Source organism: Sinohyriopsis cumingii, chromosome 18, assembly GCF_028554795.1.
Source record: "Sinohyriopsis cumingii isolate HCF-2022 chromosome 18, ASM2855479v2, whole genome shotgun sequence".
Classification (NCBI taxonomy): domain Eukaryota; kingdom Metazoa; phylum Mollusca; class Bivalvia; order Unionida; family Unionidae; genus Sinohyriopsis; species Sinohyriopsis cumingii.
Genome location: NC_142978.1, coordinates 79510284 through 79754076, shown reverse-complemented (window position 1 = coordinate 79754076; position 243793 = coordinate 79510284). Strand labels below are relative to the sequence as shown.

The window sequence follows — 243793 nt, the reverse complement described above, 5'->3', positions numbered from 1 at the left end:
CTTACCCCCACCCAGTACCCCTCACTTCAGTAATATTATTAGCCCCACCCTTTACCTCTCACTGACATCATGTACAGTAGGAATATGAGCCCCACATAGTACTTCTCACTAACAGCATATACAGTAGGAATATTAACCCCACCCACTAACAGCATATACAGTAGGAATATTAACCCCACCCACTAACAGCATATACAGTAGGAATATTAACCCCACCCACTAACAGCATATACAGTAGGAATATTAACCCCACCCACTAACAGCATATACAGTAGGAATATTAACCCCACCCACTAACAGCATATACAGTAGGAATATTAACCCCACCCACTAACAGCATATACAGTAGGAATATTAACCCCACGCACTAACAGCATATACAGTAGGAATATTAACCCCACCCACTAACAGCATATACAGTAGGAATATTAACCCCACCCACTAACAGCATATACAGTTGGGATGTTGAGACCAGCACTACCAACTAAATGCAGTCCAAGTTTCGTATCCTTGAGTTAATGCATTATAATCATTCTTCCCCCCAAAAATGACAAGGCATGATTAGGCAAATATGTTTCTGCCTTAAAATTACATGTGTATGCAGTAGTTAAATAGAACATGGTGCCTAGTAACTAAGTCTACAAAATGGACCTTTACACATGTCCGTTGAATATTCAACCATAATTTATCACGTGCAGTTTAGATGGGACGCTTCTTTTATGGCATTGTCAGAAATGGCATAAGTGTCAATATTGTTTTGGCATTAAGTTCATTTTCGCTGACACTGTTGTATGTGTTGTCATGAAACTTGATAGTTGTATTGATCTCGAAGGGTACTACTCACCATGGGTAAAAGTTGGTCATAGGGACCTTCTTTTCACACTCCTGTGATTATGTTAAACTTGATATGCATGCTGTAAGGCAGAGTAAATTGTGTTGTGATGCCCGTCTGTCAATTTGTTACCAATTTCATTTCTGCACAATAACTTTAGTTGCCCATCATCTATAATTACCAAACCTTGTGGATGGCATGCACTTGGGGCAAGTATCAACCCAGAATGATAGAATAAGAATAGTTTCTGCACAATAGCTGAAGTTCTCCACCATCTACAGTTACCAATCATTTTGGATGGCTTGTACTAGGGGTAAGGAAGAACCTTATCATTTTGGGGAAGGTCAAAGGCCAAAGTTACTAGAGTAAAAGAGGAAAAATGGTATGGTTGCAGCACATAATAACTCTAGTTGTATATTGTTACCAACTTTATGGATGGCTTGCACTTTGGAAAAGCCCTATTAATCTGAGGGTTAAAAGCTCAAAGGTCAAGGTAATTGTGACTGAAAGAAGAAAATTGGTTTCTGCAGATAAATTTGAATGAATTGAATACTTTGAAGTACAGGACTGACTTATAATATTCACAGTGCTCTTGTTATATTTAGTTCAGTTTTATTTACAGTGTTGTATGCAATCATGAAGCATAGTGGGTACTACTCACCATAAGCAAAAATAGGTCACAGTGACCTACTTTTCAAGATTTCAGTGATTCTTTTAGTTCAGTTTCTCTGTGTTCAGCCTAGAATTTATGTGCATGCTCACAACACAGGCAGTGATTTTGCACATTTTTTATGCATGTGAAATTCTTAAAAACATAAAATTATGAATGGAAAATACATATTTATGCTAGTGAAGCTCACACATTGTGGAATTCATGGAGATAATATTATAAAATTAGACAGCAATTCTTAACTATTTTGGGTGGCAAACCAGATTAGGTTTGTAGTGATAGACTTGCAACTTATCACCCTTCACCCATCAAAATGCTAAATAAAAGTACTTGGGTAGGAAATTTCAAATTACAATGGTTGATCTCAGTGACCTACTCTTACACATCATGCTGACCCAGCTTTTGGTCACTACCCATGGGATAAGAACCACTGCTGTAGAGGGATCACAAATTCAGACAATAAATCCAACTACAAACAACATCAAAACTGATCTGCCAATGGATGATGCAGTAACAGATCGGGGTCCATGTTGTTTGTTCTGCTGATTACTCTTAACAAACAGCAATTGATCCAGACCTGACTGCACATTTTGCAACAGCAGATCTGGGTCTGTGAAGTTTGAAATTAGGCTCACCATGTGAGTATACATCGTATACAAAACACATCACGTCCCATGTATGACTTGATACACATAAAACATCAAGTCCCATGTATGACTTTATATACAAAAACATCAAGTCCCCTGTATGACTTTATATACAAAAACATCAAGTCCCATGTATGAATTGGGTATGACTGCTTCATAGGAAATCGTCTTGCAAACAGCTTCAATCATAATAAGCATGAGAGTCAGGTAGCTGTAATATGTAGGAAGAGGAAAACAGTACAAAGATTAACCAATATGGAAGGGAGGGAAAAGGGAAACAAAGTTAGGTCAAAATGCTGACGTGACAAAATGATTTATTGATCAAAATAAGTCCTTGAGATAACAAACTTGTTTGCTGTCGGAGAATCCATCATAAATTACATCACGATTTGTAACATCACTTGAACTCCAAGGCAAGAAAATATTGGGAAGGGACAAAGAAAAATATCATCATGCCAAAATATTGATGTAACACAAGACAGTTTTTGTTCACCTAATCTATTTTTTCACTGATGGCGAAGTGCCTTGCAGGAGTAGTTGCTCGTGAAACAAAATTATTGAAATTATATGAAAATATTTATAGCAGAAGGGCTTTCCTAAACCTAGACTTTGCAAACTTTAGTGGTAGATTATGACATCAACTGGATTAGACTTTAATATAAAAATAAGTATGCATTGCAATGAGCAATAACAGTGTATTACAGAGTATCATCTTTCACACATTTACAGATGGTTTTACTGATTCCCAGATTCTCCTTTTGCTTATAATGTGAATCTTGTAATAATAATAATAATTATAATAATAATGTGTGGCCCTGACTTTGCTCACCTGTCTTGTATTACATCAATGATGACCAGAAGGCTTATATAATGATGTAAGAAAAAAACCCACGTAAACTATCTCCTACACTTCACATGTTGATTTTACCTCTTCTAGTATATCCTGATAAAAATCTTACTAAACATAAAGGCATACTTAATAAGCTTCATCTCTTCCTCGTAATAAAATTCCTCCAAGATCTTGATGATATAGTTTTGACATAAAATAGATGAGAAATATAGTCTCTAGATCTAGAGAGGTGGTTGTTGTTGTAGGGTTTAACGCCTTTTTCAGCACAAGATAGGCTATACATGGCAGCCAGCATAACTGGTGGAGGAAGAACCCTAGAAAACCCCGGGAAGAACCACCGACCTACGAGAAGCTACTGGCAGGCTTTTTCACATACCCACATTAGCCAAGCCTGAGACTCTAACCCATGCAGACAGAGGTGAGATGGCAGTGATCAGGAACTGTGAGCGCTTTAGACCACTCGCCACTCAGGGCCCCGATCTAGAGAGGTAATAAGCCTGGTTGATCTATACAAGGGATATCAGTAATATATGCTTATCTCACTTGTTCAAGAACCTGTCTATGACACTGATAAAATATGGTTAAGGTTGGGTAAAATCTTGATCAAATTTGGTATCCAGAGTGATTAATCAGATACAAGATTACCTCATTAATGTGTAGATATTGCTGAAAATCAAACTTATTCAACATCTTACCATATTTGATCAAAATCCAATGAAAAATGTAGCAAAAATATGCATAAATTTCACTCATAATCAATCCCAACCAAGCCCTTTATGGCATAGACCTATTTGCCAAGTTTGATAAATATCCTTTCAATACACCCCAGAGATGTTTTTAAAAAAAATCAAATGCAAGATCAGCTAATAAATATGCTAAAGTCTTGTCATATTAAAAAATCATATATCATCTGATGTATATTTGACAAGACTGATTAGAATCGGGTCAGAAATACATTGCTGCAAGTAATATGAAGCTCACCTAATCAGATGCAATATCGTTTCGTTAATAGAGGATTTCAAATGCGAGCCTTGGTGAGCAAAAGCTGGACATTATTCAATGAGTTTCATAAATTTAATATTAAATCATTACCCATTTGAGATTCTTTTTATCACATAGTTTTTATTTCAGTGGAAATTATTTAGCATTAAAGAAGAACGAATAATTTCATTCATTCTGACAGACAGTGCACCTTTCATTTGTTGTGCATAAAATATAGACCCAAACAAAATTAAACTAGTATAAGTAGGTTGTACTTTTCTACAAATTACAAATCAAAGAAAATGCTTCCAGCCAAATAAACAGAACATTTTACAATGACAAAATCATTTTTGAAAACAGAATGATTAATGTGATGTGATGCCACATTGATACGGTAAACAGTAGGACTAGAATACATGTTTACCCCAAAATGTCACTTGCAGAACTAAATGTTACATTGTTGCAATTTTTCATGTGAAATAGGATTACTGGATGCAGAAATTCCCACATTTACTGTAATGCATTTGTGACTGGATATTTACAGTATGTGAATGGAACAATAGACTGTACAGAAGACGTAAACAAATTTCTTTTTGAGTCGGATTTGCATCCCGTATGTACTGCGTAAAGATGCAGTGGTTGAATAAAGTGCTGTTAGTTAGGAGACCCATTTATGTCCAAATTCTTCTTTGAACAGAGATGAGTTTATTTACTTCTGTAAGTTAACATTTAAACCATGCTTGTATATACGGTGGATTCTATATCTATGTTACAGATATGCCGCTCCCTCTCCCCACCCTGCCATCAAATAAGCAATACCCTTGATTTTACTTCTTATTGTTGTTCTTGTCTTGTAGTTTTACGCCATGTTTCTCATTATGATATTGTTATACATGACATAACAAACCACTGTGGGGGTAACATATCCACAATCAGATATCAAAGATAATTTTTCCTCAATTTCCTTTCGCAAGCGCAAGTCGAGTTAAAAAATGGCCACCAAAAATGTTCATTCAAAACCAAATATTCAAGATGGCGGGGTTAAAAACGTTTTCCCACGATCCAAGCCAATCAGTAAAGAGAATACTGCACAATAATTTCATGGGCTTATTTGGACCAATCACAATCATATAAAGTGATATTTTAACATGTGGTAATATAAAAAATATGAAAATGCACATACTGTAGGAAAACTATACCTACTATATGATCAGAGGTTCCCAAACCATGGCCCGCGGGCAACTTGTGGCCTGTCAGCTCTCAGAAAGTGGCCCGCAGGGCCTCTATATTTACTATAATGTATTTTAATAATTTCAAAAATTTATTGACGTTCAAATAAATAAATAATAACTAGATGAAAGTTGCAATAATGCGCAATCTACAGTATTCTAGAGTCTATAATGTTATTTCTAAGCAGTCTGTCATTTTGGTCGAGCACTCGGAGCTCCGTCGACGTTTGATAATTCACTCTGCGCGTGGTTGTTGTGCTCGGATATAATTATCGAATGCGCCTGTTGAGTTAGCGAACAAAACGTTTGAAAGTACCCTTTTCCAAGCCTTGTCGACCAATCAGAGTGCACAAGACGCCATGATGTCATCTGTTACAACTGTTTAGTAGTCTGCAGTTTCGTGTTGAAATTAGATTTTTCAAATACAAATTTACCGCTAAAGCCAATAAGCATGAACGTGGATAATGTAGAATCAAACAATGCTAATAGGCAAAAACGTCAGGACGTTGCGTGATTTCAACGCTGAATGGACAGAGAAATTTATGTTTGTGCCTAGTTGTAGTGGTAAACGGGTTTGCTTAATCTATGGATTTGATTTAAAACTGAAAATGACTGTAGTGCAGGTCTGGAAATGACTGCTTTAAAAGTTTTAGAATTTGGTTGCTGAAAGTTAATATATTTAAGCATGATATTACACGACTTTTATAATTTTATAAACATTGATAAACATTTATAATTTTATAATGTTGTGGCCCGCTTAGTTACCGAAAATAGTAGATGTGGCCCTCTATTTGAAAAGCTTGGGAACCACTGAATATGATAAACATAAATCTTGCTCATAATTAAAACATTTCTTAATAATATAAGCCTATTTCAAAGTTTAATAAAACAAATATAAAATACAGATGCTTAGGTGTTGACAAGGTCAAGGAATCAGATGCAAAATCACCAAATTAATATGCCTAGATCTTGCTCATAAATGTGCTATTTGCCAAATTTGATTAAAACTGGATCAGAAATGCAATTTAGAGTCGTAACTTAACTTGGAAAATCACCTGCATGATCAACTCATGAACATGTATAATGTGCAAGATTAAACTGGAGTGAAATGTTCATCAAAGAAACCAAAACCAAAATGAGATAAAGAAAAATATGGCTTCCAGGGTGACGACAAGCTTGGCCAATTCAATGCAAGACTACATTTCAAAACTTGTGCTTAATCTTGAAGACACAGGACCATATTCCATTCTGATCAGACTTGGATCAAAATTATCAAAAGTGGTAAAAAAAACCTCTGACAATCGGATTCAAAATTACCAAATAAGTATGCAACCTCATTGCTAAAAATGTCCAATTTTTTTGATGATATAAGCATATATTCCAAGTTTTTTTATATAAAAACTGACTCCCATTGTGATAGCAAAGTCAGCCAACAAAATGCAAACTTATCTCTTTAATATGTTTAGATCTCAGTCCTTCTTAATCAAACCCATTCAAAAAGCCTGATGATATAAACCATATTTCAAACTTGATGAAACAGGGCTAAAAATATGGTTTCCAGGGTGGTAACAAATTCAGCCAATCAGATGTAATATCATCTCATTAGTATGCATGGATCCCACTCATTATCAAACTCATCCAAGATCTTGATGATACCAGAATATAATCCATGTTTGATTAAAATCAGATCAAAAATAGCTTCCAGAGTAGTAACAAACTCAGCCAATCAGATGCAAAATCAAGGTATGCATAGATAATTGGCAATTATGGAATTCATGCAAGATCCTGATGATATAAGCCCACATTCCAAGTTTAGTCAAACTCGGATCAGAAACATAGCCTTCAGAGTGGTCACAAGGTTATCAATCAGGTGCAAGATCAACTCATAAATATGTATGGCTCTCGCTCATTTTTAAACTTGTCTGAGGGTTTGATGATATAAACACATACTCCATGGAAGCAGTTCAGAAATAGGGACACTGGAGTGATACCAAGTAACTGCTGATCAATGATACGTGACGGATGCAAGGCCATACCATAAGCTAGTATGGCCTTTTTGTAACAAGATGAGCTGCAAATGATATTGCAAAACTGAATCTGTAATGAGTAGTTTTCTATCTAAAACAGGTTTTACTGTATTCTTTACAATAAAGTCATTTCAAGCCATTAGTGAATAAATCTGTGTGGTATGAAACCAAGTATGAGCTAAACATATCTAAATATACAAACTAAAACGTTCAACATGACTGTTAACCAAGACATCATTCTATGGTCGAACATTACAAGCATTTATGCAAAGATTTTAAACTTTAGGTATCATTTTTCTCACATACAATATACAACAAACTGCTAACAGCATGTATGAGACTTCCTACAATTCACAGTGAGATAATAAACACAAATTAAAATACAATTCCACGTCTTTCATCGAAATATAAACCATGCATGCAAATAAATAATGTACAATAAAACACTTCTAAATTAAAGACATATGAACAATGCACAACTATATGACAAATGTGCAGTTAATGCACAGTATTGTACACAACATCAATGTTCTCCTGGGACTTAAATGATACAATTATATCACAATTAGAATAAATGAAGTGAAAAAGGCAAGGCCACCACTAACACCTTGCAAACCTATTTAATCCTTAAGAAAATAACATGTCAAAAACCTTATCATATTTTCACAATATTATTGTTAAATTATGAATCCATGTAAATGCTGTTAAACCAAAAATCCATCAAATGGGGCTGATGCTTTGCTGGCTAAAAAAAAATTGAAAAAAGTTAGTTTCTTCTCTCACTTATTGTTTTTACCTGCCAAGTACTGAAATTACCTCTGATATTTCTTAGAAACTAAACTTATCAATGTATCAAATTAAGAAATAAGATTAAACATGACAAGATGGATTGGATGTCACTGACCCAGTCTAACACAATTTTGAGATATACCTGCCAAGTTTAATTCAATCTATAATGAAAATTTCCAAAGAAAAAACCCACTACAAAGTCACTAAATTGGTATTATTCGAGGTATTCTTCAGATGTAAACACAAAATGGTTTTTATACAAAAAAATTCATTAAAGTAAAGGCACTTGTAGACTTGGAAGGTGAGGAGGAACTACCATCCTTCCATCTACTGCTGCAGTTGGCAAAAGTAACAGGTATAGTTTATCGACAAGAACTTGTTTCTTAATCAGATGTAGTTTATTGTAAGAAGAATTCAGTAATTCTCTTCTTAGCCAGGTATAGGTTTCAAGGATCATGTGACCTTCAGTTTTACTACTCTAAAGTTAGAAGAATGGGCTAGCCTTTATATAAGGAATCCAAATATTCTTCCCTTTAAATGTGCCTGTCATAAATGTAGGACACTTGGCAATCCTCCTTCTCCTAATGTCAGCGTGATTGTTTAGTAAACTATATTTCAACAAGAATACTTAATTGATAGCATTACAATAAAACCCTTCCAGTGCCTCACCAAGGCTATCATCCTGTTCGAGGTATTGCATAGCTTGAAACTGGCAACACTTAGCAGTAGTCAGCAGGATACAGTTTCTTCCCATGTGTGTGTAGAGCATATGAAAAAAAGGACAAACTAGTTTCCTGAGGCAGCAACCTTATCTTCCCTGATGTTAATGGGATCAGGTAACTATTCCGAGAGAAAAATAATTTTAAAATTTGCCTTTCACTAAACGACTTCTTATGAAATATAGTTGGTCATAAATGAAAATAGTGCTAATAAGACTTCCAATATGGCCACAATCCTGCCATGGACTGTAGTGATAACAAACTTCGACTAATGAAGATAACTCAATTATTTTCAGAAATATTGCTGATATTGTAATAAGCAATATTTTTTTCTTCAGATTAATATTTATAAACAAAACCCAAGTAATGTAATACAACAAACCAAAATTGTATTGATTAATATTCAAGAATAAATATTTATTACTGTGACTTCTTACAAAATGACATGTTATTTTCCACTGTTATTACAATTTACTCTGTATTTACAATCATCTGGCTGTTGTAACCCTGTTGTTGCAAAGTTGCCTCCCTTTGAATACTACATAATGCTATGCAACAGTGATAAGGGCTGTTCCATATAAAATTACATGGTACCCAGGGAAAACATTTTTTTTTAAAAATATATGTCAGGGTACTTTGATTTCACAGAGTTCATATTAAAATGATAAGAAAATTCTAAAATGCATCCATGGGTGAGTACTCTGGGTCCCATGTATGTTTTAATGGAGCAGACATAAGACAATAACACTGACACTTTTAATGCTGTAAGAAAAGTTGGTCATCCTAGCTTAAATGATGCATAAGTCCTTCCAAGAGCTGCAAAACTGCAATCTGATTAAGAGCTCAGTGAATTATGTACCATGTTTAGAGTGTAACATTCTACAAGAAAATAAATGAACATTATAGACAAATGAAACCTATTAAATTTCAATGGAAATCCTTACAGGCAAGTGTTCATTTCACATTTTGACATCATATTCATGTAGTCAAACACAAAACAAGCAAGTACTCAGAATGTCATACTGTTAAATCAGTCAAGTCAGTAATTTAGATGAATATTTCTGTATAAGTTTTGATTAATGACAAAAGACAAATATGAAGAAAAAAGCTACCAATCTGTGCAATACAAGTAAATGGCACAAAACTTAGATCTGCAATTGGACAACAACTAATGAAGTTGTTTGTTTTAAATAATCAGTATAGCATACACTTTGCAATCCAAATGTCATCAATCTTTTCTATCACATGCCCGAAAAGTTATCAGAAGTAATTAATAACCATTATGAACTACCATCAAGCTCATGATTGTTATCATGTCATAATAAAATTATGCACATCACACTGACTCAGTGTGTCATCACTTGTGATTGTTATCATGTCATAATAAAATTATGCACATCACACTGACTCAGTGTCATCACTTGTGATTGTTACCATGTCATAATAAAATTATGCACATCACACTGACTCAGTGTGTCATCACTTGTGATTGTTACCATGTCATAATAAAATTATGTACATCACAATGACTCAGTGTTTCATCACTATGAAAAATATAACCAATAGTTCGTGGCTATGGAAACTGAATGATTTCTTCTATTGTTTTTTTAAATTTAAAACTAAAAATATCAGGACTAATATTAATTCTTGAAATGCTGAGTGCTGTTTTCAATGCCTATTTTTCATCATGTGGTTTTATTCTTCACATATATAACTGAATATTTGTTGGCCAAAAACAAACAATTTGGGAAGGAACACTATGATTACCTTGGAGTCTCTTTCAATGAGCCGTTATTATGCTCATACTGAAATGAGATAAGTTGTTTGAATTGACACACCCATAGAAATTTTTAAAAAAAGCTAATACCCTATTTTATGTTTTTATGATATCAACCAAAATAACCAAGATTATAAACAACACTGTAATACATAAGAAAATGATCATGAAAATTTAGCACAATGCTGAGTTCTTGCTTACTGTACTGAAAAAACTGATCAATCAAGAAATTGCAAGAACTAAAACTTGAAAAAAGGACCATGTACTATCAATGTACCTTTTATGATGGATTTCAACATCTCTGACTACTTGACCTGTGCACATGAGTAAAGCTAAATTCTTCATGTTAAAATGTATATTGAAATTTTAATCCAATAAATGAATAAAGTTATTGCATGGAAAATGTGTCAATGAAAAAACAAATGAACTTGTCTGCATGCTGCTGAACTGAATATCAATGTTAAAATGTTTGGAAGTGGGATCCAACTGCAAACTGCAAAAACCCAGATCTGCCATTGCATCATGCACTGGCAGATCTGTATCCATGCAGTTTTGAAGAAAAAAAAATGAAATAAATCTATACTGAGACTGAATCTTAATGATTAACATCATCTGTTTATTATGTAGTAAGTAATATAAAACAACACCTACAATAAATATCATAGTTCACTGTGAAGTTCCAACAGAACTACAATAAATATCATAGTTCAATATGAAGTTCCAACAGAACAACTACAATAATATCATAGTTCACCATGAACATCCAACAGAACTACAATAAATATCATAGTTCACTGTGAAGTTCCAACAGAACTACATAGTTCATTGTGAAGTTCCAACAAAACTACAATATCATAGTTCACTGTGAAGTTCCAACAGAACTACAATAAAAATCATAGTTCACTGTGAAGTTCCAACAGAACAACTGCAATAAATATCATAGTTCACTGTGTAGTTCTGACATAAAAACTACTTCAAAAATCATAGTGTACTGTGAAGATCCAACATCCGAATCACATTGAAAAATTAATATTTGTGATTCTTCTCTTAAAGAAACCTGTTTTTTTCTCTCAACTGGGTATTTTATCATACATGCCAACTTCCCCCACCTCCCGAGAAATATAAGCATAATTATTGCTATTATGGGTGGCAAAACAAGCATAATTTGGGCATAAAAATGCAATCTATATTACATGCCAGAATTACAGCATCTACGAAAAAGATACAATTTTATGACTAACCCAGTTCTGCAGCTGGTCAAAATTCTTGTTACAATGGGCAAAATCCATACGGATTATAACCAGAACACAAAATATACTTAAAAACGATTCATATTCAGCACTCACTTCAACCAGTCTACATGTGTAACTTTAGCTGAATGATTGTGAACTGGAATTCTGCAATGACCACGGTCGGGTGCTCAGAGTGATGTGTTACATTACTCATATTCTTTTTTTAAAGTTTGTAAAGTGGTGTTGATTTGTCACTTTTTCTGATCTGGTGTTTTGAAGTTTGAAAAGATACATCTGTTCAAAAATGGGTCATATACAGTTGCTATAAATAGCAAATAAAGAATGTCTTCTTAAGCTATTCTTATTCAGCAATCACCTTTTTAGGAATATTCCCAAATTTACATGACTGGAATTAAAGAGATGATGCTAAAATGACAAAAACAATTTTTATTGCTTTCTTTTTATTTTATTTTTTAATGTTGCAATAAAAGTGTAATTCATATACAGTCTGGCAGAAATCGTAAAAATGTAATTTGGTAAAAAAAAGCATAATGATTACGCCAAAAGCATAATGGTTGGCATGTATGCATTATCCAAATGGAAGCTTACTCATCTCCAAGATAACAAAGTGAAGATGTCTTGTACATCATACTAACTGTTATGTCTGGGTCCATATCTGTTATGTCTGGGTCCATATCTGTTCAAAATTACAAGCAGGCCAACCAAAACAGGTCCTGTTCTACACTACACTGCTTGCAGAAAAGTATGTAGTACACTTAATAAATTACAGTGCACTCTGTCAAATGCTGGATCACAAATACATTACAACAAAAAATCCCTGCTTTTTTAAAACTCCATTATCTTCATATCTCATATCATATGCCCAATTTGTCTACTATTAGCAATATATTAGCATGGTTAAACTTGTTAAAAATCACAAAATGAATGTGGATGGGTCAGACAGGCATAGACAATAACACTGTTAGGTCAAAAGATAATTACAGGCAAGAGGAATGAGTTACACAAAAGTACTTCTCAACAAATACTTTTTCCATAGATTTGTTCAATTTAATATAACCTATTTTGAATATTCCAATGTCAACACATGAATTTGCAGCCATTAGTTCCACAAGAGACTTGCATGCTGTTGTACTAGGTCAACAGACTGAAATCAGTATAAAACAAGCTGAATTTATGACACAAAAAGATCTATCAATTTTAAAAGGCAATCAGATAAATACAGTGGAAGTTGACTTGCACAAGAAAATGAATTACATTAAAAATAGTCTGGGCATTTAGCATCAAACTGATTTACAAACAAATAAGAGAGCTGATCAAACAGATAAACTGGTCAGTTTCAGTCCAACAATCATGAGGGAGAAAGACTCAGGAGCTGGAGAAATAAGGAGTCAGATAATGGGCTTATTGTTAAATGACAACATGATAATGATCTAATTGTTACATGGCAACATGATAATGAGCTAATTGTTACATGACAACTTGATAATGAGCTAACTGTTACATGACAACTTGATAATGAGCTAATTGTTACATGACAACTTGATAATCGGCTAATTGTTACATGACAACTTGATTATGAGCTAATTGTTACATGACAATTTGATAATGAGCTAATTGTTACATGAAAACTTGATAATCGGCTAATTGTTACAAGACAAAATGATCAAAAGGTTTATGAGGAACCTGATGAACTGACTCATAAATAAGATGCAAGAAAGCTGGTTGACCAAAAAAACAAACATCTGGTTGACTTAGAGTCTTTAATAAAATTCCAATTACTCAGTTATTAAAACTTCAGCACTGGAGTGCTAATATGATACTGTCTACACTCGCACACCAGTTAAGCATAAATTGAAACAACATAGGCCCTTATCTGCATAATTCACCAGCAATTCAGGGTCTATGTTGTCTGTTTTATTGATTACTCATAACAAAATGTATAGACTCAGCTCTGCTGGTGCTTTATGCAAAGGACAATCTAGGTCAATTGGGGTAAATCATTAATTTGCTATTTACTAAAATTTGTACAAGTTACACAGAAGGAATTTTTTTTTAAAAATTTATATGCGATGTATATAATCAAATTCATGTAATATTAATCTGTGCTGTACATCCAGAACAAATAACAGATTGTAAAATAAGATTAAATTTTGACAACTTTGCAAACGCTTTTACTTTGGACTCAACAAAGTGGGGCCTCAATCGGCAACTGTTGCCAGGAACACGTTGTTGTAAACTTGGTCATAACAGAATGACATCCTGGTCCAACCAATCAGGAATAAAAAGATTATTTCCAGTTTGACAAAAACAAAAAGATGGATTTGGGATACTGTGGTTAACTTTTATGTATAATTTAGCACAATGGTGGACACAAGTTTCTTTCTTCCAATTAGTCATATTCACCAGTGAATGCTTTTGTTGATCAATTCCTTGTCGGAATAAACATTGGTCAGAACACCAAAACACACCTACTAGCTACAATGATGTATCAGATCTAGTATAGTCCTCAATGTTTAAAGTAAATTTTGCAGTCTCTTAGAAAGAAAATGCATCAGTGTTGAATTAAGAAGAATATAAACACATGAAAATATATCTCAAGAAAAGGAAACCAAACTTTAAAATATTTGGGTAAGTCAATAAAAACATGCATAGATTAATACAGAAAAGTTCTGATTTTGTTTCGCAAAATGTTTAATGAATAACATTTCTGAGAATATGAAAAAATTTGTCTAAGTATGTTTCACTAGCTGAGATGAATTGACCTGGCTTAAAATATATGACAAACAGACCTGAACTGACCCAGATGTACAGGTTATATGTAACATTTAAAACATAAATGAAAATATGTCTCTAATTTAATCTGAGAACAAAACTCTTAACATCAGTTTAAACCCCTTCCCCATGGTTTTGTGTTGTCAAAATGTGTTTTTTATATATATTTCAAAGATACATGCTATCCTCACATAACAAGTTTTCACAAATAAAATAAAGCTTTTAGATGAACTTGAATAGTACACAAAACAACTCACAGGTGGAAACAGATGAGTGGGTTAGCATTCATAAAAAGAAGCCTTGCCCCTGCATTTGCAGATGCAAGTTGAACTACAGCTACTAGTCATGGGTGCATCACATAGGGCTCTGACCACTCAATCTGTTTGGTTAAATGCACAAACTTATGATGGGAATACAAATTTATGAGAACAGGCGTTCAGGGGACACAACTCCTCCATATCATAATAGGGAATTCTGTAAATCCCCCTCATTCATGGTCTCCTAAGTATAAAGGTGTATGATAAATTTAGTTGAATACAATATTCCCATGTAAAGTTATGCACCATTCAAAAGTTATGCTGCAAAAACCCAATGATAGGCAATCAGGGGTGATAACTCTTCTAAATGATAATGTGGAATGTTGTAAACTGAATTTATAAAACTTTCATCAGAATAAAGCCCCACACTAATTTGACTTAAAAACAAAAATGCTTTGACAAGTTATGCTGCAGAAACCAAATTAAGAAGGACCTACAAATGATGTGGAAAGACAGAAATTGAATTTATTCATGGTATAATCAGTATTAAGTCATGTACCCAATTTTGACTGAAATGCAAGATACATTGGTCAAGTCATGCATTCAAGAGGATAAGCACTCAGGGGTGTAACTCTTGTAACTGCTGGAAATCAAATTCATAAATGAAGCTGCATGCAAAGTTTAGTTACATCCAACAATCCTTGGGAAAGTTAAGCTGCAGAATTAAAAGTTAGAGGAATAGGCAGTCAGGTGTCATAACTCCTCTAAATGATAACAGAGAAGGCTGGAAATAAATCCAACCATTTCCTGTACAGTTATCTTGCTGATAACAAACTATTTATGGGTTTAGCAGATGGGCAGATAATTTTATTAAAACAGATCTCAACCAATTCTGTTGAGCAGGCCCTAAATAACACTGATGTTAAAGCATCATGAGTGACAAAATGGTTGACAATATGACTGAATACATTTTGCCAGGCTAAAAGGTCAAATATCACATATCTTTGTATGGAAATTCAAACTTTTATGGTAGCAATGTAAAGAATGGAAAAAGTCATAAAATTTGGAATTAAAGTTCATTTATTTATGGTAGCAATGTAAAGTATGGAAAAGAACATTTGTATACTTCTCCCTCAAATACCTAGTGGTAAACCAAAATTACTGCATATACCCGCTATGTAAAGTCCAACTGCAAACAACAGAGACCCTGATTTGTCATCATATAATGTGCCAGCAGTTCAGGATCTATGCTCTTGTTCAACTAATTATACCTAACAATGACTAAGATCTACTGGTGCATTATGTGCAAGCAGATCTGGGTCTTCACAGTTTTCTGTTGAACTTGACTTATAAGAGAGTATATATGGTAAATATCTGTTTTCAAATAACAAAAACAATTCTGTCAGTTGAACTTTTGGAAAATGTAAATACTTTTTAGTGTAATTAAAGTTCACTAAGGGAGAAAATTCTGACAAAGAAATTTTTACTGGTCTAATTTTGGTTTCCACAGGTTTGAGTTCACACGAACTTGACATAAATAACATTTGGGAACTACAGGAAGATAATTTGATGTTATTTCTCAGTAAGCGACAACTGAAGTATTCGCTGAAGTTCCTCATCTTCATCTTTCCTCCTTCGTTCTTCCTGTTCTGACAATGCTATGGCCATGCGTAGCTGTTCCTCTTCATCCATCCCGACCCCTGGCATTCTTTCCATCTCTGGCAGCGGTTCTATGCCTTTCCCTGACTGAATTGCAATGCTGTCTGCGATTGCTCTGCAAAAACATGGGGGAAAATAATGTCCAACATGTCTGGAAATGCTTTAGACATTTTTATATTCAAAGAAGTGGCAAAATAAAAGTTCTTCTAAGAAACACATAACTTGTCCTTAGATAAACTGTTGACTCATTTGGGCCTTAACCAAAGTGCTGGAATTCCACAGGATACAACAGAAGCATATGATGTTATATATTCCAGACTGCATGTAAATTGTATGCCAAGAAAACTGTAACTGAATTAGTATACTTTTTGTACCTATCTTTGACATAATCCTAGAGCAGGAATGGTATGACATGATGTGATGTAATCATACTGAAAGTATGTTTTGAACTGCATAAGGTTTTATTTAATAATAATAATAATAATAATAATAGTGTATTTAACAATACAGTAATAAATGTATTGTCCTCAACTTCTTGACACCACTGACTCACCTAGTATATAACCTGAAACAATAGTGGCATAGGAACAAAGGGAAGTATGGGATTTTATAACTAAGAAGTGGGGGTTATTTAAATATTCAAAAAATAATAAAGCAATATATTTACTGCTTCTTTACATTATAGCTCCATCCCCGAACATCACAGTATTAGAAGAATGCAGATTTGAAGATAAAATAACATTCCAATTATGTTTGAATTGGATAGAAAATTAATTAAAACATGGCGATGGACTCGAAACTGGAACTAAAAAGTGTCCTACATACTGACCCCAAAGCCATCATGTACGGACTTGACCCAGGGAAACGAAACTAAAATCTATAAGGTAAGCGTGTGATGATGTCATATTCTAAATGTGAAATATATTGGCTCTTGCAATAAAAATAAAAGTGAAGAAAAAACATGAACCAAAATTTGTACTCCAATTCTTGACCTCATGGCCCTACACAGGGGGAAACCTACGAGGTACAAGAGGTACTGAGGGAAGGGGAGTGTGTGACTGGGTGATGATATCATATGCCAAATATAAATTAAATTTGGTAAAGGGTTACAGAAATACATATAATTAAAAACTATAAACAAAATGTGACCCCATTATAACCCCTGACCGCATGACCCCACTCTCGAGAAAAACACTAGGGCTGGAGTAGTACTGAGATTGGGATTATTTTATTACGATATATAAAAAATGAGTTGACTTAGCAAGAGCCCAGGCATTTAGGTGTTAGATATACTTGGACTGTAGTTGTTTCCCTTTACCAGTGTCCTTGGGAATGGGGTGTTCTTGTTTCGATACCATGTGTGCACATCATCTATAACTGTTATACTCAATTCACTTGTGATATATCAGATGCTTTAGATTTACCTTGAAAGTACAAAGAACAGTAAAGTGAATTAATTAATTCCAATTTTCATTTCAAATGAAATACCTATCCCATCCCAATGTGATTGTTGAATAGGGATTCTGAGCTTTTTGTGCTAGAAAAAAACTAACCAAAGCTATCCACAGAAATACTCATGCACAAACAAATAACCCAAATGCCAGATGTTCGACCTTCCGAGCATAAAGAAAATATACTTTAAACTTGTATGGGCAGATGTCATAATCAGTTGTACTAAATTTTATTGTTATGCAAAGAGAAAAAAAACATTTAAGTTTCTTGTTTAATATGTTTCAAACTGGAAGATAATACTAATACACAATATCACATACCTACCAACCTACATGACTACCTACCAACCTACTAATATAAGAATGCAATGTTGGAAATTAAGTATTTCAGACCATGCTGAAGTTTTAGTTGGCAGTTATTGAAACAATGCAAAGTCTAGCAAAATATTGTTACTGGTCTGCTAGGAAAAAGGGTAATTCTGAATGCAGTACATAATGTACATGAATATAACTCCCTGATCTGAATGCAGTACATAATGTACATGAATATAACTCCCTGATCTGAATGCAGTACATAATGTACATGAATATAACTCCCTGATCTGAATGCAGTATATAATGTACATGAATATAACTCCCTGATCTGAATGCAGTACATAATGTACATGAATATAACTCCCTGATCTGAATGCAGTAAATAATGTACATGAATATAACTCCCTGATCTGAATGCAGTACATAATGTACATGAATATAACTCCCTGATCTGAATGCAGTACATAATTTACATGAATATAACTCCCTGATTTGAATGAAGTACATAATGTACATGAATATAACTCCCTGATCTGAATGTAGTACATACTTTACATGAATATAACTCCCTGATTTGAATGCAGTACATAATGTACATGAATATAACTCACTGATTATGAATATAACTCCCTGATTTGAATGAAGTACATAATTTACATGAATATAACTCCCTGATCTGAATGCAGTACATAATGTACATGAATATAACTCCCTGATTATGAATATAACTCCCTGATTTGAATGAAGTACATAATTTACATGAATATAACTCCCTGATTTGATGTTTTTCATTCAAAATAAACATTAAACTAAACTATAAATTAATATCTTTATACAATATGATCTCTGTATCCAATACTTTAAAGCCCCAATACAACCATTACATGCAAAAAGTCATATATGCCAAAACATCCAAATAATACTGAATCTTGAAATATACTGGTCCTAAACATTGTTGGTTTCCATTAAAACCATACAATATCAACATTTCAGCACATTATGAGCCATGTAATTTCTCCCTCGAACTGAGAAACCCAGTGTTTTTCATGTGTACGAATTAATCTGATGTTGATTGCCAACACCTGTGGTTGAACCACCTTTTTAGTTGAAAGCTGCAACACAACATCTGATGAAGTCACCACTGTAAACAAAGGAAGCTAACACCACGTTATGTCGGACTGTCTTCAGCACAAGTTTGTCCTTCAGTGTATATTCCAGTGCCTATGCTGTCCACAAATATTAACCCAACTTTTATTTTTATCTAATGAACACTTTATTTTCTCTGATCCACTTTTAAAAAAAAACAACAGGCATGCCTCTCTTCATTATCTCTCTAATCAATTTGTGAGCCACATGTGATTGTTATTAGATCTGTCACTAACAGCATTTTGTAAATGCAACACATCACTACTTTTGGAGTACTCTGGAAAAAGATCAGAATTACAAGCAACTTCACTGACCAAATTAAATTTTATGACCTATTCCATTTTTTACATTGCTAGCATAAATAAAATGAATATTTGAATGTCGTTTAAACCTAACATCTTGATTAGCTGAAAGAACAGCTTTTATAACAAATCATTCGCTTCCTTCCAAACTTAAGTTAGACTGGAGGAATGGTGAAATATATGATAAACAACAGGATGGGGGCTTTAATTCATGACCACATAAAGATCCAAACTTGCAGCATTTAACACAATACTCACACATACCTAAATAAGTGCACAAAGATACACACACACACATCAACTTTTGACAGAACCAGAAAAAATATATCCATATCACAGCACATCTCAATCCTGAGATGCCATACTGGAGTCAATGAACGTGATAATTATCTTGGAACTTACTATCGTGAATGCCTAGTGGCTCCTAACACTTCAGCCCCATGGGTTAAATAAATCTCAAAAATGGATTTAGATGTGTTTTGATTCATTACAACCATGTTGGGATAGAGAATACACCTCCAAACTGAAAAGCTCACAATGCTGCCAAATGCACTAACTCTTTGAGTATGTATATACACATGATACACATCATGTATATATACATGATACACATCATATATATACACATGATACACATCATGTATATACACATGATACACATCATATATATACACATGATACACATCATGTACATACACAATACACATATATATATACACATGATACACACATATATATACACATGATACACATCATGTATATACACATGATACACATCATATATATACACATGATACACATCATGTATATACACATGATACACATCATGTATATACACATGATACACATCATGTATATACACATGATACACATCATGTATATACACATGATACACATCATGTATATACACATGATACACATCATATATATACACATGATACACATCATGTATATACACATGATACACATCATATATATACACATGATACACATCATGTATATACACGATACACATATATATACACATGATACACATATATATATATATATATACACATGATACACATCATGTATATACACATGAGACACATGATACACATCATGTATATACAGATGATACACATCATGTATATACACATGATAGAACATCATTTTGGCTTGTTATGATGAGCTTCAACCTTATACACTTCACTATCCAAAGGACACTGTATGGATATTATGTTGCATACAGAATTTGACATACTGCTGAATAAGTCTCTCCTCCTGTTTTTGCCTGGAATTGATGGCAGGTCTTGCCCTGGATAAAGCCTCGTAGAAAGTGACCTGCTCATTCTCTGTACCAGCATCTAGGAGACTCTGTTGTATGGCAAACTGCAACAACTCATCAGCTTCATCCCGCAGCCTCTCATGATGGCCATCACCTGAAGCACAAAATTAACTGATGTACTTATTAATAGGGTGATCTACAACTGACGTGCCATTTTAGCTCTCTCTAAATTGGATTCACATACTAAACAAGAAAACTATTTAAGTCAGAGTACAAGAACAATTCCCCTGAAGCAATGCAATACTAAACCTAGGAATGACAAAGAAGGACAAACAGATGTGATGAGTCACAGGCAACGGAGATTAAAAGTAAATGCTCCTTTCACATTTACTGCACATCATACGAAAGTCGTTTATGCCCTCTGATGGCAATTCCAATGTTGACGTAATGAGAAATGATTTAAAATTTTGCATGACAAAGCAAACATACATACTTTGATCTGATACTGCTTACCATAAACTAATAAAAAAAGCAACATTAGCAAAAACTATTTTAAAAAATGGTCCATCATATGTTTATAAATACAAATAGTCCAACTGAAATGTACAGTTCCAACACAGGTATATAACAAAAGATCTCAAACACAAACTTTAACCTGCTGTCTACATATAACAAAGCTTAAATGCAAACTTTAACCTGCTGTCTATATGACAGAACTTAAATGCAAACTTGAACCTGCTGTCTACATATGACAAAACTTAAATGCAAACTTGAACCTGCTGTCTACATATGACAAAATTTAATTGCAAACTTTAACCCCTGACTTTTTTCTGATAATTTGCACACACACATGCACATGCACACACGTGTGTAAATGACAAATCTACTGGTTTCTGAGTATTATTTATTACATTTCATTATCTTAAAACAGCAAAAAAAATGACACTAATAAAATAGGAATAACAGGGTGTGTACTTTAAATGAACATTTTAAATTTTTTAAAGTTTTAAAGTATAAGTACTGTACATTAAATACTGTACATTAAAAAAAACTCACCAAGCACCCTATACCCTTGTGGAGCCTCAAAACATGAATCATCTATAACACAGGCATTGACATCAGCTCCTTTAATGGGATGTACTCCCTCCATAGGTTGATCCATGGCAAATATGTTTCCAAAAGTAATCTTTGCATTTAGCACATGAAACAGTGGGATCTCTATAAATAATAATAATAATAATAATAATAATAATCATCATCATGGTAATAATAATAATAATAATAACAATCAACATGGTAATAATAATAATAATAATAATAATAATAATAATAATCATCATCATCATCATCATCATCATGGTAATAATAATAACAATCAACATGGTAATAATAATAATAATAACAATCAACATGGTAATAGTAATAATAATAATAATAATAATAATAATCATCATCATCATGGCAATAATAATAATAATAATAATAATAACAATCAACATGGTAATGATAATAATAATAATAATAATAATAATAATAATAATAATAATAATAATAATAATAATAAAACACATTGTTTCCTACAGTGGCCAAACAGAGATCACATATTGTCAATGATATGAAGTTTTGTAAGATCTATGAAATTACTAATCATCAAACACTTTAAGAGACAGAGCTATCAATGTCTTCTTACTGAATAATGTAAAATAAAGAAAAGTCAATGCTTACAAGCAAACACATTATACAGCCATGTAATAACAAGATGCCCAAGTAAACCTGACATTACTCTCCTGGCTTATATAAATTAACAGCTGGCCATTTCACTAAACAGGCTAAAAGTGTCATTAAAACCAACAAAAACAAAACAAAATCAGCTAAAAACCAACAAGAGTTTGTAAAAGGGACTCACTGAAAAGAATAGACATGCAATTCATTTCCCCCTCCTTTTATTAATTCTAATACCCGAGAGAAATTCTAAAATAACTCATTTGGTTAAAAAAACTATTATTTTTTTAAATGGATGAGTTAACATGTTCACAAGTGTAACACAAATATCTTTATCACAGCCTTTGACCTTGAACATGAAACCATCAATAGTGGGTCGCTAAACTTGTCTTCTTCAGATACATCCACACACCAAGTTTGATCAAAATCCCAATATATATGAGTGCAATGCTCACATGCCTACATGTATGTGTACACGTCATTGCAATTATAGGCTCAATGACTTAAGAAAAAGCAAATTTTTCACTATGTTTCTCCAAGAATTTGTACTCTATAACATTAAAATTAGGAATGTAAGCCCTACTACCTCCCAAATCCAGCCCTCCAAAAGAAAAAGATTCCTCTTTTCTGCCGTATTATATAGACAAAGGGCAATAACTTTTGCCCATCAGTGCCACTTGCCAACAGCAGGTGGCATTAGTTTTAAGCTCTGCAGAACATCATGCAACAGGATGCAAGCTCGAATGAGATGGTTATGGCAAGGATGGAACATGTGGATCTGAAGCTGTTTGAAAGATTCTGCCTGACTGGGATCTCCAAAGGATAGATTTATTGCTAGAACAGAAAGATTACTGATCCAGGATTTGTCCCAGTGGAGACAGGCAACCAAAATCATTTGTACTTCTGTTCCCTCAAGTTATGGATAATCTTTGGAACTAAGATCGTTAGGGAGGTTAGGCGAGGTCCACAGACCCTCCCCAAATGACAAAAAAGAGCATTGACAGACCTTGCCTCAGGATCCAATACTGAGGAAATTAAGGTGAGCAGTTTGCAATTCCACTGGGTTGCAGAAAGATTGATCATCCAGTGTTACCTCTATTGCGGATAAATCTGATTCAAGACCAATGGACGGATGGACCATTCTGTATGGAGAATTTGACCCTTCCATGATAGAAAATTGGTCAAGACTTTGAGTTTGCTAGGAGTATGTGTCATCTGGATGTCGATGATGCAATGTGTGCACCAATGGCGAAATTCCCAGACCATAATGCAGAGTTGGGGTCATTTGGTACCACCTTGTTTGTGACAGTATGTCACTACCACTGAGTTGTCTCACATTAGGAGTACAATGTTGCTCTGAAGATGGTCACTCCAAAAACGAAAGGCTCTGATGACAGCTTTCATCTCCAAGAGATTGATGTTGAGATCTGTGTCCACATATCCTACTGGCGGCTGATGGTGTCAAAGCCCAGTAACAAATGTGTTCCCAACTAAAGGTGCTTGCATCAGTACACATGGTCACATCCAGCTGGAGCTGTTTGAGAGGTATTCCTGTAGTGAGACAACCTTGGATGTGTCACTGGTCCGGGAATGATACTATCGCACTCATTATGCTGATCTTGTAATTGAGTGTCATGTAAATGTAGCATCACTGAGACAGCATGGTTATCTGCAAAGGGCACATGTAGAGGTGACCCAGTGGGATAAGATCCACTGCTACAAAAAAAAATCTTAGGTGTTGCTGAAAACTTCTTGGCTGTGAACCATTTCTTGATGGTAATAGATAATGCGATGATGATGATTTGGACAACCCTACATTGTCTTTCTGGCTCCTACCTACAGATTCCTGCATCAAGATCCAGTATAACACTGATTCTCTACTGCAGGCAAAATCTTCACAGCAGATGCAAACTTTGAACACTTAATGTTTATTCATTGTAATAACAGTAACAACTAAAATTGCTGATGTGAGTGTGATGTAAACAATGCTAAGAAGTGCTCATTTGGCATCTTAATATGTACGCAATTGTTAATACACATTTACAGAGACATACATTATTTATCTATCAGTTATACAATGTACGATTTCTGTGTGTGTGTTTTGGATTTTTAACGTAACTTTAAAATATTTTCAGCCACATTGCTATGATGTCTGCAGTGTGGCAGTTTATAGTGATGTCTAGCACTGGGGGATCATGCCGCAGACACATAGCATGAAGTCCCACCCAGTCACATTATCCTGACACCAGGCCAACCAGTTTTAACACTAACCCCGTAATGCTGAGTGCCAAACAAGGTAGCTGCTAGTACCATTTTTTATAAGTCTTTGGTATAAAATTGGCCAGGATTTGATCCTGTGACCTACAGCATTCGAGAAGGATGCTCTAACCACTAGGCCACCATAGTGGTGTGAATGATATCTTCCCAGAAAAAAAAAGATATGCAAATACAAAGCAATTGTAATCGTAATCATCCCCCTGTAATCATAATTATAATAATGGTTTCCAAATAAAGTGTAATCCTAAATGTTAGCATCAGTGCCAAACAACCAGTAATCATAACTGTAATTGTAATCAACCATCTGTAATTGACCACATGCCTGGTTGTAGTCAATCAACATTATAGTTGCAGCTGACAAAAATGTTATCTACAAAATCATTATCTGCCTCACATTATGTCCATTAAATATGTTTAAAAACTTTGCAATACTTGGGAAAATATGTCTTACTGAACAGTCTCGCTGCTATACTGAATGACTTAAATAATGCAACAACTTTGGAAGATATCAAAAAGGGATAAATTTTGTTTTTAAATTGAGTCTATCTGCAAACAACATAGACCCTGACCAACTGTCACATAATGCACCAGCAGATCATTAGAGTCTATGTTCTTTGCTCTACTGATTAAACCCAAAACAACAAGAACAAAAGTAAGATATTTAACTGAAACAATACTGCAATTGGTTCTCAACAGATCCAAGCCAAACATCAATTCAACAAGTATCAATAATAGAACTAAATGTTACCACTTTCAAGGATTCACGCTTATACCTTTCTTATATAAAGGGCCAGGTTATAATGATGACTTTATAGTAAGGAATAAAGGTAATCATTGTTTAAAATTATTTCTCAATCTTAGAATCTGACCTACCAATCTTCACAGGAAATCCTGCAGGCAGCTGAAGTGTGATGAAGTCTTTTAATTTTTTGAAATGAGCGTTGGAAGAAGCCATAAGATCAATAATTGGGACAACCTGTTCTTGAAGAGAGAGTGGAAATGTCTCACATAACCAAAGTGTGGCCTTGAACTTTTGTGTCTTTATTGTTTGTTCTATAGGCCGCCCAATGTCACGATTTCCAAGGTCAAAGTGTTTGTTGAAGTATTCTTCAGGTTTTATTGAGCTTGGATTGTTTGAAACTGATGACAAATCCTGAAATGGAGAGATGAAAGAAAATAGGTCTCCTACTAAACAACATCAAACAACATTCAGTCTCTTTGATTAAAGTAACAACCATTTTTGTTGCACTATATTAATGTCATTACCAAACTTTTGGTTTTGTAAATGTCAAACAAATTTATGTCAAATTTATTTCATGATCTATCACTGCTTGTACATTTGACTTTCATCAAAAAACAAAAACAACCTGCTAACTTAAACATGAGTAACTTTAATACTAAATATCGCTCAATGGACTCACTTGCTCCATTGTAAACATAATCACTCAAAGGACTACTTGCTCCACTATAACTAGAATCACTGAATGGACTACCTGCTCCACTGTAACAAAAATCACTCAATGGACTCACTTGCTCCATTGTAAAAAATCTTCACTCAAAGGACTCACTTGCTCCACTGAAAAAAGCATCACTCAAAGGACTTGCTTACTCCATTGTAAAAAGCATCACTCAAAGGACTTACTTGCTCCAATGTACACAGAATCAAAGGACTACTTGCTCCACTGTAACTAGAATCACTGAAAGGACAACATGCTCCATTGTAACAAAAATCACACAAAGGACTTACTTGCTCTATTGTGAGAAATCTTCACTCAAAGAACTTGCTTGTTCCATTGTAAAATGAATCATTCAGAGGACTAACTTGATCCACTGTAACAACCATCATTCGAAGGACTCACTTGCTCCATCATAATGAGAATTACCCAAAGGACTCACTTGCTCCACTGTAAAAAGCATTACTCAAAGGACTCACTTGCTCCATTGTAATAAGAATCACTCAAAGAACCCACTTGCTCCACTGTAAAAAGCATAATTCAAAGGACTCACTTGCTCCATTGTAAAAATATCACTCAAAAGACTCACTTGACCATTTAAAAAAAAAACATTATTCAAAGGACTCACTTGCTCCATTGTAAAAAGCATCACCCAAGGGACTCACCCTTTTGTAAGAAACATCTCAAAGGACTCATTTGCTCTAATGTAAAAAATATCAAAGAACTTGCTTGCTCCATTGTAAAAAGCATCACTCAAAGGACTTACTTGTTCCACTGTAACTAAATTCACCCAAAGGACTCACTTGTACGATTGTTTAAAATTTTCACTCAAAGGACTCACTTGCTCCACTGTAAAAGCATCAAAGGACTTGCTTGCTCCATTGTACAAAGAATCACTCAGAGCAGAGAACTCACTTGCTCCACTGTAACAAGCATCACTCAAAGGATGCATTTGCTCCATTGTGAAAAAAAAACAGATCAAAGGACTCACTGGCTCCATTGTAATACTCAAAGGACTTGCTTGCTGTTTTGTAACAAGAATTACTCAAAGGACTCACTTGCTCTATTGTAAAAAGCATTACTCAAGGAACCCACTTGCTCCATCATAATAAGCATCACCCAAAGAACTCACTTGCTCCATTGTAAAATGCATCACTCAATTGCTCCATTGTAATAAGAATCACTTAAAGGACTCACTTGCTTCATTGTAAAAAGCACCACTCAAAAGACTCCTTGCTCCATTTTAAAAAACATATTCAAAGGACTCACTTGCTCCATTGCAAAAAGCACCACTCAAAGGTTTCCCTCTATTGTAAGAAATATCACTCAAAGGACTTACTTGCTCTACTGTAAAAAACATCAGTCAAAGGACTCACTTGCTTCACTGTAAAAAGAATCTGCAACAATAATTGCAAACTCCAACCGAAATATTGCATTCGCAGTACATCAACTTTTCAATGTCCTGCTATCTTTAATTTGAGACTTTTTGACTTATGTGATGCAACCCAACTTTATAAAAATAGATAACATCTAAACATAAGTTGGTTTACAGTTTAAAACTACATGTAAAGATTTCCCAGTTTTGATTCCCTAAACAGTCAGACTTACTCCATTACTGGCTCCATGTGCTTTATTGTGTTCCTCAGCAACACCCAGGAAAGATTCCAGAGGGGACTTGCTGTTTTTACGACTTTTTTCTCGATCCTGCTCACTTAAGTGCTCCACTCTGGTCTTAGTAACAACTTCTACATTGAATGCACTGAAAACCTGGATAATTAAAGAGATATATTGGAGAATTATGAGCAAGCCTTTAAGAAGAAAAGGGAACCTAATGATCATCTGCAGGAGCATAGCAGAGTCTGCCTTTGTCAAATGTGATCTCGACAACTTTAGACCATCTTAACGATACACATGTCGAGTATTACACAATTCAGAAGCTGCATCTCCAAATACTCATGGCTGATTATTGACAAATGATATGTACCCATGTTAAAAATGTATTTCATGGTCTCAGCCTGTGTATCCCCCAGGGTGGTTAAACTGAGGGTAAAAAAAAACCTTGGTGTCAGAACTGGGGGTCAAATAAAAAATGTGGGGCTCAAAAATGTACTGACAAATGTTCCTCTGACTCGTATTTTTTTAGCTTGAAATACGATAATGCAACTTGTGCAGCATACTCTCTCTCTCACTCTCTAAACATACAAATAAACCAACATGCACAATTAACAAACAAATGCATTGTCCATTCAAAGAATCATTTTATTAGTTCATTTTTCTTTTAATGTCGTACTTTTAACAGTCTCCTTATAAACTTTTGAAGCAATATTATAGACCAACACATTACATACAAGCCAATACAAAAAGCCTAATAAATCTTTTGTAACCAGATGGCAGTTAATTTACTGCCTGTCATAAAATGTGTACTACTATCATCGGTTTCATTGTACTTCATCTCAGAACAAATTTATCCAAAAATCAAGGAGGCTAATGATTCATCTTGTTTCTAATAAGTTACACTTGAACTTTAAGATCATTTATTGCAGCAAAGTTAAAAACCAACAAAATCTGCATTGACCCCCTGACTTTGTAATCCAAATAAACGCATTTTTCTCGGCAAGTTTACTGATTTCTTTGTTGTGAAAGAATGTCTTGGGTTACAATATGTTCTCCAGATATCTTGTGGCGAATGAAGGCAGATTTTTAAAAATTCTTAAACCCTGTCACGAAAGGATTATTCACTTTTGCAGTCCTCGCAAAGATGCGATCATAAGTCACACCGGTAACCCTAACGGATGTGCCATATTCCAGTCAAGGGAATTATTTTCTCCATTTTTCATTAAAGTCAGATTCACAGTTACTCTTTTGTGTTCTGCTTCTTTCACTTCTTTGTTAATGATTCTTAATGCACGACGTTTTAATCTGGAGGTCACTTTCTAGTGCAACAAGCATTGAGGTTAAACATAAGGATGACATTTGTTCAATGGAAATCACGGGAGAGCTCGTGAGAGGAGGAAACTACTCCATCATAACAATGCCTGTGCTAGTCTGGTTCCTTATTTCATATATGTCATGCATTGCACTCCGCTTTACGAATAGAGGAGTGCAATGCAGGCAATAAACAGGAAACCAGTCAATGCCTATGCTGGAAGTATACATGATGCCACCCTTGTCCAATGCATTGGATATTAAATAAATCCTGATTGCATTATGCAAATCCTTTGCGTGAAAAAAAACGCACGGCAAAAAAATGTGTGCATCAATTTTCTCCAGTGTGCATCCCTGACACACAAATGTGCGTAAAGGGAAACACTGGTCTCATCATATATACTGGCTATTGCTGCTAGATGACCACTACAGAAAAATATATCACCATCTTTACAGTATGATTTTAAGAAAAAATACCAGGAACAATACACAGGTAATAACTGCAAAAAAGAGGTGACTCACATTACAGTTATTTTTGTAGCTAGACTAAGAAACTGACAGACACTACAGAATACAAATGAAATGGCTCATGAAAGTGATGTTTTCATCAGCACAGTAGAGACAAATCTAAATCCATCTGAAACAATTTATTGTACACCATTATCAGTAACTGTGCTGATGACTGAACAATTATTGAGTCAAAATCAACTACCATTCTGGATAAACTCATCTTATTATGTGCACTTATCCACAAACCAAACTACAGCAACTTCAATATCCTCCTACTTTATCAAACCTATTGACAAAACATGCAACAGTAGTTTCCCAAAGTCCAATCTGTAATCCTATCCATCTGTCAGCTTCCTGCCATAACAATGACAGCTGGTCTAACATTATCGATTTTGAAGAAACAATGTATGCATATGGCTATTTCTAGCTTCAATGCTTCTCTAACTTGCTGACACCCATCACCACCACCATTTCTAAACAGCAAAAGTAGTTTTCATGATGGCAGAAAAACAGGTGTGGGTATATATCTAATATTACCATTGTTCAGCATGGGGATAAAAGATGGGCAGAGAAACCACAGGTCATAGGTGTCAAAACATTCCCAATATTAAAGTAAAAGTATAAAAGACCAGCAGAAAAACACAGAGGTTATGGGTATAAAAATAGCCAGTGCTAAGGTATGGGGAAAAACGATAGGCCAACACACAGACAGGTGGTGATGGATGTCAAAATATTTGCCATGCTAATGTGTGTGGATAAAAGATGGGCAGAGAAATAGGTGATTCTTAAAAGGTGTTAGGCTAAAAGATGGACTGAGAAACAGACTGGTGATGTGGATTAAAATAATCCCTGTGCTAAGGTATGGGGATAAAACATGGGCAGAGAAAAAGATATGTTAAGGCATGGGGATAAAATACAGGAGAAAAACTGGTGATAAGTATAAAATTATTTCTAGTGTTAAGGTGTTGGGATGAACATTGAGCAGACAAATGGCAGGTGACAGGTATCAAAATATTAGCTCAGCATGGGATAAAAATATTACAACACAGTATGGGCACAACAAAGACATATACAGTACCATAAACTATCTGCCATAGGAAACACCAAAGCTGTGGATAACTATGAACACAAATCAGGCAAACTTTATTACCATAATTTGGACTTTGCTTAATATTTTTTCTCACAGCAAGTAAGACAAAAGGCACACAACTCTTACTAAATCTTTGAACTAATGCATCTTTACTAGCAACTCACTTTTGTGTCATGACCATTTACTGTTTCAGCTCTGTCGCTCCTCCATCCCCATATGCCACTCTTGCTTCTGAAAGTAACAATATCTCAAAAAGATGAATCTAGATACATTTTATGCAATAATTTAACAAAAATCTTTAAAATATTCCCATTTATTATGATTGTATGCCAATATAATGTCTAATATTGATAATTTTTTAATGTATCATTGCTTTCACAGAAATATACCAATCAAATACATTATATATTGGACAGATCCAGACATGCACTGTATGCACACTAGGACTCTTTAATTCTCTAATTGTCTATTCCTTTATGGCATCTCTAAAATTGCTGCAATTTAATCAACTGTTTGACTGTGTCTAATTTAAATGCCTAATTTAAATGCCTTATTTCCACTGCATAAAGTTATTACATAGCATAAGCATTATTAATGTTGTCAACTGTATGACTGTGTCTAATTCAGATGCCTAATTTAAATGCCTTATTTCCACTGCATAAAGTTATTACATATCATAAGCATTATTAATGTTGTCCAAAATGTCAATTCAGTCATAAATATGATCTTTTGTATCACATTTCAAAACAATGTAAAATTTTGTATTATGATAAAATATAATTTAATATCTGTAACCCTATATTGGCTTAGTAATAAAGAATAATCCTGATGCATGCTCCTGCATGTTGTTTGGCAGTTTAAGGAAAAAAAGCTAAGTGGTTAGCATGCTGGACTTGAGACTGAAAGGGGGTGGGTTTTGAAACCTATTGTTGAATTTTCCCCGAGTCTGCTACCATGGTGTATCACTGGGCAAAGCAAGACAAGGCACTTTTTTTTATTCCAACTGCCTCAAATTAAATTTGTACTCATTTCATATAAAATAATAACAATTCAAATTTCATGCTAGCAAATAATCTCCAAACACAAATTCAATTATCAAACATTCTATAAATTTCATAGGAACTAAGCATTCATTCAAAAGATACTCTATCTCTTCTGTACTAAAATGTAATGTCTTTATAACCTTTCAAACTAAGTTTGTCTCCATCCAATATAAAGTGGTTACTACTGGTACCCAATGACTTGACAACCCAGACTCCTATGCTGAGCTGGTCAAAGAAGACCGCCTCATTACTTACATAAGGACAGGACTTGTTCTGAGGTGTCAACAATTTGCTAGGGAGTGCATTGGCAACTTCCCTGTGCCTGGAAGTGTCAATGACATCACTATGGAATTTGGGGTGGGAGTGGAAGGGTGTCTGTGCATGATTAGGAGGAAGACACTTCAATGTTCCAACTTTTGTAAGAATAACAGACCTTAATTACACCTCAAATATATTATACCCACAAATCATAGAAATGGCATACTTGGTCCATGCTAAACAGGTGCTATGAGTGTAACATGATGCCTATGAGCACCATACTGTTAAAAAGGCCAAAAGAAATTTTCAAACAACTATGAAGAAAAAAAAAGAAAACAAAAATGTCAATGGTAAAACCGTAATATGGGTATCAACAAAGATTTAGTTTATATCATCACCACTAAACTAGTATGTGCAGAAGTTACAATAAAAAAAATCAATTAAATGACTGAGAACACCAAAAAAGAACCAAAACAAAATGACTAGGGATTTATAGGCCATAGGTCATATGCATACATGCCAACCCCTGGCAAGGAAAAAGTGTAATCCAAATGGATGAAAAGAGTAATCCGAGCAGAAAAAGAGTAATCCACATATAACATGATAAAAATTCAATAAGCAAATGTATAAAATGATTTATTTACCACTCTGGTCTTTTAACATCATTTATTGCTTTAAGTTTTTATATGTAACACTTTTAGCTTTAGAAATCAACAGACTGTCAAGTTGCAGTTCAAAACACTTGTGTCAACTGAGACCATGAATGCTTTGTATACCAGAGAGCACTAATTACGGGGTTACTGAGCCAGGATCTGAACTCAGTTTTATTTTTGTTAACAATACTGAACAATCTCTCACAGTCAGCATCAGAATAGTAAAGAACCAATATTCATTTCATAACCTGACAAAAATGAGGAAATTTATATCTTCCAATAAATGGGTCTTTTAGCTGGGAAATAATGCACCATTGCAAGTGAATGCCAGCCTGATACTGCACTGAAGTGGCAATACTAAATGGCCCAATTTTCATGGCTTCTGCTATTTTAAGTGAAGTATATTTAGCTAAACACAACAATATTTGATGATTTTGTTCTTGCATGTGCATATTTTTCTGCAATCCTATCTGCATGAACAAAGAACCAACATGGTCTGCTACTGTTAAGGGTATTCTGTGTTCTATTAAGAACTCAGAAAATAACACCTCTGCATTATAACATTGGTGTCCGCACTCGAGTTATGCTGTAAAAAAGTTATCTTAGTACTGGAATAAGTAAGACAAGCTAATTCGATCAGTTTCTTTGTTTTCAAGTTTTTTTCCACATCAACTTTACCACCATGACTAATATTAAAATCCTTTCCACACAGACTGCAGTGGGTATAATGCTGCCCTAGAATGGAACACTGTATTATGTCATTCATGTATTCATCTTTGAATCTTTTGGAGGATTCAGTTTTTTGTGTCTTTTTCTGATCCATCTAACCTCTTAATGCTGAGCACCTAGTGAGGCAGCTATTAGTACCATCTTTGGCATGACTCTGCCGGAGTTCAAACCGGCAACATCCCGCATCTGAGGTGGACAATCTAACCACTAGGCCACTGGAGCAGTCTAATTTTTTTCACCCTAGGAATAGTGACTTGCAACAGGTAAAGAGACAGCAAAGTAATAATAGCAGATATTGTTACCTTAAGCAGTAAAATGTAGTCTTTCTCACCTCTCAAAACAAATCTTCTCTGTGTCAATGTATGTAGTTACTATGGGATTTGTAAGACGAGCTGCAATGGCATCATCTGTTGGCCTAAGGATGGAGATGTCAGGGGAGATAAGCTGAAGTTGCATTGTTTCTGTAAATACTTCCCTTTGGTCATGATCAATTTCCATTACTGTTGCAGAATTTTCTGTAAAAAGAAAATTATTGTACATCAAAGTTCAACCATAGATTGCCTTGGATAGCTAATATCATGTCATAAACATAAATGGAGAATTTAAATTATATTTCAACAGAAATACATGAAATAATCTGATATATAAAGAAATATAAAAAGTCAAGAACCATGATTCTTTATCTTCCTAAAGTCCAGGAAACTAAAATTGCATCTTCATGAGTATTTTACATGGGTGCTCATTTCAAATAATGTTTGCAAAATGAGTTGATTGATTTCTCCATTTCAAACGTTGGCATCTATCCTTATCTTCTAATTTAAGTACATGTACCACTATACATGTATACATATTGTCTACTAACAGTACTATTATATATGTATACTCATCTAATATTAGTACCATTATACATGTATACTTATTGTCTAACAAAAGTACCATTATGCATGTATACTTACTGTCTAATAATAGTACCCATATATATGTATACTTATCATCTAATAACAGTACCATTACACATGTATACTTACTGCCTAATAATTATAGTACTATTGCACATATATACTTATTTTTTAACAAAAGTACCCTTATGCATGTACACTTATTGTCTACTAATAGTATCATTATGCATATATACCTTTTGTATATTAATAGCACCATCTAATAATGTTTATTTAGAGTCTGTTCACTGTAGTATGACCCACAGAGAATCATGCCATATTTAGACATTCCCAAATAATGTTAACATGCTCATGATTAGCGAACTGGGATGTGTTGGTTTATTTAGGGTGGGGCTAATATATTTGTTAGTTCAAGGCAGTAGTTCTGATGAATAGCTAAAGGTATGTCTGGAACAGCACCAATTTTTAGTCTTGACCTAGTATTTTCAAAAGAGCAGCCATTTTTCAGGATCCTTCTCATTACATCCCTTTGAGAAATGTAATGAGCACAGAGTGCTGTATGGTATTTGATTTGAAATCAATTCACTTGCAATAATGTATCCATGCTTTCTTTATGCCTTTATCTTTTGGAAAAGAAAAAAAATGTAGTCCAAAGCCTTTTCTTAGAGTGCTAGTACATCCATAAGCAACGCAAAACAGCACTGTCTTTCACATGAAATGAACACTAGCAACTGGCAGTCGAGATGCTGGAGTCATTACTTTGACATCACATTAATAATGGGCATGGAAATTCAGCTTCCCAGAAAGTGTGTCAATAATTAAATATTGGCATTATGATTGTAGATGATATTTCAGAATAAGGTTTCCTCCTATAGTTCTCTGATTATTATTGTATATTTCCATTGATTTCTAGTCTCCTTAAATGTCAGTATTTCCAACATAACATAATACAAGAGATCATATCCATAATTAGAGAAAATCAATTCTACAGAATAATTGGGGTGTACAAAATTTTTCCATGGATTTTGTCCAAAAAAAACCAGCAGCCAGTTTAGAGAATAAGTTCCAACTGTTAGGATCATTGCAGTAAGTGGTGATATCCAGAAATTTCACAATAGGCAAAATGCAACAAGTAAAACCCCTTTCTTACCGATTCATTAAACATGGATATGGTCCATAATGGTGTTTCTCATAAACTATTGGAAACAGAGTACAATCTTATCAAGACTAGCTTTTCCATTTTATTACTTTGCAAACAGGTTTTATAGCTGATTTTATTCAGGTATAACATGCTGACTAACGAACATAATTATTACAGAAAAATGTCACTATTAGATTAACTGCCATCAACTACAACATGAATATACACAATATTGCATGATTTATGTACAAAAGCTCTAAAATAGGTACAGTAAGTCATACTCCTTCTCCTTCTCTGTAACTCTTTGCCATGATCCGTATCATTGTTTTACAGTTATGATAGGTGTCATATCATAAAAGCTTTTAAGTCTGAAAGAAAAGATGACATGACATCAGATCTTGTCTGAAGCCATCGCTTCTCTATGCAAAAACTGGACTCCAATGATAGTGGCTTTTCATTACAGGACACAAAGTTAGATGTTAGATAAAGTGACCTCTTGTCGGGGTTGTTCCCTCTTTTAAAAGGCCACATAATGGGGATTGGATTGGCTTGGTGCTTTATGGCACAGCAATACGTGAAGGTTACATTGTGCCAAGGCAACTAGAAAAAAGTGCCTTAACCAAGGATGCATCATGGCAGCCAATTGGAACTAATCTTATTGTGCAAATCAATCTGAAATAAAGGTTAACAGAATTACCTGCTCCGCTGAAGATGTAACTTCTACTGCCCCGTTGCCAACTAGTGTTGTCAAATCCAAGAAGAGTCGTATCTATTCTCACACTGGAACCTATGGCATAGCAGAAATGAATGAAATGTTTCTTATAACCAAAGTAAATTATCTGGCACAAAGTAAATGTCATCTATTTCACTTGACTGATTGATGATATGACTAATTCAAAACATTTAAGACTGTTGTATTGGTAACTGGGAGATGTTATTGCAATGGATATATTTTCCAAAAATTCTTTTTACACCAAACAGTATTAATCTACTGTCCCCATGCCATTTTTAAAAACACCATCTACTGTATCCAAAAATACCACCTACTGTATCCAAAAACACCATTTACTGTATCCAAAAATACCATCTACTGTATCCAAAAACACCATCTACTGTATCCAAAAACACCATCTACTCCACTCAAGAATCAAGATATTTAATTGAATCATGACTTGACTCTAGTACCACTAAGATAAGTTTTGCATATCTCCATTTTATGTTAAATCAGCAGTACTTTTTATCACTGAAGAAATGCAAGTAAAACCACATGTTTAATATCATTATTACAGACATAATGAATTTCAATACTGACTTTGTTTTCTCCTCATGTTGGTGTTTGGTCTAGTATGTAAAGCATGGACTAACAGAACACCAAATAATGAATGGTACCAAGAACAATTTCTAACAGCTGATGGAAAACAACTGAAACACTCCAATTCAAATTTGACAAGCATCTGCTAGGTGTTATGGGTTCAAATTACTAACTGGAGATTCTTTCATTCATTTTGGAGCCTGAATCAGGTGGTATAATCCATGAAGAAGAAAAAACAAAACTCTGGATGAATGTTTATGTAAAGTTCCTTAACCCCGCATATGGTGGTTTCCGCTGAGTGGCATTAATAGGAATCTGTCTAACAGATACTGGACAACAAGTAACACCAGAGCACGGATTCTGTACCTAATCTGTCGTGTTTTAATGTTATAATCTGCCATGTTATAATAATTATAATCAGCCATGTTATAATGATTATAATCAGCCATGTTATAATGCTATCAATAGTGATGACAGAAATTCTGAAAACTCGGATGCTTTAACTGTGAGAAGATGGATTATTCAAGAATTACTGATCATCCAGACAACCTAATGTGAAATATAATTCCAAGCCTCAGACAGGTCAGAAGAATTAGTGTATCAATGTCTTTAGTCTATAGATGAAGACCAGTTTAAAAGAATAAATATACTCTAAATATACTCTATGTACAATTTTGGATACTTACCTGATTTGTAAACTCTATATGTATCACTGGGACACATTCTAGACACCAGGGGAACTGGAAATATATGTGTAAAATTAGACATGATAGAAACATGTTAAAATTCTATGTAAAGCATTACAATGTTCAAGCTAGGTAGGTCCATAGTACATCGCACCCTGCCCCCAAACTTTGCATGTCCCACCCCTGTTTCTAACCTTTAATTTACGCCCTGCTGCAATTTCATTTCTCAGATTGCTAATCCAACTTTTTTGCAGTACTATGCTCCTTCTGGAATGGCATGTTGTCTCTGTACTATGCTAAAGTGATGTCAAAATGGTCAAGTAGAAGCATTTAGTCTTAACTTAAATATTAATTCTTGTTCTAAAATTTAATACTAATATAGTTTAACCAAAGTCTTGTCAGTCCTAATTGTTAAATGTTCTGTACCTAAAATGTCATCAAAAAACCTCCAGACAAAATTATTGATTGCTTTAGACTTTTTACAATGGTGGCCAGATCACGAAAAGAGGAAGCTGGGGTCTAATCATAATAAATAACAGGGTAATACAAATTTGTTTCAATGTGTGAAGTTTTCCATGTGTCACCACAGTACAGGACATTCAATCTGGTTTGTAATGGATCACACCTTAAGAATGACGTCGTCAAAAATGTCCATGTACTTTAACACTGATTTTGCTGTATCCAAATAATGTGAAAAACTGCTATTTAAAGGTATGTGGAAGAAAATTCTAAAAATTTACTCCCATTAATGAAATAAGTGGTACTGAATACATAAAGATCTGTATGCACTTTAATCAACATTCAGTCTGGAATCGACTTTTGGTATGTGCCAATATGGCATTAAAAGTTTCCAAACATCAATGAAAAGAAACATTTACAGATGAAAAATGACTTTACCTATCAAGGCTGTGTAATTTAAGATGAGATAAGTCATCCAATAGTACGTGTTGTGTTTGGGGTCAGTATTTTTTCAAAGCAGGTGCTAGTAAATGAAGCTGACAATTAAATGGTTTTCTGCAAATTGCAAATTAGCTAAAGACTCAATCCTGAATAAATTCTATAGACTATTCAAGTAAAGTTAGAATTGAATTAGGTTTTAGAAAAGTCTCAACATATTAAAAAATACTCATTTGAACTGGAAATATTCATACCAAATTTAACACTGCAATCAATAAAGAAAATACTAATATCAACATTTTTTTGTTTTAGGGAATTTTTTCAAGTCGGGAGCGATGAAAACATGCTGGTTACAGCTCATACTTTTGCAGAATATATCACTGCCAGAAGGATGTTTTGACCCCGGTGTCATTTAACCTTGGTAAATCATCTTTGAGCATAAACACGAGTACAGTGACCCTACTTTACACTGATTAAAATGATGTATAAACAAGCAGACATTGTAATGATGTTCAGATGTTTTGATGTTACCATCACATCATTATGCAAATGTAATCAGCCATGTGCTCCAATCCTGCAAGTAAAGAATTCCTAACATTTTCCAACTATGTAAGCCTTTGCAGAGAAAGGTGTGCAGAAAATGTACCCTATATACTATCTTATAAGTAGAGTCAAACTGCAAGCAACAAAGATCCTGATCTGCTGTAGCATAATGCACCTGCAGATAAGGGTCTACGCTATTTATTCTATTCATTACTCCTAATCATCTGCACAGGCCCAGATCTGCCAGCACATTATGCAACAGTAGATCATGGTCTGTGCAGTTTGCAGTTGGACTCATCTTATAAGCAAGAATATATGGTAATAAAAACTCAGTGTGATGCAGTTATCAAAATGGACAGTTCTTGTCCAGTACAACAAATAATTAGCTATCTAAATAATATATATATATATATATATATATATATATATATATATATATATATATATATATTTATTAGTGTATTATATACGGAACTGCAACATAACAAAGTGTGTTATAATGATGGAGAGCTATATTACAGAACTGTCCTTTTGTTTATGTTCCAACTACACAAATATTTTATATTCACGTGTTTCTACATATCTGGCCTGCTACTTTCCCTCTTTGACCCCCCCCCCCCAACTTCTCCTAGCTGAACGTTGAAAAATAGGGGGTCATGCTGACCCTCCAGAAAAAAAACCTTGTGGAAGCCCTGAAAAACAAGCATAAAACACTTTTAAATTGAAATTTTAAATTGAACTTTTACAGTAGTTAGGCTCAAAACAAGTTCACACATAAACCAACTGAACAGTTCGACATTTGGTTAATTTTTAATGTATTTTCATAATTTTTATGTTAAATTAATGCATCAGTTAGGTGAACAGAAGTAAAAAAAATGAGACATTTTTTAGGTGTCATTTTGCGAGTTTGCAAAGTCTTTCAAAATCAGATCTTTTATCCATACATACCCCAACTTGTGAACTCCCATTTCATCTCTACATAGAAATCTGGTGACTGAAATAGATAATGAACTGACCAATAATGTCATGGTAAAATAGCATACAACTTTGGTTAGAGTTAACAAAAAATATTAAGCTCTTTTGCTACATGTTCCCTGCTGGAAGAATTTTAGCTGGTGCATGCGTTCCATGAAACATTGTCATCTTGCATGTAAATAACTTTAAGATGTAACTTTCTTCTGATGTAAATTTGGAGGTATGCCTTGAATATCAAGATACAAACATCAGACATATAATTCTACAAAATGGTTTACTTAATATGTTTTGTTTGTTTCTTAACATTATTGATTATACCAGTAGATAAAGTATATACTCACAAGTCCAGCTGCAAACAACAAAGATCCAGATCAGCCATAGCACAATGTGCCTGCAGATCAGAGTCTATTTTGTTTGTTCTACTGATTACTCCTAACAAATTGCACAGACACAGATCTGCTGGCACATTTTGCAGTTTGCAGTTTAACTAGTCTTATAAGCAAGTATGCAGGATAAGTAATAACCACAACTTGGTATTCACATGCAAGACAAAACGCTCAGTGAAAGCTGATGCTATATGAGCAATGATTATTAAACATTACATTTATCATATGCAAAATATGTGCTCATATAAATGTCACATAATACTGATGGACTACTAGGATGAAAAGAATTTACACTTAGATTTGTAGAAAAAGTGTTATACATTTTTTTATCAACACCATGTTAATAATTTAAAAAAATACACTAAACTCTCAATTAATGTGCATTCGACTTGCCAATGTCTCAATGTCTCATGTTTATGTGAATCAATGTTAACACCAAAGCAGAGAAATATATACTAAGACAGGTGTTGTTTATGTATATAATGTGCATTATAGGTTCCCAAGCAGAACTTCCATTTTATAAGTGTCTGACCTGGACAAAGATTCAGCTCACACAGAAGGATGGATTAGAGTAACATAAATGATGTGTTTGTTTTTGATTTTTGTCATAGCTTTAACAATTTTGCAGTCATATTGCTACAATGTCTGCAGTGTGGCAGTTTAAAGTGATGTCTAGCACTGGGGCATCTTGCTGCAGACATGTAGCATCAAGTCCAACCCAGTCACAATATCCTGACACCAGACTGACCAGTCCTAACAGTAACCTCTTAATGCTGAATGCCTAGTGAGGCAGCTGTTAGTACCATTTTTATAAGTCTTTGGTATAACTCAGCCAGGGTTTGAACCCATGACCTCCCACATCTGAGGCTGATGCTCTAACCACAAAGCCACTGGAGAGGTAATGAATCTGATGTGTGGTTTCTCAGGATATGGCTCGAGTGGCCTCAGAGCATCTGTCTCAGATGCGAGAGGTCGCAGGTTCAAACTCCAGTTAAGTCATACCAAAGACTTTTAAAAAATGGTACTAGCAGCTGCCTCTTTTGGTGCTCAGCATTAAGAGGTCAGCATTAGGACAAGTTGGCCTGGTGTCAGGAAAATGTGACTGGGTGGGACATGATGCTAAGTGTCTGCGGCATGATGCCCCAATGTAGCTATCACCATAAATAGCCACACTGCAGACATTTTAGCAATATCACTGAAAAATTGTTATGGGTACGTTAAAAATAAAAAATAAAAAATCACAGGTTTCTCAGGAATGCAACATATGCATAATTTGGGTGTTTACTGTACAATATTGTGTTTATTCTGGTCCAAAGGAATCTATATTCTACTGTTTTTCTTGTTTAATTCTGAAATCCCATTTTAGCAATTAGTACTCAGGGTTACTGAACACTTCCAAAGTAAATGATACAAGAATTGCAGCCTTCTCCTTATCTTCTGAAGTAGCACAGACCAACATTAAAATTCAACAAAAATATAACAATACCGTAAATGTAGATGTTTTCAATATTATAATTCATAAAAGAAGATGATTTTTAAACTGGCTGTTGGTTACACCATGATTTTATTCCATATTTACCTAGGTGTAAGATGCACTTTACTGCCAACAGACCCTAGTCCGAGTCTCTGATGACATTCCCACTGATGGATGATGTCAGAACCAAACATCGAAAAGTCCAAATCAAGACATCCCAAAACACAAAATGGCATTGGCTGGACTATACTTTTTGAAACCAAGGATCTAAAATAAGGTGTGACTTGCAAAAAAGTTGACAGATTGATTCTTTTTCTATCTGTCAGGTTTTTATTATGCATCACTCCCCTCATCTAGTATCTATTAAACAACTTCTGGCCTGTACAACTATTGTATCCAACCTAAAAATATTATTAAATAGAAGACAATAGGAGTCTGGAAAAAATATAACTAAATCAACAGTAATGAGCAAAATCATGTGTATGATAGACTGGGCAAGAAAATATATAATAGGGGTCTGGAAAAAACATAACTAAATTAAAAGTAATGAGCAAAATCACGTGTATCATAGACCTGGCATAAAGACATATTATCAAACTATTAATCTCTTCAAGTGAAAAATTTCCATGGATCCTTGGTACCAAAATATAAGCCAGAAAATACAGGTCCCACTTTGGGGCAGCAAAATTTGGATTTTCACCAAGTGATTGGCTACATCATCACCTTATATAATAAGATGAAACATGATCAGTGGAGTACATGGGAACCCACAGAGATTTTTCAGGGGGGCAAACATGCAGTGGTCAGCTATTAAGCTTTATGTATGTAAGCCGAAATTTGTTTAGAGGTGACATTGTGGGGATAAGCAAGTGTCTCATGTGTAGGTGACCATGGTTGAATTACATCTGAGTATCGGACTACACAGACCTAGATCTACTGCTGTAAAATATAATGACAAATCTCAAACAGTCACAACAATGTTCACGAAATGAGCAATACATTATATGGTAACAAATATGGCAATTTACCTCTTTCAATTTTTGCAGAAGCTCTGGAACTCCAACTGAACGTGTATTATATCTCTGTTGATCACGGTGCTTGAGAACAATCTGTACCAACTCAGGATCACCAGTGGAAACTGCTTCATGAAGAACTAAAATATAGAGCTATGATATTCTAACCATTTATGTATACAAATTTGCTGTAGGATGAAGGAACAACAATTACGTAAGAAAAGAACAATTACTGTTCTCATATTACAATACAACATATCAAATAAGAACACACATTCTCCCTAAAATCTTGGTTTCTCAAGACAGGTAGTGTCCTAAGACAGGATATACTAATAAAGAATCAATAAATCCATATATGGAGAATCTAAGAGATCTTATATATAATAATTTCATGGATTCAAATTCTGTTCTATTAATGCGACCCATATGAACACTAAGAAATCATTCCCGAAGCAGTTTCTCTTTCATGGGAACTGCTACTGTACTTGGAGAAATGAACTGATTGCTATACGGAGTACAGTGAATGGTACAATATAAATCTGCTCTAAGTTTAACAGAGCCCACAACGAACACATTCTGTCTTACCCCACGTGCATGTAATCCACAAACTTTGGTCCAGATCTGTGATGTGGAATTAACATTCACAAAGTCTGGTCCAGATATAAAACTAATGTTATGGTGTTGGAACCATTTTTCTTTTTTCAGTCAGTGACCTTGACCTTTAAGATTCTGACCCCAAAATTAATAGGGTTTTTCCTCACAATAAAACAAAAGCCATCCACAAAGTTTGGTCAAGGTATGATATATAGAACTAGTGTACGTACTGAAACCATGTCTACTTTCAGTAACAGTGACCCTGACCTTTAATAATTTGACCCTAAATATCTACAGACCTCTTCCTTACTCCAAGTGTAAGACATCCATTGAGTCTGGTCCAGGTGTGTAAAAATACAACTGTTATTCTTTTCATAACAGTGACCTTGACTTTTAAATTAAATTGGTAACCATGTAACAGACATTTAGATGGATAACATCAAAACAACTGCCTTATGGGAAGCATATAAAAAGGCTTACTGAACTCGTCATTGGCATAAAATTAAACAAAAGGCATTTAATTTCAAAGCCTTCAATAATATTATATACATGATACAACACTTTGTCAAATACATTTTTTATGTGGTCATTTTATCTGTATTGGTTGTGTAATTCAAGCTTGAAATAAATTACTCAACTGATTCAGTTTTCCACATAAGTTCGTGTCTTCTTGAGCCTAATACATACATTGTGTAATTTAATTCAACAAATTTAGAATTCACTACAACTGAATGGTCATATAAACAAGGTATGGAGTTAAAAAAGTTGTATGCATCCTGTCACAGAATAAGGCAAGAAATAACTTGGTTTCGCCTTAGAACAATTTGATAATTTTTGTCATACATGTGTACAATGTTACCTAGGGTGGATAACTTTTTTTCCAGGTAAGTAACTAAACTAGCATGTATCTTGTAGATCACTTGCGGCAAGAGACACTAAAAGCACATTATGCATGGGTATTTTACCCTTACTAATACTCACTCTCACATAGATTTACGGCAGTTCTTTTCTAACTGACACACTGGTTTTTGGATCTTGTCAAGGAGTGAACGTTCTCCATTTTTGTTCGACAGCCATAGGGGTAAGTCTTACATTTGTATTTTATTTGATATGCAAAGCATATTCAGTTTATGATGTCGTATCGTGAAATAATGCCTTTACTACTATGCGGATTCGAAACGTTGTGAACTTCTGAATTACAAGTTGCTATTAGGGGTATAATTTAATAGTATGTATCTATAGATTTTAATTTTATACCTGTTATTATGACCAGTTTGGTTTTATTGTAGCTGTCCATAAGTATGTCTAAACGTATGTCTGTGCGCACGGTGGATCCAAGAAGGGTGGGCATGGTCAATACAAGTGGGCCAACCCAATTCAGGATAACTGTGTGCTGTCTGTACATATGTGTGTGTGGGTATATGAGGCTGTCTGCCTGGCCATCTGTGTGTCTATATGGACATGGAAGATGATGAAACCATCAAGGCCACACAAAGACGAACCCACTAATTTGTAAACTTGTGGACATGGTAGATCCATGAAGGGTGTGTGCAGCTGATACAAGTGTGGGCCAACCCAAGAATTCAGGAGAACTGTCTGGTTTGTCAGTGGACACATCTGCAAGTTTTTACATATATTTATGAATCATACGGCTGTACAAATGACTGAGTCATATGTATGTTTCAATTGATTGTTGTTTCAACTGAGTACAAGAGATTATTTGAATCTTATTTTCTTTCCATGAGATTATGTGAATGTCACTTTCATTGCATGAGATTACATAAGATTATTTGAATCTTACTTTCATTATGTGAGATTATATGAATCTTACTGTCATACATTTGAATATATGAATATTTTTTTTGTTTTCCTATTTGTGAATGTTTGGAAAAATTAACTGAATGAGACATGTTTAGAGTGTGAAAGAATCACTGTATTTGTAGAATATATATATTTTTATTAAATTCATTTCATAAATTTCCATCTTCATCACACTGTGTTGTGTTGTCATTTGATCCAAGCATCCATTCAGGTCTATCCTGTTACACATCCTCACCCCTCCCCATACAACTAATTTGAGAACCTTAAATTTAAAAAAATGTTATGCCTTTCTCGTTACACTATCATAACTGTACATTTCTGGTGGAATACTGTTCATAATTTTACAATTAAATCTGCCCCTCAAAAACAATCTTTATGGATTTAAGATACCTGACAGTTCTCATATATGTAAAATTGTAATATCACCTACTGTAAAGCACTTAAATTTGGTGACGACTTGTTTTTGCTTATCAATTTTAAGGACTAATTTAGAAATATATGACTCATGACTGATAGGCACTGAACCACATGTGCTTCAAAACAGTCTCTGATATTCCGGTACATTATACAACGACATGTCAGGGTCTACACTGTATTCTGTTGGATCTGTATTATATAGAAGTAAAACTGAATACTGCTTATAGTGGGTTACCTCCCAATAAAGCCCAGACAACACCACTGCCTCCAGAAGCTGAAATCTTCAAGAAACTTAGAGAAAGGATTTTTTGGTCAATTTACCTATATTTTGAATCAATCTGCTGAAAATAATGAAGAAAATAGAAAATGTAAAACTTCACGTAGCAAATCTAGTCCTCTCATAGTAAATTTATTGATTCCTTTTTTTTCAAAAAATTACATCAAAAAAGGACTGAAAAGATTTCAAAATGAGGTTGACATTTTTGTTGAACAGTCTGTACAGAGAGTGGCTTATTTATGATGACATCTGGAATGGAATTTGGTAAAAGTGATAGGAACGGACAGTCACTAAAAATGACTGTAGCACAGAAGGCAAAATATTTCTCATTTACCTGACCAGTATCCTCTGTTTTCTGCATTCGCATTGGCACCATGTTGTAACAGCACCCGAGTGCTCTCCAGATGACCTAGTGTGATGGCAAGGTGAAGTGGTGTTCGCCCTCTTGGATCACGTTTTTCTTTATTATGCTGAAGAAAACACTACCATGATCAATAAACACAAAATTATTATAAATAGTATTTACAACATTTCTATGTGATCTTCATATCTGAACATTTTGCATATCTCAATATTGGTAAGCAGAATGAAACATTCACTTTTTTTACAGAACAAACTGTATATTCAAATGCAATGATGTGAAAAAGCTTGCCGGTAGCTTCTCATGGGTCGGTGGTTCTTTCTGGGAGTTTCCCGGGTTCTTCCTCCACCATTAATACTGGCCGCCATGTATAGCCTGTCTTGTGCTGAAAAATGGCGTTAAACCCTAAAACAACAAAACAACAAATGCAATGAGATGTAAGAAAAAAGTGTATGTATCAGTTGCTGAAGACACTTTTTCCTTTCATACCTCTATACTATTTTCCTGTGGTACCTCTATACCATTTTCACATTCTGATACTTTGTAATAAATCTGTAAAACAGATGTGCCCTTGAAGGGAATAAGTGAAGAAATAGTGGACTTGTTCATATACATGTGGACACACTTGTTCTAATTATATATTTTAAATAAAATCTTTAATGCATGATCTACATTATTCAAGCGCATGGCAAAGAAAATATGGCATTACAATTTCTGTACAAATCTGAACATGATCTATATAAACTTATGTCTTTGGTTTATTTAACATATATCCTTTATATAAAAACTAGCATCAATTTAAATATCCTGTTTAATAAATGCCACATCTAATTTCAAAACTTCTCCATTCAATAAAAGATCCCACTGTTCAGACATTGTAACCTGTGGTTACGACTGTATTGCATAAAGTGCCAAATTTAGCAACCTGAGATTAAGACTATTGTTATGTGGACATAACACCACTTTTCAGCACATAAGTTACACATGATGGCCAGTATAATTGGTGGAGGAAGAATCCAAGAAGAACCATTAATGCCCTAGAAGCTACTGGCAAGCTTTCTCAAAAAGACTCAAATGCACGTGAACAGAGGTGAGAATATGAGTGACCTGTAAAGGCCTTAGACCTTTTGGCCACCCAAGGCCCCCTTAAGACCTTTTGCCTAAGGCCCACTTAAGAATTTGAGAGAGATCCTCAGATTTTCACCAGTCACAATAATATTAAATGTCTGTGGGACTGATTAAGTAGCAGTTTTAAGCTGCTAAATAATGTATCCACCTTTATCAGGATCAATTAGCGAAAGTAATTTTGTCTGAAGATATAATCCAAATATGGGTCTTATACACTGCATGCTGTGTACCCTCAAAATAAAACCCTCCAAAAACACATCTGTGGCAAGCCACCAGGGTCATGGCATGGAAATGCTTTGTAATCTCAAGGTTCATGTATAGATGCCAATCAGTCGCACCTGATCAGACAGGTATGATAAATGGCAAATCGTAGCACACACACACACACACATATATACATACAGAATGTTAGTCAAAAGTATATAAGTACCAAAAGTATTTACTGACATTATATCACATTATATCACATATTTCAAGTTTGTGTTTGGATCTTTTTACATAGTTTGTACATTCATTTTTAGCTTTCTATATTTGGCATAATAAAATGAGATCTTCATTTTTCAAAATACATTAAAACTAAATAAACTAATATATAAACTGACCCACCACTATATATTTTAAATACTTTGGAGATCATTTTATGAAAATAATGCTACAATGAACGAGAATATTTGCATAAAAATTCTGAATTATATCTTTATAAAGGTCACCCATGCTAGCAAGAACAGTAACTCTTTCATGCATGTGCATGCATAAAAAATGTAATCAATGTCAACTATATGGCATATTAAGTTCACAGGCACATGAAAACTTCATTTTATGAAAAAGCTGACATTTATACCAAGGAATCAGATTGTACAAATGTGTCGTTATACATTAAACTAAATATATTACACAATTTTGGTACAATGTTTGGCGTTTAATATATTTTCAAGGTTAGACACATATTTGATGAATGACGGGTGATAATGATGCTAGTGATAGCTATTATGATATGCATGTGATTGTGATCGCCTAGATATTGGGACTGTCAGATCATTTACTGTATATGACTCATATCTTGAGACAGTGGTATTTAAGTTAAAACTTACAGGTTTAGTATAGGCAAAAAGGAAGTAAAATTTAAACTATTTTGAATAATTTTGAAGAAAAGAAAACCAATTCGTGTCACTTCTTGCAATATCAATCTTAACGAATATTTTGTGTTATAAAGAACAGAAAAATGACCCACAGCATTTCGCTGTTTAAAAAGCAAAACAAAACAAAATCATAAATATTTCCTTACAACAAATTCAGTGATGGTTCCTTCTCTCTCATTTCACACTTTAACACCTTCCATGAAATGTATAATACTGCTCAAGATAGGTCAGAATTATTTAGAAAAAAATTCCCAAATTTGAGATAACTAAATTTTAATGTTGCAACATCCACAATTTACACAACAGTAATACAGATTTACTGAATTAAAAAGTGTGTGGAAAGCCTGTACAATATTAAAAACTGAATGAGGAACTTCTATCTTATCATAACTAAATTATAAAATCATAAAATGGCAACTGTGGTTTACCAAATGATGATTTCAGATCACAAGAACACTGTAATGAATATACACTATTGGTTTTAAGAGTAACATATGATTTCAACTTGTGTATGACTCATCATTATGGTATGTCATGCCAAAAATGGGGCTTGGGTTGGGGAAGCATATAAAAAAAGGCATAAAGGCTTTAGAAGTAACTGATAAAGGAAAAGTAAATTAATTCTTATACATGTAGCTGAATGTTCACAAAATATTTCTATTTAACCTCATGTAAGAAAAATATGCAAATTTCAGCTTGAAAAAACATGAGGTACAAATAGATTGTGCATGTGTTGGAATGCTTACTTTGAATTTATTTGAAAACATATGATGATGAGTTCATTTTTTAATTCTGCACATTCTAATTATACATAAAAAATTCCATTTTTATTAGTTCTAAAATTCTGACAAAAAATCATACAATAGTACTGTAAATTGTATCAAAAAAGGTAACAGGTCAGAAAGGACCAGTACAGAAAAGGCCCAGTCCAAAAAGGCCAGCAGCGGGTCAGAAAGGACCTGGACATAAAAAGGACCATTTAAAAGATTGATTAATAATAATAATAATAATAATAATAATAATAATAAGAAGAAGAAGAAGAAGAAGACAGCTTTTCTACAAATCACATATCTATTCACTTCTAAGTCAATGCCATTTTTACATAAATTGCTAAAACACTGAGCTGCAAAAATTAAAGCACTGGTCAGTGATGATGAATACCAAGACTAAAACAAAGCACTGATAGCAAACAGCAGACCTTTACAGATTGCACAGACTGTAGTACCGATATCAGGAAAGAATCGTGATCGCATTGTACTTTTCACACTTCTTTTACTTGCTTTCTATCTCAGACTTATTTAATGTTAGGAAACTTTGATAATCACAAAAAGACATGAATACAAGTCTCTACAATCAGAACTCTTTCCCATGCCTCCAGTCGCAACAGAGCTTGATCTGTCCTATGATTTTAACAGCTTCTGATGCGATTACTGAGACACTCTTGACTGAACTACCTCAGTCAATTATCTGTAAACTTCAGGTGTATGGTAATTGTGCCTATTTCTTCTCCTCACTCATAACATTTTATTCATCATTAATACTTTTTTCCATTATATATATCTTTTACTGAACTTTCCTTATTTCATGTTTTCTGATATATTCATTATCTTCAACATGAATAATTTATGTATCTTTCAAAATTGCTGTGAGTTTATCTAAGGATGAAGATTTTGAAGCTACTGACCTTGGATTATGTACTTATATAATGAAATCATTGCATTTTGTTAATATAAAAGAGAAAATGTATGAATGTGCAATATTCATAGATCTCAGTACACATAGTTTTTGGACCCAAACAGAGAGATGTTCGATTACTTTCGTGTAATTTTCTTACAAATGTTCAATTGTGCCATACATTTCTGTAACACTTGTCGATACAATATTGCAGTCAACTGAAATCAAAATTTGGCCCTATATGTAGTATTAAATCAAAATGTTTGAACTTTGTGTCACAGGTACAATTCCATAATTTAACTTTTCTTTGAGCATGTATTTTTGATTTTGCATGGGATTGTTTTCTTTTCTTGAATGTCCAATAAAATCATTTGTTCTTATGATTGTTGTTGTTGTTGTGGGGTTTAACACCATTTTTCAGCACAAGATAGGCTATACATGGCGACCATTATTAACGGTGGAGTAAGAACCTGGGAAAACCTTGTGAAGAACCACCGACCCACAAGAAGCTACTGGCAAGCTTTCTCACATACCCTCATCTATTCTTATGAGACTTTCTGATTGCCACATATTTGATCTCGAGTTGTAACGCCGTGTTTCAACATTATTTTGTACCCAGCCTTTTTATGTTTTGTGATCTATGCTAGGAAAATAAAGGCTTGGAAGTTATGAATTAATTTTGACAGCCACTGTGCAATTGTGTTGTGTTGTAAGGTATTTTGTTGAAAAGTTAATATCTATGTAGGCATGTTTTTATCATTCAATGATCATTTTTTGCTGTGATTGTAGAATTGTTTACTATATTTTGCTGTTAAATTTATCTGACAGCCATTATGTGCAATATTGTTGTAGTATTTGATATTAGATTTTAATATACATGTATCAGCAATAATGCTTGTCATTATTAACAAATTTATATATCTGAAAAGGCATTAGTGCTTGTCGTTTGTTGCTTATACTAGTTAGACATCTCTTCTTCCTTTTGTCTTTCTATGCCACCATAAAAATTTGTTGCTGCTATTTTTTATATATAAATAATCTCTTAATTCTCTTCCAATTTTGAATTGACTTTTATTGCAACCACAATGCAATAACAGTGCCTACAAGGCAAAAGAATATACTAAATGCCTATTTTAAGCATAAAGTATAATCAACAAAATAAATTATGCATACACATGTATTAACAATATTGAACATATGTGAAACAGGAAGAGTCAATATTCATCCATCATTTATGAAATCGTCATCACTTAATTAAGGCATTACCATGACAAAGCTGGCATACACAAACCACTGACAATAACTCGAATCAAGTCTTGATATGTTATAACAAAGATATTACTGATTTGCTTTACTTCCAATGTTTTCTTACACAATTATTATTTGCCTTCTTTTAACTTTCTCATGTTCAGTAAACTGTGTTATTTTCTTTTTTATTCATTTTGCATAGAACAAGTAGTAGGATTTTGCAATTAATTTTATGATCACTCAAGTAAGAGTGTGACATACTGCACAATGATTCTCTACTGCAAATTATTGACATTTCAGAGTAAAACATGGATGTGATATTTATGTATCAATTACTTTTAGTAGAGATGATACTAGTAACTGGTAACTGATACATAAATGGGTCTTTTTGGGTTGTGCCTTTTCGGACCATGCCTTTTAAGCATTAGTCCATTGTGGTCATGGGCCTTTTTGATACAAGTTCATTTTTACCTTGATCCTTAAAAAAATCACCCAAGTCAAACTTATTTTGCTAAGCTTATTCAAACAAATACAAATCATAAGTTTAGTGTGTATACCGATATATACACCAAACTTGTGTAAACAATTGTGCGTTTCGGTCTTTTGAGCGTATTTCGGTATTTCTAGTTATCGCGAATGGACCTGTGGGCGATAAGAACTGATTATAGAACTGCAGCAAATTCGAACCTCAGATACACTGCGAGGGGTGGGTACCTCAAATCTAAACTAAATCTTTTTTCTTCTTTTTTTACCAATATAGTCGTGGTGCCAAAACTGACGACATTACATCACGATGGTGATTTATGATAACATCTACTAAACCCACCCACCCACAGTAATACTGGGCAAACTTTAACAGGTTTGGGTTGGCAACTCAGAAAAAAGGAGGAGCAAAGCATACCACTTCTTTCGCTAACTCTTTGTCAAGTTCAGAGAATTCGTTGTGCCAAACAAGCCAGTGCAATGGAAATTCTTCCCGAATCGATTTAGACGACATATTGTGAGATTAGTTCCAGAGTTTGCATACAGGAAGGACAAATTTTGTCATTTCTACTTGCGTTTCTGAGTCATTTTTGTTGATGCCGACTTCCGCAATGATGTCGTAAAATAAATAAGTAGAGATATTGTAAGTTTTGAAAGAATTGCACGCATAAGGACAATTAATGTGAAATGAAATAACTAGGACACCGTTTATTTTATTAGAATCATCACACTCTTGCTATTTAGTCTGATGATCTCTTTTACGACATTCAAATACGAACTTAAGAGCTATCTAAAATGTATTAATTATAGAAAACTCGCTTATTACATAAAATAAACACCAACTAAAATACTGAGAACATACACTGAATACTGTATTATGAATTATTAAGAAAATTAACTGAGTATGGAAAATACAAAACTAAACATACAGTAATTCAGTTTTATGGCTGAGGAGACGGAAAGTGTAGTTTACTAGCGGCTACATTTTGCCAATTTTCGGGAGATAGTGGAATAAGTGCACTTTTCCCTAATGTCAAGAGGAAAAGTTAGAACGGCGGGTGAGGTATGCGCCGACTGCGGTGCTCCAGGTAAGATATGGTTTATTTTTTTGTGAATTCGAGATGTAAACAAAGGGCCTTAATGCACTGTGATACATATACAAGGGGTGGGGACAGTCAGTCGTACATTACTTAAACGCTTGGTGGATTAGTACGGTACATTTCTGAATCCAGACTTACTTTCCAGTTGCAAAGTCTTCTCTACCTCGACGTGAACAAACCGACTTAAAGCATCGGTATATGTTTTAAAATGTACAAGAATGGGTCCAAAAGAAATTTGCATTTCTTTTAAAGGATATCACGCTTGGTGTTTAATCCAGCCTACATTATTGCGTCTTGTAATACATTAGATTTTTAAAGGGTGCACTGTGTGCCATATAAATAGTTCAATAATATATAACACCTTTGTGTTTGTGAACATAATTTGAAACTCGTCTTCCCACTGAATTTGGATCATCACAACCATTTCTCACCCCAAGACATTTAACCCTATGCCATTTTGCTCCCAAACCATTCTGAATACACACGATCGTATGCACTAATACCTTTTTTAATCTGTCTCTGTCTCTGTCTCTCTCAAACACACACACACATAGTACTAATATTAGTACCCCATCTCTTACCTCGTGGATGTGGTACAAACATGAGCATATATGTGTCAATGGAGTAAGCTGGGTGTGATTCACACCGGTGCTCTTTTAGCCTAATATCAACAATTTGAACATATTCGTTGCATATAATGCAATAAATTGAGTAGTCCTCTTATTTAATACTGGAAGTATCGCAAATCATTGTAGAAATAGTTGTAAAATCTCGTTTACCTTTTTTATCTGATATTTTCGTTTAGATCGTCTGTATATTATTTCAGATAATGATTACTTCCATTCTCAGCCTCGTTTGTTTGTGTGCCATATAAGGACATTGAGGCCTTATTTGGAAACATAAACGAATCATAGTAAAAATATGGCATGTTTGAGTCAGATATTCTGCACATTAAAAGTAAATACTTTTTATCGGCAACTTTGAAATTCCACCAAGAAGCCATTATTTGCCACTTGATTGATAATAACATAGCGTAGAATATCCAAGTATGGTCTGGTAAGCCTTATATAGAAAAGGGGTCACAGCAAGAATCTTGCGTTATCTGTCATGGCAGACATGGTGAGGTTAGTGTAACCATGCCAATTCATTTTATCATGTAAGGGCTTAATCAGTTCAAAATAAGCAAAACTTCTTTCACAACATGATTATACTTATGTAGTAGATTTATGATCTTTTTTGCTCCATTACATTATATGGGATCAGTTTGTAGCCTCAACTACAACAAGTCAAGTTGAGGCTATGACATCATAGCTAACACACACACACATTCACAAATTCACTCATGACATATCTCTCCGATTTCTCAATTTTTATTGCAATCAGATGAATGAAGTTAAAGTTGCTGAAAGTTGCAATTAACTTCAACCATCTTAATCACATTGCCAGCATAAAACCATTAACCCCTAGCGACGACTTAATGGGGCAGGCCAGCATAAAACCATTAACCCCTAGCAACGACTTAATGGGGCAGGAGGTAGTAGCATACTCCCGAGCTCTGTAGCCTCATGGTCATGCATGATACACTAAAGTGGGTGGTATTATAGAAAGGTAGACAGATGTAACTCTACAATGATACCAAATAATCTGGAATATCTAGTTGCACTACAAAATACAGATTTAAAAAAAAAAACCTCATTTTTTAGACCCGACTTTTTTTAACCCACAATTCGCCCGTGGTCGGAATCTGATTTTATGTCTGGATTTTAGACTTTTTGGTCTCAGATCTAAGGCAAACTGGTATGAACTGCAAACAGACAGATGATCCTTTGCAAAAAGTAGGATAAGATGGGCATTTGGAATAAAGAGTGGTCTCCATACATAAATAATGGCTCCGTTTAGCAAAAGAAAGAAAAAAAAGAACTTTTACCCCTCTGCTCATGCCCGAGTCAAATAACCAATGAAAAACAATGTTTCTAACACAACTAGGCAGTATGTTATTGAAAGATGACCGGGGATTTGGTGTTTTGGAGTCTATTCAGAAATATCTTTCAAAATGTGTTTCCTACTTGATTTTCAGGCGAAAATGACAAAAAGCTCCAGGGTATAATGTGTTAAAAAAAGTAAAAAAATAAATTAGCAGCTGCCTCCCATGGCGCTGAGCATTAAGAGGTTAGTGTTAGGACTGAATGGCCTGTTGTGAGGATAATGTGACATGGTGGGACATAATGTTACATGTCTGCTGCATGATGCCCCAGTGTTTGACAACACTGTAAACTGCTACACTGCCAACATCATAGCGATGTGACTGAAACATTGTTAAAGCTATGTTAAAAATCCAAATCAAACACACATACACACACACACATACACTCGCACAAATAACTCTGAATACACACAATATTACACACTGCCACAAAATTATTGTTTCATTCGTTAATCTCTCATTCAGACATACACATGTTAGATAATACAAAATAATTCTTTTGAGTTCTTTTAGTTTGTGTTGTTATTAGAGACATTATGTTGATGTTGCTCTAAGGATATTAGTCCTATAATGTGGAAATCAGATAGAGTTGCAGTATTTTTCTTTAACAACCACTCCGGTGGCCTAGTGGTTAGCACATCCAGGAGTTGCGAAATCAAACTCCGGCCATGTCATGCCAAAGACAAAGAAAAAAGTGGTACTAACAGCTGCCTCACTAGGTGCTCAGCATTAAGAGGTTAGTGTCATTACTGGTTGGCCTGGTGTCAGGATAATGGGACTGGCTGGAACATGATGCTACATGTCTGCAGCATGATGCCACAAGACTAAACATCACTATAAACTGCCACTCTGCAGACACTGTAGCGATATGACGGAAAAATTGTTAAAGCTACATTAAAAATCCAAATCACATACAGTTTTACAAATGAATAAAAAATATATTTATATTGAAGAAAGTGTTTAGGTAGATTTGTTTTATTAAAGATTCTTATAATCCTTTTAACCGATTTCGGTATTACCAACTTCCATCACATTCCAGTCAACTGAAATATAGGCCAGTGGAACTTGAAAACATGTCCATTTGTTTGTGTGAGAATTTGAATTTATTAGAAAAAAGACATCAGAGTAATGAAAGTCTTATGACTTTAATTTGTTAAAAAAGTGCTGCTCTGGGCTGCCTGATGTATGAGATATTCCTGAAAATTTGACTTAGCGTTCTGATGTCAATGGACATCAGAATATGCTACACAGCTCCATTATTTGGATAGTTAGACCTCAAGCCCCAAAACATTATGTTTTCTGTCTGCATGTAACTAGCAGTCATCTTAATCACTTCTTGAATAAAGGAAGTACCTTTTTTTGCAATACACAAAGGAGACTTAGTTTTTATTACTCACTGATGATTATTAATTTTATTTGAAATCCAGTTGTACCATTGTGATTTTTTACATTAGTATGGTTAGGTTGGCAAATAGCATAGGTGGGGGCCGCGAGTGGTGGAGTGGTCTAAAGTGCTCACCATTCCGGATCACTGCCATCTCACCAGTGTCTGCGTGGGTTCGAGTCCAAGGCTCGGCTAGCATGGGTATGTGGGAAAGTCTGCCAGTAGCTTCTCATGGGTCGGTGGTTCTTCCCTGGGTTTTCCAAGGTTCTTCCTCCACCAGTTATACTGGCTGCCATGTATAGCCGATCCTGTGCTGAAAAATGGCGTTAAACCCTAGAACAACAACAACAGCATGGGTCAATGAGATCTTTTTTGTTGTTGGACCAAGCCCTTTATTTTAGCATGTGATCTGTACTCCCAAAATAATACTGTTTTTGCACATAATTATACATACTATGGAAATCAATACTTTCTTCATATATAAATTTTTTACAGTATTCATAATTGGATATAATAAATCTGGCTGGTTACATTGGGACGTTTTAAAATTCATCCATCAATACTTGGGATTGAGGGTCCCAAATTGTTCAAGTGTGTTATTACATCAAACTAAACCTTTCAAAGCTAATATTTGTATAATTTAATGCTGTTGAAATGAAAAATGTTACACAAGATACAGTTTTAGGAGTTTCACCTGATTTTCATCACAATACACGTGTTCTAGTATGATCATATCAATAATGATACCAAAATTAGAAATCTAAGAATATCTACCTACATGTAACTGTGGAACACAGGATAATGTTTTATAGGTTATATTAAAATGCATCTTGATTACTGGAACATCATATGGGGTAATACTTCTAAAAAAGATATGTTAACAGTGGAAAGACTTCAAAAATGAACTGTCAGAATTATCATTAACAGCAATTTTGTAAGTGCCCATCAATAAATAAATAATTGAAAAGCATGTCTTTGTACTGATATGTTGTGTAGAAGGGTAAGTTATACTAATATACAATTGCTAGTTACCCGATAGTACGTTCTATGTCAGTGGTTCCCAACTCTGGGTCTCAAGGGCATTCTGGACAGTAACCAAGGGTCACCAGTTTTTTTTTTTTAGGACAGCATAAACTTACCAGAATGTGGAAACAGGGTCATGAGGATTGGAAAAAATATTTTTTATAGTACTGGCCAAAAAAGGTTGGGAATCACTGTTCTCTGTCATCAAATGACTTTCTTCTTCCAAAGTTCAGAAGTAAATTGCTTAAAAATAGTTTGGCTTGTTCTGGTCCAATTGCATGTATTTGAAACTGTTGACCCAAAGATGTTAAATCATCAATGTACAATGGATACCATCCAGATCATATATAAAATCATTTATGTTAAGTTTTGTGGTGTATGTATGGTTTATACAAAAGTGTCTCAGGGTGTTAATATTTTTAATGGGGCCTCGAGTGGCCGAGTGATCTAAAGCGCTGTCCATTACGGATCACTACCATCTCACCTCTGTCTGCGTTGGTTTGAGTCTCGGATTCAGCCAATGTGGATATGTGAGAAAGCTTGCCAGTAGCTTCTCATGGGTCGGTGGTTCTTTCTGGTATTTTCCTGGGTTCTTCCTCCATCATTAATACTGGCCGCCATGTATAGCCTATCTTATGCTGAAAAATGGCGTTAAACCCTGCAACAACAACAACAATAATATTTTTAACATATTTGTCTTAGAAGCATTACCTCAAATGGCCATCATTGCTTAACAAGCTTGAGGCAGCTGCTCTGGACTTTTGTGCCATTTTTCATGATTTGTGTCTGTATTCATCAACATTAGTGGTTTCATCATGCATTGGCTGTTCGGTTGGAATGTGTTTCTTCATTTACTTGTCTTGGAAAAGAGAACTGTTAGTAGAACAACCAGAAAGGCACACAGAAATAGTTAAATTTATCAGCCGTGAGGATATTAACACATTTTTCCTAACAGAAACATGGCTTAAATATCAGCCAAAGCGTATGGATCTAATACCCTCACTTTACCCCATCAAATTATTCCGATGCCACTTCAGTGAAGGTGGAATTGCTGTCATCACAAAGAATTCCATAATTCACTGTCTCAATTACAGTACAAATTTCAAGTTTGAACACATCGTTTGAACTGGTCCAGACCTCATGATGGAACAAAGGTCAGCCCATTTTTTTTGCCTCTACAACCCTCCTCCTAGGTGAAGAAAAAACAAGCTGACTGAATCTTTCTTGTTAGAGCAGCTTTCTACCCACCTGGTGTATGGAAATTCGATAGGTGGCAACCTAATTATTCTGGGAGATTTCAGCTTTCAATCACATACACATGAAAACTCTTTGATTCTATTCATATTATTAACTTCCAACAGCTAATTAGCTACCCACCCATAAACATGGTCACATTTTTAAATGGATTCTTCATAGACCTGCTGATAATAATCCTGTCTTTATTGGTGTCTCACAAACTTGCATCATTTCAACTCTGTGTTATATGCCATCTCAACATATCAGTCCCTAACCCCCGATATATGTTTGCTACTAAGCGAAACATCCGTATCATAAATAGAACCCACCTAATGCATTACATCTAAACAAACCTAACAACTTCATTGCCTCCTACAATAGTACAGCTTGACAAGTGCTTGTGTTTATTGCTTGACAAACATTTTCTAGAAACCAAGTGCAGAATATCTGTTCAGAAGTGTTCCCTATGGTATAGTAGTGTTAGGGACCAGCTTCACACTGACTGAAAGGCTGAGAGGATTTGGCTTTCCACCAGCCTCACTGTTCATAAGCAGATCTTCGAAGCTGATAAGAAGGTCACAAACATAGTTCATGCAGCAAATTCAGCCTACTATATATAGTACAGAGCTCAAATTTAACACAAATTTCATTGTAGCCAGAAGGACTAGTATACTGAGAAACTTACTAGTCCTGCCAAATCTTAACTTGTCCTGTCCACAAAACAACGTCACACACTTGTATTGAGATTAACAACAATTTTATTTTTTAAATAGCATTATCATATGAAATGCAGAAGTACCCAAGTACAAATCCTGCATCAAATCCATCAATCATTCAATTCACATTTCTTGTTTCTCAAGATAATCTGGATCCAATTCCAGAAAGGGATCCAGGTGTCCTTTCTCATTCTCCACCTCCACTTTGGGTCCATATGGGGTTTGTTCTGGTCTCCTGACTCCCTGAAATTCCACAGATGTATTGCTGGTGATGGATCATATGTTGGAATATCATTTGTATGGAACATTATAAAGAGTAGGTCACAGAACCCAAGGTCCAGAAACATGATCTCCAGTCACTCTTCAGCATTTTCATCTCTGAGAAATCCCTCTCAGCATCAGCAGAGTGGGCTGGGATTGTCAGGATAAGGTCAATCAAGGCCAGCAGCACCTGATGATTTTACAACTGTGGGCCAAGTCTGCAAGAAACCTTGCTTCATTCACGCCTTGGACAATGTAGTGAGTAAATGTAACAATCTGTTTATCATTCCTGTAAGTCCTCTCCAAAATCAACTCCTTTCATCTCATCCAGCTGACACATCCATACAAAATTAGTGAAGGGTCTTCTGTTCTTTACGAAAACGTGCATTTCTAAACAAATTAACAAGCCGGTCAAACACATTCCAATTTAAACTTTCCAAGATCATACCAGTGATCGATTCTTCTGGTGGTATCTGCATAGCTGCTTTTATCTGAACTCTTTTTGTGCTGCCCACAGCTTTCATGTACATTTACTGATTCAGTTTTAAAGTTCAATCAACCTTCAACAAAACTGGATGTTTTCTCTGTGTTTGTTTTTGTGAATTACATACACCAGTTACACCGCATAACGTTCTTTTCCTCATCATAACTCATCATAAGAATTACTCCTCTCTTCTATGTCATTTTGATTCAACTTTTGCTTTTTTTTTTGTGGCTGAACACCAATAAAATGCCACATTTTGCTTATCTTACAACGAAGGAATTTAGACTCGTTTTGAAATACTCGATGTTACAGTATAGCTGATGCGAATAATTGAAAGACAGAGCAAAAAACAATTTTCAAAATACGTGCCTTTGCCCCCCCCCCCCCCCCCCCAATTATATGCCCTCTCCCAAATAAAAACTTGACTAAAGTGGATGTTCTGCATGATCATAGCAGTGGCTATTGTAAACACTGTTATAAAATATTAGCATGGAAGATGATGTTATTTTCAGCTTGGAAAAGGTGTTCCCATCAAACAAAGCCATCTGACTCAGTTCATTGTATTTAACAGCTCTAATTATGGTCTCACCATTAATAGGTAATTGTTCCTAATTAATCAGACCTCAATGTATTGTTCAAATCTTTGATGCCCATGCTCAGAGATTTTAAATCCCGACATTCTGATCGGATATATCCACGTGTATTACATTCTTTGTTCATTCTTGTAAGGGAAAAAAAATATAAAAACTATTCTTATCATCATAGAAAAAGTAGTTCTATGGAAAGGATGTGTCAATAACTGTCACATTTTCTCAGCCTCAGTTCGTAGTCATGCATAAACTAAGATATCATTACAAGCCATGGTTGATGTTTAAACATTGCTGCAGGCTAGAGTTAATCTCTTATACAAGGTTACCATGACCAGGGAGAATCAGCACAGACGCTAGATCATGCGATTTCCCACATGTGTTACCGCTTAGTCCCAAGATCAGAAGAATCCGTGAGGGACCAGGGCGTGTTCTAAATCCATTCTCACGTGGACAGACAGCGAGAAGGACATTGCCCGCTAAGTTTGATTGGATCAGGTAACAGTGACACCCAATCGGAATTGTGATAATAATTTCAATCCGAATTATAACTTCTAACCAGCAAGCAAAGATTTAGTCTCGCCTAGGAAGATTGCTGAGCAATGTATGGTTACTCCGAGGAAGCCACTCTTAATTTGACAGTAAAACTTAGTAGATTCTAAGGAAAGACAAAGCTTTGTAAAGGAAACTTTTTGGGGCACAGTACTTCTGGTTCAGTTAAGTCCCGAGTCTCTGAGAGGGGAGACAGAAGTGAGACTAGCAGAGCAGTGAGAGCCGACAAGTCTAGTTGGTGGAGAGAGTTGAGGAGGAGGAGGAAAAGGAGTCAAGGTGGAGGAGGAGGAGTATCGAGGAGTCGGTGGAGAGAAGGAATTTGGAGAAAGTCGGGAGGAAGAGAAGAAGGAATTGGAGGAATAGGAGAGAAGAATACACAGATGAGTAGAATACAAGGACAGGTGAAAAAATCTATCTCACACTAATCAAAAATGATGCAAAAGGCTATCACAGGGTCGAGCAGAAGGTCAGAGCACTTGGGAAATTTTAATCATTTGACTATTAAACTGCTATTCGTTGAGTTTCACTTTTTTCCTTATATTCATTCATTTAAATCGGCATTGCTGACTGGGGGCTCAGAGTTTTACATGTCTTTCACTAATTTAACTTCCAACCAAAATCGAGCCTTGGTGGGACTTGTGTAATAATTTAAATAGAATATTGGGAGCACCCCAGCCATAACACATACCACAGTGGCGGCATAACAACCCATGACATCACAATAACGTAATCGTAATAAATTGATCTAATTCTTATAATTATTTCGATGCACATGTAAAATATGCATTTTTCCGTTTGTGACTGTTGGAGCATTTGGCTAGCGAGGAAAAAAGAACCTTAGACAAAAAAACAAAATCTAATTTCTTTGAATAGCTTTTGCCATGTTCTTTTGTGTGGTATATTGCTTTGTAGTTTGTTACTGTTGTAAAGTGAATAAAGTGTGATACCATATCATTTTTTCATTTAATTCGTTCTCAGATTAATTATGATCAATTACCAAACTTATGTTGTGAATGACGGGACCATACTTTACGCGAGCGAAACTCACAAAATTGGATGGCTTTTTGTTATAGAAACGCACCTTTCCGAGGCAGAAATTAACTTCATCTTCTCATGCTAATATTTTATGCCTGTTTACAATGGCTACTGCTTTGATTCTAGAGAACATCAGCTGAATTAAGTGAAGTCTTTATTATTAGGGAATGGTGTAAACAAATGCTGACTGTTGATAACCAAAAATTACTAGCTCATCAGACTATTACCATTATGAAAGTTACTAGTCCGACTGGAAATCTGCTATCCTCTGGCTAGCGGACTACCACTAATTTCAAGCCTGTAGTACTAAAGTCGCTGAAAGTTCCAGCTGCAGAGAGCTTAAGGAATAAATGTACACTACTTCTAACAACCTTTTCTCTGGTTGACCTTCTGGACCTGTTTTCAAATTTCTTCAATGACAATGTTCACTCTGTTAGATATAAGCTTGGCAACACAATTCCAACTGACTCATTGATTGTCACCATACAGTTGTGATACAAAATATACAAGACAACCTTTAACAGCATTTGAGCCTGTCTTTGGATTTGGTCATACAGTTGTGATGAAGAGCACCCCAAAGTCATGTAAACTTGATCAGATTCTGATATCACTGCTACTTGAGTGCTTCGATTTAATATTGCCTTCACTAACAGATGTTATCAATGGTTCTCTTTAATCTGGGGAATTCCCATCAGTTTTCATTGTAAAGCCTCTTTTGAAGGAACTGACATCTGACCATAACAATTTAAGGAACTTCCGCCCAGTTTCTAACCTCATTGATTTTAAAAATCTTAGAAAAAGTTTTTCTATCCCAACTTGTATTTTGATAAGTTTTTAGCAATGTTCAATCTGTAGATCACCCTCGTCATAGTACTGAAACAGCCTTTCTTAAAGTAGTTAACGATGTGTGTGATGCCTAGTGTAGTGTTTGGAATAAGCCCTTACTTGGATTGACAAAATTCAGTATCACTCTGATGGACGAACAAGAGCTATTTAAGAGGTACATTGACTGACCTTACTTTTTTAAAAAATGCCCCTCGCCTTAGCCCGGTTAGTTCTAGTGTTGTAGTGAAATGTATTCATCAGTACACCAGTAGCTAGGTCTAGTTTTGATATCAATTATGTTGGCAAACAAACTCTTGCCCTTTCACAAGCATATGTTTTGATAGCTGATTGATCATTAACCCTTTTCTGAATAAGGTAGCAACTATCAATTTCCTGCATGATATCCTTTGATGATAAAACATACAAACATGTGTTTTAAGATCAGAATCGGTGATCTGGATATATATTAACTGCCTCTTGTACACTATTTCGTCATAAAATTAGTTTGAAACTGTAAGTGAACCAGTAGGCCTAACGGGAAATAATGGCGGACTTAGCTAAGTCTGGGATGTACCAGTTTATTTGATTGTCTGTTTTCGTAAATCATCAGCAGATATTTTCAGAAAAATATACAAATCATTGAAAGCAAAGCCAATCTATTATTTTATTAAAGATTTAAATTTAAATTGCAAATTATGTAGGTCAGAAACGTATGGGACAATGCTTTGCTGTGGAATTCACGAGATGCGCTTTAAGGTCTAAGCTGTTTTCCGACTTGACACGTATTTGCAAAAATATGGGGGGAAAAACAGCAAATCAGATATTTAACCATTGTCTAAAATTACTACAAGGACTTAGACAAATAAATAAGCCATAAATTTGCAATTTTTTTTTTACATGTATACTTATCTCGAGGTTGGTGTGCATTATTATTAAAAAGGAATGGCATAAACTTGTTTGAAAAGTAATTTATTTAATTTTCTGTTTTTTTAAACTCAATCTGCCTAATTTAGATTTGTGTATAATTTGATCGAACGATGACAAGAATTTAGCAATTGCGAGTTGCTGTAACACCACCTCTCCCTGTCAGAGGGTGAAAGGTCACTGTGACAGAAAAAAGTGTTTTGTTGGTTGCACATGACATACATAAAAACAAATGTTGGATGGCTTGCTCTTGGGGTAAAGATGAAGGCTGTTGATTTTGGGGGTCATTGGTCATGGCGACTAACTGAAACATGAAATATGGTTTCTGCACAATAAAATTAGTTTTACATCACAGATCTAGCCCAAACGTTCTGCATGTTTTAAATTTAGGGTACGGTAGAAACCTATTGATTTTGTGGTCAAAAGGTCAAAGGTTAAGGTCACCCTGATGGAATAAAAATACAAATTCTTTTCTAAGTAGAAATTTCAGTAACTGTTGAACACGGGGCAGGCATATACTGTGATGTGCTTGTTTTATATTTTATCATGTTCTCCACACACTTAAGCTTGGACATATTGTAATACCCTTTGCCTGTCCATCAGTCTCTCTGCCCATAGCTCTTGTTTCCTCCAAAACCACTTGATAGTGCATAGGTTGACCATGTGATATTTATCATTGAAGAGGGAAAGTTTTTTTGAACCTTGAAAGGTTTCAGAGGTCCGATACACAAAAATTGCAATTACATTGACATTGAATATTTTTCCACCAAAGTTAATTCATGCCATCATAGCAGGAAGGCACATAATAGCTGGAAAAGATTTTGTGTTATGACTGAAAAGTCATATACTTGGGGTAGGGGTGGAGGGTCAGGGATATATATTTTCATAAAAAAATCTGCAGAACTGTTTACTGGCCTGCATTTAGTTGCTGATGATGCTTATAATCAGTGTTACAAGTTTATAGGAAGTTTATATATCTTCCAGTTTTATAGTCATGTTAGTCAATTTTATGATTTATCATTGGCTCTACATTACAAACATGTGCATTTACTTTATAATGGTTTTGAGGGCAAGTCTTGATGCTTGTAGTGCTTTGACTGGAGATAACCATGGACTCTTTTTATTTCCTATTATTGTTGTTGTTGCAACATTATCCAGTTTCTTTGGGAAATTAAGAAATCCAAACCCTGAATTGTAGTTTGATTCTTGTTTAGTCCTGATGTTGAAGATAAGCATACATGAAAGATGAAAAGGCTAGACCCCTACAAAGTTTACAGACATAACAGTGGGTTTGCTAGCAACCTGCTGCCTAGTATGCACATCTGTTAAAGGATTATGGGAAGTGTGCACCTATGGGTGATTTGTTGGCCTGATTTTGTTATGTATGGTACATTGTGCATTCGTATTATTTACCATAATTTTGTGTCACTTTCTGTAATTGATTTGCTCAGATTGTAATTGGCAGAAGGGTAAAAAAGGGGAGGAGTTTACAAAGGTACATGTTTTGATACTGAGAAACATGCTGGAACCACAGTGTAATTTGATATGGTGACAAGAAACTGTAGATATTGGACTGCTGGAGACTGGTATTTGTGATATTGATTACACCTTGCTGTGGAATTTAATGGTCATGTGTACAAGATGTTGTTTTAAGTAATTTACTTTGCTTTTCTTTATTGTTAAGGAACTACAACTTGGTTAACAAATCATTAACAAATCACAAAATCTTTAGACTTAATTTTGATGCATATGGTTTGGACTGTTTGTATCCTTGGACCTTCTTAAGTAATAAATCATTTAAAAAATCTGCATGGTTTTATAACCTTTGGTAGATTTATCATGATTTGGACAAGGCATGTGCAAGTTATGCTGTTTGCAAGGGATCTTTAATCCATTGAGTGTCCCTTTTTTCTTGTAGCAAGTAGATTCAACCATTTCCTTGTATTATTATTGTTATTATTATTATTATTATTATTATTATTATTATACACACACCTACACAAGGGCTTAGCCATCATCCAAAATCCTTGTAGACATGACTAGGTCCACCATTGCATAACTGTAAAATCATGGCATTTCAAACAATATTATTTTTTTAGCATGAGAGCTGCATAATGGAGAATATATGCAGTTTGCTTGGTAAAACACAGGAGAATATATGCAGTTTGCTTGGTAAAACACAGAAGAGAATATATGTAGTTTGCTTGGTGCTTGGTAAACACAGAGGAGAATATATGCAGTTTGCTTGGTAAACACAGGAGAATTTATGCAGTTTGCTTGGTAAACACAGAGGAGAATATATGCAGTTTGCTTGATTAACATAGAGGAAAATATATGCAGTTTGCTTGGTAAACACAGAGGAGGAAATAAATATATTGATGGTTATTATATTTATGTAAATGCACTTCAGTCCTTTTTTACATTTAATTCTGTATGAAACCTGTAGTAAAAGTAATACAGATTAGATATGCAGTCAATACTGACTATTTCATTAAAGGGAATAATTTTTTAAATATTTGATTACACATACCTTTAAAGGTCGATTATTCACTTTATTTGGATCCTACTACATACATATTCCTTTTGAAGATCATTATTTCAATGCCCTGACAAATGCATTAGTTCAATGTTAAAGTATTTGGACATTGTTAGGTAGGGTCAACCTAAAGGTGTGATCCGGTACAAACCAGATGGAATGTCGTTTGCTGTGATGTCACAATGAATGCTGCACATATTGAAAAAAAATTCATACTACCCATTACTGTGACAATTAGACCCACTATGCGCTTTTCTTTACCCAATTTAGTTGTTGTTGTTGTTGTGGGGTTTAACGCTATTTTTCAGCACGATAGGCTATACATGGCGGCCAGTATTAATGGTGGAGGAAGAACCCGGAAAACCCCAGAAAGAACCACCAACCCACGAGAAGCTACTGGCAAGCTTTCTCACATGCCCACATTGGCTGAATCTTAGACTCGAACCGCCGCAGACAGAGGTGAGATGGCAGTGATCCGTAACGAAGAGCGCTTTAGACCACTCAGCCACTCGGGGCTCCGCCCAATTTAGTACCTCACCACAATTGTAAAAGTCCATATTGATAAAAGTTTTATCTGGAAGTTTCTTGATGACAGTTAGGGTACAGAACATTTAAACTATACTAAATATTAAATAACAGAACAGCAGTTATTTAAGACAAGTAAATGTGACTACAACATATAGTATAGTTCTACCATAGATGATAAAAACGTTTTTTCGTTTTTTATTTTACCTCGATAAACACGTTTTTTTACGGTTTTTTTTGTTGCGTTTTTTATATTTGGTACTTCCATTTTTTTTATATCATCGGCCATACAGGCGGTCCTCTGTCATACTCTAGATAACAAATATCGATCAATAATGAATATATGATGCTAGCCTACGATACTTTACGTAAACATGCTACAACATAGTGCTGATATCTGGTAGTGTAGGCCAGGCGTGTATACATTTGTATCACTGAAACTTTAAAATTGGTATGTAGCGTGTAAATAAGTAAAATATTGATTTTTGTGTTGCCTAAAAACTACTGGAACGTTTTTTTCGTTTTTTATTTATTGAGAAAAAAATGCATTTTTTACGTTTTTTATTTTAATTTTAGCGTTTTTAACATCTATGAGTTCTACATGCTGACTGCCTGCACTGCCTGATGAGTTTGCATTAATGCATTGTTTGGCTCCTTTGCCATGTACAATGCATACATACCAACTATTATGCTTTTGGATGAATCATTGCGCTTTTTCCACTGAATTATGTCTTATGCATGCCTGTATATGGATTATGCTTTACCAGTACATTAAAAAATAAAATACAAAATAAAACATTAAAAAGTTGTGATTGTCATTATATTATCACCTATTTAATTCCACTCTTCATAAACATTTGAGAATATTCTTAAAAGAAAGACTTATGTATAAAAACAGCATAAGAACTAATTTGTCAATTATAGATCTACATGTACTTTCCTAATTTTCTATTCATAGCAACTGTGTATGACCTATTTCCTAAAAAAACCCAGACCTGTTTCGTTAATTTGAAACGTTGCCTCACAGATTCATTATTTTCGTAGTCAAGTTAGTGGTCCAGTACATACTTTTAAAGAAAATGGCACCAGATATTATGCAAAACAAGCTTTTATGAATTGAATTGTGGTTGAAAATTCTTAGGGCAGATGGGTCTTTTTTAAACATGTCTGATAAGGAAAAGGACAGATCAAATCCACTTTAAAAAATTTTGGAGAAGAATATGAGAGTGATGCAATACAACACTCAGACTGAGCACTTCTTCATGCTCATCACAGAATTTGTGGACTTCACGATCATTTGGCAAAAGTTTGACATGTAGTAGGTGTTGAATATAAATAATTTTCCAGTATGTTATGAGTTACTATTCTGGTTCCATCCACGTGGATTTTGCCCATTTTTGCCAAGTATTTTGACCCACAGATCCAAGTTGGTAGTAAAAATAAATGGACATTTTTCATAGCATACTGTAATTATGGCATGTTATAAATAAGCTATGATGTAGCATCGGTGAAGTAGGAGCACTAGTATTAGTGCTAGTAATGTATAGATTACACTTGTTATGCTCAGATTACACTTTTTTTGCCACTTAGCAAAAATTATGCTTGTACCTCTCTCTCAGGGATGGCATGTGTGTGTGTTTGTGACTTGGATTTTTAATGTAGCTTTAACAATTTTTCTGTCATATCATTATGATGTCTGCATTGTAGCAGTTTATAGTGATGTCAATCACTGGGGCATCATGCCACAGACATGTAGCGTGATGTCCCACCCAGTCACATTATTCTGACACCAGGCCGACCAGTCCTAACACTAACCTCTTAATGCTGAGCATCTAGCGAGGCAGCTGTTGGTACCATTTTTATAAGTCTTTGGTATGATTCACTCGAGGTTCGAACCCGCAATCTCTTGCATCCGAGGCTGATGCTCTAACCACTAGGCCACCGGTGTGGTGTGGGGTGGCATGTATGACAACAGGTTAAATGTACACACAGCATACTAATTAATTATACACCAGTGTCGATTATGGGTCATGTTAGAAAAATGTGTGTTTGGAAGCACAAAGTTGCAGTTGAATCATGATTAGATATGGCAGCCATACTCTATTATCGAATTCTGCCAGGTTTTCTAAGTGGGACTACCCCTGTAAGCTAAATGTGTTAATTGTAATTTATCTAGTCAACAATTTACTTATTTCATTGAGATTTAGAATTTAGTGTATATAGTATACTTGATATCTCCCAAACATATAAATCAGTATCTGGTATGAGTTACCCACCCATCATTAATTTAGTGATCCCACCTTTTTCTAAGTTTTATGCCAAAATGTTTTTAGATGGTGGGTCAGAAAGGTTACATTTGTAATTTTATATAGTTCGAATCAAAAGAGTTTTTGAAGCCAAACTGAAAACCCCATACAGTCAGCCATTTTCTGGGCAGCAAGTTACTTCTCCTGGTGGTAGGTTTCTAGTGGAGTTGTCTTCGCCTCCATCCTCCAGGTTTTGACACTAGGCTTGTTGCTTCATTGCATCAGCTGTTGTGCCCTCTTTAAAGTTCACTGTCTCCAGTAACAACTTGCAGTGGGGAAATACCCACCTGAAATACACCATATATGGGCAGTGAGCACCATTCCATTGTTTGTCACTTGCCTTGCTGCCCCTTTTATCAGGCAATGTAGGTTAAGTGTTCTCTGTATGGAATTATCCTGTATAAGGCAGATAGTTCCAGTCCTTCCGCATGTGCTGAGGGACACACTATTAATGGTATGGAAAATGGGATCCATTCTGGAAATGGGTGAAGATACATCAGAGTAAATATGGGCCTGGCTGCCCAGGATTGGTTGATAATGAAAGATAGATTTTAGTAAAAAGGATCTTTTGAGAGCTTATCCTAGTTGTATATGAGAAGAAAAAAACAGACATTATTTGATTTCATGTAATTTTAAGTCTTGAGTTTAGAACGCTCATTACATAAATTAGCACTCTTTGATGCAGAATTGAAAGCACATGTTTCAAACACATGTAGGTCCAGAAAATGCTGTGGCTGATATCCGTTTTTCTGCACATAAGCTGACATCTGAGATGCATCTATATTAATAAATATAGGTTTGATCATGATCACTTAGAACTTTAAATTATTGAATTCTTAATATAGTGGTGTTTCACAGGTATACTATGGAAAATGAATTAGTACCCTGACTCCTGAGGCTCATTGATGGTATAGGGTGATCTTGCTACACTGGAACAATCATTGGTGATGACAGGCAGCCCCCATGCCTCCTCATCTGCACTTAGGCTCTGCTTCTTGATTTTCACTCATATGGCTTATGGCAGACTGACTGACTGGCTGACTAAATGAATGAAGGAAGGAAGGAAACCTGTGGTCAAAATGTATTCACTGCTGGCTTTTATCTGATATACAAACCAAAATGCACAAAGCTAATATTCTGTAGTAAATCACACCCATATATCCACTCTGCGCGTGCGCGCACACACACACACACACACAAAAACACAAACACACACACATTTGCATCATTCATTATATAGAATTACCAAAAAGTCTTTTGTTTAGTGGGAAATTTTTAAAATTTTCAGGATGCAATGCACAACTCTCCATCCAGGAACTAAAATTTTGATCAATCTGTTGAGATTAGGTGTTCATTTATCATATTGCACACCGGTAGTAACCTTTCTTGTGTAGTATTGTAAAACAAAGTATATTCAGCTTAGTACCCTATTAGCATATAAACCATTTGATGTGCTAACAACTTGTATATATGCCATTTAGTGTTCTAATAAATTGTATGTTTTACAAATATAACCCATTAGTTGTTTGCATAAACAAATCTATGACCACTATCCTTGTCATGAACTCCTCAGTATTAATAAATGCAGGCCATAATGCCACTGTCAACCCATAACTCATTGTATAAAAAAAAAAACTTGTTTATTTACCTTGCAAACATGCAAAACCTGTTTTATTATTTGATCAGCTGCAGACATGATTCTTTGAACTCTCTCATGCAGAGCATGGCATGTTTTCAGCAGCTTTTGAAATAATATGGATCATACTGATAGTATTTATTGGTCTTTATCTCACTCCCCACTGAGCTTTCCTCCAAATAAGATCCATGAAGTTTCTTAGCTTCTTTTTAACTGATAAAATAGCAGCAGAAATCTTAAAAGAGATTAATCCACGACAGTGATTAGGATCAAAGTAACAAAAATAGATTTTTGTGTGTAAGAAAGATTGTTTTTACATCTTCTAGCTTCAGTTTACACACACAAATACATGCATGCATATACATGTAACGTAGCCCTCTTAGTAAGAGGGGTGGTTAATTGGATTTGGCTGGTGTTATCTAGAGGATGACCTCCCTCAATATTATAGCCCAGCACAAGTGAAAGAAGAATAGAACTTCAACAGAGAACTGAGTGAGAATACGGGGAAGAAATAAAGCAATACGAGACCCCATTGACAAGAAAAGAAAAAATTCAATCAGAACAAATTAATAATGGCAATTCCAATTCAGGTTAGATTATGTCAATAGAATTTAACAGGAGTGTCCAAATTAGATTTATTTCTTTATCATAACGAGAGGTGAAAAGAGCACAATGACCACAACTGATTTACATCACCTTCCTCCCTTGACCATGTATCAATGTCTTCCTAGTTCATCGACTTCCTAAGCTCTATGCTTTATCGCTTCATGGACTTCCTGGTCCTTTTATTCTGACCTTGTCCTTTTTCCTCTGACTTCTGTCTTCAGACTGTCCCATCTCTCTCCCAGAAATCTGTTCCTTATTGCTGTTCTCTTTCAAAACTTGTACGTCCTAGCACTAAAACCTGTCATTCTGTTTACAAGACGGCCACCTGGTCCCTTTCTTGTTTAACGAGGAAAGCACTATTCTCTTTTGGCCTCCCTGGAGTTAAGACTATTCTTCCTCTTTCAGGAAATTTCAGACTAAATAATTTCGACCAGGGTCATTACTTTAAATTCTGATTGCTTCTAAAGTTTACGCCTTTATTTATTCTGCCTAATCATAGGCAGCGGTCCCTAATTTTTCCCCAAAGAAATAATTCTTTTCATCAGATTTAGACAGCTCAGAATCTGTGAATGCGTAACAGTTTCCTTTGAAAAAATGATAATTTGACTTAGGTACCTACCAAGCGGTTAGGGTTGGTAGCTCATATGTTTACTTTCTAAGGACCTTGTTAAGATACCCTGGTCAATTTCACTGAGTTGGAATGCTGCCCCTTTGACGTTTACACTGACATGGTGGGGGGGGGGATGAACAAAGAAAGGTCAAAGTGACTCTTCACAAAGACTTTTGGACTTAAAGGAGACAAACATGCAAAACTGAAATTCATGAAAACTTCATATATAATTTGCTATATGTATAAGGTTCATTTTCTGAAAATGTGTACCCTTTATTCTAACTCGTTACAAAGAAATTTATGAAAAACCGATCCTCTCTCACTAGCCGTCTTGAATAGAACAACGCACTTCCCTCCCCCTGTAGAAATAGCGGGTGTGACGTCATTTGAGACACTGTGTACACACATGCATTGTTGATAATGAATTATGGAGAACTCGCCATGTGAGAACTCATCCCAGGTGTTAGGAGAACTCGCCCCATGGTGGCCGGAGAAGTCTCCCCAAGGATCATATATACTAATTCTGAGATGTCGCCATGTGGTTGTTAAGGCTTTATTTATTGTTGCTTTTTCTTCAACTTAATAACTTATTAAATGTATCAAATTTGCAACTTTTCAACTTTTCCATTTGATTAACTCTGCTTCTGTACTTAACGAAAAGAAGTGGTATCTATCCCTTTTGCTCTGCTCTTCAAATCATTAAATGCATTTTATTTGGAAAAATAGAGCCGGTGTAAGCATGTGACATCTGCAGTTTTATACATGAAAGGGCTCCAACCTAATAACCAAAGTCATCCTGAGATGACTTTATGGCATGGACCTCTATAACTTGAAATCAACTGAATTCTTGCTAACTGTTAATAATCCAAAAGGTTATAGTATCATCTCTCTAACTGAACAATTTAATCTGATTTTTTATTGAGATTTGCTAACCATTGACGAATGATACTTGAACTCGATAAAAAGCATCATTGACACCTAGTCAGGAAATCCAGTCGCTATTGAGTTCAACATCATGGCTAATGCACAGAATTTGGACGGTTTCTGAAAGCTATCATTTATTACACCCATCATTTAGTCTATTTCTTCTTTTTTGTCAGTGTGCGTAATTTTATTATTTCTCTATAAAACAAACTATTTAAAGTTTAACGAGAAGTTTAAAAAATATTTCACTACTAATTTACCGATGCACAATAAACATGATTACGTTATTTTATTATATATAACAATATCATGATCACGCGTACTAACAGGATTTTGTTACTTTAAATGCATATTTGAACTGCTCAACGTACTTGGGACATAATGAGAAGATCATCTTTAAAAACAAGTTTAAATGTCACATTTAAATCCTGCACTAAACTGAATAACATTTCACATGGTCCGAATCAGCTTGGAAGTTTGGAGAATCAGCCAGATATATGGGCAGAATCAGTCAGTGACTTGTACTGAATTAGCCTGGTCCAAAAAGTTTGAGAATAATTACCACATTAATGATTATAAGTGATTTATTTTTCTATTATCGACATTACACAAACAAGATGAATGCAGAATGGGAAGGAGGGGTTTATTATACAACGAGTGGAAAACAGACTTGAACGTAAGTGTGGAAGAAAATGCATATTCATCAGATGCAGTTACATACAAAATCAAACGTGCATAGTTCATGTTGGAAACATTGAATGAAAAAGCGTAAACATTTCTTTAATGTTATTCATTTGGTAGATAATTTCTTACTTTTCAAAGATGGAGGAAAGAAAGAGTAAAATAATTGAGGATTGTTCCAGAACTGCTATTATTCACACAATTTAGAGCTGTGCATTGAACCATCTTGTTTCTAATTGACACTTCGCTGCACAAATTAAATACAACTCTTATATGTTAATGGTCTCAAATGACGTCACATCCTGTTTGTATGGAAGGAAGCTAACAAATTCGGGGCAGGTTCTTTCCGTTTGATCTCGGAATACAGGACAATATTTTATATGAAATATTTGTGCAAATACAATAGTTGCAAAGAAAAAAATTGTCAGGACAGATTATATACACAAACTACTAAATATCCTTCTATTTACAATAAAATTGTGCAGGTCGGGGTTTTTGTCCCCTTTAAATGCGATAAAATTTTAATACTCAATGCATTCAGCTTTAAAGTTCACTGCAATTCGAAATTCGACACTTCACAATACACAGGGTTACTAGTTTGCATGTTGTTGATGCGTAACATCATTAGTTGACTGGCCCAGATATTTGTTTATAATTAGAGAGCCACCATGATGGTGAGCTGCCCAAGTTACGGGCAGGTCTAAATTTTGTCCCAGTCCATCGCTGCTTACCAGTTACAAGTAAGTTCTTGAGTGATTAAATACATAATTAAACAGATAAATCACAACACGAAAAATCTGCCACATCTACATGTATGTTTTTAAAAAAAATCATAACGTCTACATGCATGTTAGAACTCATAAGAATATATTAAAACATGAATGAGGTTATTTCATTCAGTGTACTAGAACAGTAATGAGATTTATCATGAGATCATTAATGATGCATATCCTAAGATTTATTAGAACATTAATGCGGTAAGAATGTATCAAAAAATTAAAGAGGCACATTAGAGGAATGTTTTAGAATGTTAATTAAGTTGATAGTAACTGTTTGTTTATCAGATATAAGGAAGTGATACATTCATTGAAATATGCTTCCTCTGCCAAAAACAATAAGTTATAGATTTTTACAATACACACATTGTGACAGTGGTTATTTGCCCTCCCCAGACCTCTTCTTTCTTTCTTTCTTTCTGAAAGGAGTGGTCAGGTACTGTACTTTGAAGTAGTATGAACTCATTGCATATGGTTGATTTCAATAACTGGTTTGCCTAAAGGCCAAACAGGTTACAAGGGCAAGGTTTCCTGACTGACACAATGAAAGTGGCATGTGACAAAAACCATTGTCATAAAAGTATGGACATTGTTGCTGAAGTATGAAGTTCATCATGATTGATATGTGTACAGATGAATAAAATCACTCCCGCATGTGTGTCTTGAGATAGGAAGTTCTACTGGCTAATTAAGTTATCTGTTGGGAGGCTGGGAACTTGTAGTCTGTGTCTGTGATCTAGTGTTACTGTTTATTCAGTCAGATTTTGATGAGAGGCTGTATGTAGCTGTACATGTAGTTTTGAAAACATCTGTGACCTGTGTTGTTCAAGACTTCTAAAAGATATTAACAAAACCTCCCTACAACCTGTTGTTTTGCTTTTATCACCCTCAGCATATTCAAGTAATGTCTTTTTAAGCCTTATTACATACGGACTTACTGCATATGTTCCAGGTCGTCTTAAGTAATACGAATGGGGAATAAAAATGAACTTTGTAGTGCTGCACATAATTTTTCAGTTTGCACTGCATCAGGTGTGTGCATCATCTATCCAGCATCATACTTCACCTGTCCACAGTTGCTAGATTAGAATTATTCTCAAAAACCACTAGACCAAATTCATGCTTGGTAGATCAGAGCATCCTTAGCTATTTAGGCCTTCTGTTTAGTAATTGTCAGCATAGCGTACTGATTCATGTCGACTTTAAATTTAGACGAAAAAATGTTCAGCAAGATGTTAAATGATCATGTGACTTTTTCATAATGAAGACGTACTGTCAGCTGTACTAAGTTTTATCGATTTGATGGTTAATGAAAACTACACATTTAAAGACCCTATGAATAATCACCAGTTTGTGGAAATGATATGACCACTTCATTAATCGAGAAATTTAAATACTGACATGAAAATAAATTAATCCACAAGAGATTATCATTTACTATTCAATTTCAGTCCCAAAGCACGAAAGAGCAGTAATTATTCCTTTAATGGTGTAATATGTTGGCTTTAAAAATCTTTTCCTGACTGACTCTCGGAACAAACTTTCATCAATATTTGGAATGGCAGCAGTCTTAGCAAAGACTGCAGATACTATATTTTTGGAAATGTTGCTGGTAATGATTGACATTCTCAGAGGTTTTTGTTTTTTTTGCTAATAAATTGAACCAGACCTTCATTCAGATTGAATACATGCTAATAAATTGAATCAGGCCTTCATTCACATTGAATACATACTAATAAATTGAATCAGGTCTTCATTCAAATTGAATACATGCTAATAAATTGAATCAGGCCTTCATTCACATTGAATACATGCTAATAAATTGAATCAGGCCTTCATTCACATTGAATTCATGCTAATAAATTGAATCAGGCCTTCATTCACATTTGAATACATGCACATAATGGAGCAGAACCATATCTTTTGACATGTGAAACTAATTTCCAAGAACAAGTGCACACTAACAAAGAATTAGCTGAAATTATGGCATTAGAGCTTATTTTATTTTTTGTTAAGTGCATATGTTTGTCTAGACAGTTTATTGAGTATATACACTGAAGCAAACATATAATTACATTCTTTGTGTTTATGCTTAAATAGATTTAATGTTTGTCTGGAAAGCTGTTATACTTGGACTTAAAACCCAGGTCCTTGTAATGCTTAATTACCATGAATCCATTTTGTTTAATGGCTAAATACAGGTACTGTACATGTTGTGTAGTATGTGAAGAATCCTTTCATTAAATTGTTATATTTACAGTCTCCATCCGTCCATCCATCCATCCATTAATCAATCCATCACTCTCTTAAATATGTACTATAAGCTATACATAACTCCTTGATGTTGTTAATAACAGATTCAGCAATATATCAACTATGCTTCTTTTAGGTTGGTAACATATAAATTGTGTTAAATCAACCGTTTTTTTTGGGGGGGGGAATCTAGCATAGTGTACAAGATTAGTTATTGTTTCAATTCCGTTATATATGGATGATTTTGAAAAAAAATGGTCAAGTTAAAATAATTTCATTTTGTGTGCCTTATATGGGATATAATAGAAAAGTCTTTAGAGGTTTCCCATCCCACTTTGTTCATATCCTGCACACTAAGTCGTGCCAGAGAAACCTTGCAACATTAGCAGAATGAAAAAATGCAGTTGCTCAGAGTTGTTGTTGTTGTTGTAGGGTTTAACGCCATTTTCAGCACAAGATAGGCTATACATGGCGGCCAGTATTAAGGGTGGAGGAAGAACCCAGGAAAACCCCGGAAAGAACCACCGACCCACGAGAAGCTACTGGCAAGCTTTCTCACATACCCACATTAGCCGAATCCAAGACTCGAACCGCCGCAGACAGAGGTGAGATGGCAGTTATCCGTCACAGAAAGTGCTTTAGACCACTCTGCCACTCGGGGCCCCGTTGCTAAGAGTATAATTTAAAAAAATAAAAATAGAAGTAACTATCAAGGCTCAACCTTCATCATATTGTACATAAATTATACTTGCTTTTAAGTCAAGTCAAACTGCAAATAACAAAGATCCTGGTCTGCTAGAGAATAATGCACCAGCAGATCAGAGTCTATGTTGTTTTGTTTTCTTATGTGCTGGCAGATCTGGATCTGTGCAATTTAAAGTTGGGCTCATTCTGTAAGTGAGTATAATGGTAAGCTGTTTCTTTCATGTACCCCAGCCTTCAGTCAAACTCAAAACCACCAAATACCATATATATTCACTTATGAGTCCAGTTGTAAACTGCACAGACCTAGAGCTCCCATTGTGTCATGCACTGGCAGTTCTGGGTCTGGGCAGTTTGTTAATAGTAATCTGTAGAAGAAGGAACATAGACCCAGGTCTGCAGGTACATTATGATATGGCAGCACAGAATCTATGTTGTTTGCGGTTGAACTCGACTTACAAGCAGTATATATGGTGCATGTGCTTTTATGCTGTAAAGCACCAAACCAAACCCAAAATTGCAAAGTCACTTGCACATAATATAAACCTGAGCATACAAATAACACATACCTAGACTGCTATGAAGTAACACCAATTTATAAAAGTAATGCAAAGGATGACCTTGGAAATTACAGACCAATTTCAGTTTTGCCACTTATCTTAATGGTAATAATGGACCTCATATAGAACAATCAGGCTTTAGACAATTCCATTTTTGTCAAACAGCTCTTACCGTATATACAAACTGAAAACTGCATACTCAGATCTGCCATTGCATACTGTTGGTAAATATTGGTCTATGCAGTTTGTTAGGAGTAATAAGTACAACATGCAGTATAGACCCTGATCTGCTTGAATATTATGTGATGGCAGATTAGGGTCTCTTGTTTGCAGTTGGACCTAACTTCAAGACAGTGACAGAAACTTGATTTGGTGACATGAATATAGCTAATTTAATTGGGGATTTGTTCTTAGATTTTAAAAAGCATTTGAGTTGGTAGATCTTAACATTCTGATTGAAAAATAATGACACTGTAACTTTGATGAAAATACTTTGAAATGGGTGACAGTATTATTTTGTAAGTACCATATATACTCATGATAGGTTAGATCCAATTTCCAAAACTTTGTAGACCCAGAACATGCACGCAGATTAGGGTCTCTTTTGTCTTTTCTATTGATTAGTCCTAACAAACTTAGTAGACCCAGATATGCTTGCACATTATGCAGCTACAGATCTGGGTCTGTGCATTTTGTAGTTGGATGGGACTTGCACACACATATATATGGTAATACTAAATTTAGTCTGGCACCTGTGAAAGCAGTCATCCCAAAAGGATAAGTCTTAGGCCCACTCTAAGACCCATTGCTTACCTCATTTTTATTAATGATCTTCTATTTGCACCTTTAAAGTCTCTGACAGATTTGTTTGTTGTAGATATCATGTTACATATTTAAGTCCCTCCATTAACAAGGATGAAACCAATATAAATGTGGATCTTAATAATACTGAACTGTGACACCGGAACATGGTCATGTTAATGAATAACAGCATGCTAATGGATGATGGGAAACTAAAGTGTGTGATAAAAAGTGTATATTCATACTTATATGTTGGGTCCAACTACAAATAACAGATCCTGATCTGCTGAGAAAGAATGCATTGGCAGATTAGGGTACATATTGAATGGAGGGCTTGCTCCAAACAGACTGCATTATGCAAGGGCAGATATTGGTCTGCAGTTTGTGGTTGGATCCAACTTGGGTTCAGATACATGCAGTTCTAATCAGAAAGTGACTTGTAAGAAACATAATCGTCTTTGCCTAACTGTTGAAAATTCATAAATAGAATGTGTTTCTAATCACAAGTAACTTGTTCATCTTTACCTATTTCTGTATTGGTATGTTTAAATTAATAAAGGGGTGAAACGATGCACCTGTGACACATATCGATACGATACATGATACACAGCCAGCGATATTATACATATCGATACACATATTAACTAGATTGTCTTTCTTTGTTTGGAATGTATATGGTGCTCTTTTATGTATGTTGACTCATTGTATTTCCATTATGCAGATCACAAATAGTCATATAGTGATATATATTTATATGCAACTCTCATCGATGACAAGATAATAAAACTACTTCCAAACAGATTACCTGTTGGCTGTTAGTGAGTTTTATTTAACGTTATAGCCATTTAATGTTGGCTCCATTTAATTCACTTTAGCCACCAGACCTTTGTTTTACATGGCATGAATGCTTTGAAAACATTTTATTACCAATTTCATGTCTCACTTAAACTTGGTAGACATTAAGATGTTATCTTCAAAACGGAAGAAATAATGCAGTTTCCTTGTGCAAAGAAAATCTAATCTAAAACATATCCTGACATGGGAATGAAGATGAATACCAACAAAATCTTTCACATTGTACTTCCTGCAGATGCAAAAGACTGATGCAGCCACAGATACCTGCATTTGTTATTTAAAGGAAGGAAAACTACTGACAACATCCAGTCCTATTCTACAATTTTAAAGTACTTTACATATCAATGACTTTTGCACGAAGTTCCTTTGTTGCTTTGCCAATACGTCCTGAAAAGCTACATTAATTTATTATTGGTGGTTATTGTTTAACCTGGACTGGAACAAGTAATAACCACCAGTGAGAGTTCGATGTAGCATATTTCATGGTGTGACACACCAGTTAAGTGTAGATTTCAAATCGACCACAGAAGACATTGATACAATTCAAGGTAAAAACCTCACGTAATATTGGTGATGATGAGTAAAGTACTTCATTATACATGTACACATGGAGCACATTTGGAATGTATTATATATTTTGAACTTGCTGCTGTTTTAAGATACTTAAAATGGAATGGGGGTAGGGGGTGTGGTGGGAGATACGAACCATGCCACTCTGTGTTAATTTGTAGACAGCGAGCGAATATTCTCAATAGTCTTTTCTTTTTTGCTAATAAACATGAGTGCCTGTGACTGCAAATGCTGTTTCAGATGAATTCTAAATTTAAAGAATAACAAGGCAAACTAATAATATTCATGACTGCTGAAGACTAAAATAAATTGTATACAGAAAGTATCATTCTTTTATTAATTCTCCATCTCTTGTATCGATATGTTTATGGTTACAGCAAAAGTATTGATGCATTGATATAATGATGAATTGCTTCACCCCTAAGATATATATATTTTGTATATATATTTGTGCAGAAGACCTACCTCAAGGGGAAATATTTTTGTTGTTGTTGTTGTTGTTGGGTTTAACGCCATTTTTCGGCACACGAGAAATATTTTTGTACTGAGTTGCATGAAACATGAACTGTTCCGATGGCCTAAGTATCTGCCTTGGATGCAGAACGTTATGCATTTGAACCCTTACCAAATCATATCAAAGACTTATACAAATGGTACTTGCAGCTGACTGGTCTGAGCCTGGTGTCAGGATAATGTGAATGGGTGGGACATGATGCTACATATGTCTGTGACATGATGTCCCACTGCTAGACATCACTATAAACTGCCACACTGCAGACATTGCAGTGATTGAAACTTTATAAATGCTGCTTTAAAAATCCAATTAATGCACACACATGTACCTGTTTTAAATTCTCCTTCTTTTTCTTCTTCTATTTATCATTATTATTATTATTATTATTATTAATTTTTGTTATTATTATTATACCTGTGCAAAACATTATATGTTGCTTTGTATTGATACTAATGTTGTGAGCTTGAGGTTTGATATTTTAGTGTTCTGCCTGGATTAACGATATTACTAATAAGCACTTCAATTTTTGTTTTTATTGAATCAGATTTATGCTTTCTTGCAATTTTTTGTTTTCATTGGGTCAGACCTAGAATCCTTGCAATTTTTTGTTTTCATAGGATCAGATCCATGCTTTCTTGCAATTTATTGTTTTCATTGGAACAGACCTATGCTTTCTTGCAATTTATTGTTTTCATTGGAACAGACCTATGCTTTCTTGCAGTGTTTTGTTTTCATTGAATCAGATCTATGCTTCCTTGCAATTTATTGTTTTCACTGGGTCAAACCTATGCTTCCTTGCATTTTTTTTTTTCTTTCTTTCAATCAGATTTATGCTTCCTTGCAATTTTTTAGTTTTCATTGGGTCAAAATTTACTATGCTTCTTTGCAATTTTTGTGCTTCTTGGGCCAAATCTATGCTTCCTTGCAATTTTTTTTGTTTTCATGGAGTTAAATCTATGGTTCCTTCTAATTTTTGTTTCCATTGGGTTAAAAACCAAATTTTTGTTTTCATGAGTTAAATCTCTGGTTCCTTCTAATTTTTGTTTTCATTGAGTTAACTCTCTGGTTTCTTCTAATTTCCGTTGTCATTGAGTTAAATCTATGGTTCCTTCCAATTTTTGTTTTCATTGAGTTAAATCTATGGTTCCTTCTAATTTTTGTCTTCATTGAATCAGATCAGTGGTTCCTTGCAATTCTTTTTTAATTATTTCTAAAAGAAAGATATTTAATGAGATGTATATGATAATCCTTATGGAACAGCAACACAAGTAGGTTAATTAATGTTTTGTTTTGTTTTAATGGCACTTTTAACACCATATTGGCTATACCAGTCTGAGGAAAAAGGAACCGAGTCCCTTTCCCAAGGACACATCCAGGCAGCCAACGAGTTAGTGGTAAAACAATACATTCATGCAATTCATGTTACACAGCCTGTGATATAATACGTTGTCAAACCACATATCAACTTCATGATCTTTTCGTCTTTCAAAGGTCTGTCAGTGGTAGGATAATGCAACCAGGTAGTGGTGAAAAATACATTCATACAATTCATGTTACGCAGCCTGCGATATAATACATTGTCAAACCACATATCAACTTGATGATCTTTTCATCTTTCGAAGATCTGTCATTGGTGGGGTTGTGCCATTTTATGTGTTAACATTTTGGTTGTATTTTCAGTATGCAGGTTACAGACAAGCAGACAAAGATTTGTCGTATGTCTATGTGCCTTTTTGTTATCCTTTACAAACATCGTATTTCATGTCTTCACTTAAATTCGGAATGCATGATGATGTTATCTTTAGGACAGAAAAATAGTGCTATTTCCAATAGTGTTAGTGGGCATGTTTAACAATCAAATCCATCACATTGTACATACTGCTGATGCAAAACACATGCTTCAGCCACAGGTGCTTGTTTGTGTCAGTACAAAGGAAAATATTGACAACAGCCATATTAACAAGGTGACTATAATTAAAGTGTTTTGGATTCAGCCCCTTCACCATTTTCATGCTGAATGTTTTTGCTGATTCCTTCAACATGGTCAGCTGCTGATTACATATATCAGCTTAGAATGAGACATTCCAAACTTGTTCTCCATGTATGAGTTAAGTACATAATTTATAGATAATTTAATATGGCCACTTTTGCATGAAGCTTATGTTTTTTTGCATCTGTTTGGATCAAGTTTTGCTGCAATGCTTCCGGTGTTATACAGTGAATAACCTTCAGTTAGTTCTGATTGGTGGTCAGTTTTATTTTGGATTTGAACAAACAATAACCACCAATCAGAACTGAATGTAACATATTTTACTGCATGACACAGCAGAAGTCTAGCATTCAAATTCAATCCATGTAGACAGATAAAAAGCAACATGGAAGCTTCGCATAAAAGATCAGCAAAGTCTTTAAAGGACACAGAAGGAACAAGTCTGGAATGTTACCTTTACATTGATATATGTTATTGGTGGATGAGCATGCTGATCTGACAATTAATGAGCATGAAATTGGCGGCTGGGGATGGGGGGCAAATTTCAAACAACTTAGTCACCTTTTGTACATTTGTAGAAAGCAAGTGAGTTGTCAATGGTCTTTTTTTTTATCTGACAGGAATGAGTGCATATGCCTGTGACAGTTGTCTCCTATGAATCATCAACTTAAAGAATAAAAAGGCAAACAACTAATAATTATTCACGACTGCTGAAGATTAAAGTAACTTGTATAGTTTTGTATCGATTCCTCATTTCTTGTATTGGTATGGGTATCATATGGAAAGAAGTATCATTACATGGATATATTGATTGATCATTTTACCCCAACAGCCTGGACTAGATTTATTATTGCTGATTAAGTTGGAGTAATGTGCCTTATCCAGTGACACAACATGGTAGTGGCCCCAGCTGATCTGATGGATGGTTCAAACCTTACCCTTTTGGTTGCAAGTCCAGCACATTACCAGTGAGCCATCATTGCTCCTAACTTACAGTGTATTCTGCAAACAACTTCATCAAAGTCAGTGAGTGAAATGGGAACTACAGTCTCATTTCTTTCATGCAACAAAATTTATTCCACAGACTCCTTCGGTCAGCAACTTGAATGGGATGATTTACGGGTGATTATAGAACTTAAATCCTTCTATTAAAAATCATGTAGATAATCTGACATTTAATGGGAATTGTTTGCATAATATTAACAAAATTAGATTGTATTATATAACATTATATAGGAAGTTATAATTGCTGTCTCTCCTGATAATCTTTTAAAATAAATCCATAACATTGCATTATATCTTTTCCAGACCCAGGATGGGCCTCAATAAATCGTGGAGTTCTGATCTGTGATGAATGCTGCAGTGTCCATCGTAGTCTGGGTCGCCACATCTCCCAGGTCAAGTCCCTCAAGAAAGGACAGTGGTGTTCCACACAGCTAGCAGTAAGATTCTGTCTTAAACTAAATAAAGCACAATTCGCTGTCTCAGTTCACAGTACTGTACCAACATAGTAATACAGTTATGAAAGATTTTTTTGCAAACACCATGTACAGTATTAAGTATTTTTTCTAGCTAGGTTGGCTTCTAACTCTGGATTCTTTAATGGAAACTATCGATTCCAGTAATACTCTATCCACAAAACCCCTTATCTTCACTTCTGTCTTGATAATTTGCATGAAGTGGATTCCATAAACACAGACCATGGCATAAGCATTAGTCATGAAATAATGAAGTAGACTCAAATTTTTAGTCATATGGTAGGTGTGGGGTGCAACTGATACATGAGAATTATGAGTCAAATGGAGTATAAAATGAGATTTGTTACAAGACAGTTATAAATTAAGTTTACATGCAGTTCTCTCAAATGCACACAACAGTTCAGTTAGACAGCCCCGAAATTCCAGCCAGTGTTTTCCAATTTCCTACCATGAAGGAGGCAAGTCTGTCTCATGTCCAAAGATCCACCTTTATTTCCCAGATGGGACCAAATAACTAGAAATGTCTCCAATGATGCTTCCTCATCCAAACTTACTTTTCAGCAATGACTGAGATTCAAGAGCAAGAGACAACACAGCACAGGGAAATAAGGACTGATTTCAAACAGTTTCTCTTTCTGACAGCCTCATTCTCATGATAGTATACTCGTGCTGCCTTTTTCTTTCATTCTGGTGAGAAGAAGACCAACATTTTGTTCTGAAGTGGGATATTCTGTGCTCCAAGGACCCATGGATGTTGCAGGTTGTATTGAAGGCCCTTCTCCATTATCATGGGTTACCTTTGCTCCGGATGTCCCCAAAGACCCATACAGTCTGGCAGCAGGAAATTGACTCAGTCCTCCATAAAAGGGTGGCAGAAATCATTCACAGAACAATTTAGATGGGATTTTACTCAAGGCTCTCGTTAGTCTTGAGTGGAAAGATGAGACCAGTAATCTCTATCAGTCAGTACATGCAGGCACACAGGTTCAGGAATGAGACCTTAAGGCTGAGCTTCACTGCCATCCAAGAGGGGGACTTTATGGTTAGTCTAGACCTGCAAGCTGTATACCTTCATATTTCCATTTGTTCATGATATTCCTGAGGTCATCAAAAGGAGCATCAGGTACAAGTCCCTAGGTGTTCATCATAGTTATGGACTGGATTGTGTCACTTTTCAGGACCACATGCATGTTCCTGACTTCAAATTATTTGGACACCATTGACCAAAAATAGTTGAACAATGTTTTGCACAAAGACAAGAAAAGCCCTTGCATCTTTCTTGCTTTACCTCCGATTGTTTATTGACTGCAAATCTGATGTTATCCTGTTGTAGAATTTCATTTATATGGGTTGGAATCTGAAAATTCTCTAAATCTGTTTGCTTCCATCTTCAGTGTACCTTGAAGATCATCTCTGTGGTAAAAACATAATCTTGAGTAAAATTTCAGCTCAGGAAATTCTTTTTCCTAGTGGGTTTGCAAAATGCAGCTGTGAAGGACCTATCATGGTTTATTTTATGAATCCTTTTTCAAGATCATCTGTAGGAAAAAAATGACTTGCATTGTTGCCAGTACAACATGCAGGGGTGCCTATTGCCTGTACTGTTTCCAAGGTGTGAACTGGATTTGATCCATTCATCTAGGTTGAGTGAGCTTAAGAGTGGTATATACTCACTGAGCTCCTGGAGATGAAAACTGTAATGTCTTTCTGTCTTGGCAGTAAATTCTATCTTGAAAGGGTGTTCTGGTTCTTTCCAACAACATTGCTTTCTTCATTATTTCTGAAGGCAGGGGAAACCAAATCCTGAAATCTAGTTTGTGGCCATCTTGAAACTCTTGTTTTAGTTAAAGGAAAATCATTTTGAATGGGATTTTCTTCAAGAGAGTTCTAATGGTGTCATCTTGGTTTTAAATGAAAATGACTAACTCCTAATGTGGCCACAATGGTGCTATCTTGAATTTATATTGTTATCTTTATTCCCAAATAGATGGCTTTATCAACATGTGGTTTTCACCAGTAGTCTTCTTATGATACCTCATTTCTCAACCAAGCATCACTAAGGTATGGGATTGCGATCATTGCTGAAAAGACCAAGCTAATGACAAAGAACCCAAGTGCATCAGAAATGAAAAAGGATCAGAAAAATCAGTAAAAGGACAGAAGCTGGGCACAGAGACAAGCTTCAAGTACCTAGCTGCTCTTGCCTCAGATGAGGTTCTTTCCAGGATTGTGCAGACAACAGCTGTGCTTGCTTGGCTGAAGCCTGTTGGGAAAGACAATATCATGCTTGGGTCCAAGATCAAGCTTAAGTGCTCCCTCGTCATGTCCATATTCCTGTGTGCATGTGAAACATGGACCCTGACAACAGAACTAGAGAGAATAATCATTGCCTTAAAGATGAAATGTTATCAAGGTGTCCTAATCCTCTCGTACTTAGATGACGCTTCGAATTAGCATCTGAATCCAGAGTGCAATTGGATCGTATGAAGATCTGCTCACCACTGTAAAGAAATGCAAACGAAGATGAGATGGTATGGTCATCTCACACTCATCAGGCCTGTCAAAGACAGTCCTACAGAGCACAGTGAGAGAAAAGAGAAAACAAGGCAGATGGAAGAAATGGGAAGAAAACATCAAAGGATGGACAGGCATTGACTTTACAAAGTCGCAAAGAGCTTTGGAGAACAGGGCAAAATGGAGAGAGATTGTCGCAAAGTCATCAGTTCCACCCTTTTGACCAGCCAGGTTATGGGAGAAATGAAAATGAAAAAGATGACCCAAGAGATGTTTTATCTCAAAAATCTCAACTAGACCTGGTGGGTCCTTTATCAGCAGCTCATCAGATTACCTCCCCATGTCCCTTTGCTTGTCTGTAATGATACAGATTACTCGGTTTGTGCTGGATTGCAGTTACATATCTGGAAGAGCAAGCACTTCTGCTATAGTAGTAACTGATGGATGATGGGATTTCTCACTCAAAGGGAATACCATTCTAGTTTTTCCGTTCATAAACAGACAGTATTTTAGACCTTTTTGTGCTAAAACAAGCCAAAAGACAATAAAGGTTTGGTTTTATTTACTTGGGAGGTGAATTTACGTAGTAGTGGAAGGGCTCCTAGTACAGTATGATCTGGTCAACATTATCAAAGAAATGTATTAAGTTCAAAAATTTGTTTCTTGCATTTATTTGTTCATCTGGCCATATATGGCCAAGCAAGATTGTAGTTTTGCCCTGTGTCCATCATGTGTCACTTGTCATGCATCCATGAACAGAATTAGACCAAAATGGACAGAAAACATTCTAGCATGAAGGCCTTTCAAATTTACATTAATGATGCCAGGTTTCAAATATGGTGACTGTTACAAGAAATAGATAAACCTTTAAGCCACTTTTCAAAAACAGCTGTTAGAATTTAAGCAACTACGACAGCTTATTTCATGAAGACTTTAAAAAATGTGTACAGACGCTGCTGATCCAATATAGCCAACATTACTGATAATAGATAAACCTTTAAATGACTTTATATTAAATAAACAAAAACATTCAGAACTTCACAAAATTTGATAGAAGCATCCTGACACAGAAAGCCTTTTAGATTTGTACCAGTGGTGCTGTTCCACTATCAGATATTGCTACAACTACTAAAAGAAGAAGAACCTCCTTTACACTGCTTAAGAAAAACTGCTTTTCAAATTTGCATGTAAGATACTAAAATAAGATAACCCTTAAATGAATTCTTCTCAAAACTCTGTGGACACGATTTCGCATAAGGTATCCTGGCCATTCAGGTTTGCACAAATGATGATAATCTTTCATTCAAAATTCCTGCCGTTAATAAATATACTAATCAAATACTAATAGTAATTAAATTTACACTTATCAAATTTATTGGCAAAATGCTCTTGCATTCGGCTGTAAGATAGATGTTAAATAGGTGAGCAATCACAGGCCTACTTGGGTCTTTTGTTCTTCCTCCCTGTATTTTTTGTTTCATCTCAGTCCTTGAATCTATCTGTGTTTGTGTGTGTCTGTGTTTGTGTGTGTGCGTGCGCATGCATGCATGCATGCCCACACAGACACATGCAGTAGAAACAGTTATTCAAACTCCTGTTATCTGACTACCTGGTATTATCCAAACTATTTGTCTGCTCCTGTTTGTTTCTTGTATCTTCTTGTATATCTGTTATCAGAACATCGCTTATTTGAGTACACCCTGTTAATTGAAGTAATTCAGGAGTCAGAAATCTTATCCAAAGTGTGAAAACCATCATGAGTGGCATGTTTGATTTCTTCAGTCATGACACCTGTCTGTCTAAACTGTGAGTATTGTTTAATTGAAAAGCAGGTTATGTTTATTGTTTGATGTTAATCCAATAATTGACTCACCTTTGATAACATCGTTATCAGTTCAGCTTGATAATAGAAAGTCAGAAAATCCCATAAATGCTTTAAAAGTTACATTTGACTATACATCTATTTTTCAAAACTCTAGATAAAGTCACTTTGGTTTTTTTTGTCTTTGTTTTACAATGTGCTAACGATAGCAAGGAAACAGTATACAAGAATAACAGAAATGATACTCTGTTATATCTCTGTTGAATATATATATATATATATATATATATAAAGTGTGGGTTTCATCTTCTGAGATATGTGTAAGAAAATTATCGAACAAAGTCATGAAGAGCTAAAATAAACTGTTATGTATTTAACTTGATGTACATTGTACCTTCATGAACTTCATTTGTCCAGATCCCAATATTTTTGGAAGTTTTCTTCTAGTCTTTTCTCGGGGCCCAGAGTGGCATAGTGGTCTAAAGCACTCTCCATTATGGATCACAGCCATCTGACCTCTGTGTGGGTTCGAATCTAGGATTCGGCCAATGTGGGTATGTGAGAAAGATTGCCAGTAGCTTCTCGTGGGTTGATGGTTCTTTCTGGGGTTTTCCAGGGTTCTTCCTCCACCATTAATACTGGCCACCATGTATAGCCTATTGTGTGCTGAAAAATGGCATTAAACCCTACAACAACAACAACAACTAGTCTAGTACTCCAGGGTCATTATTTGATAAACCAAGGTCATGAAACCAATAAGCATCATTGTTGCCATTGATACCACCCAAGAAATGGTTTTTTTTTTTGCACATTAAAGATACACCACCAAGCTTGCAATATTGACACAGTTATTTATAAACAAAACTTTTTGTTAGGATGTTTGCCAAGTTTTATCATTTCAGCCTGCTCATGTGAGCAAGAAAAAGCTGTTGGAAAATTAGCTAAAGATATTGGTCTATTCCTGATTCACACAAATTGTATACCATATGTATTTACTTATGAGTCCAGCTCTGAATTGCACAGACCCAAATCTACCATCACATGATGCACTGGCAGATCTGGGTCTGTGCAGTTTGTTAGGAGTAATCAGAACAAACAGCATAGACCCAGATCTGCAGGTGCATAATGTAATGGCAGATCTTTCCTTTTGGAATAAAAATTCGGTTTTTTAAATGTATGAATCAGAATTGAGAAGAGATACTTAAATCACCCCAGTGCATTATCATTTCTTCTCTTCCTGGTTTCTAAAGATGAATTAACCTTATCTTGGTATTACAAGTTGTTGAATGAATAAGAACTTATTTCAGAAGTGGAGCAATGGAAAAGAGAATTCAGTGGTAAAATATAAACTTAGTGTTAGACATATTAGTATGCTGTGAGGAAATCTTACACTGATTTTTTCTCCACAAAGGTTGCCCCACATTATTACATCATGGAACCGTGGCCAAACATTTTCATTCACCTCGACTGTAACATAAAGGTTTTGGATTTAGTCATAATAAAGAATTTTTGAAACTTTTTAGCCTAAAATAGATCATGCAGTCACATCTATATGTCAGTCACATCTGGATATCTACTATTTTCTTATATCATCACAGGTACAGTGAGATTTTTTAAGGCCAGGGCATCTTTGCTTGCAAAGGGTTGTCATTCCACTTTATTTCACATGCTGGTACATTGTGTCTTTGTATGGTTCTGAAAAGGGTCTGTTAGGTTACTGCATTGAATCCCACCCTTTATGGGTTAGGGTAAACCCCCTTATTTATAATGTACAGTTGGTTATGAGTAAGTAAAAATGCAAATTAGGCTCCACCACAATATGATAGGAATTCATATAGTACCTTTATTTTAAATATTAATTCAAAACATCAATTTGATGGGGGTATTTTCCACTTCACCATTGTATATTAAGTTCATTTCATTTGACTTGCTTTGTTTTTATGTGTGTGTCTGCATTGTTCCTATGGAACAATGAAGATTTAATGAGTAAATATCTTCATTATTAGGAAAAAGACAATAATTTCCTCACAAATGAATCATTGTTTACTTTATGCAAATACACTGGGTTGTATATAAAATGCACTGTAAACAAAGAAGGTGACATAATGTGATTTCATCTTGTCGTTATTATTGTTTTCTTTCAGATAATTTTATATCAGAGAACAATGTTGGGATAGTCTGCGGGGAAAGTGTGGCCACAAAAAGGGCCCTTGGGACACTTACCCAGACTGACTCACGTGTTCCAGTTGCATACATAAGAATCATACTTTTGACACAATATGAACTAATGAAATCTGGAATATTACTTATTCCAGACATATATATATATATATATATATATATATATATATATATATATATATATATATATATATATATATATATATATATATATATATATACACACAGGGCAGAGGAAACATCAGTTTCCCTCATCATCTGAATTTTCAGCTTTTTATCTTACAGAGCCCCATAAAGCCCACTGTAAGAAGACTAGTTCTTTCAGCTTGGAAGAACACTCCCAGGTCCCAGGAGGTTATGGGACTAACCTCTTTGGAAATAAGTAACAGAGAATGAATGTTCAAGGAGTAGATTGTCGAACACCCCTCATATTCACAGTAGTGTGATGCTGCCTTCCTCAGGAAGGAAGTGCATCTCTCATCTCAGTGGAGCATCATGTTGGCTTCTTCAAGGAAGGAAGTGCAGTGCTTATCTCGGGGCAGTGTGTTGCTGCCCTCTGCAAGGAAGTGCACCACTCTTGTCAGAGTAGTTTGTCATACACTCCCAAATGAGAGGAGCAACATTTCAACTTGATGAGTGATGAAGACTCTTGACTGGTCATCTGTCAGTGTCTGGTGATCAGTCACTGGTCAGTTCATCAAAATGACAGGTCAGTGTATGGTGACCAGTCACTGGTAAGTGTGACAGGTCAGTGTTTGGTGATGATTGAAATCATGCCAGTCACTGGTCATCTCATACCAGTTGCCAAGTTTTGACCAGTCAATAATCAGAGGCCTCATGGTACAGGGTTATTATTGGATCCCCTCTCCACGTTTTACCATGGTAGCTGTTACAGGATTGGGAGTATGTCCAGTGGGTTCACTTGGACCAGATTGACATCCTCTTCACCTTTTATCTCAATTAATCCATTTGAGATGTGGGTCCCTCCCCCTCAGAGTAGTTGTCCCATCCCCCCACCTGGCCCAGATTAGAGGTGATGCTGCGTCTCATGTCCTGCTATCATCTCCTTGTCAATTGGCATCCATCAGTAAGGCTGGAGGAAAAGCATCAGTTTTGTAGTCTTCCTGGATCTTCTGGAGCACATGGAACTCCTTCTCACGATGATGAACAAGTAAAGGATATTTTGCTGAGTGCTCCTTTGTTGTTGCCACCAAAGGACATAGTGATGCACATATACTTTCCTACTCTGAGTGTTCTAGATGATGATATGTTATCTCTCTTCATCAATTCCAATGAGCTCAAGGTAAAAACAGCTCATGTGACACCTCTTGTCAGGCCACCAACTCCTCTTCTGGATGATAAAGAGGAAATATGGTCCTTTGATAAAGTGGTAAATGAAGTTTACTGCCTCTTACCCATGGACTGGTGCCCAAAACCATCTGATGCACAGCCAAGAAGATTTTATTTCCGTTTTGGAAAAGCTCTCTGGTATTCAACCACAACCAGATCTCCTACTTTTTCCACATTATGGCCCATTAAACCTTCCCAGTTGGATAGTAGTCTGACTTCTGATCACCATAGCTTACCATGCTGACTTCTTCTCAGCTACTTAGTTTAGTCTGCTGATGGAGGCCTTTCTGAACCCAGCCACATTACAGTACATGCTGTAAGCTGTGATCAAGACATCCTGGCATTCACTTTCTGTTTTGCAATGGCTTCATCTGCGGTGACATTTTGCTGAACTCCTCAAAAGGCTTAATTAAACAAATTAAAGACTTTCTAGGGATGCTCCGTTGGAAGCCGAGTCCACCTTCAGATGACTTATCCCTACCGTGGCTTCACAAGATTTGAAGGATCATCAATATAGATCCTTCACACCCACTCTTGACCATCACAATCACCAGGAAGCATACTAATTCATATTGCCCCCAATGGCCATCCGCGTACAGATGTAGCCACAGTTCAAGCCTCCTCCTCGACAGTCAGGCTGACATGAAAATCACCAAAGAGCCTCTAGGTGGTAGTTCTCTAACCCATCTTTCTTTTCTGGGGGGTGGGTGGGAGCACAGACCTAGAGACTTACGCCCTCCTGCCATGCCTTTCTCTCCCAAATGTTCATCTAAGTATCACAGACAATGAGTGGGTTCTTTCTCTTGTGAGCAAAGGTTACCAATTTCAATTTTGGGAACAACCCCATCTTTCAAGGACCCCAGTTCAATTAGTGAAATTAAGGGAAGAGGTGCAAACCCTTGTGTAGAAAGGGATCCTGTTGAGAGGATCCTGAATGATAATTCTCACATTATCTTCTCGGATATTTCTGATCACCCAGAAATGCTGGACATTTTCGTATCATAATTGATCACTCCCAGTTATACCGTTTTCTTTTAGAGGAACATTTCCTTATGGAGACCACTTCCTCAGTCAGAAACTTAATGAAGCCATCAGATTGTGCAGTCTCGATCAGCCTTCAGGACCTCATTCTCAAGCTTCTGGATTTAGTTGCATTGGCATCATCAATAAGAAGATGCAGTGAGATTCATGCATTGTCTGTTGACACTAGTTGTCAATTAAGAACCTGTTTCTGTTCTTTGCTTACTTGGAATTTTAGCCGAAAATCAGTTATCTTTGATAGCTCCATTATCGATATAGATTCTTCGTCAAACCTATGCTGGAAATGATCAAGATAATGCTTTATTCCCAGTTAGGTATTCATAGTGGATTGTCACCAGTATCAAAAGAGCTTATCAATCCCATACTGATAGAAAACTTAAAACCCAAGTTTGAGCCATTGCTGCCTCATGGGCCTTTATAAACTATCCTTCCTTAGAGGATGCCATGAAGGCAGTATTTTTGCAATCCTTACTACCTTCTTCTTCTATCTCTGCTCATTAGTACAACAAAGCACAGGCATTTTTCTATGTGGCCTATAGTTGTGGCACTTGTAGCCCAGAGGTATGCCAACATTTTATAAGTGGATCTGTCCCTCAGATGATGTTAGTGTATTCCATTTTTCTCAGTTTCTGATCAGTTTAAGACATCAGCCAACCCACCTGACAAATTTAGCTTCAAAATAGCGAGGGGTAAGTTATTGCTGCTATTACAATGAATTTGAGGGTTTTTACTAACTCCAGTTGTGCAATACTCACCCATCACTGTTGCTGAATGCCCTCCTCCCACCACACTATGATCTCCTGATGTAATTGTCATCTTTGAAAAAGATGACTGTTCTGTGTATTGGGCTTGTGAGATGCAAAAGTGGACCATGTACTACGGATAATTCTCCACTCTGGGAGGATGTGTTCACATTGAAAGGACAATATTTTTCAACTTGAAAAAGTAAAAGCTATGTAACAGTGACGTTTAAGTATTGCCATATTAAAATTAGTTTTATCCACCAAATAATTACTATTTTTATTGTCAAAATTATGAACATGATAATTTCTAAATATGACCCAACACTTAACTCACTTAACTCCTTTATTATAAATTATTTTATATTACTACGCTTTTGTTTTTTATTTCAGTTATTCTAAGCTCAACCATTTTATGTTGTTTTGTTTTTTGAGGTCATTAACTGTACAGGATCACAAATTTTATACCTACTCAGGCCAGGTGAGTCAGCTGCCAAGGTGTGTCGCTGGAAAAAACACTTAGGTCCCATTTCCTTGGCTTGATGTAACCAAATAATAATAATATAAACAAATAAAGTGCTTAAGTACCATTATACGGCCAGACCAACTATTTTCTTTGTCATTCTTTACAGTTGATCAGCTGAACAGTAACTCTCAGTGTTGGTATCTGTTGCTATAGTGATGTTTCCTATGGTCTCTAAATTCATAGTACTGTACCTGGATTTGTTTTGGATTATCAGTTGAAATCAGTTAAATTAAGTAGTCATTGTGAAACAGATAAAACATACTTTTGAGTTTTTGCAAGTTGCTTGTGTAGAGCTTTGTTGAAGCACAAGGTGATCATGATAATGAAAAGCTTGCTGCTTAGCTCAAAATGATGATATAAAAGGTCTTGATGACTTAGTGGACTTGCTTAATAGTTGGGACACAGAGCACAAGCTTGTAAGTGATATATAACGGGTTGTTTCTTGTGCATTGTTTACAGCACAATGACAATGTTTGCATGCACCTTTTCGAATTTTACTGTGCTAAATGTAGCAAGGGTGCATCCTCTGGAAAAACCATTGATAAATGTGCTATGTTATGGTACATTGATGGGCAAACACTTGATACAACCAATACAAGTGGTGCTGTTAGCAGCCCTGTATTCAAAATGATTATACCTCTGTTATATCATCATCATCACCATCATTGAGTTAATAACATTTCATACAGCATAGTGCAAAATACAATTGACTATTAGACAGAATGATTTGCAATTCAGAAGATCACACTAAAATTGATTGATATTGTCATAGTTTGTGTTGTTTTTTCTCTCCCTGTTTGAAAGAGAGGATCAGACTGTGATAGGAAATATATGCCCTATTGTATCTAGCATGGAATATTGATAAAATTGATGTTCCTAGACCATTTTACATTTGTATGATTGATTTTATTTCATACGCTGTATATGCAAATTCGCCTGAAAGGTCACTTCCATTTGGGAATTACCCGTTTAAGCTGACATATTCTCAGGGACCTCTCAGACTAACTTAAAGGAAATGAAATCTGGTTAAAGAAGGGGACAGGGTCAGGTGTGCTAGTATATGTCATTGATGCATGAGAAATTAATAGAAATTTCCATTGTTTTGCACAAATATCAGGAGTGTTCATTAAGGAATGGAAAAAGTCCCTTAACACTTCCTTTGGAAATAAATGCAGATAATTTTGCTGAAGATGTTGTCTTCCTTTCTTTATGTTTATTTCCGTGATCGTTTACCACGTGATTTTGAATGGTACCCAATTAACCAAAATCAATACGATGCTTGTCTGCCAGTGAAATTGATTGGCTTGTGCTTATTTGGCAATGAATGCACTCTTTCAGTTAGCCAGTTTGCCATGCACACCATTCAGTCAGTCTCAAATCAGCCACATTGATCTTTTTTCTTTTCAGAGGTTTTTTTTAATGTATCCAGTGGTCACCAATATAAGCAACTTTCTTGTGCCAAAGTAGGAAAATAAGGTCGAAAGCACAATGAAGGTGGTATCAGACTTAAAGATTTAAATTTTTATGGACATGAGTTTTTAAAGGAATCATCTAAATAATAACTTAGTAAGAGACTTTTAATAGAAATCAAGTTCACAAATCAGCACTGCACTGAAAATCATGCATCAATGGAGTTGGAGTTGCATCTATTTCGGTATCAAAGCACATGCATGATAAGCAAACTGAAATAAACTTGACCTTCACCGGTTGAATTACATTCATAAACCATTTGAGCCAAACTCGGAAATGTATATGTTTGCACTAGGTAATTCCTTAAGATAGCTATTTTAATGGCTGCCTACATTTCTTCATGTCTTCATCAATAGCACATGGCATTGGCTGAGTACAAGCCCACGTTGTTTGTACTAATAAACAAAGTAGTACATGACAGTCACATTTCCCGAAACTGTATCTAGATCAGAAAAAAAATTCAGTTGGAAAGAGAGAATATAAAAAAAAAAATTTTAACTTAAAAGAGCTTAATGTTAAATGTATTGGACTTGTGACTGATACTCTTAGTGGTAAAGGTGTTTGACTTGTGACCAGAAGGGTGCAAGTTCAGTTGCTGTCATCTGATCATTAAAAACGATGATGTGTTATAAAAAGTTACTTTGAAATATATCACCACATTTTTTGGGAGTTGTCTATGTTGTGAGATTTTAACAAGACATTAGGCTGCCCTACATACAGATAATTCTATGAGATCAGCTTCATTCATGTATTGTAAATGGCATGAAACCATTATTTTTTTAATTAGCTTGTGTCAGAGGACAATATATAAGGTCCTTAATAGTTGTCAGAATAAAAGGTAAAACTGATTGTTTTTTCTTCCCGATGCTGAAATCATTAGTTTTGAGACTAGGCAGTTTTGTATTTGTATGCTTTTTTTTCTTCCTATATTTCTCTTGTAATCCACTTTAATGTCATGATGAATAAGAATTATACATTTAAAAAATATTAATATTGGATGTTCCTTATCATTGGGAGTTTCGCACAACAGTCTTACTTTGTATTCTTCTACATGTATTTAGTTTTATAGAAAGAAGTCAGGGATCCCAAAATCTGTTTTGCACAACAAGTAGGTTTATGAGTTATCTTGTTGCAGATTAAGAAGGGAATGGTGTAAACAGGGCAAAGTCTTTGTGTAAACTATGTGTATTTCAATATTTCAGAATCATGCAGAATTCCCAACATTTGTAATTTAGAAATCTGTGTTGTAGTTGATCAAATATTTGCACAAAATTATAGGCACAGGCCCGATTCCCAATCACCATACAAATTGTGTTTGGTTTCTCGTCCAGAATTTCTAAAGATGCTACCATCATAGTATATTATTGTATTATGTACATGCTTCATCATGGTCAGAAGAATGCTTCATTTGGTTAAAAATAAACAAGTGCTGTTGCAAGGGCAGTCATTAATTTTGTTGGAACTTGCAAAATGTTGGCAGGTAAGATGTCCTTTGCCCTCTGCATCTCATTTCCAGTGTTTACCATTTTATGACCATGTATCTCCTGTAGGATGTCCATTGTCCTCTGCATCTCATTTCCAGTATAAGTGTTTACCATTTTATAACCATGTATCTCCTGTAAAATGTCCATTGTCCTCTGCATCTCATTTCCAGTATAAGTGTTTACCATTTTATAACCATGTATCTCCTGTAAGATGTCCATTGTCCTCTGCATCTCATTTCCAGTATAAGTGTTTACCATTTTATAACCATGTATCTCCTGTAAGATGTCCATTGTCCTCTGCATCTCATTTCTAGTGTTTACCATATTATGGCCGTGTATCTGTAACATGTCCATTGTCCTCTGCATCTCATTTCTAGTGTTTACCATTTTATGACCATGTATCGCCTGTAAGCATCTGTAAAGTTTCCAGTGACTTTCCATGTAGGTTCAAGAACAACAGTGACTTTGTGGTTAGCATGTTGGACTCGCAACCAAGAGGGTGCAGGTTCAGGAACAACAGTGACTTTGTGCTTAGCGTGTTGGACTCACAACCAAGAGGGTGCAGGTTCAGATCCTACTGCTGGATCAGCCTGGGTCAGCTGACATCAGTTCCTGAAAATAGTATATCAATTTTGGACAAGGAATGCCAGCATTATGTTCATCCAATTATAGATGGATAGATGAAGTTCTGGTACTCTTAAAGGTGCTATGAGCAAAAAGGTCATTGTCTGCTTGCCTTTATCTATCCCTATTGGGAACCATGAATGTTACTCTGGACTTGTTTTCCCTAGGACTTCTCCATAGGTTACCTCTACAGTTCCTCCTTCTCATAAGGTGTATACCATACAGAGATTCCCTTTCAGCTCCGTTCCATCAGGGACCAGTTTTTCATCACCATTTGTGGTAGTGGATGAATCAGGACAGATGCATGCACTTGAACCCAACTTCTCTCTGCTCGCTGATGAATCAGATTCCAGTTGTGACACTCATTTAGACCCGGAGGATATAATTCTCCAGGGTCTTTGTACTCCAGTCAAATTGTCCCATCACATCAACAAGCTAAAAATGAAAGCCGTATTTCTTGTATTGCAAGGGTACATTATATGGGGTCGATGTATCATGTCATGGTCTCAGAGAACATCTCCTTATGAGTTTCCCATATTTTGGGGAACAAGAATGTATTAGCAGACTCCCTATCCAGGAATGGCAGAGCCATCATCACAGAATGGTCTCTTCAACCCTTTGTAACAGAGTACCTTTTAATGCTGTTGGGAAGATCCCTGGCTGACTTGTTTGTGACCAGGTGCAACAACAGACTTTCTTTATGTTTCTCCTGTTCTGGACCAGGGAGCATGGGTAGTGGATCATGATGCCTTCAGTGCTGGTGGGATCAGCTATTTGCGTACACCTTCCCATCATTCCAGCTGCTACCTCAAGTTTTGCAAAAGTCAGAACTTTCATAACTCAGATCATTCTCATTACCCCCCACTATGACCCCAGTGATCATAGTTCAGCAATCTTTCTTGACCCGTTGATTGATCATCCTAGGTCTGTACCTCACAGGAGGGATCTATCTATCACAACACTAGACATCCCTCCTTCATGACAGCCCACAGATTTCCACCTTAATGCATTCTCTCCTTTAATAGATCTCACAGCCTGTTTGATAAAAAAATGGCCCAGAGAGACACCAACATTCTATAATATGGAACTCTCCCTCAAGAGAGTACATTCCATTTTCTGTTTTTGATCAGTTTAATATAGTGACAGGTAAATTATTGCTGCTATTAAAATGTAGGTTTTTTGTGTGGTAAAACTAAGTTTAATTATGTAATACTTATCAATCACTATTGCCAAATGCCATCCTCCAATCCCACTCAGATGTTTGGTGCAGTCTTTGTCTGAAAAGATGCAGAATCTGTGCATGCATAATGCGAGCTGCACAAGGTGAGTACATCATACTGACAGTCTTCCACTCAGTGGGATGATGTATTCTTATCAAACAGATGGTGCTTTTTCATCATGAAAAAGTAAAGCTGCACAATAGTGATGGGTAAATAATGCATATTGTTCTTACTCTTCTTCTTCTTCTTCTTCTTATTATTATTATTATTATTATTATTATTAATATTACTACAGATTTGAATTTCAGTATTTTTGTTCTAATATTGTATGGGTATGTCAGTAATACACGTTATTATTATACATATTTGTTAGGATGCCCCCTTATTATGTGGTGCCTTTGGTTTGGTTATCATTATGTAGGAGATGATCAACTGCGGTGTCATTGCCCTGATCGAGTAAATAATAACATAAAATTTGAAATTAATGGATGCAATAAGAGATCTGAGCAGAGATATGGAATAGAACAACATGAGCCTCCATATGTAAAATATAACAGTTTATTCAGTTATATGCATATTTGAATGATACACTTTCTCTTAGAAATAGAATTACCAAATTTATTAGAAATGCAACTAGCCATTCTGTTATACCAGTTAAACAAATTTCATCATAGAACTGAGTGAATGATCGGACTCATTTTTGCTCAGCATGCCTGCATAACCTGGTTGCTTCCAGTCCTCTCAAATTCAGTGTTGGTGATGATCAGAATCGACATATTCCTTTTCCACTTCTCTATCTCTCCAGCCTCTTCCTGGTCATCAGCCATAACTTAGCTGTCTAATCTCTTTCCAGATGCATGGTGCACATATGGAATTATTTTTCCCCTTTAAAATATATCAATATATAACCTAAATATTTGTCAGGCTTTTCTTCTGAGATCAAACAATAATCCCCACATTTGTTATGTTTGATATCATCTTATCATAATTCAACAAAACTAAGCCTAATATGGGTCAGTTGGCTACTGATACACATGACACTATGTACCATAAAATTTATGTCTTTCCCTAGCAGATAGCTACATTCCTAAATGGAACCAATACATAATTAGCCATCTTAATGAAGCGTACTATGCCCCTATGAGCTATAAATCACTAGCAGGACTATATTGGTCAGCAGGCTTTCTAAGGCCAAATACCATTGACCCTCATTTAACAGAACTCACATCTTTGTTATGCAAATGAAATAACAAAATTCACTGCATGTGTTTACTACAGTGTTTGCTAAGTAGCAATTTGTTGCCATAACATTTCCAGACATAGTAATATCAATGCCTAGCCTACATGATTCATATCATTTAAAACAAATGGATTAAACCATTCTCACAGTTTGTATCATATGTTATAAATGAAATCTCTTGGATGGGTGGGGGTGGGCTTTTAATACATTAACCCCTGGAGCTTTTTGTCATTTTCGCCTGAAAATTGAGTAGGAAACACATTTTGAAAGCTATTTCTGAATAGACTCGAAGACACCAAATCCCTGGTCATCTTTCAATAACATACTGCCTAGTTGTGTTAGAAACATCGTTTTTCATTGGCTATTTGACTCGCGCATGAGCAGAAGGGTAAAAGTTTGATTTTTTATATATTTTTTTTTAAATTTTGTGCTAAACGGAGCCATTATTTTTGTATGGAGACCACTCTTTATTCCAAATGCCCATCTTATCCTACTTTTAGCAAAGGCTCATCTGTCTGTTTGCAGTTCATACCAGTTTGCCTTAGATCTGAGACCAAAAAGTCTAAAATCCAGACACAAAATCGGAATCTGACCTCAGGCGAATTTTGGGTAAAAAAAAGTTGGGTCCAAAAAAATGAGGTTTTTCTATCTGTATTTTGTAGTGCAACTAGAATTCCAGATTATTTGGTATCATTGTAGAGCTACATCTCTCTACCTTTCTATAATACCACCCACATTAGTGTATCTTGCATGGCCATGACGCTACAGAGCTCGGCAGTAGGCTACTACCTCCTGCCCCGTAAAGTCATCGCTAGGGGTTAATGTGTTAAAACAGGCAGGACTTTTTCAATTTTTATGCCATTAATCCCCATCATACCAAACCATGTAGCAATATATATATATATATATATATATATATATATATATATATATATATATATATATATATATATATGTGTGTGTGTGTGTGTGTGTGTCTATCTATTGATAGATACACACATGTATATGTATGCATGCATGCACACATACACACACACACACACACACACACACATACATACATACATACATCACTTTAAAGTTATCACTTTCTTTTGCTCAGCTCTGACCCAAGGTTTCTCTCACACTCTACAAAGAAGCTGTTTAATTAGTTGATGGGGCAAGTGGACCATGATGCTGGCATGCATTCCCTACTGATACTTATCAAAAACTCCTTGATCCCATGCTGATGTTTCTAGGACTATAGAACACATCTGGCATGGATAGGAATACTATCAGACAGTGCCCCTTTTTCAGCTGAGTAATTGTTTTGAATGTGGGTAAGATAGTCTCATGGAGATAAAGGGTTATTAGATTACAGTCCACCTTATCCAGGAAGTAATAAATGTACTCTAATAGCTATGACTATATTCATGTATATTAGTTTGTTTTTTTTATTTTTAGCAAATATACTACATGGGCTATATTTTAATACATTGAGTATCCTCAATATAAAAAGGATATACTATGATTACCAATGTTATAAAATTATTGACCTTCGATTAGGTGAATTTGAAGTTATATGAACCATTCAATCTCATATTGGCTGATGTGGAGCAGACGTCAGTATTTTATTGACTCACTGCTTCAGAAAATTTAACATTCACCAGAAGAAAGGTTTGTAATTATTATATTTCATGAATTACCATGGTGACCAATTATGTGATTTAACTTGTTTAAGTTTTGTAAAAATGCTATTTCAGCAACTTGATGCCACATAAAAGGTGATATTACATTACAACAGTGGAATAGACTACTGCATATACTCACATTAAAGTCCATTCCAAAAGCAAACAACATAGATTCTGAACTGCCATTGCGTAATGTGCCAGCATATCAGGGTCTGTGTTATTTTTTCTTCTTTAAAAAATCCCAGATCTGCAGGTACATTATGTGACAGCAGATCGGGGTCTGTGAATCTCACAGTTGGCTTTGATTTCTAAGCAGGTATATACAACATATCGTGAATTATTGAAAATCACATGATGAGTCATCCAATGGAAAAAAGTGTCTTATTGGCATCATGCAATATAATGAGTAAATGTGTTTGAGAATTCTTCCCTGAGAGCATCCTGGCATAAAGGGACTTTTTTGTATAAATGATGGGGATCTGCTATCAAATATGGCCACCATTCCAAAATAATTATAAATGACTCCTTTTTCACAACAGCTGAGTAGGTTTTTACAGAAATCATCCTGGCACAAAGAACTTTCAAATTTGTTCACATGATGCTGATCCGCCATAAAATATGTCCACCATTACCAAAAAAAATAGACATGCATGACCCTTGTCCATCAATATATGCTGTTTTCAAGTTCTAAAAAATCTCCTGACCATTTTCAGCCAATCTTGACACAGAACATCCTGCCATAAAAGTCTATTTCAGATTTATACAAGTGATACTAATCCAACAAATTCGAACAAAGGATTAACCGTTAAATGACTTTGTCTCCAAAACCACCGAACAGTCTTTGATCATATTTGTTAGAAAAGATATTGAAATTAAATATTGACATAAAGATTTTTCAGATATATTTTTAAAAAATGCCATTAGGTCATCAAATATTGCCACTGTTCCTAAAAGCAGAAAACATTTAAACATCATCTCCTAAACCAATGAACAGAATTTGATCAGACTTGTCATAAAGCATATTGACATATAATGATTAATAAAAATAGACAAACCTTCAAACAACATCTCCACAACAACAGAATAGAATTGGACCAGTCTTGTCAGAAAACACCCTGGCATAATGACCTTTCACATTGATACAGATGATGCCATTCTTCCATCAAATGTGGCTGCTGTAATTTAAAACAGAAAAACCTTCAATGACTTATAAATAAGCTCTCAATGGAATTTGACCAGATTTGACAGAATACTATGGAAAAAAGAATTTGATGAACTTTGATGGAAATCATCCTTGGTATAGGTGCCTTTCAATTTTGGACAGATGATGCTGATGTTCCATCAGATATAGATGAAGACAGAAAAATTACCTTGAAACAAGTTTTCGTAACATATTGAATCAACAGGACTGGATTACATGTCAAGAGAAAGCATCCAATTCTTAGCTAACTGCCCTTAATTTGGATGTTAAACAGATATCAGTCAGGTGAATGATCTCATGCCCACTTGAGTTTCTTGTTTAAGGTGTTGACACTCTTTGGATTCTTTATGCATATACTTGTGCAGTGTCTTTACATCTTTACAATGATCTTGATGATTTGCATAAAATGTAATAAGCCAGTTATGAATGGTAGTCATTTCAACATTATTTGCATTATTCAAACAGTGATAAAAATATTCAGTGAAGCACATCATTTATGAGGAAATAGAGAAAATATGATGTGTAAAGACCTATACATCTTCACTTGTCAAGTTTCTGATATGATAACCCTATCTACATCTTGGCAGACCAAACTATTTTAGTGCTTTGTCCTAGTGACATATATTGGATTTCACGAGTTGCCTCCCTTAGTATGTATTGACAACTTACCAGTAGCATGTAACAGTGGTGCATTGTACATCAGCTGAAAATGGCACAGGCATTTGACTTATAAAGGATACTTTGTATGACTCTGTACCAGCGGGAAGCAATTACAGGTGTATTTGAGTGAAGGGTGTGTGTACAAACACGGACCGGCAGTGGAAAACTGCTTATTTATCAAGTTGTTTGCTTCCCTTGTCTCAATCATGTAGGAATAGTGTTCAGATTTGAACAACTTAATTTTGATCAGATGTGATGCTTTGTATCCAATGAAATTGACAGACCCAAAGCACAGAAATATCTGATCAATATGCCACTGTGTAGGTAGAGTCATCATATCAGAACCTTGGCTAGTGAAGACGAGACCTATATTTTAGCTCTAAATATAATTTTTAAATCAGATGCTAATTATTTTTTATATAATCTCCTTTTCACAACTGCAGAGTCAATAGATCCCTTACTGTTACCACTTAAGGTATGACACAGGATTTGAGTTGACTGGTTTAGGTCTTAAAAGGTTTCACTGTATAGTATATAGTGATAATCAGCTAGATGACAAAGCATCCAACCTGAAATATTCCAAGAAGCTTTCAGAGGAGCTGTAATTACATAATAACACATCTAGCCATCCATATTGTTGGTCAGCAATCAGCATGAGTGACAGGTGGGTGGAGTCTGAAGTGATTTGGCTCCACTTGAAAATATATAAGCATTGTTAATGGGATACCAGCTGGTAGACCTCTCTACATCAGAAATATAGTCATTAGTCTGAATCAAATTAGGTCTGGACCAGATGTTTTGGAAGGTTCAGTTTAGTTTTTTATCATCTGAGTTTATAATATGCATTACATGACTCTTCCAGTTGAAAATTAAGAATAGGGTCTAGACCAGATTTGTAGTACTAGCCCCATATTCTGACCTATAGATGATTGGATCCACATAGTCCAAACCAAATTTGTTTACAAGTGTAATTAGACTCAGACCTAAGTACAGGCCAAAATTAGTTGGAGATTTTACATGTATATGTAATATTTTATGGTATTTCATATATTTAGTGCTGTTAGTCACATTATTTTGCATTTATATTTTGGTATCTTTGGCCTTTAATAAAAATTAAAATAAAAAACAATAACAATATTCTTTCTCCTAAGCGACTTCCAAATTTAATTCCCCTCATAACCTAAATATACAGACCCTACAAATTCTAAATGACTGCCCTATAAATTTTCTAACTATAAATTAGAAAGTATAAAAACTAACAACAAAATTCCAGATTTTTCTGAATGCTGTGTCCAGACAACATTTCATTTGGATTATAGGTATTTGACATCACACTCATTTTGACATCTACTGTTTCTTCCAATATCTGTTAGTGCCATCTGGATTGAGGCTACAAGCATGGTTCAGTAATGACTACCTTCTCAGGCTATTTGCTAATTGTAATTGGATTAATTTTAAAAAAATTATATCAGACCAGTACAAAGATTAGAAAACATGGTGTTGTAGAGTAATAGGGACAGGGTCTTTTTTCAAAAGAATAAAATCATGTTATTCAGTCATGGTTCACTTTTTGTAAATGGAGGGGGAAAAATGAGTTTAAAAGTATCTTATTCGGATTAACCAATCCAATTTTGTTGTGCTTGAAACTGAAAACACCATATTTAGTGTGGCAGCAAAGGGATCCGTATTTTTGTTCACTCTAGTTTCATAATATACTGTATATACATTTTCTTTCACAAGCTTACGGTTGTTAGTTGCTAGTTTCTTCACTACATACTGTATATAAATTTTCTTTCACAAGCTTACAGTTGTTAGTTGCACACTGATGAGAGATATCAGGTCCACTCTTGTTTTTTGTTATGGTAACAGTAAACACATATCAGAGTCTAGAGAATAAAACTGGCTGTTCACCACTAGTCTACCTGGTCAAATATTTAGTACTACATTAAGATATTCAAAAATATGGATAATCACCATGCAGATTATCACCATCTGATGGTAATTTGATTTCTATTGCAGATGGTACAACACCTGGCTAGTCATGGGGCTAATAACATTTGGGAGTACTCTCTCTGGGACCCCTCACAGAAACATGGCAGACGCAAACCTTCTCCCAGGGAACAAGTACAGTGAGTGAAATACATGTACATAAACAGACAAAAGATACCTAACAATTGTCCCAATATACACCTGTAATTTTGAGCTTGTATTTTGTTTCAGAGAATATATTATATAGCTGATTACAAGTCAATTTGACTATAATCCCCCCCCCCTTTCTTTTTTAGTGCAGCTAAAAGCTAATTTCTCCTCGGGGTGTATTTTGCAATTCAGATCCATCTGAAGGGGGTGGGGGATTGTCATCAGTGAGTCAGAGTTGCACTTTGGCAAAATGAACAAGCCAAACAGGATGGATAGACAGATGGGAGAAATAAAGACAAAATCCGTGTAAAATACAATTATAGTACTGAGTGGAATATGTCACAACAAAAATGACAACTTATATTTTGTCCATCTTTGTGTCATAAAATCCAAATAAATCATTATGCATGACGTTTTAAATCCATTTATGTGATAAATCCATGAATTCTATCATAGGTTGCATACTGGTATAAAAATAGTAACCCAGAATGAGCTGAGTCACAGTAGCATGTATTATTTACACGTCTTTCAGATTAAGAATGAAGGTAAAGTCTATACTTTTGTGATTCACAGTATCCATGTAACTGTCACCATCTTTTGTCATCTACCTCATTAAAGACCAAGAATTCATCCCCGTAGTCAGAGTGACCAAATAAAGTCCCAAATCCTCCATCATCATCTGGCCATCATAAATATCATCCAACTGCTTTATCTTTACTATGCAGGTACTTTTGAGGAGACTGAGCTTGGGCTCTTTAGGAGACATTTCAGTCATACTGGCTGTGAAATATGTTAAAGAATAAAATTGAACAACTGTCATTTGTGCGATAAGATTAGAGGTAGTTCAAATAACCATGCTATGTTACTTGGCACTGAGCAGTTATTAAATTCACAGCTTAATCAAAGAGTTGTCAAATGGGAAAGCAGAGAGGGTGCTAAGACATTATAGTCAAATGTGCACAGGAAGTTGTAGGACCCAACTTGGGTGCTGAACAAGTATCAAAATTTGCAGCTTGATCAGAAGGATTTTCAACTTGAAAACAGTCAGTGCTGCCTTTACAAGCCATGGGTTTATCAGCACATGTACAATGGCAGATAACTTGGGAAATATTATATAGGAATTAGATCTGGTTTATGGAAAAAGAAAATATAAATCAAAACCTTGATTACATCAAACACATTGTTTTTGTAGCAAAACACAAACATAATACAAATACATGTTAAGCAATATACTTGCAAGTAAACACAGCAAGCAACATTATTTTGCAGTGGGTAGTATGTAATTTACCAGCAATATTTTCAAATTATTCTAGTCCAAATAACTCTGGATAACAAGGAATGAGGAAAGAATACCACCCTGAAATTGATAAACACATGCAAATGGGCATTTATGAATGGAATAGTGGCATGAAAACATAAAATATTTTGAATTGACACTATTTGTACATACTGCAAACATAAAGAATGTTCAATATTATCCCTGGATTTATCAACTGTATGTATGTCACTCTTATAAGACAACCACTACTTAATCAAATTTCTGGTTTTAAAAAAATAACAGCCTTTAAGCAAGTATTCAGGAACTCTATGTAAGATAACAGATTTATAGGAATTTATGCTTGCAACAATATACAGATTAAAATGGTTTATTGCTCAGTCCATGAATCTAAACAGAAACAATAATGCCATACCATATATACTCACTTATGAGTCCAGCTGCAAACTACACAGACCCAGATATGCGATCGTATATTGTGCCAGCTGATCTGGGTCTGTGCAATTTTAAGTAGTAACCCATGTGCAGACAACAAAGACCCTGACGTGCCAGTACATTATAGAACAGCATATCAGGGTCTCAGTTGTTTGCAGTCTAGCTCTGCTTATAAGCAAGTATATATGGTATTTGGAAAAGCTACAGAAATGTGTACCCACAAAAATAACTGAATTCACAGTATTTACGCATCAAATCCATTTTATTTTGGTTTTTTGACCCCTTATATGTTTTTACAAAAATTGGGGGGAGGGTATATTTCTCCTGTTATAAGATGGGGGTGGGGGAAACCTAATTATTTAGCCAAAATTTAAAGAGTTTCTTATTATCAGGTTCAGATATCCTCAGTAAATATTTGCTTAAACTGTGTAAAAATGAGGAGTGGGCTTATTGTCAAGAATGGACTTATCATTGCATAATTTTGATGTATATATTGGGACAAAATTTACTCCCTATCCGTGTCAATCCATTTTTGTGTACATTGCTGAGGTTAATTGATGAAATGGGGAATATGGGTATATTTGACTCTAAGTAACGTAGTGCAACCCTTCCAGCCACCTGATATCTGAAGCTGGTTTGTTGAGAGTCTTTGGTCATAAAATTGTCATCCACCCCTTCTCTGCTGAACTGGAAGGTGAAAATATTGGGTATTGATATGTTGGGGTGAATGAATAACTGAGAAAAGCATGGGAGGAGGCTGCTTTATTGTAGTTTTCTATTTTGCTTTAATTTTGATTGTATTCCAATTGTCACTAATTTCTGTATTAAAATATTAAACCATTTGTAACATAATAAGCAGACCATTGAGTTCAAACCCCAGCCGAGTCATACCAAAGACTTATAAAGATGGTACTAAGAGCTGCCCCACTAGGCGCTAAGCATTAAGAGGTTAGTGTTAGGACTGGTTGGCCTTGTGTCAGAATAATGTGACTGGGTGGGACATCGTGCTACATGTCTGCGGCATGATGCCCCAGTGCTAGACATCACTATAAACTGCCACACTGCAGAAATTGTAACAATATGACAATCCAAATCTCTCTCTCTCTCTCTCTCTCTCTCTCTCTCACACACACACACACACACACACACACACACAAAATAAGCATGGTCAGTGGCAGATTAGACAGACAAGGCAACTACCTAGGGTGGCAAAATTCAGGGGATGGTTTTGTTAACAAAAAATTATATATTATAAAAAAAATGAAAAGAAAAAGAGAAAAAAAAAATTATAGTTTCATTTTGCCATTCTTTAATGGCGTAAAGATCTTTAACTCATTAACCCCAGGAGGTTTTTATCATTTTCGCCTGAAGCATGAGTAAGAAACACGTGTTGTGCGCTATTTCTGAATACATTCTAATACAATGACTTCCAAGTGATTTTCCATTAACCAAATGCCATGTTGAGTTAGAAACATTGTTTTTCATTGGCTATTTCACTCACACATGAGCAGAAGGGTAAAAGTTGGAGTTCTTTACTTTTCTTTTCTTTTTTTTTTTTTTTTTTGCTTAATGGAATTATCATTTTCGTATTAAGACCACTCTTTATTCCAAATCCCATCTTATCCTACTTTTTGCAAAGGTTCATCTTCTGGACAAATCCATGGACCATGGGCAAATTTTGGGTGGAAAAATGCAGGTTGAAAAAATTATGTTTTTCCCACTGTATTTTGTAGTGCAACTAGAACTTTCAGATTATTTGGTATCATTGTAGAGCTACATCTGTCTCCCTTTCAATAATACCATTTAAATCTTTGTTGGAATGGGTGGTTGGGGGTTAACAAAATCATAAATCTGTCAGTAATCATGGGTCATGCTGCTCATTGTTGGCAGCGATTGCAGCAGCAGTGGTGGCAGTATTAGTGTTAAAATTTAGTCTGTAAGGTTTGCAAGTCATTTGTAAGGGAGGTTACATCACTGCATTAACACAGATGACAAATCAGATTCTGCTGAAGACATTTAATGAGTGTATCATCAGTTTTATTAATTGTCCATTTTCAAAATGTACTCTTCTGCTTTATATTTCAGTCCAGTGAAAGCAGATTTTATTCGTGCCAAATACCAATTCTTGTCATTTGTGAACAAACAAAAAGATGGAGACATAAATTCTATTGATGATCTTAGTCAGGTAATCCTAACACTGAAAAGGAGCGAAATTTACATTTTGTAGCTGTACCTTGCATTTGTAATCCTCCAGTATCAGAGTTATTAATTTATGCAAATCAAGAATAGCTGTCATGATGTTTGAAATTTGTGGCTTATTTACCACAGCATATTGGAAAATTGTTGTCATCAGTTTTGGTCCATCTGTTACCTGTTTCTATAAACTAACCAAATGTCTACTAGTTATTGATTTCATACTGTCTGTATTAGCTTACAAGTCAAATTCAACTGCAAACAGTATTGAACCTTATCTGCAATTGCATAACACACTGGCAGGTCTTGGACTGTGTTGTTTACTCTACTAAATACTCCTAACAAATTGCATAAACCCAGATATGCCAGCACATTAAGCAACATCAGATCTGGGTCTGTTCATTGTGCAGTTGGACTCGACTTATGAGCAGGTATATATGGTAGATCTCATGGTGATTCCATGAGACTGTTAACTTCCTGTTCATAGCATTTTTGGACAGATTTGTTGTTGTACCAGTCTACTAGATAGCAGCCATCTTATGGAGGTTCAGGGACTAAAATACATCTATGATGTGTAGAAAATTGAAAATGTTTTGGTTAATCTGATTATGGGCATTCTTTTTAAATACTATTTATATGCTAAATACATCACATGGTTGCCAAAGTTTGCAATGTGAAAGTAACCATTACCACAGTCATATACTTTTGTAATAAAACGTGTTTATTATATGCACAAAAAAAGAGAAAACTTAATGCACCATAACTTTCAGTCATCATTGCCTGTAACTTTTACTACTAACTCAGAAACAAGCATAGGTAGTTAAAGGTTATGCATTTTCAAAATGTGCTGCAATTATCATCAATTTGGCATTCATCGACGGAAAAAGTTGACCGCACTTTATTCAGAATAATAATAATATGTAAATTGCTGCTTAGTAATTAATTTTGTATTTAACAAGAATTCATATAATTAATTGACTTATCAACCTGCTATTAGCATGCTTTTCTTCTTATTTTTTGTTGTTGAATTTAAACATAATTACCATGAATGAGCTTAAACTTGAATAGATTGAAAGTCAAGTAAATATTACTACAATAATTAAAGCGAACACTGTGACAGTATTTGCAATGACCTTGAAATAAATATGAACTGGGCAGAATATGCAGGAAGCAATTAGGATTTACATCCTCTGAAGTCCAGTCTCTTCCACCTCTAATTTGTATTTAAGAAGTTGTACCAAGGATACATGTTTGAAGCCATACTAATTTGAAGCCAGGTATCAAATTAATAACAATCAATGCAATTAGAGATAGATCTTATAGCCTTGGCAGACTCTCAGCTTAGACAAGTTCGGGCAATATGAGGCATTATTGATATACGTGTAATACAGTACAAGTTAAACAATATGTGGAGTATGAACATGTATATTTTCTGACAGTTAACCTTCAATTATTACTGCTTTGAATTCAAAAAGTTCAAAAAGTTTATTCATATAACTTTAAGCTTGGTTTTTGTTCCAATACATTCAGTGCCATTTGGGTGAACACAGGCATGATTTCAGTAATTTAACATTGTTGGCCTAATTGCTGAACCATGTATAAATAACATTTGCTCAATGTTCTTTGGCAACAAAATGTTTTATTTGTATTCACATCAACTTTTTTGAAAAAAATAATTGGGTCAATATTTAACAGATTAGTAACCAAACTAATAAACAATATTCACATGACATTCGGCAACAGTATGCAGTATTTGTCATGTGGATTGTAGGAGTGTACTGTACCAATCAAATTGAATCTGCATTCACTGAAAATAATAAATGCAGTTTTATCTCCTACATCACTTGTACCAAAAATATTCAAGTGATAACCATTTTGCATTACTTTCACCCATTCATTTGGTAATATTAAACTCATATGATGACCAAACTATCAGTCCTAAGTATATATTATAACGCTGTTGGTTACAGAATGCAACATCACATGCATCGTATTATTTGCATAAAAATAGTAGGCTTATGGTAAAAGAAAATGTGTCTAGTTGCTGAGAAAATGTGTTATAGGGACATGTATATTTAGGACACGAAAACTAAATGGAGACTGGTCTAGTAGATGTTGTATTTTGGATTGTGCTGCATGTAATTCATTGTGTGGGAACATGTTAAACAATTTAAAAATGGGGAAATAAAAAAAATAAATCACAACATTTCTAGCATTTTTTTAAATACTGGAATGAAACCCATTAATGCTTTCATGTGATTTCTTTTTTCTAAATTGCTAGTTCAAAAGCAGATCATCTGTCTTATTAAAATTGCTATCATTAAAATTTTTATTTTTTGTGAAGCACATCAAGAGTCTCAGAATTCTTTGCTTGGAGGTGTATCTTTCATCTCTTGCAAAACACGTGAATGCATTTTAGTGGGAAAGTATTTGAATATTTGACAGCAGTGTGTACAACTTAAAAAGAGTGCTTTGTAGCTGAGGTGATTGCATTAAGATATTGAAATATCTGGATTATCACTGTGCAAATTATCACCATGTGAATGAAGTTCCACATGATGTACTGGAAATCGAATATTGGATAATTGTTGTGACTAATTGAAACTTAATCCATTGTCTGTGAGCCATGCCATGGACAAGACATGATGACCACTACATCCCGTCTGTGATGGAATGAGTGTGAAAGGATTACGATGTTCTGTAATCCACAATGCATGTACTGTAGACCCAAATCTGGCATTGCACAATGTGATGTCAGATCAGAGATAGTGCAGTTTGTTGGGAGTAATCAGTAGAACAAGCAACATAGAGCCTTATCAGCTGGTGCATCATGTGATTTGCTGTGTGTTCTACTGATTACTTGCAACAAACTGCATAGACCCAGATCTGCCAGCACAATGCAATGGCACAGCAGGGCCTGTGTAATTTGTAGTTGGAATCAATGTACAGTGGAACCCTGCTATAACGCGATGATCGGGGTCCATAACATCGGATTGCGTTAAAAGTGGGGTCGCGTTAATGCGGGGTTTTACAATATTTAACTTTTTTTCCGAGAACATATACGTGTATACATGTACAATGATCAAAAGTCGGCTTATCATCAGATGAATATTAACTGGAACGCATTAATTAAGATATATTCAAAATAATCGATGGCTAATAATATTTATAGGTTATTACTGTGCATTAAAAACATTTACTAATTTTTATTTGTTTGAACGATAATACAGATTGACCGATAATACCAGACTATCGCTATATCATGAAAAGTGTATCAACACCGTATGCTACCGTGCCGTCGTGGCATGCAGTTCATCCATAATGGATGTAATTTCATTGAAAATCGTACAGATTTAAAATATTCAATAATTTTGTAATAGTCTGAATTCGTCGTGTAAAATATAGGATGAACAAAATATTGAAACCATTTACTTGCCGTCTGATATCGTACGGTCATTGCATGCAGCTATTCCTGGGTCTACATATGGTGTCTGTACAAATTTCATACCGCTAAAATTTTATCATATGCGACAACTGCAAGAATAATTAACAATCAACGCATGATTTCAGCGTGCAAATAACTTTTATTTCAGATTTTGTGAACATCAAAAGAAACATGTGAAAACTGCTAAATTAATCATTGCGCAAAGTGCAAAGTCATTGTGGTTCCAAATTTAAATTTCATCATTTCTTGAAAAATATATCCAATGACGTTTGCTTCTTTGCCGCGAACTGTTGGGTTCTAGCAAAGTCAAGAATGTTTCTTAATTGAAGGACTTTGACGCTGTCAACATCTTGCGTTTCCAGCCACCTTAAACTTGCTTCTAAATGTACTACTGCTTCAGACACTTTTGGTGGGGGAGTTGGGGTGCCATCGTCATCGTTATCATTATCGTCACTGGTTTCAGGTTCTGATTGTGCAGCTTCATTCTTCCTGCTGACATTTGTAACAATTTCGTCATCTGATATGTGTTCGTATATAGGGCAGATGTCATCTACTGAATACCAGTTAAGGATATCATGATGACTGTGCTTGTATTTTTTGAGTGCTTCTTCTGCTAAACGTACGTCGTCTTCAGTGAATCCTGTAAATTCAAGCTCATCGTCACTATCATTTTGTGTCGAGGGCGTAAAAGCTGGCCCAAGACCCTTTATCCAGCATCGTTCAATGCAGCGTGCAGTGATAGCATCCCAGGCTTTACCTCCAGTCTTGGTTGCAAGGGTGCGATCGGGTAACATTTTATAACATAAACCAGTCTCATCGCAGTTGTAAACTTGGTCGGCTGTGTAGCAACCGTCCTCCAGCAACTTTTTAAGCCCAATCGGGTAGGAATTGGCAGCCTCTTTGTCAGCGGAGCGGATTTCCCCAGACACAAGAACTTGGCTGATAGCGTGCCTTTTCTTGAATCTGTCTAGCCAGCCATTACTTGCCTTAAATTTGGAATCATCTCCATTGATACGGCGATCAAATTTCTCTGCTTGGGCTTTCAGAATTGGGCCAGAAATTGGAACACCTTCTGAGCGAGCTTGTACAAACCATTGGTACAAAGCTGAATCTAGGACATTGTCATTAGCTAACTTAACCCTTTTACGCTGTAAACCAGTTTCCTCTTCAAGAATGTTGGGTAGACTATGGAGCTTTCCTTCATCTCTTTTCCACCCTCGCAAAGTGGACTCGCTGATTCCTAGATCTCTGGCAAGCTGAGTTTGTTGTTTAGTTTATCTAGGGCATACAGTTTCTCTTTAGCAGAAAACTACTTGCGTTTTTGAACTTGCTTTTCCATAACAGTAAAATATTTTTTTATATAAGCAAACAACGTACACAGATAAAGCTCGATAACTAAGTAATGAAGGCCTGCAATGGTTACGAATCACTTTTTATATAAAACAAAATTAAGCTGAACGGATGTACAATTTCATACCCTTTTAATTTACAGATAATAAAGTGGATATTATTTACTTTCAACTGTTTGTTGTTTGATCACACCGCCAAGCACAGGATACATGTTGGCAGCTTTCATCCTTTGATGTTTATTAAATTGTGCGACTCTTGTATCAACCACAGCTTTGTCTGCTGCTTGGCTGTGATTGCAGTTAAATAAGAAGCCCATGTCGGCTATTGTTTGAGCAACGACTGTATACAGAATTCATGGAAGACAATCACAAAGACGATTTACTGGCTTTACTCATGGATCCGTAATAAGTAACACTTCCGATAATGTTTACTTCGGCTTAACAATTCAAAAACCTAATGAAACCAGTTTTCTCTTCTAGAGTAGAATACGGAGCTTCACCACAACCTGTTCAAATTGATAAATTTCAGAAGCCAAGCGTTGTACACACTATTTCTCGTACGTTATATATATCGTATTATTTTAGAATTCATACACGATCACTTCTCCAAAATCACTTAAAGAACCTGGATAAATTGTTAAGTTCCGATCATTTATTATTAAAAGTCATACGCGAATTCTTCCACCAAATTATAATAAACGTTTTACACACTATTTCTCGTACGTTAAACAAATATTTTCACGATCCGATAAAAATACACGTAAATGAATTTCAAATTTCAGGAACCATGCCACGATCATATTATTTTAAAAGTCACAACTAATCTCATGCCCAAAATGAAGTTAATTTATTGTTTTGTTTTTTTTTACTTTTCTCCAAATTTTTTTTCTCCATGTGTGAATGAATATACGAAATTTCGGGAGCCATGCTACGACCACGTTATATCCGAATTCGCGTTATGGCGGGGCGCATTATAGCGGGGTTCCACTGTATAAGCAGGTATGTGAGGTACATTAATCATTTCTTGTTCCCACAATTTCAAAGACAAACAGGAATGTTGTGATAGAGGTGTTTGTGTTATGATTGTGTTATGATTGTACGTACTTTCCTAAGTTTGTGCATGTGTAATGTCCTTCAAATCCTCCTACAAATTTAAACCTATAAACTTAAAAATGACATGATTGTACTTTGCATGAACATTTTGTGAACATATTTTGGGAATGCTTATGTAATCCTTGGTGTGTAGTTACAAACATAGGCATTCTTTGAAATCTTTTGTCATTTCCAGTCTGTGAACACATAATGCAGTTTTAGGACATGGAAAGGTGATTTCATATTGTGAAAACAATATTGACCCAATAAATTATGTGTATAGCCAACAGTGGCCCATGGGGTACTTCTCCAGACTTACCCCTGGGGTAATATCTTCAAAACTGTTGTGATTCCTCGTACTGTATATGATGATAAAGAATGACTCGTTTGCTTGTTTTAATACCTTGCTATTTATAGTTATCAGAAAATCATCATCATATGTTTATGAAAGATGAGGAAAAATGGAAATTGATTATGATCTAATTTGCATGCAGTGTCATGAACTTCTAATGCATGCTAAATTACATATGGATTGTATCCTTGTTTACTTTCCAAAGCATATATTATATTCATTTCTAATAATTAATTTGAAGATATGGGAAACTTGATGACAGTAAAGTTCAGGAAGATTTTTTAAATGTCTTCCATGGTTTGAGCAATTTTGAATCACATGTATCCTTGGATTAATATTAGTCACTATTTATCGATTGAAGATTCAACATAATATATGGATCAGGAATTATTATCTACTACTCGTCACTGTGCCAGAGTATATTAATGTGAAAGTAGTCACTGTGTCTGATTCAAACATAAGTCATTTCCAGAATAAAAAACATTTTCAGTGCATTTTTTATTCTTTTGATCTGATTCAGTATTCCATCAAGTAAATGGAATACAAAGGGGCTTAATTATTACTAAAAATGTTTACTATATAGTACTAATTCCCGACACTTTGTCATGTGTGAAGAAAATCCTCTATGAGTCATTAAAGATAAATCTGGTGGCTAGAATCATATTTATGCAACTTATTAATTCTTCTAATGAGATAGCAGCCTCTCCCAGTGCTTTGAAACTACAAAAAATAATTAGCTCTTTCTGATCACACTACTGGGTAGCGAGTCCTATACAGAGTTGACTTGGTATCAGATAGCCCTATACAGAGTTGACATGGTATCAGATAGCCCTATACAGAGTTGACATGGTTATCAGATAGCCATATACAGAGTTGACATGGTATCAGATAGCCCTATACAGAGTTGACATGGTATCAGAGTCTGTTTACTAAACAGAGGACTCCTTAGGATGAAGACGAGCTTACAGTGGGAGGCGAATTTCTTTGTTGAGTACTGTGTCGATGACATAGTAGTTGAGAATGTGAAACTCAGTTTCAGCAGAACTGTTTACATATTTGATAAAACTTGTATATATCAGTATAAACAGCATCTCACATATCATAACAATCCCCACCCTTCCAAAGGTCAAGGTTACAGCAAGGAGAAATATAAATTAGTAACCTCTGTCGATGTACAGTTTTAATTTATGAACCAACAATATGTCAATTAAATTTTAGCCTTTTGTATATCTTGACTTGAAAGCCACTGCTGTACCACCAACTTGAGGTCAAGTCACAGAAAGGGATAATGTAAGGCAGTCACCTGTTTCCTTATTAAGGTTGTCATTTTCAATCCCTACAGTTTATTTTGATTAAACTTTACCCACACCTTATAATATAATAATCTATTCCCCAACTGAAAGGTTTAGGTCATTAATTGGGCCAAGGTCACAAGACAGGTGTTTCATGTGCCATTTGTTGTACTGTCTAGCTATGAAATGGTTAATCATGTTAAAAGACAGAATACATACCTCTCGAAGAAATGATCATTAAATTCTTGGAATCTTGGAATCGTATGGTTGCATGCTTAATCATGTATACTTTAATTATTCCCATGATGTTCAAAATGACAGTGCTGGTTATGTTGTCCTGCATATCCAGTTGTACATGAATAATGTATTTAGGTTCACCAAACATGAGTAATGTATTTAGGTCCACCAAACATGAGTAATGTATTTAGGTCCACCAAACATGAGTAATGTATTTAGGTCCACCAAACATGAGTAATGTATTTAGGTCCACCAAACATGACATTTTAAAACTTTGAGATATGAACAGGAGTCATCTGCATGTGTGCACAAAGGTTACAGAATTGGATCCATTTGCTGGTTATGGACATTGGCAGAAGTAGGGATACTAATGCATAACATGGTCAAATCTGCCTTATTGGTCACCTAATTTCATTCCTGTGTTTGCTCTACTTTATTAAATTTGATCTGTTCAACAGTTATTGTCAGCGTTTACTGCATAATAAAAGTTTGTGGTAAAGAGTTCATTATCTGCTTTTTTCTCTTAGATAAGTGGGATTGTACTTTTGTTTAAAAAACAAAAAATGTTTGCCTAAATCCATATATCAAAAGGCATTGTGCTCCAAGAAAAATGAGCAGATAGTCACGATGTACACACCATGATCATCATTAAATATCCATGCATGTTTTAGGTAAAATTGTTAACAAGTATTTAGTCATTAGGTCACCACAGTACTTTTTCATGCATGATGATTCAGTTTCATCAAATTTTATAAGAAGTGCTATGCCAAATGTGCTTCTGCAATAAAACAGAACTGAGGACTAGAACTCTTAGATTTTGGATTGTAATACATGATGGAAACAGTGATTCAACAGAGATGACCTGTAAATCATTATGTTGATCCTTTCTCTGTTTGGCTGAGGTCAGCTAAGTCAGAGACAAATAACTCATACATGACAAACTTAAGTCTACAAATTTCTTTAACTTCTTAAATCTTATAGTTGTATATAAAATACCATTCAGACTCTAACTTCTTTATTGTCTCTATTTTCAGGCAGGAATATCTTCATGATTTTTTTTCTTCTTTTCAGCAATTACATTCTTGTGTTCGAACAAACAACTTAGAAACCTGTTTGAGATTAATATCCAAGGGGGCAGATCCTAATTACTACCATCCAGTAAGTTGTTAGCTTCAGTTTTATTGTAAGGCCAAATGAGCTTATGGTATATCCCAGTATCTCTTGTGTTATCTATTATCCCTCATCCATCAACAATTGCTGTTACCACTCTCGAGTCCACATTTCTGATCCAGTTTTTATCAAACTTGGAATGCGAGTTTGGTCATGACTGAGATACACAGTTTAATGGACACATCTTGCATCAGATTGCTGAGCTTGATAGCATTCTGAATGTCACAGTTCTTATCTGATTTTGATCAAACTTGGAATGTGAGTTTGTATCATCAAGATCTTGAAAGAAGTCATGAATGAGTGAGATCCAATTATATTAATGATGCTGACTTGTATCTGATTGCTTCAGCTTGTTACAACTTCGGAGGCCTTATTTTTTAAAATCTGAGTTTGATTATCCATTCAGTATATGCCTACCATAATTGACATATATATCCAGACATTTAATAAAAAAAAATATTAAGATAATTTGTGTACTATTTATTTAGAACTATTAGTTTTTGTGAAATATTTTTTGTGGAAAATTATATTTTTGTCTTCTTCAGTGTTTAGATGGGCCTAACAATTTTAATGCCGGTCAGAAGTGTTCTTGGTAAACTCGGACCTGCCAACCCTTATGATTTCGCTGTAATTGTTATGGAAATTACCCTTAAAATATGGATTTAGGGAATAAAAGCACAAATTACAGAAATACAATTGCTTGCTGTAAAATCGGGATATTGACTTGTCCATGTTTGATTTGGATCCAGGTTTCATATTAGATTCAGTGGAATTGGTCAGGGAACCAGACTAACTTTACTGGAGTATCTCAGATGCTTTAAACTGCATATATTTTTGTGATGGAAAATGTTTGCATGATCAAGCTATTTATTTTTATTTTTTGAATGGCATCAAACAAGCAAGCAGCTAGGAATAAAAGGGACAATAAGCATCTTAATAAGTTTTAATTGTACTGAAGAATAAAATGGAAAAATCAGATTTTTGGGGGAAAATGGAAGAAGAGCAACAATTAAGTTTAGTGGACATCATATTTTGATTTGAGTATGTCACATGGCAGGAAAGATGATAGCTGTCGCCACAGCTTTTTATTAAAAAGGATTACCTCAAGTTGGGAGATATCAAGAAGCCATTGAGCTCCATTAGGTTTGGTACTGAAGTTTGTGAAACTTTATTGGAGGTAATTAAGGTTAAAATAAACTTTACAAACTTTTCGAGTTGAACTTAATGTCGGTACATCAGTCATGAATTATACATCTGGACTTTTAAATGCATGTTTTCCAGCTTGACAGTAGCAGTTTGTTATATTTTGTTATACCTTACTGAAAGCTGGCCCATCTTAGGGAAAAAAAATATACTGCTTTACTGAGAATATCTTGTTAGGGATTGTAGGTCTGTAAACTGATTGCATTATGAAGAATACTTTCATGATAATGTTTCACCATAATAATGTCTTAAATACTAATATAAATTCTCTAGTACATATAAAGAAAAGAAGATTTAAAATTATGTTATAAAGATTATTTAGTGCAGTCTGTTTGCAATGGTAAAAGGGACCAAGAATAGCAATATCGCTGGAGTTTTGTTCGTCCATCTAATCTTCTGTCTATCAGTATTCTCAGTACTTTGATGTTGTCTTACCATAAATTATTAGCTCAACTGGTCATAATCTAGAAGAGCTTATGGTATGGGATGATCTGTTGACTATCTTCTGTCATCCATCCATCCATTAGTACAAGTTTGTTATTGCCACTAGTCTTAATCTACCATGAAACTTTACACACACATTCATTGCAAGGTCCAGAATGAAAATGGTACTGCTTTCACATCCAACATGACATTTTGGAAATCTTGTTATTACTACTCCTCCAGAATGGATAATCATGACAACATGAGATTTTTATGAAACAACTTCTTATGATTTCCAGTTGATCCTAAATGAAAAAAGTGCCAATCTGATGTCCAATATGGCCATCACGGCAGCCATCTTGAAGATCTTGTTATATCTACTCCTCCTAAATGGAAAGTCATATTCACATGAGGTTTTCACATGATGACTTCTTATCATGTAAAGTTGGTCCTAAATAAAAATGGTTCCACTCACACATCCAGTCTTGAAAATCATGTTATCATTACACCTTTTGTATAAATGGTTATAATAAAACTGTGTTTTACTAAAGAACTAGTTGGTTCTAAATGAATCACGCTCAGATATTCAGTATGGCCTCCACAGTGACCATGTTGAAAATCTTGTTATCACTACTCTTTTTGAATGAATGGTCATATTAGTATGGCTATTAACATGAAAACTTCTTATGATGTCTAGTTTGTCCTAAATGAAAATAGTGCCAATATGGCCTCCAACATGGCCACAACAATCTTGAAAATCTTGTTATCATTTGTTTTCTTTGATGGCTATCATATTCACATGAGGTTTTCTCATGATGACTTCTTATCATGTAAAGTTGGTCCTAAATAAAAATGGTTCCACTCACACATCCAGTCTTGAAAATCATGTTATCATTACACCTTTTGTATAAATGGTTATAATAAAACTGTGTTTTACTAAAGAACTAGTTGGTTCTAAATGAATCACGCTCAGATATTCAGTATGGCCTCCACAGTGACCATGTTGAAAATCTTGTTATCACTACTCTTTTTGAATGAATGGTCATATTAGTATGGCTATTAACATGAAAACTTCTTATGATGTCTAGTTTGTCCTAAATGAAAATAGTGCCAATATGACCTCCAACATGGCCACAACAATCTTGAAAATCTTGTTATCATTTGTTTTCTTTGATGGCTAGTCATATCAACATTGTGCTTTCACCAAAAGACTTATTATGATGTCTGCTTGGTCCTAAGTGAAAATGGTTTGCATCTGATATCCAGTATGACCGTCATGGCAGCCAGCTTGAAATTCTCATTGTTACTCATCCAAGAAGGAAAGTCATATCAACATAATGTTTTCATCAAGATATTTCATTTCCTCTTGGTCTTAAATTAAAATGCTGCTGATATGTTTACCAATATGGCCACCATGAAAGCCACCTTAAAATTGTATCATTACTCTTACATTAAATGTCATTTTACATGGTGTTATCACTAGAAGAGTTCTGATGGTGTCAGTTTGGTCCTAAATGAAATGATGCAAACTAATCCTCAGTATCACAGTGGCCATCTTGAAAATATTATTCTCTTTACTCCTCCCAAATGGATGGCCATATCAGCTTTGGGTTTAATCAGAAGATTTCTTATGATACCTAGTTGCTGCAAATGAAAATGGTACCGGTCATACTTCCAATATGAGGGCTGTTTTGAAAAAATGTTTTGTCACTACTCCATCCTGATTGAATGATCACATTAACATGGAGTTTTCACCATAAGACTTAATATGATGATGTGTTCTTGGTCCTAAATGAAAATGGTGCCACTTCTGAAATCATTATATCCCCAATAACATTAAATTTGAAAATCTTGTTATTGCTGAAGAATATCAGAGACGGTGTCAACACTCAGCAGTTAAAAGGAAGAAATGGTTTTACCTTGAATTTCTGAAAATTCATTTTGACCAGTAGAGTATCAGTCCACTTGAGGAACTTGTTATTATTAGTGTTGTTCTTGTTGTTGTTGTTGTTATTATTATTATTATTATTATTAATTTTATTATTATTATTTATTGCTGAAGCTTTCCTGGTGTCATTATTTTAGTTCTACTGGTCACAGACCAGAAGAGTTTGTGGGATAGTTTTTTTTCATTCAGTGTCCATCCATCCATCCATTTGCACAAATTTGTTGTTACTACTCCTTTAAAAATACTTGGAGGATTGTCATGAAATTTACGCACACATTCATCACATTGTCTAGTTGGTCCTTAATCAAAATGAGAAAATTCAGCCCTGAAATGTTTCATATACAGTTCTCCAACATTGCAATGTGTCCCACATGAGCCACAAAGTATACTGCCTTATATTGAAGTACGTAATACATATAATTTTTGTACCATTAAATGAAATAGGATTCATGACCAAACTCACTTTATTATGGGAAATGCATTATAATGAAAGTTATTATTGTGAGGGAGTGTTGTATTTCCAAACACTATCAATTCAATATTTTTGATGGTTACTAGTTTTACAGATTTTACAGTTGCTGCAACCAAAAATTTGAAGACCAAACAAATAGTGGTCCATCTGAAGGAAACAACCAGGCATTCATCTCAAATAAAAAAAATTAAAAGAAACAAAAAAACAACAAATATTAATACCTATGAAAAACAGTGAATTTGCAACATTTATTATGTTATATTAACATGACAAGTTCAGATGTCTTTGTTGCTCCTGTTACTAGGGACCCCGAGTGGCCAAGTGGTCTAAAGTGCTGTCCGTTACGGATCACTACCATCTCACCTCTGTCTGCATGGGTTCAAGTCTCAGATTCAGCCAACGTGGGTATGTGAGAAAGCTTGCCAGTAGCTTCTCGTGGGTCGGTGGTTCTTTCCGGGGTTTTCCCAGGTTCTTCCTCCACCATTAATACTGGCCGCCATGTATAGCCAATCGTGTGCTGAAAAATGGCGTTAAACCTACAACAACAACAGCAATGCTCCTGTTACTGAAAATAGTTTGATTGATTTACTATTTCACTGATTTATATCTTATAAATACTTAAAGCTACTTTGCACTCCATTAGTACCGTATGAACTATCTTTTATGTCCGGTCCTACTACAAACATCACTGACCCCAAGTTGATGACACAAATGTTACTGCAAGTTCAGGTCTATGTTCTTTGTTTTACTGAATAGTCCTAACAAACTGCACAAACCCAGATCTGCTTGCACATTATGCAAAAGTAGATCTGGGTCTGTGCAGTTTGCAGTTGGGTCTGACTTGTATGTGAGTACGTACAGTATGTCCTCATTTATATCCTATACTATTCACTGGTACTGCACAGTCCTTAATAAAGGGCCCCGGGTGGCGAAGTGGTCTAAAGTGCTAGTCTATAGCAATTACTGTCATCTCACCTCTGTCTGCGTCAATTAGAATATCTTGCTCAGCCAATGTGGGTATATGTGGAAGCTGCAAGTAGCTTCCTGTGGGTCGACAGTTCTTATCAAGGTTTTTCCGGTCTATTCCTCCATGAGTTATACTGGCCACTATGTATAGCCTATCTTGCACTGAGATAGTGGTGTTAAGCCCCCCTCCCCCGACAACAAAACAAAACATTCTTTAAATACTGTAACTTCCTTTATTTTTGTTGGTATCAATTTTCATTGGTTTGCTAAGAAATCACATTTTCATCATTCTTTAAATTTGTGTAATGGTGATCAGGTCCTGTTATTTTCTCTGAAGGGATCATTGTTTGGGTCTTTTAATTTTTAGTTTGTAGCAATTACAAATTCCACAAAAATTGGTACCCCATGATAAACAAAATAGCCTATGGAGAATTTCATGATTCTTTTTCACAAGCATGGTCTAGTCCTGTAGTAAAAAATATCCATTCTATCTTATGTTTAAGTATTTTAGTCAATGAATTTTTGTAGGAAAGCAAGATCATTCTTTATTGTACTTTGTTTTCCAGGATAAAGGGACATGCCCCCTGCATGTGGCAGCCTCTTCAGCTCAGATTTTGCAGATAGAACTTCTAGTCATCTATGGAGCAGATCCCGGTGCTGTTGATGCCTATGGCAAAACTCCAATAGATTATGCCAGGTTACTAATCTTTACTATTTATACAAATTTCACAATTTAAACACTCTTGTGATATGCTTTGATAGGGTAAAAACCTGACAACAATATACCTTTCAATCTGTCAAGTCGTGTCATACATACACATATAAGTTTGATCAGCTGCAGACTGTGTGTGTGTGTGCCAAGTGGTCTAAAGCACTCACCATTATGGATCACAACTATCTCACCTCTGTCTGCTTGTTTTCTAGTCTCAGGTTCGGCCTATGTGGGTATGTGGGTTTTCCTTGGTTCTTCCTCCACCATTAATACTGGCCACCATGTATAGCCTATCTTGTGCTGAAAAATGGCATTAAACCCAACAACAACAACATCAGCAACAAACTGTGTGTGTCATTGCATAATACACTGACAGGTCTGGGTCTGTACAGTTTGTTTAGGATGGTCTATAACAATCAATACAGACCCTGATTTGTCAGCACATTATGTGATGGCACACCAAGATCTGTGTTTGCCGTTTGATCTGACTTGTATGTATGGTAATCTGTTTGGCTAGGCTGCAGCTAAACTCTTACAGGTTCCTGTTATAAATCTTCAATTTTACATGCTAGCATGGTCCTGCGTATACGTAGGTGTTTTAGCTCTTGGGGGAGTCAACTTAATTTTCTCCTGTCTGTTGTATACCTCTGCATCAATCTCACGTACATCTACATGACTTTTTTTCTGCTTTTAGCTAGTTCATCAGCAATCTTACATAAATCTCTTGTAAACAGACAAAACTTTATATGTACCTTTTATGTATATTTAAATGATCTGCTTTGATATCATGAGTATTTCAGTGATTTTAGAATTTGTAAGTCTTTTGCACTTTTTGGACTTGGCTTTTTTTAAATTTTAGGTGGATATTATATTAATGGGATTACACAAAAATGACTTGAATTTGGCAAATTAGTAGCCAAAAATTTTAATCACCATCATGAAATTCTCAACTTTTAATAAGAAATCATATATTTAAATGATCTGCTTTGATATCATGAGTATTTCAGTGATTTTAGAATTTTTAAGTCTTTTGCACTTTTTGGACTTGGCTTTTTTTAAATTTTAGGTGGATATTATATTAATGGGATTACACAAAAATGACTTGAATTTGGCAAATTAGTAGCCAAAAATTTTAATCACCATCATGAAATTCTCAACTTTTAATAAGAAATCATACATTTTGTAAAACTTATTTCCAAAATAACATTCTTGAAACAATGTCAGTAACAATATTATGTGAAATTTTGAAAATGTCACTAGCACTGACTGTTTGCAACCTGTACTAAATAAATACCAATTAAATAAGTTTTGTCAAACGAAATTCATGTTTTAGTTCTGCTTTTATTCAGTTTAAGCTTAATCATCATAAATACAATATGCCCTCTTGTAGTCAAACGTGAAAACTGTCAATCATCCATCGGAGCTATGTCTCTGATGTTTCTGTGAGAACCTGGTTAAGTGCCGACTGTGTTGTACACAGGATGAATTGAAGACAAACATGAAGAAGACATCTTGACTTTATTGTTAATGGTTAAAAACAATTCTGATGTGTGTATGTCTGTGATTTGGATTTTTAACATAGCTTTAACAGTTTTTCAGTCATATCGCTATGATTTCTGAAGTGTAGCAGTTTATAGTGATGTCAGGCTTTGGGACATCATGCCGAAGACATGTAGCATCATGTCCCACCGAGTCACATTATCCTGACACCAGGCTAACCAGTCCTAATACTAACCTCTTAATGTTGAGCGTCTTGTGAGGCAGCTGTTAGCACCGTTTTTATAAGTCTTTGTTATGACTTGGCTGGAATTCGAACCCATGACCTCCCACATCTGAGATGGATGCTCTAACCACACATTTTTATAGTTACTTAATTAATTTTTGCAATCAGCAGTTGTCTATCCCCAACTTCCTGATCATCTTCAGACTTGGTTATTGTGGGTGTGTTGATAGGTATAATTAATGAATTAAAAAGATTTTAATAATGTATTTAATTTTAATATATTTCATCTTTTGGTTTGATATAAAACTTTTACCATTTATCACAGAGTGTAACAAGAACTTTATGGGTTACACTAAATACTGTATAAAAACAGGTCATATAAGTTCACTTAATTTGCATAATTCCTGTGGAAAACATTTTTAAACAAATTAATACTTGAAACAGGCTTGTGTCAAGTTTGTTTTCAGGCATTTTTTATGGCACATCATTTCTAAGATCTGTTTATCTTGATGGAGAAAGAGAAATGAGTTAGAGAAAGAGAAGTAAAAGAAGAAAACATTAGTTGGTTTCAATATGGAAATATAAGTTTGAATAACATGAGGGAAACTATATTTCCTACATGGGAAAAGAAAGTTGGTTCCGAGATGAGGTCACCACAATGGAATGAAATGTATAATACAAACGGTTTCCACATTATATCACAAGTTCTTTTATCACCTACTTTGACCAATGTTTGTGCATAGCTTGCATTTGGGACAATGACGGCATATATTAATTTTGGGGTCAAAGGTCATGGTCACATGAATTGATAGAAGGAAAAACCATTTCAACAAAACAACAAAAGTTCTATACTACTTATGTTGATTAAACTTTGTAGATGGCTTGCATTTGAGACCAGGAAGATGCCTGTTGATTCATGGGGTGAGAAGGTTAAGGGTCGGGGTGAGTGACTCATAGAAAGAAAATGTTTTTCAGAAAATAACTAAAGTTCTATGCAAAAAAGCATGACCAGACATTGTGGATGGCTTGCATTTGAAACTTGAAAGGTATCTATTAATTTTGGGGTTTGTAGTTGATCGTAGCTGGCAGGTATTTAGGACAAGGTTGACTTCGAGAGAGATTTTACTTGGAAGAAGTGTAATAATGCTATTTACCACACGGCAGGCATATAATATTACATTGACAGTACTCTTTTTTTATTCCAGAGCTGAGGGTCACCACGATATCGCTGATAGGCTAGTAGAATGCCAATATGAATTAACAGACAGATTATCTTATTACCTTTGTGGTAAAAAGTCAGGTAAGTCAAAACTTGACACCAATATGCAAATATTGGTGCACATTTTACCAGCAATGGAGAATTTGTAGTTTTCAATGAGATGCTGAGTTTTCAGATGAAATTTGTTTAGCTTTACTTGAAATAACATTTCAGTTCATGTTAAACGTCATGTAATTATTTTTTTTGTCATTGTGTTTTTATCTTTATTTCATTAGATATATTATTCAGTAGTTCAGTATATAGTACAGGTAAACCATGTTATAACATGATTGTCTGCATCCATGAAATAACATTACAAAGTATATTGGTTAAGCTGATACAACATTAGTTAAGCCAGCATATATCTTTGGCCTGACTCTCTGGGTTCCAGTTGTAGAATAGTTGTCAAGCATGTTGTAAGACACAACTAATGGAGGTAGGAGCCACAGTGTTCCAGTGGTTACCTTGCTGGAGTTATGACCAAAAGGGCACAGGTTCAGATCCTTGTCCCTATATCAAGAATCTTTACTCCAGGTGCCTCAACGCTAAATAACCAACTCTCCATTTAATCACAACAGTTTATATTTGGTTAATATCATCTTGTTATAAATTGACCCTGCATGAAATTTATCGTGTATTAAATATTTGTATTGTAAACAAAATTGTCACATAAAAGGACTTTTTGATGAAAAAATTTATTTACATTTGACTAAAAGCAGATATCACAATGATTTTTTTAAAATAATATTTTGTGTCAATATTCCATAGCAGTACATACTGACTGCAAGCATAGCACATGGTAAGATAGTAAGAACCTCAACAGGTAAAATAAACAGTAGATTTGGGGATGATAAACATAAATTGTGACCATTTTCATGTGTAAACATTCAAGGATACAGAACTGAATATTTATCTCCTTTTAATGTAAAAGTGTGTACGAACTTAGAAAAGCTCATTTTCCACGTCAGACATCGGTCAGTGTGATGACAATTTGACACCCATGTTGTATTTTCTCTAAATGCAGTAAGTAACAGCTGAAACAGCTCAATTCTTTTTAGAGAAAATTGACATAAAATATTTTTTCCATATCAGCTGAAATCTTTTTTGACCACACTGTTAGTTCAAAAGAAAAGTAAACAGGCTTGAATTTATGGATATTAATTAAATCTAATGCCTGACTAGTCCCTTGTCTGCTACAGCAATATCCCATATTGTCTAAGTTACGGTTAGGCCATGGAACTAGTCTCTATTTAATTCAAGCCAGATGCCAAATTTTAACATCTTTTAGATTATTGATTATTGTTGCCTGAAAGAAGTCTTTGTTATTGATGATAATTAAGTCCAGATTGATTTGTTCTGGAAACCTGTTCATTGCATCCCCACTTTAAGTAAAGATCATTCTAGATTGGTTATGATCTGTTTGGCACATTTTTTTCCTTACACAGGTAATGTGCCATGGTTTGTTGCTAGCTATTGCTAATAGTACAACCTGCAAGTTTGTGACAAGCCCAGTAAAAATATACCATTGTTGTGTAATTACTGAGATCTGTAAACTGTAGTTTAGACATCCATTATGGATACCACAGTAGCCATCTTGAAAATTTATTATTGCTACTCATGCAGAATAGATGATCATATTGACGTTGGGGTTTTTCACTGTATGATGTTTAGTTGGTCCTTAATGAAAATGGTGCTTATCTGACATTCATTATGTCAGATATCATGGAATCTTGTTATTGCTAGTCCTGCTGAATGAAAAACCATATCAATGTTGGTTTTCACCAAAAGTCTTATTATGATATCTGGACAGTCCTGAGTGAAACAGGTGCCTTCTGGACATCCAGTATGAAAATCTTATTATAGCTACTCATGAACGTGCTGTCGTATCAACATGGGGTTTTCACAAATACTTTTTATAATGCCTCTTTGCATCTAAATGAAAATGGTGCCAATATGATGTCTAATATAGCTGTCATCATGAAAATTATTATATGCTCATTCTTTTTCTCCGTTAACTTTGCATTGTCAAAATGTTCAGTATTTTACGATACTGAACTGCACTCATAAAGGGTCTACTTTCTGTTGTAAACAAACAATGGAGACAGATGGCCAGCACTTTTTGTAAACAAATCATGTACACTCACATAGTAGGTGGTTTACATTTTGGTTGATTACATTTGTTACTGAATGAACTAAAGCAGATGTTTCGTGGACTGCCACATGCCAGCTGCTTTGCTACATTCTGCGTTAACTTTTTTCATACATTGTTTTGGATTTAGGCTCGAGATGCCAGATTTCATAAAATTGCTGGGTACCTACAAATAACATGTAAGTGACGAGGTATAAACTGTCTTCTTTAGTTGGTAGTAAGAATGGCAAAAAATATACTTACAGTTTTCCATCCTGAATTTCCTTTCTTAGTTCTGCAAATCCGAATTATATGAGCCATGTCATGGGTTCTCAAGCATGATTACACTTTTTGAAATTGTACTGTAATTTCAACTATACTCCAAGTGCAATTACATCCTCCTTACTGCACTCAAAATGAAATAAAAATTAAATTCCATAACAGAAACACGCTTGCAGATGTCAACACACTTCTCCCTCGCTACTTCAATCTGATGAATTTCATGTAGAATTTGCACAGATGAATCTAGTCCATAATCATGAAATTTCATAGAATCGACAAAAATACCAAAAGTTGTTGCACAATGTGAATCTAAATTTCAATTTTAAATAGACCAAAGTGCCATTTTCTTTAAAAAGTTTTGTCTTGCGAGTGACTAAGTTCAAATCAAATTCTTGTAGTGTATTTTGTTTATGTAATTAAGCCTTAGGTAGAATAAGAAAATGAGCATATAATAAAAAGGTTACTGCATTTGTATGGGAAAATATGAACTCGTTTTGTCGGATGGATATACTGCACTCCCAAGATCGTGCAGTATTCCATCCGAAAAACTCGTTCATATTTTCCCATACAGATGCAGTAACCTGTAATTATTGCAACTCCTCTTGAATGGAAACTCATATTGGCATGGGGTTTTGACCTGAAGACTTCTTAAGATGTTAAGTTGGCACTAGATGAAAATGGTACCAGTAAGAAATACAGTATGGCCACCAAAGCATCCATCCATCTTGCAATTTTTGTTGTTGCTTTTCCTTATAAATAAAACGTCAAATTGACATGGGGTTTTCACCACTAGCCAAATTGTGATATCTGGTTGGTCCTGAATGAGAATTGTGCTGTTCTGACCTTGAGTATAGCTGCCACAATGAACATATTGAAAATCTTGTCAGTTTGTCCTAAATGAAAATGGTGCAGATTATACATGCAGTATGGCAGCCACAGTAGCTAAATAAAAATCTTACAGCTAAAGATTATCATAGATGACTTCAGCAATCAGGAGTTAAAAAAGAAATGGTATTATCTTGAATTCCTGAAAATTGTTTTCAGACAGTAGTGCATCAGTCCCTTTGAGAGAAGAATCATGTCAAATTTTTTTGAGAAACAAATTAGACTAAAAAAGTGGGTCTTTATTTTCCCCATATTGTGAATGCCACTTGTCTCAGTCCAACTGTCTGCTCTGCCCATTAAACTGAATAATGGAATTTACAAAACTTGATAGTTATTTTGTCTATCTGGTGATGCATGATAGTTATTTTGTCTATCTGGTGATGCATGATAGTTATTTTGTCTATCTGGTGATGCATGATAGTTATTTTGTCTATCTGGTGATGCACAAGAGAGGTATTATTCTCGGTCTCCTCCTTTGGAGTCCCTGTAGGGGTTCAAAGGTCAGATTTACAACATTGTAAATTATTGACATTTTAAATTTACTTTTGACCAAATGGTGTGTTTAGTAGAAAGACATGGGTAACAGATTTTGAGTCCTGCCCCAGTCTGATTGTGTTGGTGGTGGGGTGTAAGTGGGGAGGTTGGATGGTGGTAATATATAAGAAAAATATATTGGAAAGGATCTGCTATAATGAGCCATGGCATACACTGTTCATGTGTAGATATGTAAAATCAGGTATATGTATTTCTTTACTCTAATTCAGTTAATTACATACCTGCCATTCTTCTGAACAGTGTTGGTTTATGGGTAGGGGGTGAGACTGAAAATGTGTCCAGAGGGGTGGGGGTCAGTACATGGGACCTAAAAAGCTACATCATACAATTGAGAATAAGTTATCTTTTTATTTAGGCTATAGAAAATGACTGGAAATTCAAACTGGAACTTAAGAAACTCAGATACTTGTTTTCTTCAATCATTTAATACACTTTAAAACAGAAAATAGTTGGTAGACCTAAAAATTATCAATAGCATTAACACACACACACAAATACACAGACATTAAATAAAAAAATACACCAAGTTTGTGTCTGTAAAATCCATTGGATTTTGTTGAATATTTCTCAGCACAGGAAATGATCTTTCTGCAACTGCAGTGTTGTGAGATAGTGTAAAACACGCAACAGCCACACTAGTTTAAACATGTTACTTATTTTTGGGATTGAGATTGTCATTTATACATTATCCTGGCATGGGACAGAGATCCATGTCACTTTCTCCAGATTTATTTGTCGAGATCTTTCATTTCAAAAGGCTCAGCTCAGCCTGGTGGGACCAAAGCCAAGGAACATCCTGTTCCAGGTCATTCAACAGCTTCATAAGAATGGGGCTTCACAGCTTTGATAGATATGGGGATGGGAAAATTTTCCCTTTCAAAGCTGCTCCCCAACATATGGAGTCTTTTCTCCATTTGCATTATCTGAATTATCTACATTATCTCACATACCTTAGGGGACCAGAGATGGCCTCTCTTTGGTAAGGGGATGAAACTCCCTCCACCTCTTTCCTATTCTTCTAAGATATTATGATTGGATAATGTATTTGAAGAAGAAACCAATTAGTTTCTGACAGAAGCTGTTATTTAAATAATACCTACCCAATAATAATACACATACATCATCCTAGCCTTCCCACAGTTACATCTGTGTAGAGAGTGAAAACAGTAGTAATTGAAGTATATATGGGATCTGGCACCAATCCCTGTATCAAGGGGAGATCACTTAGAGTTTTCTGGAAAAACTTCTGGTTACCATTTAGCTTTGACAAAAAAATTCTTGCAGTGATTTGTAGGAAAACAATTATTATATCCATTATATTAGTTCTTGAAGTAACAGTAAAAGAAAATGTCCTGATTCCAAAGAAAATCCCAGCTCCAAAAATTAAATGGTCAGTCTTTTACTATGTCAACACTCTAGAATGACTAATGTCAATATTGTGTTTGCAGTATCTGAAAAGAAAAATGTTTCCTCATGGTGATGTGTTTTACAGACTCCAGTATGCCAGTCATTCTAAAATTTAGTTTTAATGTTGACCATTTGACTTAAAAAATGATTCATACCAGCTACCACAGTAATATATGAAGTTAAATCCAGATTCAAAGAAACTTTGTTGCAGATCTTGAACTATCAAGCAATGTTTTATTGAGATGGCCAACTTCAAATGAACTAGTTTATTCCACTTTGTATCCTTTATCTATGCAAATTAACCTAATGGGTTCTTGCACAAAGGAGTCTTAACAAAATCAGGGAAGATATACATGGAAAGGTGGTTGTTTAATCTCTTCTTTGACAATCAACTGTAAAAACTGCCTCAAGTTTGTTTTTTTTATACTGTTTATACAGGTTATGGGCATACATCATTGTATGAAGAAAGGGATCCCTTGCTCCGTTACTTTTGTCTTTTTACACAAATAAAAACACAAATAAAAACACTGCCATGTCAGGTGCGGGGACAGGGGAGGGGGCATTGTTGAGAGTCAAAACAATTTATTCCCACATGATACATGTTCTGACACTGCATGTCATTGCGATGCTGTGCATTCATCTTTATTTGTGGACACCATGAATGCTCACTTATAAGTTGAGCCGACTGCAATCTGCACAGATCCAGATTTGCAGTTTCATAATGTACCATTAGCTCTGGCTCTATTCAGTTTGATTTGAGTAATCAGTAGAATGAACATCTTAGACCCTGATCCACCAGCACTTTATGCACCAGCAGGTTAGGGTCCATGTTGTTCTTGGTTGAATTCTATATATAAGCAGGAATACAAGGTACCAGTTAAGGTGAATTTTGTAGTTACCAGGTATACAATATTTCAAGGCCCAGTGACTGATCTTCTTTGCTGGCAACATGACCCCAAATACATGAATTTAAGTGCTGACAAGAATGTCATTTTCTGTTAAACCCATACAGTTTATATCCAAACAAAATTAAATTAATTTACAATATGTTACTATTGCATAATTCTTTCCCTTCTGTTCTAGATCATAGGACAGGGCAGCACTTTTTAATCCCCGAAATGGCTGATAGGTAAGTTTATCACATGACCTACTCACGGTACACAAAATAGTATATGATATTTCACTTTTAAATTAACAGTGCCAAGATAATTTTAAAAAATTGTCTTTTTGTATGTCTTCAGAATTTGTATTTCATTCCTTTTCTTTAAAATATAATTTTCATTTAAATATCTGATATGTATTTTTTTAAGTTAATTGCTAATTCTGTTTATGATATGGCTATTATGAAATAGTCATGCTTAGAGTTGTTAATATATAATTTGAAATGTAAGCAGATTTTTTTGTTAAGCCGTTAATATTGATGTTATAGATATATTTGCTCATAATTTTCCTTTCGCTTTAAGTTTCACTCCAATAAGATGATGCTTTGTTTTCCTTTTCCTAGTAGTTTAGACATGTCAGAATTGGCCAAACAAGCCAGGAAAAAACTACAAGCAGTAAGTGTTGCTTTTCTATCTTGCATCTGTGTTCTTTGTACTGTGCATATCAGCATTGGCATCCACACATGTAAAAGCATGTACATGAATACAACCTCATATATGTCAACCATTCTTTCTTGCTAGATTCTGTGCAACAATTTGCAGTGGGTTTCATAATGCCTGTATCTAAAGAGGGCGGCTTATGGGGCTAACTTTGTACTAGTACATATTTTGTACATTCTTTATTAAGTTTGTGTATTCAGTTCATAACAACATAGGTTTTTTACACCTGTACATGTACTGTTTTACCCAGAGTCATGAAACTTGGTGAGTGGATAAATTATGTCTGTGACTTCCAACTAGAAGAATTTGACTTCTAGGGATGGATAATGATAATAGGTTGATGTTGCTAAATTAGGTCTGTGACTTCCAAGTAGTAGAATTTAACTTCTAGGGATGTTTTGTTTTCCCTTTTTTAAGAGTGGCATATATAGCTAGATTCTACCTAAATAGTTATATAGATTTTCATAAGAGTACAAAACCTGATGACCTTATCTAGAGTGAGAGGGAATAATAGTACCTGATGAATCCTATGTTTTGAATCTGCCAACTAAATTGCAAGGGTGTAGGGTTATTTTAGTTTAGTGGGAAATAATTGGGTGAAAAAAACAATCTATGTCAGTGTTTGCACTAAGACAAGGAAATCCCAGTCATGGGGTTCCATTATTTGTCTCCCTACTCAGCATAACCTTGTGAGGAGACAAATAATTTAACCCCTTGACTGGGATTTCCTTTCCTTGGTCCAAACCCCTGCATAGATTCTATTAATACACAGCATAACTCTGTGAAATGTTTCAGAATTCATAACGAAAACTTCTAACATACCGAGCCATAAAGATTATGTAACCTGTACAGTACAAGAATAAAGTGTTCTGAATGCCATCTATATTCTCAAGTCCAACTGCAAACAGCATAGACTCCAATCTGCTGTTGCAGAATGCACTGGCAGACCAGAGTCTGTGTTGTTTTTTCTACTGATTACTCCTAGCAAACTGCACAGACACAGATCTGCCGATGCATTATGCATCGGCAGATCTGGGTCTGTGCAGTTTACAGCAAATATATACAATATACCAGTCCTGTTTTATGTGGTTAAAATCTAAATCTTCATCATATTATGTTTTCTATGTTTTAGAAAGATTAAATTATATATGTTTGCATTTTATTTTCTCCATTACAGTTATCAAACCACCTGTTTGAAGAACTGGCTATGGATGTATATGATGAGGTTGATAGAAGAGAAAATGATTCAGGTTGGAACACCATACCTTTGTGTTATTTCTAGTGGTCAAAGACCAGAAGAGCTCATGTGTTGGTTCAGCATCTGTTAGCAATTGCTTGTAGTCACTACTCATAAGCCACTTGGAGCTGAGTACTTCTGGTGAATGGATGGTCATATCAACACTGGGGTTTTCACTTGAACACTTTTTTCAAATATTGTATTGTTATTAAGTGATGCTCATCCAGCCATCAAGCTGAAAATCTTAGGCTGCTTCTTCTGAATGGATGGTTGCATTGACTTCCACTTTTCATTAAAACACTGTAACCATGTTTTGCAGGTCCTAAATAAAAATTGTGATGATCTGATATCCATTGAGAGTGGCTTTCTCAAAATAATTTTAACATGATTTCTCTTGAACAGTTGATTTGAGATGGGGTTTTCACTAAAATACCTCCTGCTTTATGCAGTTGGTCCTGAATGAAATTGTGGAGATCTTACCACAAACAAGTTTGAAAATCAGACCTACTTGACCTTGGGATCAAGTGAAAGGTCACTGCTTGCATTTGTACTTCATTCAGCTTATCAACAATTTGACTTGTGGTAATAAGAACAAATTTTGATTGGACATATTGCATTGCTTATCAATGAACAATTTGATAGTCATCCCATTTATACTGATTTCTAGGTCAAAGGTCTTGACTTTGATTTGTGTCTGTGATGACTCGTGAGCATTATAATGTGCAAGATTGAATGGACGTTTACGAAACCCAGTTTGTAGACATTTCTGAAGAAGTCTATGAATAATGCAAACTCAGTTACATGTTTTTGCCCAGAATTATGGACTAAACAAAACTTATTATGTGAACATGTCTTGACAGCATCTGTGGTGAGTTCTGTGATACATTCTTGATATCAGGTTCAAAGGTCATGGCAGCAATTTCTTTTACCTCACTTGTCATGTGAACATGTTGACTCAAACATATACAGGGTTTCCCCAGGCACTGTGAATCTGCAGTGTCTTCATTGCCAAGTTAATTTTGCTTGACACCATTTCCTTCACACCACCCTACTGGCCTGTGCCATAGTGCTTTGATCATTTCTGGTACAACATAAAGAACAACAGGCTGCCTGCTTGATTGCTGTATGTAAATTCATGGATGCATAATCTGATCCTATTTAATACCAACGTTTACTGCAATGGCCTCGCTGGTTCAATCAAGCAATATTTTTTCAACTTTTGAGGGAAGGTTAAATTCCCGAAATTTGATGGATCAATTTTCCCATAGATTCGTATTATCTGATCATATTTTAAAATAATTTGTTTGATAAATAACGGTAGAACATAGGCATTTGACAGTGGCCATTGACTTTATATTGCTCTCTGCCTTACTGTGGGTTATGTCCCCTTACAGATAATACAGAAAGCTGTACCAAGTTCAGGGTTAGAGGTAAAAAAAAAAAAATGGTTTCAAATACATGTACACTCCAGAATAAAACTCTTTTATAATATCAACTTTTCCAGAATATAAACATAGAATAAAACAAAACAGATTTTCGAAAAAAAATTGCAGTTAAAGGAAAGAACTCGGAAAAGAAATTTTTTATTCATCTTTATTTTTGTTCATTTTTGTTTTAATTATGTGAATTTTTAGCATGAATATGTAGAATTATTTAACATTTTGTAGTTAGAGAAAAGATCTTTTACAGAAGATTTTTTAAAAATTTAGATGAATTATTCTTTATGCTGAATAAGAATGACATGTTTAGTCACCTGGTATCAGCATCAAAATCCAGCCTTAGTTAAAGTTTTGGGCAAGTTGTTGTTTATGTCAGTATTTCCTTTGTTTCTTGTTCAGGGTGTGCTTTTTGTTAGAAACATTGCTAATATAGTATTATTTCAATATCTTGTCCCAGAAATTATCACTTTTCAACTTGGAGAGGGTTTTGGGGTTTAAAATGTATGCCTGGACTTTGATGTTCAAGTTTTAGGGCAAGTTCTTATTGATACCATTGTGTCTACTTTCATCAAGTCACCAAGTAATGATGGCTGTTACTTGTTCTAATGTGGAATATGTTGCAATATGGGTTTAGGCTGATTTAAAAGAAAATGACACATAGTTAGCACTTTTGTTTAGCTATATGTATTTGAGAGTTTTCATCGTATGATCGTGGAACTTTATGAAGGAAATATTTGGAGGAGTATTACACTATCGTATTAAATGTACGACTGTATAATGTTGATTCTTTGGAGGTGGGTTTTGTATGAGCTGTATTAATGTTTACCACGAATATTCGGATACTTTGCCTCGGGTGTAGTGGCTGTGTCAGTTTAAAACACTAGGACCATATTATTATTTTCTCCTTATTTTTATGCTTTTGTTTATTTCAGTCTACCCAACATACATTTTTCAGCATGTGAACTCTCCCCATTGTCTTCAAGTCAAATAACTTTAATTTTTCTTCTAAAGTATTATTTCTTCGTTTACGTGATGACATGTTAAAGTTTTGTAATGATTTACTCATATGTGGCTAATCGTACAATACTGCAGTTTAATTTTGCAGATGATACATTTGTAAACAAAATTCCTTATTATACTTGAAGTGATACTTGAACTGTCAAATGATTTTTTGGCCTTTGGTACCATGTTTTGTTTAATGTTAATGTTTTCTCTGTGTTTGTGTGTGTGTGTGTCTGTGTGTGTGTGTGTTAATCAATCCACAAGATCTGTTGTTAGCCTATCTGACCATGTAATGATCTTGACAATTACTTCAGCCATAATCGTCAATTAAATTTTTTTTAAAAATTTAAAAAATCCGCTGTGTGAAGCCCAAAGCTCTATCAAAACACTGCTGACCCCATTTCTTGCAAACGTCGGCGTTCATGATATAATAATAAGCTTAGTGGTACATATACTTTAGCCAACACTTCTTTCAGTAACAAAGACCTGACATCCACAAACATACATCGGGAACAATAATTGGATTACTTACTTCAGCGTAATTAAATATTGGTTCTGGACAAATTAATAATAAAATGTGGCCACTTTTGAGGAGTAAATTATACATTTGTGCACTAAGGTGGTGGCTGCTGGTCGCATTAGTGGGGTGACCTTTCTTGAGAGGTACATTTGAACACAAACTCGTTGGTGCCAGGGGATTCTGTCCGTAAACAGTGTGGGCTGCTGGTCAGGGAACCGTTCATGAGGGGGACCACTATATATTGTAACAAGTTTTAGCATTAAGCTTGTCAAATTCTGAATTTTTAAAATCTCAATCAGTGATTTTCCCATAATAGTTACTTCATGGAAAACTGATGCTAATTTAGTGATAAGTGCTTAGAATAGATTATATTTTATAATAACATATTTTATGATAAAATTGTTTGATGTTACCGCTTTTTGCATTTTTGTATGTGAAGTCATTTAGAGTAGTCATGTTTTCAGGCAGCTCTTGTCTTGACTTGTTCTATGTTGTATTACACAACTAATGTCTCAGAAATGCTTGCTTGTCTAGTATATATTATAACTGAAGTCATTTAGGATTTTTTATTGCCCTCTATATATTACAGTATGGTTATCAACACATGATCACACGTCAATAGTCAGTGACAGACAAGCTGTGCCCTTCTTGCCTGTCAATCCAGAGTTCTCAGCAACTAGAAACCAGGTATTCATTTCAGAAATATATTACTTTTGACTGAGGACTATAGTGTCCATTTCATTTTGGTTTTTCGTACTAAATTTTAATGCTTCTGTTAACCACATTTTCATGGTGCTATCATTTTTTGCCACTTTCCATAGGACTATTTTATTATTACATAACTAACTTTTGTGGATGTTTTATTTTTGCAGAATTCTGATTGACTGTGAATACAGTAAAAAAATAAACCATAACATAAATAACCTGCTTAACATTTAAACAAACATAACATAGTGCAAGGATCATAAAATTATGTCGGTATTCAAAAACTTGCCTTAAAGTGGCATCTTTAAATTTCTACAGAATAAGCTAACAGCATGTGTTTTTATCTGATAGAATAAGAATAAAAATTGAAAATATCAGTGCCTGTCACATACTAATGTATTTGGTAATTTTCAGTTATGCAGAGAGTTGTTTATTCAACAAAATGAATGTTTTTTTCAGGATTTAGTTCAAACCGCAGAGTTATATATGGTGATAATTAACAACTTGTCACCAATATTTTGATACAAGTAAAATCAGGGCTGTTTTCAGTAATGATAGCAGGTTTTTTTAAGTACATTACCCAGTAATATTACCTTAGGAGAACTACTTCTACTTCGCAAATCTAGCACTCCCAGATACTACTTTTAGCTAAAGGGAGCTAAAAGTTGTCTGCTGACCTATGTGGCTGTCAGGCAGACTGATTTCCCCTTAGTTATAAGACTTGGAAGCAAGGTCTAAGAACCTCTCAGTTACTACTTCTGCTCATTGGAAACAGCAGGCTGTTTCTCAAGAGATACCTTGCAAACCATTTTCAGCTGGGAAGCATACCGTTTTCAGTTGGAGGAGTCCTTTCACCTCAGAGGAAAGTATATTCCATCTCTATTTCCAGCTTTTCTCTCTTTCTTACACTGACAATGTTCTACCTTTTGATTGCTAACCTTTTGTCATCTGTGCATATTTTCTACCTCTTAGTCAATTGCATGAATGGTCAATACATCTTCACATGATAGGTTCAAACTGCAATAATTGTATGCATGCAAGTTTTTATGCCTTTCAGAACCCTGTTATATCTGTATAACTACTTTGTTTCTGGTACCAAACAGAAGAGTGTTCTTTACCAAGGCATTCCTTAGCACTCTGGTGCTTCCATGATTAACTTGTATGGGCCACCTTGAGCTGTCCAACAGGTAGTATTTTCATTATCCTGTAATTTATATTATACCTAGACATGTATAACCTGTATAATTTGGCCGCTATCACTGATTTATTTACCTAGGGAGTCTTACCATCCAGACACCATGCTTCAAAGATTCTACCTGTCCATGCCATCCTTCACCTTTCTGAACGTATTGGCATTAAATTCATCAGATATCACGTTTTTCCAGGTAACCGTCATTTGGTTAGCTCTGCACCTTCTCAAACAAGACAGGTGCAAGCTTATAGCTTTATAATTTATTATCATTATATTTACTGTACACTTGACTGCTTATCATTTGCCTGGCCAACTTTAAGTTGTAGCTCTGCACCAACATTGAGTACAAAATGACATGTGCAAGGACCCACATGTTTATATGCTCTCCTCCTTTATCTTACAGGTTAAAACTATGGGCGAAGCACAAAAATGCACAGCAAAAGATGATGATATTTGCACACTGACCTTTCCTCAATGCAAGATTTTCTGGTAGTCAAGGGAGATAAGTTGACTCTTCACCCTTCAGCCATGAAGTGCCAGAAATCAACTCAATCAGAGACTGTTCCAGCACCCAAGTCACTGCCACTGACTTAAGCTTTATTCGTGACTCCTACTGGCCTTGCCTCCTCAGGCTTAGACTAATTTCAATTTGGAACAATGCGGGAAAGAGCTGAACAAAACAGATGTCCATTCCCTCTCACTCACCAGGTACACAGACAGGTTATGTGGATCAAACATCCTGTAATCTGTCCCATCATTGCATTGTGGACAACCCCCTCCCCAACACAGTTGGTCTGTTTTCATTGTGATAGGCCTAGGCTGTATTCTAGGGATCATGGGGGCCAAAACCAATATTACAGACTCAATCACAAAACAGCCCGACCACCAGTATATCAAACCCGATGCTGACATGTCTAGCAATGAGCCTAACCCATATGCTACCTTGGGACACTTTTGGCACAATGCCAAGATTAGTTCCTCACACTTCAACAGACAGCACTTCACAAATCTCTTTATACTCTGCCATAAGAAGAGACTCTTTATTCAGTGACCGTCTTGAAGTCACGGTTTCAAATTGAGGACATTCTGTGATCATCATGAATGGCAGACCTCATCACTTGTCACCTGCCAAGTCCCAGGTATTACAGGAGTCTCCAGCCTCATCTCATGCCAACAAAGACAATGATGCTTATTCTCAAGGGATGTCATTGGTTCTTGACTATACAATGTCACATGAAGGTTCAACTTTCTGGGCCTCCAATGAGGAACTTTTCCATACTTTACACCTGGAGTACTGCCATCCTCCTCCCACACCAGCAACTAACTGAACCAGAGCTCCAGCATCTGTTGATCTTATGACAAAGAAGGAGGAACCTAACTTGAAGTTACTTCCACAGTCGGGGAGAGTTACAGACATTCTGAACTGTCTTCACTATTAATTACAGGATCCTGGCATCAGCAGATTTTTCTTCTCACAAAAGTGCCTTCCCTCTAACTTCTGTCAGCGGTTCTACCTTTGCCATACACCAGCCTTTCATTTTAAAACCCCAGCAGTCGAACGCGATATTGCCACTTTAGGGATAACCAAACTAATCTCCATACATAAGGACCGGATGGCCTTTGATGACACTCAGCTGTTAGTGTGCAATATCGTTGCCGTAGATTCTCAGTTGGACTTCATCTCTATGGCTAGCTTCCAACAGGCCGAACATAGCCTATCTTCTCCCACCCTGAATGCTACAGGACATGCATGAGAGTTGGTCTCAAGAATGGCCAGAGTTTTAAATAGGGCCATCAACACACCTTGGCCAATACTATCACTGCAGCTACCAATCTACAATTAGCAGAATGCAGCTCTCTGCTTTTCTGAAGGACCACTATAAGGCCAAGCTGTGGGCACAACCTTTATCCTCCAACCTTTTGTTTAACAGCCAGATTGAAGAAGTCTGCAAACAAGCCACCAAGGAAACCAGTTTACCTCCAATGCAGTTACAGCGTCACTACAGGGATACTACGGGGAATCAAGATAGGGACCCAAGAGCTACACATAGGACACAAACCCCTGGAAAACCGTACTACCAAACCAAAGCTCCACCCAGCAAAAGCCACAATCCTAGCAAACCAAAGCAAAAATAGAACACAGAGATGGTCCTGTCATTCGTCCCAACATATCTCCTCTTGACAGCCTCCCCTAAAAAATTATTTCATCTTCAATCCACCCTTTGCACACATCCTAGTTGGAGGAAGGCTTCAGTTCTTCACTGCTGAATGGAACAAGATTTGCCACAATGATCCGTGGACTCAACAAGTGGTTTTGTTAGAGACTGCATCACTGTTCATAATCCTCCTCCTCTGTCCACCATTTACAAACATCCCATCAGACCCATTCAAAGCCACTACCTTGCCACAGGAAATAAACAACTTTCTCCAGAAAAGGACAATAGAATTCGTATGAAACAAATCTCGTAGGTTTTATTCCAGAATTTTCTTGGTCTCAAGGGCAAATGGCACTCTGCATTTGGTCATGACCTCAGCACCCTCAATCACATCATCCATGCCCCTTGGTTTACAATGGAAACACCACAGTGCATTTGATTTTCATCCAGGTGGGAGATTTTGCTATTATTGTGGACTTAAAAGATGCTTACCTGCTTGTCCCTGTTCAATAGGCTTCCAGAAAGTTCCTGCAGTTCATCTACAATGACATCATCTACCAATTCAGGCACTCCCATTTGGCTCAGCATCAGCCCATGGGTTTTCACTCGTCTCATGACCTGAGTCATGGTGCATGTCCAGACCATTTTTATGGCTGCAGCATCAAGTGAGTTCTATTTTACATCATGACATGATAACCCTTATTACATTGCTTACCAATCTGGGCTTTCTTGTCAACAAGAACAAATCAGACCTAGTACCTTCCCAACAATTTGTTCTCCTAGGTATGGAGTTCCATACACAGGCAAACATGGTTTGTCTCTCTCAGGATTGAGTATTGAAAATCTGCACCATGGTGGCTTCATTACTTTTGAAGAAAATTCTGAATTCCTTAGCCGACTGAGCTTAGTGAACACGGCAGCGGACCTCATTGTCCTAGGTCGCCTTTTTATGCGCCCATGGCCAATGCTTCTTCATTCCCTATGGAGGCCCAAAGTTTACCCACTGGACCAGCCTCTCACCATCCGCACAAAACTGAGGCATCATTTGCAGCCTTGGGGCAACCTAATGCAGCTCATGGTGAGCATACCTCTGCAAGTACACCTGCCAAGATTATAATCTGTACCAGTGCAAGCACAGAAGAATAAGACTGGCAAGTCCACCTACTACCATCTTTTCAGGAAGCCAGCAGTGCATAGCCTCCTCAGGAATGCCATCTGCATATCAGTCTTCTGAAGATCAACGCCATTGTGAAAGCCTTTCACTTGTGGCAGAAATGTTTAAAAGGCAAGGGTATCCTCATTTTCTGTCCACTTCTGTCTTATCTCAAAAGACAAGGAGGAACCCAGTCCCCAGACCTTTGTGTCAAGGTGTGGGGCTTTCTACATTGGTGTTATCAACAACAAATCTGCATGTTCACTATATCCTGAAACACCTAAATGTACTGGCCGATTCTTTGTCTCTGAAAATCAACTAATTCAGATGAAATGGTCACTGCATCCCTCAGTTTTCACTCATATTTACCTGGTGGGCCTGTTAACGACAAGGTGGAATACCAAACTGCCAGTCTTTGTCTCTCCAGTCTGGACCCAAAAGCTTCATCATTTGATGCTCTATTGCTAAAACGGAATGACTAGCCTAGCATTCATCTGGAACTTGCTAACAAACATCATTCAGGCTGTGGGATGGAGATCTCAGTCTGCATTCTCTAGCTTTTATCTCCAAGATCTGTCATCCCAAAGGGTCCAGTTTGATCTGGTAGGACCTATATTCACGACTCAACAGTTCACCCTTCCAGGTCGATTGACAGCTTCTTAAAATGCGGCTTCACGACTTCTGCTGGATTTGCGGGTTAAAAATTTTTCCTATTTGATGCTGTGCCCAATAGATGAAGTCCCCTCCAGTCGGGTTACCTAGAAGCTGTCTCACATACCTTAGGGAACTGGAGATGGTATCTCCAAGGTAAGGGAATGTACCTCACTCCACCTCAGACTTATTCTCCTAAGGTATTCTGATTGGATAACATAATTAAAGAAGAAACAATTTTTCTTAGTTAAGTACTTTTTTGCAAGAATACTTACCCAATCATAATACACATACAACCTCCCCACAGTTGCATCCACAGAGTGTGCCTTCCACGCCAGTAGTAACTGAGAGCTTCTTAGACTTTGCCACCAATTCTTATACCTAAGAGGAGATCATTCTGCCCAACCACTACATAGGATGGCAGACAACTTTTAGCTCCCCTTAGTTATGGGAGGGCTGGATTTGTGAGGTAGTAGTAGTACTATTAAGGTATTCTGATTGGGTAAGTATTCTTTATGAAACATATTTTACTAGGAAGAATTGGTTGCAACCAGTGTATCAGATCATTGCTTAAACTGTGGCCTACCAAGCCTCAGTATCATTCTTCAATTCCACCCCAATTAATCTCTCATATTCTTTTGTCACACTCAGTAACAACTCAAATAGTCCAGGCAAACCTGGCACCACAGCATATCATGGCATTATTTAAACTGTTCTACCAAACTTCTCAATATCATTCTCCAATTCCCTGACTCCAGAAAGCCTGTCAAACACTTTCACCTCACTATTTAGCAACTCAGCCACAGCACCCAAAGAAGAAAACATGGAAATAACACGGCCCTTTGCAATAATCAACATAAACTTCCAATGTTAGAAACAAAATCATCATTTCAATGAAATAACCAACTCTGTCTAACCTGATGTGATGACTGGTACCAAAACATGGTCAGATAACATTGCATCCTAGTTTGAATTCTTACTATGAAAAGTTAACAAAACGAAAAAAATCTGCTTCATAAATTAAGACTTAGCAAATGAAAACACAATCATTGACCTACAGTAACTGAACCTGATATACCATGCACAAGCTTATGACCAGAAAATCTATTTTCATACATAAAAATCTCAATGAGCAGAAAACTCAGTTTCTGCTTCTTTTTACTTTGTTCACTTTTAAATTTTCCAAATGGCACCCCACCCACCCCAACCATAAATTAATAAAATACATGGAACAGTTTTCAGATAAGTAAAAACCACCAGTGCACCCATACTAGCCTCCTTCTTGCACGAAGTCTACAAATACAGGTAAAATATCAGATGATTAGAAAGAAGGATATGCCAGTGCTGTGTTAAATATGGTGAAACATATGACCATGTTAACTATAGGCCCATCTTTCTAATATGCAAAGAAATGGAATACATACAGACTAGCTCCATAATGAGTCAGTTAGAAAAGAACAACATGAAAAACAATGTGGTTTTAGATGTAAATGTTAATATAAACCCAACTGTTAGACCTTACTCAAAAACTTCCCAGAAGCAACAATTCAGATATCCAGACAGATATATTTATGGATTTCATTAAAGCATTTGACAAGGTCCCTCACAAAAGACTTGTATAAATTAAAATGTGTTGATATAAATTCCAAAGCAACATCATGAGTTTCGGACTTCTGAAGGGCAGAAGACAGACTTTTGTTCAAGATGAGCATCAATCTGACTACGCCAGCATTGCATCTGGCATCCATCAGAAAACATTCCTGTTTTTATTCTTCTTCCTAGAAAACATAAATGACTTCAGTGAATACCTTCAGCATAGCACCCTAAGGCTAATGATGGCATTATCACAAAATACTGCTGAATGATGACGCCATCAAACTACAGTTAGATTTTAAATGCTTCAGCCTGGTGGTAAAACAGCTGGCTTATGTCTTTCCACATACACAAAAGGATTCAGTAGTTTTCCAAACGTTTTTTTCCCTCACATTGTTGAACTTTTGGGAAAAATCACATGAAGTAGACTGGAGGGAATGTTTGTATGTTTATATAGATGACCTTTCTAGATTTTCCTTTCATGGTAACTTTTCAAATTTATTTGAAGTTGTTGAACTATGACTATTTTGGTCAGCAGTGGAACATACATGTTTTAGAAACACAAACCTGATTTGCCAGTAACCAGATTTTTAAATTGGTCACCTTTGTACAAAAAAGGGGTGATAACATTCGTTATCTTTCATATATCCCCAATTCTTGGTTGATTCAGTTATTTACAAAATTATAGTAGAATAGGAGAAGTTTGGTAGGAATCATACTGCTTGCAGCATGAGAAATATGGGATAGATTCATCATCATAATTTCAAATACTTAGATTGTATGTAGTAATAACAGGTAATAGCTATCTGATTCGCAGCAATATATATGTGTGGTAAATTGTTATGATTTTCTTCATGTCTTGATTTTTTTCTTAGGTGAGTATGTTTCCATCTTTGTGTCAACGGTGTTACAGTGCATAAGTTGCTAAAGCAACTCTTGTAAAAGTGCTGCATGTAAAATTTTCATTTTTTTTTCTTCAGGGAAGGCAGAAGCTTGCCCGATTTAACGCAAGAGAATTTGCAACCTTAATTATTGATATTTTGAGTGATGTTAAACGAAGACAGACGGGGGTTATTTCTCCTTTACAGGCAAAAGACATACGTAAGTCAGAATCTTGTGATTTCTTTATATACTTAACTCAATATACCAAATATATGGTAGTGTGTGAAATCATTGCTTACCCAGAGAGGTATGTTTTGTTTCCAAGCGATGCATTCAGTTTTATGGAATGTATCACAACCATATTTGATATGTGTGTTCCTCTAAGCCCATGGAGGATATGTTTTAATTTGGGAGTTGAATATGCGGATGATCAATGTCAGTAATGCTGAAGATAAGATTTTCCTTTCTATTTCATTTCCAATCAATGAGTTAATATATATTTGAAAGAGCTGAATGAAATTCAGCATATTTGTTCTTCCAGCCGAAGCCTTTTGTTGTGATGGTCAATAGGTTGGGGTTACAAATTATGGTTTATACAAATCTATTTTGGTTTCCTTAATTCTAGGGAACTTACGAAAAACTTTTTTATGTGTATTCCACATAGCCAAAATTGGGATGGTGTGTAGCACTAGTTTGAAGGTTAATGCCACTATGACTGCAAATAGATTTTATCAGTGCATGTTATTTTTCCCACAGTATTTTCAGGATTCAGCTAAATTGTTTGTATGTCTTCCCCATAAAATTTCTTTGTTTGTTTGATTGGTGTTCTGTGGCACACCTACACATGAAGGATATATCATTACAAGGCAATTAAAGTAAACAGCCTTGCCCATGTATACATCAAGGCATCCAGTCCAGGTTAATCAAATAGCAGGATTCAAACCTGCACCTTTCTGGTCATTAGTCTGGTGCACTAATCACTTAGCCCCTGGAGTTCTTCCATAGTTCAAGGGGCCAGGTTATTGTTTACGGATCTTTAACTGTATGGTCAAGGTCAATGATTTTAGGATAGACTTTGGTTTTGTATTTAATTTTTGAAACTGTAATTGTGATTATATTTGACATGTTGAAATGAAATTTAATATGTATTCTCCTCGTTATAACAGACGAGCCTTTTGCTGGTGGCAAAAGACAAAATTTCACACAAAATAATTTCTCCTTCAAATACGTTCCCCGATCACATTAACGTTAGGGATATAAGCCTGCTACCTCTCGAATCCAGCCCTACTAAAAGACGAAAATTCGTCTTTTCTGTTTATCTCATATAGACCAAAGGGCAATAACTCTTGCCCCTTACCTCCCCTTGCCACAGCCAGGTGTCACTAGTTTTTAAGCTTCGCTTGTACTGATAACACGTACATTATACCTCCAAACAATCCAAGCCATCTTAGCGTTAAATTGGACCATCCGAAGTTAAATTTGGATTTATTGCGTTGGACGCTCATTCTTCTACAGGTTGTATACATTATTTTAAATTTTTTTTCAAAATTGAGTGACTTTGTCACCCTCACGGATTTCGTCTACTGAAGACCATGTTACACACGCTATCGCTGAACTCGTGTTGTCAATTAAGAGTTAACGCGACACTGACTAATTTTGCTTACTCCGTTAGTAACGGTTGTGGTATTAGCTTATTAATAACATGCTGAATTGCTAATTTGTGCTTTGTTTTCTTTTCTTGTGTCGTTTCAGTAGAAATGTCACCCAAATGCATGAAATATAAAAAGTTCAAAGCAAAAGAAGACAACTATGACTCTTGTATTGTATGTACCAAGTGTACATCATCTATACCATGCAGTGTGTGTAATACTTGGACAGAGCAAATGTGGGCTGATGTAGTCCAGAAGGCAGAAAAAGGGAGTGGGGGACGTTGGGGTCCCCCCTCCACCTAAAGTTCGTCGTTTGCAACCGTCAGCCACAATAACATCAGCGGCAATGGAGGAAAATAATGTTGACAGGGTACAATAGTCCACCTTTGAACAGATGTGTTGTTTGGTCCAGGAAACGACGACGCAGCTATTGACATCAGGCCAGATATTACCCTTATTTCCCTCGCTCGCTTCCACAGCTTTTTCTGACTCTTTGGGGGAATGTTCCCCCAATTTTAGGCTGCCCAGTGGGCGTAAGTCCCCTCGCATGTCCGAGCATGGCCTTCGGGCCTGTAAGTCAGGACGCATGGGGATTTTACCGGATCCATCAGATCCATTTACGCCACCGGCCATCCAGCTGTACCAGCATGGGGACCCTATTGCTAAAACGGTCTGACCAAATATGATTTACTGGGATCTTAGTGATAAATCCGTCTGTCAAGCTGTACCGCCGGCAACATACTAATACTATGGCGGAGATTTTAGTGAGAAATCTGTCCGTCCAGCCAGGCCATTGGAGCAGCCGGTACCGGTGATAGCAGGACTGTCGCCAACATTCAGGCCAACCACAAGCCAGACAAACCAGCTGACATGGCCGGCCGTCCATATGTTCACGGCTTATCCACAAGGGAGAGTTAGTGACAAGTGTCAAGGATGATGGAATCGTGTCATCTATGGCACCTGGTATGCTCTATCCAGAGATGCAAGCTATTCCAGAACATGACTCGGCACACAGTGAGGGTGACAAAACTCCTGCAAATCAGCCGTACACAGATCCAACCATGGAACTGACTGAGTTTGGCTTCAAGGCGGCAGTGGGAGCAATTTATAGGGTGTTGGCAACTTCAGAATGCCCTCCACCTCCTACCGCCACTCAAGACTACAAAGTTAAAGCATCTGTAGATCTTGATGGGGAGGAAGAGACGCCATCCTTCTGGCTCTTTCCCCAGTCGGGAAAAATTAAGGAAATCAATGATCGTCTATCAGGACGAATAGGTGATTCGGGGAATGCTAAGGCGTTCTTTTCAGAAAGCCAAGTACCAGCGACGTTCTCGCGTCGCTGGTACAAAACTCACTCAGACGCCTTCAGTACGGATCTTCTGGCCCTGGACAAAAAATATGGCAGCAGTTCACATGTCCACTCCACGGTTTTACAAAGTGGACAAAAATGTGTTCCATGCCACGTTAAAGCTAGTCCGGAATGTAGTTGCTACGTCTTCAGTGTTAGACTTGGCTTCATTAGCCATTTTCCGACTTGCAGAAAAATCTGACAATGACCACGCTTGGGAAGTAACGGCCCGGATTGCTAGATTTATTAACAGGGCAGCTCACCATTTCATGGCTAATGCGTTGACTGCTTCTGCCAACTTAGACCTGATACGACGTGACGCATGTCTGGGGTCCATGTCGCTCAAGCCCCATCATACTCTGGCTTTACAGATGATTCCGTTTGGGTCGCCTTTACTCTTTGGAGGAAAAATTGAAGAAGTTCGGAAGCAGGCAGCTCAGGAACTGCCCCTCCAACTCGCTGCTCAACCCTCACAGGCATTTAGAAAAAATCAGCCCCTGCCACAGCCGAGGGATGATTGGCGGACCAGGGACAAGGGATCCTTACAATCAAATGTGCAGTATAGATCCCAACCCAATACTAGGAGACAACAGTCTAATCAAGCTAGGAGGCAACCATACAGAGGTGGTAAGAAACAAAGTTTCTCCGTCTTCAATCCTCCTAACTCTAAAAGTTGACATACCCTCCCCACCACCCGCGAACAGCCTACCTGTGGGTGGCCGCCTCCTGCAATTTCAGGACCACTGGACCACCTTTTTTCCTCAGAACGATTGGGTGATCCAGGTCATTTCGGAGGGGCTTCGGACTTCATTTATCCAACCCCCTCCCCTGTCCTCCTTTCCCCTCTTCATGGACGTACCGTCCGATCGGGAGAAGGATACCTTTCTACAACAGGAGATACAGTCGCTCATAGGAAAACGGGCAGTGGAGATTGTAGAGAAAAAAACCTGCAATCGCCGGGATTTTATTCCAGGCTGTTTCTTATCCAGAAGGCAAACGGCAAGTTGAGGCCGATCATCGACCTGAGTCGCCTCAACCAATACATTTTACCACCGAAATTCAAGATGGAAACGGCGAGATCAATCCGTCTTTCCATTCAGCGGGACGAGTATGCCGTCATCAGTCTAGATATGACCGACGCATATTTTCACGTCCCTATCCACCCCGCGTCATGGAAATTTCTCCGATTCACTTACCGCGACGCGGTTTATCAGTTCCAGGTCCTACCCTTTGGCCTCAACATCAGCCCTTGGGCTTTTACCAAGATTATGGATTGTGTCGTAACCCTGTTCCGCTCGACTTCATCTACAGGGACAGCAGTGTACTTGGACGACATCCTCCAGAAACATATGGTAAGTTCTATTCTGCTCAAAGGCAGAAAAGATCTTTTAGCACTTTTAGATCATCTAGGCTTTCTCGTGAACTAGAAAAAGTCCTATCTCCGTCCATCCCAGCGTTTTGTCCATCTGGGTATGGAGTTTCTCACCGATCTGAATCTGGTATGACTTCCTAGCGCTCGCATAATCAGGATCGTCGAACTCGTTGAGTCCGTTTCCAACAGGATGTGGATTTCAGCGAGAGAATTCTTGCAACTCCTCGGATTATTCAATGCGGCGGCGACTTGATCCCGCTTGGCCGTCTTTTTATGCGTCCCTTACAGATGACATTACTGGCACAATGGCGCCCCTTTTCAAGTCCCCTCAATCAAACAATAATGATCACGCCCGAGATACGATCATTCCTGCATCAGTGGCACAACCCCGGTTGGCTGTCCAAGGGGATTCCTCTGGAGATGCCCCAAGCGGAGATAACGGTATGTACCGACGCCAGTACCTACGGTTGGGGTGCCCACCTGTTGCCGGACTTCGCTACAGTCAGCGGCATGTGGGAGCCAGAGGAGAGGCCTTTCCAGATCAACCTTTTAGAAATGAGAGCTGTCATCAATGCCTTTCATTTCTGGAAGGATCAACTCTCAGGAAAAACTGTCCTCATTATGTCAGACAACTCTGTGGTGGTGACTTACCTCCTCAAACAAGGGGGCACCAAATCACCAGACCTGTGCATTCTGATCTGGCAGTTTCTACGTTGGTGTGACAACCTCCACATCAACGTACAAATCAGACACATTCCCCGCAGACTCAATGTCTTGGCCGACACTCTATCCAGGAAAGGTCAAGTCATTCACACGGAATGGTCACTCCATCAATCAGTCTTTCTTTGGATTTGCACACTTTGGGGGCGTCCGATGATCGATCTTTTTGCGACAAGGTGGAATTGCAAGTTGCCCACCTTCGTCTCTCCGGTTCCAGACCCAGAGGCTTGGGCCGTGGACACTCTGTCAAACAGCTGGGAGGGGTTGTGGGCATTCGCCTACCCTCCCACGGTTTTGGTACCAAAAATAATCCAGAGGTTAAGGGGTCAGAACTGTCAGATGATTCTGATTGCCCCTCTCAGATGGAACAAGTCCTGGGTCACTGATCTACTCAATCTAGCGATAGATCTACCCAGGAAAATTCCAACCAGCCCAAATCTTCTCAAAGAACTGCGGTCACAGGTGTTCCACCCCTGCCCGGACCGTTTTCTTCTTCACGCATGGCTCTTGTCCAGACAGCCTTGCGAGACAAACAATTTAAACCTTCAATTGTGGAGAGAATCTCAAGAACAAGAAGGCCCTCCACTCTGAAGGCTTACGAGGGAAAGTGGCGTGTTTTCAGGGACTGGTGCCATATCAATAACATCGTCCCTTTGAGTGTCTCAATCCCTCAACTGGCCGACTTTTTTCTCTGGCTTTTCAAGGAGAAACAGTTGGCCCTAATTACTATCAAAGGCTACCGCTCCATGATATTAGTCACATTCCGCCATCATGGTAGATGTGATATTGGGCATAACAAAGATCTATCAGATCTTTTAGCCAATTTTTATTTCAATCGACCAAAATCCCTCACCCTGTTTCCAAAATGGAATCTGTCCTGGGTTTTAACATGGCTCAATTCAGACAAATTTGAACCTTTAGCCCACACTTCGTTAAAGCTACTATTATACAAAACATGTTTCTTGATAGCCTTAGCTTCAGCATGCAGGGTGAGAGAGTTACATGCCCTTTCCAGTGACCCAAACTTTCTTCAGTTCAGATCAGATGGTTCAGTGGTCCTCCTGACGCAACCAGGCTTTGTAGCCAAAAATAGGTTACCAGCCATTGGCAATCAAAGAATCGTCATTCGCTCGCTCTCTTACATAGATAAGTCAAGAGCAACAGCCATGCAAGATCCTGTTCGTGCACTCAAGCACTATTTAAAACGCACAGAGGCGTGTCAGGACACACGTAAGCACCTCTTTCTTCTGGTCAAAGCTGGTAAACGGGATATCACCCCTCAAGCCCTTGCTTCATGGCTCAAGTGGGTTATACGCTCAGCGTACTCTGAGGTCTCACAAGATCAGAGTCGCCTCATGAAGATTACAGCTCATGAGATTAGAGCAATCTCGGCGAGCCTTGCATTCGAATGCAATGTTTTGATCCGAGATATAATAGAAGCTGTTGGCTGGCATGCAGAGTCAACCTTCTCCAGTTTTTATCTGAGAGATTTGGCTTCGCAGAGGCAAACCTTGAATCTGGTAGGTCCGGTGTCAGCAGCCCAGATGACCACCAGACCCATTTAAAACAATCAGCACAGCCTATCAGCTTCGCTGGATTCGCCAGTGAAATTTTGTAGGTAAGAAGATTTCAATAACTATCTTCTTAACCATATATAGGGGTCACTTATCACGGGACCCTAGGCTGTGTTGCTGATGAAATTAGGAGAACGGGTTATCATTCAAATGGGGAATCCAGCCATCATTCCCTAGAAGGTACCCGGGGTAGAGGTAGGATGCTCAGCATTCCCTCCTCCTATTACCTATTCTCCTAATGTTAATGTGATCGGGGAACGTATTTGAAGAAGAAAGCAAATTTTTAGTAAATTATGTTTCTTCGAGAATACTTACCAATCAGATTACTTAAAAACCCTCCCAACCACCCCGCTATGCAAGCATCCTCGTATAATGTATATCGCTCAGCTTAAAAAACTAGTGACACCTGGCGGTGGAAAGGGGAGGTAAGGGGCAAGAGTTATTGCTCTTTGGTCTATATGAGATAGACAGAAAAGACGCATTTTCGTCTTTTAGTAGGGCTGGATTCGAGAGGTAGCAGGCTTATATCCCTAACGTTAATGTGATCGGGTAAGTATTCTCGGTTGTTGTTGTTGTTGTTGTGGGGTTTAACGCCACCTTGCAGCACATGATAGGCTATACATGGCGGCCAGTATTAATGGTGGAGGAAGAACCAGAGAAAACCCCGGAAAGAACCACCGACCCACGAGAAGCTACTGGCAAGCTTTCTCACATGCTCACATTGGCTGAATCTTAGACTCGAAGTATTCTCGGAGAAATATAATTTACTAAAAATTTGCTTTCCACAAATCAAGATTTTCCACCCCTTTCCAACTCATTATAGCTTGTGAGAATATCCATGCGTGGAAGAAGATACTGCCCAGTTATTAAGGTGAGATATGAAGACATTTGGGAAGGATAACATAGAAGAATATAACAATAGGGAAAGGGAAATAATCTTTGTTAACTGCCTAATAAAGTTAAAGTTTGACCTAGTGTATCTTCATTTCTGGGGCAAGATGAATGGGTAGGGTTAAAATTACCCATGCATCATTTTCGGTGCCAGATACAGTACATTTAAGGTTAGTTAAAAACAAGGTATGTAAAATTCAGAAGAAAAAAGAAATCAAAGCATGGAGAAATAAATTTCTTTATACCAATTCATGACTTTAAATATCTGTTCAATATTCATCAAAGAAATTGATATTCCACAAAATACTAAAATACTTCCTTTCAACAGAGGAAGAACACTTGTGATACTGTGCAAAACTTTTCATGCTGTCATGCAATATTGTTGTTGTTCCTGTGGATTCCATTGCTTAAACTTCCCCTAGATTCCTCAAATCAAATCAGGTCTGACTAGCTGTATTTGCTTTTGTATAATGCACACCTAACAGTTACTACAAACAGACTTGACTAATTAATCCTAACAAACTGTACAGACCCAGATCTGCTGGCGTATCATGCAGCAGCAGATCTGGATTTGTGCAGTTTGCAGGTGGACTCATCTTATAAGTGAGTGTATAAGGTAAAATCCTTGAAAATTTAGAAGTCCTTGTAAACTCCTGTTAAATTCTTGAAAAATGGCCTTCTCAGGCTGTGCAAACCATGAATTGCATTTATGCATTGTAAGGAATAATGAACTATTGGTAAAAATATTTTGGTCCAATGTGATCAATTTTTCTGACACCAACCATGCTAGTTTTGTCCCAGTGGAAAAATATATATTTCTGATCACTTGCATACAGGCAAACTTAAATGTCTTTTCATTGTTAATGCTTATTTCATAATCAGCGATTCTCATACGATTTATGCATTTCTTTTCAATATTTTATAAGAATGTGTGTGTAGTGTTGTTTCATGGAGCAGATTAAAACAGTTGTGTATATTTTAACAATTGAATTTCTGTGCTTAGCACAAATGAATATTTTATGCACATCATATCTATGGAGGGTGCATATATTGGTACACATGTCCAACTGTCCAGTCTCATCTCATCCACCCATCATGAATATAATTTCTGCTGAGAGGCTTAATGGACTGAATCAAAACATTTTTATTTGGCTATCTATTTAAAAGACTTAGGTCAAGTTTGATTTGACCATTTTCTAATAAAATTTGATGGAGTTTTGACCCTTATGGGACTTGGAACTTTGGTTTGAACAGTGAACCAAGCTTTTTTTACAATGTACTATATATTGGCAATGACTTCAGTGTTGTATGGTCACATATCTATTTTTATCCCAGCCATTTTCAAAGAAATGATGAGGATTATTGTCCCTCCCCATATGGACGTCAATGCATGTGTGGGTAATGTGTGTGGCAGGGCAATATCCACAACCTTTCCTACACAGTTCCAAATAGATTTGAAACCATGGGATGTGAGTGATGAGGATGGGCTGCAGATGTGCACAGCAGTTTTAGAATTTAGATCCATCATCTGCCTGCGGTGTGAGTAGAGTTCGAGGAACGAGAATACTTTTGTATACAGTATGCAGTAAGTTTAGACATTATGATTGTTCTGCAATGCTGCCTTCAGAATTTAAGATAGAACCTTCAGACCTTGGTATATAATTGAGGGTAGTCTGTAATTAAGGAAAAACAGTCTTAGAATTTGATCACCACCCTCCCCCCATGGGGATGTGGCCCCTACATTATGATTCAGAATCTGGGTATGCTGAATAGGACTGAGGCATCTTTCTGCATTTTGTAAGTGACACCTGTTTGCCATGGGTTGTGTCCTGTGTCGCTGGAGAAGAGAATCCTGGTAATTGGATGAGGGAGAGGCTGATTGTTGCCTCTACAGTACATTAAACTAATTTAGCATTAGCTTCAGTTAGATTTGTGGTCAGAAGGGTGCTATGTTAAAGACTGATTCAGTCTCATTGGTAACCATTTTATTAAATGGTTTTACACTTGGAACCTTAGAAAGGACATGACTTTTGAGGGCAGTGGCATTGGTCAGTCATGTAAAGTCTCTTCATTGCTTGAGTGTATCAACTGTGTAACCCTATCTTGAGAAACAGAAAAATTTAGAATGTATCCATGTCCCTTTGTTTGGCTCCAATACAGGTGTAGAACATGGGTGATGAAGTAATACTGTTCAGTTGTGGGAAAACCAACCCAATCAGAACTCATTAATGTGAGACATGGTCTCAAAAGAACCAGGAATAATCAGCCAGTTACTTGGAAGACAGAGATGCTTGAAAATCTCAAAAAAATTCCCAAGTAAAACAAATCAACATTTGCCTTAATGGCAAGTTCATTCCACAAATACATGTATTCACACATTTGCCTGCATCATATTGCCTAGATCAATCAAAGCTGGGTTTTTTAATATCCCGGCCTTCCCTTTCATCCCATATCCTTATGGCCACAAAGATGTCTTTATGAGAGACTGACTGGCCCAGATGAGGGTCATTTTGTATCATCCTGCACAGAAAAAATCTCTTGTTTGAATTGCCAAGTGGAGCTTGTCTCATGCTCTTGAGACTGCCCAGGTTGAAGCAGAAAGAAATACAAAGGGAAAGGACTTAGATTCCCTGAGACCAGAAGTCTGTGGAAGCCACAACTCCAATAAACACAGCCAGCAAAACCTATGCTGGCACAGCTTAGAAGGAGAAGAAACCTTCCACAAGTGATGTCTGTGCCCAAACAGGTGTTAACTGGCCACAGGGTACACCATGTCCAAAACTTGTGCAAGTAATAACCCAAAGCAAGAGTGAGACAGAAAAGGCACTTGTTCCATCTCAAATTTGACAAACAAGAAACCCAAAGTTGCAGCAAAATATAAAACAGTACAGTCCAGCCAACAAAAGAGCAGCAAATCTTATGGTTCTATTGGTTATCATAACAGTGTGACACAAAAACCCAGCAGTATCATTTCTCATCCTATGATCTGCCAAGTTGTATCCCATTTTAAATGCTTCTGTCCATCAATTGATTAGCACATATCAATTTACAAAAATACCTGAAATGACAATGACTGATTGTCAGTGACACATTTAACCTAATTCCAAGATTTCTTGAGTTCTCTAATATCAATTCTCAGATATCCATATGTAAACATAGCAACTGTGTATTTCTGGTGTAAATGTTAGCAGAATGAATCCCTCAAGCGTTTGAAAGTCTCATCTTTTTGGATGAGATTTTAAAAAAAAAACATTTTGATACACACACAAAAAAAGAAGTTATCACTGTATGTGACAGTGACATGGCATTTCAGATGTGATGTCAAATGAGGTCGCTGTCTCAGTATTTATGATCACCTTGAACCTGACATTTTGGAATTTAGGATTTAGGCTAAAGAAGGAGGAGACCTGAATTTGTAATTGAGATAATGGATTGTGGGTAGAGGAAGGGAATGAGTTAAAGAAATTGTCAGGAAGAACTGATACTCTGAATAGTTTCAGCTCTTATTCAGAGCATTTTTTCATTGGTTATCATAGGTTATACACTCAGATAAATATAGATTTACCATATGTACTCACTTGTAAGTCAAGTCCAACTGAAAACAACATAGACTTTGATCTGCTGTCAAATTATATATACTGGCAGATCTGGGAATTTGTTGTTTATTCAACTGATTAATCCTAACAAACTACATAGACCCAGATCTGTATTTGCATAATGCACTGGAGATCTGTGTCTGTGCAGTTTGCAGTTGATCTTGACTTGTCAGCTGTTTTAAAGGTATAAGCAAGTATATACAGAAATGGGTGCAGGAAGACCAAGTGAATTTAACAATAGAAAACTAGCTTAAAATTGAGAATACTGAGAAATATAATCCTATTTAATGGGTTCCATGCAGCCTACGATAAAAAGATATAGCACACCTTAGACTTTCTAGAAATAAATGCAGTAATTAGCTATGCATAACAGTCACTACCTATGAACATCACAAAGCCAGTGGTGTCAATGCATAATAAGTTGGCATATCACGGTCTTTGTTGTCTACTTGAATCACAGTGACATCATTTATCCAGGTGTTTTTTGAACATTACAAAATTATTTACCCTCTGTCTCAATAATTAGGGTAATTGCAATATCATTTTTTTCAAATGTTTTGTTCAGAAAATTAGTATTTCTGTTATGTATTGATGCACCCAGCTTGTTCACTGCCTGTTTGAAATGGGCTAGGTAACCTTGGATGAAATATATCTATTCTTGCAAATAAAAAAATGATAATATTTTAGAGTTTGTTTATGTAGATACAATGCCAGCAGCTATATACAGAAAATTTATGACAGTTTAAACTATCAGCAGGGTTAACCCAATCCTCTGGTCAAAAATGGTAGACTTGTATATTTGTTTAGAATCAGTCTGTCCATTCTGCACACTTTTGTTGAGCCATGGGTGGCAAAGTGGTCAAAGGCACTTGCCTTTACAGGTCATTCCCACATCTTACCTCTGTCGATGCAAGTTCAAGTCTCAGCTCAACATGGGTATGAGTAAGTTTGCCTGCTGACAAATGGCATTAGAACCGCATAACCAACCCAACGCTAACCAAAAGCTGATTTTTCTAATTTTTTGGTATGAGACAATTGTATTTAATAGTCATGCAGATTTCAGTCCATTTCTTCTTATGCAAGATTATGCAGTGTAACAATAATTACACATTTGTTCTGGTTAGGAAATTGTGATGAGTTCATTTTTCAGCTCTACTGGTCATAGATGAGAAACGTTTCAGGGATGGCCTGTTGTCCATCTGCACAACTTTATTATTGAAATCCCTTCTGAGTTGCTTGTAAAATTGCCATGAAACTTTACAGACATTTTTGTCCAAGATTATATTGGAACTTTATGAAAATGGTGCTATCTGAATTTTTTAAATCAATACTCCTACTAAATGGATAGTCATTTCTACATGGAATTTTCATCAAGAGACTTTTTAAGATATCTAGTTGGTCCTAAATGGAAATAGTGCCAATATAACATACAACATAAACACCATGGCAGTCCTTTTGAAATTCTTGTCATTGTGGCTTCTCATGGAAAGTTATATCGACACAAGTTTCCACCAGAAGAATTCTTCTGATGTGTTGTTCATCCTAAATGAAAATTAAGCTGATCTAATACTACGGTCACCTTTGGGCCTTTTTGAAAATTTATTATTGTTGCTCTTTTTGAATTGATGGTTATATTGACATGGGGTTTCACCAAAAGACTTAATATGACATCTTGTTGGTACTAAATCAGAATCTCACATCCAGTATGGCTGCAGTGATTGCCATCTTGAAAATGGTATAGCTATTCCTCATGAATGGATGGACATATTGACATGGGGTTTTCACCAAAAGGTTTTTAATAATCTCTAGTTTTTCCGAATTGGAAATTGTACTGATTACATTCAGTATGGTTACCTCAGTGCCAGTTTGAAAATTTTCTTATTGCTCTAGAATATCAGACATGGTTTCAACACTCAGCAATTAAAATGAAGAAAGTCTTATCTAGGATTCCAGCAGAGCATTAGTCCCATCAAGGAACTCTTTTTTTACTGACCCCTGGTGACTGTATTGCCCATCCTGTATAATTGATTTATTAGGTGCTTGATCAAAACTCATTCAGCCATCATGATTAAATCCACCCATCCCTGAACAAAATATGGATTAGGATAAATCACACACAAAAATGGATCATGAGGACATAATTTTATTAATATGATGGATTATAAAAAGTAATTAAATTTTCTCTCGTACCAGTTTCAGTTGAAGTGTAGCGATCAGGCCATGGGACCAACCTGATACATTTTCTGAAATTTGGTAACTTAAGAAAATGAAAAAATATAATGCTATACCTACAGATAGTAAAGTCATTGATGGATAAAAGATTCAAAGCACTGGAACTCCTAAAAATGACAATGGATTGTAAATTGCTTTTTAAATTAACTGGTCATAGATCAGAAGAGCTTATAGAATGGCCTGTTACCTTTTGTTATCACTTTACCTAAATGACTTGGAGAATTGCCATAAAATTTTCCACACAGATTCATCATGAGTTCTCACTACTCCTAAATGAAAATGGTACTGTTCTAATATCTAATATTGCCATCATGGCAGCTATCTTGAAATGGGGTTTTCACCTGAAGACTTAGGCTGTCTAGTTGTTTCTAAATGAAAATGGTACTACCCAAACATGACAATATGCCTGCCACAGTGGCCATCTTGAAAATCTTGTTATTGCTACTTTTTTGAATGAATGGTCATATCAACATGGGGGTTTCACTGAAAGATTTTTTGTGTCTACTTGGTCTATGATGGGTCGGCATCTGTCTGTCTGGGCCATGACTTTCATCTTCTTCAGATTAATGGTTTGTCCAAACCCATTGCAGGCGTGGGAGAAGCTACAGCTGCTGCAGTCCATCTTCCATGTGTGATGTCATGGCTGCATCATTGGTGGAGAGCAATTCATGGATGAGAACCTCTGTGACTTTAGTCTTAGCACGGAGATGTGATGTTGAACAGCTTGCCGGCAGCCCTGATGTGGATGTACACTCCCTTGCTGCAGTCCTTGAAGGCATACTGGAGGAGCACAGAGAAGAAGATGGCAAAGAGCATTGTCGCAAGGACACAGACTGAGGGGAAGAGGAAAGCCCTCCTGGCTTACAAGGCTGTGCCTAGCCCTAGTATTCTACAAGCCCTCAGGACTGCCAGGAACAACACCCAGCAGACTGCCCACCACTGTGCCAACACTACCGGCTGAACCTCTGCACCAGTATACAGATAGCTGCTGACACAGGGATGCAAGAGGCAAGTATGAGGGTATTAAGAAGGCGACAGGCCCACCCCACCTCCAAGACCACCCACCTCAAGCCCAGGTCTGGCAAAAGTAATCACAGACCAGGGGAAACAGCTGCAGCGCTGGGTTGAGCACTACCTCGAGTTGTATTCAACCCAAAACATCATCACTGACACCTCCCAGGATGCCATCCCAGACCTGCCAGTCATGAAGGAACTCAACACACTGCCCACCCTGGAAGCGCTCAGAAAAGCCATTGACTGCCTCACTTGTGGGAAGGCCCCTGGGAGAGATGGCATCTTGCCTGAAGTCCTCAAGACTGGGAAACCAGCACTGCTCCAGCCCCTGCACAAACTCCTCTGCCTCTGCAGGGGTCTGGAACACATCCCCAAGGGCATGCGAGACATCAACATTGTCTTTTTGTACAAGAAAAAAGGAGGCCATAGTGACTGCAACAACTACCGGGGCATCTCCCTCCTCAGTATCGTTGGAAAGGCTTTCGCCCATGTTTCCCTGGTGCGCTTGAAAACCCTAGCCTCGCACATCTACCCAGAGTCCCAGTGTGGCTTCCGAGCAGGACAGTCAACTGTAGACATGACCTTCTCACTAGGCCTGCTACAGGAGAAGTGTTGTGAGCAGAAGATGCCCCTCTACATTGCCTTCATAACCTGATGAAGGCGTTTGGCCTGGTCAGCCAGAGTGAACTCTTCAGGATCCTGCAGAAGATCGGCTGCCCCCCACAGCTGCTTGCTGTCATCATGTTGTTGCATGAGAACATGCACTGCACAGTGAGCTTCATTGGTGCAGCATCAGAAGCCATCCCAGTCAGTAGCGGAGTGAAGCAAGGTCTATGATGAAAATGTTGAAAATTTGACATCTGGTATGGCCACCATGCAAGCCATCTTGAAAATCTTGCTATTACTATTCCTTCTGAATGTAAAGTCATATCAGCATTTCAGAAGATTTTTTAAGAAGTCTAGTTGGTAGTCAGTGAAAATGGAACCAATTAGACATCCAGTAAGGCCACCATGATATCCATCTTGAAAATCTCCTCCAAAATGGAATTCATATTTACAAAATGTTTTCTCAAGATCAATTATGAGTCAGTCCAGAATGAAAATGGTGATGATCAGACTTAAAATATGGCTGCCGCAATGAGCATAATGAAAATCACTAATTATCCTGAATGGATGGTCATGTGAACATGGGAATATCCCCCACAATCTTCTAATGGTTTATAGATTGTCTTCGATGAAAATGGTATCATTCTTACATATAATATATCACCTCACTGGCTAATTTGACAATCTTGTTGCTGAAAATAATCAGAGATGGTTGAAACACTAAGCAGTTAAAAGAAGAAAAGGTCTTATCTTGAATTCCTGGAAATTATTTTCAGACATTAGTGTCAGTTTTGTTGAGAGGTTTACGTTTTACCTTGGGTATGTGTGAAGTTTTATATCATCAAAATAACTTTAAGGAATTAATAATCAACTGTTTGAAAAACCTTCTCATGTAAGTCTCAGCTGTGCAGTACAGATAAAAAATGCTCTGAGTTGTTGTATGATACACTTATAAAAAAAATAAGAAAAGATAAAAAAAAAAAGATTACACAGTTATGATAGATTTTTACCATGTCTGATTGTTCTCAGCTTTACTCAGCAAAACTTGTATTTAATCCACTGAGATGTAATTGGAGATCAATAGTTGCCTTGTTCTAGTTTATTTTGTGTATTTTTGACTGAAGAGTATTACATAATTGCTTTGTAGCTTTGTAAAGATGGCACCTAACTGCATCAGTTCAGATCGTCAACATGTGAAATTGAAAAATCTATGAAACCACCTTTGAGCACCTGTTAAGTATGGTATGTTTCAGAGAGAATAGGACCCTAACAAAACATTTTACACAAAGTGTTATACATTTATAATTAAAGCAATTAAAGAACACACACACACACACACACACACATATATATATAATGCCTTTGGGACAGTTAAAGGGTTTTTGTATCAAGGATCAGCCCACTGCAGTACTTGTTAACTGGACTTCATCTCACAGATCAGCCAACTGCAATACTTGCTAACTGGGACTTCATCTCACAGATCAGCCGACTGCAATACTTGCTAACTGGGACTTCATCTCACAGTTCAGCCCACTGAAATACTTGCTAACTGGGACTTCATCTCACAGATCAGTCCACTGCAGTACTTGCTAACTGGGACTTCATCTCACATTGCTAACTCTAATCTGTTCCAGCATGTCATGCATGTAAAAGCTAAAATATATTTCCAAGTTTCAATTGAGTTTAAGTTTAAAGGTCATGGGGTGGGGTGTAAAAGTAAAATTTAAATTTGGCATTGAAATTTGTAACAGTATTAAAAGCTGAGGACTTCCAGTTTACTGTGGAAAATATGATATTAAAGAAGGAAAATTTTGGGACTAATAAGAAATTTTGGTCTTTTTGGGAGTCTTGTATAATGAGGTTTTGGTTTTGAGGAGTTTCACTGTGTATCAGTTCAGTTACTGCTAAGCAAGTACTACTTGGGAAGATGCCATTGGATTTTTAGTGCAGTTTTCACTAATTGACTATACACAGATCTTGCAGTAAAAAACATTCCTCAGTGCAGCTTATATATTGTAGATAGTTTTGCATGAGTACATCATTGATGCTACAGAAACATAATGTTCCTCAACACAGCAAACGCCTTGTTTATCTGAATCATGTACAGTAAAATCTGATTTGAGTGACCTCTTGCATGAGCAACCACCAGTCATCTATGACTAAATCATGCATTGATCAAGTTTATTGTATTACTGTAGTCATGAGTGACCACCTACAGCTGACTTTGCCCAGTAGCCACAGCTCAGAGGTTGTTATTGTGGTTTAATGCCATTTATTTCAGCACACAAAAGGCTATACATGGATGCCAGTATAACTGGTTGAGGAAAAGCTGGAAAAACCCTGGTAAGAACCATCAACCAATGGGAAGCTGCTGGCAAGCTTTCTCACATATCCACATTGACCAAGCCTGAGACTCGAACCCATGTGGACTAAGATGAGATGGCAGCAATCAGTAAAGGTGAATGTGTTAGACCATTGTCCACCCTAGCCCCCATCTTGGAGAGAGAATATGTTTCAACACTGCTTTGAATGACTTTGTTACAAAAGTGGATGTAATAACTACTGACCCTTATTCAACCCATATAACATTGTTTGCTTTAGGTGGAATGCATGTTGTACAGGGCCTAGATACAAAAATACTTACTCTGCTGGTTTCCTGAGACCTACAGGTAATGTCAGATTTTTCTCACTGTAAACGGACTAAGGTGGCAGAGTTACGTAAATCCCCATTCTGATTAACTATTCATTCTTTAAAGGTAGTTGTCATTGATTTATATAATTCATTGGCTTGCATTTTTTGAAAACCCAGTGCCAGTTATGTCATAATTAGAGAGTGAGAGATTGAACCCCTCTTTCAATGTAGTTTGTCAAGGACATCATTTGGTTGGTCTGTGGAGTTAATACAAAATGCCTGAGGTGAATGAGGTCTTTTTCTCTTTAAAAATTACTAGCACCTTCTGGACAAGTTAATTCTGTAGTTGTTGTAAAGATTCCTATGCTTTGTTTCTTTATAAATGGTAGCTATTAAAGTCCAAGAACCTTGTCATTTGTCCACCTCAGCATATTGGTTACACCCTTAGTTTATTGGCTTGATCCATTTACCATATATACTTGCTTATACGTCAAAGCCAAACTTCAAACAACAAAGATCCTGATCTGCTCTAGCATAATGCGCTGTTTGTTCTATTGATTACTCCTAACAAACTGCACAGACCCAGACCTGCCGGCAAATTATGTACTGGCAGATCTGGGTATTTGCAGTTGGAATCATCTTATAAGTGAGTATATACAGTATGTTATGGGTGAATTAAGCCTTTATCTTCTCTTCATTCTTTTTTTGGACAAGATAATTCAGTTGTTTGATTTAATTGATACATATATTTTCTATATTTACTGAAGGCTGAATCAGAGCCACTGCTGTCCTTACTACAGCTATTTTGATTGTGTTAACACATTAACCCCTAGCAACGAATTAACGTGGCAGGAGGTAGTAGCCTACTCACAAGCTCTGTAGCGTCATGGTCATGCATGATACACTAAAGTGGGTGGTATTATAGAAAGGTAGACAGATGTAGCTCTACAATGATATTAAATAATCTGGAATTTCTAGTTACACTTCAAAATACAGATGAAAAACCTCATTTTTTGGACCCGATTTTTTTTATTCTACCCATATTTTGCCCGTATTCGGAATCAGATTTTGTGTCGGGATTTTAGACTTTTTGGTCTCAGATCTAAAGCAAACCAGTATGAACTGCAAACAGACAGATGAACCTTTGCAAAAAGTAGGATAAGATGGCCATTTGGAATAAAGAGTGGTCTCGATACAAAAATAATGGCCATGTTTAGCCAAAAAAATAAATAAAATAAAACTCCAACTTTTACCTTTCTGTTCATGTGCGAGCCAAATAGCCAATGATAAACGATGTTTCTAATACAATTAGGCAGTGTGTTATTGAAAGATCAACTGGGATTTGGTGTTTTCTGATCTATTCAGAAATAGCTTTCAAAATGTGTTTCCTACTCGAACTTCAGGCAAAAATGACAAAAACCTCTGGGGGGGTTAATGTGTTAACATCTTCACAAATGTATGTGTCTGTTTTATGATGGTGTATATTTTTATTGCTATATAAAGTTATTTTGAGATTATTGCATGCATTACATTAACAGTACTTATGAATAAATAATAAAATAAATGTACAGGCATATTGGGAATTTTTCCTCTGTAAAACCTGTTGAATTTTTACATTGATAACTGGCCCTCTTGCACAGACCTGTTATTACATAGACCACATGTCTTGAAAAAACATTTTTATGGCAGAAAGGATGCATGGTCTATAAAGATAGATTTTGATATAATACATCTGCATATGAAAACAATTTTGAGAATCTATTGCCTTGTCGAGTCAAGTGTGGTTTCCATTTCATCATATTCCAAGTTTTTTGTACTTTATTTATATATTTATAGGTCTTGGTCTCCAAATCAGTATTTCGTGAGACTTTTTTCACTTTTAAATTTTAGTTGAGTGGAAACCATTTCGAACAAATATCAGCCTGTTTTTAAACTTTATGAATACAGGCACTCTGTATAAAATTTAGTATTCAGTTGAGGTAAAATGGACGATGTCTTCATTTGACAAGGAATATCAGCAACATTTTAATAATGAAGATGTGAAATATAAATAACAGACTATTCAGTATTTTTTGTCAAAACTGCTAAGTTATTGTTGAAAAAGTTCACATTTAATACTTTTTTAAAATAATTTTTGAAATAGTATGAAAAGTGATCGGCCACTGGATACCTAAAATTACATTCAGCTATCCCACCATAAATCTTTGTAGGAGAAGCAAGTGTTGTTCCTGTTCTTCGTATCGCATATTGTTTTTAGGGAATTAGGACCTTTTAAGACACTTCATATCTAAGTATCTTGTAGCCATGTATAAAATGTTTGACCATTACTGTTTTCAGTAGAAATTTATCTGCTGCACTTGCATCACATTTGTAAGATGATTTAGGAGTATTGCTTGATGCTACATCTGGAGTGTCACCCACTGAAGGGCACATCTGGAGTATCACCCATTGAAGGGCACATCAGGAATATCACCCATTGAAGGGCACATCTGGAGTATCACCCATAATAATATGTTGCATCCCTGTGTGCTAGAGTCGAAAAGGAATTTATGGGCCAGGTGAACTTGTGTTATGGCCATGCATCAGTCATGTGCCATGTGTCCATCAACAATTATTATAGTAATCTTCTCAAAACACAATGGACACATTTTGATGAAGTTTCGCTGAGCATCCTGGCCCGAAGGGTTTTCAGATTCTATCATCCTGGCCGAAGGGTTTTCAGATTCTACCATCACTACTGATCTGCCATTAGATGTGATTACAGTTACTAAAAGTAGAAAATTTTATTACTTCTCAGTCATCTGAGCAGAATTTGGTTAAACTTGACAGAAAGCATCCTGGCATGCAGACTTTTTAAATTTATACAATAATTCCAAATCATCTCTAACTGTGACTGTTATTAGTAAAAATAGACAAAGCTGTCTGGCCTCCATCAACAGTTGCTATCTCCACCAGACCAGTTTCAACCAGCCATAATACAGAGCATTCTGGCATGAAGGCCTTTAAGTTTTGCACTAATTATGCCAATCCACCGTCAAATAAGGCCAATATTACAAAAAAAAGAAAAAACTTGAAATGCAAAGGATTATTATGCGATAGCTGAACAGAACAGTAGGAATTCAGTGACCAGTCACCTTCCCGAATAAGTTTTTAAACTAAAGGAATTATGAGCAATGAAAATGGTGCCTATCCGATGGCCACCTAGAAAGCCACATTGAAGATCTTGTTATCCTGAATGGATGGTTGTATCAGTATGGGGTTTTCACTTAAAGGGTTCTTATAATACTGGTATATAACTGGTCCTAAATAAAAATGATGCCAATCCGACAGCCAATATGGCTGCCATGGCATCGATCCTGAATATCTAAATCACATCTCTGCTTGAACAGAAAGTCACATTGACATGGAGTTTTCACCAGAAGTCTTCTATTGATGTGCAGTTGGTCTTAAATGAAAATGATGTTAAGTGTGGCACCACAGCAGCCATCTTGAAAATCTTTTTATTGCTACTCCAGAATTCATGTCTATATCAGCATGGGGTTTTCAGTAATATACTTCTTATGATATCTAGTTGGTCCAAATAAAATCGTGCCAGTTGTGTATTGGTTATGGCTGCCATGATGACATCTTAAAAATCTTAACGTCATTATTCTCCCTGCATTTGTGACATAGGGTTTTCACCAGAAAGCTTCTTATGATGTCCACTTTAACCATCATGAAAATAATGCCAAGCTGACATCCAATATGTGCATCACACCAGCTAATTTTAAAAGCTTGTTATTGCTGAAGACTATTAGAGATGGTTTCAGCATTCAGCAGTTAAAAGGAAGAAATGGTCTATCTTGAATTTCAGGAAGTTCTTTTTGCCCATTAAAGCATCAGTCTCTTCAAGGGATTCTGTTATCTCCTGCTCTAAAATTAATTTAATTCATTTATTATACTATGAGCATCATCACAATGTATTGTTGCATTCTTGCCAAAGAAAACAATGCTTGCTCACTGTGATTCTACCAAGATACAGAAACTGATCAATTTGCATGCCTCATTCTTTGCCACTATGGCACCATGTCAGCCATGCTAGCTCAGCTGGTAGAGCATGGGTCATGGGTTGAACACTTGCTCAGGCCAGCCCCGGGGGCGGCTGCCTCGGTGTATCCATGGGAAAGACATTTATCTCGGCATGAGTTAAGTTTCATAAAAACCAACAACAAAATTATAAATCACACTTTCAATTTTTCTGCAAAACATGTGAATTTGACTCTGAAAATGAAAATTTTAAATAAAAGGTTGACTCAGCATGTACCAAAAACTTTCTAGCATCAGGCATCTGCATAATACAACCAGAACTGTTAGAGAGCAGGACCTCAGAAACTTCCCATGCTCCTGTGGAATGAGTTAGCATTTTCAGAAATGTTGAATATCCTAGGAAGTATTTCACAGCAAGCTATTTTCAAAATAAAGCACAAAACACTTTTATCCCAAGATGCACTCACTCTGATGAAAAAAAGATGAAAAGGTTTTTTGAATCAAAGCCCACTTGTGTTTGTAAGGATTATTTAATAAATTCTGGAAAATAGGTAACAGTGACCCATTTCAGGTTTGTGATATATCTTCATCTGTAGAGTCACTCACATTTCATGCTTGTTTTATAGAAATAAAGTTTCCGTTCAAGTAGTGAAATTTATGAGACATAGAGAGGATACAGATATCATGTATTTACAGTATATATTAAAGCTGACACTAATTAGAATACTCTGTTAAGTGCTCTTTATAGACAGGCACTCTTTTTTGCAACATTATCCATTAGGGTGGTAGACTTGACTGAAATTGGATTTTTTTTCACCTTTAATATATTGTTAAAACATTACTAATAAAAATGGTGAACTGGGTCAGCTTTTAGCACATTTTAATGGTCCTCTACAGGTTCTTATTTGTTCTGTTTCTCACAATAGTGCAAAAAGATTTATAAATATAAAAAAGCAACCTCTTATGGGATTCAGGCATTCTTACTTATTTACCTGTCCAGGTAAATGAACTCCGGTGTATTAACTCTGGTATTAGGTACAATAAAATTGGAGTACAGGGCTAATTCTTTATGAGATATTTATGTATACTTTGTTATTCTTTGATATAAATACTTATTTCTGACATTGACACAGCTACCATTTACAAAACTTGTCCTTTAAGCTGTGAATATAGGAAAACACTCGTTTTAGGCAAGGAAAGAAGTAGCACCTGTTAACTGAACTAGGTTCATGATAAAATCTTCAAGATGTTTCATTCTGCAATGGTATGTGGTACATTTTTTTGTAATTATATTTTGGTTTCATATGGAGCATGATAATTCTTTTCATTCAGTTATGTTGAAGTTCTAAACAAACATGAATAAGTAAATAATGCAGATGCTAAATATGACCACTGAATAAATACAGATATAATTTATTTCATTAAATTTAAGTAATGCTCCCAAAGTTTTGCTGCAAAATCAGGGAAATACTTTTAACTTTATTTTTGTGGGTACATGTAACATTGTTTTGGTCTTGGAGCAAATGACACCATTGTTGGTAATTAAATTGCAGGATTCCGGGTTAAAAGATGCTTAGTGTTTAGATTAAAGAATCATTGATAGTTGGGTCTTGACATTTTTAGTTTGTAATAACCACAAAACTTGGATCCCCACTAATAATAGTGAATTCACAGTATATACTGGTAATATAGGCAGGATCTGTTGTAGTACTTAAAATGTAGTGGGGGAAATTCTTGCACAATTGAAGAAATGGGAAAATTTGCACAGGATAGTAGAGATTTATTGAAATAAACAGGGTAGGGCTGACAAAAATTAAGCACCATTTTCATGCATTGTTTTTATTTTTTTGCCATTGTGTTTTAGACGTTAGCATGATACATCAGCTATCACATGTCCTGGAATAGACCCTACAATGGGGCAGCTCTCTAAAGAATTGCATTCAAAATAAATTTTTAGTTTTATATTAGTGTTTAATAACAATTATAAATAATTCTAGTTTTGCCGAGTCCTCAAGCTGTGCAAGTCATGAGACTGTCAGTCTGTTATAAGGCATTAGTGAAATCTCTACTGTTGAGCAAGATTCATAATTTAAATAAAATTATATTTTCTTATGCATGCAACCAGATATGAACAGTTTAGACTATATACATGTAACACGAAACAGATAAGTGTCTATGTAGTTTGTTTTACAGAGTACCTCATTATAAGTCACCCCAGATAAAGATGGTTCCTTTTATTAGACAGCTTTGGTCATGGATCCCATTACATGATGTAATAGAAATATTATGTACCATATATACTCGCTTGTAAGTCAGGTCACACTGCAAACAACAAAGATCCTTATCTGCCACTGCATAATGTGCTTGCAGATCAGGGTTGTTTCTTCAACTGATTACTTCTAACAAACTGCACAGACCCAGATCTGCCAGCACATTATGTGATGGTAGCTCAGGGTCTGTGCAGTTTGAAGTTGGACTCGTATATGAGTAAATATGGTATAATGTACCTCACTGTAATGTGGTCCACTTTTAATTACGACTCCCATGAGCAGAATTGTAGTGAGAGAATACATGTGATTTCAAATGAACATTGTAGACCCTGATCTGTTTATAAACTATGCAGTAGTTAATTTGGATTAATGCTGTTAGGAGTAATTAGGTTATAGAATGTTTTTCTTCTGTGTAATTCTGAGTAACCCCAAGTAAATATACCTGCAAATACAAGTATCAATTTGTTAACAAGCCTAGGCGTATTGGGTTGGGGATATCAGTAATTCTTACTCATAAATGTAATGCACAAAAAGTTCTTTTTGAATCCTTCTCAGCTCTTGGTATCCAGATAATATTCTTCTTCATTTTAAGATCATTACATATGCAGTATTTGTTTCTTTTCTCTCTCTCTCTCTCTCTCTCTCTCTCTCTCTCTCTCTCTCTCTCTCATATTAATATGTTTGTTTCACATTGTGTTTCTTTGCTTTCCACTTTGTATATCTCTTTCTCTCATTTTCTCCACATCTCTGCACTCACGCCAATACATACACCATAATAATACAATTAAAAATCCTTCTAACACACAATGACACCATTGCCAAGCCCAGCTAAACTTGAAAAATTCAGTTTTATTAATTTTCATCACAGTCTGCCTTCTGCCTAGTGTCTGTTCACAGCAGTATAATAAATTTGGTAGACTCATTTACAAAGTCAACCAGGATAATAAATGTGCACAGGTGACATCCCGGGGACTGAATCTGACACAGAAAAAGTGGTTGACACATTGGTTCTGCTCTGGCAGAGTCAGATGGTCCCTGGATGACACTATCAGGGTTACTATCTAGAATGTACAATTCAGTTTATTCAAATCTGTACAGCAAAGAAAATATTCTGTAAATTAAGGCAATTTTTGCAACTCTGGACTGATATTTTAGTTGTAAATTATATGCACAATCCAGCAACACATACATTCTATACCCTATATGCTCGCTTATAGGCTGAGTCAAACTGAAAATATTAAAGATCCTGATCTGCCATAGCATGGTGCGCCTGCAGATCAGGGTCTGTTTTGCTTGTTCTACTGATTACTCCTAACAAACTGCACAGACCCAGATTGTGTTAAGGGGTTTACACTAAAAGACTTTTTATGCTGTCTAGTTGGTCCTGCATTAAATGATGCCAATGAAATGATGTTCAATATCACCACACAGCAGTCATCTTGAAAATCTTGTTATCACTAATCAGCCTGAACTGAATGTCATTTTGCCACCAGAAGACCTCTTTTGATATCTAGTCCTAATAAAAAGGATGTTGATCTGGTGACCAAAAAGGCCACCACAGAGGTGATCTTGACAATCTTGTTATCGCTGCTTCTCCTTCTTATCAGCATGAAGCTTTTACCACAAGGTTCTTGTGATGTCTTGTTGATCCAAAATAAAAATGATGCCAATCTGATATTCAATATGGCTGCCAGTGTCCATCTTAGAAATCTTGTTATTACTACTTCTGAACTAAAGTAATATATGCATAGAGGTTTCATGAGAAGACTTCTTATGATGTTTAGTTGTTATTACATGAAAATATGGTGTGTTAATGATCAATATGGCCACCACAGTAGCCATCTTGAAGATCTTATTATTCCAAATCCTCCTGAATAAAAGTAATATTGCCATAGCGATTCTTGTGCTCTTATGATGTATAGTTGGTCCAGAATGATCCTTTTCTTCGGTATGGCCATCACATTGGTTATCACTACTTCTGAATGATGGTCATATCAGTATCGGGTATTTACTTACAAACTTTGATGTCTGATTGGTTCTAATGGTGATATTCAGTTTGCCTGCCATTGTGGCCATCTTGACAATCCTGTTATCACTATTAGTCTTGAGTGAATGGTCATGTCAGCATTGAGAATTTTACTAAAAGACTTCTTATGATATCTAGTTGGTCATAAATGAAAATAGTGTTAATCTGATTTCTAATATGACTGCCACAATGAAAATTTTGAAAAGCTTATGATTACAACTTCTGATGTGTCGACATTGTGCTCACACCAAAATACTTATGATATCTGGTCTGATCAGATAGAAAGGGTGACAATCTTGCATCCAGTTTGTCCAGAACAGCAGCTAATTTGAAAATCTTGTTATTTCTCAAAGATGGTTTCATTCCTTTAATCCCTGTAAATAATTTTCAGCCATTTAATTCCTGGAAATGCTTTTCAGCTATTGAATTCCTGGAAATGTTTTTCAACCAGTAGAGTATCATTCCCTTCGAGGGACTCTTGTTATTTTTAGGGAATTCATTCATGCAATATAAATAATATTATATGCTGATTTTCCTCTCCATTAACTTTACACTGTTAGAATCTTGCAGTATTTTACAATATTGAACACCATATTGCATGCACATGCACTACACATGTGCCTAAAGATAGTATAGTGTATTAGGAACTACTTTGTAAACAAACCATGTAGACTCGTATAGTAGACACTTTAGGTTTTGGTTGATTAAATTTGTGAATCAACTAAAGCAGCTGTTTCGGTTGTTTGAAAGTATAGATGATAAAGTTAAGGTTGAGGACGAGTTTACCGAGTCAGAAGCAAAACTTTCAAAGTTGAGGATGAGTTTACCAAGTCAGAAGCAAAACTTTCAAAGAAGCAAATGAATGAATGTTATATTTGCAATGTGAACAAAAAAGATGAGAGATGCAGTAATAAAAAATACTGTTCTGATCATCGAAACAGCTATTTAGGAAAATATTCATATCTTTTTGCAAATAGAATGATGAGTGTTCTCTAGGGTCTAAAAATACAGCATAGAAAAACATTGAGGCCAAGGGCAATTGCATATCTATCAGAGATGTACCATTTAACAAGTCTGTCAAAATACTAGAGGGACAAAAATGCAAGTGCAGGTTTCGGTATGAAACTAAGCACCTCAGAGCCAGTAATCCAACACAACGAAAAGTGTTATTTCTGCTGGGTAAATGGAATGTCACACAACTGCTTTTCAATTTTCCCCATGTAACTATTTTGATACAATGTTAGGCTAGCGATAGATGTCAAACTGTATGATATAGGTCATAGCTGGGGTTCCTCCAACAATGAGATGCAAGTGACAAGGCATAAGCATGTTTTCTTTAGCTGGTAATAAGAAAGGTAATAAACATACTAACATTTATGCATCTTGAATTTCGTCACATCGTAATTTTTCATTTCTTCAAATCTGACATATGTCCTGCAAACCTGATACAAACAGAAGTTGTACTGGAATTTCGAGTAACCGATATTTCCAGCTGCAGTCCATTCACTTTATTTCACTGAATTGACCCAATAATCCAGCCCTTCATGATAAGAAAAGCAGAATTGAGTTGGATCAACATAGAAACAAAATCCATGCGCATTCAGTCACAATGTCACTCTAAATTTTTATATCAAGTAGACCAAAACGACAATTCTTTTTTAAACTGATGTAGAGCATGCAACTAAGCTTAAAGGTCGCTGTGTGTGCATGAATACTGTTATCATGTATTGATGAATGTATGGTTGTGAATTTATTTTGGAATAAAGCATAAATTCAATTACATTGTTTCTTGTAATGTCTAATTGTTAAGCCTTAGGTAGTTAAACAAAATGAGCATATAATAAAAAGATGTCTACATTCTATGGGAAAATATGTACTCGTTTTTTTCTGCCCACAAAAGAAAGAGAAAAAAAACAATGCCTAAACAATACAGTGTAAGTATTAAAACCTGAACATATTTTCAGGGGAAGTGGTAAGTCAGCTGGTATGCAAGCAAATCAGTCTTTTTCTTCTATTTGTGCCAAACTTTTCTACTCATTTGTCCCTTCATTTTATCCAGGAATTTTTTTTGTTGATGAAATAGGTCATCCAGGGAAAAGAACATTAAAAACAATAGGTACCAAATATAAAATTATCACTTTAATATTTTTCCCAGTTTTGAATTCATAAAATATTTCAGATAAGCAGTTCCTACTTTTGGTCCTAATTCAAACCATGGAAATCATAGCTACATGAATGTCACGGCTTTCAGAAATTTGAATAAATACTTTTTGGGGAAAAATTAGCCAAAGGTAAAAACTTCACCATCTTAGAGAATTTATCAGTGTTTTGAGTATATTGACAATCACGGCCATGCAAGTTCAGTGAATTCATGAATATGGAAACTAATGATCGAGATCACCATCAAACAAGTTATTGAGGGATAGGGAAACCTGTAGCTTTCCCCAAAATCTGATTATTAAGCTTTATGTACCATGATCAAACAGCTTTTATTGTTTTATCCACTGAAAAGGATCGCACGGAGATTAATATTTTCTGGGTTGCATTAATAATTGAACAATAAAGTGATAGCAACTGATACATTAGTAAGATGGGATATCAAGTATAAATCTAACAGAGAAAATAATTGGAGGATATATAATGATGCATAATATTCTCAAAACTGTATACAGATCTGGCATAAAAAATGTATACCTGTGTATAATGTATAAATACCTGTACACAGTCTAAACAGAGGTCTGCCATCACACGTGTACATGTGTGTAATGCATACACAACTGTACATAGCGTGGACCCAAATCTATTGTCACGTGTGCTTACACACACACACACGCACATACAGACACACACACACACAGTGTACAGCCAAGACCCAGATCTACAATTACATATGTGCCAGTGTATAACACCCACAATGGTACACAGAGTAGACCCAGATCTACCATTTTATATATATATATATATATATATATATATATATATATATATATATATATATATATATATATATATATATATATATATTCATGTATAACACACAACTGTACACAGCTAAGACTAAGATTTACCATGCATATGTACCTGTATATAACACTATAACACACACACATACACACACAACACTTTACACAGGTTGGACCCAAATATACCATCACATATGTATTTGTGAATAACATGCACACAAGTGCACTTACCATTGGTCCAATTTGCCATCATATATGTACCCATGTATAACACACATACATACACACACAACTCTACATGGCTTAGACTCAAATCTACCATTTTAAATGTACCCATATATACCACACATACAACGACAGTCTAGACCCAAATCTGCCATCACATAATGTGCAGGCAGATCCATGCTTTTCACTTTAAATAAAAGAATGAACAGCGTTAACTTTGACTGATAATGACATACTGCTATGGCAGATCAGAGTCTATGCATTTCTGTTTACAGGTGCTGTATCGACTTAGGATATTTGACTTAATTGTGACTAGAAGGGTAGCGGTTAATTTCCCACTTATCAAATCATCCCAGATAAGTTGGCATTGCGTGTCCTTGGCCAAGGCACTTTACTTGCTGGAGCAAATGTAACCTTAACTGTGTTGATCTGCTTTAAAAAACATGCCCGTGCTTGGCAGCTTTCTTGTTTAAAATCCATTCTTCCGAATTTCTGTCTCTGGATTAGTTTCAAAAAGTGCAGAACTGTAGAATTGGGAAAAAATGTGTATATTTTCTTTATTACAAATTAGTTAAGTCCATTAATGAAGGTTGTTTGAGAGAGCTAAATTTTTTAGATTCTGGACACTGTACAACATAATTATTCCAGCATTAAATTGTTTTGTATGGTGCCTTATTTTAGGTATATTGTATTATTACATGGTAAACTCTATGTATATGTATATATAATAAAACTACCTTCAAAACAAGTCCATCTCATTTTTGTGTGTTTGGGGATGTAGAATAGACACAATGTGCCATCTTGCCTCCTGTAATAAGAGACATGGGGAGATAGGAACTTCAATGCCTAAGTGGTTAGCATGCAGGACTTGTGATGACAAAGGTGCAGGTTCAAATCCTACCATTGGATCTGCCTGGGTTGACCACCTTGTTGTGTCCATGGGCAGTGAAGGCGCTTTGCTCCGGACTAAAAGATCACATTGTGTTGCTGTGCCATAAAACGCCAAACAAACCAAACCATTCCCCATTTGGAATCCTGAAATTCTAGGCTCTGGACTGACAATTAAAAAAATAATTAACCTGGCAGCCATATATTTATGAAATTTAATATAGAAACATTCATTGGGGTCGTAACAACATGGGACAAAAGAGAAAATAGTGATGTATTGAAGTATTAAATATACCAGCAAATGTGTCATTTTTGCATCCAGTCTAGTCAGGTTCACTGACAGATCTCAACACCCTCTTTCTGTAAGGAGTGTAATGAAGTAGAAATCAGTCAGGAACCAGACTGGTTTTCTCTCCAACTAATTATTCATAAAAACCCTTCTTTTCTTCTTTCAGAAGATTATACTGTAGGATTACACCAAACATTAGTATATTATTTCTCATTGCTGTTTTGAAAATTAATTATTAATTGACAACAAGCTGACTTTATGCTTTTGAAAATACATAACACCAAATTGACAGGCATTTATGGTAAAGTAGAAGCCCGCAAATAAGCCTTGAAGGATGAAAATATAAGCTGTTGTTGCATGTATCTTGTTTTTTACTTCATTCAGGTGTAGGTTCACATATTTTGTTCTGAAGGATATGATGTGCTGACAGTGTGACAAAATATTGTTTTAAAAACTCCTGTTGTGAGGGACTGATGTAATGCCCCTGGTATATTGGGGCAGTTGCTCAATAATCGGATTTCTGACCAGGCCTGAAAATGAGCTTTTACACCAATTTATCTTGAGCATTGTGGCTATAGAGCAGTTTAACAATTGGGAAAACATAATGACCAAAACAAGCTTGGTCAATGACACATCCATTTTTTTCTTCAAAGAAACTGTGTGTAAATTAAACAAAGTCATCTTTGAATTAAACTTAGTTCATGTTTATGGATTGTATGACAAAGAAATAGACCTAGTGATATTAAATTTTAATTCATGGTGTTATTTGACAGTAAGCTGATAAACAAACCAAAGGCAGTGTAATATAATGATATTTGAGATATTCTATAATCTAGGTCAGGTTGCTTTTCAAAACCCTTAAATCTGCTGCACTTTTCTGACCAATAGGGTCGGATGCAGGAGGTCGTGGGTTTGATCCCCTGCCGGGTCATACCAGAGACTTCAAGAATGGTACTAACAGCTGCCTCGCTTGGCGTTCAGCATTAAGAGGTTAGTGTTAGGACTGGTTGACCTAGTGTCAGGATAATGTGACTGGGTGGGACATCATGCTTCATGTCTGCGACATGATGCCCCAGTGCTAGACATCACTATAAACTTCCACATTACAGACATCGTAGTGATATGACTGAAAAATTGTTAAAGCTACGTTAAAAATAGAAATCACATCACACTGACCAATAGGGTGATTTTATGTTCTCTGATTCCCATTCATGCCAAAAACCATAACAACCATCAAGGCCATATTAATGATCAGAATCATTTATTTTACAGGTAACATAAAATACATCAGGTTAAAATTGTTATGTCTTGAATATAGAAACATAATGACTACATGAAATGCCTTCTAGGGAAGAAATGATTCTCATAGTAAAGACGTGCTGTTTTAAAGTGCAGAAATATAGCCAGGACCCTTTATTAAAGATGCTCAGCAGTTTAAAAAAATCCTTATTAATTTTGTCATGCCTACATTTTGATTAAGGACAGTTACTAAATTGTGAAGAAATTGATTTTAAAAAATGTAGCATGTACTCCAAGAATTGCATCCTTTCCATTATTGTATGTATGCAGGGGCCCCGAGTGGCCGAGTGGTCTAAAGCGCTCTCTGTTATGGATCACTGACATCTCACCTCTGTCTGCGTGGGTTCAAGTCTCGGATTCTGCCAATGTGGGTATGTGAGAAAGCTTGCCAGTAGCTTCTCGTGGGTCGGTGGTTCTTTCCGGGGTTTTGCCGGGTTCTTCCTCTACCATTAATACTGGCCGCCATGTATAGCCTGTCATGTGCTGAAAAATGGCGTTAAACCCAACAACAATAACAGCAATTGTATATGCAATATCAAGTTGCACATTGTTTTAGATGGCAATGCAGAAAATCTTAAATGACTGCAAGTAATGGACTAATTCCCACCAATCTACCGATAGCTGTCTGTCAATGATTATTCCAAATTCCTATGGGCTGTGTGTAAATCATGACAGTATTACACCATGGTTTGCCTGACTGTGATGCAGTCTTGTTCACTGATAGTCTAACACATTGTAACTTTTCAGTTCACTATATTCCATCCAATGTTTATGAAATTTTCACCATGACGTGAATTTCCTCTAAAAAAATTTGTAAAATTGTCAAGAAAATACTTGTTTTATAGAAAAATGTTGTATGCATAGTTGTCTAGATCTGGTTTAGTTATTTGATGGTTTTGGCATTATTCCTGAGATGGAATTTCAATGATGTATCACACATACATCTATCTGAGCAGATTTGGCAGTCCTGTTAAATAAATATACACTATTAGACCTCCTCTAAGAGAACATCAAATTTCAAGGCACATAAATTTGAAAATGGTAAGGAATGGCTGCTGCCACAGGCATCCCAACAATTTTGCCAGAAGCATTTTAAGAATGTTCATGTACACAACATTCATTTCAGTCCTGACACCTTTTAAAATATAGTATATGTATCTGTGAGAGACATTCATGCAAGGTTATAAGTAGACGTCAGAAACCTAAAATTTTCATTGTGACCTAAAAAAAAAGGTCTTTAAAAATACTGAAGGAAACCTAAATAAATAATAAAAACCTAACATCTTTGAAAAAGTAGTGAATGACTAGCAGCCTGGAAGGTGCGTGAACCATGCAAATTAAAGACATCCAGTCATTTAAATTTTTTATTAAGTTTCACTTATCATTATTTTCATTATATTTAGGAACAAACTTGAAACATCAGATTTGTAATAAATCAAAATTATGCTCACCATGGATATAATCTTGTAATTGTTGTGTGGCTTAAACCTCAGAAATATTTTAAAACCTTGAATAAAATAAAAAAATGACCTAAACTTTTAAAATTCAGTTTTACTTCTAACCCTGTTCATGACATACAATTAAAGAGTCAGTTTTAGTTATTGTTAATTACAAATTATCCCACAGGGTTTGCACATTACCTTGAAAAGTAATTGAAGTTCAATTCATCCTTGAAAAATACTTGAAAATCCTGTTTACCTTGAAAAGTCATTGAAAAGTACTTGAAAATTTTGTTTACCTTGAAAAGTCATTGAAAAGTACTTGAAAATCCTGTTTACCTTGAAAAGTCATTGAAAAGTCATTGAAAATATGCTTCAGACCTTGAAAAATATACATGTAATTAATTGACACACAAATGTACAAAAGTTTCTTTTTATACCATTATGTCATGTAATCAAAATAAAACTGTTTGCTATTGGGTGTTTTACAACACGTGACCAATCAGATATTTATAATTGCGTGTGGACCTGATTATCGAGAGCATTAAAAGGCATGTAAATCTTTTCCAACAATCATTCTCTTCCGTGATTTTTTTGTTGTTGCTGCAGTGGTACATCTTTGTAAATTATGCAGATCACTGTATATAAGGTCAGCTAATGTATTTTCGTAAAGGTGTCAGAAGGTGGGCTTTGGCAATCTTCGTAAACTCTGATCTCAACTGAATATTCAGGAGGCTGGTTCACATCCACCAAAGGATAAACAAAACAGATGTATGTGGCACTGAGAATACAGAAGTTGGAGTTAAGAATTTAAAGAACTGTTGAACCTAGTGTACCTTATTTGCTATGTAATCCATTGGGGTTTATTTTTTTCTTCATATAAAGATCTGAATTCATTTGTTTTTCTTAGAAATAAAGTGTTGTTATTCTCCTAAGATTTGGGAATTTTTTGATTTTCTATTATAAAGTTTCAAGCCCATTGCACAAATATTAGGAAGCCCCTTGTCAGGAATTACAACATTCTCACTAACCCTTTAAATGGCCATTGATAATTATACCTAAAGTGCACTGGGCATCGGGGTCCTTGAAAAAATTCCATAAAGTCATTGAATTTATCACACCAAAGGTGTATGAACCCTGTCCCAGTAAAAACTGTCAGTAAATCAATAATGAATTTAACTGCAAGTGCATTAATGGAACATCAATGTAAAATATTAAATAGGAACTGGTGTGATCACGTCAGACTGGACTTTATTGCACAGTTGTATAAACACCATGTAAGCTTGGGGATGTAGGATAGGCCTGAGGGGCCTTCCTGTTTGTCACAAGAGGTGACTAATGGAAGCAACCATTTTGCCCTGGGATGAATCCCTGATGATGTGCATGCTGGGAATATCTTAGACTTCTGAAAATAGTCCAGCTGATATTAACAACTTTTCATTGTACTTCAAGGGTTTTACTCTTTTTATTGATTTTACCCTTTTGTTTTGTGTGCCTTTCTGGGAATATGTAAACTTACTCTGCCCAGTCTAGCCTGGTATGTGCTGATGTGAGCCCTTTTATATGCATTCCATTGCTTTCTGCTCTATTTTGTCTCCAGCTGCTAAGGCAGGGGGACATACAAAAAATGTCCTCTTCAATCACATTTCTTTCAATCTGTGTTTCCATCTGTCTGCCTGGTGAACAATCTAGTGTCCACATTTATGGTTAAATATGAAGCTTGCAATTAGCCGAGCTAATGGATTCTGTGATGAGCACATTCTATGCATATTTGTTTTAGAGTTAGGACTATTGATTCTTTTAACATTGGCATTACTAATGCAGAACCTAGTAAAGACTTTTTTCTATTGCATATATGATTTGATTTCAAACAAATTACCATGCAATGTGATGACAAGCACATCCACTCTACAGTTTTTACTTTGCACAGGCATTGATTTTTGAAGTCAAAGAATTTCTCTTTGGTTTTCTTAACATTTTTTTCTGGTTATTAAGAAAACACCGATTTTATCTTAGCATTGTTGAAGTAACTTTTAATTCCCGTTTTTGGGTGTATAATTGATAGTGTAGTTTGGGTCATAGAGAATTCAGCTCGGCCTTTTGTTGAAAGTGCAGACTCTCAAAAGACTGCTAGTAGCTCTACTTGATCATTTTTAATTCCTGGACTTACAGTTAATTGAAGAAAAAAACAACTAATAATGTTTGTTTTTATAGATTTTAGCTCATTTGGTTATAGATCTATGGAGAGCTTATGGAACGGTCTGCCATCTGTGATACATCATCTGTACATCCCCTAACATCCAATATCTGTCCATCCATTATCGCAACATTTGTATCAGTTCTCCTATTCTGTTATCATTATCAGTAAATCTGTTAGCAAACGTTTGTTATCACATCCCCTCCTAAACTACTTGGAGGCTTGTCCTGAAACTTTGCCCCTGGTCTAGCTGGTCCTAAATGAAAATGGTACGACAAATAAATGGCTGACTTAGTGGCAATCTTTAAAATCTTTTAATCACAACTCTTCTTCAAAATACAAACATTTTAACTTGGATTTTTACCAGAAGAGTTCTTATGCTGTCCAGTTGGTCTTAAATGAAAATGGTGCCAACCTGATAGCCAATATGGCCACCACAGCAGCCATTTTGAAAATCTTGTTATTGCTACTCTTCCTGAATGGAAAGTCACATCTTGAAAATAATGTTATCTTTGCTCCTGTCCAAATGGATGGCTGTATCAACATGGGGTTTTCAGCAATAGACTGCTTATGATAGTTGGTCCTAGATGAAAATGATGCCAGTTATGCATCCAGTATGGCTGCCATGACTGTTTTAAAAATCTTGTTGTCACTAATCCACCAGAATGGATGATTACTGTCACAAAGGATTTCACCAAGTCCTAGATGAAAATGGTACCAGTTGTACATGCAGTATGGCTGCCATGATGACTGACTTTAAAACTGTTGCTACTACACCCATTGAATGGATGATCATTATTACTTTTGTGGGTTTTTTTACCAAAAGATTTCTACTTTGTTCTAAGTGAAAATGGTGCCAAGAAGACATCCAGCAGGTAATTTGAAAATCTTGTTATGGTTGAAGAATATCACAGATGGTTTAAATACTTGAAGGTCAAAACGGAGAAATGGTCTTATCTTGAATTTCTGGAAATTCTTTTCACTCAGCAGAGTATCAGGAGCTTCCAGGGACTCTTGATATTTGTGTGGGTTTAAACATTTTTGAAATAAGAACAAAATTTTCCCCTCATTATTAAATGCAAAAAATTTGTAAATCTTTGGTAAGATAAAGGTTCCACTCCAAAAAATTAAAGGACAAAAATAATTATGATTGTTATGGATTGGTTGTATAAAATAGTTTACAGGGTACATTAAATTACTGACATTATGGCATTTCATACATAATAGTATTATTTTAACAGTATGTATCTTTGGATTATCATGCTGTGATGAAAGGTTAAAATTAGTAAATTGGATATACAATGGAGCAAGAAACAAAAATGCTGTAATTATATAAAATACTGTAATTAGGCTAACAATGCAGTAATTAAGCACATTTTAAATAAAATTACATTTCACATTTCAACTTAAATCCCACATGGCACGATAGTGTTCTCGTATGCCCTGGTAAAACCTGTAAGACTAAACACTTCACTCAGTGTAAAATTTAAAGGCAATTAAATATCAAGTTGACAAGCTGAAATTAAGAACAGGGTTCAAATTTAGTGCACATTTTCTTTTTACAGCTTTTTGACTTAACAAATTTTGAATCCAGCATGTGTGACAAAGGACACACCTGTATTTGAAAGAAAAATTTATGGAAGGATATGTGATAGTTCAGACAGTTGTATTTCATTTCTGAATTTATTGTATTTGTTGACATCAGGCATGCCGAATACTTCTAATTACAGATCTTTAGGCTGACATGTAATCATTAAAGATATATTTTAATATCATTTATGTATACCAGGTGGGTAGATTTTTCCTGCTAAACTCACATTGGTCATGTAGTAACTGATATAAGCTATGTTCAACACAAGCAAATCAGTGATCCAAATTTTTTAAAGTTTTTACCTTAACTTTTGTCATTATCTGCTATGCTTTAATGAGATATCAAATTTAACAGTTTTAATTTTCAGGAAATTTCTTCATTGTTTGATGTACAAAATAGTAAAACTCCGTAACAATCGGACCTTTTTAATCAGTCCTCTTTACTCTTAAATATTTTTTGACTCGATATATATTTCTGTTGGTTTGATTTTTCACCAGTATGTTTCTACAACTTTTTTTTTGTCTGTATCTCTCATACTCTCTCTGCCTCTCTCTCTGTCTCTCTCTCTGTCTGTCTGTCTGTCTCTCTCTCTCTCTCTCTCTCTCTCTCTCTCTCTCTCTCTCTATATATATATATATATATATATATATATATATCAGTTACATCATCAGGTGAGGATCCTCTTTCCTAGAGCATTTCATCACTGACCCACAACACTCTTCTGACTGAGTTGATCAGACTCAGCCCGAAACCAGTTAGCCTTTCTGTTGCTATTCTCTCTTCCACCAAGTCCAATATGAGGCTTCCTTGGTTTGTTTGATAACCTTGGTGACTAACATTCTGCGACTAGCTCCTATAGTCCTGATGGCTCCCATGGCATGCCAAAAGGTCTGTGATGCAAAGCCACAGCATCCTATTTCTATCTGTAGATTCCAGGCCTTCCATCCATTCTGTTGGCACTCATGGATGAGTGGCTGATACATTGGCCAGTTTCCTTTCATGGGCCTCCTCCATTTTAGCTTTCCATGGCAGACTGGTTTTACAAAATCAACTGTTTGATACCTCCTGACAACCGTATAATATCTAATGTGTTATTATTAGCACAACTCATTTGGCCTTCTATGTTATTCTCCGTGCTTCATGGTAAACAGTCCCGGTTTTATAGTCTTGATAAATTTTACAAGCTTTTTCCAATTGGAAGAAATATCTTACTTCGCAACATTTTTACAAAGCCTCCCCCCAATACACACCTTCACTAGTGTAATAAGGTACTGATGTTGGTGGATTTACTGGTGGCTGGAAACCTCAGATTTAAAAACCCAATATAAAAGTTGCATTCTGTGGAAACAGTTGGACCTCTTTCCTATTTACGAATATAAATACAGAAAAATGGCTTGTTTTTCCTCAAAGCTCAAAAATGGATACCCTCAGGAATGACTGAATGTACATTATTACAGAGTTCAGTTATTTTATTATTTAGGCTGTTAGTCCATACCGTGGTATATGGTTACTGTGTTATTATGCTGCAGGTTTATGTCCATGCTGTGATATATGGTTGCTGTGCTGTTATGCTGCAGGTTTAAGTCCATGCTGTGATATATGGTTACTGTGCTGTTATGCTGCAGGTTTAAGTCCATGCTGTGATATATGGTTGCTGTGTTATTATGCTGCAGGTTTAAGTCCATGCTGTGATATATGGTTGTTGTGTTATTATGCTGCAGGTTTAAGTCCATGCTGTGATATATGGTTGCTGTGCTGTTATGCTGCAGGTTTAGTCTTCTGTGCAGTGATGTACTGTATTGTATTAGTGCATTCTATCTTACTTAATTTCATGTAACAGTGTTGTGAGGTAAAGACAGTTCTCCGCTGCCTGTAGGAATCTAATACTCTGTCTTCCAGGATTTGTGTGTGAATTTACTCATTGAATTACAGGTAAAGTAGATGTTCATTTACTCTTTTGTGTTACTTGTGTAAATTATAGGTTTTATTTGGCTTACAGCTGTAAGAAAGGTTTCTACCAAGAATTTTATATGATGAAATGAATGCACTGCTCTTTCCTTGATATTTTATATTTGGTTATGCATGGCCACAATTACCAGATGAATGTTTGTTACTAATGCATCAAATGTGCTTTTATAAGCTGGTGTATAAAATGTATTTGATTCATACAATGACTTAGATTACATTTTCATGATATTTTGCATTCCTTTTTATTCTTATCATGGAGAGCTTTATTGCTTTAATCGTCGTCATCATCATCATCATCATCATCAGTAACCTGTATCCATCCAAAACAATACTTCTTGGAAGTGAGATTTGGCAGTGAAGTAAAAGTTGTCACAAAGGGATTCACTTTTTCGTTATTGATCAGCTGGATTTACAAAACACAATTTGGCATGTTCTTTGAGAATATTAACCACCATTATATCAGTTTTATGGGATGGCAACACAGGTAGATTCTTTACTGCTGAGGCATTTTGAATAAAGTGCCTTGTCCAAGAGTCCTACAATCAGATCAACCTATTTTGGGAGCCAACATGAGCTAATCAAATGGTAGGAATCTAACCAGCAGCTTTTTTGCTGTGAGTCACAGAACTTTTTGGCTATGAGTCCAGCAACTTTTGGCTGCAAGTCCCGCTTGCTAACCACTCAAGTGCTGCAGCTCTTTAAACTTTCAGTATCAGTATCCAATACCCTATTTTCAAAGGACACTTCTGAGACCAAGCACATGAAATGTTCGAAGTTCTAGTGTAAGTGGAGGAAAAATTCACTTCTTTGCTGTAGCTTTAAGGTTTAAACTAGTTGAACCAAAAACATTTGATGCCCTCTCTGTCTGTCTGCCTGTCTTTCTGTTTTTGTCTGTCTGACTCTGTCTCTGTCTCTCTCTCTCATACTTGCACATAATTTAAAAAAATGGACACTACAAAATGCATGTGAAGATGGAGATAAAAACATCATAAACTTGTACATTAAAGCTAAATTACCCATCTCAGGTGGGCAGATAATGTTTGCTTTGTTGAAACATGAGATTGTATCTCTGTTTATATTTACAGTGTAACAGAGAAGTTTTTGTGTAGTTTATTTATTACCCTATCTTAATATAGGGTATATGGTTGGTGCATCATTGTGTTTAGCATTTTGTGAAATATTTTCATGCTCATCCATTGCTTGCCAAACCAAACTAGTTTCTCTTTGATTAATTGTTGATCTTATTAAAGCTGCAAAATTTATCAATGTCTAATGTACAGATCCAGTCTGTCATCGCATAATACATTCACAGGTCAAGGAGTATGCTGTTTGCTTAACATCGTGAACAGAAGGAACAGTGTAGACTGTGATTTGCTACTGCATTGCATCATGGCAGATCTTGCTCAAGCTGCTGGCGTCTTGGTTTGCAGTACAAACAAATGTGCTGCAGTTGTAGCTTTGTGCTGATATCAAGAATTTCTGATAAGCAGGGACTCCTCACTATTAAGCACATCAATATAATATGGCCCTGATACAACATGGTCATGGATCTCACTAGAAAACACCGCAATATAATGCAGTCCAAGCGGTGATACAAGTATGGTCATGGATCTCACTATAAAACACCTCAGTATAATGCAGTCCAAGCGGTAGCACACCATTGGTCATGGATCTCACTATAAAGCACATCAGTATAATGCAGTCCAAGTGGTAACACATGTATGCTCATGGATCTCAGTATAAAGCACCTCAGTATAATGCAGTCCAAGAGGTAACACATGTATGCTCATGGATCTCACTATAAAGCACATCAGTATAATGCAGTCCAAGAGGTAACACGTGTATGCTCATGGATCTCACTATAAAGCACATCAGTATAATGCAGTCCAAGAGGTAACATGTGTATGCTCATGGATCTCAGTATAAAGCACCTCAGTATAATACTGTTCCTGATATAACACAGGTATGATGATGGATCATGCTATATGTATAAAGCACTTCAGTATAACACTGTTCCTAATATAACACAGGACTGGTTATGAATTTCTGTATAAACCACCTTAGTATAAGACTGTTCTAATATAACACAAGTACTGTCATGTATTTCACAATAAAGCACCTCAAAACAACATGGTTACTGCCTGATAGTGAGACCACCTTATATTGAAGTACATGATACAACACTCATTATAATGGTGTCAGTGGAAAACATAGACTATACTCCTTTGCACTGAGACCACATTATAATAAGTCCTTTATACAGTACTCATTCATTTCAATACTTTTAACTTATTAATCTAAAAAAAAGCCTTAAAATACTGTAGAAACCTCAATAAATTTTTAAAATTTAAAAGCAAAAATTTAAAATGATTAACAGCATCTCCTGCAACCCCACAAAAAATGCTTTTTTTGCACACTTTTTCTTTAGGCTAGCCTAGTGGTCGAGGTAGCATGCAAATTGTGCAAAGTAAAGACATCCAGTCATTTTATTCTGTCATTCATTTGATAGACCCATAATGGCATATCGTTGTCTTATCATCAACAGCATTACCACTTTTTGTAGTCAAGTGTGTTAAAGATCATCAAATGATGTACATGTGTTTTATCAGAAGTATGCAATGAATTTATCAAACTTTCTGTCAGTGGTGTCATATGATGGGTATATTAATATGGAACATTCCTCTTTCTTACTTAGGTTTGGCTTTCGTCAGGAAAAAGAAATGCTGCCTTGACACAAGTTTTTGTAATGCAATGAAATTTTGTATCTTTTTCTAGCCAGGTAGAAATGAAAATGATCTTCTGGGGCTGGGGAATTCCACTCATTCTAAATTAAGTGGGGATTTCATGAAGACATAAAAGTGGGGATAGCAAAATCTTATTGTGCACACTCCTCTTGAATGGATGGTCATACTGATGTGGGGTTTTCACTTAAAGACTGATGATATCTGATTGGTTCTAAGCAAAAATGGTGCCCATGAACAATCTCAGACATCCAATATGGTCACCACTGTAGACATCTTGAAAATCTTCTAATTGCTATTCCTCATAAACAGACGTTAATATCTGTATGGAGTTTCTACTGAAAAATGTCTTATGCTGTCTAGTTGGTCCTAAATGAAAATAGTGCTGATCTGACATTCATTATAGTCTCTATGGGATCTGGCTTAAAATGTGTGCTTTGGCTATTTATCTTAAATGGCGGGTTGTATCATTCCAGAGTTTTCACTAAAAGACTTCCTATGATGTCTGGTTGGTCCTAAATGAAAATATAGCCCATCAGAAATCAAGTATGGCTACCATGGTGGACATATTAACAATCTTGTTATCACTAATTCTCTTTAATGTATGGCTGTTTAAGAAAATGTTTTTGTCACCAAACTGAGTTATGTTCAAGCTATCGAGAATATCAATGACTGCTAATTGAGCATTAGCATCTACGACAGACTGTTTTTGCTAATGTACATCTGTGTACTATACACGTAAGAACTTGTTTAAGGGTCCACAAAAGGTCTTCATTGCATAATTTGTATCTGCTTATTCATGGTTTTTTTGCATAGCAATGGAGTAATAAAGTAAATATTTCATATCCTAGCTTACAAGTATGATAAAGTAAATATTGCATATCCTAGCTTACAAGTATAATAAAGTAAATATTTCATATCCTAGCTTACAAGTATGATTAAGCAAATATTGCATATCCTAGCTTACAAGTATAATAAAGTAAATATTGCATATCCTAGCTTACAAGTAAAGTAAATACTGCATAGATTCCTAGCTTACAAGTATAATAAAGTAAATATTGCATATCCTAGCTTACAAGTATAATAAAGTAAATATTTCATATCCTAGCTTGCAAGCATGATAAAGTAAATATTGTATATCCAAGCTTACAAGTATAATAAAGTAAATATTGCATATCCTAGCTTACAAGTATGATAAAGCAAATATTGCATATCCTAGCTTACAAGTATAATAAAGTAAATATTGCATATCCTAGCTTACAAGTATGATAAAGTAAATATTGCATATCCTAGCTTACAAGTATAGTAAAGTAAATATTGCATATCCTAGCTTACAAGTACAATAAAGTAAATATTGCATATCCTAGCTTACAAGTATAATAAAGTAAATATTGCATATCCTAGCTTACAAGTAAAGTAAATATTGCATAGATTCCTCACTTACAAGTATAATAAAGTAAATATTGCATATCCTAGCTTACAAGTATGATAAAGTAAAATCCAGCTGCAAACTGAATAGACCCTGATCAGTCATTGCATACTGGGTCTCAGCAGTTTGGTTAAAACTGAGTAGTACAACAGAAACAACATAGACCCTGATTTGCTAGTGCATTTTTCAATGGTAAATCAGGGTCTATGTTGTGTGCAATTGGACTCAACTTATAAGCAAGTTATATATGGTACATGTTACCTAAAGGTTAAACTTTTGCTGCTTCAAACTTTGCTATAGGATACTTTTATCTTTTACTCCACATTAAAGAATTTTAAATGTAATTTTGTCCTTTGAAGATGTTTTGGTTGAAAAATATATCATTATAAGACACTAGTCAGTGACCTGGTCTATGATCCAGTGTACTTTACCATTTTTTGACCTCGTTATTAGTGGGTGAATATGAATGCCCAGTGCGGATGACATGGCAGACCCTTGACATTTAGTCTGGAGTCCTACCATGGGTTGCTCAACAGCTAATATTTCTCTTTTGTTTCTCACAAAACTAACTAAACACACCCTTTACTTTCTTTTATCTCTCACTCTATTGAGTCAGTTTAGCGCTGTCAATGGAGACTAGATCAAATAGCACAAGACAATTTTCTGACCATAACTGAGTGCACAATACTATAGCCCCGTCAGTCAGAAGTGGCATGGTCTGGTTAAAAGGGGTGCAATTATCTGTCAATCAAATTGTGCACCTCAGACCATGAAATCCACAACTCTGATTACAGGGCATTGCATTGACTTTGAAAATTGTATGCAGTAATTTGAGATTTGGAAAACAGTGAAGAACACCCATGAATTAACACATGTCAGAAGTTCTTGTTGGTGAAGATCATCTGGGGATTTTGGTGCTTGAAGGCCATACTTATTTGCAGTGTTTTGTGTTGGTAATCTGTAAGTCTTTTTGTGTTTTATACTTTTTGCATAGCACATCAATGTGAGTTTTTTTTAAATATCTTTACTTTTCTTAAATGGCAGATTTGCAGAAAACAAGATTTTTCATTTATTGTTAGAGAAAAAATTAATTGATGATATTTTAAATACAGCATAAAAACTTTTTAATGGAAGAAAGATGTGTGTTTTTTAAAATTTCTTGGCCAGCAGTAGTTTGGGTTACCTTGGCTCTCAAAGTCCCATGTTATAGTAAAATCCCCACAGTCAGGGTAACTAGGGATTTGTAACCTTGGATACCCTAAGAGTGACCTTATTAATGCAAATTCGAGACAGCACTTTATTATTTTAGGTAAAAAGACATTATGTTGTTTTGCTGTCTTTAACAAAATTCAATTCCACGAACTTAACTCCATTTTTATTGAAAAATAATTTTACCATTGAATTGAATATAACACATTTTTTGTTGTAGGAATGCACATGAAAAGAAACGTGTGGTTAGGAAGTGTATTTTTAATATGAAATTATTTCTATTTTTTTATCTTTCTTGAATGCAGTCTTTGTGCATATGGGGTGCATACATTTTTCATTAATAACTAGCTCATGTTATTGTTTTTATAAATTGTATTTGAAACTTGTGCACAAATTTCAAAATATTGATTAAGCCAATTTAATGTAATATACTTGCAGTTAATTTTGAAGCATATGAATGGGATATATTAGGGTATAATTGAAATCAATCTTGTTATTACAAGCAATATGATATTTTAGGATGTAATTCAAAGCAGACTATTATTATAAGCAGTAGTGTATCTATTGCTCTTCTGAGAAATTGATTTATTCAAGGACTGATCACTTTCATTGACATAACCATTTAATCAGTTACCATTTCTGTGGTCAATTTTGCTAACAAAATAGTTTTGAGCCATTCCCACTGTTTCAGATTTCAGTCTATTTTAACGATTGCACCACATCCTGGGGACAAATTGATTGATTATTAATCGATCTTCAATCAGTTAGGAGACCGCTCCAAACCCCAGCTGAGTCATACCAAAGACTTATAAAAATGGTACTTGCAGCTGCCTTGCTTGGTGCTCAGCGTTAAGATGTTAGTGTTAGGACTGGTGTCAGGATAATGTGACTGGGTGGGACATGATGCTACATGTCTGCAGCATGATGCCCCAGTGCTAGACATTACTATAAACTGCCACATTGCAGACATAGTAGTGATATGACTGGAAAATAGTTAAAGCTAGGTTAAAAATCCAAAACACACACACAATCAGGAGAATTGATGATGAGTCATTAAACTTTATCAAATTTCCATCACTGAGGGCATCAAGAGTATCAGACACTAATTAACCCAATAATCTGATATTCCATTCACTAATAATACTGTGGTTACCAAATTACTGCTGTATATATACATATCAACAGATGGGTGTATGAAAAAATGAAGGGCAAAGTTTCAAATGCAAAACATTAAAATTAGAATTTGAAATGTTCATTTTCTTCAAAAATTGCATTTAGATATGAGAGAAGGAATAGTTTATACAGACAGAAAATTAAGTGGGAGAACATTTCTTTTCTCCAGTTCTTCTAACCATTTTTTTTGCACACCATATACTGGTATAATGCTGTAATTTCTCACTTATCAGTCAATTGCAGCTGCAAACAACATCGACCCTGACCTGCCATCACATAACATGCTAGCTGATCAGGATCTGTCCTGTTTGTTCTGCTCATAACTCTAACAAATTGCATCAACTCTGATCTGCCTGCACATTAAGCAATGGCAGATCTGGGTCTGTACACCTTGCAGTTTGATGAGATTGGCAGCTATTGACCTTCTAACTCATGAAGCCAGTACTTACAACACTACCTAATTTTTAATGGATTTTACCAGATATTCTAAATTACACTTTTTATATCATATAGCATTCAGAAATCTTTAATTCATTGGCTGTAACTTTTTTTGAAGTAAATTTGGTATAGGAAAATATTGATCCTGGCATTTAAAACATTTAATGAGAAAAATAAATATCAGTATCAAGCTTATGATTTGTATTCGGACCAGCTTGATTTCATTTCAGCACAGGTTGAATGTCAGTGTTGTGATGAAGAAATACTCTGTAGGATTACTGTGATGCTGGATATCAACAAAAGAGACTGTCACAAATACCTGGCTCCTTCATAATTATGCTTTGCTTGACATTTCACATAATAAATGTTACTCTGAACTTCAAAATCTTACTCAGAATCAACAGATGCAACCGTTTGGTCAGACTTGTTTTCTCTTCATAAGATCAGGAGTAAAGGTTTTACATGGACAGTCCCAATTGCTGTTGATATTGTTGTTGTAGGGTTTAATGCCATTTTTCAGCACAAGATAGGCTACACATGGCGGCCAGTATCAATGATGACGGAAGAATCCAGTAAAACCCTGGAAAGAACCACTGACCCACGAGAAGCTACTGGCAAGTTTTCTCATGTAACCACATTGGCCAAGCCTGAGACCTGAACCCATGCAGACAGAGGTGAGACGCGGTGATCTGTAACAGTGGGTGCTTTAGACCACTCAGCCACTTGGGGCCCCAGTCCCAATTGCTATTAGCTCAGTGTTGTCATAACAACTTTATTGTTGGTCTATGTATCACAACAATTTATGGTCTGCTTCTGTTAAAACTGTGAATCAGATTACTGAAGGCTAGTCTGAGTTGTTTTGATAAATGTTGATAATACAACCTTGTCATTACAATAAAATTGTCAATTGCTGTTAGTAGGAAGCATTACAGTTACTCTAAAGCTAGCCAAAAAAATATGCATGTTTCCAGTCAGCCAACCATCCCTGTTTTTTGCTGCCGACCCTAGCACACACCCCCATAAGAAAATTAAAACAAGAAATTACGGAAATTGATTAGTGCATTTAATTGCCCAGCAATTGGAGAGCTTTGTGTATGAATATATATATATATATATATATATATATATATATATATATATATATATATATATATATATATATATATATATTCATGTGTGTGAATGTGTGTGTTATATAAAAAAATCTTACCTACCTACTCTAATTTTAAAAACAGTGCTATCAAAAACACTGGTGAGGGGGAGGGGAACTTAAACACACACAAAATCTCATGCACTCATACAACCATCAAGAGCACTGGCACACTTACATATCCATATGATTTAATTGTTTGGGTCATATTTGTTTATCTGACATTATGATTAATCTGACCAAATTTGATACCATGAATTTCACAGAATTGACTGCATGCACTGCACTGAAGAAATTTTGCCAAGATAGCATGGCATTAACTAGCTTGCTTAACATTCTTGTGATTCTGAGTTCAAGCTCTTGTTACAACACATGCAATAATATGTGGTAATTCATTATCGGGGTGGGGGTGGGGGTGGGGGTGTATGACACTGTCCAGAATCATTTGGAGGCACATTTTTCAAAATGATTGGCAGCCTGAAAGAAGAAGAATAATACAGTTTGATTAAAGTTGAGATTTCTTACATAACGGAGATCAAACAGATGCCATTTCAAGGCAATCTTCTGTTAACCATTCAATTCACCAAATTACAGCTTTCACATTTATGAAATCGAAAAACGTCATTAGCAATGCACCATTTCTAATGATATCTCTCCCGAAGACAAATGCTGTTTTTTGGATTTGAAAAATAAGTGGACTAGGAATCCCAAGATGCAACAAACATGAACCTGTATCAGTAGTGCAGTCATATATATTCATTGTAGATCTCAATTTTAATCAGACTGAAAAACGATATGAAACAGTAAATTTTAATGAAAAATTAAGATAATCTGCATTTGGATTATGAACATGCAGTTGAATTTTTAATTAAAAAATGAACATACATATATATATATATATATATATATATATATATATATATATATATATATATATATACATACAGTGTATACCCATTTCACATCTTGTATTTCATCTGGAATATATACAAATGATTTCAAAAGCAGGTGTCAGCTTTCTCATAAAGCAGTAAATTATAATTTATAGGATGCATGAGCCTTGTATTATCAATAACAGATGAATACTAGCCTAGCTGCTTAAACAGTAACATGAATTATGAAAAAATACATACTTGCTTATAAGTCAAATCCAACTGCAAAATGCACAGACCTACATCTGTGATTGCATAATGCTATGGCAGAGAAATCAGTAGAACAAGTAGCATGGACCCTGATTTGCAGTTGAACTCAACTATACTAGTATATACAGTTATCCATCATGATTAGTCATCAGTTTCCAATAATAAAATATGCTGATGGCTGTGTACACACAGTTCTTGAAGTGGACCATTCTTAATATAAACAGTAGCTGTTCAATTAATTCCTGCCAGCTCTGTGAAAGTTGAAATAAACTTATCTTCATTCCCCTTATCACAATTGATTATGAAGGATGTGGTCGATTATGAAGATTTCAATTCAGATACCTTCAGGGCTCATGGTATTAATTCAGTTCCCAGCATAAACATATGCAAGCACCAAACTATTAAAAATTCAATAACTTTTAATTTCTGAGTGGTCATGATTAAACCTATGTTTATCAGTGTAGATGAAACCTGGATGACAGCTTCTGTGTAGAGAAAAGGATATAAGCCGCTGCAGTTTCTGGACCTACATGTGTTTGAAACATGCGCTTTCAATTCTGCATCAAAGAGCAGGTGCTAATTTCAGTAATGAATGTCTCTATTTTTTGTCAGTTACAACTAAGATAAGCTCTCAAAAGACTTTTACCACTAGTGGTTAGAGTGTCCGCCTCGGATGCAGGAGGTCATGGTTCAATCCCTGGCTGAGTCATACAAAAGACACAAAAATGGTACTAACAGCTGCCTCGCTTGGCACTCAGCATTAAGAGGTTAGTGTAAGGACTGGTTGGCCTGGTGTCAGGATAATGTGACTGGCTGGGACATCATGCTACATGTCTCAAGCATTATGCCCCAGTGCTAGACATCACTATAAATTGTCACACTGCAGACATCGTAGCGATATGACTGAAAATTTTTTTAAAGCAACGTTATAAATCCAAATCACACACACACAAAAGATTCTTTTTGTACAAAAAACTCTTGTTATCAACCATTCCATATGTACTCAATTTTATATTCAGTCATTTCCAGGCTGGTTCCATTTTTCCATATAATTAGTACCATATGTCCTTCAGGTATTGTATCATTTCCAAAATATGTAATTCTACCTATGTTTATAAATTAAATCAAACCATGGTGATGAGAAAATGTATATACATTCACATATGCATGTAGAGAAGATTTAAGGAATGGAAAGACCTATTGAATCTAATCCAGAAAAATGATCATTTTTAGTTCTCTACGTATTTAGCCATTGTCAATCAAGGCAGGCAGAGCAATAGGAAAAGAGAACTCAAACATATCCTGTTGTTTAAATAAGTTATTTCTTTGTTACTGTGTGTAAAAATAAAAAAATGTTCTCAGATCCCAAAATTACAAGAATTTAGTAAACATGCTAATCTCTCCATATTATCCTATTTATTAAAGTATATAATTGATCCACAGAATGAGGGCAGCAATCATTTTGTCGATATTACCCTGTACACATATAATTGATCCATGGAAGGAGGGCAGCAGTCAGTCTGTCCATATTACCCTGTATATTAATGCAGATAATTGATATATGGAGCCAGGGCAGTGATCATTCATAATTTACTAATTTTGACTGCCTGTTAAATTGAAAGTTATTTGCACAATGTGGAGGGCTTGAATCTAATATAAAGACACAAGTGTACATGTATTCATTTTCTGGGGAAAGTTATGTTAGGAAAATGCCTGTTAAACTTGAGATATATTTTACATTTGAAACACTAGAACAATTGTACCAGGTAATTCTTTGATGAGGTGTGTAGTGGCTCAATCTGATTAAAATCAGTTCTCCAGTGTCTTACATGAAAATCTGACAGTGACTGCTTAGGGGTCATGTTCTGGTAACTTATGTTATTACCATAATCACTAATTTTATCAGCCAATCAGATGAAGTCTTATATCTTCACATTTGAAGACTAAACAGTGTGGATGAAGAACATGAATGTATACCGAACGATTTGATTTACTTACAGGTTTTTGAAAGCTGCATTTCCATTGGGTAATTCAGAGGTCACCAGAACATGACTCTTAAGCGGTTGGTGTAAGATCTTCATGTAGGACAATAGAGATCTGATCTTAATCTGATTAGTAGGGGCTTTTACTGAAAGTAAGGTGTACCATATGTACTCATATATAAGTTGGATCCAGATTCAGACTTCATAGACCCAGCTCTGATGTCAAATAATGCGCAAGCAGATCTGGGTCTATGCAGTTGTTTGGAGTAATCACTAGAAAAAACAACAGAACCTGATCAAACCTGATCAATTACTATGTTGTCTGCAGTTGGATTTGTGTGTGTGTGTGTGTGTGTGTGTGTGTATGTGTGTGTGTATGTGTGTATCTATATATATATATATATATATATATACACACACACACACACACACATATATATATAGATATACATGTGAGAAAGAAAAACTGACAAACAACACTTTACCAATTCCTCTTTTGCAAGGGCACAGAGCCACAAAAGAACAATTATACAAATGACAACAAAACACTCCAAAAAAAACCCAAATATAAACCTTACAAAAATGTATGTACTATACAAAGTCTACATTGTGTTTGTTGTGATTAGGTACAGTTAATTCATAATAAATGCTAAACAATGTTGATTGTTGTTGTTACTTTTTAGTGCTAGCTAGGTCAGCAATTAATTGTTTGTGGCTTTTACAAAATTCCACATCCTGGATGTAATATTTCATCTGGCTGTATCAAACTGATAAAGATAATGTCATCCTGCCATCAGACATGGCCGTTGTTTCTAGAAACAGAAATTTTTTATTACTTATAAACCAAAAAATTGAAGAGAATTTAGGACAAATTTAACACAAAGCAATTGAGCATCAGTACCTTTCAAATTTTTACAAATGATTCTGATCCATGAAAGATAATTATTGCATGACAGAAATTATGTTCCAATGGCAGGAAAGGAATTTTCCCAAGAACTCTATGTCTTGCATGTACACAGACAACTAATTCCATACAGTTATTTTATCATGATAATGTTTTTCAATATAAAGATAATTAAATTAAGAGTGTCACAAATTAGGATTACTTCATCTGCAGATGATATATGGTTCACTCAGAAGCCACAGTGGCTCAGTCATTTTGCACACCAGAATCATTACAAAAAGGCCACAGTTTCAAATCCAGCCATCAGATCAGCTATCATGGTCCATCCATGGGTAAGGCACTTTTAGTTGCCTTGTCAGCTATCATGATCCATCCATGGGTAAGGCACTTTTAGTTGCCTTGTCAGCTATCATGATCCATCCATGGGTAAGGCACTTTTAGTTGCCTTGTCAGCTATCATGGTCCATCCATGGGTAAGGCACTTTTAGTTGCCTTGTCACTATCATGATCCATCCATGGGTAAGGCACTTTTAGTTGCCTTGTCAGCTATCATGGTCCATCCGTGGGTAAGGCACTTTTAGTTGCCTTGTCAGCTATCATGGTCCATCCATGGGTAAGGCACTTTCAGTTGCCTTGGCACTAAATCTATTTGTAATGCTGTGCTGTAAAATTTCAAAACTAAACCAAATCAATACCAATCATCCTGTTCTGAAAAATGAAAAATTCGTAAAGGTGTCCACTGTTTAAATAAATTAACCATTTGTAAGTGAAGTATTTAGGGCTCTGGCAGTAAAAAAAGGTTACTAATTCCAGTCTCCCATTTCATGCAGGTATCCTATAATGTTTACTCCTTTCCCCTTAAAAATAAGATTTGAAATCCAGGTTATTATTTTCAGCCAGTGTGGAAACTCTTTGCTCCTACATGTGGAATTTGAGCTACCATCACAAGTGGTATGTGTGTGTGATTTTGGATTTTTAATATAGCTTTAACAACTTTAGTCATTTTGCTACATTGCCTGCAGTGTGGCAGTTTTCAGCGATTTTTAGCACTGGGGCATCATGCTGCAGACATGTAGCATGATGTCCCACCTGGTGACATTTTCCTGACACCAAGCCAACCAGTCCTAACACTAACCTTTTAATGCTGAGTGCCTATCGAGGCAGCTGCTATTACCATTTTTATAAATGTTTGGTGTGACTGGGTCAGGGGTTAATCCCATGACCTCCCGCATCAGAGGCAAACACTCTAACCACTTAGGCCAGTAGAATGGTTTCATAAGGAATAAGTTAATAAATTAAATGTTACCATATGTCAGTAAAGGAGAAAAAAATGCACAGTATTTTTTTTTTTCAGCAAAGAGAGAAAGTTTACCAGCAACTCCAACAGTCCGCAGAGCTTTGAATGTAAGCAGTTTCACCAGTGATGATGAACCCCTTTATGACAGTGTGGCTTCTGATGAGGATTACAGCAGTGTGGACAACCTCAGTGTCAAGAGTATGAAGTCAGAGGATAAGAAAATGCCTCAGCTTGAGGGGCAACACGAGGTACAAAATACTTTAAATCCCCCCCCCCCACAAATCGAAGTTATTGGCTTATTTGCAGTTTACCAGATAGTGAGACATACAATTTTAGCCTATGTATAGATCAGATCCAATTGTAAATGACACAGACCCAGATCTGCCATTATATACTAGTAATTTTTTTCAGCAAATCAGTGACTACACCATTTAGTCTTCATATGAATTAAGATAGTCCAGTTTTTTCAATCAGCGCTACTGAACATCTCAAAATAACGTGATCTTTACATTACGAGATCATTGACATGAGGTCACTTGTTATCTAAGAGCGTCACAGAGCTATGAACTAATGTGAGTAAAATGACGTACTTGCAGCTTCTGAAATGAAGAAAAAGACTTTTACAATATTAGGTCAGATTTCATGAAAATGTTTTAAACTTCTGTGTTTGGATGATACTTACAAATATATTTTCTTCTATGCAAACAGGAAAAGGAATCAACTCCAACACCGATGCCCACAGTTCCAGAGGTAATATTTGTATTTTAGTGATTAATCTATGGTCTTTTTTGCATTGAGAGAGTGTGTGTGTGTGTGTGTGTATGTGTGTGTGTGTTTATGTATGTTATGTAGGTAGGTATGAATGCATGTATCTTTGTATACTGTATCAAATAGGTTGAACATAATCCTATATAATCATTTCCTGCTCCCTGTTGTATTAATTGTGTTTCAAACTTGCTTTTTAAATTCTAATTCAACTCGTCCTCAGTGTTATATTTTAATTTGGGTCACTTAGACGCAGCATTCGTTGACAGCAAAATTGTTTCCTTCCAGTAAAAATTGGTTTTATTTTCCTTTTTCACTTAGAACAATCATACCGATTCAGTAGTAATGGAACCCCCAACAACAGAGCATTATTTAGAGATGAGGCGGGCTTTTATTCATTCACAGTCTGAGGTCAGACAACTAATCCAAGCCAACAGAAATCTACAGACTGAGGTGGAGAGGCTCAACCACATGGTATGTTATGGTCAGTTAGTTATTTGTCCCAACGCTTTAACGTCAAGTATGGTTATATTTTTTCCATCTGCATGCTACCACATCACCTAAACCACTGGTGTCAATTCATAAAACTTGTTCTTTTGTAATTTGGGTTATCTCCCTTTGGGAAGAGGTCATATGTATATATAGATACAAAGATATAAACTAAATGGACATTTTTCAGTGTTTCTTGACTAAACTGCACCTGGGATTATAAACACATTCAAATTTAACAGATTTGAATAATGATGGTTTTGTCATGGTTGCTGTCTAAATGGGTTCGATGAATGAATGGTGGAATGTAATATGCGATTAAAAGCATGGAAATTTGTCAAGCAGCACCATTGAAGTAGCTGTAGTTCAAGTTTGATATAAAATGGTACCAGAGAATTTGTTGTACAATGTCTTAGAATTAACTGTTGTTCAAACTGACAGAAAATTGTTGTGAAGAATGTATCCTATGCGTTAGCATTTTATTGATCATGTGTCCTACAGTAAAGCCTACATTATCCACATTTTGGGTTCAGCTCAACAAAAAACATGTCTTAGAACTTTCTGATTCAGTTAAATTTCCCAAAACCAGTTCAGAAAAACTGACAACATATTTGTTTGTTGCAATGAGACTGTTCTAATACTAATCAAAGCCTATTGTGTGCTGAAAAATGGCATTAAACCCCACAAGAAGAACAACTAATATTAATCAAACCTCTTTATACTGGACAGCTCTATAAAAAGGCAAAATTATGGGGCCCATCAGCATCCACTTTGAGGGTTGCATCAGCATCCAGTCTTTGGATTCCAATAGCAGCTTGCAGTCCCATCAGCTTCCAGTCTTGGGATCCCAGTAGCATTCAGTCTTGTGGTTCCAACAGCATCCAGTCTTAGGGTCCCATCATCATCCAGTCATTGGATCCTATCAGCATCCAGCCTAGGGATCCAAACAGTATTCAGTCTTGGGGTTCCAATAGCATCCAGTCATAGAGGCCCATCAGCATCCAGTCTTTGGATCCTATCAGCATCCAGCCTAGGGATCCAAACAGTATTCAGTCTTGGGGTTCCAATAGCATCCAGTCACAGAGTCCCATCAACATCCAGTCTTTGGGTCCCATCAGCAACTTGTTTTGTAGTCCCATCAGCATTCAACCTTTGGATCCCATCAGTATCCAGTCTTAGGGTCCTATCATTATCCAGTCTTTGGGTCCCATCAGCAACCAGTGTCGAGGTACATCAGCAATTTGTCTTTTAGTCCCATCACTATTCAACCATTGAATCCCATCAGCATCCATTCTTGGAGTCCATCAGCATCTAGTACTGGGAAGTTTTGCTATACTGCATTCCACAGAATATGCATCCCCAGCACATCAGAATGGCTGAGGATGGTATGTTTAAGACCATCACAGTTTGAGTATCTTGTTCACTCAGAACACACATTCAGCTATTCTCAGTTTTTGATGTGGTCCACTCAAGACAAGTTCGAGTCTCAGGCTCGGCTAGTGTGGGTACGTGAGAAAGCCTGCCAGTAGCTTCTCGTGGGTCGGTGGTTCTTCCCGGGGTTTTCCAGGGTTCTTCCTCCACCAATTATACTGGCCACCATGTATAGCCTATCTTGTGCTGAAAAATGGCATTAAACCCTACAACAACAACAACAACAACAACAACAACAACTCAAGACAAAATTAGAAATGTCACATATGCTATGGGAACTAAACACACTAAGTGCTGTTGTCATTTTCCTCTCCAAATATACATTTGTATTGAGTAGGATTTCAACAGGTCAGCTAACATGGCATCTACAAAATCATGTTTTGTTGGAATTTACCTATCAGTAAGTACAATTTGTGATAAAATTTACAGTCAAATGATGTGAATTTCACTTTCTTAATTGAATTCCTTTATGTCAGTAACTACAGCATAGTGCCAGAAGTTAGGGTAAAAATGTTGACAATGTATGTCACACATTGTTTTTGTTCATGACCCCAAAAGTATTTTTTATCTCCTATGGTAAAATGTGCTACAAATAGCACACCATCACGCTCCAGTGTACATGATAGTTTTATTTCTGGAATTATGTCACCTGCATTTGCATTAGACACAAGTTTAAGCAATATGGTCTGCAAACACAGAGCAGACAGGAAACATCAGTGATAAGCTGACATTTAAACAATTTGACCTCTGAAATTTCTTGATTGCTTGGTTTTTCCCTACTATAGTATTCCTTGTCAGTGTTGCTTCCTGGGCACTGGGCATGTTGGATTTCAGCATTTTTCATAATCTTGGTGCAAATTAACCTCAAGTCATGCCTTATAGTTCAGATTTTGGTGCATTTCCTTGGATCCAATGCATGGTGTAATTCATGTATTGGGCTTTTGCATATATGTCACTATGAAACTTCATTGTATTGTGTTCATGGTTGTCAAGGACAACCAATGCTCATCAACAATGTGATTTATAGATATGCAGGGTTCATAGGTAGCTGTCCAAGGGGGGTTTGATAATGCAGCAGTTTGATTGAATGAGCAAAGTCTAGTTGCTTCATACACTTACAGTTAAACTTGTATTCTGTTAGTAGAAGATGTTACAGAATCAAAGGTCAGTTGTTTTTTCTTTCAAAAACAGCACAGAACAATTTCTAGAAAGTTCCAACTCCTTCAGAGGATGGTGGTTATTCTTTGCAAAAGTTGGCATGAGAATGGGAAAGAAGGTTGTCATTCTTTAGCAGCAGAGACTGCATTGCCATTAAGAAAGTGAAATGGATATGATTACATTTTCCAAGCAAAGTGGACCAAGAAATGGCCATTCCTATTAAAAATATTGGAATGATGTGTCAGATGTAACAAAAAGAATGTATTGATGACAGCATGTACAAGTCACTGAACTAGAACTGTTGAAAGATGATTAAGTACCATCCTTGATGATGTCATGTTTATAACAAGCAAGTGACGTTGTATAATAACACTGAGATAAGACACTGAGTATTGATGAATTTTGTTCTCTTTTTTTTTTTCTCACCCAAACTCATGACACTGTTTTTCCCACATATTTGCAGATGTGGTCCTCTTACAGTTTCAGTGGGGGAACTCACCCTTTTTGACAGATTCTAGAAACAATACTGTCTTGTCATTATAGGCATTTTTATTTACTATATTATAGGCATTTTTATGTAACATATTATAGGCATTTTTATGTATTATATTACAGGCATTTGTATGTATTACAGGCAATTTTTTGTATTATATTACAGGCATTTGTATGTATTACAGGCAATTTTGTATATTATAGGTATTTTTATGTATCATATTACAGACATTTTTCTGAATTACGGGCATTTTTGATCAAATATAGCAAAATCTGTGTCAGAATAAAATTGTATTTGGAAGGCTGTCATTAGCAGGTAATTAGGAAGAAAATACAGATAAAGAATGAGAAATGGAAGAAACAGGATTTTATTTTATACATATCAATTTTCTGCTCCAGAAAGAGACAGAATTTTACCTTAATTTCCTTCAAGTAAAAAAAGATATTATCATTTCTCTTATATGAGGCTGGAGCTACTTTATCATTGATGTTTCCTGGTTACAAAAGCAGTGCTCCTAGCAATGGAATGTGGACACTAGCAGTAAACAAAACTCTCACAGTGACTTTAATTAAGAAACCTTGCATTTTGTATTAAATATTTGAAGGGTCCAAACCATAGTGTTGTCAATACAACAATAAAAAACATTTATTGATTTTTTATAAAAGTAGATAATACAGCCAAACAGTTCATCTAACACAAGATCACATTGGGAATTTGCATACCAAAACATTACAGTACAACCCACTGATGGAAGTTCATAACTGGTAATATTGGTTACTTTCCTACATAATAGATTTAAAATTATAACTATTAGAACTGTCTCAAAATGATAGGTATATAACAAATATCATTGTCACAGTAATGATTCTAGATCACATCTCGACATCAACTTAATGCTTTAGGTCTGATCATGATCAGGATTTTCTGCCAACATGGCTTGATTGTGCAATCAAGATAGAATCTACATTGGGGTTTGCACCAAGACAAGGAAATCCCAGTCACTGAGTTACATTATTTGTCTCCCTATAAGGCAGAGCCTCGTGGGGAGACAACCCACGAGTGGTACAAACACTGACAGATTATTTTTCTTATCCAATGTTTTCCAATTAAATTAAAGTAACCCTGCATTTTTGCTAGCAGATTTAATCAGATACTATTATTGCCTGTAAAGGTCATCCGGTCTTGTATTCTGTTTAGGAAATCTGAATAATTATCAAAGTAGAATGTAGCTGTATATGCCACTCTTAGAAAGGAACAAAATCAAGAAGAAGAAAAAAACCTGGTGATTGTTATGAGCATCCGGAGAAACTTGCGATTGTTTAGTTTATACTGCACATTGTTACAAATATCTTAATGAAGGCATTGGGGTGACCTGTCAACCCTAAATACGCTAGTTCTACACATGCAAAAATAGAAACATTAAAGCATTTGATATTATTACTCTGTTATCACAATCGATAGATGTCATATGAAAATAACATTAAATAATTAATATCTTTTACATGTTAACGTTTGAATTTAATCAGTTCTTATTTGGCAAACATTCCATGGTAGGAAACAGTACATTACTGTGTAGTACGATACTTAGTACAATTTTAACAAAGTGTTTGATGACTGTGAGGACATTTCTCATTCATGACTTTCTTGGAATTTAAATTTTCTGTCCTGGAAATGAGGCAGATTTTGCTGTCATTAGAACAATGACGTGTTATATGGAAATCTTGTGGAATAGCGTGGACTGATGAATGAACCACTCTGATTGGTAAGTGCAGGAGTTTTTATTTACAATCACGTTATTATGTTTGATTCAACTGGAGCAGGGGCCCCGAGTGGCCGAGTGGTCTAAAGCGTTCGCCGTTACGGATCACTGCCATCTCACCTCTGTCTGCGCCGGTTCGAGTCTCAGATTCAGCCAATGTAGATATGTGAGAAAGCATGCCAGTAGCTTCTCGTGGGTCAGTGGTTCTTTCCGGGGTTTTCCCGGTTTCTTCCTCCACCATTAATACTGGCCGCCATATATGGCCTACCGTGTGCTGAAAAATGGCGTTAAACCCCACAACAACAACAACAACAACAATCAACTGGAGCATGTGTTTGGCATAGTTTGCAGAAACCATTTTGACGTAAATTATTTCTGGTTGTTGCTATCTTTGCGGTAGTTCTTTAGAAAGTCTGGATTTTTGTGTCAGTGATGTGTATTGCCTGTTTATAAAGAGCTCTTCCAGATAGGTTGGCTTCATATACATGCGTACGTCAAAATGTTTTTTATGGTTTGTTATTAAAGTTGGAGAGACTATAAGTTGCTTTATGAGTGAAGTTATTATTGTTATATATTTATATGTTGTTGTTGTGATTGTTCAGTTTTATAACAACTCCATCAGGCATATCAAAAGACATTACAAGATTTTCTTTTAAAAAGTAGTTCCTAGCATGTGGACACAATGACTGAGACAACCAGACCGAGATAACAAAAGTAAAGTTAGCAAATCAGGTAGATTACACTGCTGCATGGGTGACAAAATAATATGTGTATGTATTGTTCAGGGGTATGCTCTGTCACACTGGAAAACTCATCTTCAGTGATGAATGTCAGGTTATAATAGGAAACAGAATGTTATATGGAAAAAAGTTGAAGGGGAATGGGCACCCCCACTCAGACTTACTGAACTGTATATATTTGCATACAAGTTGAGTCTAGATGTAAACTGCACAGACCCAGATCTGCAGGCGCATTATGCGATTGGAGATCTAGGTCTGTACAGTTTGTTAAGAGTTATCAGTAGAATAACTAAGACTTTGATATGCTGGGACATTACGTGAGTGAAGATCAGGGTCTATGTTGTTTCCAGTTGGACTTGACTTACTAGTGAGTATAGCCGGGAGTTTGATGATATGTTTGAACAGTATCATTTGTAAATCTGAAAATAAAAATGTAGGTTCAATCAAGGACATTGTTTAGCCTGTTGAAGCACACGATTTGCTGATAATGAGTACATCTTTCAGGTTGATCATACACCCATGCCGAGGGTTAATTTAGTCAACAATATAAGCACCAAATTATCTGAAATGTGTGTACTGGCCATCCCAATGCCCACTGGCTAGATAATGCCCAGACTTAAATATATAAGAAAATGTTTGGTATTAGTGAAAGAAAGGGTTGCATGATGTTGTTCCCAAAAGCAGCTCTGTGATGGAATTGGTATCTCTTCATCTTAATTATCTTTGGATCCTTTTATCATTCCATACTTCAAAGACAAGGTGTGTTCTAAGGCTAAAGGGAAACATCACAAAATACTAAGGTAGTAGCTTTGTTGTTTTTTATTTAATGTTTACTCGCAAACTGCAGTATTTTGTGGTCAGGTGTAGAATACTTTACCTTCACTTTTAGCACTAAGCTACAAGTCAGATATTGGCACTTGGTTATATGGGTGGAGTTGGGGGTGGGGGTTTATTAAGAGAGGTGCATTTATTAAGCAGAACATGTATACTATCCTCTAATCAATTAAATCCCACATATGACATCATCTTTAGGTCCAGACACCAAACCCTGTGCTCGAAAGCAAAAATTCAGTCCACATTTGGCTTACAGATGTGGATGAAACAAATATCATTCTTGCCATTACAGCAAAATTCTGTTCCCAGTTGAACACCTTCCCAGTTAAAACCTTGCAAACTAACATTTGATCTTTGCCAATTCCAGGCAGGTCCTATAGTTTCTCAGAGTGAATTCAATGAAATCAATTGTGTCCATACCTTCGCTGTACACAGATGCTTGAGAAAATGTAGAGAAGGTTGTAACTTTTGCTGTAATACATCATGAGACCATCTTGATCTGGTTACAAGATGAAACCTCGATTTTTTTGGAGGATGACTCATGAGTGGTTAGTGTGTTGGACTCAATGACCAAAAAAGGTGCAGGTTTGAATCCTGCCATTGGCTTAGCTGTCAGCATCCAGCATGTGACCTTGTGCAAGGCACTCTACTCTAATTGCCTTGATACTAAGTAACCAGTTGTGTTTTTGTGCCATAAGACACCAAGCCAAAACCCAATTAATTTTTTCACAGAAATTTGAGCCACACACAGATCTTTGAGATGCACTGAAACCATTATGTAAATCAGCATTTTCTACATACTTAGCAAAATATGAGGAATGAAAACTGCACAGACAGTTGTCATAAAATCAAACTTATCATTGGAGAGTGATATCCCATGTTAAAAAGATCACAGAGATGAGGTAGTATTGTTCTGTTTGTGTATGAGACACTGATACCCGACTCATGCCTACTTCCAGAAGGATGGACCATGATCAGAGTGTGAATACGTTGCATGTCCACTGATAGTAGAAGACACTTGGGTCATGTGTTTTGACTTCCCCTGTATGAGACAGAGGTTTTTGGAAGCTTCATGAGGATGTTCCACCTGGGAAGATCTTTGACTTTTTTTTATGGAATGCAGTTTATACAAAAATGTTACCCTGTACCATAACAACTTTTTGTGGGTTTTTTTGGCCCTTATTTTCCATTTAGATACATTTTTCTGAGTTGTAATATATATTCTCTTTCATCTTGTTGTATTTATGTTTCCAATGAACAGTCATGAAGCTTGTTTCTGGAGTTTTTATTGCAGAGGTATTTGGTAGGGTCTATATTCCCATAGTTTTTATTGCAGAGGTATTTGGTAGGGTCTATATTCCCATAGTTTTTATTGCAGAGGTATTTGGTAGGGTCTATATTCCCATAGTTTTTATTGCAGAGGTATTTGGTAGGGTCTATATTCCCATAGTTTTTATTGCAGAGGTATTTGGTAGGGTCTTTATTCCCATAGTTTTTATTGCAGAGGTATTTGGTAGGGTCTTTATTCCCATAGTTTTTATTGCAGAGGTATTTGGTAGGGTCTTTATTCCCATAGTTTTTATTGCAGAGGTATTTGGTAGGGTCTATATTCCCATAGTTTTTATTGCAGAGGTATTTGGTAGGGTTTTTATTCCCATAGTTTTTATTGCAGAGGTATTTGGTAGGGTCTATATTCCCATAGTTTTTATTGCAGAGGTATTTGGTAGGGTCTTTATTCCCATAGTTTTTATTGCAGAGGTATTTGGTAGGGTCTTTATTCCCATAGTTTTTATTGCAGAGGTATTTGGTAGGGTCTATATTCCCATAGTTTTTATTGCAGAGGTAATTGGTAGGGTCTTTATTCCCATAGTTTTTATTGCAGAGGTATTTGGTAGGGTCTATATTCCCATAGTTTTTATTGCAGAGGTATTTGGTAGGGTCTTTATTCCCATAGTTTTTATTGCAGAAGTATTTGGTAGGGTCTATATTCCCATAGTTTTTATTGCAGAGGTATTTGGTAGGGTCTATATTCCCATAGTTTTTATTGCAGAGGTATTTGGTAGGGTCTATATTCCCATAGTTTTTATTGCAGAGGTATTTGGTAGGGTCTATATTCCCATAGTTTTTATTGCAGAGGTATTTGGTAGGGTCTATATTCCCATAGTTTTTCTGCAGTGGTTCATTTTTTGTTTTTCATTTTTAGGACTTTTAATGCCATTAAATGCTAACAGAGGTAGGACATAGGACATAGTTTTGGTATGTGTCTTTTGCAAACAATGGATCAGTGTACCAAGCTGTAGTAAGCATTTAAAATTTAATTTGAAATTTATGTTTACATACAATAATCCCATCCTGTATGATCTGGATAATACTTGCATATAAGCTGTGGCAAACAGCATAAACCCTGATCTGCTTCTCATAAATAATGTGTCAGCAGATTAGAGTCTATGTTTTTGTTCTAGTAATTAATCCTAACAAACTGTGAAGAGCTAGATCAGTTTGCAGTTGGATTTGACTTAAACACACAGATATGTGTCGTATAAAGAAATACTACGTACAAGACATACAATATATATTTCTGATGATTTTTTTTTCAATTTCTAATTAAATGGTTAGGTTGAATGCCCATCTCTCTATTCTGGTTCAAATTCTACATTTTCCTTCTTGCTGTCTTACCTTTCTTTTATTGACTAGAATATACTCATGTAAAAATTTTATCCGGACTGCAGATATTATATACCCTGCTTTGCAATTTCATATTTAAATGGCAAATCAGGGTCTGTTTATGTGTTCATTAGATTAATCCTAACAAACTGCATAGACCCAGATCTTCCAGAACATTATGCAACAGCAAATTTCGGTCTGTGCTGTTCATAGTTAGACTCTACCTATATATGAGTATATATACTTTATTTTTGTAAAAATAAACTGTTAAATCTAGGTGACATGTAAAACATATTGCAATTTCACTCATACTTGTACAATGAAAAGCTTTGTTCTCAATATGTGCATGTTAAGAACATTTACATAGGAACTTTGCTAATATCATAAATATGCAAATAGGTTTACCATTCAGGTTTTACTGTAAATACAGTATATCTCAGGTGATTTAATTCATTAGAGAAAGACTTCATCTATGATACATGGTAACATCACATTGACATGGTTCATGCATAATATTTATTGACATTACCTGTTGTCATGGCAACTGATATGCAGGGGGTCATTATTTACCAGTTGAAGCATAATATCATTAGGGAACAGACACCTGCTTGCATGTCATGTGTGTATCAGTGTTGTTTGTTACCACCTATCTAAGACTTTAATATAGACTGTAATAATCTATTCTTTTTCAGGTCCATGCCTTAATATCAGAGAACTCCATGCTTAAAGAGCAGCAACACCTTATGGGCAGAGGGCTTCCAAATGGTCCAGAGAGTCCACAGAATGGGACCGTAGTCCAAACACGTACACCTCGGCAGAGTCGCCCCCAGTCGATGTTTGAACCAAGAGATCATCAGCGTGTGTCCAGTAGAGCACAAAAGGTCAGTAGGCCTCTGGAGCTTAATAGACCCCCACACTGAGATGCAGGAACCCTATTCATCCATCCATCCATCCATACTTGTAACCAGCATAGCCCAGCTTCTCATACACATAATTTGTACTTGAATTACTTATTACTTGTCAGTTTGCCTTTTAAAGGCTTCATCTTTTTGGGTCCAGTTTTGATAGAGTTATTGCCATTTCCCTATCAGTATTTGATCTCCACTACTGCCGATCATTGTAACCAGCATAGCTCAACAACCACACAACATATTCTGAAACAGTTTGGTATTTAAATTGGCTCATAATGAGTTTTGCGTCATAAACTGTTTTTGACTAGAGTTATGGACCTTAACAGTGTACTTGATATTTTCGCATGGGATGTTGCTTGTAACAAGAATATTAGTTGGTAGGTGAATTGCTATTTTACATGTAGTTGTACCTTTTAAGATTTCATCTTTCAGGTCCAGTTTTGATGGAGTTATTGACCTTTTTCAATCTGTAATAAATCTACAATGCTGTAACAAGCATATTCTAATTCAATTTATTGTGTACACTGTATCAAGACCTAGACGTTTCTTTTATGACTTTTGTGTTGTCAGCTCAGTTTTGAAAATATAGTTCTGGCCCTTCACAATTAACTTCATATCTTTAAATGGAGGGATGCTTGTAATTGGCACTGTTGTTGTTGTTGTTGTTGTTGTTCTTGTATGGTTTAACGCCATTTTTCAGCACAAGATAGGCTATACATGGCGGCCAGTATAATTGGTGGAGGAAGAACCCTGGGAAACCCCGGGAAGAATCAATGACCCACGAGAAGTTACTGGCAGGCTTTCTCACATACCAACATTAGCCGAGTCTGCGACTCGAACTCACGCAGACAGAGGTGAGATGGCAGTGATCTACAATGGAGAGCGCTTTAGACCACTTGGCCACTCATTGCCCCTAACTGGCACTGTAACTATTCACATGTTCCTTTTGTGCATTTAATCTCATTTCTAAGTATTATGGTCCCTGATTGCTTGTTCTCTTGACTTTGGTTTTTACAAGTTAACATCACCAATTTTTTTAAAAACATTTCAACCAAATTTGGTAGATTGGTTCAGATTTATGACTTCTTGAGTGAAATTGATTTCCACCATTCCACAGCCTCATTTATGGGAGTTATGGTTCCTGATTGTCACTCCTCCTGACTTTGGTTTCTGCAATATACAGAGATGTCAGCATCTGAGAAAATATAATCTGAGCATGGATGAGTGGCAGAGGTGCAACAGCACATAAAGTGGAGGTGGGTTGTGTTAGAAAATGGTGCAACCTAGTGTATTTGTTTATGTTTGGAGATACAAAAGTCCTTGATGTAAATAGATGTTTCAGACATTTTATTTTCATTTACCCTCGTACACCTTTGTTTAGCAAATGAACTTTATAAAAATTAAAGAAAAATCATTTGTGGCAGTAAAAGACTTGCATGTTGTAGCAGTAGAAGACATGCTTTTTGTAGCAGTACTGTATTTGCATATTATAGCAGTAGAATACTTGCTTGTTGTAGCAGTACTGTATTTGCATGTTGTGGCAGTAGAGGACTTGCTTGTTGTAGCAGTACTGTATTTGCATGTTGTGGCAGTAGAAGACTTGTTTCCTGTAGCAGTACTGTATTTGCATGTTGTGGCAGTAGAAGACTTGTTTCCTGTAGCAGTAGTGTATTTGCATGTTATAGCAGTAGAAGACTTGGTTGTTGTAGCAGTACTGTAATTGCATGTTATAGCTGTAGAAGACTTGTTTGATGTAGCAGTACTGTATTTGCATGTTGTGGCAGTAGAAGACTTGTTTGTTGTAGCAGTACTGTATTTGCATGTTATAGCAGTAGAAGACGTGTTTGTTGTAGCAGTACTGTATTTGCATGTTATAGCAGTAGAAGACTTGTTTGTTGTAGCAGTACTGTATTTGCATGTAGTGGCAGTAGAGGACTTGTAGCAGTACTGTATTTGCATGCTGTGGCAGTAGAAGACTTGCTTGTTGTAGCAGTACTGTATTTGCATGTTATAGCAGTAGAGGACTTGCTTGTTGTAGCAGTACTGTATTTGCATGTTGTGGCAGTAGAGGACTTGCTTGTTGTAGCAGTACTGTATTTGCATGTTATAGCAGTAGAAGACTTGTTTGTTGTAGCAGTACTGTATTTGCATGTTATAGCAGTAGAAGACTTGCTTGTTGTAGCAGTACTGTATTTGCATGTTGTGGCAGTAGAAGACTTGTTTGATGTAGCAGTACTGTATTTGCATGTTGTGGCAGTCGAAGATTTGTTTGTTGTAGCAGTACTGTATTTGCATGTTGTGGCAGTAGAAGACTTGCTTGTTGTAGCAATACTGTATTTGCATGTTGTGGCAGTAGAGGACTTGTTTGTTATAGCAGTACTGTATTTGCATGTTGTGGCAGTAGAGGACTTGCTTGTTGTAGCAGTACTGTATTTGCATGTTATAGCAGTAGAAGACTTGTTTGTTGTAGCATTACTGTATTTGCATGTTATAGCAGTAGAAGACTTGTTTGCTGTAGCAGTACTGTATTTGCATATTATAGCAGTAGAAGACTTGTTTGTTGTAGCAGTACTGTATTTGCATGTTATAGCAGTAGAAGACTTGTTTGTTGTAGCAGTACTGTATTTGCATGTTGTGGCAGTAGAAGACTTGCTTGTTGTAGCAGTACTGTATTTGCATGTTGTGGCAGTAGAAGACTTGTTTGATGTAGCAGTACTGTATTTGCATGTTGTGGCAGTCGAAGATTTGTTTGTTGTAGCAGTACTGTATTTGCATGTTGTGGCAGTAGAAGACTTGTTTGTTGTAGCAGTACTGTATTTGCATGTTATAGCAGTAGAAGACTTGCTTGTTGTAGCAGTACTGTATTTGCATGTTGTGGCAGTAGAAGACTTGTTTGATGTAGCAGTACTGTATTTGCATGTTGTGGCAGTCGAAGATTTGTTTGTTGTAGCAGTACTGTATTTGCATGTTGTGGCAGTAGAAGACTTGCTTGTTGTAGCAATACTGTATTTGCATGTTGTGGCAGTAGAGGACTTGTTTGTTATAGCAGTACTGTATTTGCATGTTGTGGCAGTAGAGGACTTGCTTGTTGTAGCAGTACTGTATTTGCATGTTATAGCAGTAGAAGACTTGTTTGTTGTAGCATTACTGTATTTGCATGTTATAGCAGTAGAAGACTTGTTTGCTGTAGCAGTACTGTATTTGCATATTATAGCAGTAGAAGACTTGTTTGTTGTAGCAGTACTGTATTTGCATGTTATAGCAGTAGAAGACTTGTTTGTTGTAGCAGTACTGTATTTGCATGTTGTGGCAGTAGAAGACTTGCTTGTTGTAGCAGTACTGTATTTGCATGTTATAGCAGTAGAAGACTTGCTTGTTGTAGCAGTACTGTATTTGCATGTTATAGCAGTAGAAGACTTGTTTGTTATAGCTGTACTGTATTTGCATGTTATAGCAGTAGAAGACTTGCTTGTTGTAGCAGTACTGTATTTGCATGTTGTGACAGTAGAAGACTTGTTCATTGTAGCAGTACTGTATTTGCATGTTATAGCAGTAGAAGACTTGTTTGTTGTAGCAGTACTGTATTTGCATGTTATAGCAGTAGAAGACTTGTTTGTTGTAGCAGTACTGTATTTGCATGTTGTGGCAGTAGAAGACTTGCTTGTTGTAGCATTACTGTATTTGCATGTTGTGGCAGTAGAAGACATGTTTCCTCTGACAGTAGAAGACTTGCTGGGAGTAGCAAACATGCAAGATGATAACTGTAAGATCCTGTTCCATGATTTCATTGTAGCAAGCAACATCTTTTCCTTCATTTCATTCGAGAAAAATTTGTATAATGGCTCTTATTAATGTAGTAGTCTCCCAAGATTCATCTAGAGCATTGGTTCCCAACTTTTCTGGCCACAAAAAAAAAAAATACTTTTTCTGAGCCTCACGACTTTGTTTCCACATTTTGACAAGTTTTATCACCCTCAAAACAATCCTCCCAACCCTCTGCAACCCTCCAGAATGTCCTCACAGCTCAGTGGTTGGGACCCACTGATCTAGAGAGGAATATCTTGTTGATACATGTTTGGTGACATTTTGAGTAGGAACACTGGACATCTGCTGTATTTTCACCAACTGGTATAGAATTCTTATCAGGTAGAGGTTAACATCTACTAGGAAGTTTTCTAAATTATTTGAAAGCTTGTTTTGAGCAGCAAGGTACAGCAGATGACAAGCACGATCATGGAAGTATACACCTGGCTGTTTATCTCAAATAAACTTGACAACACCTTTGTGGCAACCACTCATTACACTGGCAATATCTGAGGTAAACCTGACAGAGTTTTCCCAGGATATGTTTAGACACTCAAGTTCATGGTCATGATCCTGTAAAAAAAAAATTTTTATACAAATATTCTTATTATATTTCTTGTTTTACAATGTGTTTAAAATGTGTTTAGCATTGGTCTTCTATGCTTTTACCACATTGTCATAACAATATTAACAATCAATGCATGCATGCCATAAAAATATAATAATATGAAAGCCCACAGGAAGTTCCTGTTTGAAATTTTCAGTTTACAAAAATAAATGTATTTGCATTTATCTGTCAGATTAAAAGTTTTTAATACTCCAGGAACAAAGCACATGTGAGAATGATGGGTGGCTGGGTAATAAGAAACCTTTAATAATTCAATTAGTGAATTACAGATGCTAAACTAAGCAAGAGATTACATTAGGAAAAACACAAACATTTTGGTATGTTTACCTGAAGATGTTTTCACCAGTTTTATCCACTCTCATTTCTGGCAATGAAAGTAAAAATCTGATTCCACTTCCAAACACTGGTTTACAAGCACAAAGCACAGTGGGTTACGGCTTTCTATCACTTAAATCTTACTATCTGTTGCAATATTGGATGGAGCATCATGAAGACACAGCTTCCTTTACCAATAATTGTAGTGGGTTTTGTTCTGGCAGAGCTGTATTCTCTTGGCAATAGCCAGATTTGGAAACGTGTGAAACATAGGCCTGGCTTTGTCAGACGTGTTTTCTTGACAATAGCCAAATCTGGAAACATGGTGTGAAACATAGGCCTGGCTTTGTCAGCAGTGTTTTCTTGACAATAGCCAAATCTGGAAACATGGTGTGAAACATCAGCCTGGCTTTGTCAGCAGTGTTTTCTTGACAATAGCTGAATCTGGAAACATCGTGTGAAACATCGGCCTGGCTTTGTCAGCAGTGTTTTCTTGGCAATAGCCAAATCTGGAAACATCGTGTGAAACATAGGCCTGGCTTTGTCAGCAGTGGCAAGCAGTAGACTAAATTTGACAAGAAAGTTTGTGAAAACTGTTTCTGCATTTATAACTGACAGATTATTTCCAGCTGAAGAAAAAAGCTTTTGAGCTTTAGAATACAGCTATAATTCTCATGAAAAAGTGTATAGCTCTTGTGTTTTGAAGTTTTATTGTGTGTCCTAAACTTTTATTTACCACAAGCTATCCTAACATCAGTCTTACACCAAGTGCAAAATGCAAACTTATCACCAAGTCTAGATATTATGATGCCAGGAAATTCTTCTGTGTACTTGTCACATAATTTCTGTTTGTGCTCTTTTTTTGGTTCTGGTTACAGATCATACTCGGGATATGGTATTTTGTGAAATATCTAAGAATTAATAGCCAGCAGTTGACTTTATGACTCAAACAAAGAAGCGAATGACTTAACATAAACAATACAGGCAAAAAACCAATTTTAAATTTGACCAACAAAAATGTAATGGTTAATTAATTTTCAACTAATAGAATCAAGAGATTTCCATTTGCTCCATCAATCTAATGTTTTCCTAATCAACAAATGCACTATGACAAAGAGACATCTTCATGATACAAAAATGTCAAAGAAAGCAGAAATATTGGGAGGTTTGTTTTTATTATTTGAGCTCAGATTTTTCTTCAAAGGATGGCCTAATTGTTGGAGCTGCTGTGACCAAATTGAAGGACTTGACATGTCTGAACATAAGTTTACTCAGCTTTGCTGCTTTTCAGCAAGAGTTGGCATATAGCTTTGATGAGACCTTGAATGAGTTTAATTTCAAGCATGCTACATTATCATTTAGAAGAGTTATGGCCCCTGATTTGCCCATTATCATAAATTTTCTATGCACAGCTTAACTTTACTTAGAAAAATAACATTTCAGCCAATGTTATTATGTACCATTATATTGAGACCTTTAATGCACTGAATTCCAGACAAATCGTTATATTGATGATTGGATTTCCGCATTCCACATCATCATTATTTTGAAGGGTTATGGCCCATTAATGCATAATATCTCCAAACACTGGTTTCTCAACAGAAGTTCTTCTGTTTAAAGGCCCTGCTTTGTAAATTATGGAGGGCAGGGTCCTTTGATATCTACTTCTCACTAATAGCTCTAGTTTAGATACTGTATCCAGTATATTTTGTGCAGCTTGCATTGTTGGATGGAGTGGAGGTGGCAAAAAATGTAACTAAATTTAATATACCATTTCTCATAAGACCATGATGCAGTATACTGACATGGTGAAAACCTTATGTAGGCAATACTAGCATCGATGTTGACAACTCACCCCATTCGTCTTTGGTCTTGCCCAAAATATCTTAAAGTATAAACGCTTAATTTAATTTCTTATTTCAGGGTCGCTCAAAGGATGACTTATACCCAATCCAGTCCCAAACACAGTCAGAAGACCCAAGAGTCACCACTACGGTAACTGTTTTATACATTTCTAAATTTATGCTGCTTCAAATGTTCATCACACGTTGATATTCTCTTCGGGGATCATAACACTATATTAATTTCGTCTTCAGATCTAAAGTGACTATTTACTAGCATTCTTAAGTATTATGCATGGACCCGGCTTTGCCATTGTATCATGCACTAGCAGATTGGGGTCCATGAAATTTTTTAGGATTAACAACACAGACCCTGATCGGTTATTGCATTAAGCAACATCTTATCAGGGTCTGTGTTGAGTGTAGTTGGACCAAACTTATAAATGAGTATATTTGGTAATTTCAAACACAAGTGGAACCCATTTTATTAGGATTCAACAATTGTCCAGTAATAATAAATTAATTCTTGAAGTCTAAATAATTATATAATATAGTTATCATGCATCTAAAAGAATTTTTTGATTTCTTCACTGAATACTTTTGTATTTGTCACCTTAGAGTTGCACAATACATCATTTTTTGAATTCATACTGGTGTATATTTATTTTGGCTTGGCTGTTAAAAGTTTTTCTGCTAATAAGAATTTCCATGTTATTGCCATCTTATATTTAATTAAGGTTGTGTTTATTACTAATTTTTAGGTAAAGATCACAATTTATCAGACATATCAATATTGTACTTCCCTCAGCAGACTTCATATGATGTCTAGCTGTTTCCTAAATGGAAATGATGCCAGTCTGATATCCAATATGGCCACCATGACAGCCATCTTAAAAATCTTGTTATTATTACTTCTCCAAAATGTAAAGTCATATAAACATTGGGTTTTCACTAGAAGACTTCTTATGATTTCTTGTTGTTCCTAAATGAAAATGGTGTGAATCTGACAACCAGTATGTCCACCACAGCAGCAAATTTGAAAATCTTGTTATTGCTGAATATCTTAGATGATTTCAACACTTGGCAGTCAAAAGAGAGAAATTGTTTATTTTGAATTCCTGGACATTTTTTCGATCAGTAGAGCTTTAGTCCCATTGAGGCAGTCTTCTTTAAATAGAGCTTTAGTCCCATTGAGACAGTCTTCTTTCAATGCAGCACTAATTACCATTTGAAAACAAATAAGACTTAACAGAGGCCAATATATCTACTGTTTCATGATAAAGTTATATACATGGATCTATCTATCTGTCTGTCTGTTTGTCTGTCTGTCTGTGTCTGTCTATCTCTCTGTCTGTCTGTCTGTCAGTCTGTCTCTATGTCTCTGCCTGTCTACCTTTGTCTCATTTGTCTATCTAGTGAAAGGTCTGGCATAAGAGCAATAAAACAAAAACCGTAATTTGTATATTTTTCACTACCAGCAGCAAAACAAACAAATAATTATATAGATGGACATAAGATAACTTTAGTTTATAAATATATTTCATCAAATTTGGCGAGGAAACTTCATTGCAGACATGATCAGAGTATCAAGTGTTTGGTTACTTGCATACATATTCTGTCACTTAAATGCTGAATTCAGTCACAAATATATAATTAGCCAAAAATATAATTTTTAGTATTCTTTTTGTATGCAAAACACTACTGTATGTATTTGCTTGGAAGTCAGATGCAACCAACATAGACCATTATCTGCCATACATAATAACCAGATCAGGATCTGTGTTGAGTTACAGATTACTCGTAACAAACTGCATAGCCTGAGATCTGCTGGCACGTCATGTGATTGCAGATCTCAGTCTATACATTTTGCCATTAGATACAACTTATATGAAAGTATGTATGGTAATTTTCAGCTAGATGTGTTTTACAATTGAGTGTTTTGAAACCTTTGTTCAGTGTTTATATAATTTCATCTCATTGCAGTCTTCCAGTACTGAATCTGGTTCATCCTTGTCACAAGGAAGTGGCGAGTTTAACTCCATGACAACTTACGATGTTCCCAGATCTGTGCCACTTGATAACAGGAATTCTGCATAGTAAGAAACTGCATACATTTCCATAAATATGCTTCCATAAATATTTGTTTCCATAAATACTCACTGCCATAAATACTCACTTATAAGGCAGATTCAACTGAAACCAGCACAGACCTAGATCTGCCATCAAATAATGCACCAGCAGATCTGGGTCTGTGCAGTTTGTTGGGATTAATCATCAGAACAAACACTATAGACCTCTGATCTGCTGGCACATTTTATAATGTCAGATCCGAATCTGTGTAGGACCTGACTTATAAGTGAGTATATTTAATTTTAAAGGAAATTGTATAACATTTAATTGGTTGTCATCAGTTAAACTCGAGTTAATTAAGTGTGTTGCAATTAAAAACTAGGCCAATTTAATGGGACCCATAATCACTCCCCATTTTAGGAAGAACTACAGGGGCTTCTTAATGAAGCACAACTGTACCACGAATGCAAAATATTCTTAACATGAGAACAGAGAAATCTTTTCAGTATTTTGAAAGTTTAATATTTTATATTTTTTGTTTCAATTGGCATACATTATCTTTGTTTATAATATAGAAGTAAAAAAGGATTCTGCATGAAACTTGATTGTTCACTACCAATTCTCCTTTACAAAGGTCATTGAGGGATTGAATGGATGTGGTTTGGTTTGGAGCTTCACATATGGCATACCATATATGCATGCTTATAGATTATTTTCGTCTGCAAACTTCATAGATCCAGATCTGCCCTGACATAATGAGCCCTCAGATCTGGGTCCTTGCAGTTATTCCTATTCAGTAGACACTGATCTGCTGTTGCATGATGTGCCAGTAGATCAGGGTGTGTGTTATTTGCAGTTGGACCCGATTTATACATGAACAGATGTGGTATGTACATGGTTGATTTTATTGATGTTTTCCATATTCAGTTCTTTATAGTCCAGAGTTCATAGTTTTTAATCACTTGGTAAGGTTCTTAGCTAGGTGGAGGGTCCCTAGGTGACCAAGTGGTCTGTGTGCATGTGGTTTGAATTTTTAACATAGCTTTAACAATTTTTCAGTCATATCACAACAATGTCTGCAGTGTGACAGTTTATATTGATGTCTAGCACTGGGGCATCATGCCATAGACATGTAGCATGATGTCCCACCCAGTCACATTATCCTGACACTAGGCCAACCAGTCCTAACACTAACCTCTTAATGCTGAGCACCAAGTGAGGCAGCTGTTAGTACCATTTTTTTTATAAGTCTTTGGTATGACTCAGTGGGATATCGAACCTGCATCTGAGGCAGATGCTCTAACCACTAGGCCACCAGAGCGGTCACCAAGTGATCTAAAGTGCTGTCCTTTACAAATCACTGCCTCACTTCTGTCTGCAGGTTTGGTCAATGTGTGAATGTGAAAAAAACTTCCCAGTAGTTTCCCATAGGTTGGTGGTTCTTACCGAGGTTTTCCTGGGTTGTTCCTCAACCAGTTATACTGGCCACAATGTATAGCGTATCTTGTGCTGAGAAATGGCATTAAACCCAAAAAGAAACACCAACAAGCTAGATGAAATAAGCTTGGGGATACAACATTTTTTTCACTTACAGCTCAGTTGATGAGATAAGTGGACACAGAGAACTGTCCTCCAGTCCTAGTCATAGATCCACAATAGAAATGGAAGGAAAGGAACAGTTACCTACCCTAGAAGCTCTAATTGGAAAAACAGAAAAGATCACCAAGAAAATTCAGGAGCTGCTTGTATCAGCCCAAGAAGGAAAACATGTTTGGTAAATTCTGATTTTGTTATTATTGTTATGTACAAGTCAGATGATTGATCACTTTTAATGATTTATAATTTATGCTTTTCTCCATTACAATACATAAATGTATGAGTGACTAAAACACCACAACTAATAAACCTCTTTATGTGCACTCAGCTCCAAAAAAATAAAACAAAAAAAAACATGTACACAGTTGTATCTATGAAAATTTGTTACAGAATCATCATTGTGTACAGCTACTGAATAATACTTATTTTTATTTTTATGTTAAATATTGTCATACACTATACTGCATTGCCTGTAATGTATTGTTGAGCCTGGCTTGACAGAAGCAAAATGTATCAATCACTTTGGCATCCTTGTGCGTGCTCATCCATCCACTTGAACAGACAGACAGACATCCACACCCTATATGATCCTCAAAGATTTTTACTTAGCTTTTTATCTTTACTTTTTCACATAGTCCTCTGAAGTATTTATACAGTACACCCTCTTTATAATTCTTTCCATGGGAATCATAGAGTATACTGCCTTATAGTGAGACTACCTTAAAATAAAGTACATGATACAGTACTCCCTCATTATAATGCTCTTCTTGGGAACCATGGATTATGCTGCCTTATGATTTGACTACCTTGTAATAATTGATTTTGTTCCTACTGGCAAAATTTCTCAAATGCTAACAATGGCTGAGCCAAGCCTTGAACCCATGAGGATAGAGATTAGAATGTGATGTGTGTGTGTGTGTGTGTGTGTGTGTGATTTGGATTTTTAACGCTTCTTTAACAATTTTTAGTCGTGTCACTATGATGTCTGCAGTGTGGCAGTTCATAGTGATGTCTAGCACTGGGGCATCATCCCACAGACATGTAAGATGATGTCCCACCCAGTCACATTATCCTGACACCAGGCCCACCAGTCCTAACACTAACATCTTAATGCTGAGCACCTAGCGAGGCAGCTGTTAATACCATTTTTATAAGTCCTTGCTATGACTTGATGGGGGTTTAAACCCACAACCTCCTGCATCCGAGGCAGATGCTCTAACCACTATGCCACTGGAGCGGTCAGAATGTGATCTTTGAAGGCAAGTGCCTTAGACCACTTGACCACCCAATGACCCTACCTTATAATGAAGTACATGATACAGTATTCCCTCATGATGCTGTCCAATGAAGCTATGGAGTATACAACTTTATAGTGAGACTGCATCATAATGCAGCATGATACATATAATTTTGCTTTCACATAATGAAACACAATCCATGACATTACTGGCCTTATAACAGGAACTGTGATTTAATGAAGAGCCAGGAATTGTGTGAGTGTTGTACTTGGAAAATAACTAAAAGTTAAGGTCAAATGGCAAAACCTAGGATACAAGCACAACCAGCTTTTTTGTGATACGTGTATGCTGACATCATGTGACATGAGATTTGTTACTGTAACACATGCACGTTAGCCTGTGCAAAGAAGACAAAACTGCATTGCATGGAATATTTATAATTATCCATTTATTATTGTAGTGGTGTCAATAGAGTTCTATACATTTTTACTTGAATGAAGAGTTGAGCTCCAAATCAGTCACGTTTATTTGATTTAAAGATTATTAGCTTTTGTTACTCTTGCTCAACAAGTGGCCAAAAAAGCAAAAAAAGAATCACTTTTTAGGCAGGCAAATCGCTTTTTCATAAAGCATGTCTTTTTTCATTTCACGTGCTGATGTTGAGACAACCCATAGTAAACCCTAGCTTTGATTCATGACGGTGGATTTCTCATTGATAAGGGATTCTATGTCCCTGATACATCTTTTCAGTGTAAATGTACTCTAGGGTCTTATGAGGCCTCACATATATATTTTGGACTCATGTAGCACACAAACACCCTCTTATAAGTCCATTTAAAAGCATGTGTATGATTGAGATTAAAGCATTTGTCCATTATAATCTTCTACTGCCTTGCTTGGGTTGTTTTATGTATCTGGGTGACCTGTTGAGATAGTATTGACATGGAAAGATGATCACTGCCATAATACTGCTATCTCTAGGTTAACATCCAATATATTCCAACAAGTGCTTGTTTCCAAATGATGTAAATAAGAAACTATTGAGGGTCAAGCAAGCAAGGTTTTAACTAACTAACTAACCTTGTGGGGGCCCCGAGTGGCTGAGTGGTCTAAAGCGCTCACCATTCCAGACCACTGCCATCTCACCTCTGTCTGCGTGAGTTCGAGTCCAAGGTTTGGCTAGCGTGGGTATGTGGGAAAGCCTGCCAGTAGGTTCTCGTGGGTCGGTGGTTCTTCCCTGGGTTTTCCAGGGTTCTTCCTCCACCAGTTATACTGGCCACCATGTATAGCCTATCTTGTGCTGAAAAATGGCGTTAATCCCTAGAACAACAACAACAACAACAGCAACTAACCTTGTGACAAATTCACAAACCATTATCAGAGTATTTTGTGTCTATCATACAAAAACATTTCTGTGGACCACAGTTGATATTATTATTTTATATTTTAAATTAATAAAATTCATTTCTATTTACATCTGAAAATTATAGTTGCTTATCAGGGTATATTCAAGGAAAAGAAATTGCAGGATTCATGCTTATTAAAAACAATAATGCCAAAAAACAGACAGATGCATGAAAATTGCACAAATTGTTTTTCAAGCCCTACCTTCATTTTTGTTATCTCTCCTTTGTTTAGAAATTGTCCCCTTTTTTGCAAATGGAGGAGAGACTTTGCACAAAATATTCTGTTCTAGAATGGATCCTGTATTATTTCTCCCACAGATTCTCATCCTTTTTCTTCTGGAAGATAGAAGTCACTTCTCCCAATTATTGGAATCTGTTTTGAGCCCTTTTTGCTACAGTCAGCTCTGTCCCCATTTCTTCTTTATTCACATGACCATGTGACAACAAATTTTCAGACTATATGCTAGGAACATTTGGATATTGATGAATATATCACAAGATTTGATATATTTTTACAGTATGCAAATTACAAATGGGTGTACCAAAAATTACAGACAGTACAGAAAATACAAGTTCACAAAGTACAAGTGTATAATCCTTTTCAGAGTTGTTTAAAGACCAGAAGTTTTATTCATTCAGCATCAGATTCCAAGGTGATTTTTCTTTGTTCTTTGTTGCTGAGTTCATAAGTACATGTCCATTTATTGTCATTTTGCTTTGACAGTTATGGCCCTTGTTCAGAGAAGATTCATGCAGCAGTATTAGAGATGGCAACACTATTCCCACAGGTCAGTATAGCAGCAAATTTAGAGCAACTTACCCTTTTATCTGCATTTTATTATACTACAAGAAATGATACGTGCTTTATTATACACTCTGACCTTGTTTAATAGACTTTACCATGGAGGTAATATGTCATCAATAAGGATGCATGATCTCAGGATAGGATTTCATCCAACTTTTACATTATAATTGTGACAAACATTTTGATTGATTAAATCCTATCATTTAATGCAGAAATATTTGTAAACTTGAGGTTAAAATATAGTTCAATTATTTTTTACTTGAAATTCATTATTGTTATTATAACAATTTGTAATAAGAATTGAACTTCGCTTCATTTTTGATATTGATAAAGTGTGTTGTCAAATTTCAGACTTTGAAACTTCATGAATCCTGTAAATACAAAGTTCAAATCTTATATGATATCCAAGTTGCTTGATCTATTCAAGCTTGTCGTGAATGAAATTATAAATTAAGTTGAGAAAAGATTAAAAAGAATTTTTGTATGTGTGTGTTGTTTTTTTAAAATTAAACCTGCAGCTGATTTGCATAGTTTTTAGTGTTCTAGAGACTGTATTTCTTATAGGAGTTTCCTCAAACTTGGTAAATAGGTTGCTATTATATAATTATCAGTTTTTGACCCAATGAGCCAGAACACTGTCATTTTCTGATTCCATGTTACAGTACACTCCCAAGGCTGGAACTACTTTTTCCTCAAAGTTTCCTGGTAGCAACTGAACAAGTATGAACAGATATGCCATCTCCTCACTTGACATACAAATGTAAAAAGTAACATTCTCCATAGCAAATCTGTATCATGAAATCGCAAAAATCTGTCTAGTCATGCTGTAAATATCTGGAGAAAATAATGATGTCATTTCATGCCAAGTCCCTATTGGAGCCTCTCACAATGTCCCACCAGGAACAGTATAAACCCTATCAGCCTGGCCTCAAATAGAAGCTTTCCTAGTTATTCTTCCATGTAGCAACTGTATTACTGAGAAGAATAAACTTAGTTTATTGTCTTGTATTATCATGATGTTGGATGAGTTTGATACAAGCATATTTACAAAGTGAAATTCAATCCGATCGACTGAGCTTAGTTTATTTTCTTGTATCATCAGGATGTCGGATGAGTTTGATCTAAGCATATTTATGAAGTGAAATCTATGAGATTGACTCAGCTTGTTACGATTCTGGAGACCAGTTTTCACCCTGTCATGGAATGCCTTTAACTATGTGTAAATGATGCTGATCCAGTATCAGATTTAAAAAAGTAGAACATACAACTTTAATCAATTTTTGAAAAACTGCTAAACAGAATTCAACCAAATTTGACAAAATGCTACCTGGCAAGAAGATTTCTAAAGTTGATGATACTGATCTCTCATCAAATTTAGCCATATTACTGTAAATAAAACACAAATAAATAAATTAACTTCCCAAAATTTTCTCAACAGAACTTGACATAAATCACCCTGGCATTAAAACCTGTCACTTTTATGTAAAAAGTACTGATTTGTTATTTAATATGGTCATTGTTGCTCGAAAAAGAAAAACCAGTAATTGACTTATAACTACCACACTACATAAATTGACTGAATATCACACAAAGCAGCCTGGCCTTTCAACTTTGCTTCATTGGGGCTAATCTGCTGTCCAGTATAGATGCCATTACTATACAATTAAAAAACTGTTTAATGTAAGAAAACATCTTATAAACCTTGAGTTCTTGGCAAACTGCCTTTGCATTTAGCTGTTAGATAAATTTTAACTAGGTCAGTGATCACAGACCCACTTGACCCCCTTGTTTGAAGAAATATGTCAATATGAAAAAAATGATTTGTGTCTGACTACATATTTTGTTTGATTATCAAACTTTGCAATAAAGTTACATTGTTTAAAGTGGGAGCTTTATAGCTGAATTTCTTCAGATCAGGATAATCTCAAAATTATTTCTCTCTCTCTCTCTCTCTCTCTCTCTCTCTCTCTCTCTCTCTCTCACACACACTTTATTTTTTTTCTCAACTCTAGGATTAAGCTAAGATAATCACTGTATCTTATTATTATTTTGTACTATATAAAACAAAAATATTTTGCTTTTTAAATAACAGTACATAATTGCAAAGTAATACATTCCATAAACTATTATGTTCATGTTGTTGTTGTGGGCTTAACACCATGTTACAGCTCATGAAAGACCATATTTGGCAGCCAGTATAACTTGTGGAGGAAGAACCTGCAGAAACCCGTTTAAATCATCAACCCACAGGAAGCTACTGGTAAGCTTTCTCACATACCCACATTGGACAAGTCTGAGACTCAAAGCCACACAGACAGAGGTGAAATGGAAGTGATCAGTGATAACGAGCACTTCCGAACTTTCCACCACCTGGAGTCCTCTATTAGGTTCATGTATCCAGTTAGAACAATGCCACCTGGGGTCTTCTGTTAAGTTCATGTATCCAGTTAGAACACTCTGCATGTATCCAGTTAGAACACTGCCACGTGGGGTCCTCTGTTAAGTTCATGTATCCAGTTAGAACACTCTGCCACTTGGGGTCCTCTGTTAAGTTCATGTATCCATTTAGAACACTCTGCCACCTGGGGTCCTCTGTTAAGTTCTTGTATCCATTTAGAGCACTCTGCCACCTGGGGTCCTCAGTTAAGTTCATGTATCCAGTTAGAACACTCTGCATGTATCCAGTTAGAATACTGCCACATGGGGTCCTCTGTTAAGTTCATGTATCCAGTTAGAACACTGCCACCTGGGGTCCTCTGTTAAGTTCATGTATCCAGTTATTAGGTTCAGATCCATTTGAACAAACAATGAGATATCTTATCTGTCCACTATGCTCTACAAAATCTACATAAATTTTAGAAACTCATTTTGTGATTGTAAATCACATATATGTATGTAATCTGATCAGACTAGGTGCATATTCATATAAACAAGTGAACGGGTTTTCATGTGCCCATGTCAGTCAGTGGGAGCATCTTGATTTGGTCATGCCCATGCGTGCAAGTAAAGTTGGGGATTTGATGTCTTACTTGTTAATATTATTCAGATTAATCAATAAAGAAAATTTTTGATTGCACATATGAATGTTAACATGGTTCTTCTTTACAGAGAATATGTAAAAATATCTTTTGAAATAGCTTTTAAAGACCCACTATATGGAATGTATTGAAATGTCAGGGAGCATCTAAAATAATCTTGGGGAAACAAACATTGCACTTATGTTTGATTGAGAGTTACTGTAAAGTTACTTTAAAATGCAAGGAAAACTTATGAAAAAATGTACTTAAGTCTGGGTGACAGCTCCAGTGGCTTAGTGGTTAGAGCATCTGCCTCGGATGTGGGAGGTTGCAGGTTTGAACCCCAGTCAAAACATACCAAAGACTTGTAAAAATGTTACTAACAGTTGCCTTGCTTGGCACTCTGCATTAAGAGGTTTGTGTTAGGACTGTTCGGCCTGGTATCAGGGTAATGTGACTGGGTGGGACATCATGCTACATGTCTGCAGCATGATGCCCCAGTGCTAGACACCACAAGAAACTGCCACACTGCAGACATTGTAGTGATGTGACTGATTTTTTTTTAAAGCTACGTTAGAAATCCAAATCACACACACTTAATTCTAGTACCCATAATCATAGGTAAAACCTTAAGACAATCTTGGACGTAGGTTGTTTTGTGTAATCGGGCACTGGAAAAAAATCCTTTTGCTAAATTTGAAGTGAATTAGAAATCTTGAGAAAAGTGTTCATCTATTACATAAAGTATAAAATTTCCTGCTCACATGTTTCATTTGCTTTTTTTTTCCATTCCTATAATTACTTTGCTTATTTGTAGAAAAGACAGAATATAGAATTGTTTCAATCAAAGGCAGTACTGATTGAATCTGTTTTATTTTTATATTTATTCAGAAGATACACTCAGAAAGTGTGAAGTGTGCACTCCATCTTCTCATAACCAGTGCAGATCGACTCAAAGATGAATGTGCTGAGTGTCAACCTTGTTCTTCTTCCTTGGACAACGAAGAACCATCATTTGACCCTGCATTGAAAACCCAGCAAGTGATACAGTGTGCCTATGACATTGCCAAGTCCGCCAAACAGCTCGTAACACTATTTCAGTGATAACAATTTGATTTGGAGTGTTCAAGGAACAATCAAAAACCAAAGTTGCAATATACAGATATATCAGGGATTTTTCTTCAGCTACTGACAGCGACTTGTGGATGAAGCTGCTGGTTGAGAATTTAGTAAACTTTCTTGCTGTTCAAGTATTTAACATAGCACAAATGGCTGCTTTATTCTCGACCCTTGAAGTGCTGAGCAGACTGTAACAAAGAAGAATTCCAGTGAAGGCCAAATATTCACATTAGGATTTTGTCATAGCGTTTTTATTTTGTATCTGTATTTATAATCATCACATTGCAGTACTTGTATCATAGGACAAACTGAGACATGTTACACTTAGCAATTTCATATAGGAACCTCAAAAAACACACCCTGTACAGTTTGTGATAAGTAGAATTTCCAGCCCACATTTGTTAGATGTGACACTTATTAAACCTTTTATCCCCTCACCAATGAAATTGGGAGGAGATACAGCATTTTGCCATTTCATTATGTTGTTATTGTTGTTGTTGTTGTTGTTGTGGGCTTAATGCCATTTTCAGCACATGTTAGGCTATAGATGGCAACTAATACCTTCTATACAATCTCAGTATTTTGAGTATATCAGTATATCAGACCCTATTTCAACTACAGTTTTGAAAGGTAATATGTGGATACATCTTATGAAGAGTATCAAAAATAGGACACTGTGACCATGCTTGAGTCACTTTTATATTTTCAGATGTTTGTTACACCTCCAAAATCTTGGTCTATATTTCACTTACACTAATCAAAATTGGTAATTGGATACATCAGGATGTAATTTAGCAAGAAGTGACTTTAGTGACTTTTGTATTTTCAGCTGCTTGTTATCCCCATTGGTATATTTCACTGACACCTATGAAAATCAGTATGTAGATACATCTAGACAAAAATAGTTCAACCCTACCAAAACTAGATCTGTTTGACCTGATTTTCATGCTATAATGATTATTGTATTTTCAGCTGTTTATTTATTGACCCAATTTTCATACTCAAGTAGCTTTTGTTTTTTCATCAGTACATGTACCTTGGACTTGATTACCTACTGTTATGAAAGTTAAGTGACTACTATTTTTGACCTATTAATTCATTATAACCTCAGTATCTTAGATACTATTTCACCTGTTCTCATGAAATTCTATATTTGATTACATGTTGATGAAAATTACTTAACTATTCCAAAACTTGGTCAGTTTGACCTAATTTTTAAGTTTGAGTGAGTTTTATTTTCATTACACTCAATATTTTGGACCCTTTTTGCCTGCACATGAATATTTTTATGTGTGTGCCTCTCAAATATAGTAACTCAAAGATATCAAAACTAGGTCAGTGTGAACCAATTTTCACAAATAAGTGACATTTGTAGTTTCAGCTCTCTGCCTTTGACACCTTCAAATCTTAAACCCTGTTTAATCCACTGTCATGCTAATTTTGGTATGCGATTGTATCTTAAAAGTAGTTAACCATACCAAAATCAGGTTGATGTGACCTAACATTCATGACTGAGTGACTTTTAAATTTTCAGCAATTTTTTTAAAAATCTTTTTTATACAATATCTTGGACCCTATTTCACATACAATCATAAAAATTGACTTGTGGATGCATTTTAACAAGAGAACTTGACATTATCAGCACTAGGTCAGTTTGACTACATATTTGTACTTGAGTGACCATTTCATTTTTAGTTATCTGCTTATTACATCCTCAGTATCTTAAAAACAATTTTGCCTGTACATATAAAATTTGCAGTGTGGGTAAACTATCAGCCATGGGTAATCCTTAATAAAAATTTGGCCATTGTGACCTAATTTGTACACTTAAATTACTCTTGTTTTTTTCCAGCTATCCAGTGTTACACCCTCTATATCTTGTATCCTATTTTTCCTACAATCCTGAAATATGACACATTTGGGCATTGCAAGGAATGTAATGCAACTATGCCAAAACTTGATTTTCAAGCTTGAGTGACTTTTTCATTCATTACACCATCTGTACTTTTTGTACTCTCCGACTTCATATTTATGAAATAAAGCATGTTAAAGCCAATCTAATATCTTGTACCCTATTTCACCTATGCTGATGAAAATTAGAATGTGAATGTGTCTTTAGGGGAATAATTCATCCATACCTACCACTATAACCTAATTTTCAGACTTGAGTGACTCTTGCATTTTCCAGTACACTGGTCTGTATAGTGTTGATTCTTCCAAATGTGGCACTTTTGGGGAGGGGATTTGTATTAATGAGTGAACACATTGTTGGATTATAACATATGCCACTTGCTGAAAGCAGTTTCAGACATTATGTTCAGTTTTGGGCAATTTGTTTGTTTACTGAATAAATGTCATCTAATGAATGGTCTAGTGAGATCCAAAATTTATGTACTGTATTTTGATTCCAAAGCAGAAACAAAACAGTAAATAGTTCACCCTTTTAAACTCATCTCAGACATAAAATGCAATTTCATCTATTTTCACACCTTTGTGCAACATGTCTTTACGTTTTGGTAGTACTAGAGTTTTTTCTCTAGAGTTAAAACCTTGTTTGTGCTCAACTTGTATATAGTGTTATCCTTTTTTTTACATGTTCCGTATGTCCTTATGTCCATCCTTCTTACCTTAATAAAGTTATGCATTTCAAATTTTCATGCACTGCTGGCTTCAGGGTCATACAACATTGTATGGAAACCCCTTGGCGAGTGCAGCATCCTTCTACCAGAATGTATCCCACTGTGATCTATATTTCATACTTTAAAGACTTGGGTATATGTTTTGGAAAGAGAGGTGGTGGCTGGTCATTTGTGTTCTATGAACACATTTTGAGCTTGCAGTGAGAGTGATTTTGAGGACCACTTTCCAAATGGGATGTTATTACAAGTCTATTGCAGAATCCCAACAACCTTGATGACTTTAAGATTATATTGCCTTGAACCATAATGCATTTTCTGTAGCATCTTTATTCATACTGCTAAAATGAAACATGTTGCAGGTTTTCTTCAAGGATGCACATTTATGGCATTCACTTGTATTTTTTAAAACTGAAAATAGAGCACAAAATTTGTGCAGTGACAGTTTCAAATATATGATGCAATAAGTTACATGTAAACTACGTACCGTAGGCATGATTAGTAATATGATTTATAACCTCGTTGTATGTTAACTACCAGAGTTATCTTTATTGTTATTTCATTCATTGTGTGCTGTTACATATCTTTGACTTGCAGCAAAGTAATGGAAGTAAATCTCAATTTTCTAACATTTTTTATATTACAACTCTTTTCTATAGCTACAATGATTGTCACATGATGCGCCAGCCCATGCCTATTTATTTGCCCATCCCATGCTTTTAGTGACAGTTTTTAATGTTTATTTTTTTCCAATTAATAAACCATCCCCCTGCTTTCAGAATAAAAATATAAAATTTGCAGACCTCTACCCATCTTCAGTCCAGTTTATCAGAGGAAAAATACAGTGTGGTGTAAAAATAGCATATTGGAAACAGGATGGACACCTGATATATGTTTTGTAGGTAATGGATGAATCAAAATATTCCAAACTTTGTTTCCTTTTAATGAAAACTGTATACATCTCATGGTATATCACACACATGCACACACACACACACACACACACATGCTAGAGGTTTGTCCAAGTATTATAGTGAGGGAATACTGTGTGTGAATTGGTCTGAGTATACACACAGACAGACACACCCACACTGTGATCAATATTTATTTGACCAGAGACTGGCAGCAAAATCTAACATCATTGACTAGTATCACACTTGATAAGACCTATCATGGAAACAACATCTAAACTTGAAGTAAAACCCAGTCATTGATTAACAGAATTACAACACTGGATAGATTAAACAAGAAATTCACCACCAAACTATACATAATGTGCTATTGAATACGAAGTATATCCTACCATTCATAGCTTTTAGAGACAGCTTATTATTTTTATGTATCATAATACCATAATCATCAGTTCAAAATATGCCCCACAACTACAAACACCATAAACAGAGATACACTATGATATAATAATGGGCAGGGCAGGGTCAATGGTGTTTGCTTGACCGAGTTTCATCCATCTTAGAAATGGCTCTTTATTAGTTGGCTGTTTATGTCCATTTACCATCTGTACTTCCTTATAAGTCGAGTCAGATTGCAAACAACAAATATCCTGGTCTGCTGTAGCATAATGCACCTGCAGCTCAGGGTTTTTGTTGTTTGTTCTACTGATTACACCTAACAAACTGCACAGACCCAGATCTGCCAGCACATAATGCACCACCATCTCATCTGTGCAGTTTACAGTTGAAATCGATTTATAAGCAAGTATTAGAGTATGTGCAGAAAAGTACAGCATGAATTTTCTATAGCTTACTTGCTATGTAGGAAGCAAAATGTGAATACATTATTAGCCTTAACACCCTTGTTCATTTTGAGACCTCTGTTGTTCTGACCCAGTGTTAATATTTTTCCAAATTTCCTTTTCTTAGTCAGCTACCCAAGTCATCTTTCAAGTTTCTCCAGACCTTTTGTATCTTTCACCTAAAGGTTGTTTACTTCTGTCATGACAAATACAGGTCACTGTGATCATTAGAAGGCTTTACACTCCACATACAGGTCACTGTGACCATTAGAAGGCTTTACACTCCACATACAGTTTACTGTGACCATTTGAAGGTTTTACACTCTACATACAGGTCCTGTGAACCATTAGAAGGCTTTACACTCCAGATACAGGTCACTGTGATCCATTTTAGGCTCCATATGGATTGAAATAATGACCGGTTTGATATGATTAGTGCAAGAGAGAGTGTAATTTTGAGGACAAAGATTTTTAGACCATGCGAAAAGATTGTTTTCCTGTGTCATAATAAAGGATAGATATTCTGCTTCATTTCTGTATACTGGTCCAGCCTTCAACATTGCAGTTACATTATAGTGTATATGTCTGCCCTAGTTCTGTGCATGTAATAACATGAAAACATACTGATCAATAATGTAAGGGTGATCCTCTACCAAAAATATACCATTCAAGAAAGAATTGATCCTCTACAATAGACACCATTTTGTCAAGCCTGGCATTTATTTAGATATGTACAAGACTTAAACATTTTGGTTAATGTAAACTTGAACATTGTGGTTAATCTAGGGTATGGACGTATGGATGGATTTATTGATACTCACCATGTCACCAGAGCGATTGCAGTGTCAAGCATATACCAAGGCAGACTTAACAAGAAGTGAAATTGCAAGGAAATAAAATCTTTTTAAAAGTTTCTTGTTTCCTCTCAGAAGCCTGAGAAAATGTTAGTCTATTTTCTGACTGATTAGGAAACTTGTGAACTTTCAGACATGTAAGTAAAATTCTGTGAACTGTTTATAATGAAATTCACATCTTCTCCTATATCTACCTGCGCTTGATGCACGTTACTGCAAACAACATAGGCCCTGGTCTGTTACATTTGGCGATGGTAAGTCTGGATTGATGTCATTTGCACTGTTTTGTGCACTTTTTTGTATGAGTAAATGCTTTATGTACAGTTTTAATCCTTTGTTATTTATAGCTATATGTGATTACCAGTTGTACTATAGATAATTGTTGGTATTTTTATGTATTTCTAGTCATATAGTGCATGTTTTTTTTATAGTAGCAGCTGCATTACAGTCACTCTGTACCAAAAACAGTGCATAATTTGCCATAATACGCCCTGAGATGAAAGCCTTCGCAGTTCATTGGTGATTGCTTCTTATATATAACCTAGTATGTACGATACAGCAGGTTTTCACTATAAGGCCTTCAATTATAACATGGTTCATGCTATCAGGTGGTTATGACTGTGGATCCCATTTTATTATGAAATAGTAGAATTACATGTTCTTTGTTAATGTATTTCATCATAAGGCAGTCTCATTATAAGGCAGTATACTCTATGGTTTATATGGATAGCATTATAATGAGGGAATGCTGTACTGGACCTTTACAAAAAATTAGCTGATGGGGAATAACATAACATTTCATTGGCTTGTGTCCTTCGGTAGTTTTTTTAAAAAAATCATAGTTTACTCTTTAAAAACCATAAAAATCAGTTTCAGTGCGTGAATTGTTATACTCCACTTTTTGGGGTTTTTTCTGATTCATCATGCAAGTACCTAGATCAATCAGAATAAATACCGAGTAAACCAGAGGTAATGGCGAGGGCCGTTTTTACATAGAGTTTTGATTTGTTTTGTGTGGTTGAATAACATTTTTCAGCACACCATAGGATATATGGTGGCCAATATATTTGGTGCATGATAACCCATGTAGATCCACAAACTCACAGGAAGCTTCAGGCAAGCTTTCTTAATGCCCATGTTGTTTGGGCCAAGACTCAAATGCACACAGACAGGTGAGATGTGTGAGTGATCTGTAGAAGCGAGCACCTTAGACCACTTGTCCACCCTGGCCACCCTTCACATACACATCAAATTGATGGAAAGGGCCCCGGGTGGCTGAGTATTCTAAAGCACTCACCTTTACTGATCACTGCCATATCTCACCACTGTGCTGTGTGGGTTCAAGTCTTGGGATCGGCTTATGTGAGTATGCGAGAAAGCTTGCCAATAGCTACCCATGGGTCAGTGGTTCTTCCTAGAGTTTTCTGGGATTCTTCCTCCACCAGTTATACTGGCCACCTTGTATTGCTTATCATGTGCTGAAAAATGGCATTAAGCCCACCACAGCAGCGATTGGCTGATAAGGTTAAACTTGTGAATAATACTGATAGTATCTACCATAAGACATTGAACTAAGAAAAGGTCAGCATTTCAGCAGATGATATTAGCCCTTGTATGTCTTAATTTGCTGGTTTTATCTCCCTTTTATGCAGAATTGAGCTGTAAATGTGTTGGTTGGGGACATGATACTAGATCAGAAATGATGCTAGATCAGAAATGTAACTTAGTTATTCATACCAAGTGTATAAACAACCCTGACTATATCAATGTAAGGTTGGAGAGAACTGGTAGTTCTGAACATAGTTATAAATGCTTTCATTCTACATAACGACAGTGAATAACCACGTTAAAAACATTGTATTTAGTTAACTTTTCTTTAAATTATAAATATTTACAAGAAATGTGAACAAAACAGTGTTTTATGTCCAAGATCATATGGAGTGTATATATAACTATTTCATTGTTCAACTGTGACTTGTACATGAAATATAAATACACATCATTAACGTATATCAGATTTTTGTTTTTCTTTATTGTCTTTCACCATACTTCTATTATGACATCACAGGGGTGTACTCTGTGACTAAATGAGTGCCTGTATCCATAGACTCTTTGATAACTGCGACTAACAGGGATGCACGTTGAAATCCTGTCATGGGGGACAGCCTGGGTCAAGTGTCGTAGTGTATCACTTGGCAAGCATGTTCTTCTGCTTAACTTGGTACAGTATAACCTTCATGTCTTGATGCACCAGATAAGACAAGAATGAGGCCCAAATCCCCAGGAACCAAGTTGTACCAGGCCATTACCATTGGACGAATCGCTAGAATAGAAATAACTACGCCTTCTCAAATGTATATCATTATTTGTTTTGCCTGTCAGAGGCGAGACGGGGTTATCACAACGGCGGAGGCAACAATGTTGAAGTTCTCTGTTCTATTATTAGCTCACCGGACCGTTGGGGCAAGTAAACTTATGGTACGGCATTGGATGGATTTCAACCAAATTTGTCAGATGTCATCGTTCCAAGAAGAATTGACAGTTGTGTGCAAATGGTGCTGACCTGCCATCAAATATGGAGGCCGTTTCTGACCAAAGAAAAACATTTAACTTTTTCATTTTCAGGGACTGCTCAACAAAATTCGACCAAATTTTACAAAGCATAACGGGTTTTCTATGACCACCGTTTATGTTACAAAAAGTAGATGATTCGGACGACTTTTCAAAAACTGCTAAACAGATTTTTATTAAGATTGACAAGAATCTTGGTATGAATAGCTTTCGAATTTGTAAACATGACGTCAACCGTTATATTGCTTATTCTGGGAATACGGTCCATTAATTACGCTGGGAATTGGGTTGAGTAACGAATTTTGGGGTTTTACTGTAATTTAGATGCATGTATTCATAATCATACTAAATCATAGTTAAACTCGTGGAATCGGAGACTTCTATGACATATAGATTTTTGTCTGGAATCATTTGGATTTAAATAAATGGTATTCTTATATAAGAGATGTGCATATGCTATCCGAAGAAACCCTTCTTATGGCTGAATGCACCAAAGGACCCCAAAACTCGATTTCAAAATACAGAATTCTTTTTGTCAACGAAAACACAAAATATTTCGAAAGTAGGTAACGGGCCTTAGGCAAACGACTCCTAATTCAACAGATAGACTGTCATGAACGATCGTTTCCAAAATGATCGATTTCAACCAAATTTGGCATGAGGTATTTTTGCAGATATTATATTCAGTCTTTGCTATTCCCAGATCAAATTACAGATCCAAATGATTTTTAATCTGAATCTTAATCAACTTCCACAGAATGAGAGATGAAAATCGGAAACATTTATTGCCATATGTTGAGGTTTGAATGTTTGTGGCATCTAAACTACTTGAATATTTACAATTTTATTGATTGTGTTCAAAACGCAAGTTGCCCAGACATGGGGGGGGGGGGAGTGTTGGCGGTGGTGGTGGATGACTGATTAAGAAATCTAAAGTCTACAGAACCATTGATCAAGCCTACGCACTTATCAGTGTTGGCATTTTTTTTATTAGTATAGTAAGGGTTTATGGTAACTGCTGGTGTAATCATCATATATAAATTTGCAAATTAATCTGAATATTTATTGACTTCTCTCATCGGCAAGTAGGCAAAGAATGGATTTCCTGGTCGAATCATCATAGTCAATAACGACTCGACGAGAAAACCAAAAACCAAAACCAATCTGAGTCGAGCACTTTCATATGATTTACCAATCGAAATTCTTGTTCACAGGTCCATCCATTGTTTTCTCCAAACTAGGTACATACTTCCTCTATTATTTACCTCTACGTACGTATTGAGCAACAAAAAAGCAACTTTTGTTCTTTTATCCCAAAAAATGTCACGAAATTTCTAGTTCTAAATGCAGCTAGGACCTGAAAAAGGGAAATTAAGTAATGTGTTCACAGGTATTTTCCTACCTAGCATGGTTTGTAATCCTTTTTGTACATAAACTTTATCTCTATGGATCATTAGCCGATTTGATGAAATCGAGTTTCATTCTAGTTTACTAATCAAGATTGAGTGCAAATCCTCCATTATGCAGCACCTTTGCTAAGCCAGAACCCTTCGGCAATGTTTTGATTCTTTTGTGTCCATATAAAACCCTTGTAACTAGACATTGCAATAAATTTCATGACCAAAACCCTTGTAACTAGATATTGCAATACCTTTCCGTGACAAAAAATCCTGTAACTAGCTATTGCAATATCTTTTCGTGACAAAAAACCCTGTAACTAGATATTGCAATACCTTTTCGTGACAAAAACCCTTGTAACTAGATATTGCAATACCTTTTCGTGACAAAAACCCTTGTAACTAGATATTGCAATACCTTTTCATGACAAAACCCTTGTAACTAGATATTGCAATACCTTTTTTATGACAAAACCGTGTAACTAGATATTGCAATACCTTTTCATGACAAAAACCCTTGTAACTAGATATTAAACTACATTTTCATGACAAATATGGATGCATATCAGTCTACTTGAATATTCTGAATATAAAATTTAAAAAGCTTACATAAAAAGCACGTTGTACACATCTGTCAACCCAACACTAAAAATCGGAATGTTAATTTTCGAAAATTATAAACCCAACATCTCCACAAAAAATGCAAAAACAAATATAAAAACCGATTTACAATGCATTTTTTCTGACGGCTTTATGTGAAGGTATTATTAAAAAAATGCATATGTTTATAATTTAATATTTTAAATCGATGACCGGATTTTTTTTGTTGCTTTTAAATCTGGACAATATTAGATCACGTATACAATGCTTCATTGTTTCAAATAAAATGTTATATATATATATATATATATATATATATATATATATATATATATATATATATATATATATATATATATATATATATATATATATATATATATATATATATTGGTATACAGGAAGCCATTTTTTAAATTGTATCTAATAATTATACTAGTCGTGAATTCCTCAAAAAATGTGTTTTTATTTGTTTTGGTCTGATACATTGTCTTTAGTAATTGGTAATTGACCTAAATTTAATTTTTAGCAAAACAAATACCTCCACATCATTCCCAAAAATAAAAAAAATTATACAGTAAACCCATCCTAACCTGGAGTTTTATCACTATACGTATTTTTAATTACCTTTCCTAATTCGTGATAAGTAATTTGACCTTCGAAATTAAAAGTTCCCTCTCCGAAGAAACAGTTGTTTTGTCACATAACTTATTGTGATTGTTTTGTTGTACTAAAATATCATGTCCAAAAGAAGTATTAATTTTTTTGTTTCTTTGAACCTGTCATTAAATTTAATGCCAATTGATAGAAAGAATAGTGTTCTATAAAATTATCTTTCGGTGCACGTGCAGCACGCCGGAAACTTGCAGATATATGGGTGAGCAGCAGGGATGGTGAACAGACCAATTTTGGAGCAAGTCTTCTTTGAAAATAAAGCTTAATACGAAAAATAAAATGAAAATACAGGGTCAAAAACGTCAAACCGAAGCCTCTAACCGACCGAGATTTTCTCTAATTGGGTTAGCTCAGTTTGTTACTTTATCTTTATCGCTTGTGTTTTCAAATTTGTTTGTGTGTTTTGTTTACCCGTCGACACTCATTTTGGTCGCACCCTCCCTGCTGCTGTTTTTTTAACCAAAAATTTTATCAAGACCTATACGATATCGTGACCAAGGATCATGCAAAATTATCGTGATAAATCCGTGTGGGATAGATTGCGTTTTTGAAAAGAAGTTTTTGAACTTAATCATGTCCATATCCCCATAACACCAAGTTTGATGAATGTTTCTCAGAGTTTGTGTATCAACTTCATTAAACACAACTAAAATATTGCAATTATCTCTGATCACTTTAGGTATTTGTGTATATCGCTAAGTAACAAATCACGTCTGATTTTGTGTCTGCCTCGAGAAAATATCTAGCTGGATTTGATTGTTTGTCCAGCATTACATCATCGTATACTACAGATGCGACTTCATCAATATCGGTGATAAAATTAATAATATCATTGCCGTCCTCGTCCAATAATTTTGCATTTTCGTTCAAATCTTTAAGCACATTGTAGCATCGCTGATCATCTACGGATGGTGCCACTAAATATAATGTATCCCACTCGAGTCATCTCATTATCAGATTAAGTAATAATTGCGTCTTACCAGACTCAGATGGACCTATGATAATTACTCTGATATAATTTGGTAGCCCTGGATGTTTGACTGGCTCTTGCTTTCGTGTCGCTGAAAAATGAATGACATCCATGTTGTACAAATATAATAAATACTATGGATTTATATTATGTTCGATGCAGAGCATCCACTCCCACCAGTGGATTAACAACAATAATAGCAAAAATAAAAATCCTGCATTTACTGGCAAGTGTGTGAAATGTGGTACAAAAAAAATATAAATTTATTTCGTCTTGTACAAAGACAGGTGGTGATATCGCTGCTTCATAAGGAAAATTACCAGGAGCTCCATGGACTAAGTATCCAGGAGAAAAACATATTCCTGGATATAATTATTGTGGTCCTAGAACCCGACTTGATATCCTACTTGACGAGCGTGATCAACCAAGACTTGGAGAGTATCCAATAAATGCGACTGATCAAGCATGTCACGTTCATGACGTAGCGTATAAAAATAAAGATTTACAACAACGACATATTGCAGATGTCAAGTTGATTCACTCGTTAAATTCCATAAAAAATAAATCTCTCGGAGAAATCTTGCTAGCTTCCTAGTAAAATCCGCTATGAAAGGTAAACTAGTATTGGGGCCGGTAATTAATCAACCAATTATTATTATTATTATTATTATTATTATTATTGAATCGATTTATTATAACCCAAGAGGATATTGGAGGGGTAGAGCAGCGATTAGCAAACTTTCTGACGCACGTTCTGTAGCTGCAAATTGGTTAGCACGACAGACAATATGGCAAATTTACCTACCACCACCTAAACAAATTCAGTACGCACATGTTGATGTCAGCACCCCAAATGAAGTTCATCAAGCAGATATTCTGTTTTTACACACGATACCGTTAAAGCTGGTAGACGTCAAACACTCACATACAAATACGCGTTAACTGTCGTTGACGTTGCAAGTAGATATAATGTAGCAGAACCATTATCAACAAAATCAGCAACTGAAGTTGCATCTGCGTTTGAACGAATTTGTTAACAAGGACTCTTGTGATGGCCACAGTTGCTACAGGCTGATCCTGGCAAGGAATTTCTTGGTGCAGTATTATCTCTGATGAAAACACATAACGCCAAAATCAGACGAGGACATACCGCAATTCATCATGATCAGGCAATTGTTGAACAGTTTAATGGAACACTTGCTGAGCGTTTTTTTTGTGTGTGGATATCAATATGCAAAGGAAATAATTCAAAAAGATATGAGATCTCGTGAATAGGTTGCAAAACTACCAAGTGTAATAGCTGCGCTAAAAATGAGATTACTCGTGTAATTTCTATGAAACTCATCAATGCAATCACAAAAAATATGTACCAATACAACGACATGACTCCTTCTCAAAACAACAATTACTAGGTAATGTGACTGTAAAATATTTGAAGGGGGGTTAACTTGAAGGGGGTTATAAAAAAAGAGCAACTGATCTAATTTGGAGTGTAGCTACACATACAATTTTCAGCGTGGTAAGATCCACGGGTAGACATGCAATCTACAGATTAGATTCAACTGCTCCTGAACGTGGATTTGTACGTGAACAATTACAAGTAATTCCTGAGGATACACAGTCTATGTGTAGGGGTTAACACAATTATATCAAGTGCATGAAATAATTAGATCAAACGTCTTGTTTTACCAGAACTGTCTGGTCCATTGAGATAAACAGTCTCATGTCTGGTCACAGGATCATATACCGATGTTACAGATGACAAATCTGATGTCTGTTTATTTTTATAATATGTTTTCTTAGATTCAACGTCGGCAGATTTAGAATAACTAAGTATTTTTCTTGTTTTATTCTCCATTCGCTCCATGATGCATCAGCGCACAGGGCGAAGTACTGCAATGAAATAATTCGATCGTCTGTGTTGTTTTACCAGAAATTCCTGGACCGTTTAAGTAAACTGTTTTATGTCTGGCGACAGGATCATATACCGATGGTGCAGATGATAATTTTGATATTTGATTATTTTTTTAAATAAATATCTTTGATTTAAACGATGGCAGATTCAGAATAACTAAGTATATTTTCTTGTTTTATTCTCCATTCGCCCCATGATGCATCGGAGCCGATATGTAGTTGTTCTAGCAATCCTATATTTCTTATTGATATAAAATGAATCTGTGGCGACTCTAACAGCGGCATAAGGCAATCTGTTTATCATCGATAATACATTTATCCAAACGTGCGCGAGTATTGAAGATCTTAAATGAGTAAACTGCGTTGACTCGCCATCAGTGTAACTCACAATTGTACCTAATTTAGTTCCGTCAGATAAATTAGCATTACAATGACTTATAAAAGTGTTCCTCTTCATTCTATCAGTAATTATAAATGTCGTTTATGATCAAATGATCCTTCTTGGGTAAATTTACATTTTATTTTTCTGCCAAGATCTTTTGCGATTTTATTCTCAAAATTGGTTATATTCGGATTTCATCATCAGAATATTTCTTTTACTGTGGCAACCAAACTTGTTTCTGCGGGAGAAATTATATTATTGCTTTACTTGCTGTTAACAATAACATAATTTTTTTTACAAGAAGTATATATCGTAATAATACTGTTGGTGGCCACATTTTCTCTGAAAAGTATTTTCCAAACCAGACAAAACAAATCGTCGATCGATGGAGTCATTACTGGCATCCGCAATGAATGTTTAAATACTATTACTTGACCAGCAGCATATATATGTGTGTCTATATGTATGTTTCTATATCTGCATGTCTATATATGTATATCTGTATTTATGTATGTCTCAATCTGTATGTCTATATCTGTATGTCTATATCTATGTATGTCTCTGTATATCTATATATGTTTGTATCTTTATATGTATGTCTATATATGTACATTTATATGTATGTATCTTTTTATGTATGTCTATATCTGTATATCACTATCTATGTATTTCTCTGTATCTGCATATCTATGTATGTCTCAATATATGTATATATTTATCTGTATATCTATATCTGTGTATGTCTGTATGCATGTCTATATCATAATATCTATAGCTATGCATGTCTCTGTATGTATGTATGTATGTATGTATGTATATATGTCTCTCTATCTATCTATCTATCTATCTTATCAGTGTATAGTTGTTTAGGCCAAGAACAACATATCCCATTTAACATGATTATGTCAATCTAAACTTAAAACAGTGAATTTATATTTTATACTTTACTATCATAATTACAACTGAATTAAGTTTATTCATAATTTTTAAACGTCATATCTACAAATAAGATATATTACTGTCCTCCATTTATATTGCAAGGGCAATCATATAAACACATACGGTACATCGCTAGGGTGGCCGTTCTCCAGTTTTACACTAGATAGTCCTATTTTCATCTGGCCTTACCTTTCTTACCTTGATAATTTTCACGTGTGTGCAAAGGAGTATCCGGAAGCTGAATATTTTTATGAAGATACAACACATATACTGATTTCGGACTAGAGGATATATGACCCAGCGGGAAATTAAAACAGAATATAAAAGTAGTTGTAAGACGTTAGTTTGGGTCATATAGAAATTAACATTACGTCATACGTTAAGATGCATGAGACAATATAGGGATTAAACGGGTAA

At 35.8% G+C, this 243793-nt stretch overlaps 2 protein-coding genes across 3 annotated transcripts; one reads left to right on the top strand and one right to left on the bottom strand.

The window, feature by feature from the left end:
• Nucleotides 1-2446: 2446 nt before the first annotated feature.
• Nucleotides 2447-52673, bottom strand: LOC149777141 (ankyrin repeat domain-containing protein 13D-like). The gene is made up of 13 exons (XM_089941833.1): nt 52491-52673; nt 46374-46509; nt 42946-43070; nt 40031-40076; nt 37643-37696; nt 36342-36431; nt 33936-34119; nt 31086-31152; nt 28005-28163; nt 25816-26095; nt 22000-22161; nt 20920-21097; nt 2447-16577 (listed from the first exon to the last, which is right to left on the bottom strand). The coding sequence occupies exons 1-13, from the start codon at nt 52584-52586 to the stop codon at nt 16376-16378; spliced, it is 1779 nt and encodes a 592-aa protein (XP_089797959.1). The 5' UTR covers nt 52587-52673; the 3' UTR covers nt 2447-16375.
• A 345-nt stretch (nt 52674-53018) lies between these two features.
• On the top strand, nt 53019-235938 carry LOC149777140 (ARF GTPase-activating protein GIT2-like). Of its 2 annotated transcripts, none has more exons than XM_089941832.1 (21): nt 53019-53160; nt 84337-84470; nt 106269-106378; nt 110185-110284; nt 119131-119217; nt 124808-124938; nt 127882-127976; nt 134275-134320; nt 134699-134747; nt 135970-136042; nt 139580-139677; nt 147421-147541; nt 199660-199850; nt 200311-200352; nt 200689-200841; nt 210628-210816; nt 217517-217588; nt 219418-219530; nt 221099-221278; nt 224469-224532; nt 228458-235938. In XM_089941832.1, exons 1-21 carry the CDS (start codon nt 53103-53105, stop codon nt 228668-228670), a joined length of 2319 nt encoding a protein of 772 aa, XP_089797958.1. In that variant the 5' UTR covers nt 53019-53102; the 3' UTR covers nt 228671-235938. The 2 variants fall into 2 exon arrangements, with proteins under 2 accessions (XP_089797958.1, XP_089797957.1); XM_089941831.1 differs by having other exon boundaries at nt 134696-134747.
• The last annotated feature ends 7855 nt before the right edge of the window (nt 235939-243793 follow it).

Excerpts from the sequence above, each read along its gene's own strand:
- LOC149777141 (XM_089941833.1), bottom strand. The coding sequence starts at position 52,586 with ATGTCGTCTAAATCGATTCGGGAAGAATTTCCATTGCACTGGCTTGTT. Across the intron at positions 28,164-31,085 it reads TAAATGGTCATGACACAAAA|GTTTTCAGTGCATTCAATGT; the intron begins GTGAGTTGCTAG and ends TTAATTATCCAG. Across the intron at positions 16,578-20,919 it reads GAGGAGAGACTTATTCAGCA|AGCAATCGCAGACAGCATTG; the intron begins GTATGTCAAATT and ends ATGTTTTTGCAG.
- LOC149777140 (XM_089941831.1), top strand. The coding sequence starts at position 53,103 with ATGTCAAGAGGAAAAGTTAGAACGGCGGGTGAGGTATGCGCCGACTGC. Across the intron at positions 84,471-106,268 it reads GGTGTTCCACACAGCTAGCA|ATGGTACAACACCTGGCTAG; the intron begins GTAAGATTCTGT and ends TTTCTATTGCAG. Across the intron at positions 110,285-119,130 it reads CTATTGATGATCTTAGTCAG|CAATTACATTCTTGTGTTCG; the intron begins GTAATCCTAACA and ends TCTTCTTTTCAG.